The sequence below is a fragment of the Lagopus muta genome, chromosome 4 (genome assembly GCF_023343835.1).
Source record: "Lagopus muta isolate bLagMut1 chromosome 4, bLagMut1 primary, whole genome shotgun sequence".
Classification (NCBI taxonomy): domain Eukaryota; kingdom Metazoa; phylum Chordata; class Aves; order Galliformes; family Phasianidae; genus Lagopus; species Lagopus muta.
In genome coordinates, this window is record NC_064436.1 from 31502484 (window position 1) to 31790841 (window position 288358).

Genomic DNA, 288358 nt, shown 5'->3' on the forward strand with positions numbered 1-288358 from the left:
GCAATCAGATATCTATCACATGCCCAGCTTTTCTAACAGAGTCCATTTGGGACTCTGGCAAAGACTCAGGCAAAGAACTTGCTGAGTACCCCAGTCTTCTCCAGGTCCATTGTAGTTATTCCTCCCTTCCCATTTATTGGAGGGGAAGTTTCAGAGGAGTTGTGTTTTCCTTGGCTTTTCTCTTCTGGTGAATGTCCCTGTAAAATGCCTTCTTGTTATTTTTCATATCCCTTGCAAACTTTAGTTCCATCTGCCCCTTGGCTTTCCTGATCCCATCCAAGTGAGCAGTTTATATACCTAAACCTAGGTGATAAGTGTTGAATGTTTCACTAAATACTGCTGTGCAATTGTGGACTGAAGAGAAATTTTACTGCAGACACTTCTGTTTAAAAAAAAAAAAAACACACATAACCCATAAATTTCTAGCATTCCTTTGAACCATCCTTAGGGTGAAACAAGGACAAAGCTTCTTTTATCACTTCTCATTATTAATTCATTAAGATCTCTTAATGCCAGTGGGATGACATTTCAGTTTCTATGTATTGAGCATGAGTTATTGTAGCCTCAGGAGCTGTTTTCTGCCAGTCTTTGCAGCTATAGTAAATGTTTCCTGTAGGTCAGCTCTGTGATAATATCTTACACCCTTTAGCCCTCATTAATATATTTGGGAAGGAATGTTTTTCACTTCAACGTACTCTAAAGATTCCTTCTACTGTAACTCTGTATCTAGACAATGGAAAAGGAAGGTGCCTCAAAACAGAGTGAAAGCTGAAGATAAAAAGTTCTTTTAACACATAACCATATTCAATAAGAATTATAAGAGAAGAATTATAAGAAAGAGAAGATAGAAATAAGACATACTGTTTTGCACTGCAGAATTATTTCCCAGAAATAATTTTCCTGAAAAATAATTCCAGGAATTAGATGAATTGACTTGTCTAAACTTGACATCTGGCTCCTCTGCGTGGGTACCACAATGAGCATTCCCTTTGCTACCAGCTTGAAAATTTGGCTAAGTATATCCTTTCGTCTACCTCTATCACTATACTATCTGAGACCTTCAGAGCTATGAGGACTTTTTTCATTGCAAGCTCATTCTGAGTTTGGGAAGGCATATGAGCTGATTTTTTTCCCAAATGTGGTACCGAAGCATGACAATGAAGTAACAAGCAGGATTAAATGTGAAGTCAGCTACAGTGCATTTCTGCCTTCTGAAAACTTCTCTGCTGCCTTCAACACAAGACCAGTATTTTTCTCTGCGCCCAGTCTTGGGATCCCACATATCAATGTAACAATTACTTTTACTAGGCTCCAACTTTACTGTATAAGCCATTTTCATCCCTTTGATTTTCCAGAGAACAAGAAAGGCTTTTGGACAAGGAATCTGTACTGTTTGCAGATTAGGAAAAACACTCCATCTGAATAGCAATCACTCATGTTAAAGGCAGGAGTAATGCCCTCTGTAGTAGTGTAACATTGCACTAAATAATGGAACCTGAATACTGAGAACACTGAAGCTCCGCGGAGGACTATGAAATATTTTCTGTGCCGAGCTTAGATTCCAATAACATTAAGAAATGGGCACTCTGGTAGGATGGATTCACTTGTAGTTTGAGGTCTTTTTTATTATTATTTTTTAATATATATATCAGAGCTGAAGGGTATTTGTACCCATGAGGAATTTTAGGTCAGTTTTCCCTTGTTTGGTTCTGTAGTTCACAGCAATATCCGCTCCTGAATGTAGTGCTAAACAACTGTTACTTTAGGTCTATGTCAGCCACATGCCAAGAAACTACAGATAGCCTTTGTGTGAAGTTGTCTATAGCAACTCCAAAACAAGCATCTTGCTCCAGAAAACATGTAAAAACACATAATTGATTGAATGGCTTTTTAGATAGCAAGTGAACTGTGTATGATCCATGAAAAAATAGCATTAAGTGGTTCAGTACAAGCAGAGGTAACATTTTCTGTGATAAATCAGATTTAGTTCTGCAGTGGTAGAGGGTCCCCATTCCTCTACTCCTATGGCTGATGGGGGCTGAGTGCTGAGCCAAGTTCTCCTTTCTTTTTCTTTTTCTTTTTTTTTCCTTTTTTTTTTCCTTTATTTTGTTTTATTTTATTTTATTTTTTTGTGGCAGAAAGAGCAACATGTGCCCATTTCTTTCTGCCTATGTGTGCCAGGTCTCCCTTAGACTTGTCATGCTCCCAAAGCCTAAAACTACTCAAAAACTCTGCATTTCCCAGTATTTCTGTGCTCAAAGCTGTGATTCGAAGCTCCTCAGGGTCAACACTGAAATGTGGTACTGAATAAGGGCCTCGGCAGATGGAGAGCAGTGGAGTCCTTTTGGTGCAAGTGGAGCTTTGCTGATAAACAAGGGCTATGGACCCAACCATCAATTTGTGCAGAGTACCTTAAGTCCTACGGGGATCAGCTTTACAGCATGGTTTGTTTGTGAAACAAAATGAAATAACACAAAATGGGATGATTTCTCCATTGGTCTAAAGTGCTCTCCCTGAGAGTTCACATCTGCACTGCTTTATTCCTGGAGCTGGGCACACCTTCTGCACTGGGGCTGTTTCTCTTGCAGCTTTCTCACTCTTTTCTCCCAGCTACTCAGGGGCTGCGGACTCCTCGCCAGCAAGTGGCCAGATCCCTTTGGCAGGGAAATGCTTGTTGTCCTCTTGAGAGAGCCCTTCTCCCACAGGGCAGAAGTAAAAAGGAAAACCTTCTGTGTGGAAGGGCAGACTGGGGAATGCTGAGCTCCAGACAGCCTCTTCAGCCCGCAGAGCTTCTCCTTTCCCCTCTCCCTGCAGGATAAGCAGGCCATCCTCACAGCAGTGGCTGCTATGATGGGTGTTGTGCATTATGCACAACACCAAGGGAGCACCTGGAAACAGCCAGGTGAACTAGGAGGTCCGAGATAGCTTCTAGGTGACAGAGGTGAGGCACTGTGTGGGGTCTGGCTGTGACATCTGCACAGTGGAACTCTGTTCAGGGGAGAGAGACCCTCTGTTACCTCCTGGGGACCTTGGAGAGACTTTAGATGCTCATCCCCAAAGACAAACTTTGTGCCCTTGCTGCTGCAGTGCACCACAAGGTAAAGGGAGCTTGTGTCTGTGCCACTGGCCCAAGGCAGGGCAAGGTAATGCCAGGCAGGGCACTGATTTGTCAATCCTTGTTTTATATGCTGAATTACTGGTGTCTGAAGGGACAGAATGTGCAGAGGAGAGCCAATCTTCTGGGTGGCCATTGTCTGCAGTGCCCAGCTGTTGCAGAGAAGCTGGTAGGAGGTATCCTCATGACACAGCAAACAGACAGCTTTTCTGGGTTGCAGGAGCAAGAGGAGCTTCACCTTTTGGCTTGCCCTGGCTGCCTCTGCCAAAGGGATGACCATGTTCTTCAGCAGAGAAGTAAGGGAGATGTGAGTCAGCATCTTCCTCCATCTTCAGGACCCTAGCCTCACAGCTTCCAGTGTAAGAGCCCCAAGAATTTATCTGCAAACCCACAGAAAGGTGCAGGACCGTGGCAGAGCTGTTTGGCTGCTGTAAACACTTGGGCATGTGCATGCCTGTAACTCTTCTTGCTTGTTCCTGTGCTCCATGCATTAGTGTGCAATGTGCCCTAATCTCTGCTGAAAATCACACAACAATTCATTTGGCATGACACTGTGATGCATGCAAAATAGTGAGATGCATCTTTTGCAAGTAGAATGAGGGCACTGATTGGACGAGGCTGCTGTCCTGGCTGCTTTCCCATATGCAGGAAGAGACCTGAGGCATCTCCTGGGTTGGAGCTGCCCCTAGCTGCTGCGGCTGCACAACTACCTGTCACCTGCATCCCCAGTGAAGAGAGAAATGGGATGGAAACAGCCACAGTCACTGCCAGGCTATTGAGAGGTGACTGAAGCCTGTGCAGTCAGCACTGCATGGGGGCAAAGGGGGCTCGAGGTTGAAAAACCTTCTTAATATTCAGGAGCATTGCAGGGACTGCTTTGACGTGAATGCAAATGCCAGTAATGCTTCCTCCTCCTCCAGAGCTGACATTTACCGAGCAAAGCTCTCTTCTTTGACCTCTCTCTGTAAACATTGACATTGCATTCACATGGATAATAGATTTCTGTCTGTTTTACCACAGCTGAATGTTTCCACTGGGAATGTTATTGCTTCTTATGTCTGGAAATGCACCTGCACCAGCTGTGAGGCTAAGCATAAAGCCCATGCCAGTCCAAATCCCCAAGTCTCTTAACAGACCTCAGCTGCCTCATTGCCATGAAGCCCCCATTCATCTCAAGATGGCAGGGGAGATGGCAGGAAAGAAATATTGTCCCAACACTTCTTCTTCCTTGGGAAAAAATGTAATTAAAAAAAAAAAACAACACCAAATTTTCCTTATTTCCTCTTAAATAACTTCCTCCCTCTGAAGGATGCAGTCCCAAGGCAAGTATCCAGTCTGAAAAAAAACCACTTGTCCAGCACCTGGGTACACAACCCATGCTTTCCTCCAAACAGGCCTGTGGTGGTGCTTGAGTGAGCTTGTGCCTCAGGGGAGGAACAACCTGGGTTTTTGGTCTTCCGGTGGCAAATCTGACTGTTTATATCTATTTCTCTGTAGAATGAGATCTTCCATCATCCAGGGGTGAGCCCCAGCTTTTGCATTAGCTGTTGCTTTTCCTTAAGCAGGTCCCTACTGCCCTGCTCCCAGCATACACTGCCAGTGTAGCCTTTCCTGCTCAGAGCAGGCCCCTGCCCTCCTACCAAATCCAATGGCCTCCTTTAGAAGTGAAAGGGATTTGTGAAGACTCACAAATAGAAGCTCACAAGTAGGTAACACCTCAAACTAAACAAACCAAAACTAATTAAAAAATTCTCCATTTTATTTAGTATGAACTTTTGGTAGAATTTGGCAGGGCTTCAGAGAGCCCTGATGGTAACTGGCTTTCAAGCACTGAGAAGTCTGCCTGAAAATGCACAGTCGCTTTTGCAGGATCTAGTTTTGCACAAACACCTAATTTTTTCCCAGTTGCCTCAAGCCCTTTACTCTCATATTCAGTCCTGTTTTCCTCTATTCTCTCAGTCTCAGTAAGATGCCAGAGGAAGCACAGCTGTTACCCCGCCAGCATTTCTGCATGTGCTAGTGCTTGCTTGTCCCTTGCCCTGTGATGCCGGTGTGGGAGACTGCTCCATTTTTTCAATATATCAATATTCCCTGATGGCCAGATCATATCCTCCAAGAGGAATAATCAATGACAACAAACATCCAATTTTAAGACACCTGTCGTGCATTTGGGCAGCAGACATAAGGCAAACTGGAATTTCCTTCATTTGGAAAAGTGAACAACAGCATTTGGGCCAAATCTGAAGTTTGTCACTTATTATTTTGCATATGAATAGGAATTCAGGCTTTCATCCCTGGTGAGACCATCATTATATGCATTACCAGACAGCTGGTCTTTAGAAAAAGAGGCAAGTAGAAACAAAATAGATGTTTATTCTGTACTTAGGCAAATTCACAGAAGGGGAATCATCTCCTATTCTCATTGCTGCAAACACTTAGCTCTCTATAGGCTCTTTGCACAGCAAATGCATTCACTCATCAAGGCATATTGAGTATCTGCTTATTACTGCAAGTTCAGATCCCTTTCTGCTTTTCTCAGATGTGTTCCAAGCCTTACGAGGCCTGCCAGTTCAAATGGAGAAGGGATTAATTTCCCTTCTCCCCTGCCCCCTTTTAAAGAAAGGCAAAAATTCATCCATTTTTCATCATGTTTCTTCCTGATGGCCATGCAGGCAGTTAATTGAAATGTGTTTGGATGTGACTGTCCAACAGCCCTCTGACCCACACCGTGACGAAAGGCAATAAGGAAATGAGCAAGCAGTAGTGCCAGCTTTCCTGAAATCCTCTGCAGAAAGGCCCTCGTGCACAACCCTCCTGTCATGCTCACTCCCTGACATGTATATGTGTAAGTATACATACACACACACATATATATATATACAAACACACACATATATATAAACTCAAAAGTCTATACGGATAAGAGTCCTCAGCGTGGCAGGCCTGGAAAGATTATGTTGCTTTCTGTTACTCAGGGAAGACCAAAATCGTGTTTCTGAAGTTTCAGCTTTGATTCAGTGCAGGATCTCAGTTCTGTTGTGTGCTTTTACAGCCATTCCCGACGCTGCCAGTTGTTCCTCCCCGCTGCGGGGGGAAGTTTCTGTGCTGTACTGTAAACAGCACAGGAAATTTAAAAAGGGAACAAATTCAGCCCCATAAAAATAATGTTTCAATATATAATATTTACTGCCTTGTCTTTTAAATATCAGATCGGTTACAGTTGATTCATAGGGCCATTGCATTGACGAACAAAGCCAGATGCCCTGAGGTTTCCTGAAATGAGTTTTCTTTGCAAAGAATTTATTTCACTCGTCATGCCACAGTGAGCAAACGAAACCACGCAGTATCCCCAAGATTGATTTCTCTCTGCACTGACTCCCACAGGCCAGTGTCCCCCATAGCAGGGGAGATTCGTTTCCCACGTGCTGCTGGGGGGTTAGCTGGGAAACCCTCCAGCCTGGGGCATGCTGTGACCTTTTGCTGGGTGCTGTGTGGGACACCTTGCTGCTTGGGCTCACAGCACCCATGGCACTGATGTAGAGTCCCAGGGAGCCCTGCGAAGGATGCCAAATATCAGAGAGCATCCTCAGGCATTCCTAGGCATTCTTCCAGCCTGGCCATGTGCAGGAGTTGGTGTGCTTCTTTCCAGTCTGCCCAAGGCTTTGAGCTATCCACAAAATAATCACATTGCTTTAGGGTTTTGCCAAGGGTCAGTTTCAAACAGGGCTAAAATCAAACCTACCAGTCTGCATAAGCTGAGGGTAACCACAAAACTGTTTGTGATGCAATTCTGGATTTGTTGGCTCGTACAGAGCAGCCACTTGATCAGTGGGATGTTTGTACAGCGTAAAAATAACCTCCTGGAACTGCTCTGCTCATAGCACAGCTACTGTATGCATCCTTTCCATACTTCTTGTGGAAAAACTGACTCCTTCCCCCCCTTGAATAGGCAAATAATGTCAGCACAAAATGAGCTTACACTGGGATAACAATCCTCTGCCATCTCCAGGGAGCAGATGCCCATACAATGCTGCTGCTGATGGACACATTTCAATTCGACTCTGGCTTGGCTCACACTTGCATTCAACAAACTGGAGAGCCAGCTGTGACACCACGCAGGGGGGGCACCGGGTGGCAGCACCGCTCCCCTCTCTCAGCCAAAGCAGCCAGGGCACCTGGCGTTTTGTCTGCAAAAAAAATTGGACTTCTGCCCTTCTTGCTTTCTTTTTTTTTTGTCTTTTTTTTTTTTTTTTTTTTTTTTTTTTTTTTCTCTCAAGAGGAGCCAGAGTCCTGCGTCCTGGTTTGAAAGGGAGCCAAATCACTTTGCAACACCTCCCACTACAGCACCATCACTGTGAGAAAGGGATCACGACCTCACACTTCCAAAACCCAGCTGTTCTCAGGTCTCCCAAATTTACAGGGATGGAGAGGTCACCAGGCCGATTATCTGCATTTTTCAGTCTTATTTTAACATGCAAATCCATTGCAAGCCATATCTCTCTCCTTTTTTTTCTTTTCTCTTTTTTAGCAGTTTAGGGGTGTATGCAGTTCCAGTCAGCAGCTTGCAACACCCTGTGATGCTGGCACAGCCCCTGGGGGTGTACCTGATGGTCTTGGCAGCTCATCCTAGAGATGGTAATGTTGCTAGAGAAGTCAGGATGCTGCTTGTGGTGCCAGCACCCACAGGCAAAATGTAGGTGCCTCAAAGGGGGAACCACTCAGCTGGTGAAGACATAGGCACTTAGGGTGGGAAAATGACCGACCTTCCTGAGAAGCTCGATAAACGCAAGCAGACATAAAGCATGGGTAAAGATAGAACTCTGGAAATGGGTCAGTGGGTAGGAGCGGTGTCAGGGGGTCTTGCTATCTCCTGCCCCCAGTAAGTTCACCTGCTGTTGTTCAACATGTCTGCGTGGTCTTCACAAGATTTCACAAGAGTTTAGTTCAGAGGAATGCTACCTCTGTAGGCTCCCTCTTCCATCTTCTCCTTACCTCCTTACTGTGGTGATCTCCTTTTATTCTTCTACTGAGTGTTTGGGACATTAACTCCTCTGCTTCTCAGTCTCTTACACGTAGAACTGATATTTTTGGATGTACCTTTTGGGTTTGGAGCTGAAGAACTGCTGTAAGAAATGCCAAGTCAAAAGGTGAGGGAGAGTGGCCATGCCCTTGCCAGCTGTGGGGTCCAACCCTGGGTGTGCGTGAAATGTCGGCCCCAGCTCACATCCAGCCTGGCTTGTTGGTTATTTCCATGGAGATCAGCAGAGCACAAACGATGAACCAGCAGGAGGAAGAGCTCTTTTGCATCCTGGTACCTGCCGTGTCTAAATTCTGGCTATTAATGCACGCTCTTGCTGTAATTTATTTCTCCATTACATTTCTGACCCGGGCCCCAGCTTTGCAGCTATGACTGTCAGCCTTTTGCCCCTATAATTATGCTAATAACAGCACCTGAATGCTAATTTGCCGTCCCTACGTTTTGCCTCTGACAAAGAAACCATCTGATTTCAGTGCATATTAGGGAGGCATGAACGTTGCCTGAGGGCTTTGCTCCTTAATGAACACTACTGCCGTTGTGGCTGCTTTCTCATCATGGCGTTGGTGAGCTCTGAAATTGTTGGAGAAGTTCTTTCCATTAGCCCTAAAGCCAAAGACTGCAAATGGTACCGATTTTATTTGGGTCTGTCTTGTGACATTCTTCAGAATAACCTTTTTTTTCCTTCTTTCTGTCTTCCCCACTATTTCTGCTGGCTCTCTCAGGTTTCCTTACACTCCCTCCCTTTGGTACCAGGATCATTTTTCACTGCCGATGAATGGGAGAGGTTGTTCCCTTTCTTCTTCTTCTTCTTTTTTTTTTTTTTTTAAGGAAGGATCATTTTTACCTTGCATGCCCTTTCATTCAGCAGCTCCATACACTGTATTTCTCAAGGAGTAAATGATTAAACTTTGGAGCTCAGAGTTTCATGTTTAAATGTCAAGCTTGGAACACATCATCTCAGAAGAAAAATCAATAGGATTTCAATTTTCTTGTAATAAATGTGGCCTTTATTGGTAGCAAAACAAGAAAATGTCTGGTATCCCATCTCATAGTTTTGTTCCCCCTCCTTTTTCCAACAGATATATCAGAGAAGTGATTTTCAGTCACAAATCTCAGTCTCCGCCTGCCATTATTTTGGGCAGGAAAACAGCCAAGCTCTTATTAGAAAGTTATTTCCCACCTGCTCTCTGCCTGATTATCACATTAACGGTGTGTGGGCTCCTTCAGCAGGCACAAAGCAGGCTTTTGCCTTCTGTATCCTCTCCTGAAAATCTCTGTAACAGCCCCATTGTCAGCTGACATAAATCTCTGACTTTGCATACAACCGCCCTGGTTTACCCCAAAAACTTTCCCCTTTCCTCTTTTCTATGTTCTTTTTATATTAAACAACAATCACCAAGAGAAATAAGTCATCTTCAGGGACACAAATGCACAAATGAGGAACTTATGAGCAACTTCTGAGGAAGCAGAAGGAATTCTGTGGTCAAACTCCCTGCCAGCTCTGCTAATAGATTACAAAAGGGGCAGATCAGTGTAGCAAAGCATCTTTGTCACTTTATGTCAGCAATCATGAAAGTTTTAACTGGACAAGGGAAAGATTTTCTGAAAGGAGGAAGAGGAAAAAACAAAAATCAGTGGGCAAAGAAGAGAAATGCTGTTCAGAGAGAATCTGAGCCCTACTTCTGACAAAAAACCTTCTTGTAGTCCAACCTTGGCTGGTAGGGGAGTCAGGTTTTCAAGAGTGGAAACTTTCAAGGGCTACCTCTGTTTAGATTTCATTATTTGTTAAGTATTGCACTTCTGTATTTAAGAAACAGCAAAATTGGTGCTAGGCTCCTGGCAAGTTGGAAGGGGTGAAACTCATAAGGTGAGGCTTGCACTGAGCAGGCGGTGCTGGTCATTCTTTCACATGCTGTCTGTTCAAACTGCAGAGAAACATCCTTGAGCCTGCAGCCACCAAAATCCAGTGGGTCGTGAGGGATATGACCAAAATACTCCAACAGGAAGTCCTGTCACAGAGGTAATGGATGTCTTTGGGGAGCATTGTGCCACTAATTTCCCCATGGCTTCCCTCAGAGCCACTACGGCATGAAATACATATACAATGATGGCTTAAATGGGAGAAAAAAAGCACCAAAAAAGATTCTGTGTTTGTACTAAAAAAGCTCCTTTCCATACCAAGCCATCTCAATTCACAACATAAGACCTCTAGGTGTCCTCCTACATGAGGCTGAACCCAAAGAGGAGCCGTGGCTGCCTCCTGGGATCTTGCAGCATGAGCAAGCACTGTTGAGCCTTTGCACTGTCTGAATACAGCAGCTCTCTTAGGTTTTAAACAGCATTTTACTGCTGTGTTACAATTCAGGTTTGCTTACATGGGTGCAAAATGAGTGACCAGCAGCTTTCACCAAGAGAGTGCAAAGACTTTTTCTAGCTGTGTGCTCTGGCTCTTGCTTCCTGCCCAATGTTGGTGTCAGATTGCTCTCCCATTTTCATATAGATGAGATCTGACCTCTGGTAGGGGATGTGTTATTAGAAATGCACGCTTGGAAACACACGTGCACCAAATTAACAGAATGCCACAGATGCCAACATAGTGTGAAGCACCATGAAGAGTGGCATGCACCACAGAAATGCTATTGAAATGGCTTAGGGTTTATTGAGCTATTGCTGCTCTACCCTATTTGCAGGAAGGCACTGTGCTTTCTCCACCAAAAAATAACCTCCTCTGCTTACAGAAAAACAATGTAAATTCCTTTCTTCTTTGCCACTGCCATGAGAAATTGCCTATCTTCTCTTTGCAATGGCCATTCATGCACCTGATAGCCCCTACCTCTCACTCCCTATTTTTGTAGGCCCCTACCCTTTTGTAACCTTCCTCTGCAGAGGCTGTTTTCATGCAGCGGGTGGACGGGGCCAGCTTCCTTGCACTGGTGGAGATCCTTTTCTGCCTCCTCAGTTAGATTTACCATTCAAAACTCAGCATTGCAACTCATGTTGCCCAGTGTGGGGCCAGCTGACACCTCTGTGACAGTCACCCTACATCCCTGCATAACCCTTCTATCCTAATTTCCCCTCATTTGTGTGCCATTTCATTTCTGTGAGTCCTTGATGCTATTTTGTTTTCTGCATGGCCCGTCAGTGGCATGATAAACCGGTTGTGCAATAGTTTGTCCTAGCATCTCCCCAGATACTGTGCTGCACCTGAGGAATTGTAGATGAGCCAGCCTCTTCCCTCCTACCCATCCATTTTTACAAGCAGGTACTACGTGTGCCCTTCTCCAGTCCTCAGGGTCCAGCTCCATCCTCATGTCGGTGAAGATGGATCACCCTGAGTTCAGGCTGTGCTGTTTGGCTGCTTCTTAATGTACTCAGGGGTGACTTTCATCAGGCCCTGTTGACTTGAATAAATCTCCCTCATTCCTTCATCACTTTTTCCCCTATTCCAGCCTGCTCTCTATTCCCCTTTTTTTTTTTTTGTTTAAGTATCTGGTCACAGTTTATGCATTGCATGCTATTTATGCATTTCAGCCCATGAAAAATACATGAAGAGTCCCTCACTCACTCTCCCCATGGCCTCATAAATCTTGCATTGCTTTCTGCACAATGGCTTGGCTTCACAGGGTAATGGGGAGCAGCCTTCCTGCTGCTCCTGCCCTGGGGCTGGGGCACCCTCTGGGCATGCCAGTGCTATAGGCTCAGATCTTGCTGGGCCTGCAGGGAGGGAATTAAGAACCCTCTGGCCCCATTTTTAGGCTATTGGATAGAAAATATGAGAAAGTAAGTCTTGTCATTGAAAATTGAGCATTCCAGGACTCTATAGCTCTACAACAACCTCAATGGAAGCTGTAGTGAGGTAGGAGTCAGCTTCTTCTTCCAAAACAAGAGATAATAGCCTCAAGTTGAGCCATGGGAGGTTCAGGTTGGGTACTAAGAAAAATTTGTTCTCTGAAAGAGTAGTCAGGTACTGGAATGGGCTGCCCAGGAAGATGGTAAAATCACCGTCCCTGGAAGTGTTCAAGAAACATGGAGATGTGGCACTGACAGACGTGGTTAGTGGGCATGGTGGAGGTGGTTAACAGACTGGATGATCTTAGAGATCTTTTCCAACCTTAGTGATTCTATGACTTTGCAGACACCAAGGCTTGGTAGCAGTAGCGAGTTCTGTCCTTTCACCATTTGTTTAGGAGATTCTTCTTCTACTTGCTCATGTTGGCAGAGAAATGGGAACAAGAGGAAGTTGTTCTCATGGATGCATCTTCATGAGGGCACCATCCCCATTTCTACAGCAGCTGAAAACAGGTACCTATCAACAAAGCCATGTTAAACACACTTTTTCCTCAAGATCTTTGCCTGCCTTATTTTCTTTTTAAATTTAAATTGCTAGACGAGAGTTTTATTTTCCCCAAGAGTGTCCAGACTCGGCTGCTGGAAGCCTCCCCATCGCTTGCAAAGCTATTTTTCTTTCAGCCTCTTTAAAAAAGTTCCCCCATTCCTGTGCTTTTCTCTTAGCAGCCCGTCTTAGCCTGGGTGGGCTGGACTACTTAAGAAAATACTGCATTAGGACTGTCATGTCGATACTGGCATTTTATCTGAGTTGCTGACAGCATCAGTTTGTTAACACAACTGACCTCGTGCTCCTTCTGGTATACAAAGTGTTGCTCCTCTGCCGTCCCAGCCTACTGTGCCATTCTTTGCCACGAACACCAGGCTACAAAAGCATCACCCACATCACCCACTGTCTGCTGCGATTTCCCATGAGGCCAGGAGAATCAGCACACAGCTCTTGTCCTACAGCAGCAGTTACCTTGCAGAAGCCTGAAGCCAACAGTTCTCCAGGCCCTCCTCGAGCTCGCCACTGCCTCCGTTACATCTTTTCCAAGCCATTCTTCACTGCTGCAAGAGGGGGTAGAACCCGACGCTTCGTGGCAGGCTCAAAATGGTGTGTGTGATCCACAACTGGATGGAGCCATTATTCAAAGATTTTTTTATTTTTATGAAAAAATATATAAAATTTCATATCTTACACTACTAAAAACATGTACACAAACAAAATGCACAGAGAGCATCCCGGGAGGGGAAAAAGGAGGGGATAAATACAGCAACACTACGGTCTCCTATGCGTTGAAACAGTTGAAAGAGCTGAGACAAATGCTGCAGCACCAATAGCACTGAATATATAAACTCCTGACCTACACGGCCTAAGAAATTGCAACAAACAATAAAGGATCAGAAACTAAGTGCTACTCTTAGACTGCTATTGATGTATCACACATGCCTTAATGACTAATTTCAAGACTACAGCAGTCCAAGGAGTCACAATTTCTTGACAACTGGGAATTCTACATTTTTATATTCAATACTGAATAGACAACTTTTTTTTTTTTTTTTTTTTAAGCTTTTTGTTCTTTTTGCTGTTAATATGTAGAAGAAATTTAAAACAAAACAAAACAAAACTTAAAAAAAATTACTTTTAAAAAATCATCTTCCTTTTTAAGGTTAGGTAATTTAGCCAAATGATAAATAAACAATGAATGGAGACAAGCCATGCTTGGGGAGACTTCCTTCTCCCAAGATGAAAAACTGTTTTGAAAAGAGCCTCTTCACCTCGCAAGCCCTTTGAAATACTTCCTCGCAATTAGCAGCAAAACGTACTGGAAAAAAGTATTCAGTGTATCAATAGCAGCACTGGCGAGTTGAAAAAGCAAACTGCTTTGACTTACAGTAGGCAGGAAATCCACCTACAGCTCCAATTTTACTGATTAATGAAAACCACTGCCTCTTCGTGGTTTCCAGGTCCAGCACACAACTGGCAAGGTCAGCTAACTACCGTCCTTATCTCCCCCTGTGCTTACAAAGAGCATAACCAAAAAAATATTACTGTGATCTCCTACTGCACACCAAAATATGCATTCATCCATTCACAATGTCTGATTTCAGGCTATACATTTTCATTTGCCACTCCTTTTGAAGGCAAGTTTTTTTACTTGTGCTTCGTGGTGCCCCGGCTCAGCAGGTGAAAACAGCAGCAGCCTGGCCAAGCTCGCAGGTAGAAAGTTTCAAAGAGGTGCTGCCAGATCCCCCCCAAGTCCTTCAAAAACACCGTGGTAAAAAGGGAGCTTTACTTTATAACCCTAAATCTGCGTAAGAGGCCCAAATAAATGGTCCAGTTGCCCCACAGACTCAGTACTTGTAGTTCTCTTTTCACTGGTAGCTCCGTCATCAGAACTCTGGAATTTGAGTGTGAAAGTAGAAGCTGTAACTTCTGGCCTGTATTTGTTAAAATGTCTTTATTTCCAGTTCAGAGCCTATAGTAAAGAGATCTGTAGCATGAACAGCTCTTGAAATAAATATAAAAGATCATTTATTTATTTATTCAGGGAACTGAGAGTAGGTACCCTATTTACATATGCAGTCTGGTTTAAGGACAGTTCATTTTCCACAGGCCCTTCTGAAAAGTATTCTGAAGACTGCTTCAATATCTGGCAATTACTATAGTGCATCAGGAACACCATTCTCATCTCCATGAGGTGCACCCCAGCAGCACTGTGTATGCCTTTAAAACCCACAAACGGTGATGGGATTTTCTTGTAGAAATATGGAAAAAAGAACAAACCAAATCCTTACACAGAGCCAGCAGTTAATGAATGACCAAACAAAATGAGCAGAAAGGCTAAGTACTGAAATTTGCTACTAAAATCTCTCTCGATGCAGCTGATGGATGCATGTGGAAACCGAACAATACTTCCCAAAGAGAAGAGTTGTTGTTTCTGTCTTCCTATGGGTTATTTTACAAAGTGCTATAGGCAGAGAGGCACAAATAATCCCAAGACAGCTCTGCTGACAGGCCTAATAATGTTGTTTATTATGTGACAAATCTCTGCTATGTGCTGAAATTGCTATGTCTTGATTCCCTCTCCCCCACCTTTTGTGGCCTGGTGGCTGACAAAATGAAGCAACAGGATGAGAAATCACACAAGCAAGGTTGGTCAGACCTTCCCCTACTGCCTGGCTGTGTCTCATTGTGCAACTCAGCTCCGTCCTATTTCTTGTGCTGTCAGGCGAGCTCGACGTTCCCATGAGCAGCAAGTGCCAAGGCAGCAGGGTGAGAGTGGCAAGCATGTGCTCCTGCCCTCCCACATACCTATTTCTGCTCTTTTCGGCCTTGCCTGTGCCTCAGAAAAAGAGCAGTTCTCAGAGGAGAACTGGACATCACTAAGCATGCAGGCTGTTCCAAGATGGACAAATTTTGCATCATGAAGCCCTGCTGAAAGAAAGCGAGCCCTGCTGCTGAGAAAAAAAAAAAACGCACAGCAAACCCTCTCTTCCTACACCTTCTCCCACCCCTTTTCTTTAGAAACTGTTATTTGGATTAAATCTCATCAAAGGGCTTTGAGGAAATTGAAGAAAGACTTTTAAAACCAGCTGGAGTCGTGTTCAAAACATGGTTCTGTAGGGGAGAAGAAAATGGCTGCCTTTTGGCATTAGATGAGGTGCTCAGGCTCTACTCTGCAGTGCCAGGGGACAAGGGGAAACACAGTAAGTCAATACGTCGATGTTATTATCAAGGAAGATACTATCCAACACCTCTAAGGAAGCAATATATCTACAGTAAACACTTGCCATCTGCCGAGCAATTCTTTAATCCTTATCTTCACCAAAGCTTCACAAAACAACCTATGAATACCAAATTAACTGCCCTGATTACTCCCATCTACAGCTAAAGGAGGACAGCCCCAACTTCTTTCGTGGTGAGATTTTGAGGACTCAGCATCTCACTGCTGCCTTTAGGTCCCCCTGAAAACATCATCTTCAAACTGCAGTGTACACATTAGCCCAGATTTACAACCAAATACTGACATAAGCAGTGTCAGATTCAGACAGATCATCTTCATCATGGGACGCCAACATCATGACCATATTGGGCTGCTCTCTTTTATACTCCTCTCTCTGCTCTGCCCCACAGTGGCCAGGTCTGTACCCATTTTTGTAAGATGAATGAGTGTTTTGCAGCTGACCTGTCCAACTTTCCCAAGGGACGTGGAGGGTGTCTGAGCTGAAAATACCCACAAAACAATATGGAACGGTGCAGTTCCCAAAATAATTTCCTCCCTCACTTTCCTGGCCACAGTTTTGGAAAATGCTGTGAAATCTCCATGCTGGATGGTAGTGGAGATGCATCCACACTGCACCTCCAGGACTTGACTCGTACAAGCAGAAGAGGAACAGCAAAATCCCTTTCTTTAGCTAACAACACGTGGTGATTTGTCTCCTGGCCTTGAAGGGTGCTTGTTCGAAGCAAGGAAAGCAAGGGAGCAGGTCAAAGGCTACCCTGAGACAGTGCTGGGTTTAAACACTGGTGCAGATGGATTCCATGCACATCTTCTCTTTCCAGGAAGGGGCGCACCAGGAGCAAATTATGAAACACACGAAGAAAACAGATGCTGCAATGCTGCTGAGGGATGATGAGAGCTGTATGTTTTAAGTCCCATTTTACTTTACCTCTTCGGGACATCCCCAGCCCACGACGGAGAATGGTGTTCTTTATTTAAGCAGACTCCTTCCACCTCATATATATAATCAAAACACATGAAAGCTTTATATGTTGCTCAAACCAAACAGCAGCAAAAATACAAAGCATAGTGGTTAACACAAAAAGAACACAAAATGAAGCAAAAGAGGGAAAAAGAACAAAACACTGAGAAAGCCCCAATCTTGTACCTGATGTGTAGCAAACTGTACACTATATACATCATAACGTATTATTCTCACAGAAGAGCAAACTAAAAGAACTTTGTAACACAGAGAAAAAATATACACCCTGTATTGTATTTGCCATTGAGCAAGCAACATGTTTATACACTAGTCTCTATAACTTAACGCTGTGTAACAGCATTTTTTAAATTTACAAGACAAAATATCTATCCAGAAATAATCTAATCATATTGCTCTTCAATACACTTCTGTAGACAAGTACGACTTGAAGTAAACTTCAGTAAACCGCAGCTTGTGTGACCCACAAATGGCTGCAAAACTTCTCTAGTCAAGTAAGTCCTTAGAAGTATTAACATGTGCTGCTGCTGTAATTCAGTATATAAAGGTGCTATATATATATATATATATCTCCCATGTATAGACAACATGTGGTGGGAAGGCTTGCTGTTGTCATCGCTGAAGCGCAAGAAATTGGTTAACCTCATGTACAGTAGATCCATTTCCATGTTCCATGCATGTTACATTTACTTCATGAAAATGAGGACACAAATAGGAAGAAAATGAAAACTTCAGTCAAACACTGCTTTATAAATGCTGTGGCAGAAGCCAGCGTCCTTCAGTTACAGAAATTTCTGTATTTCTGAATTTCCCTTTTTTCTTCTTTAGTCAAAATAAATCTCAGAGCTAGTATAGAAAGTGCAGGACCGACCACTCGAGGAAGTGACTTAAAAACCGAGTTACAATGGCACCATCCCATTCACCAACTGGACCTTCATCTCTTGAAGGCTGTTCATTATCTTCTTCTGGTGACCAACAAGTGTCACTCCCAGCCGCCTCAAATCCCTGTGGGAGAAAGCAGATGTTGGTTCCAGGGATTGTTCAGGCACATGCCGCCACACACACTACGCACCGCATGCGTCGATGCTGCTGCCAGCGCCTACCTCTTACCATCCGTGGCTCCCAAAGCCCTTTAAATAAGGAGGCACATTTAATTTTCCCAATTTTTTTAAATGGCTGACGTCTCAGAGAGGTGACATGGCTTGACCAAGATCATCTTGGTGACTAAGGGGAAAAGCTTGAAAGCAAAGTATTAGCATTGGCTTCAGCAAGGGACTCCACTACATGTATGAAGTCCTACTCCAAGAGAAAACCTGCGTAAGAAAATAAATGTGTGTTGCAGTTTCCTCTTCTCCTGGGAGAGACTGGTATTTGATCTTGGATACGAGCAGCGAGGAGTAAGATCAATCCACACTTCCTTCCTCTTCAGATGAGGCAAAGCCAAAGATACACAAACCACAATCCTATTGCCTGCTCCTAGAGAGAGCTGAATGGCAAAAGCCTTAAGCACAGCTACCACCATTACAGCCTTCTAAAGTCAACATGAATTCGTAACACAGCTCCCCTCTGAGCCTTTGCAAATCTTGCTGAAGACACAGGCTTGACTATTTTGTGTGTGAGAATTCTAAAAGATAAAGGCATTTGTGTTGAGTCTGTCTAGCAGGGTGCCATTACAAGAAAGGTGTAACATACGACTAGGAAGAACAGTTGTCTTCTCAGAAATTTAGCTCTCAAAAAGGTAGGTATCTAGATTAAGCTAATCGCCAAGTTTCTGTGAGAACTGTGAGAGAAGCACCTCCATGAGATGATTTATCCCATTCAAAGTGTGGGATGAGTTGCTCCCTGATTAGATTTCATGACACAGCTAAAAGCCAGGTGGGGTGCCTCTCACACAGTGGGTTATGGCAGTGCAATTATACTGATTTCATTAAAGAGCGAAAATTGATAACAAAGAAATTGAAGGAATGACATTTGGAAGAAGGATCAAGACAGGTGCCTATATGTTTCCAACACGAGTCATAGATTGTTAGGGAAGCAATTTGACTTAGACGAGACACGATGCTTCATCTGAAGACTTCCACCACAGAATTATGAGCTCCTTGTTTTTTACCTTCCAGCTGGACTGCATATACTATGTTTTCAAAGAAGGGCTCTACTGTTTTGCCAATAAAGGTGTGAATACCAGTGCTGCTAACACTAGTTTGTGGACAGTATGCAGAAACATACAAGCCATTTAGAAGAAGGCTCTCCATTGAAAGCTAGCGGGATGTCACCAGATCACCAGACACTCAGAATTGCAGCTCCCTGGTCCCTCCTGCTGTTCCCAGGAGCCCAGCCGCCACCTGAGACACACTGGAAAACCTGGCCCACAGTGCACAGACAACTGCAGGTGAACGCGTGCAATGAACACCAGAATGCCATTACATAATGCATGTGAGCTAGCCATCAAGGTGTCTTTCAACAGACTTATATTCTGGACAGAAACTCCTGTGTAAATACAACCATCCACATCCAAAAATTACATAGATGAACACTTCAGAAAAACATCATTTCTAATAAAAAACAATCCCGAGTGAAGGTTGATGTGTTAACACAAAAACCAGTTGAAGCCAAAAGCTAGATCTGTTCTCCATAGGATTGTCACACTTCTCAGCCTTTTGATTTGGAAAATCCCAGATTTTCTGCTCGAGGCTAAACACTACATTCCATCATCATACCCTTTTTCAGTGAAGCATCTTTCTGATGCATACTGGAAATCACAACACAATGGGTGCGGAGTAACAGAGGTCCATGAGACACATCAGCACACTCCTTACCTGGAAGAAAAGGCTGCAGCATCTGCAAAGGTGTCTACCTTCTCAGGGGGACATGCTTTCATTTCTACCTCCACTGAATTGTGAAACTAGTTCAGCAAGCGATCTTAATAATGAAGGAAAATGTAGTAATACTATTGTTCCATGCAATTTATTTTATGTACACAGCACAGTTGGAAGTTCACACCAAAGATAAAAAAAAACAGTATAGGACCAGAATTTTAGAAGAGCCAACATCCATCTTCCCCCCTGCTGAATGCTGCTCTGCTGGTGCTCTTTGAAAGTTCAGCTATTTTTTTCAGGTATCTAAAAGTGCAAACTGAGCTCTTTTGAAAATCCAGCAACACATATTTCACATATGTACTGTTTCTGGTAATATCTCTCTGCTCTTGCATGTTACGCAGAAAAGCTAGCCTGAAACTATCAGCAAGGCATGTGTGTATTTGCATTTCATACACAGCTCAGTCAGTCTAGTGAGAAAAGGTCCATGCTCTCTGGCGCAGCAGCAGGCTTCCTCATCAAAAGGATCCAAGCACCATTTTCAGGTTTTCAGGGTACTCACTACAGAGTCTTTTTTCCTCATAGCATCCTGCATAACCCAATATCCTTGAGCAGTGCCTCATTGATTTAAGAGAGGCACAGACAGAGAGAAGAAAAACGAGTTTCTGGTTTCAATCCATTAGTTGCTCACCAGGAGATCTAATCTATTTTTTTGACTATTGAATACTCCTGAATGCGGAGCCACTGGCCAAAAGTGTGGGGACTCCTCAGAGAGGGGAAAAAGTGCTGTATGGTCATTTAGCTCTACAAAGACTGACCAAAAGCCTAATCCAGACAACAGCTCCTGAGCCAAATGCTCACCAAATATAAAATTGTCAGCTTTATTCAAAAGCTAACTTGCACTTTGCAAAGCCAGCAACAAAACTTTTGAGGGGGAAAAAAAAAAAAAGCAGCAAAAAAGCCTCAAGAATGCAGGAGCTTTAATTCCATTTTTCAAGTGTGACTTGCACCCTGTTGCAGCCTCCCATACATCCAGCATCAAAGCACTGGACTAAAAGCAGTGGAAGACAGAAGCCAATTTTAAACAAAATTGGGAGAACATAACAGCCAGTTTGGAGACAAAATAGATTTCTTTGCTGAAGGTCCGCAACACAACTGTCCTAAAAATTCAGTCCAAAGCTCATTGTTCCATTTTACCACAGTTAATTGGTAATTTCACTGGGCTCAGCTTCCCAGAGATGTATGGAAGCATATCTTCACAGGCTCTGCAAATGTCTGGGGGGTGACAGGAAAAGTGCAATTCCCTGCAAGAAAAGGCACATCTGAGACCTTGCAAATGGCACTTGCAGTCAGCATCCAGGCTACACCTTGCCATGCAAGTGACTCTACCCCAGTTGCTGGGTTTGCATGCACTGATGTGGCAGCTGCATGGGCATTTCTTGAGGCTGTGAAGATAGGAGTACCCATGTGTCATATTAAGCAGGTCTCCCTGCTTCCAAATACTTGACTTGCAGCAACAAGACAACTTTCAGTCCTGCTTCAGGAATAAGTTCGCCCTTCTCATTTCTTTCCTTCATGTAATGTGGAAAATAGAAACACACAGGAATTCAAATCACATGCTGACACAGTACTACGAGGGCAACTTAACCAGAAAGCCAAGGAAATAAAGGGGAAAACAGGTATCGGCCCATTCCAAACAGCCTGTAAGCAGCTGCACACTTGCTTTTACCATGGCCTTATATGAAAGCCTGGCTTCAGTGTGCCAGTGACAATACAGTACTCCCTTAAATGCAATATCCTCCATTTGAAATAGTTGAATTCATGGTCTCCACGTTGTAAGAAATATATTTAAAACACTTTATTTACAAATAGAACTACTTATACACCATGGACCAATTTGTCAAACACAGTGTAGACTAGGACTGGATTGCCACATAAAATACAACACTCCTCACCACTCCATTACTCATGCAACCAGAAGGGCCAGGTTCCTGAAATACCTCCATGGCTGGAAGCCATCAGCCTGCCAGAGATTATTTTGCATTTCATCTCCCACCCCAGCCATATTGTAGCACTTTCCTTCACACAGCGCAGCACTACACTGGCCCATGCAGACTGACACTACTCACAGAGTTAGCTGTCAGTTTGAAAGAAGGGAAAGAATAACCTCAAAGACCTTTAGAAGACACTAGGGGAAGAGGAATCCACTTGCAAGGGACCTTTGCACGAGATTAGGATCTTTTTTCTTTTAAGAGTTCATCTGCTCTTATTCGTTACTCCCATCCTATTTAATTATGACATGAGAATGGGTTTGTTCACAAGTGTATGCAGTATCACTATCCAGAACTGAGATTTTAGGTTAAGAATAAGTATCTAGAGCAGGTGAACTCTTAAATGTTCTTCATCCAGTATAACTTTTAATAAATAATTTATTTTATTTTATAAGAAAAAAATACAATGCAAAGCAACACATCACATATTATTACAAATATTCAGAGTTCTTCATCTAATAACAAACAACAGGGTGTCCTGAGATTCGGTGAGCACAGATCTTTCAAAAGGTGTAAGTATGCAGTCCACATTTTGTTAGTAATTGGTCCAGTCAAATATCAGACTGAAACTCATGTCATGGATCTATCTATTCTTGAGTATTGTCCTGGTAAAGTTAATCTTGCAGTGGATTGAAAGAGCTCCAGACACACTCAAAGTCACTAGGTGGTCCACAAGTTTAAAGAGCAGGTCTGATCCACTGGAAAGGTTTCCTTCAAGTCTGATATCCAGTTGGAAAGAGGGGGTGGAGGGTGAGGCTCCACTTTTCACAAGGTGATTCATCCCTTTGCAAGAATTAGAGCTAAATGTAGAAATCACTCTTTGTTTGAAAACATACATTTTCAGGTCTTTGCTTAAGCAAGCAGAGCTCAGGACTTGGGGCGATATTATTCACAGTTTATAGCTTGTAAAAGTTTTATCTTCAATAATTTGTCACAAGCACTACTCTTTTCTGGAGTAAAAGCATTAAGCATGACTTTGAACGAAGCAAGGTGGTAACTGCATGCTAGGTGAGATTTTCAAAGAGTGCTGAACATCTACCATCTCAACCAGGTCCCCTAAAGAGGACACAAGCTGATCACCTGCAGACACCAGTTCTGTCAGAATGCTATGGCCATCCCCTCTCTTACAGTACTAGTAGCTTTACCCAGGAGATTTTAAGAATTCTTTACATTCATTGTATTTTTTCAGTGTTTTCTGGTGGTGATTAATCAGTTCTCCCTTCTTCACCTAATTTCCATGTATTTCCTAAGCAGTTTCAATTTGGGGAATATCATTTTGGATGGTATTTGAAGGCAACCTCTTAAATTGTAAAGAATCTTTTACTCATGTCATTTGGGGAAAGAAAGCTAGTTGTAAATGTTCATATGTTCTTTTCACCTGATCCCCCCAAGTCCCAGCTCTGGAATATATTGAACAGTTGCCTCTATTAAAAAAAAAAAAAAAACACCAAAAAAACAAAACAACAAACAAACAAGGAACATTTAGACTGAATTCTCATTTGCAGAGTACAAAATGTTTTGTTGTTTCCTCTTACAGGGAGAAAAATTAAAACCTCCAGAAACAACAAAACCCCAAATATATTAACCTTTAATGAACTTTGCTTGTTCCAATGTTTATTTCTTCCCCATAGCATCTCTGGAGAACACATGAAGCCTTCATTTGAGCCCCCACAGAAACCAACATTTCTCTCCCTTACTTTGTTGATTTCAAAGGCAATCTGCCAGTTTACATCAGAGCACACGGTTCAGCTCTTAAGTATGGGATAGCATTCCTCTGATGTCCCTGAAGTCTAAGGTGGTTTTTTCCTTTTTTAATGGCTATGAGTCAGGCCTTCTGTCTTTTTTTTTTTTTTTTTTACTATGTCTGAGAGTAATCACAGAGGTGTTGATTTGGATGGCTTGTTAGCCTTTGATGTACCTTCCACAGTTTTCCCCTAAATAGACTCAATTGGGGTCAAGATATCTTCACTAAGCCATAATTGCAATGCAAAGGTGCATGAGATGTTCAAGAACCAAGCCTGGCTTATGCAGCTGGGGGTGGGGTATTACAAGCATGGATAACTAGCTATAGCTGGAGCCAACTTTGAAAAGTTGATATAATTACCTTGAAATCAGCAGAACTTATCTGTATTTGCCAGGTAGGAATCTGATGGAGTTATGTGGTGCAGTGATGATTTTTTATATAAAGTGTGGTGCAGCTGCACATGAAAGGAGCTTCACAGGCCATTTTAGGAGGCAAAATAGTAGTTTATGCACATTCTTCACAGTATGATCAGATAAGCTGGTGATGGCCACACCAACAGTCTGAGGGTTTGTTTTCAACCATGAGGATGAACAAATCCAGGTTAAACAGTGAGGACCCAATGATGGTTTTCTTGTACTACCTAGCATTAAACTAGCCGGAATACAGCCAACAGAGCTACCTGTGGGATACACCTTCATGGACAGTTTCGTTTCCCGCAAGACTGCTTCATGCAGCACCTCACCTAATACATGAGGTTGGAACTTTCCAGTGTCTTGCCTTTTTTATTTTCAAGAGAAGTGAGTCAGTGAAATGCAAGATGGATTAATAAGATGTCTACTTTCATCTTCAAAAAAAATCCCCCAAGGCTCCCCAGACATCAGCTCTTCTGTATGACTCTACTGCTGTAAAAGCTGGAAGAAAGCTGAAGCTCAGAACATGTCATCTTCATTGGGGACCAGTAAAGGACCAGAGCAGAATGACGTTTGTGCTACAGAGAACATCCTGGGACCCTGTGGAAGGGGTTTAGATACGGTTTGCAGCTGGTGAGGTTCCAGCATCTCTGACAGCTATAATGATACTTACAACAACTTGCCTTTTTTGGCTAGAACTATACAGAAAATGAATTACTGGACTCACTGTCAATCTGAAAAAACATTTCAGACTGCCTGAAAGGTATTTTGAAAAGACTTAAGGGGGGTTACTTCTGAAATTTTTGAAATACCAAACAGTAAATATAGAGGAATGTTTGCATTTTAAAGTCAAATTAAACAGATCATTTCACAATCTGAACTACTACATCCAAGAAAAAGGTAGAAATCTGGCACAGCTGTAATAGTCCCTTCCATTACTTATAAATCACAGATGTGCAACCCAGGAAATACTTAATTATGTCATATCACAATGCACTGCACTTTGAGCGATTTGGGGGGGAATGCAGTCATTCCTCCAAAAGGTGAGGTTAGCAATAGTTTTGTTAGTGTGCTAAGAAGAGGGATGCTAAGACCATATAAAGCTACATAGGTGGCAAAAATACCCACTGATTTGGAATTGTGCTCAACATTTTCTCTGATCAAACCAAAGCCTTTCACTTTTGATCTAAGCATTTCTTTCAAAACACTTGAAATTACATAAAGTTTTAAAAAGGAACAAACGGGAAGTTTTTGTAACACTTAGTTTTGTTCTTTGGTATGACTAATACAGCCAAACAGCAAAAAGCCTATGATGTATTTCAGACATTCTGCAGATTCTACTGGGACTTCCTTTGCTTCTATGATTAAGGTGCCACATAAGAGGGGAATGCTCCCCTTTTGCTTTTCTCTTACGTTACTGCCTCTTCCTATCCTCATCACCCATCCTCTGGCTAGATCTTCCTGTCTGCCTTGGCAATGGACCTCAGTCAAAGTGTGTAGAGTCCAAATGCAGTACCAAATGCATGTAATAGTTTCAGGAATCCGAAAAAGGAACTAAAAAGAAATCTAAGGACGCTGGTTCCTTAGTCACTAGAAAAGACTTACTTTCTCACTTGGGGGTTCAAGCAAGTACCTGAAATTAGGCAGGAGTAAGGGACAAATACAGGTCAAGTGGATGAAGTAAATAAAATCAGGGAGAGGAGAGATATTTTTGCACTCCATCCATACGCGACTTGTCCAATTAAACTGAAACTGAACTGTATAGGGGTGGTACCAACCTGCAACATGTGCAAAGGAACTCTCACCCTGAAGGGTGAGCTCCACAGTAAGCCCTGTAGCAGACAGGAAAAATGATGTGGTTCTCTAGGGTACTGGGATTTTTCCTGTTTTATTCCTAATCCTCTGCACTGATTCTGCCAGTGCACTGGTGATCTGCATGTGGTCAGAAGACTCACTACCTCTTCCAAAGAAGCACCAAGGATGGAGCATAATCTTTGCCATTCTGCCCCAATGTCTGTAACAACCTAAGCTCAAGTTAGTCCAGTCGCAAAGGCAGGCTTTAGGGCAAGTTTGATTAAGTGTCAGGAAGAAACTACAGACAATTACACATGACCAGCAATTAATGGTGGAGCACAGCAAACCAGCAGCCTCGAGGCATTTATCAAATTGTTTCAGTGCTGTCGCCCTGACCACAGATATATCCAGGTGCAAAAACCAACAGCACACGCAGGAGGAAGAGTCCTGGCCAGGGACCTGTCCCTTGGAGCCACTGGTTTGTCGATGGTATTCAGTTGGCATCGGCTGCACCTACTCCTATTTCTACTGCAGTAATGTTGAAAACTGTTTCCATGCTTTTCTAGGCTTGACTGTGCACTTAGCTACATCTGGATCAACTCTTCAAGCAGCTAATGCAGTGTAAAGCCAGTATACTTCAGAGGGGCCTCTATCTCCTATACATTTACTAGTAAGCTTTTTTTTTTATTTATTGATAACCCTGAGTAATAAACTGCTGCTATGATGAGAGGACAGCTTGTCAATTATTCAAACTCAAGCATTAATTTCTGTGAGCAAAGATGCCAAAGTACTGGCTTGCCAGCGTAGTGACAGTAAGTTTTAGACTCGTCTGCACTTGTTATCATCAATACAGATACTAAAAGAGAAACGGATGACTGCAAACAAAGGGAAACGGTTTCCTTTCTTCAGTCTCCTCTCTACATATTTTTGAAGTTTGTTTTCCTCCCCAACTGCAATTACAAGAGGTGAAAATGATCTGGAAACTACTCACTCCAGGGTCACCTGAGCCACGGAATCCATTGAGCTGTATCCATTCTCCATGAAAATCTCGGTGTATCGGCCCATTTTGATGGCTTCCAGCCACTCACCCACTGACCTGTAGGCACCACTCCCCACTGGACTGTGTTCCACCAACAAATTTGATACTCTAAAGACAAAAGGAAAGACAGAGAAGTAAAAAGAATCAGTATCAAGATGTACCCAACATGACACAATTGCTCTTCTGTGGCATTTTGAGTAATTTCTGAATCCCTATTCCTCCTGTGGAGCTGTAATTTTTCTGACTCATTGGAACTTGTTGACTTTACCCTGGAAGTGCAGTGCAACTTAAACGAGGAGGAGAGAACCACACACTTTTTGAGCTCTGTGTGGGATTTCCCAAATTTTCAGTTTTATTTCAGTTTTCAGTAAGAGTAGCGTAAAAGCTTTCAAAACTACCAACCATCTTAGCAGAATGAGAAGATCATGAAGAATTAGTTAGGCAAGACTTCACAACGCATGGGCCACAAAGTCTCACCTGTAACCTCACCTGCTTTTGAGCTGCTGCCATTGCTGGTGCACACTGCAAGTGGGAAGTATCTGCTTCGACAGAGGAGCAGATTAGTGTCCATCCCTGTTACCCCTCACACACAAGCAGGCTCCTTTTCCACAGCGCTCTCCCTGTCACTCTTACTTCAAGGTCTTCAGTTTCACTCTTCCTGCTCTGTTCTTCTCCTCTTTCTTTAAAGCTTATAATTAACTTAAAACAACCCAGAGACTGGAAACCGAAACCCAAATTACATTTCCCAGCAGCAGCCATCAGCGGCAGGCTGTTGTTAACACTTCAAGGGCTGCTCCCACAGTCAGGCCAGGATTTTGTATGCAGGCAGCATCCAAGAAGCCCTGCAGAGAGCAGCAATGCTCCAACCATGCGTCAGCCTCCTGGCGAGGCTCACGTTTAGTCCTGAAACCAGAGTGAGAATCCTGGCTCCTGCAGCCTCGCTCGGACCTCTGTGCAGCAACTGCTATCTGCTGGGTTCTGTCATGCAAAGAAGAAGCAATTCAGGCAAATAACAACCCTTTGCCACTCTAGAACCTGGCACAAGTAACCTGTGTTGTGAGCAGGCCCACCACGTCACTGATGATGCGCAGAGCACAAACAGACTTGTTCAAGGTCAGCCAGGAAAGCAACCAGATTTCTCCCATTTTGTAAACCAAGGCGCATAGTTAACATAAGCCTTGCATAAAGATTATTACCCACAGGTAAAAACATTTGCTGGGTCAGCCTCTGACTGTGAGAATTATGCTTGAAAGATTTTCAACTCAAAGGAGAGCTAAGATTTTATATTGTTATAGCACTTCAGGAATCTTCATATATTTTATGATCACATTAGTATTATTTGTTTATTTAATAGCAATGCTGAAGGGTCCAATAAAATGTGAATACTTGCAGTACCAAGAGCATAATGGCTTCCCATAACATTTTATACACATGAGGAATTCAAAACTCCTAAGTAATCATAATGAGAAGTGGATTTTCAACACTAATGTCAGGAGGCACCTACTGATATGCATGCACTGTAATGTAGAGAGTGACTTCCTCCCTTATTTGCATTAATGAGAATTTCCATAAAGAATACATTACATATATTTAAAAAATCCTTTACAGCTGCTGCACTTCGAAATTATGATTCATTTGGAATTACTATGGTCTGGGCATGGAAATCTATGATTATAGAAACACAGCCCCAAAGCCTGGCTGTTCACATACTCCATGCACACAGAATATGCCCACAGCACCTTTAAAAAGAAGTTTGGAATTGCAAGGGCCTGTCAGTGGAATAAAATATCAGCAAAGTGTTTAACAGCCCAAGGAGATGGTTTACTGCCTATTTTAATCTTTTCTAGCCTAACAGGTTGATATAACAGTACATATCACCATGTAACTGGCCTTGAAAATGACTGTTCTGAACTGAAAATTAAAGAGAAACATCACATTTTGTGCTATCATAAACATGTTCCTGCAGGTTTGCTGGGGCTAACATTACAACTAATTGCTAATAAGAGTCTTTCTTCAATTTCTTATTCATGTGGCTAATGATGCATGTGAAATAGCCTGAACAATCAGATCTATTTTGTATTTAAAAATGAAACTATGTAAAGTTTTCATGTTTCTTCTCTTCCAGTGTGAGATGGAGATGTCATGCACTGGGACATGTTGTTCCTTTTACTTCATTTTTTTGTCCTCTGAGAATAAGTTTTTCTGATGGGCCTCTTCCAGCATTAATAAGGGAGCTCCACGGCCACCAATCAGGTAAGCAGCAAGGATTTATATACATTACTCGTACACGAACATGCGAGAGACTGAGTGATTAGCAACACAGATGGCTCAGAAGTAATACTTGTGTGCTTACACTGAAATTACAAAAGCCTCTCAAAGACTCCAGTATGGTGGAGAGACTGCTACCAAAGCTCACTAAAAAAAAATTCATCTCTCCTCCTGAAGTGGAGTTTTATTTCTTGACACATACTTCCCTTATTTGTAGCTGTGTAGCTGCTGAAATTCACACTGAATTGCACACTGGCTGCCTCATTCACTTAACGTGGCTTTAGCAAACTGCTTGTGTACAACTCTTTGGGAACCACAGAGATTTCCTCACAATTACAAAAACTGTTGGAACTGGAGGTGGCAGCTAACACACCTGGGAATGCCTCTGGGAAGATGCACTTAGACATCCATGAGCTTTGCACATCCAGTGTTTTCCCAAGAGACTTTCTCATTCGTATTACAAAGATAAAGTCAACAGGCAGATAATTTGAGCAGTGTTTACTATCTACTTCACAGACTCAGTCTTGCTCTCGCTCACCTTGGGGTAGAGCGCAGGTAGCTTTATCATAGACCTATAAATACTGCTGAAACTGCAGTTTCTAAAAGGCAGGCCACGGTAATTTTCTTTGCTGCAGTGGCTCTACATTTATAGAGTTACTGAATTGCTGACTGGCCTGCCAATTTAAACAGAGAAAGTTGGTTTTGGGAAAACTCTCTTGGACATAATGAAACGGAGGAACATCCACCTGCAGATGCATGTAGGCTAAAGAGAAATTCAACACCAGGAATCGGCATTCAGATAAGAATCTTTCTTTGAGAAATGGCTCTGGCCTGATTTTGTACCTGCTCGATGCATTAACCAACGTCTTCAAGCTGCTTGGGTTACGGATGAGCTTGTCCAACATGCTGACAATTTCATCAAACTTGGGCCTGCTGTTGCGGTCCTTCTGCCAGCAGTCAAGCATCAGCTGGTAGAGAGCAGCAGGGCAGTCCATGGGACTTGGCAGGCGATAGCCTTCCTCCACGGCTTTAATCACCTATGGGAAGTAAAACACAAGGCTGATGGGTTGCTTTTCTTCTCTCCCTCTTACCTTTTTCCCCGAATATAAATTGGTTTAAATAGAGAACTCTGGGTCCAGCAATACGCTCACATACAACCAATCCCCCACCCTCTGCATATACGAGACAAATCAAGTAAACTCCATTATCTTTCACTGCTGCTATGGCATAGGTTGAATAATTGATTTTTAGTCACTGCAAAATGAGTCTAGAAATCCAATGTAACCAGAAGGTCAGATCTCAGGTTGCACTTGTTCAAAGCTCAGCTGAGGTCTGTAGGTCACACCAGAAAACTAGAGACTGTTCTTGTCTGCCAGCAGCAGCTTATGGGGCTTTCTGGCATTGTCTTGCAGTACAGTGATTTTGTTTATTCAGATGTTGGCTTCTTTTTAAATGAAAAGGCATGTGCTCAACCACAGATTTGTATTACAGTAATAAAAGTCTGACTGTATTTCAAAAGAGACTTTGAATGCTAATTGATGGATGGATTCAAGGCAGAGGCAGAGGCAGAACAACCATCTCATATATCATTCAATACTGTCTGGGTTTAGTCGTTTCTTACTGTGTCCACGTTTCTGCCAGGAATTTAAAATGTCAGCCTAAGAGTATGTAAATTAAAAACAGGGGAAGTTTGTTGCACTGATTCCAAATACAAACCATCTATGGTTCTATATCCAAAACAAGTGATAAACACATGTGCTGCCTGCGCTCTGGAAAGGCAGAAATGAACAAATGAGGGCAGAATTGAATAAAGCAACTTGTTTTCCCTCATTTTGGACAGACTTACAGCAGGGCTCCTAGCCCAGTAGTTCCCATTTTGAACCCTTAGCAGCATTCAGGAGAACACAACTCTCATTTCAGGCCACAAGGGTCTGCGACCGTGTCAGCAGAGTCCGAGAGGCCCATCTTCACATCCTCTACTCCCAAGACTTACTGCCCAACAGAAGCTGGAAGCAGCTATTGCTGATGGTGAATACTGAGTGGAAAACCACAACGTTTCACTGCTTGACTCCAAGGACTGCCTCAAATACCATTCATTCTAGGCACTCTCACAATTTGAAAACATCTTGTGATTAAAAAAAATGCTCTATGGTTAGCATTGCACTCCTGGAGGCTCCAAAATTTAGGACCGCATGCATCATTTTCAAATCATCCTTCACCACCGAGTTTTTTGCCAAGTGGAATAGTCCCAGGCATGAACAGGGATGGCTGAGCAGCGTTAGCAGAAACCTGGAACCCTCTAAGGACATATGGAGTAGAGAAGAAATGTTTTGAGGCTTTGTATTCTTCTCAAAGGATACTGAGCAGCCTGAATATCTGGTCCACAACACCTGCAATCCTTCTGTGCTCTGACAGAGGCTTATCTAAGGTTTCATCTGCGGGTGGAGCAGTTGCACCGCTTTCCACCCAACCTTTGTCTATAAAGTAATCTTGTCTACTGCTGGACTGCTGTACTGGCTTTTGCTCACAGCATCAAACACCAGGCCCACTATGCTGCACTATCTGCTTTGTCTATTCTTCACATCATGCATTTCAGCTGGTCCCTGGCCCTGGATTTACAACTGCCTTATAAAAAGTCTGTGTGGCACAGCTATGAGAAGATTATTTGCTGTATTTATAACAATAATGGATTTTCCTCCAGCTGTAGCAGAAAGAAAATAGTACCAGGACAGGTAGCAGACCATCTGGCACCAGCTCAGAATATCTGAACTACATCTGCAATGGGGTTATGCATGCTTTATATTCCGGGCAGTAACATCACAATCAATAGCATTAACTCAATTTACAGGATGTCATTCATTCTGGTGATACAATGTAAATGGTATCAAAATACTGCAAGGGCTGGGAGCTGATCTCTGCTCTTGCATCTGAAGGTGCCTTCAGGGTCTGGCTGTAACAGGAGTAAAAGAACGATGCAATAAAGACTAAGTCACTTGCAGCAACTGCAATACTTAGGAAAAAAAAAAAAAGGCAGATTTGCCATTTTGTTCATGGGTAAGTACTGCTTTTTAAGACTTGAAGAGCTAAAACTTGCATACGTGAGGAGACATGTTTGTCTCATTACTTTTTCTGGAGAAGCATTTATGTATTTAAGGATGGGATGACGACACTAGGGATTTTTGGAAGGTGAAAACCTGAGATAGTCTATCCTAGTAAACCAAGTAGCATTCATAGTCCCCTGTTTTCACAAAACTGCTACTATGAAGACTAAAAAGCAACCACTACGATCATTTAACTTACCATCCTAAAACAGGTCAGAAAATTCCTCTCAATTCCTGTACTGAGCCTTCTCTTGTGGTTCAAAACTTATTTTTAGAAAGCTGTGCAGTCATCAGCATGACTTTAAAACGTGGTTTGTAGCACTGAAGTTAAAAACACTGCCTGCTTTGTGGCACTGCACCCCCTCTACCACAGGGGAAACCAGCCTGGCTGAAACATGGTGAGAACCGTTTTGCTCACTGCTGACTGTGCCTGCACATAACATGCTTTAATTATAAACCACACAAAAAACTCTTGTGCAACGGAGTCTGAAATTCACGTGAGCAGAGCTCACCAGACCTCCACCAATGCTACATCTAACACTGATGATTCTTCTGCCAACACAAGCAGGGGAGGAAAAAAGAAAGACAGTGGGCCTTTAGGGGATGAAAGGAGGAGGAATAAATACAAGGAGAAATATTTTTCTGCCACAGCACTGAGTTAAATTTTCTAGACTGCCACCATTGAGGCATTTACTGTCTGCACATGCTACAGGGAGAAAAAGAACCCAAGCAAAACCTGATCAGGAACTGATGCTCATGAACATCTCACCAGTGTTCTGCTTTCTACTGTCAAAGAAAGCGCTTCCCCAGCCAACTCTCCTCAGATGTGAAATTCACCTTATGCCCAGAGGACGGACAAGGTGGTATTTATTTTAATTCAACAGTTCTGCAAATTGTTGGTGCTGACAGTGTTACTAATCTGACAAGGGATTCCCCTGGCCACAGAGCGTTATCTCACTGGCACCAGCCCGAATCTCAGCCTGACATTTACTGAACATCTGTACTACACTGGTGCATCAGCATTAGATAGTTAGAGTGTTTAGTGTGTCTGAAAAAGCTCGGCTCTAAATTGCTGCATTTTCCATCCAGGGTACAAAAGAAAGCCTTTGTATTTGATACAAAGGGATAAATCCCTGAGTAGATACATGCCGCTTTACCAAACTCCCTACAAACATGACAACCTCAGTGGTGTAGAAGCAGTGGGGCATTCATGCCAAACAACACTTGTCCCCCTGGCAAGCAGGGCAGTGTTAGCATCTCAAAGGCACCACTTGTTTTCTTGCCTGGGCTGGAGATGAGCAGTCAAGACGAGACAGCATGGCAGGCAGTCACATTCACCAATGGCAGAGGCACGCAGACAAAACAGAGGAGACACAGACAGCTCAGCCAGAGCCTCTGCTGCCAGCAAAACAGCAGAATGTCAAAGGGACAGAGACACTGCTCAAAATGAATTAAAATACATATATGTAGGAAAAAAAGGATGAAACATGAAGTGTTGTGTTTGTGACTGAGGAAGTTCATGGCAGAGCAAGGCTGTTTGTCCATTCAGCCAGTGGCAGCACTTCCCCAGGTGTGGAGATGGAGAATCAAAGCAGCAGTGATGAGAAAGGGCTCTTTGCCATATGCAGAATGGCTGCATTTTCCTCCACCACAGAGCTGCTTTGGGGCCTGGTGTGCTGCTGCATGGTGCCCCCTGCTCATGCACAAGATGGCATCCTGAGAGACTTCCAGATCTCATACTTCTCAGAGATGTGAATAGGAAGAAGCAGCCCAGGAAAATCTGGCAAATTCAGGCTTAATTTTTTTTTTTTTTTAGCTTTAGACAGATGCAAGTGGTGAACTCAGGGTACAAAGAAGTCTTGCAGTAAGAACACGAGATCCTTACGCAGTGTGGGACAAGAACTAGAGTAAGGAGGGTGGCAGTGTCCCTAGGCATGTTTGGGGGTGCGTCTGAGAGTGACCCTGAAGTCAAAGCCTTGAGGAGGTGCTGGGGCCCAGGAGCAAGATGACACACCTTAAGCGCAAGCAAATGAGCACAAGAAAACGAGAGCTTGCATTAACACAGACTTACAGACTTTCACAATTAGAGAAAGCAAAGGATGAGAGAGAAAGAAAAAAAAGAAAAAAGGTGCAGAACCATGTTCTCGAGATCGGCAATGCAAGGGTGACTGAGATGCAGCTCTCCGCGCTGCCATTTTGGACTGCTATCACTTGATCAAATCACACAGCTTTTGTACAGCAAAACAAGCCCTTACCATGATTCTCCTGAGTTTCTGCTTTACATGGCAGCAGGGGTTTGAACACACAATTGAAATGCTGCCAGTTATCAGCATCTATCCCCTGGCAGACCTTTGTCATTAAGCAGAGCAGGGACAGTCTCCAGCTCTAACAGCATTAGTGAAGCTCCAGCAGGCTTCCACGGGAACCAGGCTTGCCTCTGTGCAGACACATTTTCCCTCTGCACACAGCCTGCTCTGGGCTGCTGCAAAAACAGAGCATCCCATCAAATGGGAGGACTGCTTAGGTCTGGCACGGGGAGAAAGACATTTTTACAGTGGCTGTCCTCCCCTGTCCCCATCCTCCCTCTCTGATTGCAGAATGAAGACTAAACCCTCAAGTCCCTCCACGTGGCAGCTCCCACACGTGCTTACATCTTGGTTTGTCATTTCCCAGTAAGGTCTCTCGCCATAGGACATCACTTCCCACATCACAATGCCATAGCTCCACACATCGCTGGCTGATGTGAATTTGCGGAAGGCAATTGCTTCAGGTGCCGTCCATCGGATGGGGATCTTCCCTCCCTGCAATGAGAAGGGATAAAAAAAAAAATACAGATTGCAGAAGAGGGCAGATAGCATGCAAAAGAGGACAAAACAGCACTCCTTAGAGCACTGAGGGATGTTATTTTCTCTCTGGAAAGAGACATCGAATTTTAAAGTAAATCTGTTTGACAGCATGGGGCCCCTTTCCACATTATCTCAGCCCATAAGCATTTGTAGGCTGCCTACTAATTGGCTGTCCTGAAGGTTTGTTGTTTGAATGCTGTTTGAATGCTGGGACATGTATAGGATCAACATCTCAATTATGTTGCACTGGTTGGTAGGGGAATACAGTTCCTCCATTTCTAAGAGCGAGCGGGGGAGGAACAGACAGCTCTGAAGCCGGGGAAGACTTTGATCTAATGAGAGCTTCATGCAAATTGCTGCGGAAGTAATGCCTTTTTTTTCCCCTCAATGCAGTCCCAATCCTGCAGAGAGATCTGCACAGTGGGCACAGAAATCTGTGCGCGCAAAGACCTGCCTGCCTGGCCTTGGCTGCGGGACTGAAAACGATGTCACCTCCCACAGATCACTGTGGTTTATCTTTTATTGCATTTATTTTACAAATACTATTACTCTAGCACAGGGAGAGCTGTCAAATGCTCTTTGGTATTTCCTTTTCCTCTTTTTGATTTTAGGAATCAAACTTCAGACCAGCTCTGAGAGAAGGAAGGGGGGAAGGGGAGTTTGGATTAAGAAATACTTTTCTCATTGGGTTTAAAGACTTGTCTCCCTTGATATATATCAAAATATATCTTACTGTGAAGTCCTTTCCTCTGTGCTGAGCTGCATGTTGGAAAATCTCCTCGAATGTCCCCTAATGCTGTTTGTTATTAGAAAAAGGTAGAATTTGGAACACATTTAAAAAGCAAATTAGAAAAGTTCCTTCTTCCAATAATTATTTATTCACAGGCTTATCAGTGCATGCCTTAAGTGAAGGGCCAGATTCTCTGCAGTGCCAATTAGCACACAGCAGCAAGTTGCAGTCACAGCAGGGCTGGATGAGAGCCCTTCAGCCCACAGGGAAGCCCTGGTCCAGCAGTGCTCTGAGCCCCATCATGGGACTGTGACTGCCAAGAGCTGAAAAGCCTCTCCCAAATAGCAAAATCTTTCCAGGACCGGGGAATGTGACCCAGGGAGCTCCCATCACAATACCCATGGAAAAATGTGTTAATAATAAGTAGTGTTGGAGCGTGCCAACCTGACACGCTGTTGGAAGCTTTCTCCAGGACCTGTGATGCTGGGAATGGGTGCTGCCCACCTGCCTGACACAGGTGATCTGATGCCCAGAATGGATGATTCCTGCCACAGGCTGGAGCAGTCCTTTCTCAAGTTTGGGAAAATTAGTGTTGATGAGGAAGGTGGTAAACACATCACATTAGCAAAAGACATTATGTGCTTGCCAGTTTTAAGAGTTGAACTGCCCAGGAGACCACTATGGGCGCCACTCTTGGTCCTTCTGACCTTAGGTATTCACCAAAGATGGCAAAATACAGCTGGGAGTACAGCAGCTTTAGAAAGTTTGTTATTTGACTCTGGTGCCCAACACAAAACCTCTAAGTTATGAGACTGCCATTAAGTTCTGCTTTATTTGGCCATTCTTGCTTCTAAGGTATAGACTGATCCAATATTGATTAGCTGACAACATTTGGTCAAACACTCATACATAGTTTTGGGCCTGTGGACTTGTAGAAACCTCTTTGCCAAACGGCCTGACTACCAAAATGTGTCAGGAAGCACATTTTTCTTGGACTCAGTCTGTTCAGTATTCCCATATGTGGTGCTCAGGGACATGATCTAGCAGTGGGTTCTTAGAGTAAGGGTAGTATGATTAGGTTGTGGTTGGACTTGATCTTGAGGGTCTTTTCCATCCTGAGCAATTCTATGATTACAGAATCACAGAATCGTAGGGGTTGGAAGGGACCTCCAGAGATCATCGAATCCAACCCCCCTGCCAAAGCAGGTTCCCTACAGCAGGTCGCACAGGTAGGCATCCAGGCAGGTCTTGAATATCTCCAGAGAAGGAGACTCCACCACCTCCCTGGGCAGCCTGTTCCAGTGCTCCGTCACCTCACTGTAAAGAAGTTCTTGCGCACATTTGTGCGGAACTTCCTATGCTGCAGTTTCCAGCCGTTTCCCCTTGTCCTGTCTCCACACACTGCTGAAAAGAGTCCGGCCTTGCCACTCTGCCCCCAACACCTTAGATATTTATAGACCTGGATCAGGTCCCCTCTCAGTCTTCTTTTCTCAAGGCTGAACAGACCCAGTTCACTCAGCCTTTCTTCATAGTGGAGATGCTCCAGGCCCTTCACCATCTTTGTGGTCCTCCGCTGGACTCTTTCCAAGAGATCCCTGTCTTTTTTGTACTGGGGAGCCCAGAACTGGATGCAGTACTCCAGATGAGGCCTCACCAGGGCAGAGTAGAGGGGGAGGATCACCTCCCTCGACCTGCTGGCCACGCTTTTTTTAATGCACCCCAGTAAGCCATTGGCCCTCTCGGCCACAAGGGCACACTGCTGGCTCATGGCCAACCTGTCGTCCACCAGGACACCCAGGTCCCTCTCTGCAGAGCTCCCCTCCAGCAGGTCATCCCCCAACCTGTACTGGTGCATGGAATTATTCCTCCCCAGATGCAAGACTCTACACTTGCTTTTGTTAAACCTCATCCGGTTTTTTTCTGCCCAGCTCTCCAGCCTGTCCAGGTCTCGCTGAATGGCAACACAGCCTTCAGGTGTGTCAGCCAATCCTCCCAACTTCGTATCATCAGCAAACTTGCTGAGGGTGGTCACCATCCCCTCATCCAGGTCATTGATGAAGATGTTGAACAAGACCGGGTCCAGCACCGACCCCTGAGGAACACCGCTAGTTACAGGCCTCCAACCGGACAACGATGGCACCGCCAACGACAACCCTCTGTACTCTGCCAGTCAGCCAGTTCTCAACCCACCTCACTGTCCACTCATCTCTCCCACACTTCCTCAGCTTTGTTATACAGATGTTGTGGAAGACAGTGTCAAATGCCTTGCTGAAATCAAGGTAGACTACATCCACTGCTCAATTCTGTGCTGATTCTATGATATAACTCACCCTGGTAGTGTACGCTGCTTCAGGATCGTCTTCTAGGACTCTGGAGAGGCCAAAGTCAGACACCTTGCAGACTAAGTTGCTGTTGATGAGGATATTCCTGGCAGCAAGGTCTCTGTGTACGTAACCCATGTCAGACAGGTACTTCATCCCTGATGCGATGCCTCGCAGCATCCCGACCAGCTGAATGACCGTGAACTGCCCATCGTTCTTCTGCAAAGGGAAGGAGACATTTGATCAGATGAAAGTCTCTGCACCCTCAGCATTGCACGTGCACAAATAAAAATGCAAAGGCGAGTCTCTAGGGAAGAAAAACAGGGAAATTAATAATTCATTACTCTCATGCTCTGACCATGAAGCTTTTCAAAGTTTCATTGTTTGGATAAGCATCTCTAGAGACAAAGCTAAGGAAATGTAGTTCTTTTAACTGGAGATCAAGCAGCAAGCTATTTCCAATGGTGACTGATGAAAAGATTGCTTCAGGGAGAGAACATGTATAAAAACACCAGGACAGACTATCTCTGAATCAGCCGACTGAGAGGCGCCAAGTTGCTTATAAATCCTACCTGCAAAAGTCCACGTGTCAATATTTGGGGCAGGAGCTCTCCCCATGCTACTACGCTGCATTTCTAACTGTTTCCTCCGTCTTCTCAAGGAGGTCTCATGAAAAGCTTTGACATTGCCTGGTTTTTGCCACGATGCAGTATGGATGTGTCAAGAAGTTTGGCAGGATGAATGAGTCCACACAGCACTCTGCTCTTTAGAACAAACACAACATTCTACAGTTTACTGTTATCTGCTTGTATCAGTGCATGAACCATGTCTTCATGAGACTGCATAAATACAGACCAAGCAGATAACTGAGCTAATTCTGCCTCCAGACTGCAGTAATGGCTGGACCAGCACCCAGCAAACATTTTTGTTGATATTAACTTTCTGCAAAGAACACAAACTTAATCCTAGCCCCCCTGGAGCAAGTCTCTAAGCATTACCTTTAAAAATGTATCCAGAGAACCATTTTCCATGTATTCTGTTACTATCATTACAGGTTTGCCTGGAAAAAAAAACCAAACAAGTGTGCAAGATTGTTAGTAGCAATTTATTAAAAACAACAACAACAACAACAACAACAAAAATAAAGTCATTTCATAATGTTTCTGAATGTGAATATGTAGTCACGCAATAGTAAATCTAAACTGAGCAGCCACTGGATCCACAGGATGATCACACTTCTTGCCCACATGTACACAGAGACAGGGGGATCAAGGAAGGGAAGAAAAGGTGACCCCGAATCATGGATGGGGAGCAAATCCTAGAGTGTTTAGATGGCTTTTGTGAAAGAGGTTACAAGCTGAACTCTCATAGTCATGACAGCTGCCCCAGCAGAGCCAATACTATAGCCTCCACACTCTGAAGTAACTACACGAGCCCAACGGGAGCAACCAGAATGATCTGAAGTCTCTATCTGAGTGTGATAATCATCAAGGCTAGGAAAGGATGGGATTACATCCTGTGTATTTCAAGAAATCCCATGTGACCGTCCCCGTAAGTACATCTGAAATATGAAAAGGAATATTAATGCTGCAGGACAAAAGCAAATAAGCACAGAGCGAGTGGCAGTGGAAATTAGGAGGTTTCAGTGTACAAGAAGAACAAAGCTGTCAATCAGCCCCCCAGAACGGGATCAGATGCCCTTTCTCCAGCTCCACGCTGACCTCTGTGCATCCCACTCCTGGTGGATGTGCTGGGACACCCACTGCTCCCTGGTGCCGGCACGGAGCTCCTACTCCCTCCTTTGGCTACAGCCCAGAGCGGAGGGCACAGCCTGCCGCGGGGCAGATGTTGGGTTAATACCAGTGTCGAGTCTGCATGCAGGGAAGCACCAGCAGCCTGACTGCAATTACAATTTCAGGAAGCTCTTTGCTGTGCCGATTCTTTTTCACCTTCCCTAAATAATAACAAGATCTCTTCCCAAGATGTGCACTGTATTGATTCAGTGAAGTAGTTAGGAAAAAAAAAAGGATCAAAACAAAAGTTCTTAACAAAAGACCTGGCCTCCTATTGTTGACAGGAATAATAATGTTTTTCAAAATCCATTTGATTAATTTTCATGCCCGAGTCATTTTAATGGTAATTATATATATAGTTTTTGCTCAGTTTTTATATCTAATTTCTCGCTAGCTTGCCACAGTAGCATAGCAATAATTAATGTGGTGTGCTCCAGCCCTTGTAAATTCAATGAAATCTTATAAGAACATGTAAATTATTTTTTATTTAAATCAATTTGCATTAGCTAGCATGAAGCACAGACAAAAGAGGAGCTGTCAGTTATTTGTAAAGTGCATTATAAGTGTCTTTTGTTGAAACGATCAACGAGAGCTGCCACATGTCATAACATGCACACGGAGGTAAATGCTCTTAAAATCAGTTCATATTCTACCATTAAGACTGATCTTAATCTTCCCACTTTCCCACTATGTTAACCATTTGCCTAATTTACTGTTTAATTATCTACATAATAAAGATAATTGTGAACTTGTCAATCAGAACTCTTGCCGTTGTGCAGATCCTACCTATGTAGCAAAAGGGACTTGCACTGCTTCCATTTTTTCAGCTCTTATCGCAGCTATTGTCTGAGCTCAGAGCTTGCCAGAAGTATTATTTTTGAAATGAGAGCTGCACCCTGGGGCCAGGAATAATAATATCATGTGTCCCAAACACTGCAAGCTTTGTCTTCAAGGATGGCAGACTTGAGTCCGTGCAGAGCTCGATGCACAGAATGGACCCTGTGATTGTGGAGGAAAATCCCACATACACACTCTCTTTTTACACTAAAAAAGCATTCTGGGATTGCATGAACACAGCATGGTGATGCATGTAGATAGCAGAGCCAGACAGGGAAGTGCTGGCACTGGTGCCAGAACAGTTGCAGCCAGCCACATGGACGTGAACTTTCAAATGCACATCTGCTTCTTACAAAAAAGTTTGCCCCTGCTCTCAACAGTGCAGATTCCCATTATGTTAGTTTTCAAAAGATAATGGGGTTCTTTTATTTGTTTTGTTTTCAGTGGGGAAAAACAGAGAAGCAGTGAAGTGAAGCTGCTGCTGTTTGACTGTATGTGCGTTGGCAAGGTGTTTCTCTGCATCACTGATGAGTGATTTAAGGTAAAACCTGGATTCTTTAAGCCACCTGTCATACAATCTCCACAGAGAGCATGCTGCCATTTCTGATGTGCCCAGTCTAATGAGTTGCTGCAAAGCGACTGCAGGATGGGGCCCTTATCTCTGACACATAAAGGCAGCACTGCAGCGAGACTGGCATCTCATCACCCCACCGCCCCCAGGGACCTCCTGCAGGATCCCACCTTGGGTTTCCATCTGAGAAAATAAAAGAAGATCTCTGCACTTATGTTTCATTATCTGACAGCCGCAGGTTGACACTAATTGTGAAATAAATTAGTCCCGTATCCAGGAGCATGGAAATAAGGACACAAACAGAGTAACTTTTAACCAAAGTAAATTAAAAGTAAACACTGGCCCTTTTAATGTGCTGGTTTGATTCTCTGTCAGCAGGGCTCCCTCCCGCTGGTGGTTCGGGGCCATAAAATGCGTGCAGATGTCATTCCTACCCATGTACACATTGTCAGAGCAATGAAATGGAATGCTAATGAAAGAGGGACTGCTGCCTCTGTAAAGCAGAAATAGCTAAGGGCTTGTCTGCATGGGCACAATGAAGACCATTAATCCAAGTTATCTAAAGGTGGGCATTTGAAGTAATTAGTTAAATGGCATTGAGGCTATGCATGAATATTCTCATTCAAAATTAAGAACGGACTAATTCAGTTTCACTTAATTTACTTCTGAAGTAAATCAGGATGCATCAAAGATGTTTCACACTAAAGTTCCGAATCTACGATAGGGCAGCGACTCAGTTGCTAAATGGGAATAGAAGTTAAAAAGTACTCAGAGATAGCATCATAGTCTGGGATTTATAAAATTGTTTTGGTACATTCAAAGTCCATTTGCTCCAAGTCCAATTTAGAAGTTGCTCTGCTCCAGCGAGGAGAAAAAGGGTTCCTGACCCCTCCCTGAAAAGCTGCCACAGTTCATATGGAAAACTTCAGTCTGCTTTGGAAGAGGACTGGAGAAGAGGTGGGCTGAGTAACTGCTGAGTCTCCCCTCCTCAGGCTCAATGAAAACTGAATTAAATAAGCAAACATAATGTGTAAAGGAGAACAGCTCCAGCAGCACTAATGGAGGAAGAGCTACCTGAGATATAAGCTGGGGGCTAAGGACCTCAGGAGGGAGACAGCACTCCCAAACACCCATCCTGGTTTTGGGATTACATGTTTGCAAAGGAAACACCTACAGGCACAGACATTAGAGGGCACTGGCCAGAAGAACTCAGGGCACAGAGTCGGCAGAGCCATCTCCTCAGTTTCTAGGGCTCAGACCCCTGCAGGCAGCCAACAACTGGATCTACCCTGCCTCGGATACCTCAACCTCGGGAAACCTGGGAAAGTGAAGCACTCCTTCCTTCTCTGCACTGTGTTTGCATCATCTTTGAGAAAAGCATCTGAAATCCAGAGCCACCAGTCATTCAACACTGTTGCATTGCCTCCAACACAACACAACAGCCCAGGTCATATGGTTGCACTTACTGCCTTTCTCAGCTCCCCTTTGCCATTTATTCCCAGCTCAGTTCCCAGAACAAATCCAGAACTCTTAAGCTGTAAAGCCCTCAGCACTACCACAGCCTTTGAATCCGATGGCTCCTTTAAGCAAAACCTGCTTGCTGGGGAGAGCCACATCCTCTCTCTAAGTGAGAATCCCACCCACCTGGCCCTGACAGCAGAAAGACTCACACCCATGTCAGCAGCAGCTTTTATGGCTGTGAGAACATCACTCACTTCCTGCCCAACAGCCCTCATCCCTACAGGGCTAGAAATGGGCACTTTCTGTCCAGGAAAGACTGATGTGGTGAGGCTCAGCCATTTGCCCTTTCATATTCTCCTAAACATCGAAAGCTTCAGACCTTAACATGCACCCCTTGTCCCATACACAGGCCTCTCCATTTATTTGGTTCTTTCCACTTAAAGCACTCAGCTGAGTGTACAGGGTCAGACTATCATATGCTGCTTTGATGGGCTCACAAGTGGACATGCCCCTCAGATCAGGACACACAGCAAGGTCATACTCCTGGGGTAGAACTGTTGCACAGGCTGTGACACATTGTTGCCAAATTCATCCCCTACTTTTTCTCCCCCGCCTTTATAAAATTTATTTGTAAGAGAAACCTATTTTTATTTTTTTTCTTAAAAGTTTTGAGAAATACGATTTCAAAGAAAAAAGCAAGACAAGGCTCTTGACTGCAAACTAGAATCAATTCAGAGGATGATATGATGATATTAACAGGACAGACAGCCAGTGTCTGCATCTTCTTCACTGTAACTCTGAGAAAGAGCTGAATCTGGAGAAGATGCCTTTAGTGAATGATGGTGCTAACAGCAGCCATGTGCCCCAGATACCAGCATTTCAGTGGTAGTGGCTAAGTTCCAACATTACCAGTCATAAAGGCAAAAGGGGTTTCCGCCATTCACACTTGCGAGGCTAGCATCTCTCAGGCTAGCTAAAAACTTCCCCAAACACTTGAAATATAATTTTAATTGAAGGAGTTGTTACCCACAAAAAAACCTTTGATGCAAATAACTTAGCCACACTTATTTCTATCTGGCAAATATCGGGCTGAAATAAAGCACACTGTGAAATGCTAGAGAGAACCCATAGGTCTGTTTGTGGGAAGACATGCATGCACACTCTCACTCCTCCAGATCCTCTAAAGCTTCCAGTCAGAAGAGCAATGACACCTCTGCACTCTTTTTGCACTCTCACCTCAGCTAACTTCCATTCTTGCTCACATCCCCTGTGAGCAATCATGAGGTCCCATCATGACCCTCTGCCAGCACTTTGCTTCAGAGGCTTCTCAAAATAAGACGGCTGGAAATCATTTGGTTTGGCTACCCAGTCTTTTGATAGCAAAATTCTCTACCTTTCCCTGTCAGAAAAATCGCTCTCTACGTCTCAGCATTTCTTTTCTCTCATTGGAGCTCATATGGTCTCAAAAGTAAAGAAAAAAAGGCAGGAATGGGAAGTGAATCTGCTGTAAGCACTGAGGGGAAGGCTTGGTATCCTGGCATTCAAAACGGTCCCACGTGGCTTCATTTAATGCAGAGGATGCAACCCAATTATTTGGAAGGCAGAAGTCATGCAGCACGCTCCGCTGGCCCTCAGGCATCCTAACCTTACTCCTGTATCCACCATCTACTCCACCTGCACATAGCCAGGCATACAATCTCCCATTTCATTAACTTCAGACCTTTGAAAGGGGATTTTCTCAGCCCATGTGTATTACACCTTAGGAGTTAATATTTTTCATCATTTCCGTTCCCAGACCTACCAAATGTGAAATTTCAGGCAAGGGGAGTTTGCTGCTTTTAGAGAAACAATGAAGTGCGCACTGACAACCTGAGTTACCCAGTGCTTCGTCCCCTACCTCTCCCATCAGCCAGTGTTCAAAGACAGCAGTCTGCAGCAGTCTGCACCTACTTTTTGTGACAACGCCTTCCAGGTGGATGATGTTGGGGTGGTCAAACTGCCCCATGATGCTCGCTTCTCCCAGAAAATCTCGCCTTTGCTTCTCTGTGTAGCCCACCTTCAGGGTTTTGATAGCCACTGGAAATTCACGTTTTCCCTGCAGTTTCAGCCGTCCACTGCAGACTTCTCCAAATTCACCTTCAGAAAAAAATCAGAAAGTATCACAGTATGCCTAAAGAATACAGAGCACGTATCTGTTTGTAGGATACTGCCTATCTTCTACAGAAAGCTAATCAAAAATACCCAGGGCTGTCCCACATTTGTGAATATGGAAAGTAGAACATCACAGTGATAAACATCACAAACAGCCAGTGCAGCACACGCCATAAACACAAGAAAACTAGGAAGCTGCAAATCTCAGTCTTTTAGAAAGATAAGCAGAGCTGAACGAAACACTCCTGGTGACGGGTTTGATCCCACTCTAAAGGTGAGCTGTTCCAGTATGTAATTTTCCTAAATTTAAAGAGCTATGCCCCATATTCCATGGGGCTTTTTCTCATTTCATGATATTTTTGCCTACTAGATGAAAGACTCCTGTCATATCCTGTGTCAATGCTCTGTGTACATAGCTGTAAAACACAAACCAGTTGCTTCTTAACCTTCCTTTGCTAAGTTGAATAGATGGAATGCTGTTACCCTCTTACAGCAACGCATACTTTTATGGACTATGCACTCTTTCCAATTTTACAACTACCTTTTTTTAGAGGTAGCCTAAATGGTTATTTTAGGTGAACAGTAAATTATCTTTAAAAACACAGGATAAGAGGATGCCAGATATTCCTGCTGTTGGATGTGAATCCAAACACACAGCTTAACTTGAGCATAAGTGGAAACTTAGTCTTTCAACCATGGAAATTAAATGCCTTGGACCTTGGTTTGTGCTTGTTTTTGCCTTTCCCCCTTTTTAAAAAATCTCAGATGAACTTTCAATCTTAATTTTTGCTTCAAGACTGACTTTAATCAACAAGGAGAAAAAGATGAAAGTAGTGCAAAAGAATCTGAACATTAAGTGATTAATTTCTCTTAGCATTCATAGAAGTAACTCAGCTTGGTCCAAACTTGTCTGTTTTCTGCCATTTTTAACTCAGTCACTGAAATTAAAAATTGCAGACAGTGGCAGGTTTGTCCCTGGCTTCTACTGAAACAAGGGTACGCTCCACATACCTTGCAGAGTGCCTAACGGCACAAATATTTCACAGCCCTTTTCTGGTTTCTAATGTTATAAATGCCAGCCCTACACACTGCTAGGGATCACAAAACTCATTTCCATACCAGCTCCAATAACTCTTTCAATGGTTATGCACGAAGCTTCTATTTCCTTGGCAAACTCGTGGACGGCTTGATTAGGGTCCTCGTAGGTGTGGGGATCAATGTAGGTTCTTACACCAGGCAGTTTAACTGCAAACACAAATTAGTGTTAAGAGCACATGACACAGCAGATGAGGATAATAGTCATTTCTATCTCTTGCACTGTCTGCTTTGCCAAAAAACACGGCAGCAGGGAAATCTATTTCTACTGCAAAAATGAACAGATAATGCTTTTTGAATGCTCTCTGAGGATGCCCCGTGCTTTGAAACACTGTGCAAGTGAGCACTTCCAGAAAATGACATTTAGTTTATATGTGACACATGTGAATCTTCATCATATTTAGGAAAACCCATGACAGTGGCCAGCTGGGAAGACAAGCAGCTTGAAGTTCCTTTTGGTGCTGAGCAATGGGCTGGCGCAGGGCCTGGTGCAAACCTGCGCTATCAGGAGACCTAGCTTCGTGCTGAGCAACTGTTAGAGAATGCCTGGGTGACCTTGGGCAGGCAGCTCTGCCTCTGCACACTGCAGTCCCTCATTTGTAATTCTCCCCACTGCAAAGGTTTATAAAGGCTTTGAGGTGTTTGACAGCACTGGAACGAGCCCTGGAAGCTGGTTATAGCCCAAACAAGCAGCCCTCCTGCAGGAAGAAGAGCACAAAATGAAGAATGCTGAGCAACAACTTGCAAAGCAAGTCAGATGGATGGCAGTTGATGGAGAGCTGCAATAAGTTATGCCCTACCACTCATATATTAACTAATCAATCAGCCACATTATTTCAGATGGAGTTACTGAAATTTAAATGAACAGAATATTTGCAGTACAAAGCCTGTGGGTTGTACCAGTGTAAATGTAATCAATACCAGGCTTTCTCTACAGGACTCAAGAGGAAAAAAAGTATTTTCATTATCTTTATTATAAGTTTGTTTTGACAATCATTAAGGCTACTCACATGAAGAAATGCTCATCAGTCTAATAAGACAGCTACATTACACAGTGGCTCTTAATTGATTTGCTTCCTGCTGCCTTCATTACATAGCACTAATGGAAATCTGACTTTTGCTCGAGATACGTTTGCCTTTTCCACCCCAAAAGGCACTTTACTGTTACACATCCACAGATCCCACAACATTTTATTAAGGAAGGCTTTTCAGATGCTGGCTTTGAAGGTACCAAAGGACTAACTGTAATTGCAATATGTACTTTTCAGCATCACCACGGAGGCTCATTTATTCACACCACCTTACAGTCGTTAATATGGCATTTCTGGAAGCTTCCTAAGAGTAAGAAGTGAACATTAATTCCTCATGTCTTGCAGAGGCATCCAAAGCAAAAAGCAGCCGTGGGTCCAGTCCTCACAGCCAGCTGTGGGCTGGCTGGAGCGGAGCAAAGGTTTATAACAGGTATTCTGTACAGACGCACCCAGAGCACACACTGAGAGCTGTGACATGCCAGCCAGGCAAAATTAAAAGCATCTTGAGTCGCACTGTGTATCCCAGCACCATGAAACAAAACAAAATGGCTGGCGAGGCTGATCCACTGCAAACATTCTGTTTGCATCTGTTTGCTCCATCCTGGAAAAAGAATATGTAGGCATGAATAGCTGGGCGCAAATAAGAGTTGTTCCAACTCTCACGTCTGCACTCTGTTCTCTGTGAGGCTTGGAGCAGGGGCAGATGGGGACTTACTGAACAACAGAATTATCTGGATTCTTTTGTAAATTAACAGCAAAATGATTTCTGGAAAAAAAAAACACCCTCAGTTGTATTTCTCATTACCAGGCAGAGCAAAAAACACATATATCCATGTTGGAGCTTTACTCACTGTGGCCATTATGAAAATGCATCTTTTCTTCTTCTGGGTCTTGTTTAGCCTTGCTGTAGCCGCACCGCCTGGAAAAAAAAAACAAGAAGAACAACAACAAAAAAGAATGCTTTTGTCTCTGGAATAGCAGAATCCCCCTCATTACCTCAGTTGGGCAAAGCACAAAAACCCAGAGCAGTGACAAATCCAACCTCTCAAGTGGCTGTTCTGCTGCTGTCCCAGTTTTAGCTCATCAAACTACTTGCAATTTCCCTAATGGGATTCAGGGCCCAAGGCCCACTGATTTTCAATTGGACTTGTGCTTCTAAATCCCAAAGATGCCTCTGAAAACTCCATTCTGCCATACATCTAATTTAGCTATTATTATGAAAAAAAAAAAGCAAGAGCAGGAAGGACAATGGAAGGGGAATGGGATGAAACATTAGAATTGCAGAAATGGGATCTCCTAGTCAACAGAGCTCAAACCCCAGCTTTTGCAGGTACGATCCTGTATGTACTGCACTGTCCCTTTACACACTGCATTTGCACAGAACTAAAAGTTTTTGGTACTGTAAAAATAGCCTTGTGCCAACATAACATGCAAAATGATAGGGCTAAAACAATGACTATCTGTTGGCTCACTGCCTTCCAGGGTCTTCTATATACTCCTGGCTCTGACTGGGTTTCCTACACACCTCCTACCTTATTCAAGGGAGCTACCATTCATGCAACCCTTTCTGACCAGCAGCAAGACAGATGGAAGGCACGCAGTCACTGCCTGACCTATCTTACATCTGCGTTAGCACCAGGCAGTGCAAGGATGCTGCTGGATCCCACTATAGAGCTGTGAACACAGCCATATAGGAGTCACATTTCCCCAGAAAACCTTCCTGTGGCTGCCCTGCCCTGACTCAACCCTCAGCCTTTGCACTGGTTCTCTAGGGGATGCCATCACACCTGCAGTAAGTGGCTACATTTCTGAAACCTGTTTCACATCGATACCACTTTGGAAGCTACAGGGTAACCGCATAGGCAAGGACAACCACTGCATACACACACGTGTGCACTTTAAAGTAAAGGATGAGGTGTGTAGGATGCACATATATCTGTCATTGTTCTCAAGGACCCAATATAATAACTGGATACAGGTACTGAATCATCCTGAAAGCAAACCACATGGACATGAGACATAGGGACATTGCTTGTAAGAGTGAAAAACCTACAAGCAACGCTCGCAAGCCAGCCAGCACACAGCTGGACAGCTGATGTTACACCTCCAACAGAAAACCTCGATTTGCCACTTGAAACTGAGAAACTTGGGAGACTTCTCTTTCATCACCCAGGATTTTGGGACAGGGCATGCACACACTCCAGCATAACTCACAGCAAGAAAGAGTGTATGATTAGCAGAAACAAAACTGCAATTAGGAGGAGGCGATAATAGGCATCTGCATGAAACATGCCCTCAGCGTGAAGTCCTATTACCGTGAACTGCTGTCTGCCTGGTTGCAAGGGGCCGAGCAGCCTTTCGGCTATAGGATTTTGGCACCAGATCTGTGAAACGATTAAAAACAAAAGCCCGGCAAGGGGATGCAGGCAGGGCTGCTGGGCTGGGTCTGGCAGCACTGGGCCCCAGAGGGCTGAGGAGGGCAAAGAAATATGAGCTATATAGTTACTGCCAGGAGGACAGCAGGGATGTGGGCTTACCTCTACGAAAGGGAAGATGTGACAAGGCGAGACAGGAAAACAGTAGAGGCAAGTAAAGGGCAATGGATTGCTACAGGGTGCAAAAATAAGGGGGGGGGGGAGTGACTAGCAATGCAGGGGCACAAGCACAAAGATGACAAGGCCTCTACACAGGGAGTAATGAGTAAGCAGGCTACCCATGCACGGTGCGATTGCAGCAGCAGTGACAGAACCACAGCCAAGCAGAGACCATTGTGCTCCGAATGCAAAACCAATGATAGAGGCAAAGAACAGCCCAGAGACACAGCTTGTGGGTTATTCCCACTTTGCTCTTGGCATTGCTCTTCTGGCTCTAGCAGCAGCAGTGCCATTTCCCATGCCGAGACCCTCACAGTAAGGGCCATTATAAAGGGTATTTTGGTTCTTATGATCTCTGGGTGAAAATGGATTCTCCTCCTTCATCATGCTGTCTTCCCCTGAAAGCCAAGCAACTAAAGAGAGAAGTCTCAGTATCAGTTCCCACTTCTGGCAATCCCAACGTTTCAGCTCTGCAGGTTGCCAGAACTATCAGAATCAGCTTTCTGCAGAACTAGCTTTCTGCACTGGGGTGTGCACGTAAAGGAGAGTGTGGTTTTATATTCAAAAACTCCAAATTCCTCAATTCATCCTTGTTCTATGCACCTAAAGCACATACACCAACATTGGCTTACATGAAATGCAAAAATTTGTTTTGTTCATCTTTTCAAACAAAGGTCCTATTTCTTCCGCAGGCTTAGAGTGCTTCATATAAAACATACTTTTCTACTACTACTCTTTTTACTAAATGTATCTCACTCATCAAGAAGGAGGAGAGAGAGACAGGGAATGTGTGACCACTGATATACAGGGTTCTAAGCACACCATAATAATGCAAAGCACTGTTCTACCACACAGGGGTACACTTAAGGGACCCATGCAAACAAGTTGGCTTTGGCTCTACCCTCCACAGAACAATCCAGAGAAGCAGGCTATGCACATCCTGTCTGAGGCTAAACCTCCTTTCTTCCATTCTGGACCTTCAGAAAGAAGTTTTCTGACTTTCTTCCCTATCTAAATCCCACAAAAACCTGAAATTTCACATTGAAAGTCCCAGTTCAGTAAGTGAATCTAACTAGTAAATGAAATTACATAAATATTCTGGTTTTGCAATATGTCTCTTTGATAGAAAAAGCTCCCATTTGTTTGGGAAAATAATCCGTTTCTGCATGTGTATTTGCTCTTAATTCTTATTGGAAAAACTGCAAGTCTGAAGTCTCTTGATGAAGATTCGTTCTCCAATTTACTGTCATTATACAAAACAGATTTCCTTCATCTTTTCTGTATCACATACAGTGAAAGCAGAAATATTCTGACACTGCCTCCCACTGTGCTGGAGACACTCAGCCAAAGAGTTAATGGAATTGAGCAGCACACCTGGATCTCAGCTCATTTACTCCTGTTGTGGATTTGTCCCAGTTTCTGTCTCTAGAAAACAGATGTCCTCTTTGCACAGCTCTGTGTTGTTCAATAAAAGTATCAGAGGAAAAAAGTGAGACTTCAAATATTCTTCATGCATCATGTCTTATTTAAAAACTACTTGCAGATTGGCAGGCAGCTCATAAAACATTTATGGAGCAGATTATTAGAGTGAAGTTGTAAAATGATCCCTATATAGGTTTATAAAATATAAAACGGAGAGGTAGAAAGATGAAGAATCCAGCTGGGGAAACCAATGCCCTCTGCCTCGCATGATGCCAACTAATGGAGAAGAATCCTTCCAGTGTCAAGAGAGGAGGCAGGAGGCTCTCCCTGGACAGATTGGGATGCTTGCATCTGACCCAGTACTTCAGAATACCTTTGCTGGGTGGTGTGTGGCTCCACAGCCGCCTGGAGCACCCCCAAAAGCCACAAAATGCCAAAGGGAAGGAGTTTCCATGTGTCTGTCTCAGGCCACTACTCTGGTTAAAACTCAATGCAAGACAAATCCAGGAGACTGTCTCTAAAAGCATCTGGATCTCAGACATTCAAGCCCTGGGTGATGATATGGCAGTCTTTGTGTACCTTTTTTTTTACTTTTACAGTAAAATGCCAAAGCATTTCAGCACATGCCCAAAGCATTACTGAAACATGGGGATAATATTTAGTAGTCTTCGATGTGGAAAGGGGCCTCACTTTGTTAGGTTCAGCCAATACCATAAAGCAGTTTGGGTCCTGAAGCAACATGCAAACTGCTGTCCCATTCCTGCAGAGGTTTATACACGTATTCTGTCTCTTACAGACGAGACAAATGAACCCACTGCACTTATCTGAAACAGAAACGAACCCCCACTTGCTTTTCAGGGGTCAGACCTTCACTCAGAAACATTTCTTTTACTGTAAGTCTACTTTAAAGAGTGCACCCAACCCACCTTAAGCTGTCATTCTACAAGAGTTTTGCAAGGACCACAGAGTTGCTGTTTATGAGGGGTTAGTGCTCAGTTCAGGCAATTTTTTCTAAGATGTTAAAGCAGTAAGGCTGCATACGTGTTTCAGGGCAGGACAATGTTCCATCCAGAGGAACAAACAAACAGGGCTCTGTCCATCTGGCCAAGGTCCCATCTCCACTGCTTGTGTGGAAACAATAGCTAGTAGGGCAGATAGTTTTACAATGGATAAATGATGGTGATATTGAGAGCTAAAGGCAAAAATCCTTCCTACAGTGATGTTGGTCCACACCCATAATTCACCTTTGTTGCTTGCAAACCTGAAATGTATTTAGTACCACAAAAACATGGAGTGTTGAAGGGACTACTGTAAAATGAACATTTTTTCATACTGAGAGTTGTTTTTCTATCCACTTTCCTCCTGCTTTTTTTGATGAGGTATCTGTAATGAGTTACTTCCATTACACTGGACCAAGTTTTTACCACAAGTAATTTGCAGCAAGACATGTAGCTGGGAATAGCTCCACTCCTCCTCTACCTACTCTCAAAGACCTATAATTTAGAGAACAGGATTCAAAGAGCAGTAAAAGACTGTGAGACAGCAAGCTATCACCTTCAGTTCAGGTCAAAGACACTCCAGATGACTGGCCCAAGAGGAACCAGGGCAGGTTCCCTTCCTGAGGGCTGCTTCTCAATTGCTCTCCCCCCTCCACTGTGCAGTCCTGCAGCTGACCTCCAACTAACTTGGATGCCTTACAAAGGAAGTTTTGAAATTCCAGTAGTGGTATTTTTTGCCTTTAGTCTTTCCCTGCCTTTGCACTGATTGACTCTTTGCCTTCCTTAATCACCACAGGAACAATTAAAAATAAACAAGATACTGTTTCGTTCTCTTTCAGGAAGTGATCTCCATAAATCTCTTTAGAAATGTTGTCATGCCTTCCTATGGCACAGTTGATGACATGAAGTCACTTCTCCCATTTCCCCTCCCAAAACAGCAGCTTGTTGCACATCATTCTCTCTGCAGCTTTGGAGGAAACTTGTGGAGGGCATTTTCCAAGTCAGCCAACTGCTCCTTGCACATCTCTCTCTTCAAAACTGTTCATTTCATTCCTGTTCTGCTCATGCTCTGTTCCTTGGAGACATTTCCAATACTTCCATTGCTGCCCCTCTCTTCTTATAGTCCTAGCTGAGGAAATCTGAAGCACAAATCCCAAAAAGGGACTGCTTTTGTGTTGGTGGTACAGGCATGACAGAAAACAGAAATACCAGGAGGCGTACGGCAGAAATGCACACCAGAAGAGTTTTGCAGTCAAACACTTCAAGCTGAGCAGTTGAGCTTGCTGATGCTGCTCTTAAGCACTCAGAAGTTATGAAAACTAATTTAAAGATACCCCAAAATATTGCACTAAAGGACACAGAAATAGTTCAAGTTGGTGACAGCTGTGCTCCACCACCAGAGACCATAAGACCGCTGACATCACGCAAAGCCTCAGCATCCCCCAGGAAACACAGCAGAGCAGCTTCACACGTCTCACCCAGCTATGCTGCAAAACCTTCAGAGCTTAACAAGTGAGTAGGGCATCTTGGCACTTCGATGATCTCAAGGAGGGATTCAACAGGGGAGATTTTGCAAGACTCCTAGCAGGCTGAGGTTACAGCTGATTCAGAGATGTAAAACATTTTTCCTTCCAGGGAACAACTCAACCCACGTCCAGTCAAACCAAGAGAAATTAAACTCACACTTCCTTTGATGAGTTGGAAAAGAGGGGAGAGTATAAAGGAGCAGAAACTGGTGAGGCAGCCTGGCAAGAGGTGGTGGCAGAACATGACAGCATGCAGCACACACACCCAGCTCTCAGTGCCCGCAGAGATATGGCCAAAGCTTCCAGGACATATCGCTGCAAATAGCACCATGTCATCAGACCAATGACATACAGCTCGTTCCACTGACATGCACATCACATGCCGTTAAATGCCATAACCTGTACATACCCACCTGCCCTCCACCCCTTACAGGGGACAAATACCCCTCTTTTGGTGACAGAAAGCAGAATTTGATGAATTGCCCAGCACGCATGATGTTAAGCTCTGTTATGACACATAACATCTCCAGTGTGTTGTCTGGATCAATCATGGTGTAACGTATCAGATTTCTCTTCTGGGAACCCTGCTCTTGCTGGGGGAACACTCTGCCTTGGGTCATGCTATTTCCAGTTGTTGAGATAGACAAGCTGGATGCAGAGGGCAGATGAGAAAGTGATTTCCAGGGCAATACAAGAAAGGAAGGGAGAGGCAGACTGTGCACAGAAACATGGAGGTGGGACACAAAATAGGAGCCAGCGCAGGAAGGAACACTGACCATATTAGGCTCGGATAGGCAACAGCACGCAGAGAAGAAGCCCACCCACAGCCATGATCGCAGCAACTGAAAAGCAAACAAAAAGGCCCAGGATAAGGAATAATCCCACTGCCCTGGCAATGCCCAAACACATTAGTAACATTATTATACGCCCTTCTTCCCTTCTGTTTTAATTATTATTTGGCTCTTAACACTCTGGGCTGCAAGGATTTCATGGCACAGGCTACTGGTGATAAAAACGCCTTGGAAAAATCAGGTAGATCCCAGTCCTGCAAAACAATTAACCGTGCGCTTCCCATACCTAAGAACCACCATTAAGGTTAATGGCGTCACCCATGTGCTTAAACTTAAACATTGGAGTAGGCAAAGTGACTATTTCCACAAGCATGTGTGCAGTACTCATACTATCACCTTTAAAACACAAAGCAGTGGATGACTGCAAGCCCTGCTTTTATAGACCGTTATGCATGTACTCACTCAGTCCTTGTGTTTTGCACATGCATCGTGAATCTGCAGGAGCAGAGCCTTATGAGCTGTGTGAGAGCATTCAGCCCATGTCAAGTCAAAGCGTGGTGAGCTGAAAGGCACCATGTGCTCACAGCTCACTTTCAGAGGCTGCCAAGCCATTACGTTTATCAGAGTATGTATTTGCCTGGCATCAGCCTGTACCTCAGCAATTACCCTTCAGCCTTGTCAGAGAACGTGCCATGGACAATTTTCTGTCAGCAAGACTATTAAAGTGATATAGCCAAAAAAAGATCATAGGGCAGAAGAAACAACAGGAAGATCTTCAACAGCATACACAAGCACAGGCTCAGCAGTGCAGACCCCAGCTAAAGTCAGACGATGATCTCTCATTATTTCTCCTGAAATCATTCTGTGTTCTTGGAAAAATAAAAATTGTGCCATTCTGAGTTTTAAAGTACACCCTACGATGCCTAAACACATTAAAATAACCTATTTAGACAAAATTAACATTCTGCAACTGCACCATCTTAAATTACGATGCAAAATAACTTCAGGCATGCAATGATTTACAGAATTATATACTGGATTATGTGCTTACTTAAATTAGAACTGGTGAAGAATGGCTCTCTAAGCTCCTTTCACATCAACACAACAACTCGCCAGCATTTTATAAGCAGTAATGTCTTTTTTTTTTTTTTTTTAATTTTTCACAATAATTGACAATATTTGGTATTTTCATAATGCCCCAGATTGTGGAGTCATTAATATGGAAGAAGCTCAGCTTTCACTAAATCTCTTGATCCAATTTAACCCTGGATGTCCACGACTCAAAAGCCCCAGAAAGGCCAAAAGGAAGCAGTGCTTAATTTGTTTTGTGTCAACTCTGCTTTTTAATGGGTTCAACCTCACAAGATCCGAGTGCAGACAGGTCTCTAAAAAATCACTATAGCTATGATAACTATAACCACTCCCCAGTTAGCTTACATTTTAGCAAGGAGGGCTTTTCCCCCCTCAGGCATTTTCTAACAGTTGATGTCACCAGTTGTTCCCACACTGCTCAGCATGAAAGTTAAGGTTTTTGAAACAACAGTTCAATTAACCAAAAAGCAATGACTTCCATACAGTTAAAAGAGCTCAACAGTTTCTGAAACAAAGAAAACTACTCAAGCACCTCATCAGAAACTGAGCTGCTCTGAAATAAAACCTGCTCCCAGCACTGAACCCAGAGTACTTCAAATCCCGTGCTCCTTCGAGGTAGAAAAAAAGCTCAAGTGCAAGGGAGGTATGCCTTGATACAGCCTCACTCCTGCACTCCAGTCACACAGTGCTGTGCTGTGTCGCTTTGGGTCAAAATACTCAAAAGTACAACATGAGGAAAAATCTAAAGCTATTAGAAACAAACCAAATTGGTTCAGTGAACAACAAAAATCACTTCCCAGTCCCAGGAGCACCTGCAGAGGTAAGTCAATGGAGTACTTAAGCCTGAGAGTGCAAAGTATTCATTATTGCTCACGTTACAAAGACATCTTGATGAGGCAAAGATAAAGATATGAAAATTCTGAGGGCAACAGAACTGCACATTACACAGCAGCAAACCCCTCATGCACCATGCCCCGATGGTCACCCCAGGAGAAGCAGAGTTTCCTGGTCTCCTTGCACCATGTGGGGATTTTTTTAGTTTAGAACCTGAAGATTTGAAAGTGAATGTTTTCCAGACAAGATCAAATACTGTGACGAGGTAAGAGATCACCATGCAGTGAAACACGTCTGGACTTCTTCAAGGTTTTAACATCTTTAACCAGCAAGCAGACCTTCACTGGGAATTGATCGGACTTGAGGACCTCAAAAATACCTGTGCACAAGCACTGTCTCCTCCAGCCTTACTGAACCAACCAGCAAACCAATGGCTGCAGATGGTCAGAGACCAGGCTGGGAAACCTGGGCCTGCAGCATGCCCTCTTAGATCACCGCTGGCAGAGCTGGACCTGCCAGCATGGCCCAGCTTCTTGGCTCGACTCAATTACCATTTTCAGCGATCTTGGACAGGCAAAGCTAACAGTTCTCCAGCTCCAGCAAAGATGACCCCTCTCATGCTCATGTGGTTTTCAAGCACGAGTGTCCAGAGAGTAAACTTTTAATAAACTGGTGCTAGGAGCACTGAACACCCCTGGCACTGTTTCAAACCCTGAACTATATGCTTTGTTAAGGAAATATATAAGATAGGCCTCACGACTGAAGGAGCGCCTTCAATGAACGTAATTAATTTACCACAGGTCTGCAGATGACCCAGACAGCATTTGGAATTAAACTAAATTTGTAGTGGCAGGATACATCTCAGCGAGACTGCCATACTGAGCTAAGGCTTATAAAAGTTATAAGTTGAAGACTTGGAGTCATGATAAATGAAAGCCTCATCCACTGCTTTTAATAAGTTGCTCTAATGGGATGTTCTTTAGAGGTTTGTGATTAGAAACCGCAATATCTGAGGATTTCTGGGAAGATTTTTCTAATCCTTCCTGCAGCCTTGAGCAATGCCCATGATTGCTTCCTGCATCTCCAGGTCAGAATGTCAGCTCTGCACCAAGCACCTCCAGACTCAACGTGCTTGCTTCAGTCACCAGAGAAACACCATTACTCACTGCCAACTGCAGGGAATATATTTATACTTAGCCCAGACCTATGTGATGTTAAGTAGTCACCTCCTCTTCCTATTGAGCTATGTGTAGTTCACATGTTAAGGCATGTCTCTTAGTGACAGACAATAACTGAGAATGCAGAAGTCCAAGCAGGCAATATATACACAATCACTATGGGAAAAGAGAGCAACACTTCCAAGGAAAGGAAGCACACTTGGAAACTTTCCTTGCAGTACACTCTGAAGCTGCAGAAAGTGCAGATAACCTTTTCTGCAGATAAGAGCCCAAGTGCTGCAACATGGTGTGCCTCCAAGAGAGATCACACTTCCTACATCTAGTGTCCAATGGAGAATGGAATATTCACATATTCAGAGGAGCAGTGGGACAACAGCCTGATTTTCTTCTTCATCCTCTACCCACTCCACAGCCAAGAGAGACACTGTAAAACTCTACTTCAAAACAAGCACATACGGGGCTTTCATCAGCGCTTGGCAGCAACTTGGAGCTGCTACTACAGAAATCAAACTGCATTTTTAGCTTGAAAGGCATCCTAGTTTTCTTGTCCAAGTGGAAAAAGGACTTCCACAATACCATCAAATGCATCATCTGGATGAGGAGCTTTGGCTGTACTCTCCCACATTTCCCTAATCAGACAGAGCTTATGCCAATCAGTTTTCTGTTTGTGGTGGTTCTTCTGTCCACTCACTCAGCTGTTACTGGAATAATTCACACATTCTTGGAGCTTAATTTCTGATCAAGCCAAGGTCATCTGAAAGCAGATTAGCCTGGGTCCCTAAGTTCTTCTCTAAACTGCAGCAACTTAGACTAGCTTACTGTGTGTTTGTACAGAAGTACTAAGCCCACAGTTGTTCAGAAGGAAAAAGAAATTGGAGCAGGCAAAGGGCAAAACTGATCTAGGTAGCCTACAGGCAAAACATTAGATGTAAGGACTATGGGCAGCAGATTTCCACACCAGCTCTGGGCTGGTGGACCTGTGGAGAAAGGAAAGTACCGGAATACCTCTTTTTTGGAGAGGGAAACTGAGCAACAGTGCTGCAAACACTCCTCTCCTGCAAAAGGTAGGAATAAAGAGCAAAGAGGCTCCTAATGTGATGGAGATAGTAAAAACACTGACCCAAAAGCAGGTGGCACTATACCCTGCCTCCTCTTGGTAGATGGAAATCTTGAATTGGCAAAAGCAATAGTTTCTCCAGCAAAATCCTTCCTGTTGGCAGATGGATTACAGGGGATATTTGGCAACAGACACTATCAATAAAATGGCTACAGATCATGGGAGACAATGTCCTGTAGGAAGAAGGAAGAATAGGTAGGAAAGTAGAGATAAAAATCCTCTTTAAAGTCACAACTAACAAAAACTGTGACTCATGCTGGAAAAATTCTCTCTATGAAAAATGTTACGTATGACCTGTCTCCTGTTTCCTATGGAAATATTGAAGAAGTGAACTATTTTAAGCCCTGACACATCTTGGAAAAAGATGTGGCGGGTCAGGAGGGGGCTGTGGAAAAATTCATTTTGACCTTCCACATCACAGAAGGCTGCACATGCTGGCTTGGGACCTGGGATACACACCACAGTCCTCTCAACCTCTCTACTCTATGAAAGTCACTTTTTAACAAGATGCACATATTTGTGTCCAGAAACTAGCCCTCTGCCACCACAGGGGCTGATATTTAAAAGTCTAAATCAGCTAAGGTCAAGGATGGATACTCCAGTGCAGAAGCTTTTAATTGCCAACACCCAGGTGGGAAGATTTGTCTTTGCTTTGTCTTTCCAAAGCTAGTTTCTTGCCAGAAGAAGTTTCTTGCCTTTCTATGTATGCACAGCACAGAGAGAGGTGCAATTTTTTGCTGCTTCAAATTTATTTTTCTTAAGTTCTATAAAAACCTCTGTCCAGTTCTTTGAAGGATCACTTTAGACTGAAAAGTCAACCATAATGGGTAGCTGGCTATAAACGCAGATACACAGTTCACTTCTTAGTTATTTTGAGCAGCTTTCACAAACATGCTTAGCACTGACCTAATAGCATTCCCATTTTACTCTGTAAAAGCCCATTCCTTTGTTTAATGCTGCAAAGCTCTATTGCCTGGAGGATTGCAGGGAGCTGCAGTTTCTGAAGACTGACCCCAATATCCCTTCAGTTTTGTAAACAGCGCCGGAGGGACAATGCAGGGAAAACTGCTCTGGAGCTCTGGAGCAGTGGGTCTCCCTCCCAGGCTGATGGAAACCTGCTTTGGCTGGGCTGTACCCTCACCTCCTGTCTGGGTTTGTAGGATTTGAGGGCCGACACCACAACAACAGATGCAGCACCTCATTCCCTTTGTGTTGTGTAGCACATATCCTGGCTACTGGCATTGTCTGACAACTGAAGCAAAACTCTAACAATTTTAAATTAGTATATACTTCAATTATGTACAACAATGCAAGTGCTAACTGATTCAAGCATTGCTAAGAAAGCAAAATTTAGCTCTCCTGTATCTGTAAAATGTATTCTGCTGTTGAGAATAACACAGTCCTTAGAAAACAAAGATAATAACTCTATGTTCTTTAATTTAATGCTTGTTTCTGGTTTAATAATAGATTTTCAATCCACTTTTCTTTTCTTGCCCAGACAAGTACAGTCTGATTTAGTGAATCTCTTTGATTTGTAACCCTGATTGTTATATAATTAATATGCCCTTGATGCACAGAGCAGGAGACTTCAACGGTTCCCAGCTATTTTGCTTAGCGGTATTTATGACCTTGGTCAGAGGACACATTATTTACAGGAAGCGTTTTCTTGAGCATCTGCAAGTACATCAGCTCGGAAATGCAGTTTAATTGTTTAGGGCAAAGCGCATTCAGTTTCAAATTCCCAGGAACCTCCAGCTTCAGAAACAAAGCTCATTTCCACAGATGGACGCTGGCTTGTGGAAATGCCACTGTGACTAACGTTCAGTTGACCTTTGGTTTAGGGCCAGCAGCCAACGGGAAATGCCAAGCTGTTATTTACATTTGTTCAAAAGAAGCGAGAAGCTGCAGAGATAGTTGAAAGCAAAAAGGGAAAAGGTGTGGAAACTTCTGCCTCCAGGGCCCCAACAGAAAGTAAAAAGCCTGTAGAGCTAGCAAACTCCTGAGGCCTACTGCTAGGAAATTACTTTCTGAACTGCAAGCATGAGGAGGCCTGCTCTCAAGTCCCTGCACTCTTCTGCCAGTTCCACCAAGTACTCTCAGTGCCCTGCCTCCTGAGATGCTCGCTTTTGTCCAGCACGTGGGAGGGCTAGCGCAAAGAGATATACCATAGAGCATCTCATAGAGCAATATCCTAATTCTGAGGTGCCTAGGAACTCCCACGGTGCCTGAGAACAGCATGGAGCCAGAGATGAGGTGCTCATTCGCAGCACTGCCAGGCTATGTCCTCACTGCGGCAGTCTGAGAGGTTTCTCTTGTAGCTTTGCTGTTGGACACTACCTGCCCTCCTACATTATGCAGAGAGGAGAAAGTGCTTGGACTCTGCACAGCTTGCTCGGCATGGAAAGCAGCGTGATTTGATCTGGAGCAAATCCTGGAGTTCAAAATGTCTGTTTTTCTAAAAGTAATTATAAGAAAGAAATAGAAAAGAAAATGTAACTCCCTAGTACTAAGCGCTGGAACACATAACCTCTCTAAAGATAAAGGAAAGTCTTCCAGAAACGGAAACAGGTTACAGCTTCAGAAAGGGATTATCCTATGACTTGGAATGCATTTATCATCTCTGCAATGTCACAGCATGAGAGTGACTCCAGGAATTGTCTTGAAACTGTATCCAAGGCAGAGCTGCATGACTGACACATTTCATTGGCATTTCTGCTTCTTTCAAACAGGAAAAAATTTTTTGTTTTGCTTTCAAATCGGCTGTCAGCTTTCTCGGTTTCTGGCTTTATTTTTCTGCTTTGAAGAGTTACTCTGCACAGTAGACAGGCTTTAAAATACACAGGAACTCAGAGTGGCCAAGAACTCCCGCAGTGTTGAAACTAATTTTCTAATGACAGACCAAACTTTGGTGCTAGAGGCTCCTCTACCACCTCCAGCAGAGAGACTGGGTTCTTCCCAGTCTAGCAGAAGGATTAAAAATCTGAAAATGGATGTAGGTCCTCTTTTGTTCCCCGGAGACAGCGCAACCCATGGAGATGTAGTACCTGTAGGTCTGCAACAGCAGTCTCAGGCCAAGGCCCATGTCAAACTGGGATAGCAGCTGCTTCAAATGAAAGTTTATCTTCCTTAACCATTTCTTCACAGTTCATTCCCAGGCAGGCCTATCACAAGTCTGCTTTGCTTGGTTCTCCATCCAGATAGCAGAGAGAATGAATGTAAACCAGCAAACTCCTCCAATCCCTTCTACACTCAGGGTGGTACCATGGAGAAGCTCCCAGGAGCCTACATCTGCCTGGAGTTTCATGCAGATTGGTGAGAGTATGGGACAGGAAGATTAAGGCAGCAGTAGAGGAGAGGATAAAACTCCAGCAGTCAAGGACTTTACAAATATGCTGAGGGATAAAGAGCCAAGAGGAAGCACACATCGTGGAAAGCCCATCAGGGCAAAGGACAGAAGGCCATAGCTAACAAAATTGCTGATAAATGGCTCAGCTGTGCAACTGCTTGCTCAGATCTGAGCAGGGTAGGAATAAAAAAGGCCAAGTGCAAGTGCATGTCCTCAACAAAGGGATCCTTACCATGTCCAACGCCTGTGGGAAGAGCAGCAGCCACTAGCTGCCACAGGATACAGCTACAAAAGGACGTGTGTCCCTCCACCTGAGATTCATGCCTAAAGCCTCCTTTTGCAGATGCAAAAGCTACATCCGCAGCTTTTCTGCAGTCACACAAATGTTGCTCCCTGTCTGTGTTGATAAAAACAAGCACTGAGGCTGACGGAGGTCAAGTCCACATCCCTCTGTCTGACTGGAAAAGGATCTGACCCAAACCCTCCGGCCTTTAAAGAGGGATTTGAACACCAGCTCACAGAGTTTAGAGTCAGACAGCTTTTTTTTTGCCTACAGCTTTTCTGGAGCCACTAGTATAACCATTTATACTCTGCCCCACGCTGCTGCTTGCTTCTCATGCAAACCAGAGCATTTACTTTGCTATTTTTAAGCCCAACAAGTCTCTCAAAGCAGGTGACAGGAGCCTGAATAGCTGAGTTGCAAGTGTTTGTCAGTTTCTGACCTTTACTGGAGAGGAGTCTGCCATCCACTTACCTGTCAGGACAGGAAATAACTGTGCCTTTCTACAGATGCTGTATGACTGGGGACAAAGCCGTTCAGCCTGGTTGGATTTCACTGTGGTGTGTTCACTGACAAACATTTGCAATTCCTCTTTGAAACAAGACTCTCAGCTGATATGTTCAGCATCAGCGCAGTTCCTCTGCCAGTATCTTTTAACTATTACTAGCACAATGTCTTGCGACATATAGTCACCTTGCTAGACCCAAGCTCGAGAAAGAAGACTGTGAGGGACTTTCTAAGCCAAAGTGTTTATTTTGCTTTGAAAACAAATTCAGTATCACCAATAGATGCTATGCTGGCTTGGCACCTCAGACTGCTATGCATGAATGACGCTGCACTGTTTGACTGCTGCCATTAAAATAAATGCACTATGTTTTGACAGGTACTGCACTGACTGCGAAGAATACATATGTAGTATATGAAAAATTGCCTTGTGTGTTGGCTGCTACATAAGTTTAGTGACGTAGTACAAACTGATCCTGACATAAGCTAGATTTTCCCCCAATACCACAATTCCTTGTTCACCAACAAGTTCTATCAACTCCCATTACAGTTGTCAAAGATTGTATAGTCCAGCCTTTTATCACTTGCCTATGTTTAAGCACATGAGAAGTCTATGGGATTGTTTGATAGCTTAAAGCTGAGCAATTCCCTCTACGTGAGGATCTCTCTGCATAATTTATTAGTGCATGGGGAAAATCCTACACATCCTACACATGAAAAATGAAATCCAGACCTGACCAAACTTAGGGCACTTAGCCATTTGGATGGAATTCTTCTCTTTTTCTTCACAAGTGTTTTCCTGAAGTCACACTTCCTCTGCGAGAAAAGCCCACTGCAAGGTCTGAGTGTAAACATATGGGCTTTAGAATATTTAACCTATTACAAAAAGTTCTGTTTATTTTTAAAGCAGAAATAGGAAAACACTCCAGTGAGAATCAAATAAAATCTAATAATCAGGGCCAGTCTACGCAGAGATGAAAATCATTGGAAGTGAACTACATCTGTGAGCACACATTGGCGATTCCTGTCTGTCCAAACAGATCAATCAGCCCACCCTCATGCTGCTTTACAGCACTACTGCTTGACAGCTCTGTTCACATGCTGCTCTCGCCTCAATTGTGCTAATCAGCTGGCCAGATAAAAGTTATTACAAAAGTTGGAGAAGTGTAAATACACAGCTTCTTCTCTTACCTTCCACTGAGAAGGAAACCGATAACAACAGCCAGCAGAATAACTCCCACTGTTACAGACACAACAATTATAGGAATCTGGCTCTGGTCACTGGATGCAGCTACTGCTGAGATGAAAAACAGAAAATGGAGATTAAGGTTAAAATTATAGTCAGCACTTGCATGGGTCTTTCTTGTGAGGCTGTCAATGAGGTTTCAGTCTTACCAGTTCATTTTTTCTTTTATGGTTTGTGCTTTCCCCCTTTGCTGTCTGTTTCTACTTTGGAAGGGAAATGGGTGGAAAAGAACCAAAACACATAAAAAACCAAGCCAAAACCCAAACTAAATTGCATTTCATCACTGAACTCAGAAATTAAGTGCTAAAACAACTCAGCTTTTGAGAGAGCAAGCTGGAGTTCATCCTTCCCAGGTCAGCTGCATTGGAAATCGCACAGATAAAAAACAAAATAGGCAGAGAAAACATTCATGGAATAATATTGCTGCAGTTTCTAAATAGGTGATGTGAACAAGATCTGAGACAATTAGCATTATCTGTGCTTCAAGAAGCTATAAACAATTAAACACAAATTCCCTCTACCATCTATATAATACAGCCAGAAGATGGTTACTGTAAAATAGGAATCTGCTAAGACACACACACTGCTTGGTCGTTTTATCTGCTAAGGAAAGTGTAACTGTGCCAGCCCGTGCCTTGTAAAAATCCCTCCTGACAAAATGCAGTAGATGAGTCCCAAGATAAAGACACAAGCAGAAAGGTCAGGAAATCTGTGTTCAAGAACCAGGTTTTGCCATATGTTAACTATGTTAAGCAGGTGAGTAGATTCTTGAAGCCTGGTAAATGGAAATGCTAACAACACCCATACTGTGCTTATCTGCTTAATACCGCAGGGGAAGGGCCCCACCTCTCCCTAGAGATTTGCACACTGTGATTCCCAAGCAGAAACCTAAGACTTCTCACTTTCCTCTCTCCACCACCAGCTACTCAGCTGTACATCCCTGCTCTGGGGTACAGATCTGGCCTCCTCCCCCATAAACACATTTGGCTGTTGTACAGGACAAACCTCGCTATAGCTGCTGATGGGGTTAGGATGTGCCTGCCCTGGCCTTAGTCCCAGATGCAACTCCAGCCACTCCAGGGAGAAGCAGAAATTGATTTCTGAGCTGCAGAAGACCTTTAACCAAATGACAGAAATAAAGGGGGTCCTTAGCACAGGATTAATTTTATGGAGGCTATAAAATAACTGAATAGAGCCCCATATTAATTGTTAAAAAAAAAGAAAGAAGAAAAGGTGAGGCACTGAGCATGCAACGGGTTTCAAGTAGCTCTTTATACGGGAGCTCTCCAGTGCTTGACTGCAAGTGATGTGGGCTCAGGAACAGCAAATGATTTCAGAATGACTGGCCCAATACATTAAAATTTAATGTTAACTGCTCCAAACCTGTGCTATCATCCAGAGATTTTATTAGCCTCACGAATTTATAGAAGCTCCTTAAGATGATGCTTTATTGCTTTCTTGGCAAAATAATTAAAAAGAAAAACATTTAAAGGAGAACATTAAGCTATTACTCTGGAGGTTTTTTGCACAGCTCGAGGGATGGCAAAGTAAGATGGACCCTGCTGTGATTTAGGGTAGAAGGGGAGCATGAATTTGTAAACCGATCTGGAACCTTGCAGCCATGTGAAGGAGGGGATTTGCATTAGCCTGCCTCTGTGACAAGATCCTGCTCCCTCCTGAGTGATCAGCTGGACTAATTCACCAATACAGCATAAAAATAGCTTTGGGCAGTGTTAGTCTGTGGCCAGATCAGGGATGAGCTCTCTGGCATTCAGAAAGGGGGAAGCATCAAGTGGGCACACCCAGCTACACTTCCACCTAAACATGAACTGCCATTGAAAACTGCAGATCTGGCTCCAATGCAGCGCTTCGCAGAACTGCACATTCAGGCAAGAGTATGTAAAACAAAGCCAAAGTTTGGAAAAAGAGATGAGTCCTGATGAAGTTTCAGGTTTTCTCATCCCCTCCACTTGTCAATGCTTAGATCACTGTTAGCCATTGCTGTGATAGTTCCTCCAAACGTATACAAACAAATTTACAGAAACACTGTGAACTGGAAACAAAATATGTTGCTTGGTCCAAACAATTTTGGAAGGTGAGTAGATGCTTCATTCCCCCAGCAGTAACTGGAAGGCTTGTGTTTGTGCCTGAATCAAAATTAATTGGTTGGGCTCTCCAAAATGTTCAGTTCTGAACTCCGACATCGCACTAGGACTTCAGACTGCACTTGCTTTCAAAGCATCTGTTTCCCTGGGATGCTGGAACACAGGAAAGCAGTGGGGAGTCTGCTCACTTTTCTGGCACTAAGGCTGACTTTGTATAGTGTTTTGGGGGAGGAAAGAAACACTCTTTTTGAGAGGTCTAAAATGTCAAATGGAGCTTCATTTGTGCAAGGTACTGAAGCTTACTTTATATTTCACAAGAAGCTTTGATGAATTATCACTATTCTAGGACTAGAATTGCAGGAGACTACGGCACTGGATCAAATGTGCATGCATTTAATAAAGTATTTCACTAATATTCTGGAATATTATTAGTTGAATTATTCTAACCTAGGAACTTTCCAACTGCTAGCAAAATTTTTCTAGTATAAACATGGAGTAATCTTCAGTCTAACACAATTCTGTTGCTACTTATAGGATTAATGCTTAACACAATAAGAAATACATTAAATGGACCATTTTTATAGCATTATTACTTGCATCATGGTGCTATTTGCACTATATTAGTTCAAGCATTGGCTCCACAGCTGTATCTGTACAAATATTGTGATTCCTTTAAACATCTATGATGACTTCAAAGGTGGCATACGTTGAAATGACAACTTGCTACCTTTTTCTCAAAGAGCTGATGATGAATTTTGTATGAACTAGAATACCAGCAATTGAAGTATTGATGAATTTCAATTTCTGTGGAAAACACAGAATCAATTGGCTCTTTTCCACAGGAATAAACTGAGCATTTTCACAGTATATTTTCCTTTTCTGCACAATTAGTATACAAGATTATTAGATGATGGTTGTACAAACTGGAAAAGACATAAAAACTACATATTTTGGAAGTGCATCTTTGACACCTCAGCAAAAATCTGGCAGTCAGGACAAAAGGAGTTCAGCCATGCCTGAACCCATGCGAAAGAACAGCTGGACAACTGAACACAACCCTCAGCAGCTGGGTCCTCGTGCTCTCAGTCCCAAATCTGCTCCAGAACACAGATCCGAGTGATCAGATACATTGAAAGAAAAAACAAATAAATTCAAGCTCCACAAATTTTTAACAGGCCAAGAGAATTCCTATGCCAGCAGTGCACATTTTCATTACTTCTGATCACAAGTCAAATTCCTTGCCTCAAGGCTGTGGCACTGACAACCATCAGAAGCCATCTTTCAACTTGACAGTAACTTGCATCAAAAGATGTGAATGCTGGCTAAATTTTTCCCCTCACAGAGATGCCCTATTTCAGGAGAAGAATCCTTTTCCCCAGATGTAATCAACAGATACTTAATAGAGAGCTCAGTGTCCTGTGCAGATGGCCACAAAGGGTGTGGAGAAGGTTTCAGCCCTCTCCTCCTGCCACTCTGGCCTTGTCCTCCCTCACACAAGTACTGCATGTTCCCCTCTGTCTATGAGGAAGGAGTGCAAGAGTGGAGCAGAGAGTATCTCCACCTTCTCTTACTCACTGGCAAGCCAATAGCAACCATTCAACACTAACATCTCTCCCAAATACAGGGCTTTTCTAAGCCAGTTCTAAGCTTTTCTAAGGCATTTCTGGAGCCTAACAATCTCCTGGTGCCTCAACTCCTGCCCCAATGTGTGAAACAAGGAGGCAAGGGCAGATGTGTTAACCCGCCTAGTGTACAGTCATGGTGTGTCTGATGCATAATAACTCAAGGAATGAGACCAGAAAGGAAAAGAGCACAAGACCAGCAGAACTCTCTATGAAGGTTATCAACTGACTCCTTGCTGGTAGCCATTTCAGGGTAATGAACTGACAGCAATTAAAAGGACTTACACACTGGGCTGGTTTCAAACTCAAATCTTCGACTGAAGCCACCGTAGCCAGCAGCTGTCCGGGCACGGATCTGGAAGACGTATGCTGAGCCTGGTTTCAAGCCATCTGCCGTAATCGTGGTCTCTTTGGATTTGATGATGGTGTAGCTTGTTTCCTGATCCTTTTCCCAACCCCAACAAAAAACACGAGTTCAAACACACAAATACTGGCTCCAATGGAACAGACTCTTAACAACTCCCACAACAGCGTTACAGAGAATTAATGAAATACACACTTTTAAGGATCTCTTCCCCTTGAAATAACCCTCTGAAAGCCCTTCCTACAGTACAAAAGGAGAGATCTGTTTTTCCCTTGCCCTGCCGCTTTTATAGCCAATGACTCCAGGAAGTGTGCAAGGTACTTTCCACCCATAAATAACAACACATAGGACCAGAACTGGCACTGTAGTGGGGGCAGCTTTCTGTCACACTGGATGTGCACGTCTTAAAAGGCAGTGCAGCTGGCATAGAGATGCCTGGGGCAAATGAGAGGTTCAGACTACAAACAAAAATCAGTCCCAAGGCACTGGAAAGCAGAAAACAGTTCCTTTACCTTAAAGAGGGATTTTGATTTATAGCAAAAACTAGCGCTCAGTAATGTAATTAAGCCTAAAAGAGAATCATATTTTATACATTGTACAACTTTATGCTGGCATTTCTAGAGCCACGAATTAGATCTTGGCCAGGAACAGCCAACTAAAACTACAGGAAGATAACTAATTTTGCAGTGTTCTTCTGAAGAAATGAACTTGAAGAAAATTCGCTTGAAATAAATCTTAATTTAAATCAGTTTCTAATGTGAAAGAGTTTCAGTTCTTTGATTAAAATTTCACTCAAATGCTTAGTAATTACTCTTAGAATTATTTACCGTAACACATAATCTTGACAAGAGCTCATAAATTAAGGACTACAAACTAGGAAACTGCTTTTTATTCACCATACCCTCTCAAATCTAAATTATTATGAAGTAAACAGCAGTCTGGGGCAATTTTCCACCAAGATTTCTGCACCTCTATTAGGATCTGAACTCACTGTTCTTTTTCTTTCCCACTTAATGGGCAACTTTCCACAGAGAATAACACATCTGTCTGAGGCCCTGGGAATCTCCAAATGTAGGATCACCTATTTTCTCACTGAAGCCTATAGCTAAGCAGGACTGTATTGGAGGTATTTGTATCTACTTGCCCTTCTTTTCTTGTTAAAGAATGAATTCTCTTAAAGGAATGTGATTTGATGAATCTCAGTTTTCTGAAACATTTAATATCGATCATTCTTATCCACTGGAAATGAACACTGTGAATTCACTGTTATAAAGGGCTCAAACCCAAGGGAATATAAATGACAGTGACAACAAACAAGAAGGATTAAGGATGACATCCCAAATATAACTGAATGAATAGTTAAAAAGCACTAAGTGAATATTAGTTCACATATTTGCTTGCATGTCAGCCCAATTAGATTTTCAATACACTGCTGGCTCTGCAAACATTTAAACACTTGAGCTTTCCTACAGAAGACACTAAGCTTAGCTACCAGCCTGAAACAAATAAATCAAGACAGCACAGACTCAGACTGACTGTAGCAACCTTCCCATGAATGACTTGCACTTTAAGAACTATTTACTGAAGCTACTTGTGAATAAATTTTTGATCACAAATACAAGATTCTAAAACCCTATCATTTGTTTGGAAAGAAACTAAATAGAACAAACATACTTTTCCAGCCTTATTTGCTCATCATTAAAGTTTAGAGTCTAATCTTCCCAGGCCACTCCAAGGTAAGGAGACAGTACACCACAACATTCATTCAAAGTCAATAAAAAATCTGAAATTCACTAGTTCCGGTAAAACCATATCCTGATTCTTTGTACTTTGTTGGAATCCCACCATTCTGCTATAGCAGCACTTCCAGCACCCCAATAAATGACATCCAATTGATTTTTTCAAAATATCACATAGAATAATTCAGCTGGAAGGAACCATCAAAGATTAGGGAGTCCAACTTTTTGACCACTTCAGAGCTAACCAGAAGTTCAAGCATGTTATTGAATGCATTATCCAAATGCCTCTTGAACACTGACAGGCACGGAGCGCATCGTCCGCTTCACCAGGAAGTCTCTTCAGTGTTTGATCACCTTCATGGTAAAGAAATTTTTCCTAATGCCCAGTCTGAACATCTCCTGGTGCAGTTCTGTGCCATTCCCACACATCCTAATGAACAGGTCAGGCACACAGACCTTGCACGCTTCCTCTAACTTTTGCTCTGGGATCTGGTTTCACTCCTCCTCCTCAGTTGCATAATGCAGATCACCTCTCCTTAGAGCTCCCCAAGGGACTTACAACAGGTCCTCAGAAAACAATGGGCTGGTTAGCACCTTCTTGCCCAAAATTTGGACTGCTGGCAAATCCAGCTGGTTTTCCACCACTGGAGGTTTCTGGGCAGAAAGCTGGGGGCTCAACCCTATTTAAGCCACTCATACCCTGTCCAAGCTCTCTCAATTAAAAAAGAAAAAAACAAACATTTTATCCTGATGAAGAAAATTTTTTAATCTCTTTCCCAGGTTTGCTTGGGCTGCGGAACTGAATCTCTCCCAGAAAGAAAGAAAGAAAGAAGAGGATGAGGAGGAAGGTGGTCCAGTGCTGTTGAATGCTGAGTGACCTTACCTATGCAATAAAACTAATTAAAGATCTTCTACAAGATAGAAATTTGACCCAAAAAAATGGGAACTGTGACTCAGTTTCATTATTTTCTTCCATTTTTAAGAGAGAAAGCCTGGTTACATTTCCAGCTAAAGCTACAAATTGCTTTTCAGATGAACCCCTCAAATCTGATTTTTGGAAATCTTAGTTGAGCTGCATAGTTCACAAAACATTACTTACAAAAAATGCATTTAATAGAATCATAGAATCCTTAAAGTTGCAAGGGACTTTTGAAGGCCATCTAGTTCAGCTCCCCTGCAATGAGCAGGGACACCACAGCTAGAGCAGGCTGTCTAGGGCAGCCTCACCTTGAAAGTCTGCAGGGACAGGGCATCAGCCACATCACCAGGCACCCTGTCTCAGTGCCTCACCACCCTCACTGTAGAAGATTTTTTACCTTCTATCTAACCTAAATCTACCTCCTTTCAGTTTGAAAACATTTCCCCTTATTCTATCACCAGTGACCCTGCTGAAGAGTCTGTCCCCTTCTTTCCTGTAGCTCCCCTTTAGATACTGAAAGACCTCTATCAGGTCATCTCGGAGCCTTCATTTATTGGCATTTTGTTTTAAACTTCACTAATTTTTCAATAAGAAAAGATGTCACCATTTGAAACAGGGGCAGAGATGGTCAACCTTTGTAGGAAAAGTGTTTCTCATTACACAGAGATTTAGAGTTGGGAAAAAAGAAAAAAAAAAAAAGGCAAGCTTTTAAAAGCCATGATGCCCTTCTTCACATGAGAACAGACACTGCCTCATTTTAACCCTCCCTTCCTTCCTTATACCCTGGATACAAAACCAAGTGAGGAATTGAAATACCAAGTGCAAGGGATAGCCTGGTATTTCTGAGAGGATATAGAAGCTTGATCCCCAAACCCTCCTATTTTTAACAACTGAACAGGTTCTACCTTAATGCGATAAGGCTGAGGAGGAATCTGACACAGATTTAATGTATTTGTTCAAGAGAAGCGGCACACTAATGGAAAACAACACCCTCATTTCAAATCTTCCTAATCATTTACTGCAAAATCAATGTGACATTGATTTATGCATAAAACTGCTCCATTCCTTTCCATGACTCAGATAATTACAACCAGAAGAAGAGGACAGGAAAGAGAAGGTACTTGGGATGCTCGGCAATCAGTCCGTCACACCTTTTCAAAATATTTGATTTCGTATTCCAGGATGATGCCGTTGGGTCGATCTGGCTCCTGCCAGGAAAGGGAGATGCTATTTTTAGTTATCTTCCCTTTTTTCACACTACTGACTGGAGAAGGTGCTGCAAGACAGGAGAAAAAACAGAACAGACAAAACCATGGTTAGTAAGATGGTCTGCCCCTTCTGAACTCAAACTCATCAGCATGTCATCCTTAGCTACTGCAAATCAGTGGGGCCTGTTTTCACTTTGGTGGCATTTGGCCATTTTTAACAGCTGGGAATCATGCTGCCTGCTGCCTCAATTAGAGCAATAATGATTTACCCCAGGTTAGGGCTAAGTCCGCATGAAGAGCTCATAATGAATGCTGAGCAACCAACTTGTGCCACTGCTGGCATTTCTGGAAAACGTTGGATTCCACTACGTGTTGATTTAGATAAACCAACATGACAAAATGCAAGGAGAAATGAGATTTGCTCTGAGCAAATCAAATCAGCATGATCCCAAAAAAAGCAGTGGACTCGCACAGATTTTCAGCAGCTGAGGATCTGACCAGGATTGCCCACTTGAGCAAAATAAAAACAGGAACCGATATTAGTGGCTTATACGTCCACCTTGTCTTTTCAAGCATTTGTAAATTCATCAACCCCACATCTTGTCTATTCAAGCACTTTTCCAATGTGTCATGAGCTTATATTACCACAACAGAATTACATATTGATTACATGTTGCCATCCTTCAGCTGCTCTGCAGGTATGCATTTCAGCACACACAGAACACTTTCAGTTATGCAGGCTCCTTAACTTTGCCTTGTGCGCTCACTGAAGCCAAGGCACCTTCCAGCACCTGTTTCTGGAAGCGCTGAACAGGACAGCAGGCCTTTCTGATCTTTAGAATTCAATTGCTCTCCAATAACAAATATTACCGAGGTGTTGCAGCTTGCGTAGTGATGCTAATTCCTTGCAAATGGCAACCATAAGTATTTAAATAGTGATCACCGAGCTGCAATCCCTGCTCACAGTTCAGAAGTTCACAGTGTGCTTGGGGAAGCCGAAGAATGCAAACAGCTATACAGTTCTGCTTATTATTGTAAGATGCAGCCCTGGAAGGTTATCTGTCCTTTGCAGCACACATGTGCATGGGAAACAAACTTGCTTCTTTGTTTTCAGTCTGATACTGCAGAGACTTTTCATGTTGTGCCATTTGGGATTTATTATTATTATTTTTTTTAAATCATCCCTGCCAGCCACGTAGGTGAAGTTTGTTGTGGGAAATGTAACCACAAAACCCCAATTACTTCATGCCAGAGATGAGGAAAATAAAGTCAAGTGAAAAAAAAAAAAAAAAAGGTTGGGAAAAATTCAGGGAGGAAGAAAGAGCAGCTTCCCCAGAGGAAGATCAGCCCATCTCTGGCCAAGAGTCTTTGAATCACCCTTTGGACAGGCCAGATCTCAGCAAGGATTGCACAGGGACTGCAGGGACCACAGGGACCAATGGCAAAATCCCTTGGGGAAATACTGGGAACTGAGTGCAGAGATAAGCAGCAAAGAACACATTTAATCTCCTAGAAGTTATTTGGAAATTACTTCTCCTGAAGACTGGACTGACTGATTTTCATAATAATAATAATAAAATAAAATAAAAAAAAAGCCCCAAACCAATTAAGTAAAATAAAGACAACAAATGAATTAAGTTTGCCAAGTCTGATCTTCAGCCAAAAAGAGTAGGGGAACAGCTCCAGGCAATTATCCCTGGAAACCCTGACGGTTAGCAGTGAGCTTTCTTGTTTTAAGCAAGTTCCTGCATCTCAGCCTCTTTTCAATCCCAGTTTTTCTCACTCCTGTTTACTAATCTCTCACTCACTTGGCTCTCAGAGGATCCTGAGAGGTGTTGGTCATTTCCATATTGTTTTCTGCTGGAGAGCTGGCATCAGCTGCACAGACACGCTAGTTCCTTAGCTGTGCACACACCACTGTGCTGACAACTGCTCCACTGAGCAAGTAAAAACCACCTTGATTTGAATGATGATCGTGTTATTTAGATAAGCACCACATGGTGCTTTCATCCACGAAAGTCACCTTACCCTCTAGCTAACGTCCTCCACAATTTCTTGTACTATGTGAAAGCTAAAATCAACCTAGACTTAATCCACTAATCTGATATAGGACCTTCCAAAAATTAGTCCAGGTGTCTAAATGAATGCTGTGCAAAAACAGCTGAGTTGTGCATCTGTATACTGTCAGATATGTTAGCCCTGAGAAGACACAGCAAGCAATGAGCTTATTAAACAGGATGATTTCCTTCATGCAAAGGAAGCAACATGGTTTTCACACACATCAAAAGTGGGTGGGGGATACCAAGTAACAGGCAATTCTACATTCGACTTCAACAGAGAGCTTGAGTCACTTGGATGCTGTGGGTGATGGAGGCACAAGAGGACTTGGGAAAACGGGCTTGCATTCCTCTGAGTCTGTTCTCCAATGCCCTGAATATCTACAACACCTACCCACAGGCTTCCATAGCTGGTGGTAGACTCCATACTCCCCTAAAACACAGCTTCCACTTTAAAATGCAGTCTGCTTTGCCATAGGCCTTTGCTTTGCTAGTTAGCAGCTCCATGGACTTAAATCTCTCGCTACATAAGTCTCAAATGTTCAGCTGTGGCTATGCAGAATATTCTACCAGGAAAAGAAGGGAAGATATTGAAATGAGTAACCGAATTCTCAAAGTGAATTAGAAAAGGAGTAACTGTATCCTTTTTGAATCTCCTTCAAAAAAAGCGTTAAAGTGTAACTGTGAGATAAAGGCCAATTAAGTAAATTCAATAAATCCCAGTGGTGCAGGGATGATATGGCAACTACTCTGCATCCTCAACACAGAGTGAACCTAGGAAGGAAGGTATAAGTATTTTAGAGTTTTCTTTGTCAAACAAAAAGAAATGCAATCTGGGTGAGCAGACAAAGCCTGCAATCATTCCATCTTAAAAGCCTGCAACTGGATACTGTGCTATATGATCTCAGGAAAATAAAGGGATTACTCGAAACTTGCTTTTTAAAGGTCACTGCTTCTGCAAGGGCAGCTTCCTTTTAATAGAAAGAAGGCAAGCCACGGAGTAGTTCCATTTGAGTATAACATGTAAAAAAAAAACCACGCTGACGTAAGAGTCAGGATATATAAAGCTGTAATCTCTTACGTCTTTATGCAGACAGACAGAAGCCTTGTTCAAAACTCTGCCTTGACACTACAAAGAGTGGATGTACATAGCAATTCTTTACATGTTGCATTACAAATAATCTGCACATTTCCACTAATTTCAAAGCAAAACACTCAAAATCAAAGAGGGATATTGCATCATTTATGCTTATGTTCACCATTCCTGAGAACAGCCATGTGTGTGATGAAAGCAAACAGAAGATGTAACTAGGTGTGAAATTGGGAATGTACGTTTTGCTTTCCAGAGACCAGGATTAATCAGGAAGCAAATAAAATCACAGAATTGATTTGACATTTTTTTAAAATTCCTTTTCTAACATTTCTTAAGGAGAATAATAAATGCAAGGCTCTGCAGAAGATGCACCAGTAGTCACATCGGAATAACTACAGGAGATGATTTCAAGAGGAATAGACCCTTTAGGACATTCTTCCTCCACAACCTTTGATAATGACATTAGCACTGAATTAGCTATCTATGCACCAAACTCAGTATTTACAAAATAGTGCTCTGTGTCCTACTAACATCTAATATACAACAATGCTTATGGGAATAAAATGTTAATTATATTTTGAGGGAAACTAATGTTATCAGGTGAATGACCACTGCAGCAAGATAAAACAAATAATCCAGTTTCTACATCTCATGGTCTATCTAATGCTCTCTCCAGCCCAATTATTTTGTCTTGGTATTTTTCACTCTGGCAGAAACAACAGCTAATGGCTCCCCATCTCACCCTTACCTCCACAGAGAGCACGCTTTTCCATTAACTCGTGGGTAAAACCCAGCAAAACCCACTAGCTCACAGCACCCTCACTATGCTATGGATTTTTCACGTCTGTTTTACATGCATTTGCAGTTTCCTTTAACCTGATTATACTTCCTTACATGCAAACATTTGGGATCTAACACTTCAGACTTCTCAATAAGCCCTGGTGTTTCTACCTCTGATGCCACATTTCTTCTGCAGTCTGCAAGAAGATTTAAAAGTCAAATTTGTACTTGTGATTAAATCAATACCTTCATCTGTCATCACAGAAACAAATATTTATGCTACCATTAATGAACGTGTAAGGCTGGTTCCAATTGAAGAAAATGAAAGCTGTATGCAGCAGAAAAGCAACCACAAGACAAGTAATTCAGGTTCCCCTTCAAAAGCCTGGTTTACTGTAATTTTTCACTCAGTTTATAATTAGTGACATTATTTAATTTTTTCTCAGGCCTTTGGTGACTTTGGAGATTGGAGCAACATCTGCGTTATTCAATGAACTACACTGCAGGCATGTGAAATTGCAGAAGGCTTCAAGATATGTACACTTGTAAAAACACAAATACTCTTCTGGAAAGAAGTGGGAAAAGGAGGACTTCACTGTACCGCCTCTTTGCATTTCTGTATAGAAACAATCTGCTTTTGGAAAAGCTGAAAACTCAACAGCTCCCCAGGGGAACTTTTACTGTGGATATTAGACTTGGGTCAGAACTTGGCATTTAAGTCATAACTTCCCTTTTATGTTGAAACTTTTAATATCCAACCTGAACCGCAATTTTCCATGCGAGGAAAAACAGTAACAACACTCACTTGGCTACTTAGACAAACAGGACAGATCCCAGTTTGCAGTTGTTTTTAAGTACTTTTGCAAACAGAGTGAAGAAAATGAAAGGTCTTTGTATCATTGAATGTCAGTTCAATCCTACCAGAGATTTTACATGGGATTTCACAGGCCCTACATGCAAGAGCTGCTTTTTTGCCATAGGTTCAATCCAAACACCTTGCAAAATGCACAGTCAGTCCTGAAACACAATTCAAATATGGAAATCTTCCTCCTGAACGATTTTTCAAGGTATCGCTTGACTAAATTGGGAATTCATGCAACATCTTTTCACACTTCAAATATCAAAACAAGAACACAACCTTCAGATTCCCTTCACAACCTTCAAATTTCCTTGGCAACAAACATATAGTGTTTACTCACATTTTCTGCCTCCCAAGAACATCACCTGCGGTAAATGCCAGCTTTCTGAACAATTCAGTCTCTGTTACTCAAATCCATTCTGAACAACAAAACCTGAGATGCCTTGATGTGTGCCATAAAATCACAGAGGTCACGCTGTGTCACGTGGAGAAGTGAACCCTATTCAAGGCCTGGGTGGCCATGGGAAAAGGCAGGGCCCCGTTTTTGTAATGTGATTCCACAGTAACCTGCAACCAGATTTACCTTACACAAAAAGGGGCAATTTTTTGGGTGGAAATCACCCAAGCTCTCAAAAAATTAAATGCATCTCCTTGGGGTTGACAGTAAGACATGATTCAAAGCCTGAGCTGGTCATGGAGCAGAGGTGCTGGCAGACCTCTATGCCTCCCAGTTAGATGCAATGTTGGCTTTGTGCAATGTGATAGCCAAATTGCTGCTCAGTTCTCTTTTTGGAGATCATGTTGTCTCTTTGACAAAGCTTTTCTCAGATGATTTCTCTCTATGCTTCTAGTCCTTGTACCTAAGATATTACAAAAGTACCTATGTTACAGGCAAAGAGAACAGGATGGATACCATAGTTTTGTAGGCACTACTAACCTGATGCCTTTAATTATCAGCAGCCCCACTACAGAGAAGTGTCCATAGTTAGAAGATACAGAACAGAAAAAAATTCTCCAGTTCATGATCACATTAGAGAGATAACAGAAGTAATCTGCCTGCAATTTGCATTAGCACAGGGATAAAGATTAATCTCTTGCTTCTGATCTGTGTAACACCTACTAGATACAGCCAGTCGAGACTGAGACTGCAATGAGCCAGTGTTATCTAAGCTTTTTAGATTTCTTTGTGCCCAAATATCCTATTTCTTGTTTTAATTCCCTGCACCAGAACAACCTGTGCATGCATATGCAAGTTCTTAACAGAGCAAGCAAAATAGACTAGAATAAAACAGAAATATATATATATATATATATTATAGAATCATAGAATAATCTAGTTTGGTAAAGGCTTTCAAGATCATCAAGCCCAACCATCAGTTGATCAGCAACCTGATCTAGTGGGTGGCAGCTCTACCCACAGCAGGGGTTTGGAACTAGACAGTCTTTAAGGTCTCTTCCATCCCAAGCCATTCTGTAATTCTATGATCCACTTACCTACCCATAAAGAACTAGTTGTTTCTTGCTATAAATCTGTGTAAGAATACTCAAGCCATAACATTTAGTCAGGCAAGTAAACTGCATTAAAAGAACAGACAGCAAGAAAGCAGCAGTACACCATGTACAAAACCACTACTCAAATACTCACTGTGTTCACTTGGGTAATAAAAATATATCCATAAAATATGTATTGCTATTAAAATTAATTACTGATTATTGGTGCTTAGATTGCAAAGACAGTAAAACACACAGCTTTAAAACATTTGCATGCAGCTTTCTCCTATTAATCAAAATATGGCACTAAACATAAAAAAGCAGCGCTCAACAGGTACCCTTTAAAGGACAGTGGCTGCAGTCAATGCAAGCTTTGCTGTTCACATCACTGTAACAGGCTGTTCAGCTTTCCTTATCATCAGAGGGAGCAGAGCAGATTCAGGGCAGAGCTCACAGCTCAGCTACTTTTTCCATGCTAACATTTTACTACATGGATTGGCATGAAAGGAGCACTCAGGGACCTGTTCCAGGCTCACGGCTCAGTGGTAATGGGCACGGCACCCATGCAGAACAAAACAGCTTTCCCGCTCTAGCATCCTTCGTTAAGTTTACACTCAGAGACAACACACACATCCAAGGGCTCCTGTGATTTCAGAACTGAAGACAAAACAGTGCCTCAAGGGCCTATCTTCAACAGAGCAGGCTCACCCCTACCAAGCCCTTTGAGCAATACGGAGGGCAGTCTGGCTTCTCCCTTACAGAGCCCAAAGATGCTCCTTACCCAGGGCACACACCAACCCTCTTTGCTGCCTGCATGCATTTTTCCAAAATCATCACCTTTGCATAGAAAAAAAGAAGCAAATAATTTCTAAAGCATTTATCTTAAAGAAACTAAACCATGGCACAGCTATGACACACTGTGATTGTGACAGGATTACTAGCACTGCCTAAGACACCACAGGATCTGGACTCTAAATTACAGATCTCTTGGGGTCAGACTTATGTACACACCAGTCAGAATTTTTAATGGAATCTATCATATATCACTGCCACCTCCAAACACTAAATTACCTTGGGTAAGACTGTTAAGAAAGCACAAGAGTTCAAAAAATGAATTGGATTCTTGCCCTTTGCCATCTGTTTACTGAGCAGAATACACATGCTTTCAGTCCCTTACTATCACAGATGCAAGACATACTCTTACACAAAAAGTGAAAACTGTAAAACAAGACACTGATTTACAAACTTTGTTTAAGTTAAAAATGTACAAGCTTTCTTGCTGCATTAGCAGTACATCTCCAGACAGCACAAGCTAAGGAGCACCACAGAAATGCACATTGTTGGAGTATTCAGGAGTTAGAACTTTGCTGGCACTTTACTCATAATGGGAAATTCTCCATTCTGTTGTTATTTTCAGTTCCTTTGTCACTTCCAAGATGACATATCATAGACAGTTTTAGAACACTGAATACACTGACCTCAAGGGAGGGAAAGTATTAACTCAGGCTTGTTCGCTCAGCAAGTACTTAGGAATGAGAATCTTAAGGACTGAGTGGCTATGCAATGAAGGCTACAAAGAGGATGATGTTCTACAACTGTCCAAGTTGGTTTGTTGGGCTTCTTTTTTTCCCCTGAAGCCTGAATGGTTGTAAACATCCACATTTTGCAGGGGCTCCAAAGCCAAAGTCAGGCCAGAATTCACCATTTGGAGAACTTATTTCCAACTGCTAGGCTCAGGACTGATGCTGGTCTAAGTACAAATGAATATATGACAAGTCCTGCAAAGACAGTTCCAAATAGATTGTAACTTGCTTCTTTTCCTGTGCCAAGCCTACAGCGATGATCATTTCTGGCTCATGACAGGAACTGGCTTGGGTACCCCGTAAGGCCAGTAGAGCTCCTTGTGCCTGGTATGATGATGTGGAGTGACAGCCCACAGAAAGGTTGAACTGAAACCATGCTGGAACACTAATGTTGGATTGGAGTATCCCATGGGGAACCACTACCCATAGGGCAGAGATCCACAGGGAATTGCAACACCTCTATTTTTACCTTTTTTTTTTCTTTTTTTCTTTTTTTCCCTAGAGCCTCTGGAAATCAAGATGTTAAGACCTTCTCAAAGCTGAGAAACAGTTTATGGTTAAGACCAACATCAGATTCCCTATTCTGTCACAGAATAGCTGTAATTTCCCTATATTCCATTAGTGGTTTACTTGTGAAGCCTAAGAATAAATACTATTGATTCACAACACTTATTATAAATTCACTCCCAGCAAGGTGATAAGGATTTTAGCTCTGATCCATCAAAGTGTTTTGGGAAAACACTTAACTTTAAGCGCATGAGTACTAACACTGCTGTCAGCACTTCGCTGGATCATAGCCACAGGGCTCAGCATTTTGCAGCAGAATCCTCATTACTGAATGCATTTATCAGGTTAGCTTCCAGCACACGGAACAGCCCCTCTCCCATCATTAGTAACCTAATGTCTTATTTGCATTTAAGGAAAAGCTTCCTTTTAAAAATCATGGGTCATTAAAAACAAAACAAAACCATAGCTACTGAATAAAATGCACAAAATGTACATGTTCCTGCTTGCTACCATCACTCACCTTCTTAATTCCCAGATTGGCTCCTTTTTCATACAAGTCTTGCTGCATCCTTCTCCCTGCTGCTATGAAACTCTAAACCCGGTAAATTCACCAAAGGCAAGGACCATTTTTAAACTCCGTGGGAAATTTCCTTCTCTGCCAAGCCTGCCACTCTGTATGATACACCAATCAGTCTTGCTGATGAATTCTAATATTAAAGCCAAATTACTGAGCACTCCAGCGGAATCGGGGGCAGCCAAATAAATTCCTTGTGTTTCCACTTGAAGAACAGCTACTGATGAGGTGCAGCAGGTCAGAGGCAAGAATAGAGTAAGTCCTTAACTCCCGTGGTAACATAGCTTTGGATTTCCTGCAGTACTCTTTCTCTGCTATCACCATCCTTCTTCTATTGTCTTGTATATAAATGCAAAAAAAGCATAAGCTCCACATCTTCAATAGGACCTTCAGCTGGCCACCGCTTTTCATAACCATGAACCTGACATTTTCCATAAACAAGTTCCATAAAGAATAGAAGGCTTGAAATTAATAGGTTATATAAGAACAAAAAACTAGAATAATTAAATAAAAGCACCAACGTGACTGAAGAGCTGAAGTTAGAAGGTTTATATACCTCTGATGTACAAATTCACAACCATCCCACCCTTGTCTAGCAGGTCTCTGTGTCCAGCCTTGGCTTCGGACTGATGGTGGCTTTCTGGGTCAGGACAAGAGCTGCCCAGTCTATCACCCTTTTTAAAGGAAATGGCAGACAGAGAACAAAATCCAACAGATCTCATTCTTCCTGCCAACCTTGACACGCTGCCCATGTCTGGCACTTCAGCATGACCAGGGTTACCTGTTTGCCCTAAAATCTCATGTTCCTAGCACTGAAATAAAGCTAACTAGCAAATTCTGTGTGTATCATAATGCACTACAGGTGCTGAGGAAATAATCCTTGGTACTACCAATGGAAATTTTGGTGCCTCCAACTTCCCAAGAGCTAAATTCTGCAGTGTCTGCAAGAAAATGAAAGGAATGAAACCCACCCCAGGTCTTTCTACTTAGAAGCAGTGTGCTGCATGGTGTGTTCAGTCTTCAACCCCACCACATAAGCAGCCATAGCTATGGCATGAATCCCAGTGAGAGTTCTGCAAGAGCTACCTAGCTAGGTTCTTGCTACTCAAGTGCAGGCATTTCCTCACATGCATTTGTGTAAAATGCTCAAATGCAATTAATGTGAAGGGCCTGATTGAAACAGCTGCTTGAGAACAGTGGGCACAAAATGGTGGATTTTGCAATGCTCCTTTTGAATGAAGGAACAATACCTCCAGTTTGAACCTATGGCTTCCCAAGAGGAAAGAACTGATTTATCAGACTCTTAGGGAGAAACGGAAAGTGCTCAATGAATTTGGCAGCTCCCTCCTGTGCCACTTTCCGAATGCTCCATGTCAGGAAAAGCATGCTTCAATTTGAGGGAATCCAAGGGGGTACTGGAGGACAAGCACAAGAAGAAAAAGCATGAGCTATGATTAGAGATAAAGAAGCAAAGCTGCTGAGTCCAAAAGAAAAAGGATTGAAAGAGAACATTAGTCTCAAGTAAGTAAAAAGCGGCTCTCTCTAGAGCAAGACAGCACAGAATTTAATTTAAGAAAAGTTTCAAAGTACAAAAATAATGAAGAACCAGAAAAAAAAATAAATACCACTCCATGAACCTGTGGCATCATCCTTTGGAGGTTTTAAAGTAGATTAGATGCACGTATCCTGAGATCCTTCCAGACAAATGGCTAGGCATCATAAGGTGAGTGACAAAAATAGCATGGATGTTGAAAGGCAAAAATTTGGGAAGCATGCATTTCATGCAATTTATCAGCCTGCACTTTTGTGCCAGGACACATAAGGGAAAACTCTGAATTGCTGCAAGTGGCTAGACATGCAAAAGGATGGCACAATGATAAAGCATCAGACCAGAGGAGATAATACCCTGCTTTTTGGCACTGCCAGAGACTTGTAGAATGACCATATGTAAGTCATTTCATCTTTTGCTGCTGTTACCTGTGCAATGAAGATAATGATAATTCCTTTATCTATTTTGACTTGAGGGGCAGGAACTAACTATTCAGATGCTGCCAGCACTGTCTTTGCTTTGTCCTGCAGGCTCTGCTCTAAGGCAAACAAAGAAAAGAAGGAATACCTGCAAGCATTACTCCTGGCAGCCAGCTTCTTCTATTTAAATCACAAGCAACTTGGCGACACCATGCTGAGCTCAAACGTGGAACAAAAGCCCTACATGAGTGACAAAAAGTAAAATTACAGAGCAGTTTGTGCTAAAGGCTTAATTTTCTTAATTTAATAACTCTCCAACTTCTGTCTCCAAGCAGAAGCATTAGTTGTGTGCTTAAAGATGAGCTCTGTGTACATTGCTTTGCTGAGGTGAAACCGCAGAGATCACAATCAGGCAACACAAAGCTCAGGATGAACATCAGTGTTGTGAATGGGATAGGTGCAGCTGTGTATGAAAGCAGGGCTCTTGACTGTCCCACTCTGCAGAGACATCAGCTTCCTGCATGTTACAAACACAAGCTTTCTTCTGACAAAACACGGCAGGCTTTTTCAGTCCAGTGGTTTCTGAAGGCATTGAAAAGGATTTAAAGACAAACTCAAGAATGTTCCAGAAACAGCTCTAAATCAAAACGCTGTTGATGTAAAAATCCAGTTGCTGACTGCACAGGGAATCTCTGCTTGGATTTTTCCCACTTTTGCTGACAGATTATGTCCTAAATACCTGTACTCAGCCACGTCACCAGAGACTGCAGTTCAGAGCAATGCTCCAGGAACAGGAAAACAGTCCAAGCACCTGACTATAGGATTCTCATGATGAAGTTAAACAGTCCCAACAGATTTCAAATGCTTTAAATTGTAGCTGTGCATGCTATAAATAAATGGACATATCTTTAACTTTCCTCCAGTGTCAGCAAAACTGTGGTCCACAAACAGGTTTCCACCTGCAACACACTTAATGCGATCTATATTAGTTGGCTTGAACTGGTGTCCTCCTGCTGCATTTTTTTCTGCTTTGCTGGATGTAGCAGATCAAATATTAAGCAAGATATCTGCACATGGAATAGCACAGCAAGAATTTTATGCCTGCTTTGGTTTGTATTTCAGATAGTGCTGCTCTCAAAAGCATTAGGGAAAAAATATGCCATAAATTCACATTCTAGATCTGTTCACCTCCCAGCTATGAAATGCCAAGTACTGGCTTACTACTTGCAGATATGGCTAGATTGAAGCTTGCAGGAACCATGCAACCTCATGCTCCAATGTAATCATTTGTGAAGCTGCACTCCCAAACATATCTTGAGGCTCCGATGACCTCTTCTAATCCAGAACTGCCACAAACTCATTATGAGAAGATGAAGGAGAGTCAAGTCTCCCTGCATCCTGATTCACAGAATATCCCAAGTTGGAAGGGACCCACAAGATTCACTTGTCAACAGTTCATCTTCATGGGACCAGAGCTCAAGATACTCGGACTGAAGAGCCAGAAACTGAACCCTACTGGTTTGATTGCTATTCTATTCCACAGGACACTGCCTATCAGGATGACTTTCTCTCCTTAAATACGCCCTTTATAAATGCGAGGTAACAGTTAATGGCATTAAAAATGTGAATGACGAATGCTATGAATCCAGCAGGATGATTAAATAACGAAGTGTAGATACTGGGATACATTCAATTCTTTGCCTTCTGATATGATAATTGATTAACACTAAGCTAAGGCAGAAACAAAACAGAGATTACCTTCTCTCACAATTCAGCTTCTATTCTCCTTATTTACTCCACCTTTTATACAGGGAAAACAATCATTAACTAGTCCTATCTGTTCTTAATTCAGCAGTATTGAAAACTGGATCCTAACAATGCAGGTAATTGATCCCATTTTTACAGGATGGCCTTCCAAGCAGTAGCAAGGGTAAAGCATTCAAGTTACTGAAGTCTCTTTAGTATGCAAGAATAAAAAAGACTTGGGTTTAAATCAGGATTCAATTACAGTGAAATATTCAAATGTTGCTAAACTTCCCCTTAAAACTGAGAAGTATCCTTACCTTAAGAGAACTAAAGAGAGTTAAGCAGGCTTATCAAAGAGTAATATTTAAAACAGTTCAGTTAAAACAGTATAGATAAACTGATCTGGACCAGAACTTGTTTTATGTTCATTCATAATGAATTAGCAAGCATATAGGCAGCAGGTAAAGGAAGATAATCAATTTTAAACCAACATCTCTAAATATGAAGGCCAGAAGAAATAATTTAGCCCTTCCACAAAACATCACTGAGTTTTCATCTTCCTTTCAATCAATAACAATTCATCCCTGGGGTATATTATCAGACATCACCACACTGTAAGTATTGCCCATCTTGCTGTATGTTGTTAATTACAAAAAAAAAAGAAAAAGATTTACCCAATAGCAGAGTCTCCTTAGGCTCCATGGACTACCCTCTCATGGGCTTTCTTCTACTAGTGACTAATTTATTAAAGAAAACTAGAAATGTATTTTTTTTCAGTGTTATCATTCATTTAAAATGCTACGTTGCCAGAAAAAAAAAATCCCATCCAGTCATACAGCTGCTGAACAACTGTTTGCAAGGCCGTGTATTACCTCATATGGTACGCAATCATTTTATTTATTGTACACCAACCAAAATTACTCAAGCCGTTAATGGCTGTCAAACTGCTTGTGTACTGCTCTGATAAGAGCTTCATATTGCTTACCTCTTTCTCCTGCTAAATGAAAGGCACTCTGACTGCATAGGCACATCTTACCTTGTATCTCAAGAAAGATATTGCTATCGCCTTTTCATGGTTTCCAATGGCCACTTAAGGATTGCATCTGCTGTATAAATATGGACTGGAAGTTCCTACCTGCATCATTTGGGTGCTGCTTTCATTTAGAAGCTTCTGGAAATAGCTACTGTCTTATTTTGTTTATTTGGAGTATAGCCTTTAAAGCCTGGATGTGACATTTAAAAGGGCCATTAAATGCCCATATCCTCTCTTGATCATAAATCTTGTCTAACACAGCAGTATATTATTATCTCAGTGATCTAATTCTTAAGATCATCTCCTTACTGGCAAGAGCCAGGATGGTCACTATGATAAGCTCTTGGAACCCAAAAATATCTCACTCACTGACCCAATAATAAAGCTGATCCTCTCCACTTCATCTTTTCTTCAGTAAGATCATATACTATGTCTACATACTAAACGACTTGGTAAAAAGATTCTCAGAAAATTGTGGCAAAGGTCAGCAAGACATTACGTTATTAAAAGAATGAATATCAAAATTACTATACTTCCATGCACTGAAGATCTTGCGTTCTCAGCATCCTGGAAGAAGGAAAACCAAAAAAAGACTTTTAGAGTTGAAATTCCAAGGATGACCTCAAACAGAAATGCAAGCTGTGGCTGCACACACGTTCAGAAGAATAAATAAAAAGGCTCAAGTCTACCCAAGTCATCAGGTCAAACCTTACTTTCCTTTACATAAAAGGTTACTCTCAACAAGGTCTTCAGAAAAAGCTTCTGTGCAACTAAGACTTGAATTTGATCCACCAAGGAATGGGGAAACATAGCATAAAATAGTCCACTGGACAGTGAACTAGCCAAAGTAATGAATGAAACGTGTCCCAGAAAACTGCCTGAACCTATGGTCAGCTGCAAATTAACACAGAAAAGTACAGTCATTCTATTTTGGAAGTGATCACTTGTATGATCTTGAACTGTTCAGCAGCCTTTGTCAGGAAGAACTCAGCTAACTCTGCATTCGTATACTGAGCACTAAAAAGTAGACAAGAAACACAGAGGGAAAAAGAAGAGGACACAGCGGAACTATTAAGTTCATGGCATAACCCTGACTCCAGTGGAATGCACTGCCACCAGACTCCGCTGGCTTTTGGTCTCTTCCTAGCCCTGCGGTGAGATTTTGGCAAATCCTTCGCTTTCTCTCTCTCCACCTGTAAAACTTGTGGGAAGGGCATTCACATTCTTCGCCAAGTATGGTGACGTTCACAGCGCATTCAGCCTCCCCTTTGGTAGTAGCTTTAGGCCCACGACCGAAAAAATCTCACCTCCAAGACTCTCATTGTCCATTCCTTCCCAAACACATTTAATTAAAAAGCCCACAGCGCTGCCTAACCACTAATGACAATCTCCTTTGAAAAGCCTCCCTTTCTGGCAAGTTGTTTCTGTCTTATTCCTAGTCATGATTTCCAGCCTTATTTCCATAACAAGCTGCTTCTAACTACACATTGGTGGCCTGACAAGAAAACATGCTTACATCCTAACAACAATTTTTCTCACTGAATGAAGCACAGCCCTGTGCCTTGAATTATTTCCTAAGCATTTCTCTTCCAGGTTGTTCCCCAGAGCCCAAGCATCTCTACTCTGATGCTGGCACTCAGAAATACCTGCAGACAGAGCTCACACTGAAATGAACTGATTCCCTCCTGTCCCTCACTTTTTTGTTGTTGTTGTTGTGCATGTGTGTACAAAACACACAGTGGTGAATACTGCTGCCAGTAATGGGGAAGGCATTCCTGAAAGGCATAAATATCAGAGGTCTGCAACATGATTGTACCAGGATTATGGGAAGCATCTGTTGCCTTTCTGAGCTCTCTCCTATCACTTAACTGTACAACTGCTTGGATGACAAGAGTGTCTCTCTGGCAGGCTCTTAAGTGTTCTAAACTAGATTAATCTCTGAGCAGAATGCAGCAAAGCTATAGATGTTTCCTAATGGTTTGAAGTGCCAGCTCCCATGATGAATATACACCTCCTACATGCAATTATGCCTGTTTCTTAATAGCATTAAGATGGCTCCAAGATACTAATTACCAAATAAGAACTTTGCAATTATACTCCATCATACCTTACTCCTGACATAGTTTCTTTTAAATAAACAAGGATTATGGTTTGACAGCACCAAAGAAAAGGGAGTTTCTCCTTTGATCTGCTTAACTTTGAGTGTGATCGTGGAATTACAGAAGAACAAAAATTCCCATTCACTGGGAAGTAGTGACAGGGATTCATTGCAGCCATTTCGCTACTCTTAAGAACAGTTGTTAGTCCTCTTATTAATCAGTGGGAGGACTGATGCTATCTGAAGTGAAAGCAATCTCACTAGCTGATTCCTACTGCTAGAGTTTCAGTGTTTGGCATAAATTGTTTGCAGTCTTACTTTTACTTAACAAGATTCAAGGTATTCCCCATATCTAACATGACATCATCAGATAAAATAAACCTCCTACCTACATTAGCTGTTGGCATGTTACTGGCAAACACCTCACACCAATAAATAAAAAGTACATAAAAGCTCACTTTCTAGGCACAAGAGAGGGCTATCACAAGACAGATATGCCAAAGCCATCGAAACTCAGAGGTATTACCTGTCCAGAAAACTAAACAGCAAAATCCCTAGCTACCTACAATAGGAAGAGAATTAAGCCAGTGTTGAACAATTTTAGAGATACTCTTTCAGTGCTCCCTCCTGACATTAAAATACATAATCAGACATTACAGTCACCTGAGTAAGAAGCCAACTGGGTGAGATTATAACCTGAGTTATCCCAAAGTGTGGGAATTTGCAGCATTAAGCACAATGTGAAAGGATGCACTAATGATAGCAATATTTTCACACTGTTCATGCAAGCACAGAGACAAATGTTGCGATCTGTCTCTGTCTGCCTTTCTGGAGTGCTGTTTTATGACACAGTTAATGATTTGGCAAAAAGTAATAGCCTTGTAGTGCAGCAATTGCAAATGATCTTTCCCTCGCTTCTTTGAAGATGAATAACAGAAGCCTGCGTTTGACCCCTTTATGAGCATTTTGCTTGTGGTGGGAGGAGGAAGGGAGGAGGAATAAACAACTAAAAATAGAAGTGTGTGAGTGATGCTATGATGTACAGCTACCTTGTTTACCATTATCCTTAGCCAGAGATTTATCACCTTGTTCTTAAGCTGTACATCTTCTCTTTCCTATTTTTTTTCTTCCCTTCTAATTGGAACTCAGTCTGTGAAATGTAATTAAAGCTCTCATAAATACTGCCAGCAAGCACACCTTTTTCTTCCAAGTAACTACCAACATCTTCTTGAAGACCTCATCAACCCCTCACAGAATATAGACTAATATATCTTTGCACACGCCGTGCAGGATTGGAAGCCAATCTTCCCACCTTCCACATAATTAAAGTCACCCACATTATGCTTTTCCTTTGCCACTCCCTCCCCTTCTCCAACACATGTATCACCCTGTCATCGGCTCCTTCCTTTCATCTGATTTATTCAGTTTCTAATCACTGAGCAAAATCCAGCGCTTTACAAAAAGCTGATGCGGTCCCAGGCAGAGCTTGGCACGAGGCTTCCTTTTTCTTACCTCCTCACATCTTATATTAAAAGAAGGTGCTTTTAACTCTCCTCTAAGGGGGATTATTTCCTGCAATCTAGAGAGTTTATTCATGCCTGCAGTGAAAAAATACCCTCTTCTATTCAGGGTAAATGACTGAGACATTAACAATGAAATTCAATGGTACTTCAAAGACTCCTTTGGGCCCTAAAGGTTGTGAAGGGCTGCCTAGGGACTAAATGAAGCCCAGTTAACCGAACAGGTGGCTTCATTTGGTCTGAAAAATAGTCGGTTCTTCTCTTGGAAAGGAAAATACTCCCAACTGGGCTGCATTGCTGCCATAAAAACATCTGACTTGAGGCACCTCCGAGGTTTTCAAGCACCCATTCGGCAAACTGAAAAGGCAGCTGCTGTGTGTAGCCTGAGCACTGCAACAGGAGGCATAGCCCCAAATCTCTCCCTTGTCAGAGAAGGAGAAAGATGACAACTGTGCAACTGACCTTACAGAGCCGATGTTTTAGGAGTGACACTGTGCATCCCATCCTTATGAGCACAGCTCTACTCACATGAGGCAAAGCAGCTGTAGCAGCAAACATGAGCAGATGTGACAGCCCCACAGTTCAGATACTTGGATACTCTCCTGTTAAATCATTGGCTGAGCCCTTAGAGCACATGCCTGACCTCAAACGGAGGGCCGGGGAGAATAACTGCGTGAGCTCCCCCGGCTGCAGCATCCCAGTGCAGGACATCCCGACAGCCCTGCGTGAGATGCAGGAGGCAGCCTCATCTCCAGCCCCCCGCAGAGATTGTCCCACGAGCCGGGTTCAAAAGTTAAAAGAGGCAGAGAAAACAGGAGGAGCCGCTGAAACCTCCTCTAAGCTTTCAAGAGGATAAACAAAGTGTCGGTGTCTTTAGCACTTCATTACTGCTACCACTTGATTTTGTTAAGTGCTTTTTTTGGACCCTCGTCAATGAATAGTTGCCAAGATACTTTAAATACTATTACTGCTAAAGGCCAAATAAAACCGAACCTATTTACTGAAGAGGCAGCAATTGCTCTCCCCCTGGATAGAAAGTCAAATGGATCAGGATTTTAGTTACAATGAATTGCAACGGTACAGGAATTTGCAAGCACTTGCAATGAACAGAGATATTATTAATGGCTCTGTTTTTAGCAGACAAAGCACAGTTCACCATCCAAACATATTCCAGTCAATACCCTGCACTCAGCCAGGAAGGGCAGCTGGACTTGGATCAAAGATCGTCTTTCCTGGTCTACAGTCTACAAGAAGGAAAAACGGAACTGTCACTATTGCAGAAAATACTTGGGAGCAAATGCATGCCACACCACACTCTTCCCTCCATGCTCTTCAGCACTATTAGCTCACTAAACACTCCATATGAAAAACTGGTACTTTGTGTACCCTTTTGCAAAAGCAGACCAAGTTCCAATCATGTTTGAAGCCTTCTGTGCATGGTGCTGCAGGGAGAAGAAACTTGGCTGAGATAAAGCTGTGGCAGTGGCCAGCTGGGAATCGGTCCCCTTCAAGTCACTCCCAGGGAATCAGCTTCTTGCTGCAACTACAATCGCACGAGGTTTTCATTTTAAATGCTGCAGCAATCTTGAAACCACATCATCTTGAAAACAATTCAGAAAACAAACAAACAAACACCACTGAGCCCATTTTCAGTTGAGCTGCTCCTCAGCTCAACTCCATTCAAGCGTGACTGGCATCTCTTATCTGTTCTTGAAGTCGGTTTGGCAAACTGGCTGGGAAGCATCTACAGTGCAGCTCAGGGCTCTAGCAGGCTTCCAGCCCATGTGTGCCCTCTGTTCACACCACGCCTTGTGCCTCTGTTTCTCCATCAGCAAAAATGGTTGCTGACAAGCCTCCCTGATGCACAAGTGGCAGGCAATGAAAACCACAAGAGCAATGTACTGACAAGAGACATCCCTTCCCACACATAATGAGCTCATGGCACATACAGACATCCCCTAAAAATGTATCTGAATCTGCCGCTACAAACTCTGTCACTGGGCCAGACCTGCTGTGTTAAACCTCCCCTGGCCTTTGCTAGAAATGGCATGTGCTGTGTGGATCAGGTCTGGATATAAGAAAGCTGAGCCAAATGGAATTTATTTATTGCACTCATTTGCATAATGACCATGTATTTTCCTTCCGTATTTTGCCCCAAATAAAGAAGTAGAAACTGCACAAGCAGAATTTAAAATACCAGCCATCAGTTGATCACTACTATCAGAGGCTACAGAAACAGTGGGGAGGCCAGTATAGATGCGCAATCATCATTTGAGCACAAGAAATACTTATCAACTACTTGACCACTTCTCAGAGCTTTTTTTTGTTTTGCAGAGGTGCTCTGAAGAGGTTGCACACATAGCACCTTGGGCCGTACAAAGCTATCTGACTGGCAGAAGTTCTGAAGCCTCAGCCAACACACAGCAGAGGGTTTAGTGCATCACTTCCACAGACAGCACAGAGCATTTTGTCCTTCACGCACATCCAGCTTTGCTAGTTGTTGTGTGCAATTTTGGAAAAGGTGAAGATGGGTCTGTGCCCTCATGTGCATCCTGCCCAGTCATCCTCCAGCTCCTCTAAACCTCCTTTCAGTGACTGAGTCATACCTGGTACCAAGAGATATACAATAAATTAAATAACCTGGTAATTTCTGAAGCAATGGCCTTCCAGCTTACTGAACTGGGTGAGAGCACCTCTCTGTGGAAACTGCCCTTGCATGGCCAGGTATTTAGAGGCTCACACAGTAAGTCTCTGGCAAGGTCAGTGAGTGATTTCATGCTTAGTGCTACTCCTTGCTGGAATGAGGCAGAACCGTGGAGCTGCGTGTTTTAACGATTCAAGGCAGGAACCCACTGCAAGGAGGGCAGAACCCTGGAGGTGACAGGACAATGGTCACAGAGGCCTGTACTCAGTAACAAGCTGCACTAATGCAGAGCTGTATGAAAGTCAACTCAGGGAATACTGCAATTAATAATCTACTTGGCTGAGCAATGGTTTCTCTCCTCAGTTTGAGGCAGACCACAGAAAAGTTGGGAAGAAGCTTTGAAGACACTGAGCTGCACAAAGGGTCCTATAAACCTTTCCAAAGTAAAGGAGAGAAGGGAAATGCACTGTTATTGCTCTTATCTGATTCAACCTTGTTTCCTTTCATCTCATTTAGGCCACAAAGCAAAGTAGCACACCTTACCTCAGCCACAAATGCCAGTTTAGAAGGAGACATAATTCCAACGATTTTTTTTTTAAGGGTACAGTCACAAGGACTTAGGTAGCTGCATGTCAAACAAACCTAGCAGAAACAAACCAACAAAGAAAGCACAAAAAAACCCAAGTTTTATACAGCAGGATGCGGAATCACAGTGGGCAAATTCTATGCATGCCCTCTGGAAGGCAGCGAGCAGGTGCAGGCATTTTCCACCTAATTCTTCCAGGTTGTTTTTGAGGCATCTTTGGCTCTCTCTGCCAAACACCCTGCAGGGCTCAGCACTATGCAGAAATTAAAACACAGCCTGCTTGGTGCGTAGTCCTTGTGGCTCACACTGGAACTGCTTGGCTTTGGAAGTGCAGGCAGAGCAGGCAGCATAAGTGCACAGAGCCACTGGCTGCCCTCCAGGATGGCTGACACAGAGCCCCAGCACTGCTTCTGCCCTATGACATACTTGTCCACCCTGTGGCTGCCATCCCTGGGATGCCTCCAAACTCAATGGATTTGCAGGTTTGCTCTTGGAAATATGGCCACGTATGAACTCAGCTCCAGAGCAGAGTGCCCTTTCCAACCACTTGACCTGCCCTCAGACCGCAAATACACAGGGTAGATTTTGCCAGATGCTTAACATTTTGTGTTTTTCTTCCCATCCACTGTCATGAGGCAGCTCTCTCCTAAAGGTTTGTTCAAGCTGAATCACTTACTCTATGGGGCCAGCGTGCTCTGTGCATCTCACAGAGAAGCACATCGGCCTGGCTTGCTGCATTGCAACACAAAAATCCCTCACCTGGCGCCTGCTCACTGCAGGCCTGGGCCAGTACCACTGCAGCTTTGGGTGTCACGCAGCAGTTTGGACAGGGCCTTTTGATCAGACCCCATATTTATAAAATTATCAATCCTGAAAAAGAAGGCAAGTAAATAAATAATGCTGCTTTCCTTCTGGTGATTTCTATTGTACTGATCTAACCAGAAATCCCATTAGTTCCTTGCTTTGATCAGGACTATTCCTCCAGGATGAGGAGATGCAGAAAGCATTCCACCATGCCAGCAAATGAGTACATCTGAAGCTTACTTTAATTAAAGCCTTCAAACCCTGAGCTTTTTGCAGTATTTGCATGTATCTGAACTTTGGCCCAGCTGCTCTCAGGGAAATACAGTTTATTGTTCAGATGCTTGTCACCTTGGCACTGCTCTCAGCTCTCCTGATAGAGCACTGCAGCCTCAAAGGAGGAGAGGAGAGAGTGCGGGTTGGGATAAAGCACAACCAGCCTAGGCTCTGCTATTACATTAACCCTTTACAAGAAATTTCAGTGCCAGAAGTAGCACTTCAGAGGTCTTCCCAGCAATAAGCAAGGAGCAGTAGCTTTTGAAGTGTACTGTAATAACAACCACAAAAGAAGATCTGGAAAAATCTTTCTGCACTTGCTGAATCACACTTCTCCAATAACAAGCAATCAGGGAGAGAAAAGCATTTCAACCTATGCAATGCTGTAAAATCCTGAGCAGGAGGCTGTAATTCATTCATGTTGTGAGCTGGAGCTCAGGCTGGATACAGAGAGATCTTTCCTAAGATGCATAAGCCAGCCTGCTCCAGGAGTGCAGATGCCAGATGAATCAGCAAGAAGAAGAAGCAACCAAGAGGAAAAATCCAGTCACGTGAACAAATAAATAGATAAATTACAACCCGCATATTAAAGTGACCCACCTTGATAAGACATGCTGCAGGACTGGAAGCCCTCTTAGGATGCAGGACCTGCTAGCACACTGCTGTGCACTTTCTAACAGCCTCACATTCATTGACATTCTTATCAGCACTACAGTTTCACAGGAAAGAAGAAATGCACTGTGCAGTTGCTGTACCCTGAATGGCATTCCTGTATCACAGCTCACTCAGTGCATAATGACTGAAACTCATATGCTTCCAACTACCCTGACTTCTGAACTGTTATATTTAACTTTTGAGGAAGATTACTATAAAGAGCTTACGTGGTACATTAAAGAAGCTGCAGCCAGAGAGCAAATGGACATCTATTAAATGCCTACTAGTCCCCTGCTATTTGTTTAGCAGCTCTGAAAATATTTTTACAGTCTTTTTTTTTGGCTATTTTTGAGTCTTGGTATCACAAGAGCACTTTCACAAATGTCGTCTATGCAGGCTGCTAAAATTGTGAAATTACTTTTAATGCTAAATCAGAGAATTAAAGTATCACACAAAGGAATTATCAGCTTGCAGATGGAGACTAAAGAGCTGAATAGGATTTTATTAGCAGTAAAATTCAGAAGCTGCATTCAAAAAAAAATCTATACATTGATGTCATCTGGGCAGCAAAATCATTTTGGATGCTTTACTTTTGCTCTCTGCCAAGTACTGTGCTCATCGCAACACAAAGAACTCCTTGGCCCCAAAGACTGCGTTTTAAGGTGATTAGAATTAGATTAATATAAGATTACTTGGCAATTCTTTAGAAGAGTGCCAGCAAATGGGAAATAAAATTTTAAAACAGCTTTATCACTCATGCAATATAACATCAAGGGTGCTCTGCAAAAACATGAGCTTCGTACATCTCTGACCTTGTGAAGCTTTCATGCCCAGCTTTTAGTGTGGGAAAAGAATATCTAATTTCAGCACAGGCTGCTCTGCCCTCTTTCAAAAATCCCAGTATTTGCACCTGATACACTGCTAACAAACCAGACTGGGGACACCCAGTCTCTGCTATGGCAGCCCAGGTCTAAGGCTACACTGCTGATGGCTCTGGAGTGTTAGGTGGGAAATAGTGTCAGCTCTGCTGGCTGCAGAACATCCAGTTGGGTATATGGCTCTGGGCAACTTGGTCTAGTGGTTGGCAACCCTGCACATAGTAGGGGGGTTGAAACTAGATGAACACTGTGGTCCTTTTCAACCCAGGCCATTCTATGAGTCTATGATTTTGGGCAGCTCTCCTTCTCTTATACTCAGCTGTGTGGCGCTACTTGCGTGCATCCCCCTGATGAAATTTCCTCATGTGTAACCAGGCATTTGTTTTTTGCAGTTCATGTGACTGTCTCACAAGTGGCTTTGAAGGAAACCCTACCCCCTTTCCTATGAAGATATGCAGTGAGATGAATGAAAAATTTACCACACAACGTGCAGTAAGTGACACTGTCTGAAAGTTCATCACCAGAGTCAAATCTGAGGATTGAGAACTTCAGTGCATTTCTGCTCTTCATTAAGGGATAAAGTGGACAACTATTACTTATTATTTTTATTTTCAGCTATATGTACTTCAATGTCAAAATTGAAATGTCTGTCTGCAGATGCAGGAAAATGTTTTTATTTCCTCTTTTCATGTCCTAATATATCAAGAGGGTTGATACACCTTTAGAATAAAAATGACCTTGAAATTACTCAGAATTAGGGGTTCTTTTTTTTTTGTTTTTGTTTTTTTTTCTTCTAATTTCAATTAATTCCTTCAATGTTCAAGTATGTACTTCTGATATTCTAAGTAAAATAAAAATGCTTATGCCAAACTATGAGAAAGTGGCAATTACCACCTGGGGAGTTACACATAAAACTATAAAATATTCAATTGATCCATAATTCATTTGGTAGCAGACACCCAGCCATCTGGGCTGGGGTGAACTTGCAGCTCTGGAATAAGATTTTGCATTCAGAATAAATGGAGCTACTAAAAAACAAAACCAAAAAAACACAAAAACCAACCCAGGAGCCTTTTGTGCATCACTGGTTTTCAGGTTTTACTTTGCTCTAACTACCTACAATTGTTATAACTACAAGCAATCACACTTCAAAAATAAATTCAATGAAGGACAGCCTGATTGTGGCAGAACGGCCACTGACTGTCTCTGCTGGTGTTAGTGCACATATCTAGTTACACTATTTAGGTTTCTACCCACATAAAATATTTGATGGATAGCATACAGGATAGGATTCCACAAATGAAATTACTCTTCTTGATTCAACACTTGCTGTAAGCTTGATACACAGCAAAACAGCAAAGCTTTCCAGTGGGCTTGAGATTCAGCTGGACATAAAAAGTCAGACAGCATAAAAGTTAAAGGTGGACTTCTCAAGAACATCCAGACTTTGATGCCCTAGTGGGCATTTTTTCCCCACTGTAATCAGGGGGAAAAACCCCAGCAATTTCAAGAGATGCAGCAAGGCCTGGAATGAGAACCAGCCAAAATTTCTCTGTGGACTTAACTGCTGTATGAAAAGATGGAAGATCCTTCTTCCCAGAGAACAAAGCCCGAACACCCATTTTCCAACGCAGAAGCCCTCACAACAAGGCAGAAGGTGGTCTTCAAGGCAGTACCAGTATACTTCTACTTACTAAAATATCCCTGTCTCAGTCCACAGTGGTTTGTAAGACAACGCTTTGCTTTCAGGAGTATGTAACTTAAGTTAAATGGTGAGTTCTTGTTACCTGTGTTAATACACTGGAAGCTAGTGCAGCACCTCTAAATGACAGCGCTTTCCAAATAGATGTGTAATTGCAAGTCTTAAACCCTCTATTTATGCTGCTAATAGCTCCTCTCTGACCAACATGAATTTAAAGCATAGCTTAAACTATCAGACATACCAAATTCATATTGAATTGCCTGCAGCTGCTAAGATTTTCTTAGAGTTCATAAAATGATTAGACAAATTCATGGAAGAGAAATCCATTAGGGGTTATAAAGTACAAAGAGGTTCTCCCAGGAGGCTTGGGAGCACACTATGGAAACAACAGTGTGCCTTGTGCTCACACCTTTTCTACGGTGTCCACTGTCCAGAAGATGATGCAGCTCAATGGATTGAGTGCTGTTACAACTGACATTTACAGCCAAGTTCTGCTCAGCAGCCTGGCTGTGGAAAAGGACTTTCACAGAAATAAGCATGCATTTAAGCTTTTGCAGGCCCTAGGCTTGCAGTTCTGGTTACAAAGCAGTGTTGCAAAATGAGTCTTGCTTCCTGCGTGAGACAGTCACATGCAATATGCTGCACTTACTGGAAAATCCTCTTGGAAATGTTTTGTTTTTCCTAAAGAAGATAAGCAAGCTGCTACGCTCTGCAGGACAGACCAAACAAGCTGGTGAGACTTGTGATCTGACAGAATGAGACCCTGAACCTTACAGGTTTTGAACTGAACCTTTCTCAAAGGCAATCTCAGAGAACACAGCTTCCCAGTGCACTGAGTACTGACATTTTCTTGCCTCATTTTCTGGTATGTTCTTCCCAGTCTGTGTGGAGTTGCAGTTTTTCTGTTTCAAGAGCACGCAGTTGTTGACCTAAGATTGTAACAAGTTACACTGTAGTTTTCCTTTTCCAAACTGCTCCTGGCTGCTTTTCATAGGCTGGTGCACCCTAAGTTCTAAGGAAAATCCCTTCTCTTTTGCTCCTTGCAACTGTTGTGTCACAGTCTGCATAGTCAGAGTGAGGGTCATGGCTCTCAGCGCACCTCTCTGCTCCTGACAGCTTTTTAGCTGCTCCAAGCATTTAGCATTTTCTTTTGGTCAAGGAAGAATCTGGCCCTGCTTCCCAGGCAGCAGCATGGGTTGCCAGGTCCTGTACTCCAACATCTTTGCTTAAAGATCACTGCTGCACCACAGGACACAACTTGTATCTCTGTTTTGGCCTCAGGCATGCAGGCTTCTTGAAGCATTAGACACACTAACTCCTCCAGTGCTAGCAAGCACATCCAGACCTTTCTTCCCCCTTTTCCCCAAAAGGCGTGAAAACACCATACAGGTCACAGAGTTGGACTGAATGCTGATTTCCAGCTTTTCAAGTAGAAAACAGGCAAGGGGCTCATCTGAAAACACATACAGAGAAGAAGGTCTTCAAATGTAAAGAGAGTCCATGGCATGTGAGTAATCAGCAAAAGAACTGCCCCACTCCTAGACCCCCAAATCTCTAGCCCATGTCCAGCTGGAAATGAAAGGCAAAGAAAACTGCTCAGCTGTTTAGGCTGGCTACAACTGAATTACTTTTGCAGGTTTTAAGCCCAGAAGGGTTTTTAATGCTATGCTTTCCCACTGTGTGTGTGGATGATGATACAATGGGCAAACAGGCAACCATGAATCACAACCACTTGCTCCCTACAGTCCCATTACAAGATACACATCCCTGAGCGAGAATTCATGGTAGATGCCTTCTGTGCATGGGGCAGATAAGATGAAAGACCTCAGGGGAGATGCACATCTTTGTCTAGAATGACAGCATTACTTAATCACCCAGCTTGGTGGAATCTCTAAGAAAAAACATCACACATTGTCATGTGAAAAGCCAACTTCAGTATTAGCAGCACCGGCAGACTGCTCTCTGGAAATAGTGTTTCTCTGGAAATGGCAGTTTCAAAAAGATAAAAATTTGAGTAAAACCACCAACATGAAAAGGATGGCTAACTTAATCCTATTGTTGCCAGTTATGAATTATTCACTGGGCTCCAGCCCATGTGCATGAGGCACATTTTCTAATGCTTTCAGACCACATTACAGATGGCTCCCTGCCATCTGTGCTGAGAACTCCCGTGTGTGCTTATTTTACAGCTGTCCCAATGGGGGCAACCATGCTTTGACCAGTCTACACAAGGTTTCTTGACCCTTGAATCCAAGAACTGCACTCTGCTTGCACTATCAGAAATAGATGGTCTAACTGCATGGTGGACAGTGGACAGGGATAGAGTACTTAGACCTGAGGAGGGACCTGCACCAGATGTTTAAGAGGTGTGGGAAGATAACAGGTAGTAAGGTCCTCTTTTTGCCTCCTGCAGCTCTGAGGTGTCACAGTGGAGGTCAGTGCACTTTCCACCTTTCCTGGCTGGCTGCACTGTCCAGATCCATGACAGTATCTAGTGAAAAACACCTGCAAAATCACAGAGAAAGAACAGAGGCTTGGGATCACTGAGGAAGAGCAGGTTGTGACAGGGGAATTAGTACTCAGTCTGCAGACACTGTGTCCAACATAGATTGGTCCCATCCCAGGTACCATCACATCCCTGGGGAAGCGTGCTGGGGTCACCAGCTGAGATTAGCTGATGTGCCTCATTTGTGCATAAAAATTATTTCTCTCTTGCTGTACTTCCAAACTTCATTTCAAAAGTTCGGAGGAAAATTACATCAGACCGAGAATGCCAGACTGATTGCCAATGCCAGTTCTTTTTATCGTTATTTCAAACTGGGGAGAGAAAAAAGGGGAACAAATTAGTTTGGAGAGGAACACATTTTCCTCAGGAAGCAATCCCTTCAAGAACCCAAATCAGACATAGTTTCTACTGCCAAAAGCTCCCATACATAGAAGACATGGCACAGCCAACATCCTGCTGCTTGCACATTCTCTGCAGTCCTGAAATTAGCATGTTTTTTCTTGGTGGGGACAGACAAAGCCAAAACAGCAAAATTAATCCTGGCATTTCCCTCCAGTACTGGGTTAGTGAGGCCAGTGGGCCTCAAACAGCTAGACCTAACCCATGGCATGAATTTTTTTCATTTTCCACAGCACATAGCTGTTGTTCTCCTATTGCTGCAGTTGGCCTTGTAATGCTACCAGGCCTTTAGTGACTCTACTTAATTATACCAGCCTTCATAGAAATGTAATCACACAGGCAGAAAATCTGCGTGAGAGAAAGGATGGGTCCCCAGGGCAGCATTTCTTGGTGCTGGTTTCCTGGGGAGATTAGGCTGCTGAGACCCTGCTAAAGCCCCATGTGCTTTGCTTGCTTTGATTTCAGAGAACAGCTGAAGGTGAGGCTCTTTCAGAGATATTTAGCATCTCTAGCTATGGCCAACCATAGACCACTCTGCCTGCATACCTCCGTTACTAACCCCGAAGGACATTTTTCAGAGGAACCTAAATAAAACAGATAGCCACTTTCCATGCTTGCATATAATTTGTCCAGTCCTTGTCTACAGTCGCTTTGTTTCTGGCATGGAGAAAGTGATTATCATCCCAGGGAGTGTCCAGAGAGCAGAGGATGAGGAACATTACTGAGAAACACATTTGATGCACAAATTGTACAGCTCAAGCAAACAGGCCCGGCTCTCTTTATTCAATGAACTGGGTGGGACCAGCTCCAGCACAATCCCTCTGGATGATGAGTGGACTCTGCAAGCACCTCCTATGGATTCAAACACAAGAGCATACAGATACTACTTGAATGCTACACAGAGCATTAAACACTTGTGGCTCGATCCATTAGTACTACCCTTGCCTGTGTCTCCGCAGGCTGCATTGCAGCTCTGCCAGGGTAACACAGAGACTGAACCAGAACCTAAACTTACCCACTGTCTTTAACAGGAACTGTATTTTCATGTGAAACCAACAGGTCTACAGTTTCGTACAATGGATCTCCCTGTACAAAGCTGTGGGCAACAACTGTGCAAGGGAGATGTTCTTGGCTTGAGTCACAAGAAGCTAGCTATGCAGATAAATCCAGCTGCAACTACCAGGAATTTGGCACATAACTCACAGAACAGAGCCATTTCCTCACAGACAGAAGTGATCAGCGACATATCATCTTCTCTCATTTCTCTCTACGTTTACAGAGGGTTATGTGGATTTAATTCTACATATCAGGGAAAAAGTAATGCCAGCAATGAAATGCTAATACAAGCCCACTAACAGGAAAATACATTTTTTTCCAGCAGTAGTTACTGGCAGCAACCTTCCCAGTAGGAGGACAACAGTAAACAGCATTAGGACTAAGACACCCACTGATCTGCACTAAACAGGTGCCTCCAACAGGTGTCATACTGCCATCCACTGATGCTCCTCTGGAAGATTCCTTGCTACATCCATTAGCAGTGAGCAGTAACCCCAGCATGCCTTTATTTGCTCTCCTTGAACAATTTGTCCAACACCTTGACAATTCCGTCTAATTATCTGGGTAGGTATCTGATGAAGTCCAATACAATTACATTCTCACTGCTGGCAGCCAAGCCCACACATGTACACCTGGGCAGCAGGAATGAAATGCAGTCCTGCTCCAGCTAACTCGTTTCTGCTTCACAGTGAGGATCTGACAATCTCCATCTAGCTGTTACTCTGCATATCGCACCACATTTCCTGCTAAATCTTTGTAAGGAGAAGGCAAACACTGGCTCCTCTGATCAGTCTGCAAGGTCTCAAATTCCACTAATTCACGTTTCTGGATGGGGTCCACAGCAGACAAGTACCACTGGGGGCCTTAAACTAAGCAGCAGGAAGCAAGCTAGGTAAGCAGTAGGAAAAAACTTAAAACACACAGCATACAAGGGACTAGAAAAGAATGGAAATGTATGTGTGTGTGTGTGGGTTCTCTGGATCTTAAAGAAGTTGTGTGATGTGCCCGGGGTGTTGATGTGCACAGAAAGAGTAATCATGCTTTTCTCTCCCATCACACCTCCAAATGACAAGTGACAATGTCAACTCCACACCTGCCTGTGTTCAAAGCACAGAACTCTGAAGCACCAAAGCAGCTTGCCCCAAACACAACAGTTGTTTTTTTCTCTCTAGGCTTCCAAAGGGTTGGCAGGCAAATCTGAGCTCCAGACAAAGGAACAAACCAATATACGAGATCTGTCTGCACAGTACAAAGCCAGTGACACAGTATGCAATGACATCTCAGTCCTACCTTGTTGGAGATGCACTGACACTGCACTGTATGTCATAACACAGGAGAGGAACTGATTTTCCTGAAGTCGCTCAAGACTATTTTCTTAGGGTAACTGTAAAGTTTGGATGTTTTAGACCACTGACATGTGGAATCAAAATGAACTCTCAGGGATTGCCCCTTCCCAACAGGAGAGGCAATTATATTCCCTCTGTTTTAGTGAGCAGATACACAGAACTGCAAAGAAGTGGTGGGAACTCCAAGTAGCTTATTTAACATAACAGAAAAAAGAAAAAGCCACAGATTCTAAGTGTGTCCTGCTGGAAGGAAATACGTTGAAGATTGCAGTAATTATAGCCTGCAAGACACAACCACCCCACCACCCAACATATTCAAAAGATTGACAGTCCAGCCCTACACGTGGGGGATTTCCACCCATTTCAAAGGGAGGCCTTCAATGGGTCTGACTGCTCAGGCTCCCACCCCAGACATTTTCCCAGGTTGAAGATCCACTTACCTGCCTGGTTTGTGGTTACATTTACAGACACAAACTGCCGGGCTCCAGGGTTCTGGTCGGACACTCCATTCACTGCCTCAATTTCAAAGGTATAGTTTGTATGAGCAAGCAGATCCACCATCATGACAGAGGTGTTTTTCAGGCCGGTTTGCTGGGGGAGGTACCTGACATGACTGCCACATGCCTCGCACAGACCTGAGTGTGAGTTGCACTTCTTGCATGCAATATAATAAGACACATCTTTCCTTCCACCAGTATCAGCAGGGGGAATCCATTCCAGAAAGACACTAGTCTCGTTAACATTTGAGATGGCACTCCGAGGAGCAGAGGGGGGTCCTGGTTTGCAAAGTGAGAAAAACACATGGTAAAAACAGTATTATCAGTCATCCTGCTCTCTACTACTCTTTGGTTGAAAAGAGATGCTGTGTTGCTCATGTGTCAAAAAGCACACAGACAATTTGCAGCAGCAGCTAAAGAAGACAGAAGATGGGGATTCAAGCCTTCCCACCTTACCTTAAGAGGTTTGTGTTGGGACACAGACATCTCTAAGTGAGGGCAAGACACAGATTTGGCTCAAAAGTAATAAGGGCAGCACATTTCATACTGGGATGTTGTAACTGGTATTCTCTTTGTTCTGCTTGCTAAGGGAGCTGCAAATCTTTGCTCTGTCCCAGCCAACATTGGCTTACCTGGGAGGCAAGACTCCCCCTTCTTGCCCCACTGCCCCTGTATTGCTAGCCTTGGATCCTTAAAAAAGATACATACCAGTGTATTCCCACTACTCTGCCAATTCAGACACTGAATTCTACTCATCCACCCACCTCTGCCAATTAGCTCTCTGGCAACAGTAAAACCTAAGTTTGGGCATCCAAATCATACCTAAGCAAGACAGTCTATGTACCCCAAAGCAGATGGTAATCCACACAGGCCACTGGAAACACAGCCGTATCTGGCTACTCAACAGCAGCCTTCGTGGACCCTGCCAAGCTCTCAGCACTAGCATGATTGGTTAGTCACACTGTGCTTGCTTATTTTGCCAAGCCTCCACACTCGGTATGTCAGTATGGCACTGGCAATGCTATCTAAGGAGGAACAGCTGCTGTGGAACTATCAGAGCTCCTACAGATGTGGTCTGTTTTCCTTCATCCTGCTGGAAGACGCTGTGGTTGGGCAAAGAAGGCTGCGTTACATGCTCAGGTCACAATTACAAAAGCAACTTCCAGTTCAGCAAGTGGCTGTGCTGCCCATCTGAAGACACCCACAAGACCACTTTTACATGCTGAAGGTGCTGGCACGCACCTTTCCAAATGTCAGAGGCAACTGACAGTGTGCATTATCACCAGCTACTCCTGCAACCCCTGGCACTGCTCTGTAGATATCTCCCAGTGAGACGAACAGGACAGCCCAGGCAGGTCTCTCAGCACAGAGCCACAGCCAACTTGAAATGCTCACACTTCACTCAATGGCTTTGAGTTTCAAAAATCTAACCATCTAGTGAGGAGAAGCGATACAGTACCCAGAAGATATTGAGAAAATTTTCATTCTAATAGACTTGTCTTGGAGATGAAGGGCAAGCTGACAATACGCCCTGAAGATGATGTGAAAGGACAGCAAGAATCTCATGCAAGAGACTCACATGGGGAAACTGATCAAAGAAAGATGGGATGGATTTTAGTGGCAGCATTACCAGAAGCTATAGAGCAAAGACTGAGATTTTTCCAAGAAGGCAAACAGACTTCCACACAGTTTGAATGAAGTTGTCAAAACCCACGAGCAGCTCCTTGAAAAGAGCCTGACAGCGGGCTTTACCAGCTAGAAACCCATACAAATTTAACAGCCTGTCTTAGCTTGTCATCTTCTAGTTTTGTTGTGATGATTGAACTCAATTTGTTATTTAAAATGGGCAATGTTGCAAAACTGAATCTACCTTTGGTTTTTCACTATTTTCCTTCCCTTCTCCCCTTTTTAAGTCTATAAATTGGTAATGCTTATGAAACACTGCAATGATCTCAACTCAAGCTATTCTGATTCAACAAGAAACTCAACGCCAGAGGGAAATAAATATTCCCGATATTTTTTTTTCTTCAGAGAAAAACAGTCAAAGACAAAAGCTAGGTTAGTTTAGGTAATGGCAGCTTTGTCAGAGGTACAGCAGCCATGTCAGCAACTCCCAAAGAAGCCAGGATGTTCCTCTGTAAGAGGACCACAACAATAACAGCTTCACATTGGTATACATGGGGAATAAGCACCCCCTCCCTGGGCAGAAGGCAGCTGAGGGAGGTGATGCATAGTGGTAGCAGAGCAGGCTGTGCCCAGGCTGAGGATTCCTACAGGCCACCTCTCACCAGCAGCACCACGGGGTGACAGTGCTGGTTAGCTAATGACACCACAGGACAGCAGCAGCCAGAACTATTTTCCGGCCTCTCATCCTCATACTGATATAATGGGGGCTGGAAATCCATCTCAAGAGCTGTGTGGGGTTGTATCTACTGCACTCAAGGATTTTTTTACTGGTTAAATTGTCTGATTTCTCTTTCCTCTGGATGAATGCACTTTCACCGCTATCAGCATTCTAAGAAAAAAATAAAAGAACTCAGGCACAAAAAAAAAACCTACAAAAAACATTTACTGGACAACGTGCCTTTAACAGGGGATAAATTATCACTTTTGTAAAGGCAGCAGAGGTTTGTACTCTCTTTGCACAGAAGAATCAGCTGCTCTTCTTGAAGGCTTAAAAACATGCTTTGAAGCTAGTGGGAATGGGTAACCTATAAAATTAGCATTCTCAGAGGGGTCTGAGAAAGGTCTTTAGCTGTCTGCACACACCTAACAGGACCTGCTTGAAGAATCCTGAAACTGCACATGAGCAAAGCTTTGAAAAATCTCAGCTGGGAGAACAAACCAGTGTTTCAGCTTCAGAAAAGGTAGGGCCCCAGATCTGCCAAGAAGCTCTGTTTTAATTTACAGCTTCCCTTCATCAAGATGAACACATTCATTTTCTGCCTTTTTTTTTTTTTTTTTTAATTTGTTACTTTGTGCCCTAAGCTGAGATTCACCATTTCTGCAGAATGATTCACTGACCAGAGGGAAGTCATTTCTAAAGATAAAGGTATCAATGTTTTCCTTCATGGACAGCTAACCTGTTGTTTGCTGATATGCGTATTTTTAAAAAATAAATTGAGAAAGAAAATTCCCCTAAGACACAAATACATATTTTATACATATATATGTGTGTGTGTACACAGAGTTAACCGTTTCCTTTGAGAACAGAATGTTACACCAGAAGCTACAAAAATGTCAGTGCATCCCATAAATCACACTCTTTCTTCTATGTTTTTTGTGCCATTCACCTTCACTCATACTTTCTCTGTATACTTTGAACCACAACAGGATTAATCATCAAAGATGGGAGAGGGGAAAATGAGTGCAAAATAGTATGTTTTCATTCAAAATTGACATTTCGCAAGAACTGAAGTTAGGACTAGCTATCAAGAAATCAAGCTCAAAAACTTCCTGGGAGATGCATGTAACAATACCAAGAATTCTCAAATGCCTGTCAGAACCGAATATTTTTTTGTTTGATGGTAATAGCTCTTTTGGACTGTATCACAGCACTATAAATTTAAAAACTGCCAAGCATTACTTATAAAACATGCTTAAGGAACTGAGAAAATTAAATAAAAATGTATTTGTGTTGTGTCCCCTGCCTCATGCTTGTCTGAACAGTTGATAGTGGTTTAGCAGTTTTCTTTAGCAATGGTGGTGGTGGTGGGGAGACTCATGGCAGCTTGAGAGCAAAAGGCACTATCTCTAAATTAGGAAAATGTGATTTTATAGCTATACCAACTGGCATGGGGACCTTAGAGGTGTAGAACTGAAAACAAACATTGATGCATTCTCTAAAATTAACTAGATTTCAAGTTTGAGGAAATTCTATGAATATTATTAACTTCTGCTGTAATAAATAATAGAAACATTCACAAAACTTAACAGTGTTTTCATATCCGTCATGACCCAAGTCTGTCTTGCTTGTGTTTCAGTTCATGACAAGATGTTCCCCTGCAAATCTTACAGGATTGGGTTCAAAATGTTAGGGTTGTCACATACTCTTTACTATCCCTGCCAAAATTTACTTTGCCTGCAACTGAGTGGGGTAATGCACAGGCTCTCCTTACCACCTCTAACACAGACACAGCTGGATTAGCACAAAATCCCAAGAAAGGATGCATAGGAGAAGGGAGGATGACTTAGCACACTGAAGCGCACAAAGAGGGCTCAGATGATGCACTCAGCTTTTGGGAATAGTATGTATAAATCTCACCAGAGATGCTTCAACACCCTATACTACTGTACGAGTTTGCCCTGTATGTGGCATAGCAGCATCCTCCGAAACAGCAGGCTAGAGAAGTAAGCAGTGCCTGAGTTGGCATTAAAACTCTCATTTACGTCAGAAGCACTCGGTACCCTGCCAAACCACATCCAAATACAGCTTCACAAACCACTGGTGTGTGCACTGCCTGGACTTTAAACAAGCTTATAGTAAGCTTTCAAAACAACCCCCAAACAGCAACAAACAAACAAAAAAATCCCAAACTGACTAATCATCATCAACAACAGCAAAAAACAAACCACCACCAAAATAAAACCCAAGTAAGAAAAGTATATAAAAGGAATACCAATCCACTATTCATGGCATCATAAATTACAGTCTTTACCTACAGGATTCAGACTGTGCCAGAAACCCCATGCTCAGGTCATGGGCTTGCATAAACCTCTTCTTCAGAGCTGGTTGCTTCTTCTGTGTGCTAACTCACCAGCAGGACTGTCTGGCATTACTGTGCCTTGGCTTTGGTTTAGTCTGCTCAAAAGAAGCTGATTTTGTGTGCCTTTTCAGAGTTCTCTTCCCATTTCCCAATACCACCAATACTGGTCCTTTCCCTCATTTATCGAAGTTTTAAAAAACATGTCCCACGGCAAAATAGACATCAGGGAGTACTGTTGTCATAGCTTCCCATGCCGTAGCCCATCCTAGCCACCACTTTGATGCCATAGTATTGTCACTGTCACAGTGCCTGAGGCTGTCTTATTCTTCCCTGTAGCAGAACTTCAACAGCCATGTGCTTCACATTCCTTAATATAAAAGGTAAATACTGAGATCAAGAGCCTTGTTTCTCCTGTGTTTCCTGTGCCAAGCGACTATTCCAGGTGGGAAGAGAACTGCTGAGAGCAGGCAGTCCTCCTATGTGAAGAGACTCTCCAACTGGAACAGCCTTTTTCCTTCTCTTTTTTGAAGTGCCAACTTGAGAAGCTAGAAAAGACAGCTTTATTCACCAGGATGAAGGCACAGTAAGTGCCACATCCAACCTCAGTTTTCATGCCTGTGCCTGCAATCCTTTGCTCTCTGCTCTTTTTCACTCTGCTTACAAATCTCTCCTCCTCATCCCTGCACGGAGGACAGCCAGGAGAAGAGCCCCGTGACATGATGCACATTAATATGCCACTGACACAACCTTAAAGGGATCTAGCATCTATTCAACTGTGAACTTCCCATTCCTGGAAAGGATTATGCAAAGGAAACAGGATGGAAGTCATCTCTACATCACTCCCAGGTGGCGCTGAGCAAGTACGTGGACTGAACTTACACACCTGCTTTTTCTCCATTGCTGACGTCCCCTGGAAGTTCTGCTTGCTCCTACCCCAGTAGGAGGTAGCTCCTCTTCAGTCCCTTTTAATCACTTTTGCCTGCAAAATTACATTTGGACCCTGACAGATCTGGCCCCACAAAAACCCATGGCCTGTGCTTCACACAGGGATACTAGCTGGAGGTATGGAAACTGAGGCCCTACGTACTTGAAATATAAAACAAACAGAACAACCAGCCTTCATGCTACAGATGAAAGAATAACAGGACAAGGGTAAAACTAGTGATTCTGATTTCACCAATTCAACTCTTAAAACCCCAACTTGCTTGTTATACCACCCTCCCCATACCAAGTGATAAGCTCTACATTTTTTATACCAGTTTGGAGATGCATTTTCTCCTTGCAAGTTTTGAGACTACCCTGAAGAATAACAATCTCTAGGTGGTTTGGAAAGGCAAGGTTCTCTCCCTCACTATCTACTGAAAATGAGTTGAGAGATGATGCTAAGCAGGACCACATATACTCTACTTATATCTAGAGCAGACAATCACTATCCATAGTTTCCTCCACATATGTGCCTGACCCAGGTACCCATGCACACACTTGAGTGCAACGCTGCTGGCTGAGAACATCTCTGGATGCTTGAAGAGCAAACTACAAGAGATGGAGGATCTATTTGTTACTTAAATGCTCCTCAAGCTTAACAGCATCTTTCCAAAGATGCTTTACAAAGGGCTGAGTCTCCTCATGTAATTGGGGGTATGGTGGACAAAGCTAGTGACATTAAGACTGTGTCAGACTAGCTCAGACTGAAGCCCAGAGCCTGTAAAAGCACATTAGGATCATGTCTAGTCACAGTACAGGAACAGCTCAAAAGGATTAAAAACAACCCTATAAGCACATGCTTACTTGTACAGGCCATTGTAGGTGGGTCTGATTCCCTCCTAAAATAGTGCTCTTCACACAGGCAAGATGTGGATGCTTCATCAAGCGTGTAGCTGTGAGGGGGACATTTGCTGCAGGATGGACTGTGGGGTGAAGCTTTGAAGAACCCAGGTCTGCATACTGTAAAAAGAAGAACCACAGACTAAGCTCTCCCATCATAAAATTAGTGTCTTCACATTTCCTTTTAAAAACATGTCTTCAGCTACAAAGAAAACAGACAAACACTCGCAAGCTATTTGGTTTGTATATTTCAAAACAAGTCTACTCCACCAGTGTACAATGAACACTTAAATATCTGCATGAAAAGAAAATGAGAATCTGTTGACTATATTTCCCCCCTAGCATCTGCCTTTGCTGAGTATTTATTTTCTGTGTTGAATGCATGAGGTAACATCTTTTCTCTCTGCTTTAGGAAACATTATTGAGTTTGGGATTTTTTTTCATTCAGTTTTAGAAAAGCACGTAAAATACATCTTGTGGTTTTTGTTTAAGATGTTCTATACCCAGAAATCAATGTCTCAGCACATAATAACAATACAGTGGTGGAGGGGATCTTGAGATCGAAAGCTTTAAGACATTGTGATAAGGCTACTTCCCTAGGGCTTCTTACTCTGAAAACCTATGATGAATTTTAAAGTACTCTATATAAGACAGATTGCTCTGGGTATAGCCTGAATCAAGCATGCTTGCCATGCAGGGTGCTCCTTCTGGCTCCAATATATATGCACGATAAAGCACAAAGTCTCCATATAAGAAATTTTTGTGTTCTCACAAATGTAATATATTGGCTAAGGATAGCTTGGGTTTTTTTATTCTCTTTCTTTTATCAGAATTTGAACTCAGTACAGTAATACTTTGTTTCCAAGCTCATGGAACAAGTGCTGTTTCACCTAAACAATGATCTTTGCATTCATTCACCTCTGTGTGCATGCAGCACAAGCAGTGACAATCCTAGGTTTCTGTGTTTCCACCTTGTCTTTAGAAACAAGCCAAGTGGACCTGTAATCACATAGTTGGTATACAGAATTACAAGGCCACAGTTACCACAAAGAAAAACAAAGCACAGATAAAACCTGGGGAAAACCTGATTTGTTGGTCACCTCAAAAAGCAAAGATATATAAACATGTTGCCTGACTCCAAAAAGCTGCCACATTTTTCCCTTCAAAGATGCTCTTATGTCCAGTTTGGTATCAGTGATGGACAGGCCTTGCCATTAAGATTTACAGGAGTTACCTGGAAATCCCAGAACCTTTCCATCTGCATTCAAACATCCCCAGTTGAATAGCAAATGAGCTGACAGCAGAAGAATTTATACTATCCCACCATCAATGTCCCAGACAAAAACAGCACAAAGGCCATGTGCTAAAATTCAACCGGAAGATGTGATGACTGAGTTCAACTTTCCTGCAGATAAAGTGTAAATTTTTATTACTAATCCCTTTTCCTCTGAAGGACCAAGTAGGACAACTGGCTCTAAAGTTGACTCTGCTCCCTGTAGTGAGAAACTCTCTTGACATCTTCCCCTTTCATCACAAACTTTTTCACCAAAGGTGAGACACTTGCACATCAACTCCTATCAAGAACACACGGTGTTTTATTTGGTATGGCAGCTATTCTGGTATCAGCTCTCTACAATACAGGGAGAAAATCCCTTGGAATCACCACCAAGTCTTTGCTGATGGAGATCAGCAAAAGGGATAGCAATCCAGGAGCAAACCATACACCTCCCCAAGTTCCACCTTGAGTTTTGCCTGGACCATGCAAGCAATTTCCAAAATTGCTCAGCATTCAATTATTTTTTCATATTTAGGCTGTGAATTCTGGAGCACACAGTCCTTATCTTGTAGCCATGCATGGGGCACAGTGAACACACCTACAGCCAAACTTATTCTAGATAATTGCTAACACACTTACCGCAAGCTGCCCTGATGTCTTACGGCACATTCCTCAGTTTCTAACACAGTTTCTTTACTTTATTTACTTCACAGCTATCTTCAGGTGCTACCCTATCTGTACAGCAGGAATAGTTACAAATGCTCTGGAGAGTCTTCAGGTAGAAGAGATCATGACATGACTCCTGCCTTTGATGTATTTCAAAGACAGATCAAAACTCACTTGTATATGCAGACAAAAGAGATGGGAGAATGAAAACACAAACACATGTGAAGTATAAAGAGTGCAACCCACGTCTAGTGTGTACTCGAAGTAATTAGCCTTCAGAAAAGGACTCGAATTTATCTCATTATGACCCATCAAGACAGACAGAAAATCATTAAATCATTATGGCACGAGAGTTTACTGTGCTTCTATTGTGTGCAAAGCAGCAAATGCAACATAAATCAGTTTTCCTCAACATATTTTCAACGAGGTGCAGTTTGTTAATGGCGGTATGATACATAGCTCAGCTTGAAGGGAATGTTTTGTTTTCATGAGTAAGTGCACTGCCAACAGATTCACAACACCAATAACCTTTTTTTTCTTTAATGAGGGATGTGAAATGAAACTAAACTAGATCAGTTTTTGTGTAATCTGAAGCTCCCCTGGGTCAGACAGGTCGCTCCTCTGCCCAAATAGTATAAGAAGGCATATTCAAGGGCATTACATTATACTGAAAGTTGCAACATCAATCCTCACAACAAACACCCAGCACAGTGGGCTGTCAAATCTAAGTGGAAGACCTTCATATCAGTTCAAAAGAAAGAATTCAGGAAAAGGAGATGAGCTATGCTGTTAAAGAAAAGAAAAATAGCTATTAAAGAAAGAAAGAAAAAAAAAAAGCAGAAGGACAATAAATAAAATACACGTCAGAACTGCCACAGCAAATCAGATGAAAGGTGTGCAGAGTCAAAAGCCCAGCAGCAGATGCTTTGGGGAGGATAGAGGGGCATTTGCTCAGCTACCCCAGCCCAGTTTCCCAGCCATAGGTGAACAGGAGCTTGGGAGAGCAACTAGTACCTATTGCACGATTTTTCTCTGCACTCTTACCTGGTTTGATTTGGACATGAGAGCTGTCTCCGGTACATCTTACCCTCCACCTGCAGAGCAGGTATAATGGTAGCATCATGAGCACAGTCCTGGACAAGCTCAACAGCCAAAAAGCAAGGGCTAGTATATTACTTTTCTGCCTTTGCTGGCAAAGAGTTGGGTATTTGTGTTAGCTGAAGGGGAGTTGGACTAGGTAGTCTTCAGAGGTTCCATGATTTTGTCATCTGGATTTGCAGCAAAACAGAGCCATAAGCAGCCTGTGCCTTGTAAGCATATACCTTGGGTTTTGGTCTGTTGTCTTACTGTTCCTCTTCTGAAATCCAACCTTAAAATCTTCTCATGAAGTATACATGACTTTATTTAAAATTACATGGTCTGGAGTCTGGAGTTTAATGTCTAATTAAATCTTATTTTGGTCTTATATTTTTATCTCGGTATTTCTAATTCAATGGTTCTTCAAAAGATATGTAGAATTAGCACAGTACAGCCGTTCATTTAATGGTATTATCTGTCTTTTAAAGAGGGTGGGAAAAGGAGGAGAAATAAGGTGAGCCTAAGATTCCTCATAATCTGCTGCAAGCCAGCTGAATAGAAATGGTTTTAAGCTGTCAATGACACCTACTTCTTTCCTTCTAATATTAAAACTGATAACTCCTTAACTGATTAACAGCCACTGATGTGTGAAAACAGTCTTTAAACAAAATTAGCTGCTGAAAAAAAAGAGAATATTTTTAGATGCACAAAATATGCCATAAGCAACCTGCTGGTGTTAGGGGGGATGTGTTTCTGTTAGCAGCACATCCATTACCCGCAAATTAGTTTCACTTTTTCATTTTCAGTAGCAACCACAAAAAGTCACAGGCACAGAGCTTTAGCAGCCATGCAGTCTCTTGATGCCAGTGCTTTGGGCCAGGCTGGCACAAGATCACTGTGATGAGTGATGGCAGCCAGAGCTTCTTGGGACAACACCAGCACGAGCTGATCCCTCCAGTTGGCAGTCAGATTAGAACCTGGCTTCATCTTATAGATGGGATCCCCCCAAGAGCCACGCTACTAGACATTAGGTCTTATAATGTATGTAAACAAAGGAGGAATCACTGGGACTCGTACAATATAAACTGGCCTCTTCAAATGCCATGCTGAACTTTCATGTGCTCTATCAGTACAAGAGACAGAGAGCACCAGAACAAACCAAAAAAATCAAACAGCTGGGACTATTTGACAGAGGTTATTTTCTGCAAGCCTCACCATCAAACGATTTGCAGCCGCAGCTCATTCCTGAACTTCAGTTGAATGCTGCATCCATGGCACAGACCTCCCTTCCTCTCTGGCTATGATGTACACTGGCCCAGGCAGCACCCAGCAAGCTGCTCAGGCACATGTGCTGGGAACAAGGACCTCCTCTCAGCCTACCCACCCGATCAAGAACCAAACCCATGTACACGGCCACAGCAGTAAAAGCATCCATCATCTGCAACACAGGAAGCCCTCAGCTATCATGACATCAAATTAATATTGGACTGAGTCTAGGCCTTGTCCCTGTGGAGAGAAGAGCCAGGAAGCATGACCTTATAAAGCCTCAAAAGCCCAGGGGAGATGAGAAAGGTCCAACCCTTCGAACTCTTGTAATTCTGGGAGGATAAGCCTGGAGTACTTAAATGCTTAGTATCAGCAAAGTAACCTTTTGTATACGCCAGAAAACAAAGCTCAAATAGGAGTGATACCATCTTCCTTGCAGAGAACTAAATTAGTCTCCACAGTAATCAGAAACTATAAATATCACTCCCAAGGTAGTGTTGCTAATCCATAAAGCTAAAGAATGAAATCTAACAAAAATTAACAGGGATAAGAACATCTAGTCTAGTCAGAACACAGGTTATCCAACTGAAACCTGTTTCCCTCCCAGAGTATATCTTGCCCAGGAGCAAACCACAAACTCTTTTTGTTTCTCCTTCCCATGCTTTAGACTGATTAGCCTTTTCAAACTGCAAACTTCTTCAGGCAGGGACTGTCAAATTACCACAGCTTTTAGGAGCAACCACAGCATAAACACACAAAAAATTCTGCCCCATGGATATACCTGAGCTCTGTAATCCACACCAAGCTGGCTCTCAGATGAAACCCAAGTAGGATGTGTTATGTGTATTCAGCAGAAAGGAGAGCGGCTCTGTAACTCATCAACTCTGCCCTCATTAGCACATCACTCCAGCACAGGGAATATGCCTTGCGAGTTGAAGGATTTGAGTAAAAACAAGCTACAAATAAACCAACCCCTGTTCTGGTCTCTGGAGCTGCCGCGCCTTGAAGCGCTTGCACCAAGAAGAGAGAGCTGCTGCCTCTTAGATGTGTCCAAAACCTAAAGAAAAAGGGTTTAGCGAGGTACAATCTTTACAATATGGAATCAATTAAACTGCTGAGAGGCTCCAACCCTCAGCTTGTGCTCCTAACATGCACTTTTACTTACAAGACAAAACAAAACAAAAACACAGCAGACTGTCTTCATGTCTCCCAAGGAATATAAACAGATGATCTCTGCGCTCTCTTGAAAGCAACCAGGAATTATGCTGGGGAAAAAAAAACACCAAAAAACAACAGCCCACAATTGAGTTTCTTCCTGCAGAATTTCCAAGTAGGCTCCCAAGAGCTAATCCTGCCCATCCTAACAGCTCTCCTTGAGCTGCAGGCAGACACTGAAATTGCTGCCAAAGCTATAAAGCTATAGAAAATGTGTAAAATGCCCTGATTATATCTCCTTTAGGGTCAGTCGTTCTATCTGCAATAGCGCTCTGTTGCTTCCTGCAGCACGCCTTGGGGATTTGAAGGAAATTAAATAAATATCCACTAATAAAACACTGTAATTCAAAGCTGCCAGTTTGCTCAAATCCTGCAGATTTGCCAGCATCCTTCAGCAACTCCATCACCCAATGCTGCAGCAATGAGACTTGCTAAAAGTCTTTTAAAAGCGGTTTCTGGAGCTGGATGAATAAACAGGTATTCTGAGGGCTTCACATCTTGAAGACAGACTCAAGACCTTACCTTGAAGGAAAAATGATTCACACATCCCAAGCAGGAAAAAGTCTTGAACTTTTTTTGTTCTAAGAAAATCACCACATATCCAGGCAATCTGTTCCAGAACAGCAAAGGACAGGCATGGGTTGCCCATAGAGGTGGTGGAAGCCCCATCCCTGGAGACGCTCAAGGTCAGGCTGGACTGGGCTCTGAGCACCTGATGTAGCTGTAGGTGTCCCCATTCCTTGCAGGAGAATTAGACCAGATGACCTTTAAAGGTCCATTCCAACTCAAAGGAATCTATCATTCTGTGAATACATTGCATCTTTTTGCTACTGTTCTGACCAAGTTTATGCTAAATCAGGCTCCATTACTGCCACTATGCATTGAAATGAACTCCAGCTCTCAATACCAAAACAACCTCGAAAACTAGAATATAAATAAATTAGTATTTTCACTTCTTCCCCTAGCAAACACCACTTTTTCCCCCACGTGACTCACTAAATTGTCACACAGAAATTTATGACATGAGCATAGTTGCTGGAAAACTAAGAATTAACTGCCACTAATGACATTAATGTGCTTCTTCTAAATGGTATAAAACTTCATCACATGGCAGCACTCTGAAAAATTCATCAAATTCCCAAGCCAGCTACATTTGCAAGCCATAAAGATAACTTGAGCACAATATATTTGAAAATGCTTGTGATTACGTTAAGGCCTTAATGGACTATATTTCTGTACATTTTGACTTTGCTCCAGCAGATTTTGGAATGATTGGTAAGACAAAACCTGAGTCAAGCCTAAACTCTCAGCAGTGTGATAAAGGAGCAGGGAAGGAGATTTATCCTCACGTACATACAAAAACAATGCTATCATTTGGGTTTGATTTCACAGAAGGAAAGCAAGCTATGGAAAATAAATGCTCTGAGGGGAAACAGTATTTTTCAGAAGCACTCAGCATTGTATGAGCTTGTTCCTCCTGGCTTTGCTGGCAGCTGGGTTAATATCAAGCAATTTGCAAACTTCTCACCTCTGCAATCCAGACTCAACTTTTACTTAGGTTAGACAGTGATAGGACAACAAGGAATGGTTTTAAAATAAAAGAGGAAAGATTTTGATTGGATGTCAGGGGGAAGTTTTTCACTGAGAGAGCAGTGAGGCACTGGCACAGGCTGCCCAGAGATTGAATCCTGCTACAGACTGTAGATGTCTATGAAAGTGTTCAAGTCCAGGTTGGATGGGGCCCCAGGCAGCCTGATCCGGTGCTTCATCTAGTGGTTGGCAACCCTGCCCATGGCAGGGAAGTTGGAAGTCAGTGATTCTTTAGGTTCCTTTCAACCCAAGCCATTCTATGATTCAATGCTTTTTTTTGCAATCTGACACTCACTGCAAACACAGGTTTTGCCCAAAAAACCCCATGAAATTATGTTCATCTTTCCTTATACTACAGGGACATGTGCTCCCAAGTCTTCTTAGCAGAGGAACGCTACATGCTCTATTACTTTTTTTTTTTTTCACCAAAAAACATTTACGTTCAAAATAAACTAGGAGAAAATTGTATATTCCAATTGAAAGCACTGTTTCCTGGAAGAAACAGAATTTCTATAACCAAGAAATACACACTCTTGCAAGCCATCCATACACACAAGGACTTTGTCACTTTCACAGGAATCACAAGCTAATTTGATGCAAGGAACCTTTTTACACCACTTCTGTCCTCTATTTACATTTTTGATGGGGCTGGAAGGGTGACAGCAGGTCCAGATGACAACACAAACATTTAAAAACGTGGCCTCTCCAACATATGCAACTTTACCTTGTTTCCCCAGGTGGCTTCACCTCCTTGGCCTGCTGGCTGGTACTGCCAACTGGTCACCCCAGATGCTCTCATATCAGTGTCTCAGCTGGATCACAGCTTTGCAGACACTGTGCTCCTTCCCTGAGCTGTGCTGGTGCCCTCTGGGCAGCACAGGGTGTGTCTGCAGCTCTCACACCTCTGGTGACAAAGTGCGATCCAGGACATCCTCAGAAAGCCCCATCTATCTATCTCATAACAAGGAAAGGCAGTCTGCATCCTATTGCTACAGGCTGTCTGCCTTGAATAGCTATAAAATATCTATCTCCAGGAATCTATACATCTATAAAATCTGTGTGTCTTTTCTTTGTTATCTGAGGTGTGAGACTAAGATGCACTTAAATTCTGCTTAAATTACTGTCTCTCTTTCTTAATGATGACAAACTGAAATCATTTTGCTAACTTAAACAGAAGAAGCGATGATTTACAATGCTGCACCACGGGGAAAAAACACAGTTTAAGATACAGAGGAAGGCAGACAGATTTGTTTCTTTGTGCTTGTAAACATAACTTGAGATGCCTAGCTCTTGAGTAATCTGAGAGGAACAAGTCTGTTTTGAGGGCTCTGCACACAAACAGACACAGCCTAGTGCATCCTTTGTTATGTGAATGGTAACTTAGACATGCAAGCTGCATTGTGTGCTAAGCAAGGGGAGGATTGATGGACAGGCCGCAGGACTCCCCTGAGTTCAACAGCAGTGCTGACTGAATAGCAATAACAACCATCATCTCTAATGGCAACAGTGGGACAGGATCAAACTTGAAAATGATCCAGCCCAAATCTCCCTGTGTACGTCTGTATACACGTATTACAGACAGCAGTGCAAAGACCAATCAGTAAAATCTCCCAGAAAATAGGGTTCTTCAAAGCCACACGTTGCTGGCATAACACTGCAAAAAGGATTTTAGTGTTCTGATTCAGTCGGCCATACAAAGTTGGAGCCTGGCCAATGAAAGAAAGATTCTCTAATTATGCTGTGGTTTGGACAATTGCAACCAATTGTGGTTAAGAAATATGACATTTGGGAGGATTTATTTTGATGATTTATGTCATCTGTGTTTACTCTACCAACATTTAAAGGATTTAGCTTCACATGTTCAGCTTACTAGTTGAAAGCAGTAGGAAGAACTAAAATCCTTGAAGTATTTCCTTCTGGCTGACTATCTTGCACAATTTCACTTGCATGGACAAGAATTTTAGGTGGTATAAAAGTCACCTTTTCTTCCACTGACTTCATTTAACACTTCAGTCTAAACCGGGCAGCGCATCCAATCTACGGAGATGCCGATATCTCAATAAAGGCTCTTTTCAGAGCCTGTCACAAAAGTTTAAGGGCTTGTTTGCTTCTAGCTTTATGATCATCTGTCTCAGGAGGTAAATTTGGTAGGATTGGCTGTAGACAATTTATTTTAAAATTGTTTCTCTAAAATTTATGTCTGGGCATATGTCACTCCAGACACATCTATTCAAATTCCATCAGAGGGCGATGTAGATGGATCTTTTACAGTCCTTATGACAAAACGCAGGAAGGGTTTATCCAGAGTTGCCTGAAGTAAGTGTGTTAAATGGGTTCATGCACATAAAAGTGACTCTTGGGAAGTGTATTTATACAAACCTAAACCAAAGCGATGCTAAGCAGAGCTGTTAGAGGAACAGGAGGCTGAAAGTCACACAGGAAATGCAGATGTGTCTCCTGAGGGATGTTTCCTCTCAGTTGTCTTTCTTACCTCACAAGCTGGTGGATTTTTGGATTAGAGCATGCAAAAGAGAGTTAAAGAGATGGAGGTGTCACCAAGCTAAATTCTGATGCTTTGGTTAGGCTGCGACAAATTGAAAGAGATGTGCAAGGAGGATAGAAGTATTAACCTCTCTTGAGATCAACGTTCTTTAGCATTTATAAATGACATAGACAGTGGGAACAAGTGCACTCTCAGCATGTTTGCTGACGACACCAAGCTGAGTAGTACAGCTGATATAAAAAGAAGGGATGCCCTCTAAGAAGACATGGACAAGGTTGAAAAGTGGGCCCACAAGAATCTAATGAGATTCAACAAAGTAAAGTGCAATACGTTGCACTTGGTTTGGAGCAGTCCCAGGTATGTGTATACAAACTGGGAAAAGGACTCACTGAGAGCAACCAAATGGAGAAGGACTTGGGGGTTCTGGTAGGCAAAAAAGCTGGATATGAGCTAGCAGTGCATGCCTGCAGCCTGACAGGCCAACTGTATCCTGAGCTGCATCAACAGAGGGGTGGCAGTAGGGTGAGGGAGGTGACTGTCCCCCTCTACTCTGCCCTCGTGAGACTCCATCTGGAGTACTGCATCCAGGCCTGCAACCACCAGTACAGAAAAGGCATGGAGCTCCTGGAGTGGGTTTCAAATAAGGGCATGAAGATGATCAGAAGGCTGAAGCACTTTTCCTACAAAGAAAGGCCAAGGCTGCTGGGCATGTTTACCCTGAAGAAGGGAAAGCTCCAGGTAGACCTCACTGAGGCCTCTCGGTAGATATAGAAAGCTAAAAAACAAGAGGCAGTCTAACTAGTTACACAGGTAGATGTAGTGATAGGACAAGAGGGAACGGCTTTAAACTAAAAGAGGAGAGATTTAGATGAGATGCGTGGAGGAAATATTTCACTCAGAGGGTGGTGATGTTCTGGCACAGGCTGCTCAGAGAACCCCATCCCTAGAGATATTCATGTTCAGGTTGGACCCTGGACAGCCCAATTCAGTGGATGGCAACTAGCCCATCACAGGAGGCTGAAGCTGGATGGTCTTCATGGTCCCTTCCAACCCAAGCCGTGCTGTGATTATATGATTAACGTTCAGAGAAATTTAACTAGGAAAGCTGAACAAAGCACTTCAATCTACATAGGCAACAAAGTCAGTATTGAGACATTAACTTTACTGCATGAAAATACAGCACTTTGTGACTTCAGTTTAATTGACTGGACACCAAAATACTGAAACTATTTGTTAAGTTGACTAAACCATTCTTCTGGGTCAGATGAAAAAACTATTCACAGTTCATCTGCCTAGCCAAATACCTCTGCTGAAAAGCTCCGCCTTAGAAACAAGCACTGCGAAGTGCAATCTGAGGTATAGCCAGCTCTGGCCACATCAATATTTGGAGCAATTCTTTGAGCTGTCGTCCTGCAGTAATAAGAGAATTTCCAACTTCAATAAGAGCTCTCCCATTCTGGAGGAGAACTTGCTGCATATGAACACAACAGCTCAGACTCAAGTTCAATCAATACAACTCGACACTTTAAACCTCTTGGTTTTGCAGCCAATTGTAATACTCTTTGGATGGGCTGCCTCATGGCTTTTGGATGCTGGAGCTGGATCATTCTTGACATGAACAAGCTAGAGCTGCTGTGAACCTTGCCAAAGGTTCACAGAGAGAGGAAAAGACCCAAACTCCTGAGACAATAACATGCAGTTATATCCGAAGTATTTTCTTTTCCAGACTATAAACAGTACTATTCTGAGAAAAAGCATCCACATAAAAGCATTCTGCTCTTGGGAGAGGGATGGCCCTGTTGACAGTCCCACAATCTTGGTTCTTTCCCCCCAGATAGCTGTTGGATATACATGGCTGCAACAAAAATTAAGTATGAAGCAGAAGTATATCAAAGCAAATGCTACCTTCCTGCATGCTACGTGCACCTTTACTCAAATCTCTCCTCAATAAACCCATTTCTCCCTAACAGATTACAACATAACATGAACACTAGCTTGAAATAAAATATGCAGCTGTGATACTGGTCATTCTCACAGTCTGAATTTGAGCTTCCAAGGCTTGATTTATGGAGATTTTATTCTCAAATTATTGTAAGGAAATACTGTTTCTTAATTGGTTCTGTAGCTACAACCAGAGAAATAAGCACTACCTGCGTGAGTCTGTTTACTCTGGAAATCAGCACTGTATTTGAAATTCCTGTGCTGTCCCTTCAGTCTTGCATTCTATCAACTGAAACAGCCTTCCTAACACTAGTTAAGAAAAAAAAAAAGCAAGGAATCTGCATTGCAGAAGACATCTACAGTTGATTTGTTCAAGGAAAGAGTGGAAGACAACAAGAGGGGAGGAAAGCAAGCAGACAGTGTTCACACACATTTTGCCCTGGATTCAGCATGCTGGAGGCCAGCTGGGAGTCTTGGCAAACCTATACCTTGCAAGAGAAGACTGCAACTTGTCTCATACAAGATCACTCCTAATAGTTTTCCATCCCACAGGTCATCTTCCACATCTTTTTGCTAAGACTTGTCAAATACTGAGATACCCATCAGTCAGTGGGTGAGAGTGGCATAGGAAGACACTCTCTCTTCTTCTCTCGGAAGACCCGAGACATAGAGACTGCATGAGAATCTGAAGAATCAATCTTGTGCGAAAGAGAGAATATGCTTCTTGGCTTTTTGAGAAGAAAGCTGGAAAACCAACACCAACAGTGGGAGGCAAACAAAGAGCCCAGTATGTATCCTTTAATTGAAATGGCACACTTTGCACCGGAAAACTAAATGGGCATTTCTTGACCTAAGTAAGGACAGGTAATATTCTATTTCCCTGTCTTCTCTTGAACTCTACCCTACAATGATTACATACAGATGTACTTCTGGATATGGTGATTATTTCTGCTGTTGGTAGGATTTTTGTTATTTTTTTTTCCCTAAAAGCACTAAAGAGGAGGTAGGTACTTCTGTGGCTCTGACAATTTGCTGAAATAGTATTCACTTTTCTTTTTTTTAATAGAAGCTGTGCGAGTGGCAGAAACCCAGGGTTCATTATTCTGCAAAGAAATTCTCCTGTCAACCAGGCAAATTTAAAAATAAATAGTTGCAATTAAATGTGCTGCTACATTATTTATGTAGATGCATTTAATTTGCAAAAAGCTGCTATAAAATATTCCCCTTCAACACAAGGGAAATATATTGCTCTCTTATTGTATACTTTCTTCTCCCTGCTCAAATGTATGTTGCTCCCTACCTATTTTTTTTCCTCTGTGTTACTTAACACATCGTTTTCCAACCAGTGTTTTTGCTACTTCAGCCTTGAAAGAATGAGAGATGCAATTCAAATCCAACTGTTTCTTTCCATATTGATTATAAGCAATTAGGCTGCTGAATGATTACTAGATAGATAATTCCACTATCTCCCTCGCAATAGAGGACCTCCCCTCTGCATTTTGCTCTTATAGCTGCTGGATAAATAATATGCGCCGAGACTGCCCAAGGCTTCAGAGTGCATATTAATTCAGCCAGGAACTACAGACACTCTGAAGAATTGCTAATTTAACAACAGACTGTGAAATTATTTTTTCTTTATTAATTGCTGTGCTATTTGAAAGCGACTTCACTGACCTGATTGTCTTTCTGCGGTGAAGAACAGGGGGCATTCCATCCTGTCATCAAATAATTGAAAGCTTTCTCCACAGCAGTCCTTGTATTTTTATCCAGATATAAATATGTGAAACAAGCACTAATAAAAATAGGTTAACTTGCTGCAGGTGTTCCTCTGTCAATTTATCCAGGTGATATTAGCAAAATCTGACAGGGAAGCATAGTGATATATCTCACATGTGCCTTGACATTTTGATTCTGTTTGTTAGAGTTGTGCACGGATCTGGCTTTTAGTCCAAGACCTCTATAGCTGTCAGTCTGTGCAAACAGTATTTGACAGGACGTCCATTTAGCAGGATGGGAGGGCAAAGGGAAAAAAATATGATTGCTGGAAAGACCAGGTATCTCTGGGTAAAACTGCACTGCAGTGCAGAAATGGATGCTCTTCACATACTGAACAACTTGAAAAAAAGAGCAGCTTGATATGCAGGATCTGAAGCAGTTTGCATCCTTTAATCAATAGCTCCTTCAAGAAAGGTGGCCAAGGATAATATAAAGTGGAGGGGAGAGAAGACAAAAGGTCAGCAATGGAGAAGACATCAAGAGCACTGTATGTTCATTCACAGGAAGATTTTTAGGCTGGTCTTACTTCTTTTCTTTTTAAAGAGTTGGAGGGGAAAAAAAAAAATAAAGAAAAGAAAAGAAAAGAAAGCTCTCCTTTGCTCTCATGAAATTGGATTTGAAATGAAATCCAAATAGGAATTTTGCTTTCCAGGGCAGCCCTTCTCCAGCCTGCAGAAAGGATTCAGAAGGCAATGAAACTATCCTCTCAAGAAATAATGTAGGAATTTGCTCTACTTACAGTCCCAAATTTAGAAACCTTCAGCTTGTCTCTCCTCTGCAAAAAGCTTGCTTTGTATCAGAAGCACTTGGGCTATAATAAAATACAGTAAGAATGAGCAAAAATGAAACAATATAAAATGAATAAAACATTTAAGACAGTAATAAGAGTTTAGTGATTTATGATAACCAGATGGTGAATAAAGGTAACAAACGAATTCCAATAGCCGAATAATTCCTGCATCTCTGCAAGAGTGTGATAAAGATAGATTTAAGAACAAGAGTAAATAAATAACTCACTTTAAAATCTAGAATGAAGCAAGGTGTTGAACAACAGGGTTTTAACCTGACCTCACTTTTCAGTATACAAAGTCACTACAGGGCCTCCATGCAGGATTAGTAACTCAGTATCGCCTCCAGGTGACATGGCCAGGAAAAACAAAGGCTTAAGTTCACCTTCTCTGGGCCACATGATGCTTAATCATTCCTCCCTGTTGCTTGCTCATGCCTTCCTATTGCTCACACAGCCGTATCACTCTGAATCTTCTTCTTGCCATCTGCTTTCAAAGATCCTGCAGACCAGTATGAAGTTTTTGCAGGCCAAACCACACAAGAGATCACAATTCTTCCGGACATGCTGCAACCCTGCAGCTCACATGGGACCACTGAGATGTCATTCAGCACACTGAAGGACATGGGTCAGCCCTCCCATGGCTGCACAGAGAAACAGTAGTACAGTCACAAACCAAGAAACCCTACAGCTTCGAGTGGGAGCTCTGCCAAAGCTAAGAACTCAGATTGAGCTCTCCCACGTCATGACACTTCTTCCATAACCAAATAAGCTATACTGTCTTGAGTGACCTTCCTCCCACTCATCCACCATTGCACACACTGCACCCCACAGCTCTGGTGTACAGCATATTGAGGACTACCTGAGAGAAGACCTGTGGCTCCAGAAACATTTTCTGCAAGCCCAAGAGTAAGACCAGACATTAGCAAAGTCACCAAACCAAGTTCTAGCAACCTGGTAGGTTTGCAAAGGTTTGCTGGCCTGAAAAAGGGAAGATTGGGAAAACTGGGATAAAGTGTGCAGAAAAGATTGATGATGGGACATCCTGGATCAGTTGCACACCTGTATCATATTTCTAGACTCCAGGTCTGACATAAAGCAATGAAAGGGAACCTCAGCCTAACAGAGGCAGTTATGCCCTCTTTCCTTTACCACTGCACCACAGAAAGTATACATTGCCTAAGCCTTCAAGCGCTTAGAATTACTGCCCCAAACCCAGTATTCTCTTCTGATGCAGGTAAATTGCTGACCCCTCTATCACTGTTATTCATGATGCAAAAAACCTTGGGTTTTCTCTGCAGCTTAATAAAACCTGTGGGGAATCAGCGTAAGGCTTTCATTCATTATAGCTAGCCTTTAATGTTGAAGTCGGAATTTCCTGAAGGGAAACTGAGTAGTTTAGAATAATTAGTGATTTACATATGGAGTTGTCAACAAAGATGCACAGTATTAAGTTACCAAGATGAAGGGCTCTACGTTCTTGGTCGCTACTTTTGATTTGATTTTTTTCAAAACTGACACATCTGTATTTTAATTCTGCTCACATTCTGCTATCACTGGTAAAGTGGCCTGAAGCGGACAGCAAGAAGAGAGCACTAAATCGAACGCTTAAATCACTTCTTCCTCAGTTCCCTGGCAGATTTAAAGAGCAGCCTGGCACTAACGCATTCAAATAATATACTGTTGGACCTGACACAGCAGAGAAACACTGCTTCAAATCACACAATAGTCCAGGTGACTGCACAATTACAATTAACCTCCTGCCCACTGTGCCTAATGACAAATGATCATGTGAATGATAGGCTCAGAAAGGGACCCAGGTATCAAGAAAATGATTTCTGATTCTTACATATTTAAAAAGCCATTTTCAGTTAGGAAAAAGCCAAGGGACACTAATTTTAGTTTTGCATCCAAAAGAAATTAATAACCCTTGCTAATACACACGCAGACATAAGCATACGCTGTCAGCTTTCTAGCAGCAAGAGGCATGCATCTAAGTCTCCTACTGCCACAGAGCTGTAATCGGAAAAGTACTAATATTCTGCTCTGCCATAAATCTCCGCATAGACCAGAGAACATGAATTTTGCTGTGTTGGATTAAAAAGAGGTAATATTACCTCAAAATAGCATGCTGTATTTTTTGGCAACTTTATTGGGCCCATGGGTTCCCCATTACAAAGTCACTGGCTAGGAAGGTATCCCATATCATTTCATAGCTTTTTTGTGCTTTTCCACTTTATGCCCCTCATCACCTACTTAGCTTGTAAGCTCTCTTTACCAGGGAATATCCCTCTCTCTGTTCCCACCACACCTTTAAGAGTAAGCAGAATAAATTTTCAGCTTGCTTCCTTTAACAAACAGGGAAGAGGAATCACTTTCAAGTCCCAGGAAGAGCCAAGAGCACGTTTTCTTTTCCATGCCTAGCTCTAATGTGCACAAGACAAAAAGTACTGACCCTCCTCACCTCATTATTTTCATCCTCAGCTCTGCTCACTTGCTCAGTGCCCAGTAGACCTGGTGGCAGCTTGCAGCAGGACAGGAGAAAGATACTGACCCCAAAGCAAAGTGAAGGGAGTAATCCACCATGCTCCTTCAAGTACCACAGTTTGCAAATTACCCTCAGAACAGCCTAGAGTAAACTAGAGTACTGAAGATTAAAAAACCCACTGTTGGGCAGTAGCATTTGTTGTGCAGTAGCATCCATAGATCAGCATGACATCACTGGAGAAGAGCCTCAAAAAACATGCTAAAGCAAGAAAGCCATATGAGTGCTCATCTTCTATAAACATCACCACCAGATTATTCAAAGCATCACAAATGAGTATCTGGGTACATGACTGATGTGTATATAATTAGATTTATATATATAGTACACAATCGTGCAAATTCTATTTCTGGAAATCAGGCATTTTCTAATGCACATGTGTCTCCTGAGAACAACAGAGGCAATATTATGAACACATCTTCCCAGCTGTCACCACTTGTGTCTGAAAGCAGCAAGTAACTTGCATGTTGCCAAAATCTCTTTGAAAGCAAAGCTACTGCTCTGGAACTAACGCAGGCAGCAACCAGACATGTGGGCCATATCCTGGACAAAGGGAAATAGATGGCAAGCAGTGCTGCATTTTGATAAGGGTTTGGCTCACAATCTCTAAAAAGCTAAGCCCATATGTCACTCTTCATAACCTTTAGATTACAAATTTTACAATAACCTATTTACAAATTGTACAATGACTTGTTTTCCAGTGTCAGGTTAGGCTGCTCTCAAGCCATTCTCCACCCTGAAGAGAAGGATTTGGCAATGTTGGTTGATGAAAGACTCAACACGAGCTGGAAGTGTGTGCCTGCAGCTCAGAAGGCCAATTGTGTCCTGGGTTGTATCAAGAGGAGTGTGACCAACAGACTGAGGGAGGTGATTCTGCCCCTCTACTCTGCTCTTGTGAGACCCCAACTGCAATACTGTGTCCAGTTTGGAGCCCCCAACACAAGAAGGACATCGAGCTATTGGAGCAGGTACAAAGGAGGGTCACAAAGAATGATCAGAGGACTTCTGATCATCAGAGCAGGCTGGAGCACCTCCCTTACAGAGATACACTGAGAGAGTTGAGGCACTTCAGCCTGGAGAAGAGAAGGCTTGAGGGGAACCTTATACCTGCCTTCCAGTACCTGAAGGGGGCCTACAGGAAAGCTGGGGAGGGACTTTTTATAAGGGTATGCAGCAACAGGATGAGGGGAAATGGCTTTAAAACTGGAAGAAGGTAGATTTAGACAAGAAATTAGGAAGAAATTCTTTCCCATGAGGTGGTGAGACACTGGAACAGGTTACCCAGCAAGGTTGTGGACAACCCTTCTCTGGAGGCATTCAAGGCCAGGCTGGATGGGGCTTTGAACAGCGTGGTCTAGCGGGAGGTGTCCCTGCTCATAGCAGATGGGTTAGAATTAAATGACCTTAAAGGTCCCTTCCAACTCAAGTAATTCCATGATTCTATTTTACAGTAGATGATCACAGACATAACAACAATTAGTAGTTAAGCCTGACAATGCAGAATGCGATATGAAAGAGTCTCTTTCTATATACGACACCTTTTACAGCCTACCTTCACACAGACGCAGTCTACTTACATAAAAGAAATAAAAACAAGTATACTGTATTCAGGCAATTTAGTGTGATGGCTGATTAGGGAAACATTGCTTCATGAATTCTAAGCCATGACATTTCCACTAATCTTTCCATTTCAACAGCAGGAAAAGGAATGGCTTTCATATCTCCATGCTTATCATTTTCAAGCTGAGTATATTATCTGCTAGTCTCTGGATTTACCCGATAGCTCTTAAAAGCCAAAATATACCGCCACGGTCTATGAAACTTATGTGTGGCTTACTCTGAGAGCTGTATGTCATTCTGAAGATGAACAAATGTAGAAACTAGCTCTCATCTTTTTTAAAGTATGTCAAATAAATAAATAACCAGATTGCTATCTGTTATTTCCCTTCAATGAGATTGCTGCTTAAAAGGTTATAAACGATGACGTTTTTGCTTTTGCAGAAGGCTATGCATTAAACTTCTCATATCTCCTTGTAGGGATCAAATATAATCTGTTTGTTGTCAGATTTCTTGAACCTGTTCATCTGCAAAGCCTCCAAAATGTAATAGCTACTACTTCCCTACATGGTGGTTTGGCCCCAAGGGACCTTACCTTGCAAGCATCTTGCCTTCTAATCCCCAACCCTGCAGACATTTTAACACCAAAAATGAATAGTCATGAGATTCTCTGCTGCTTCTAAGTTATTTAATTTTGCATTAACTTTGAGTTTCTTGTGGTTCAGTTCCCCAGTTGGTGTGACTTTGTGTGGAAAGATTTGTTGTCAACTACAGCCACACCTGGGTCTGCTCCCTAACTTCTGTGCATTAAGTATGACAGCTTGCACACCCCTAGGACACAACCTGTTGAGGTCTTACAGTGAAGTGTGAAACACCCTGTCAGAGTGGTGGTTATGAACCAAAATCCCAGGTATCATCAGAAAAATAGAATGTTAGCCCATAAGGCTTTCCCCGTAGCTCTGAACAAAAAACAGCATGCCTAGCCTCATCACTTGTTTTCAGTCCTCCTTTCCCACAGAAAACTCCATTTCAAACAAGACTTGAATTTATGTAAAACAGTTTATCTTCTTCATATTGGCATCGTTATAACGCCTCCATATCAATAGGAAAAATAAAGGCTTCCTAAATCATCAGAGGAGAGAAATGAAATAAGATAATGGTTTAGGTTAGAAGGACCTAAAAGATCACCTAGCTACAGACCTGCTGCCATGGGCAGGGACATCTGCCACTGAATCAAGCTGCCAGGGTCCCATCCAGGCTGGCCTTGAACACCTCCAGGGATGGGACATCCACAGCTTCTCTGGGCAGCATGAACCAGTGCCTCACCATGTTCACAATGAAGAACTTCTTATTTGTATCTCATCTAAATTTACCTTCTTTTACTTTAAAGCCATTACTCCTTGTCCTGTCACTATGCTACTTAATAAAGAGTCTCTCTCCAGTTTTCCTGTAGGCCCCTTTAGGTATTAGAAGACCAAAACGAGTTTTCCCTGGAGTGTCCAGGCTGAACAACTCCAACTCTCACAGTCTGTCTTCATAGAAGAGGTGCTCCAGCCCTCTGATCATCACTGTGGCTTCCTCTGGTTCTGTACCAACACACCCCTGGACCTGCTGGCAGCACTTCTTCCTATGCAGTCCAGGATATGGTTGCCTTTCTGAGCAGCAAACACACCTTGCTGGCTTATGATGAGTTCAAGATCAACCAGTACCCCCAAGTGCTTCTTTTCATGGCTGTTCTCAACCCATTCTTTGCCTGGTCAGCATCTGTGCTTATAGCTGTCATAAGCCAGATACAGGACCTTTATGCTTGGACATGCTGTTTGGCATGCCTTTTGTACAGGCCCTCAAGCCTATGCAGGCTCCTTGGATGATATCCCTTCCCTTCAGAATGCTGACCGCTCCACTCAGCTTGGTGTTGTCCAGAGACATGCTGAGAGTGCGCTCAAGCCTGCTGTAAATGCAGCCAACAAAGATGTTAAATAGTACCGATACCAATCCCTGACGAACACCATCCATCTGCTTTTATTGCCTCTTCGCAGTGTCCATACTTCTGTTTGCTAAAGGTGTCACCTCTGACTGACCCATTACCCGAGCAGTAAACTAACAACGTTATTTTGAAAGCCCACTCCTGTAACACTGATGTATTTCAGAGAAGAGCAAAATGAAGTCAGACATGGCTTGCCAGAAAAAGACACCTTGTTTACAGGTAAAGGGTTGGAAAAAAAGGAAAACCTGAGTACATTTGCGCAGTATTTTATATTGCACGTTTGGCTCAAGAGCGTTTCTGAACAGAATCTCTCGATTATCTCATTTTACCGTGCTTCAGCGTACAATACTGAATGTACAAAACAGTCTTGGGGGGAGAAGAAGCAACCCAAAGGTGTACCCTGGGAATGCACCTTCCATGTTCAACAACTCCAGGGTTTTCCAAAGTGCTAGGCCAGAGCCAAAGCAGGAGCCCTGCAAGAAGTATGTGGCTACTGCTGCAGCTTCTTTACTCTATAGACCTATTCTCAATGCATCATCTCACTTGCTAATGCTGACAGAGCCTCTACTGTCATTAACTGAACTAAAACTATTCTGCTACTGCTTTTTGTTCTGTCATAACACACACATACAGCAGCCTATACATGATAATATATTCAGATTCAACCTGTCTCTGGAATTTGCTTTCCCAATAGCTGTCATGCTTGAACACTTGTCAGTTGTCTCAGATAACTGTATATTACTCTGACGTTCACAGCATACCCTAGAAATTCCCTACACAAACTACAGGGAATTCTGCCAATTCTGAGCTAAATTAACTGCTTATCAAAGGCAAAACTGACAAGGTTTCTGTGTTTTTTGGGGGGGTTTTTGCTTTGTTTGGTTTTTGCACGAATCCATGACTTACTGCGTCCCAGCCCTGTAATGCTACTTAGCTGCTTCATGATCCATGCACGAAGACCTTTAGATATATCATTTCAACTTAATAACAACACAATTACAAGCACTTAATGGGTATAAGGGAACAGCCCTAGCTTTATTTCCGGAAGAAGCAAGAAGTTGCATGCTGTGCTAGCAAGGCGTAAACAATCAGCCTACACTCCGTCCCTCATTTATCTGTTTATGCAGAAATTTCCCTGCACACCAGCAAAGCAGGAGAGTTAGCCCCCACTCAAGCTTCTCAAGGCAAAGCCCATGGGGCTTCTTTTCAAGTTCAGCTGTGGTTCCTCCCTTGCCCAGAACTGGATCAATGCCACCACAGCAGAGGTGCTTGAAAGTACTGAGCTTCTTTTCCTGGTGGAGTGAAACCAGCCCTCTGGTTCACATGCTAGGAGCTATCTTCCAAGAGCTACAAATTCTTCTCCATAAGCCACAGCTCACACATGCTGCTGTTAAAGCCCTGACTAAAGCTAGCACATGTGCCTTCTAGCATCTTTCCCCTTCACGTGCATCTCAGATTTTGTCTCTGAAATTGTGGGTTGCTCTTAATAACAGTCACAAAATCAAGACAGGTAGCAGCATGTAGCATCCAAAGCCACAGAGTGTTCTCAGTATTTAAATACCAAAACAGTTTGGCTTCTGTACCTTCAGTATCCTCCACACAGAGGTAAGGAAACCAAATCCTTTAGGTCTGAAGGATGCAACACAGCTACCAGAGGGTCAGCAACACCAACCCTACCCATGTGACAGCTCAATCAGAGAAGCTAACATCCCACTACATACAATCGAAGAACAGCTCTCACAAAGCATTTGCTCATCAACTAATTCCCATTAATTTTAGAAGGGGAAAAAAAAAGTATAGTGTTTTGAAGCATACAATAAAGGGTTGGCATATTTTGGTGCCTGAGCAGAGCAGAATTGATGCTGCCCACACAACCTGGAGTTTGGATATAATATATTTATAGAAGTACATTAAGACCAATTTAGAAAAGGTTGATTAGATAAAGTAATGCTCATTCAGGCAAGCCTAAACAATTTTCTTATTTCATTGAATCAGCAATAATGCACTCTTACAAATGTAATAAATGTATATCCAATCACCTCCTCCTTCAGTGACTTCTCCTCTTGTTCCTTTCAGCTGGCAGCATTTGGTTTGTTTTCAGAAAGGAAAAAAGCAGTAACTCGTTTATAAAACTTCTTCCCGGTAATTTTATTTTGTCTCTGTAGCATAAGGCAATCTAGGAGAAGCAAACATTGTTTACTTGTTAATACTGAGCCAGAACTCTTAGTGAGAGCCGATGAGACCACGGAGGAAAACTATTGTTTTCTTTGTTATTCTGTTGGATGATGTACGGTAATATGTCAGACATTGGTAGAACCTATTGGGGAAAATACAAATAGTTGCTCTCTTTTCATCCATATGCATAGGAAATTGTGCTGGTCTACACTCACCAGAAGAATTTGTACTGTCACTTCAGCCACCTATTCCCACATTATAACAGCACCACAATTTGTAGTTCAGAAACAAAGTGTTTTTAAAACCTTGACTGCTGGATTGCGTTATGTTAGCAACTTGATTCTTGGCAAGGTGCATCTTGAAGCACGTAGGGAGAGCTGAACAGGCACAAGCACTCCCAGCCGCCAGCAGTGCCTGGGCCTCTGCATTTCAGCTCCTGGATGAGATCCACAGGCTCTTAGAGTGAGGATCCAAGCAAGGCTCCCAGGCCATACACCTACAAAAACCCGTTTTCATGGGTGATGTTTGCAGTGATGTTTGTTACTGGGACATAGGGTGTTTACATTTGTGTTTCATCAGGGTGTGATTAGTTTTGATCTGAGAGTGCCTACAGCTGAGCCCCATACTGTGCACTATTTGGATCACAGACTTCCTCCTGACCTCCTCCCTCTGTTTTCACTGCCTCCATTACTTAGCTTTGCATGCAACTAGTATTTCTGAAGAGAAGAGTAACCTGAAGGGAGAATCGTTTCTGCCATCTCCTTTCTGTGCAAGCACTTGCTGCTGATGTATGAATGCAGGTAAATGCTGCTGTGAGGATTTCACAAGAGAGATGTAGGGAAAATTGCTGCTGCTGGCCATGGGACTGATTGCGGCATCTGTGCCTAAGCTAAATTCCCAGACATACACTCCATCTAAAACCTTCACCAACCACTACTGCAGAGAATTGATAATTACAAGCATATCCCCTTGCAAAGAGACATTTTTCATCCCATGCTACAAATTCTAATTTAATAAGGATACCGCTTAAGCAGGCTTTTATTTTTTCCGTAAGTGAGTCCAGCATATTTCTCTAGTTGACTTTGGATTCTGCAAAAAGATGCTTCTGAGTCGCTACCAGACCATGCTCTCTTTTGGCCTCTCTCTCATAAATGAAAAGCACCAATTTAACAAAGGCTTAGCATATTTAGCACTCTCTACAGATGCTCATTTACAACAACTTTTGGGTGAAAACTTTGGAAGTAGAATTAGACTTCCAGAAATCCTGCATATCTGATCATGAAACACATAAATGCATTTTGAAGCCGAACCTTGATTGATTTGACAAGGTAAAATAAAATCACTTGCAGCAATATTGGTTGCTTTGAAAAAGCTCTATAATTGCACAAGAAATTAGATTATTATTTTTATAAAGTATCAGTTCCCAGGCTCTCCTAGTGGCTTAAACCCCCACAGAAAAATAGGAGTGACCATTAACTACAGTAGGAGTGAGCTTTCAATGGCATGCATTTCACTTACAAGTCTACATACAGGTTTAGATTCCTTCTCTTGGAAATCTCACTCTAAAAATTTGAAACCAACAAGGACTTAAGCTAGGAAACCAAAATTAGCTGGATTTGTGCAACTCCATGCCAATACATGCAGTTGAATGGGTATTTCTAAGAAGTCAGCATGAAAGATGAAAGAGGATTTGCTGTTTTAGGATTTGCACTATAAATTTGTTAGACCAGTGATTAACTGTATTCAAAACTGCATCAAAAACAAGAAACATTCACATTCTTAGCATTACAGACACCACCTTAAGCAGGGAAAGTGTTTGCTTAGTACATACAGAGCTTGGTACAGACACAGCCCAGTGACCTCACTTGCCACACCTTGGCATTCAGGAACCAAAGGAAGTGTGTTTTCTTGGCCTCGACCAACAGCAAAAGCAGAGAAGCAAACAGACTACCAATAAGAAATCCAAACAGCAAAAATTCAGCTGAACCTGCAGCTCCAACCCCAATGATGAGGGGCCTTTCCAAATGGTATTATTTCCTATACATAGTTGAAGTGTTGATCTGGACTTTTCCTACTGAGCTTTGCTCAACCACATGCTCTTAGCACCCCTGCAGACATGGTCTTTCCCAGATGGTTTTTTTTTTTTTTTTTAATTTTTATTTATTTATTTTTTATTTCCCTAAGCATCACTCTGGTCGCATGGCTCAGCATCATCTCTGTTGATGTAACAGGGCAAAAGTCAGTTTTGGTGCCACCTCACATGCAAGGTAAAGAAGGACAGCACAAAATTCATTTGAGAGAATGAAGGCTGAGATGGAAAGGGTACACACAAAACGGCGTTTGCATGGAAAAAGCCAGAGAAAAAGACTTAAAGGGAGAAGAAATGAAACTTGCTGGTGTGGATTAATACAACAGTGCTGCTCTCTGTGGGGTTGTACTGACCTTGCCAAAGAAATTAACTTTTTTTCCTTGCTTGCTACCTGTTTTAGTTTTTTCCCTGCTTAAATCCTGCTAAAGATTTTATGATACAATAATAAGCCCACAATACCTTGCAGCACTCACTCGCACATGCGTGCACAGATTAAGTGTAATATAATACACTTCCCATTACCGTGTGAAGGCACAGGTGCACCTGCTCCACATCGCTCCAGGCAGACAATTGCCCTGTCCTAACCCCTTCTGCAGCCAACACGGCAAGCAATTTATCACCATCATCTAACTTCATTCACTTTCCTGGCCGACTGACAGCCATCAAAAGTCCCTCATATTGTCCTGTTTCTAGGTGGCAAAGCAATCACATCACCTAACAAGGTCTTAAAGAGGAGAGAAACTTCCTAAATCCCATTAAGTGAAGGCCCTGCCTCCCTTAAGGGAGAGATTTGCGTGTGTTTGCGCAAGAAATGTCAAATGTGTTTCTGACCCTTTTTAATAACTGCCAACCTTGCTTCCAGGTGAGTTAAGTAGCAAAGTCCTCCTGTAGATTCACAGATTTGTTCAGCGGATTTTTAAGACCACCAACAGCTGAATTTGCTAGATGTTTTCAATGCAAATCCACTTCAAGCTGTGCAGTGAACTACCTCTGGTAACTCTGGCACACGGCTGTGCGTTTCTCTACAGCACAGGAAGTCCACTTCTACACTGTACATCGTCCAAGCTTAGCACTGGAAGCAAAAACTCTTCAAAAATTCCCTTTTTGCTCATTTCTGGCAAGTGGAATAGAAAGGGACAGTCAGGTGAACAGGAATCTGAGGGGCGAGTCAGAACAACCCTGGGCAAGACAGCAGACACTGCTGATGACAGCTGACCACAAACCAGTTTGTGTTCACAGCATGGCTTAACCCTGGAGAGAATCTCTATAGCTCAGCTCCACTCTGAAAATCATTCTGCACGCCTCTCTGTATCACATATACACTGAACTGAGAATGCTGGGCCTACCAGCCATTACAGCACAATACTCTAAAACAAATCTCTGCCTTCAAGATAAGCACATTTACCATTCAACAGCTAACAAACAAGCCCAAGTCTCAAGGCAAGCTGGAGCTTACGAATGTCCTATGTGTCTCTGAGCCTCAGGACTAAAACTCCATTTACTGTCATAACCCCAAGGCTCTTTCGATGCTGTTCATATCTGGGAAGAGGTTAATGACTGCCCCAATGAATGTGAATAAGGAATGAAAGCAGCTATCACTATCTGCTGCAGACTAGAAAAAGTGCTTCCTTTTGTAACACCAGAAATGTGCATCATGTATATTCAGGATCTATGGGAGAGCTGCTGAAACATTTCCATGTGGAGATCATGGAAGATATTTGATTGGTTTATTTTACTTCTTGAGTTTCGGAGCATAGGAGTCAGGCACAGAAATCACAGTTTTAACTTTGATGTTCAATTCACCTTCGGGACTCCTCCATTTAGTATGAGTACGCCTATAAGCACGTGAGTGTACATGCAAGAACATGTGCACATGTGAAAATATATTTACTGTCATTCCTTTCCAGTCAAGGTCTTTGTCACAGTTTTGGGTGTCTGGTCACACCAGTACGAAAAGAGGGCTTTCTCTCTACCACTGGTTTGGCAAGACAGCAAACATACAACTACTCGTAAGGAAATACATTTAAAAAAAAGAAAAGAAAAAGAAAGGACCCACTTAACACAGAAGGGATCTCCCAGTAGGAAAAAGATGGGTATAAAAGGTCTGTATGTCTGTAAAATGGTGAGGCTTTTATTAAAAAATTACTACAATCTGCGAGTTTCAGTTGGAAAGAAGAGTGCTGGGAACTGGGGGGAACTCGGACACATTCCTGCTACTCATCATTTGGATTCTGTCAGAGCAAAGTACTGAGGCACACCTATAATTATGGTTGCTCAAAACTTTGCATTGGAAACTTTTGTAAATGATTTTTCCTCTAAGAATTGCTGGATAATTAATGCATTTAAATAATTCCCATTGGTTCTCTGTAACCAAAATGCTTTCACTCCGCAAAGAGATCATCTTAGCCAAAGTTACAGGAAGAATGTAAAAGCTTTTTTTATATTCACAAGCATTCATGCTAAACACTTGGTTCCCACTGTCATAATGATGTCCATAGCAGTGAGCTTTCTTGATGACTCACTTACTTCATACACCCTCAAAATGTTTAGCTACATTCTTTTCTCGCAGTACCATGGCTGCTTATTTCAGTTAATTTATAGCAGCCTCTAGAGTCAAAAACCCCCACAGGAACAGATCAGAAGGGCAAGCGGGGTAAAGATTGAAACAAAGCCAAACCAAAAGCACAGCTTACACTGGATAAATTAGCCTTTTTTTTCTCTTTAAATCACAAACAACACAGCATCCTCCAGTTGACTGCACAATCAGACATCCAATTGCAGCAACAAAGGTGATCTAAATTATGCTCGGTAGATTTTGTTTTAGTCAGGGGGAGTTTTCTGCCAGATGGGCTTACAGGCACAGCCAAGAGATCAGAACACACGCAGTACAGGAATCCACCACATCATGACCTCAGGTCTGAAGCCCCCATGAACACAGTACTGACCTGCCTCTGCAGACAGAGCACTGGTGTGCAGTACCTGCTTTGTCACCCCAATACACATACTTAACCTTCACCTCCTTGCGTAGTTATGAAAGATTACTCAAATGCCATCTCTTAAATGTGTATCAGACAGTTTCATATACACGCTCCTAAACACACATCCATCTGCAACCTAAAAAGGTGTCTTTTTATACAATGGTTTATTTTTATTTTGTTTTTTTTTAAAAAAAAAAAACAAACAGTCCCTTGCCTAGACACTGCATCCGTTGGAGAAGAGACAATGCAGCTAACCTGCACAAAGACTGCTCAGGGACTGTTCCCAACATAAGATTAACTGCTTCCAGAACAAAATCTCCAGGAAGGAATAACTAGGAAGCAGGCTTTGAGCTGAAAGTGATGTGCACTAAAGGACACTTGAAAGGACCCACCATACAATTTTTTTAATTTTTCTCCTTAAAATACCCTTTGTTTTAGAATACTCAAATTTCAGCTTTTGCCAATTGGGGCTCTTTTTCTCTCTCTCTTTTTTTTTTTCCCTTAAATCACACTATTTCAAGTACAGATCATTTCTACAGAGGAGTCAGTTTTTATCATCAGTGGACTTCTTAATTAATGTTCACCCTGTCTTTTTCTGTTGATATATTGAATTTGAGTGCATATGGCTTCATAGATACACCAGATGCTGCTTCCCTAGGTGGTTTAGGAGCTAATGCTTCATCATTTGAAGAGGTTTTTTGTTTTTTGGGGCTTTTTTTTTTTTTTTTTTTTGTTTTTTTTTTTTTAAAGAGGCTCATTATTTAGTGGATTAGCCACCTGTTCAGAAGCAGAGACAACCTGGAGGAACTGACTTGCCTGGCTGTAAACCAAAGTCCAGAGACTCTGGAGGAGCTGTGCTTAATGCAAAATGGAAACCAGGCAGCAGGTAGCAATGGAGTACAATTTGTGCTTTACTGCATTTTGGGCAATCTGCTAAAACTGCGTGTAGGTCCAGGCAGCACAAAGGCTCTCCTTGTTATCGACAGCCTCCAATTCTCTGTCCACCAGCATCATGCAAAGAAATATAGAATTCAAGATAGAGAGATCACCCCTAAGTGCCCCTGGCAGACTTACGAATTCCTCTTTCGTCTTGTGCCTGTGTCTGCACCCTTTCCTACAGGAATTGTCTCTATTAATGGTGGCATGGAGACCCAGTGGTATAGCACTGTCAGCCAGGCTGCTGCAGGGCAAAGATATAGTAGTGCTGGGCACTTGGTAGCGTAAGCTCCCTGTTGCTAAAGGGATGAATTACAAGTTTGCAATGGGAAACTTGAAACAGAAGAGAAACCACATGGGTCTCTATCCAACCAGGAAGAACAAACAGCCTTGTCATCCCCACCTCAATCACACCTTTTTTTGTGTGTGTGTGTCAAGTAATATAAAACAGCTGTGCTCTAAGTGGCTCAATTCAATGAAACGTACTCAGGGCATGCAAGGTGCAGTTACACCTTGGAGAGCAAACCTGGCACGTTATTCAAGGGTTACTGGTCTTCCCAGAGGGAGAAGGGGTGCACAGATTCACCACTTCAATACACAGCTGCCAGAGAACTCAACAGAAGGTAAAAGCAGGAAGCAGTCAGTCTGGGCTCCTTCCTTTTTTCAAAGCATCTACTAGAAAAACAGCAGCAAAATCATGTCTCACAAAAATAAGCTTATTTTTTCCATTCTTTGTGAGCATAGGCAGGGACTGAACTCAAAGCACTGTGCTTTCTTCTGAGGCTTCCCAGCCCGCTCTCTTCCTGATCCCAAGGTCTGCTCCTAGTTCCACCCTTCCCTAGGGTTCGGAAAGCAGACTGTGATACAAAAACACAGTTTAACGCACATTAGCCTCTAACAGCTGCCTCTGCAACCCACAGAGATACCAGTGGTCAGCTAGTAGTGGCATCTCTGACTCACAGCCATGTGACAGACTGAGTCACTGAGTGTGGTGACAGCCTGGTGACAGTCAGCCTCACCTCTTCCCCATCACCCAAAAAAGTTAGATATCAAGGGAGCGATCCTTGCTGTCTGTTACTGAGAAACCCCAAAATATCTGCCACGTGTCACTGAGAACTTATGAGGTCACATCAGCTCATTTACAAAGCAGAAAGAGTCCCAGATGCCTCTGGCTTTAAGAAACACAGATGATGCAGTGAAATAAGTGATAAAAGGGTTAAAGTATGTAAAATGCATTTTAAAAACAATTATGTAGGTAAATAGTTATTATACACTCTGGGCATCAGAAAAACACTTGGAGTACGTGCCAGTGGATGTGGTTTTAAGTACTCATACAAGCCTATCATGTTTTTGAAGCCAAACCCACTGAAACGACAGCCTTTCTCCTATCCTTAGACTGAGCCAGACCTAGACAAATTCCTCATTTAAGAAGATAAATGTGGACATCTGACAAATCCATGTCCGCAATTGCTACAGATTATAACTACAATGCAGCCTGATTGCAAATAGATTAATTCTTCTTGTGGCGGTAAAGATATTTAAAAAAAAAAACAAAAAAAAAAACCAACAACCCAACCAGGGCCTGATGCCATGCCACTCTAGAGCTGGTGGCAGCAGGATGCTACTGCTCTCACATTCAGAAGCTGCTCAGGCAGCTCCCCAAACACAGGTAGCTTTCTGCAGTCACTCCTGGCCTTCCCACAGAATCACAGAATCACCCGGGCTGGAAGGGACCCCAAGGATCATGTAGTTCCAACCCCCCTGCCTAGCAGGGCCACCAAACATACACATTCAGATCAGGTTGCCCAGGACCCCGTCCAACCTGGCCTTAAACACGTCCAAGGACGGGGCATCCACAACCTCCCTGGGCAGCCCGTTCCAGGGCCTAACCACTCTCCTAGTAAAGAACTTCCCCCTAACATCCAACCTAAATCTTCCCTCCTTCAACTTGGATCCATTTCTCCTAGTCCTGCTATTGTCAGCCCTTTTGAAGAGTTTACTCCCCTCCTGGGTGATTCCCAGATCCTCTGCATGCCTGGAGAAGCCCGTAGGAACGGGCCACACACAAAAAAGAAAATCCTGGGGGACTGCTTTATTTTCTTGTTTCATGCAGGTAGCACAACATCACCTAAGAACAGAGGTGTAAGCACTGCATGCAGAATCCCTCTGTAAAAGTCTTCAGCTTTTTGACATGCAGGCAGAGGCAACACCTGGTTCATAATTTCCAAAATGGAAAGGCTGATTGACAGAGAAGCTAAGTCATCATTTTGCTTGGCTTTCTTTCATTTCATCCGCAATCCTCCATATGGAAGAAGATAAGAGTCAGTTTCTTTTCTGCTGTGGGAGGATAAACCTGACCTCTACCTCATTTGGAGCAGGTGGCACAGTAAGATGTAAATGAATGAGTTAACAGACAGTGTTTATAGTTGATAAGAACCAGCACAAGAATAGCAAAGTCCACTTTGCTCTGTCTTATGGTGGATTCTAAGCTTCCCCATCCAGAAAGCAAAACAGAAAGAGCAACTCATGATCTTTAGTCTAAGTGAGCCAGCTCTGAGTCCTTGCTGCCAAGCTAAGCAGCAATTGCAGAAGGCTGTGCTGGAGTATCCACTTGCTTCCCAGCCACCTAAGCAAGGGTTTTGCTTACCTAAGTGCTCCTCACCTACATCAGGCAGTCCGCAGCACAAGTCAGTGCAGCGCGCGGACATCTGCTTGCATCATCTTTCAAACAAAAGAGCTTGTTCCTCCCCGGAGCTCCAGGAGGCAGTGTTAAATACAAGCTGCTTTAGACTTCTTGTGGCTCAGAAGGCATGACACTGACATCAGCATGAGGTGAGAGAAGAAATCTCTGCAGAAATAGCTCTTTGCAGTCCAACCAACAACAGATACATTTTGCCCCTCTAGTGCTATCACACAAGAACGTTCATTTTTGAAAGATGAGAATTAAAACTTGTCAGGGAGAAAAGATACACAAAGTCTGCAAGGTTTTCAATGGTAGAAACACAGCACAAAAAATTTCTTGACAACAAAATCTCCACGTAAAAATCACACTGCCCTTCAGGAGTTCCCTATCTGTGCTTCACATAGGCCAGGACAGACTTTTGAACAGCAGATTGTAAATATGGTTATAAATATGCTGACAAATCGATAAGGCTTTATTCCCTCCCCGAGTCCAAGAGCAGCAGGGGTAATTTCCCCAGGTTCAGTGTAATGCCAGCTGATCAAACGCCACGACCTTAACTAAAAGCCACCTACAGCTTGATCCCAGCAGCCTCATTTAGGCATACAAATGACCTCAGCTGCGAGGACACTGACACTGGATCAGCCATGAGGACGCTTATTCCAAGGTTCTGTGTGCTCACAGAAAGAGCTAGTACAGACATCAGTTCCGGCTATCTACCTAAATTTCCTACCTAAATAAATTTCAACTTTTCACTCGGTGTCTTCTGCAGTAGCCACCCTTTGATATACAAACTCACCAAGGAGCTCATTTGACAGATGATTCTCCCAAGTAGTTTGCTATTTCACAAATCACCCTGCAGATAAGTTCAGAAACATGAATACGTGCTTGCTTTGAATCTGCTCCCTGAGCACCTTCCCAATATGCATTGTCTAGCAGCCCATGTACTCAAACATCCGCATTGTGCCTGATGGTTTGCACTAGGGAGGCACTTTTAGTGTGCTCATGGCTGCAGAGAGCACACGTAGGTCTGAGAGGCAAGAAACAGGACAGGGCTCCAAAAAATACATCAACTTTTAAATATAGCTACTTATTTCTTTCCTTCTCTCAGGCTTGTATGGCACAGGCTGACACTGATAACATCATCCTATCAAGCCACCAACGGCTATTCTATGCAATGCTGTTGCTTTTCTTTTTATTTTATTTTCAGAGAAAAAAAATCACACGTGTCTGTAATGAAGCTGTTGAGCCTTATGTTTGAACAGCAAAAGCAGGAGCCGACCTCATCGGTGCTTAAGAGTTACAGGGGCCGAGAACATTTTTACACTGAACAATTCCAGCTCTTTGAACCAATTGCCACAGATTCCAGGAGCTTGCCCACACTACAATTTTCACACTTAGCAACTGTAAAATTGTTAAAGCGATATCTTTCCGCACGGTTGCTCTGTTATTAGTGCTTAGTTTGGCATGCCACCTTAGTTACGGGCTTTAAATGCCACTTTCAGCACTTCCCAGGGTAACCTTGGCCATGAAATCGGAAAATCAGATCATTTTCTGGTCTGTTTTCTTCTTTTTCTCTGGATGAGATTAGATTTTGCTACGCTTGACTGACAAACCTCATTTGGGATTCCGGTGGAGGCCAAAGCCCTGACCTCCTTAAGGAGTGGGAGGCAAAGATGTCTCAAGATATGATGAGGAAGAAAGAACTAATTTCAACACACCACATAACAGGCAATTAGTAATTAATTTGTACTGAGAGAAAAACACATTCAACAAAACATTCAGCAAGTCTCCCTGGAAAGTAAGAGCCTTTTATTTCTCTAAAACATTCTAAAACATAAGTTTTTCCTTTTCCTCTTTTGTTATCTATTCCTGTGATATTTATCGCAGGAAAACGGAACGATGGGAGTTTTTGTTTGTTCTGTTTAAAAACATTTTAGCTGTGTCCAATGATGAAGCAGCCAAACACGGTTTTCAAGAATAATTTTTATCCATGTTCAAGTGATTATTTGACCTTTCGTTGCTGTAATCTTTCAACAGCTCATTATGTTCCAAGCATGTTATCCATGCTGGATGCAGTGTTACTTGAAAAGGACGCCAAACTGCTTACCAGCCGTAATGAACGACAGACAAATGTCAAAAAAAAATTAATTTTTTATGTTTAGTTATGCCCTTGTTGAAAGTTAACACCACATTAAATAATATCGTGGAACATTATTTAAGATGACAGGGCAAAACCTCAGCTGCCCCATTAAGTAATACAGTTTAAATTGCAAGATGTCAAGGCTCGGCCCGTGGAGCCATATCAAGTGGCGATACAGGACCACCCGCTGACACCCTGGGACTCGCAGCTGATTAACCAGGAATACAAAACAGATCAAAGCAGCTGAAATGTCCAGCACTAAGGTTTGCATTTCAGTAATTATATTTTTCCTCACTTTAAACATCAAGAATGAAAAAAGAGAAATCAATCAATACGAAGAGCTTGAGAATATTACAGATTAGGAAGACTACAATACAAGGCACCCTAGAGAGTTTATAATCTGCCTAACATTATACTTGAAGCTGTATCTCTGGCTAGAAAAGGCAGCAGTACAGCAAATATAGCCCAAGGCTTATTCCCCTTTGGAAAGCTTTATGCAATGGCTCTTCACAGGACTGTAAGTTTCAACACAGACACAAACTGAGGAGCTACATTCAAAATGTACACCCCTTGACTTATTTCGCTACTATTAACCCAAAAAGGCTTGCTCCCTGCCAGCTCTCTGAACAGAAAGCAGTCTGCAGAGCAGTGAAAAAGGAATGGTCAGAGATCAGTTAATGGAAAAGAGGCTTTTCCCCAGCAAAAATGATCCTCAGAACCCTACATCTGCTTAAAGCTGTCCTGCAATGTGATGGTAGGAGCCTGTTTTGCGCTTTCACGACCTTGCTGATACAGGCAGGCTGCTAACTTTTCCATTGTTGCCAATTATCCCCAGGCATTTATGAGGCAGGGTAAATGAAGCACACAGACAAGTGACAGTAATCGATTTTTCAGCGTGCATTTTTATATTTAGACAGGGAGTGCCAAGCTAATGAAATGAACTAGGGAAGTACAAAAGTGGATTACAGCATGTCAAGTAACATGGAGAGACAGTCTGTGACGAACAGCCGTCTGAATGTCAGTCAGCCTTCTGTTCTGTGCAGGTTGCCTGGCCAGGACAGGGTCATGCACTGCTGGCAATGGGACTGCACTCAGCAGCAGTCCCCACGAGCCCCTGAGCAGGAAAACTCTCAGATACATAACAGACAGACAAACACAGGGAGGCTGCTTCAGCCATGGTCTGGCCAATGTCAAAGGCCAGAAACCACAGCAGCCACAGTGCCTTTTACTTCACATCATCAACATTCAACTCCTAAATTGCAACATGCTGGGTATTCACCTGTAAAACCCATGGTTTTGCCTTTCTTTGTCCTGCATTCGTGGACATAAAAGCAGCCATGCCCTGCTCAGAGGCACCAAAACCTTCCCTAGTGTTGGCATTCAAACTGGGATGCAGTAGCTTATACAGCTATATCACAAATTGGCAGCTGTTTGGACCATGCAAGAGCTGAGTCTCACACACAAGCCGCACAAAGCCCAACCCATCTGGGATGGTATTTATGGGTGAGGGATGAGACAAACCTCTGTGAACCTTGTCTGGAGATAACCCTGCTCCCTGTGAGCTGCAGCAGGACAGGAGGCCAAGAGGCCACATTCCTCAAGCATGTTTCTTAAAAAGCAAAAGGCTCATTCATCTGTTATCCCACTTAAGAAATAGGATAAATGACTTTCATTGTGAAGATAAATGTTGGTCAAGTTCCTCATTTTCAGCTGTGTTGCTGCTTTGAGAAAAACCACATGATACAGACTACTCAGGCATAATAGTCCCTCTAAATCCAGTGCTCTTCCCACATCTTTTCCTTCCCATCCTTGCCCCCCTACAAAAAACCCTCCCCCTTCCGCTATCACTGTGATTGAATATTAATGTCTGAAATTTCCTTTTTCATGTTACAAGTTCTTTATCTGTTGCTAGTCTTGTATTTGATCCTCATCTTTTCTGCTTATCCTATGTTTTCTGTTATGAATAAAATAAAAATTAAAAAGAGTAAGGTAATAAAATAAAATGAGATCATATAATGAATATCTTGGACATTACAGATAGAAGGAAATTAGAAAAAGGCCTATAGAGCTGCATTTTTTATTCAACAGGATATTAACACACGTCTTCAAATCCCAAATCAGAGCATCACCTTATCACTTGCAATGACACAGGGATTGGCAGGAAAAAGGAAAGATGCAGCTGGTCCTGTAAATAAGCCACTCAGATCCTCCAGTGATGGAGTACAAAAGGTGAGTAATAGCACCAGCTGAGTAATAGATACAAAGATGGAAAGCAGAAGAGGCTCTGGTACTGACACAACTACCGCTGTCCCATGGCAGTGTGAAACAAAAACTGCAACAACCCACAAACTGGAGCAATCTTACTCCAAAGGATCCTGAAAACCAATCAGGAAAGTTTTCAAATGTAACTCTCTGACCTGGAAATTAAAGAAATGTCCCGCTAGTTTGGTAGGATACCATATATCCTACCATATGGAGGTTCATCTCCCTCACAGGGCAGCACACGACGCACTTGAAGCAGGCTATGCACTTGCAACACAGACAACTCCCATCTATTCCTACCACATCCTCACAAGGATGACAAATCTCAAAGGACTGAATCAAACTAAGCATCGCTATGTACCAAATGAATTTGAGCTCATCTTTCCCTGTTAGTACGAGAAACTTCTCCAACTGAAAGGAAAATTGAGTTAGTTATATTCTTCTTTGCACATAGCACACCACCCTGGCAAGCAGAGACAGGGAAGGCTGTGTCCTTCAACTCTTCTTCTACAGCAAGGCCACTGTTTCTCCTGAGATCTGCAGTGTCGTTTGCTTCATCTCTAGAACCTCAAGTCAGCAATTCATCACAACCGGTGCTGCCCTCTGTTTTTGGGTTGTTTTTCTTTGTTTTGTTTTGTTTTTTGTTATTTTGTTTTCTACAGCAGTGTTGCAGATCATATTCAACTCTTCCTGCTCCCATGAGAAATTCCACAGCTCTGCCACGGCTGGCAGTTGTGCTTTCAAAACCCACCTTCACAGCCATTACTCTTACAGAAAACAGGGATGGTAGTGTTATTAGTCATACAGCTTTTCAGCAGAAACATAAAGGAATCCAATAGATAATAAGGGCTATTTTCTAATATTAAAGATTACACATTTGTAAAAATTTTGGAATCTATAAGGCTTAGAAAGGCCTAAATTATTGCAATCCATCATCCAGGGAGTGGGGGGGTCTCAGGGGAAAGAGGTGAGTCTCTTCTCAGGAGCAACTTAATAAGAACATTTTGCAAATTAATAACAACAAACGTATTCACTGCGGACACAGCATCTTTATCTTCAAAGAGACTCTAAAAAATGAACCAAGTTACATTTAACCTTTTTATCTATTGAAGAATTTAAACTTAACATTAATAAAATTAGAAAGAAAATTATGTGCCGCCTGCACAGCACTGTATTTTCTTAGAATAATAAACAACTGTTTTACAAGCTACATAATTCATATATATGATAAACCCAGCAGAGAAAACTTACCATGATTAATAAGTTTAACATTTTTACTTAGGTCACGCAGTTACTTTCCAAAGACATCAATAAAATGTTTTAGAGTTAAATAACAAATCAGTCAGCAACAAGATAAATCACTGTAATGGGCAACTACTTTCCAATTACACTTCATTTTTACACAAGTCACTTTGGGGAAACAGCATTAATTGCCATTTGGAGTTGATAGGGCATTACCACTCAACAGCGAGCAAAGCATCTCAGGTTCAGAACTGAGAATGTCCTGTGTGATGCCAGCATGATATTTAAGTGGAAAATAAAGCTGAAATTAAGATAGCATGGAGCCTCAAACCCCCCTAGACAGGTGACCTAAATAAATGAGAAACAGGGAGAGTTTTGAAAAAGGTAAAAACTGCCTTGGAGAAAACAAAACAAAACCGTTCTTCCATCCTAATGCTACTGAGCTGCAAATATCCAAAAGGTATTAGTTACCTGGAATCTGTCTTATTGATGCAGCCTTTTCACAAGGACGGGCAAAAAAAATCAAAGGAAACACACTCAACACCTCCTGTAGAGTTGCCGGAGGGTAAAAAAGCCGAACAAATTTCTCCCCCCCAAAAATCTCTCTCATGTCAAAATTACAAAGGAAAAAAGCTCAGATTGGTAAAGCAGACTTGCTTTAAAAGATACTGAAACTATCCACAGTTCTGACCTTTCCCACACACCCATAATTTGGGTGACTTGCCATTTAGCTCAAATGCAGCAACAGCACAGGAAAAAGAAGATCTAAGGAACAAACCTAACACTACCAATCCAGCTTAAAGAAGTAAGAAACCCCAGGATATTAAGGTGAAATACAATTAGAGAAGGCAAATTCTCTCAACTGTACCCCAAAGCAGCATCGGGTATGTAACATACATTTCTCCAAGCAGGAATAACTCTAGGGGCACTGGATTTTTTCTGTCTGAGTTGGAGGCACCAACTTGGGTGTGACACTGCTGCACAGAGTCGGTGGGGAAGGCATCTGGGATTTCAGCTCCAGAAGACCACCTGAACTGCTTTTCAGATGCTGGCCTCCAGGGAGCCCAATGGAATGTGGGTGCCTTTCAGAAAATGTTTCTAAGGTGCTCTACTCTTCAGTGATGGCTGGACTTGTCAGCCATCTCAGACCTGAGCACCTCTCAAAGGGATAACTGCTTTTTACTACAAAAAGCCTTAGATTCCCAGCTCAAGTCCTATTAGAATTACCCACTGTAAAGTAATACTTTTGTGACTGTATCCATCTTTAACTTTTACATTATTGAACCAGTGTTAATTTCTGGACTGCATTATTCTGAAACCAGTAGCAATATTCAGAACCGAGACCAGACAGGCAGTGAATTAATGCACAGAATCGTGGCTTTCTGTAATGCAGTAAGCTATCAACTCACCAATTCAGCATTGTTGGGAAGCATTTGAAAGTCCTATTGTAAAAACTCCAAGGGAAGCACTTAACTTGTCAGCTCAATCCCTGCTGCAACACAAGCAACAAGCACAGTGGATTCTTCTGTTTGGGTAGCGCCGAGGGCACACTCCACAAACGAGCTGACTGCTCTTTAGCAGCACATCGCTCATTTCCAAAGAAGCGTCTGTGATGTCTCATCCCAACAGCTGCCCCCAGGTCTCTCCGCAGCCTTTCCACAATGCGGTGTTTTCACAGCGATTTCACAGGCTGTTCATTTTCAATAAATATTAGCCATCCGGCTGCCGATGCCGCACCCTGGTGCTTGCGTGCTGCTGCATGGCAAACACATGCATGACAGCAAAAGCAGATCTGCCTGGACCTAAGAGTTTCAGCAAATTTCAGCCTTGGTTGATGAACCCATAGAGCTGACCCACTGCTAATAACAAATATCTCATTTTCCTACTGCTTACCACTTCTTAGCATTAAAACCTTAGTGAATATAAATGGCTAAGATAAGGCAGAAGTGCTCTTGGACTCTCAGATGATAGCTAGCACTACTGAGGGCAAACAGATGGGTACACAAAAATCGAGTGCCAAGCACACAAGTTAGGTGTGATCAAGTAGCACCAATTACACCCCATATAAGGTTAGAAAATCTGTGCCATTCGATGTACGTTGCCCCAAAAGACAGTATAACCAGGCTGATCTGAAAAAAAAGTGGAAAACAGCCAGAAGGAGAGACTTGCACAAAGTCAGAAGCAGTGCTTTAAATATCCTAGGCTCCACTCTTTATTTATGGAGGGATGGAGATGCTCACAGCATGCTGCAGTGCCTTCCCCAGATTTCGATAAATTCCCTGAACTTCCTATTTAGCTTTCAGAAATCAGGCTGTACTTCTTCCTAAAAACGCACTTGCAGTAACACATCAAGTCTCAAACATCTGAACTCTCAGAGGGAGAATGAAATCCTGCTTCCAAAACTGCCTTTTTAAAAAGGCTCACTTAAAACTACTATTCTTAACTCTTACTTGGACACCTACAGAAGCCACCTAATTAGAAAAAGCCCTCAGTGCTCTGGCAACTTCTACCTACTCTGATTCAAAGCCTGACTGCCAGCATAATTGCCCAAGCATATAGTTAGGTGACTCAGAGGACCTATTTTTTCATAGTTTGTTCTCATTTTGCATATAAGTTTCTCCTGAATACTTGAACTATTTCTCCAGTTCCTTGTCATGATGGTGAGAAAACAGAATTTTTACTTTCTGGAAGCTTTACTTTCTGGAAGCAGTACTACTTTGTTTTTCTTTGAACACTGGCTGTATTTCAGCACACAGAAACACAGTGCAAGGGAGCATGGGAGAAGAAGGGAAAAGCTCTTCTTTCTGTATTAGCCAAATCTTGCTCTAATCACTTAGCAGGGAACAAGGTAGGTTAAGTTCCCTTTTCTGAAGGGGGAAAAGCACCCTCGCTTTTACTCAACATGGCAGGTGAGACAAGGCTCTGCAATTACCCCAGCATCACTGGGGTCAAGATGTTTCATTGGCTGGTGTTCAAAGGGATGAGAAATACATGCCAAAAAAAGCTCTCCATAAGCATTAAAGGCTACTGACAGTTTCTAAAACCTGGCTTCTGATGGGGAAACACGTTCCCCTTCCTGCTCTTTTGGGTGCAGGGAGAGGGAATGATTCCCACTGTTGAATCTCCACAGGTAATTTTCTAGACAGCAGATAATCTATGAAAAAACACTTTATGGGATAATTGGTAGAAAAGATAGATTTGCAAGAGCTTGTAACTACATATTTTAGAAGTCAATACAAGTACCTGAAAGAAGGCCTAATTTTTACAAAGTCCCCACGTTGAGGAGAAGATTAAGACTACGAGGGTGGGAAAGTAGAAAACAATGGCCGTAGTTCCCTGCTGTTTGCAAGATCGATTTAATGCAATTACCAGCTCCTCCTTTTGAGCAAAATCATGACAGACAGTACAGCGCTGCTCCAAATTAATTCACAGCAGTGAAGGAACAGGAAGGAAAGCCCATGGCACAGAAGCAGTCAGAAGCATCTGCTGGTTGACCATGCCCAGTCCTTCAAGTTCTGCAGCCCCCACATGGCCCATGCCATGAGCAGGGCTTCCCCACCGCCATCTGCAAGGCGATCGCAGACTGACTGATGCCAAGAACCAGCATGCTAGGCCTCAGGCTGCTTCTGCACATCAGCAAACCCTGCATGCTTCTCATTTCACCTCCTTCGTTCCACTGGGATACTTAAACAAAACCTGCTGGATTTCTATTAGAAACATAACCTAACTGCATGGCACCTCACTAGGATGCATTGCAACAAGTCTTAAAATGATCGGCCTGATATGGATAGCCTCCAAAGGAGGCCCAACATCCACCTTAGAGAATGACGTCAAGAATTTAGTCATCTGAAACACACATGCTATGCAGTACACAGAGTCCAGAGAAAAAGGTTACTGAAGTCATAAACATTTCCAACAAGCATTCTTGCTTTAATCAGGACAAGTGTTTCTTTGTCACAGGGAGCTCTCTTCTAAAGTGTTCTTTACATGGACATTTTCCATCCATAATCTACTCTGGAGTAACTTTGTCTACCTCAAAAGCTTTTGGACTTGTGTGAAGTGTTGCAGCAGCAAATGAGGATTCACCAGTACTTAAGAATGTTCAAATCCTATTCGTCCCATCTTCATCTGTACCAATTTAATACTAAATCCATTGGGCATCAGCATCTTCTGGACTTCAAGCAAGCTGTAGGCCTATTTAAACATAAGATCATAGTTCTTGACAGACAGAGTAGATACAACTGCCTTACACTTGTGATCAGGATAAATGAAAGACAGACTACCTTAGATGCAATTTTTTGAGCAAAATTTGTAAACAACGTTCATGAAAGGAAACACTGTGGTGAAGGACAGATTTCAAGCTAATGTGGTACCTGCAGTCCATCAGCAGTAGAAGTGGCATTGCTAATGGTGTGGGAAGAGACAGTGCTGCAGACACCCTGCACAATCTGCAATTTGAAGCTTATGCTAAATGAGCTATGGTTTGCCGTTTCCTTTGACAAGGGGGGAGCAGAGACTGTCTTAATCCCAATAAAATGTTTCAGTACAATAACTTAAAGCTGAACTTTTTGTTTAAAAAGAGAGGAAAAGTGCTTAAACTTTTAGAAAACATTATAGCTAAAAGGTGGCAGAGCTGCAAAGAGCAAGTTTGGCTACCTCAAGGCTTCCTGCTACTGTTGCTAAGAAAGGCCGTACAATATCATTATCATGTGCACATGTCCACTGTTTCCCCAAATTAATGAGATGCTCACAGCACTCTCACTTTTAGGAAATGGAAAAACACTTAAAACAAGGCTAAATCAGCTAAGGTGTAAATGATGTATGCCACATTATAATTTAAATAGGTACATTGACTGTTCACAGATTAACATCAACAGTATCTTCAAAATACATAAAATATAACTTAGTATATATAATAATACAACCAGAAGGTAGTCTTAATTTTTTTTTAAGAGGCTTCTATCCTGGACCAAATTTGCATCTCCTGTAGACACAGCAACTGGGTAGCTAATAAATACAAATCATAATAGCTAAAATCTTCCTTCTAGGCAAGTCAACACACCACCTCCTCCTCAACAATGCATTAAGCTTGTACTCATATGGAAGGAGGCATGAGCCCCTGTTCAGAACACTTCTGTTTCTCTCCCCCTTGTGTTTAAAGCTGAACACTTGCTTCTGCACTTTGGCCATCTGCTACTGCCAGCAAGCTGGACAAGAGAAAAAAGCATCACTCATCTCTCTACATCCTACATGCAACTTTCCTCCACCATCCTTGCAATCCCACATTTAACACTAAAACATCCTCTTCAGTTTATCTTTCATGGCTAGTTGCCTGGACCCAGTGAAAAAAATGCTGCTTTCATGAGGCAGCACTAGCTGACAAAATAATTGACTCCTAGGAGCTGCACAGCTACAACTACCCACTAATGTATTACTAGGTATGATGTCACCTGTGAGGCGCAATATAATGACTATTTATCATGCATGCAACACTTCATTTGGAAACACACTGTATAATATTTCATCTTAAACATGCTAGACAAGATAAGAACTTGCCAAGTGTATTGATCTTAAATAATTTACTAGAGCACAGATAATATCTTAATTTGCTGGGAAAGAAAAGTGACAGAATGGCAACTCTGAGGACTAACATTCTTTTCGATGGAGAGTTTGTATAGCTCAGGTAATAGCAGCACATATTCCCAAATTCACCCCTATTATTTCAAGTTCTCTTAGAGACTATTACTGATACGGATAGAAAGGTTGATCCTCATATGTGTACAGTTGTTTGCCTCTGATGAAAAAGACATTAGCTGGAAGCACTGAAATGTTAAAGCCAAGTAGGTTTTCTTATGCTAATCTAGTCTTACCTATGAGTAAATTCAGGCCAGAAAAAAACATCCCAGTTATTCTTGGAGCACACCTCCCCATTGGAGAGTTGTGCTACTGGTTGTCAGCTACAATATGTTTATGTTTTGTTGCCACTCTTGCCAGGTCTCTTATTTTCATTATATTTAGTATTTTTAATTAAATAACCCATTAGAGTCACAACCTCCATTCTTTTTCCAGTTACGTTTGCAGTTTTTACAAAAATCTGTGAGGCAAATCAAAGAATTCATCATGTAAGTAGTATTTAGAATTAATGACTGTTAAGCAAACCACACAGTTTCTGCATGTGTACATTTGTAATACTGTGATACAGACAACTGCAAGAAGCAAAAACACTGCCAATACCCATTTCCTCTCCTCTCCCTCTTTTCCCACACTCAAATAACTATATATATTTTTTTATTATTATTTTTTTATAGTCACCATATGGTAATTACATCTGGTCACTCTTGGCTTGAGACAAACTGGGACCTATTAATTGGAAATGAATATCCAATCCCCTAAAACCATCCAGTTTCATAAGCACCATTCTGTGAAGCAAACAAAAAGGTTAGATGAGAGAAAACCACACAAGTTCCTAAATCCCAGAGTTTTTTGTTTTTTTTTTTCCCCTTTTCCAATAAACTAAGCAATATCATAGTCTGAAGCTTACTCTACTCCAAAACGTGCCTGTACTAAAATATGGCCTATGCCAGTGAGCTTGTATGATAGCAGAACACTCAGAGTTACATTTCTCCAAAGCTTGGATGTTGCTAGAACACGTCCCCCTTCAGGCTGCTCAATCCATACACCAGTCTTCACCCAGCCACCCACGACTACCATCAACCTTCAGCAGGGAGAGCAGGGAGAACTCACTGAACATTCACCAACTGCTTTAAACAAATCGTTTCCAAATAATTAACTATTTTTGTTATACTCAGCACATTAACCACTTGTAGGAGTGCCAACATCTTCCCCTCCCACTAACATCCATTCCATCAGAAATGATAGAGTCCAAAGATGGGTTAACAGGAAAGCTGTGAGCTATAAGCAACTCTGGCACATAACATCTTCAGCATAAATTCTTTATGCCCCTAGTTAACAGGGTAGAAGCTTTCCTGAAACAAATCAGCTTGCGCTCAGTTCATTACTTCCCATGAAAACGAAGGCAAAAGAAAATCACTCCTTTCAAAAAAAGGCCAGAAAATTCCAATTCTCAGCAGCTTCTGAAGAAGATAAACTAAGATATTTGTAAACAATTATGTGTCACACCTAGCTGATTCTCACAGTTTGCATCACTCATGGCTCAATCTTGATTCTCCTATGTTTACATCTTATCTCACCTCCAGCAAGATCCCTCAGTTGTGTATTATGCAAAACAGTATCATGACCGTTTTCAGTGTACTAGGCACATCTGGTTATTTTTGCTCCACTCTTATTTCTGCACAGACATGCAACCATTATGGATAGCATAATCTCCCAGGTGAGCTTTCCAAGCCCTGTTAGCAAATCAAATAATCTTCTCTACGCTTTCCACAACCTTAACAAGAAATTAAGAAAACAGTTTCTACTTCAAGGCTCTTACCAATTCTGTTACAGTACAAAGTGAAAATATTTGCGTGTTTCTTCCATGGTGAGCGTCTCTTGCCAGTGCTGTGAAAGAACCGATTAAAAAGAAAAGAATGCACACAGCAAGCCTGTTTTACAATGCTCTACAAAGGCTGGCCTCGCTGACGGTGTATCAGCAGGCAGCAAAACACCCTGGAGGGAATAAGTTTCTCTTAGCACCTCACAAGCAACGCAGTCATCTCACCTGAAGCTAAGGCACCAAAAATAGTTTCCTCCAAAATTACAAGGACTTTTCCAAAGATACAGATACCCCACTCCAGATAAGGAGGTTAAATGACATAGACAACCTCCATGGAAAAGCACTTACAGGCTCTGAGCGCAAATGGCCCCAAATAATAAATAAGTGGTTTAGAAACCATTTCTCTTAGTAACCAGTTTGAAACCAGTCTTGGGAAAGCACGAGCAGGTCTGCAGGATGAGGGAGTGAGCTCTCCCACACTGGGGAGCAATGGGGGAGAGAGAGGAGGGCAGGAAGCACTGCAACAAGCAGGGTGGTTTTCAGGGAAAGCAACACCCAGCACAAGGTACCAGAGGGTGAGTGGGAGGGGATGACAGTAGATGTGTACTCGATAATTATAGCTGCATTTCAAGCAGCTCCAGCTAAATGTCTTGGCATATGCTATAGCAGAGAGAGGAGCCAAACACTCTGAGGAAGTGAGATTTCGCTCTGCCTTGGATATCACTGCGGACAACAGCAAAAGGCTGACAGAGAAGTCAAAGGAAGCAGTGAACACCAGAGTGGAGCTGAACAGCCTCCACTCCCTCCATCACAGTCACTAGCAGCAGAAATCCTCTGTGCTGCAGTCCCCAGCTCCATCTGCCCATGTACCTCAGCATCCCCAACTCCAACAAAACTACAGCACACTGCAGCTGCTCTCCCCCTGCCCTTCTTCCTTCCTGTAGCAGCTTCAACCACAGAGGCTATGAGCAGAAGATATGCCAGTAGATAGAAGCCAAGTGCCATGAGGCAGTGAGACATTTGCCACAGATAATTTATCAGAGCTGTGTAGTGGCAGTGCCGGCAGAACACCCTGTGCTACCTTTGTAGTCTCTATCTTTTGATTATTGAAAGGATCAATTAGCACATAAATTGAGCTGTGAATACTAAGAGGGATTTGGAAACGGTAATAATTAAAGAGCAGGACGGATACCGGGCTCAGGAGGTGCCCCTTGCCTTCCCCAGCTTGCTTGCTAAGTAGCTCACATGTAGATGGAGAAAAGCAGCGCTCATTAACCATATGTCAGTACCCAGGAGCCCCTGTGCCCTGCCAGCCCTGGGCTAGCAAACACACAGCCTCCCTGCCTCCCCCCCACCCCCCAGTGAGGAGCAGAGTATGTTCTCAACCTTCTCTTAGCCTCACACAACATTCAGTCCCCAAAAAAATCCTCTTTTCCCCTCCCCATAAATGAGGAGATACCTGCTGACCCCCCTTTCCAAATAAGCAGTGGGACACCAAGCCCTAAAAGGAAAAAGGCTGACTCAGCCAGGGAAGGAAAAGAGCCAAAGCTCAGCACCCAACTCTCCTTGCACTGTGCCAGCCACTGCCTAATGAGGAATATCTGATGGCAAATGATGTTCTCAGACCTTAAGCTGCTCCCCAAGGAAAGCAGAGGCATCTTTATTTACAGACTGACAAAATCCCCAGGGAAAACAGTGCTGACTCTTACGTGGAGCATGGGAAACATATATCCTTTTAATCACTGCAGCTCCAATTCATCTTTAAGGCTGGTACAGTTTTCGTTCTTTGTTGCTCTGAAGTGACTGCAGTGATTCAGCTCCCCTGTGAATACTACCACCTCTCAACTGCAATATTTACTAATAGGATAGCTAAATACCCTTAGTGCTATGCAGGCAGTTCCATTTTAACCTACAGAGCAAGATTCTCTCAGCTATTCCTCGCCTCATACAAGGAAACAGTGCAGAAGGAAATTAATCTGGACTCACTTTATGCTGGCATAAATGATGACAAGGTCCTCAGAAGTAAGAGGTTTTCTTGAATGAACATAATCTTAATGAGAAGGCCATAAAGATTTGCATAGGAAGGAATACCAATCCTGTGCCTGTTTTTTTAGGCTCTAAACGAAAACTCAATCCAAATAATATACTCCATTCCTCATGTGAAATGCACCAATTTGATGATTTGTTTTGTTAAAAGTGGGGAAAATAAAATGCCAAAGGAAAATAAAGAGCTTATTTAGGAATAAAGAATTGCAAGTGTAATCATGAAAACAGTAGCATATTTCTACTCCATTTAGCACTGCATGAGACCTTCACGTGCCAGGCTGAGGCAGCTACATGGCTTGACAGAGCTCCAGCTCCCACTGTGATGCAACCAGCAACACCAACGCAGTGGTACCGATGTGTCTCAGTTTACAACACCTAAAGCAGAATGGAGGCCAGAGCAAGCAACTCACCTGTCAAGCTAAGGATGCACTACAATATAAGCCTGTGAACTCTTTCAAACAGGCTTGACTCCAGTATGGTATGTGGAACATAACTCCTGACCAGAACCTTTCTGCAATACTTCACAAAAAAAAATATAGGACAATTAATACTATATATAGACTCCATCACTTCAGCTTCCTGGTCACCTCTGATGTTAACAACTTTTAACAATAAAAGTTATAGACCATCAAGTTCATGCAGGCAGTAAACAGCTTTGAAATTAGTGTGAGCCAAGTTCCCTTGGAAAGAGGCACATGCTTGAGAGAGAATTACAGAGGAGTAGAGCAGATTTATATCAGCTGTTTTAGCATTAAATCTCTTCAGAGTATTTAAAAACATTAAATTGAGACCTTATTAAAAAAGTAGACATTTTTATTTCACCAGATTAATGACACTTACGTTGCTAAATTCAATCTGTAGTTTCAAACAACAACAACATGGCTCTAAGTGTAATTAAAGAACTAGTCATCATTTTGAGGAAAATATCTGGAGGCACACCAACGAGCTTGATAAATTCAAGGAATTCACCAGCGCATGGGAATTCTGGCACATACATTTTATTATTCCCCTGCCTTTCCGCGTACAATGAAATATCCTGGTAACACTACGTTATAAAATGGTTCAGCTGAAGGTACTGAAAGCTCACAGCAGGCTTTCCTCTAAACACTATTTAATCATCATTTATTGGTAACTTTGCACTTGCGGTATATTTTGGCTCACTAATCTTTCGACTGCAAAAGCTGCAAGTCTGAGGGATTTCATCTCAACAGCAGATAGCCAGCTTTGTGTGAAGCCACTTGGAAACAAAGACATTGTTTTCATTTCCATGTGAGAAGAAAAGTTCTACTTGCATTGCCAGGGGATGTAAAACAGAAGTATATTGCTTTGTAAGGCACTGATCTGCTTTCACTCTCTTTAAAGAGATAATTAAATACGTGGAAACACCATTCTCAGTGAAACGCTATTTTAAAGCAAATGTTGCAGCATATCTAGAGTCTGGTGCTTCAGCAGAAGGGAAGAGGCTGCAAATCATTCTTATAAGTCAGCATAGAGTGAAATACTTAATCCATCCTCTTCTTAAACTTGAAGATACAGATAGTTTGGTAATACCACGTCCTTTTAGAGGAACTTATATGAAATGTTAAACAACTTCTATTTTTCCATAGCTTAAAATATTAGAAATGAAATACTCATAAAATAAATGCAAGTTCTTCTCCTGTCTCTAGCTTTCCCAACCTCATTGACAATATTTTGGACTGAGCTACAGTGGAAATCAAGGCCCAGGTAAATAGCAAAACAGACAAACAAACAAAACCAACAAAACAACAACAACAAAAACAACCACAAAACCCTCCACTATACACTGCCAGGGTACTCACTTGAAGATCAGCTAAAATTTATTGCATGCATCAGTACGGATTTGGGGATGACCTGTTGGAGATGAGCTCTGCAGAGAAAGACCTGGGTGTTCTGATGGACAGGTTGGCCATGAGCCAGCTGTGTGCCCTTGTGGCCAAGAAGGCCCCTGGTATCCTGGGATGCATTAAAAAGCGTGCGGCCAGCAGGTCGAGAAAGGTGATTCTCCCCCTCTATTCTGTCCCAGTGAGGCCAAATTCAGACTACTGTTTCCAATTCTGGGCTCCCCAGTTCGAAAAACACAGGGATCTCCTGGAAGGAGTACAGCATTGAGTCACAAAAATTATTATGGGCCTGAGGAAGACTGGGAGGGGAATCTGATTAATGTTTATAAATATGTAAAGGGAGGTGGGAGACAAGGCCAGGCTCTTCTCTGTCGTGCATAGCAATAGGGCAAGGAATAATGGCCTAAAACTTCAACACAGGAAGTTCCATACAAGCATGTGTAAGAACTTAATGGTAAGAGTGACAGAGCACTGGAACAGGTTGCCCAGAGAGGTTGTTGAATCTCCTTCTGTGGAGATATTCAAGACCCATCTGGATGCCTGTTTGCATGACCTACTGTAGTGTACCTGCTTTAGCAGGCACTTGATCTCTTGAGGTCCCTTCCAGGCCGTTCAAAATTCAGAGATTCTGTAAAATACAGTAGATACATATCTATGCACACTAACAGGAACAGTAACAGCCACTGTACTTCCATAGACATGCAGCCTAGCAAGCTTGCATCCAAGGCTGAGAAGTCTGTTTCCACTGGATGGTATGTGATCTTGGCAACTCCTTTCTTCACTGCTTCCTTATCACTAAAATGAGGGTAAGGAGATTGAATATTTTACACAAGTCATGATATGAAAAAAATCCTGAGAATTCCAGTCCAAAGTATGCCAAAGTAGCTGAGGCTGAGTGCTCAGCTTTTTGTTATCACTGCAGAACCTTCATGGCTTTGGAAAGGCCACATCAGGCACCTGCTAGTGTTTCTAACTTTTCGTTGTTGCTGTGTTAAAGCCCAGAAAATTGCATATTTAATATACCTAAACAAGCTATTTAAATAAAAGCTGATTCTTCTTCTCCTCTAAGAAATCAAGATCTGGAATAAGTAGAAAAATGGTGATTTTCTATAACTATCTAGGTGATTTTGATCTCCTAGCACTGATAAAAAAGTCAAAGCAAAGTCTAAAATTTAGCACTAAAAAAAAAAAAAAAAAAAACCAGTTTAAGGGATCAATCGCCAGGAAACCACAGGTCAGCCCCACGCAGAGCTAGCACCATATCCTTCTTAAGTAAGTGTACATAAAACTTTCATAGAATAGAAGTATCAAGAAAGCCAAACACAGAGTCCCCAAGCATTTCGTTCCCTTTGCTGTGCTCAATCTTGTCTCTATGCTGAGCAGCCTCTCCTTAAGACAGACCTGCCAGTCAGTCAAGAGCACACACCCTCAGCATGCTTTCCTTTGCCCCAGCCATGGTGAATACTTCCCACTGCTTGAGCACTGCCATCAAATACAGGCAATGCTTCTACTTGTAGGCCATGTCTGACAGTTTCCCAAGTTGCTGGTTATATCCGCATGGTTTGTTCCCCCCCCCCCCCCCCCCCCCCGTATTTCATTGCTCTTTCTCCATTCCTGATGCCAGCCAGGCTCATGCAGAGTGCTGAGTGCAGGAGTAGAGCATCAGGGCCCACTCTCCACTCAGCCAGGTACCACAAGCACCTCCTTGTGCTGTTTCAGCTTCAGGCACACAAAGGCACAGAGAAACTCTTCCCAGAAAAGGAACAAGGAAGCCTCACCAGACCCGATAGTGGCTTTTCTCCTTTAGACTCCACAGATCCACAGGCTGACTACTTCAAAATCAAAACATGATGGCAGAAATACAACTTCCCTTTAAAATAACAATGGTGGTTGTTATATTCTGGCATAGACAAAAACACACGACTTTTTCCAAGTAGTGCTTCATATGTCACATAAAACTAAGAAAAGGAAGAGGAGAGGGAGTGAAGCTATTCTATTATTTATTAGCCACACAGTCTAGTTTCGCCCCCAAGAGCTATTTCAGAGATGTATGGACACAGCATCTGCAGAAGATTCTCTCATTAATGCTTTCAACCATGCTGATCTACAACACTAAATTTACATGCCACTGATTGCTATGAGTTTTTTTTATTTTGTCCCCAAGAATACTTAAGAAAAATTAATTTTTTTTTTCCCCTTTATGTCATAATACCATGCAACAAAGTAGCATAAAGCACTGTGCATTTACTGAAGCTCATAAGTTATTGATGAAACTCTTAAGGACTAAGCTGACAAAGCCATTCTACTTTTGGTGATTTACATAATTATGATTTAGGCATAATTTACTTATTATTCTGCTGCCTATAATCAACTTTTAAGCAAACACTCCGTTCTCATCCTTATATTTTAACCTGAAGCAATTCAAATTAATTCACAAATGCAGTTTTGTGCAATCCTGGAGGCAGTGATCAGCTAAAAGGCATCTCAGTAATTGTTTTAAGTGCTGCATAATAATCGGGGAAAGACTATTACTGATCATCACCTCTTCATTGCTGTGATTGTTTCTACCATGGCAGCACCTAAATCAAAGCCCAGAGATATTGGCTCACTGTTTCATATAGAAGTGCAATATGGCAGTTTATCCACCCATAGACTGTTGCTGAGAATCAGTTCCCCAACTGCACCAGAAAACCCTCAAATATGTCAGGCTACTCACTTCTGTAATGCATATTCTGCACCCAACTGCAAAAATCACACCCCTGAAATTCCTCTTCCTTAGCCAAGAGGAGGCAAGCAGGAAAGCAGCCACTGAAGCCGACTGCTCCATTCCTTTTCCAGGAAAACTCAGGAAGAGAAAATAAAGCACATGCAAAACAAGAAGGGTAGAAAGGAAATGAGTCAGATTTGCTGGAAAATATTTACTTGCATTTCTAATACAAAGGAATCTTGAGCATTCATCACCAGCGCGTCATCAAGGCTGGCATAATGAGGTGGATTCGTTGCCATGTGCTACTTAAGGTCAAAATCTGCCATTTGTATCCTCCAGTGACATCAGTGCAAGTTCCTCCTGGGGGCCCAGATAGCACTGCAACGCTTTGCAAGGCACGCTGGCCTGTACAAGGAGGCTGCACTGTATTACATAGGAAAGCAAGAGCATGCCTGCTTACATCCTTCTCAAAAGCAAGAGATGGGAAGAACTGAGAGACATCTTGAAACGAGAGTGGTATAAGCTGGGAAAGCCTACTGACTATGCAGTCACAAGGGCTTGTGCACCCCCCACAAGTCACCCAGCCTTCTGTACCTCCACTTCTCTCAGTCTGCTTCTTGAAAATGTAAACTCCTTGCTTCCAGAGGCAGCTTCACTATGCAGCACGAACTGATCTTAACTGGAGTCCCACATCATCTATGGCAACAGTAACACCAGCTAGCCAGCATCCTAATACCCATCTACACACTTAATGCAAGTATATACAGCTGACTGGGAAGGCTGCAGTTGCAAAACTCATTCCGAAGGCAGCATGAGAAACATCAGAAACAATTAGAAAGCAGCAGTGAAAGGCCTCCTAAAGATACTTAAAGAATAACAGTATTCTTTGAGTAAACACTACAGCAGAGAGGGACCGCTATAGCTCACCACATTTTCCAGGTGCTGACCCAGGAAGTGTAGGCACCTGGCAGCTGCACCACCACAGTCTCAGGCTGTAGGAGTGATTCAGCTTTCACACTACAAGTGAAGGCAGCAGGATTGCACAGGTGAAAGCATCTTACCTTTAGGGAAAGGAAGAATCACACTGACTCCTCCTACTGTATGCCTTGTCTCAGATGGACTTGTTACTGGCTGTGGATGCAGTAATGGTGACTTTTTTTTGGTCCCTGAACCGAGAAGGGCAGGCAGACAAATCCACTAAGCAACAAGCAGGCTGTGCAGGGGAAAGCCACAGCTTTCCTACAAGCAAATTGGCCAGCATTTCCTCTGCTGGTAGCTGCAGCTGGCAGAACCCCTGTCACAGGCTGGTAGCCAAAGACACCTCATACTCAGTCCCTGTGCTTGGAGGATCCTCCTTCCTGCACTTTTCCCAGGTATAACCTTTGGGAGGGAAGGGAGACACAGCAGAAGTCTGTGCTAGGGCTACTACAGGCAGCCATGTGCAGGAGCAACATAATTTCAGCAGTTCAAGCCTACAGTGAGATATGGTTGATCATTAGCAGCAAAAACACTACTGATTTAAACCAACACAGAGCTACTGACATCACTATCTCCAGTTCAGGCCAGACTGATAATAGGCATTAACAAAATCATCTTCTGTTTCCTATTGTCCTGGAGGTTGCCCAAACCAGCTAAGCAAGCCCAGAGTAAACATAAAAAATTATAGTCTTTTTTGACATCTGAAATGTTTTCCATCAGCATTGGAGTGCCCACATAATTTATATATCACAAAAATCATTTGGCAGTATTAAATACGAAAATAATATATCATGGATTTGTTATTGGAAGGGAAACAATTTGCTGCACGCTACAGCCCAACAGAAGAAAAGCCTGATTGCTGTGATGAATAATGCATATTGCCTATAGTACTAATTAACCTTGTACTCCAGTAAGATATTACGGAACAATAAGGCTAATTTGAATGTGGCCCGACACTTTTCCCAGTGGCATCTGGAAATCAGCCTTTGGAACATGTAAAATATGAATTTGTTGAACCAAAAGCCTTTGCTCAATAAATAAACAGAGATTGTTTTTGTTTCTGTGTATACTTGTAGCTCATGTTGCTTGCATGAGTGTGCATCATACGAAATACAAAGGACTCACCATACCTGCAGCAGTGCTATGGCACGGCCTTGGCTTTTCCCGATCAGAGTGGAAAAAAGCTTCCAGCAGCTCACTGAAAATGAACACTAGCGTCAAGCTGAGACATTTTTACTTCTGACCTCAAAGCAAATGTCTCCATCTGAAAACACCAAGTCTAGTTTTGTCTGACCTTGTGTTCTCTGTGATGCTCCTCTGTTAGCCCAGAGCTATGTGAAACACTAAGGACACGGTGGCTGTAAGAACCAGCATGCTCCCTACCGTGCACAATGCAGCCAAGGGCTTGCCCACCCAAGCCAAGTTTTCAGCGAAGACATGCATGGAAGGCATCACACATGGAAATCCTGGTAAACACCTTGCCTAACAGCACACATTCAACCTCAAGTTTTCAGCCAGAGGATCAGATTTTCAGGTGGCACTGGCCCACTGCTACATGCGCCAAGATCAGATCTAGATCCATCTTTTTTTCTTGGCAAGAGACCAGCAAAACAGACTTTTCAGCTTTCTCCAAGCACTTCTCAAATCACCAGGAGGTTACCAAAGCAAACAGCACCCTACAACGTTGTTCAAGGACAAGGGCCAGGCAGGGGCCACTGGCCCCCTTCCAACAGTGCATTTAATACACTGCATTTCAGAGTCAGTGCATGACTGGCTGCCCTCATCACCAGGATGACACAGCTCTTGTCAGTGCCATTAGCCATCCTCAGAGTTCAGTCGATAACTGTAACATACAATCATTTTGCCTGTCCCAAAGCACCAGATTTCCATCTGGCAGCCATCCCATTTATCAGAAAGTGAACCTCCTGACCCAGAACACACCAGTAAAAAAGCACCAGGAGATGCCTGACCTGAGTGCTGAGGACTTACCATCAATGCATCCAGGAGGCAGGAGCCCAAAGGTGGCAGTATTGAGGATGCCATGTGCAGAGCAGAAGTCAGGTAAGCTCACAGCATTGCAACAGCAGCTTAGGGAAGGCTTTCTACCATGCACCAAGTCCTGCAAACAGGCCTGAAAGCTTGATGTGTTATCTTAAGGCACAATAGAGTGAGGAATGACTCAAAACTTCTTACCTAGAGTGCACTGGAGAGAAACTTACAGATGAACTTACGCCTGTGTCCCTCTGTGTGAGATAAGAAGACAATCAGGAAGAGACAGCATCTCTCTAATACTCAGGAGGTTCAGAAGAGTTCAGGATCCCATCATTATTTGATCTCGGCTATGTCTATTACTACAAGCTTAATTGCTATTTCTTAGGCTGTGCTCTTCTAGCAGTCAATGCAGAACTCAAGATCTAAGCCAGGAAACCATTTTCATAGTTAAGAATGTACTGTAAGGGATTATCATCTCCTTCCCAACAAAATCAATGGTAAAATTCCCAGTCACCACAGAAAGTAAACCACCACATGGCAATTCACTTCTGGCAGGCAAACTGCACCCACATGAATCCATCCAGTGGTACTACTCTGAAGAGCCCTGTGCTATTTCTGAGGCTCCACAAGCATGGGCATCAACTGGACAGTTTTTCTTTCTTCCTCATGTTCTAGCTAGAATCTCAATCTGGACCAAAATTCATTTTCACATGAACAATCGATTAAATCTCTCAAGCATAAGCTTGTCTCTGCATCTGTGTGTGTGGGCCCATGCTGCTCTGACCCAAGAAGCATATACAGGCATTACTGTCGGCTAAATTCCCTATTGCCTGCTATGTTAGAGGAAGCAACTGCTGTCACAACACAAAAGCAAGTCCTAAATGCTGTGACACTTCATTTGTCTGGGCAGCAACACGCCTGGAAAGATGACTGCCTTGCTTTAGTGGAAGTATGCAAGACAATCAAGGCCAGCTAAGCAAACCAGTTTTGACATATTAAATCATGCTTGAACTGTGAGAGCAAAGCAAAATAATGTAAAAGCTCTTCTAAAAAATGTCTTTAAAAATAAATGGATAATGCTGCCTGGCTTCATCCATAGAAAGAGGAGAAAGCCTTTTAACTGAGCATCCCCAGTAATTAACACAAACAATGGTCTTGGATTTGTAGTAGCACAGCCCCGTCCCAAGATGCCAGCACTGCTGGCATTTCTTGAATGACACAGCAATGAATGAAGCCCATGGTGCAGGCTGTGCTGCTGCCTGGGCAGCAGACTGTCTGCAAAGCAGCTTGGAGCTGGGAAGCTGCAACCCACAGGCTGCTTCTACCGAATACCAAATTAGCACATTCCCCATGCTCATAGGGAGCTGCTTCTCCTCTTGCTCTGCAGTAATTAAAAAAGCTTCCTTCTCAGACAGCTTTCCAAGGCAGAGCTGTGACCTCCATCACTGCTGGAATGGGATGACAGACTGTCCAACCACGTGCAAGACATCTAACGCATGATTTGGGGAATTAGTGCTGCAGCAAGATGACCCTTATGAACCACACAGGAGGCAGCCATTTCACTTGGCAGGCAGCAACTGTGACTTTGCAGTTCAATATAGATGATGCTGGCTCCTCAGGTGGGCTCACTTTGTCCAAGCGATACCAGTCACACATGTGGAGGGACAGATGAAACTGCTGATGCAAGGGATGCTTTAGACATGGGGGGGTCTGGTGCTCAGTTGCCACGCAACTTTGGCAGCAAAATGGACTTTCAGGCTGACATGGATTCCCTGGCACAGCTTCCATCCTAAGAAGAAGCTTGCGTTACTGCGAGATCCTCCTCCAGAATATGTACCTCCAGGCCAAACATTTTTTGAAGGGAAGTATTTAATTTTGAGGTATGAAAGCAAACAGTTTGGTTTGTGTTCAGAACTGCTGACCATCCACCGACTTCAGCAAATGCTAACGAGTGCCTGATGCTTTTGAAAATAAAGTTTCTAAGGCTTCAAAATAATGACATTAATAACTTAATTTTAAGCAGAAGCTTTCAATGGAAAAACAAACAAACAACCCTTACACAGCATCACGTATTTAAACAAAAAAAAACCTCCAAGGCTTGGAAAATATTTTGCAAAGGACAACTTCGGTTCCATTACTAGCTTTAGAGTTTCTGTGCTGCTGTCCAGCACTTCGCAACAAATTCACCTGAAGATGAATGATCCTACAAGGGTTACATTTCTCCAGGATCACAAAATGAGCACACGGGATCGAGTACAGCACAGACAGTCACTCAATGAGTGCCTCAGCCTCAGCCCCAAAGCAGACATTTGTTAAATGGGGAAATGGTGACTGCAAGCTCCTTTGTAAAGTAGATCTTGAGAAAAGCCTTTTGTATAAGCTGGAAATATTGCCACAGTCTGTATCAATTATTTCTTTCCTTGTAAAGAAAGCCAAGTGCCCGTGAATCTCCTCGCAAGCCACTAAAAGCCCACCATGAAAACTGAGGACACAGCACTGAGCCTACTAGGACAGGGGCCAGTTCCCAAGGCAGTGCTGCCTCCTGTGCTCCCATGGCTAGTGGGGTTTGGCTGCTGAACCCAGCACAGGAGCAGAGCATGAGTCCATCTCCACCATGCGGGCTACATAAGGATATCAAGCCACAAGGTGAGGCAGCAGAGCAGCAGGTGCATATCCTCTCCCAATCTCTTTCAGAAATGTAACCTGAAGCAGAACAGGGCAGTGACAGCCTTGTTTCCTCCCCAGCCAGCGGATGTGAAATCTAAGCTCTAAAAGCTGCAGCCCACAAGGAAAACATCTTTCTTGGCCTGAACCTGATTTCCAGGGACCAAAGTGAGAAAAAAGTTGTGTCACCTGAAAGCCCAATTCTTCAAACTACAACAGTTTAAGGATCTACATTTATGAAGGCAGGATAAGTATATGAAAGCAAGAAGGGACATCCACAGACCCAGCATCTTCTCTTTTGCCTTTTCTTTCTTTAATCTGTTTTGGGTATACAGTTGGGGTTTATAAAACACCTAGCCTTGCTCTTTGAGTTCATTCCAGCATTAAAAACTGTGTTACCATCCTGAGGGAAATAAAAAAATGGAGGCACATCAGTGCTGAGCTCAATGTAAGATTAACCATGTGTTGTCTGTGGACACTAGACTAAATCCTATGATAAAAGGGAGCAAGCTTCCAAAATAATACACAACCATCCCTATTTAGATGAAAACCAGTCACCTCTTTGTGTAGACATCTGCGTTGCAGTATCTTTGCTCTCCCTGCATTCTACTAAACACCTTACACAAGAGACATTTATGAAGCTTCAAAAAAAAAAAAAAAAAGGTAAATTGCAACTACAGTCAAACAAGACAAAATTGCACTCTTTTCTAAAACCTAGATTTCAACCTCAGTGTTAGCTCAAAGCAAGTTAAAATGGTCAAGAAATGCACTGAGAAAAGCTTATAATTGAAATGTCAACACATCATTAACTACTGCTAAGTGATTGAAAACGAATAGGACAAAAGTGAAAACCTGCTCTATGAAGAAAACCTGCTATAGTACATCTTCATTTTAATACTCAATATAAATTTTGTGAAATGAGGGTTCTGACAGACTGGCACTGGTGGATCTATGGCAATTCAAGAGCTTGCAGCCACCCTTCTGCTAAGGGTTACAGGCAGCTTTCTATCAATGAAATCCTCTGCATTGCAAACCACTACTTTTATACTTACTGCTTAGTATTTCCCCAGAGTCTCTGCTTCTGATCACTACAATTAATATACAAGCTAATTCCAAATAATTCTGGAGTTGAAAGTGCCAACCAAATGAACCATACAGCACACCACATCTTTCCTCCTGCAACACCTCTCCCATTCCATACTTTTAAGAAATTCCTTAAGGTACCAACGGATATTCTGCATTCAAGAATGCTAAAAAGTGATGATAATTTACCAGAAAACTAACAAACAGTATTCGGCTAAATGCCAGTTAGTTATCTTGAATCAGAGGCAAAAGTATACCCCAAAATTTCCTTTAGCTAAGAAGCAAGAAAGACCTTCAAAAGTGAAGTTTTTAAGACCTAATTCCAAATTCAATTTTTCTTATACTGTTCAATGTATAGTTTACATGGGGAGAGAAGTGCTCCTTATTGTCCTGTTACTGCACAGCAGTCACAATGGAAGGAATAGGAAGGTTAAGCTAACCAAAGTAACAACCTAAAAGCACTGCCGTGGAATGAAGAAAGATCTTCAGAGTCACAAGGGGTTCTAAGTATACAAGGCAGTGCAGAAAGTGAAAACTCATTATCAAAGTACAATATATAGCCTCAAACTACAAACCATGACTCCTATAATGAAGGCAAAGAAACATGTAAAATAAAACAAGTAATATTACACAAACTGTCCTATTGCAAAAGTTTTGATCTCTGGCAAACATCCCCTTGCTCTCCAATACATCAGCTGTAGAACAAAACCACCTAAATATATATATGCACACACCTCTGCAGAATAAAACCATTCACCCTCCAGTGAGAGCTACCTTTTACTGCAATGTAGCATTCAAGTGATTTTCTTTAAATTTGAAAAGATATTACAGACGGTGTAGCCAAAAATTCAGTTATTCTGATGCTGGTTGGTTTTGAGCCTAATTAAAATTAACTAGGCGCTTCAGCTCATAATTATATAAACACCTACAACGCTATACTCCCAGCCAATTTTGTTTTAATCAGAAAAACGCACAAGAAGGATGAATGATGGGCAAAGAACTCCCTGGAGGGGCAACAGCATTTCCAAATTCAGTATTTTCCATATACTGAACATTTCCATCAATGTTTTTCTTGCCATGTAATCACCTCCCAGTAGGACAATTAAGAAGAGATTTTTTTATTCCCGGACTTGGCTTGCATTCTACTCTACCACAAGGGTGAAAGTGTGCTTGCCTTGCTCACTGAGTCCCAGTGGGAAGGGCACTGAGAAGACAAGCAGGATTTAGTAACATGCTGCCTTTCTGGTATCCATAACAAGGAGTCTGGAGTGAGAATTCAGCCAGCCCTAGGTAGAGAAGAAAACTAGGGGGGGAGAAAAGGGGCAGAAGAAAAGTTACCCCTGTTCCGCATTTACATCATATGTGAAACCAGAAAGCCTGGCTGCTTCAGAGCCAAACCCCAACTCCAAAACAAAGTTACCTGTGCAGCAACACATTTCCATCTCCTAGAAATAAGGGGATGGAGAAGTCAACTGCAGCAACTGTGCCTCCCGGGAAAAAAAAACACACACTGAACATTAACTGTTTGTTTTTTCTCCAAAATAGGAAGATGAGTAACTCCGTTTCACTCCTGACCAGTTACCAACAAAATGACTCGCACATCAATTTGGCAGGGAAACTTCTGATCTGCATGAGCTAGCAACCCTTGTCAACTGATTTTAATTACATCCACAGTAAAACATTTCTGCCAGTAGCATTCATTTCTGCAGTCTTTGTTTCCTGTAGGAAATTCTTATTTGTCTTGGCAAGAGCTGTAGCTGAACTTCAACACAATTAATGAACAATCACCAAATTAAATATTGGTTGTAAAAGCATAGTGATATTCAGCAAAGTTGATTAAAGAAAGAATAATCAAACAACAAATATCAACACTCAAGAAAGAAGAATTTGAATCTTCTAGAGCTGTTTTACAAAAATAATCCAAATATTTCCTCTGGTAGCAGATCCTTTCTAGAGAAAGCAAGCTATACACCATGATCCATCCCTATCCACTCCTCAGTTTCAAAGCTCTTCCCTCAGAAAGCAGTTAAGAAAAGCTTAGGTGAAGTTTTTCTTTATTATTTTGTCCCTATCTACAACATCTGTAATACTGCCCACATTTTGCAGCTGGCTAGAACTGGCTGCATGCCTTTGATGACTCCTTAAGCAACATTATCCACTGATCCTTGGAAAGGAGACCCTGCTGATCACCTGAACTCAGTACTTGCCTTTTCAGCTTGGCTCTCTTTCAATGCAGTTGTTTATGGCTTTTTGGTGTTTTTGTTTGTTTTTAACTCAAATATTTTATTCATTTGTGATTCAGCTCTGAAAGGCAGCTGAAAAAATATCAGGCTCTGCTAACTAATTACATCTGCAGTTACAGCTCTGTGGCTCCATATCATCACCAGGACCTCGCTGCTGCGCCAAATGCTGCGTATTTAGGTCTCACCTGATCAATGGGTCAGCATCCCTTTCTTTCCAGGACAATGGGCTACAGAGTCTTTAAAGGGATAAAAATAAGCACTTCTTGGTTTTCGGTAAGAACACATTGGGCTGTATTCAGGATGAAAACACAAATCCCAAATGGTAAGCAACTAACCCTGAATTTACAACCACACTTGCCCCAGACAAAGCAAAAAGAGGGAAACAAAGGCGGGAGCAATACATTTCTTTGTCCAAAACCCTAAATGGGTGAAGATCTCACAGACTTCAGTGGCACCACATTGGTTTCACAGCATTTTAGGATCTGGCCTTTGGGAACCTACTGCCCGCTAATGAGGAGACCACCACCAGGCATTTTCAAGCTAGCAAAAATGCTCAGGAGCATTGATAAAGGATCCATTCAGGTGAACCAAGGTAAAGCCAATCACCGCAGTTCCTTCAGTTGCACCAAATCACTGCTCTGTAAGACTGCATAGAAATTCAGAACAATTGCTTTCAGTTTTTATTGTTAACTAGTACCACAATTTATTCTTGTGAATAACGAACCTTAGAACCGGGTTCTTTATAAACATGTCCCAAAACAGTCACAATTTACCTCTAGTTGTCTCATAGTTGTTGATAGTTGCCAGAGGAGGTGTAAAACACAAGTAGTTTGGGTTCTTTACAGTAAATACTGCCTAGTTGCCATTATTAATTGAGAGAGCGAGCACATTATATAAGGAGATTAGGCCATGTCATATTTACAACCTCAGTGTCCCCAGTGAGAGAAATTGCTCAGCTGTTACTGTCAGTGCCTTCTTCAAACAGGAACCCTGCTGACAAGATGATGAATTCAGAACATCGTTGCCAATTAATGATTTGTAGGCAGAAGGGATTTCAATAGTTCCCATATGTCTGTGAGGTGACTGGGATTTACATCGTCTCTTATTAGACTGTAGTCTGCTTTGTCCAGACATGACACTAGAGCTTGGAAAATGTCATCTTTGCATGAGAAATTTTAGTAAACAAAGCCAGGCTCTTCAGGGTTGAAAACATTTCCTGAAGTATAGTCAGCAATAACCTCCTTAATGGTAAAAGAAAGCAAACGGGGAGACCACTTGCGATTGATTTACAAACCAAAGGTAAGAAGTTACTTAGGTATTTGTCAGATGTACAAAACACACTTCCCAGACTATCATTATGCCAGCCAGGAGCATAGTGTGCATGTCTTAAATGTGAGCCAGCCTGTGAAAGAATCACCAGTATCAAAGCAAAACTTACATAGCATCTTCCTCAGTGTGACTTACCCTACTAACAAGCTGCAAATTTCCTTTACTCTCCTATAAAAAAGCTCATCCTTGTGAGTATAGCAACACCCCAACCAGAAAGCATTTTACTCACAAACAACATCAGCATGTACTCTGAATGTACTGAATGTAGACATTCTGGACAGCCTAAGGCTGATGTCTTCTATCATCTGAACACCTTAGTGTGCCAACCAGCAGGAGACATTTGGCATCATGACCTGTGTTAGACAAAGGACATCCACATGGGGCCCTCAAGTGACTTTGCCAGTCACTGGTAGCTTCATCTGACAGCCATAACTTTTGAAATATGATGGAGAGCAGCTTGGCAACCACATCAGCCAGATTCCTTAGGACTCTAGGATGCAAGTTACCTTGTCCCAGAGGTGTGTACACATTCAGTCTCATAAGGTGGTCTTATACTGGTTCTACCATTGCAGTGGGGGAAGTTTGCTTTCCTAGTTCCCACCATGAGGTTCAGGGACATGAGAAATAAGAAAATCCTGGCTGCCAGTGAAAACTAAGGCAAAGCATTCATTGAGTACCTCAAACTTCTCCATACCTATTGCAGCCAGTTTTCCTTTCTCATTTATCAGAGGAATTATGCTCTTTTTTGTCTGTCTCTTCTGACCAATGTACCTATAGAAACCCTTCTTGTTGTTTTTAACATCCCTCGTCAAGTTCAGTTCCATCTGTGCCTTAGCTTTCCTAATCTCACGTCTGCATATTCAGACAGCATCCCTATATTCTTCCCAGGTGACGTGTCCTCATTTCCACTGCCTGTATATGCCCTTCTCCCTCAGTTTGACCTGCAGGTCCTTGCCAAACCATGTCAGTTTCCTGCCTCCTCATCCTGCTTTCTTATTCTGAAGGATGGGGAGCCCTTACGCTTTCAGAAAGGCATACTTAAGGAGTAGCTAGCTTTGTTCCACTTCTTTGTCTCTAAGGACAGCTTCCCAGGAGATCTTGTCCAGCCATTCCTTAAGCAGCCTGAACTTCACTATGCTGAAGTTCAGGGTCCCAACTCTACTCTTTGCCAGTCCTACATTCCTCAAGAGCACAAACTTAACTAGGGCATGGTCACTGCAGCCCAGACTGCCTCCAGTCTTAATGCCTTTAACAATCTCCTCTGCACTGGAGAAAACCAGGTCCAACAGCACTTCACCTCTGGTCAGTCTGCCCAACACCTGAACCAGGAAGTCATTGTCAATGGACTCCAGAAGTCTCCTGGATCACTTGCAGCTTGTCATGTTGTTTTCCCAACAGGTATCTGGGTGATTGAGATCACCCATAAGGATGAGGGATCCCAACATCTCATCGATCTGGTGGTGGAATTTAGGCTTTCCTACAAATAAGAACCATAGACTAACAGTCCAGTGTAATTAAAGTAAGAGACCTTTGCTGAGGATGCAGACTGTCAGAGAAGTATAAGAGCAGTTTATGTGGGTATGTCTTACCATAGCAAGGCCTTTTTTTTTTTTTTATTGGCTTTTAAGTCCTTTAAGATCACCTTAAAATGTCTCATGCTGATTACACACAGTGAGAGGCCAGGATTTGAGTAGCAATTAATGAATGTACTCTCTCTTACTCCACAAAAATTCTTACAGGTGATTCAAGTCAGTGTCTAAACATTGGACCCAATCAGCGCATGTTACTTCAGGATGCACTAGTTTCTGCCACAATGAGGCAAATTCTTGCCGAAATATCTGGCACATCTCCTTCATCTGCAACAGTGTATGTTTCCTCAGCTCTGGTCAGTGTTCATCTCTGGTCCCCTGTGCAGTGTCAAACAGCAAGTCAGACATCTTCACACACACGGGAGAAATACTTCTATTGGCACGTGAAAGCAAAACAACTCATTTTGCAATTTTGACTGCAGAACAGAGAGACTCTCCTAGTAAAAAAAAAAAAAGTTTACCAATAAGTTAACTCTTGAGAAGACCTGAAGTACAATAGAGTTGTACTACAGGACTACAGGATCATGGCCACAGGTCACTTCAGGCAGGCACAGATCCATCCTATGCACCAACAGTAAATGCCAAAGATAGCTTTCTGAACCAAAGTGAAGAGGAAACACAACACTGTCTTCAGCTGGAAGAGAATCCTTCTGCCTTCTCCACAGGTTCCTTCTAAGTGGCCACAAGCAGAAGGTAAGAAGATGGGAAACGCAACTGATGATGAAGTAGTAAGTTTTGCAAAAGCAAGTCTGTGCCAAACTTTTCTCTTTCTCGCCAAAATAGGTTTTCTTTTAAACAGTTACACATCTACAACAGAAGGACAAATTTTACAAATATTCAATACAAAACACCATACTTTCTGTACCACCTCATCGTACGTTACACTTTTCAAAAAGTATTTAAGTTTTAAACTTCAGACACCCTAGATCACTTCCTCAAAGCCCCTGATTCAGCAGATCTGTACTGAACAGAAACTCAGAAGCCTCAGCCATATATGCTCAAGTTTGCACATAAGCAAACTTGAGCATATATGGAAGCATTCTTGCCTGTGGGGCTTCACATTTAATTCTAAGCAGCTTCATATTAAACTATTTACTAGAGAAGAAAATACCAAACCTTCCATGCTCCACCACCTCTGCCCCCACCTCAAAGAGCAATAGGAAAAAAACCATCCTTTAAATACAAACACAAAACATCTCAAAATGGGAAACAAATTTCAGAGCACTGGAGAGACACGTACATAGATATGAGGTCCCACTATATCCACCCAAGGCCTCTTCACCTGCCACAGCCATTCAAAGTAGCTCAGTGGAAGAGGGAACCCAACCTGCCACAGTCACCTCAACCAGACATGATGAAAGGAAATGGAAGAGAAAAAAGCCAAGACGGAACATCATCCTGGCCAATTCAGCACAATGACCCCCTGCTAACCCTTACCTTGGCAGGTGTTGTTCTTCTCCTCGTACCCTGCCTTGCACAAGCACTTCCCGATGGGCACCAGCCATTCTCCCTCAGCACTGCAGTGCATCTTTGGTGCCTCATCAGTCACTGAGTGGTTGACACAGACGCCTGACACTTCTAGCAGCTGTGAGGAATCAGCTCCTGTGATGGTATCTGGAAAGCGTGCCAGGTTGCGGATCACTGATGGGCATTTCTTATAGTACACACGCACAGAGACCAGGGCGATGCAGGCACCCACATCCTGGAAAGCAAGGTAAAATCCTTTTTTCGTTAGAGGCCCAACATCTCTCACTTCTGTGTTCAACTTCATAACTCTGTCGCCGAGGTCTAACTCTGTGAAGCTCTCATCAGCAGCAATGGTATCTATTTTGATGTACTGATTCTCTCTGATGTTCCTCCCATCTTCATCATCTGACTCAAAGTAGTACATATTAAAAGTCTCTTTGCAAGTCCCAAGTCCTCCTGGAAGGCTGTTACAGTCCCTCAGGGTGAATTTGAGTTCAATGAAGATGCGGGACGCCCCTTCATTAGAGATCCAGCTGGTCAGAAGCCAGTTGTTCTGATTCTGTTCCATTACCTTGCATACTTGGTATGTGTGTATCGGAGCGTAGTTTTCATCCACCTCACCGATTTCTTCCCACTGTGTAAAGAGAATAAGTATTACTTTTTTAAAAGTTACAACTTCCCCAAATCTTAGTTTTCCCATGGAAGATCACCTTGGGAGTCAGAGGTTTATAGCAGGATGCTTAATGGAGAAAACTTAATGGAGAAAAAAAATGTTTTATCTGGCAGTGTTTTCCATACTGGACGCTTGATACACACTCGATAATAAATGTATTAGATAAAACACCCGTTAGAAATATAAAAAGATGCTAATTAAAACCTTCTGGTTCAGACTTTTCAGAAGTGAGAAAACATACCACCAAGTCTTTCCACTAGCACTCCAAATGACAAAACAAAAGCAGATGGGGCCACAGGTTGGCCTTTTCCTATCACACACACAGGTGAAAAGCCATTTACAGTCCATCTGTCCCTGCTTCCCCAGGTTCCTTTCTATCATGTCCTCAAATCACTGCCCTGCACAATGAAGACAAGCACATTTCTCCAGCTGATCTCTCCCACTCAACCGTTTGCCATAAAAATCAGCAGTAGTGTACGAAGTAAATGTGACTCTGCTTCCCAAGAGTGCCAGTCACTGAAGCCTCCGTTCATGAAAAGAGCAGATTAGTTTCAACAGAAAAGGTGACAGGAACGTGAAAAGCTTGAGCTGTTCTGAACATACTAGGCAGGTTTTCAAGATATCTTCTCTCAGATGTTTATGGCAGTTGTAACAACTACTTTGTTGTTTTGATTTTGGTCACACACTAGACTGAATCACTTTGAAAGAATGCTTTTGCCTGGTCCAGCACTGCAACAATGCCTACAGTAGGAACATGCAACATTAACATTTCCCTTCTGCTTTTTGACAAGTGCAGTATCACTTTAAGAAATTAGATTAACCCACGTGCAGTAGAGAAGTCAGGAGAACTAGCGATATCAGTTCTGCTCCTCTCACCAACTTCTGGACTGCTCATCTACAGGGGCTTAATTCCCTAAGCCTCTGCTCAGTGCCACTGCCTGCTTCTAATTACAGCTGTGGACACAGAAAGTAATTTAAAGGTGCTTCGATATAAGGTAATAGCTATATTCCAAGCTGAACACCTTCCAAGGCCAAAGGCCAAGATTTTATTGGGAATAGTGTCTGAGATGAAGTTGAGGGCCTTCTCAACCCAGATACCATTACTGCAGAGCTGACAGGGAACACCCTCAGAGTCAACATAATGATGACATTTTTTTCAGGAAATGCTTTTATTAAATTTTATATGAATACGACAGCAACAAGTAGCATGAAAGCTTCATGCAATGCTACAGTCCCAAATAAGTTATAAATACCAGCAGAAATACGTAATTTTTTCTCCCACATGTACCCTTCCTCCCTGACCTGAGAGATAGGAGCATGGACTTGAGCAGTTTTACCCAAAGATTTACCTGCTGTGATGTGCAGAGCTCACAGGTACCACCCATCTCCTACACGAGGAACCTCACCTGGAGAAATTTTCCTCATCTTTATTTCAAAATCCTCCACGCATCTCTGTGCTTAAACAGGCTGTGACCTATTCTGTTGTCAATTCATCCCTCTGGCAGGACCACAGACGAAGCTAGGGAGATGCCTATGGCTAAAGCAAGGCAGACCTGAGCAGGATTCATGCTTAACTTTGGGGAGAAGCAATTTCTTTTGACATGAAACCATAGAAATGCAAGGTCATCTTTTTATCGAGCTGGAGATTCCCTTTGAGGAGGAGGTGTTTCACTTTTCCACTTCTCCCACCTGAGGTGTAGGTCCCTGCTGCAATGACCTCAGTAACTTTTGCTCTTTGCAACTGAAGGTTTGAACCATCCTATGCCAAGCAGGTATGGGAAGTACTCAGTGAAAAAAGTTTGCAATGGAAACTTCTGAGGTCAAACTGTTTTAGTAAGTGGAGATGTATAAGGAAATCCACAGAATACAGTGCAACTCTCTATGACATTTAGAGGGTATCTAATGGACATTTCTTCCAGAGAACTGATGTTTGCAGAGACTGTGATGTTGCAATCATTTCATTAATGATTTAGCTTGAAAGCATACCAAAAATCCTCAGAAAAACACTTCTTTAATTCAGATCAATTTTCAAAGGCAACCATTATGCTCTTCACTCACAAAACTAAGCACATGTCTAAGAGTTAAGCTCAGCTCCAAGCGCTGTTAGTGGAAGTAGAAGAAAGCTCCTTTGTTCAACAATGAAATCCAGTGATTCTAATGGTTGCTTTCATTCCCTAAGAGCAATTAACAATGAGGAGGAAGAACCAAGTATTGAGTTGAGGTCACATCTCAGTTGCAACAAGAGCCATATCACTTAACATCTCAGGCTTCAGGCTATGCTGCCCCTCCAGAACAGAACCCCAAATCCAAGCAATCCTGCCATCAGATCTCAAGCAGCCAAAGAGCAAGAGGAAAGGGAAATACTAATGAGTTAAGGCTGCTCACCTCCACATAATCCTCAAGGGAGAACCAAGGAGATTGTATCAGAGCCATCACTATTGTATAAAATCTCTGCTCTGCCATCTAATCCCATCTCACTCTTTCCTATCTGCATGTGAGAGTGCACCATTTCTTTCTCTTCCAATTAGCACAGCTGGGTCTGCCTCACCCAGGAGACTGCAGGCAGCCTGCCACAGCTCTGCTTTGCCATCTCTCCTTGAGGAGAGACAGGGAAGAGAGCCTTGGCACCTTCCGCCTGGTTGCAGCTTCCTAATTATTGCAGACCTCAAACAACTCCTTCAAATAATAAAGGAATACAAACTAGCTACAAACCGTGCAGGATGAAATGTTGCACCGTAACGGTTAATGAAAAAGAAAACACAACACATTAAAATGACAGCATCTAGCTGAAAATATTTGTGCAAAAAAATATTAAGTACAACTGAGCAAAACGTGTAACATTTTAATTCCTCTCTGCAGCACATATTTTTGAAATATAAATCAACCCCATCTGCAGGATTAAAACAAAAATGCAACATTAATTTGGTGCTAAATGTTTTCTCTAAGTCTTTAATAGCTGTAAGAAGGAAAACACAAATGCATTTCAATGGCCTGATGTTAAATCATTTATAGAAGACCTATTTCTGAATCAGAAATTTCCAGTACACCACTGCAGGCAAGTTAACAGGCGCTCGAGATGCACTCGGCTTCATCAATAGGAAGCAAGTAATTCATGCACACCGTGGAAAGGCCAAAGATATCACACATTCAAATAATACACATATAAGAGCTAAAAAGCATTCAGTGGGGCTGCCTTGGGTTAAATGGACAATTCTGAAACATTCACCATCTGTCCGCTGGTCAGGCATGTTTCTAATCACTGGGATTCCAGGACTGCAATGTGCTACTGCAGCACAGCAAAAGCTGCTGCCCCAAAAACAAATACTGACATAGGAAATGAAGATTTCAAAGCTTTTATTTGGCCTTTAGTGGGTTTTTCTGATTTGTTTTTTTTTTTTTGGGAAATTTTTATTACTTGTCTCCATCTGAAGCAGCCACCAAAGTTGGCACACACATTTCAAGCCCACACATTTCAGGGCTGCTAAAAGCAATTAGGCATTTAACTAAATCCTAGGAGTCAAAAGAGGGAAGGGATGCTTAAGAGCATTAAAGAAAGGGGCTCCCAGGACTGCCCAGAAACCCCAGCAGCACTTCCTTCATTCAGCACGAGGACTATGCAAACTACTTCTGCTGCTACTATCTACTTCACAGATTTCTGGGTACAAGAAGCCTTACTCCCCTCCCCCCCATTAGTCCTCTCTCATTCTTACATATGGAACTGTGCAACTTATGCAGGATAACTCTGCAAGCTGCTGAATCAAAGATGTAAAATTCAAAGAGGTTTTAAACATTTTCACCCTTTTTCCTCTAGAGAAAAATGATTAAGTTTCCTATTGTACGTCATCCTCCCCAATACCTCCTTTTTCCAACATAAGCAAATCCATGTCTCTTGTCTCTCAGCATTACATCTCTATAGCAGCTCTAGTCTCTTTCACCTGCATTTGGCCACCAGTTCCATACTGTTACGTAACTTCGCTTTTCCTACCCTTTTATGTGACTGCCCCTTCCTACATTGGCAAAGAACTTGAGCTCTGCGTACTTCAAGCGCAGAGAAGAGCAGGGCATTATCCAGGGAAACCCGCTGCCCTTCCAGAAGGGCAGGCCAGCACAGTGCTCAGCTCTGTACCATTCCCTCTGCCTTCCACCCCAGCAATATCTGGGCAGGCTCTTCAATTACCTTTTATGCAGCTGGTGTTCAGACCCAGCTACCAATTGACAGTCCCCAGCCAAGCTCCCGCATGCATGCTTTTCTTCTCCCAACCAGCTCCTTCCATCAATTTGTTCCTCTCCCCCATCCCAGAGCCCCACCATTTGGGCTTTTTTTTTTTTTTTTCTTTTTTCTTTTTAAGCTGCCTACTAGCTTTCCCCCACTGTCATTTTCCAGCGTTAAAGCAAGTAAGTGCACCTGAGCAGCTCTCCTCTGCATGGCTTCATTGACTTCAGCAAGGTTGTGTAAGGCTAAATCTCTAGTGAAAGTCAGGCAGAGTTCTGCACATCATTTTCTGCAAGGTTGGAAGTTTAGCAGCATTGTGCTAGCTATAAAGTGACCGTGATGACCGTGACTGTGTCACCATCTTGTCTGCTACAAAACACCACTTAGATACACTGGCCCAAATTTTAACCACTTCAAAGCCTAGCACCAATATTGCCAGTTTTATCTTATGTCCTATGATCCATTGCCACTGTGCAGATTTTCAGCTTTTTGGAGCCATAGGATTTAAGGACAGGCTGGTTTTCACTGAAGGCATTTCAGTTTTCAAAGAAAGGAAAGCAAAGATGCAGCAAGCAGCTGAAGACTTAGAGAACAAGCGTGCCACTGCACACCACCTCCATATACACAGCTAAATGGCTTTCTCCAACTCCCCTGCACCACTGCTGGATCACTGGGTCCCACCTTAAGTAGTGGTCAGATGAAAATTTCAGTGTGTTTATGCCAGTGTGAGGACTCAGGCTTAAAGTCCAAGTGCTGCTTTGGGGCACTGCTCTCAATTAGGTTGTCTACTCACCCTGCTGTGCCCTCCCCTACCAGCCAGACAGTGGAAGGACACCAACCACAGCCAAGTAACTTTCCAGGCAATTATAAATCCCAAACAACAGAGATCAGAAGACCAAAACCACTCATAAACATAGAGCAAATGGAGAAATGAGGGGGGAAAAAAAAACAACAGTAAAACAAGTGATTTTGACAACCTCACCAGGCAGGTATTTGGCATCTTCTTGGCCTGAGTTTAAATGAAGAAAAGTAGATGGCAGACAAAAAGAATACTGTAGAGTTGCAGAGTAGTTGTTGAGACTACTGTAGAGTAAACAAAATTATTTCTTTCACCTCAAATATACTTTTTAAAATTTCATCTTCCAAAACAAAAGAGACATTATTTGTACAGACAGACTTCTGTTTTACATCAACATCCCCTCCTACAACGAAAGATGAAGAGACTGCTACACAGCCTCTGCTGCTTGGAGCTCATTTCAGCGGCAGGAGCCAGTATCAAAGGGAGACTTCAGTGAGATCAGTGAAAATGGTATTTGGCCTAATGTTTATTAAAACTTTTAAATATCAAGAGCTATCCTAACCAGCAGGGATCCTGGCATTTCCATAGTATGATATTCCCTCAAACTTCATTTAGATGGCATTTTTAAACTAAAGCATTTATACATATACACGGACATATATTTCTACTGACAACAGCTACTTGTCAAGAAAAATGTTGACAGAGAACAGAGGATAGAAAGAAAATCTGATTGATCTCCCTACTTGAGTAAAAGTCTGTCCTAATAAATTGATTTAAAAAGCAAAGTTCCCAAAGAAGGAACTGAGTATTTTCTAGTGGTTTGGAACATTTTCCTCAGTTTGTCAATTTAGAAAATGCATAAATAACAATACCAAAACTTTTAAGCTACATTTTTCACCCTTACCTACAGGATTGCAGTTTTCTCTCTCTCAGCACCACTCTTCTTTGGCCCCTAAGCTGAACGGTCTGGGTAACTTCTGTATATCTGTATTATCCAAAGTATATGCAAGTTTCCCCACTTACTACAGTCAAGTCAGTTTTCTAGACAGAAGCTAGGGAATCACTTTTCATAAACAGAAGAAATGTTCCCCTTCTTCCCAAAGTAATACAAAGAAGAGTTTCCACGCAGGCTGTTCAGAGAAATAAGGAAATGCAAGAAATAGGAAAGACTCACGCTGAAACTGTGAAACTAAGTGCTCCTGACAGAAAGTGCTTAACACGAAGACCGAGCTCAAGTGACCTAAGTTGTGTGGAGAACTTCATATCATAAAACAGCTTGGGTTGGAAGGGAACTCAAAGCTCATCCAGTTGCCACCCACCAGGTTAAGCTGTCCAGGGCCTCATCCAACCTGGCCTTGAACACTTTTGGGGATGGGGCATCCACAGCCTCAATGGGCAGCCCCGTGCCAGGGTCTCACCATCCTTTATGGTTTAAATCTTTGATCTTGCTACCTGAATGACTCTGCCATGTTTCCTTGCATCTGTAACACACACAGTTTGCTGCCACACCTTTTTTTTTTTTTAATTTTTATTTTTTTAATTTTATTTCCACCATGTGTACTGGAGGAGTCTCCTCACTGTAATACAGTGCAAAGGTTTTGGAAACTCTTCAGTTGCTCCACACTGGTTACAAAATGAATAACAATGCAGATATTTGTAAAGTTGAGATAATATCTCAAAACATACATGGTAATTTGCTAAAGCAAATCCCATCCAGAAAGTCTGTAAGGAAGGAGAGCAATTAAAATGTTAAAAATTTTTCTGCAGGACACGTTTGTGATTAAATACATTATCTATTTCAAGACCCGCACAACTGAAATTGTTTAATGTAACACCAGGACAAAGTCACCTAGTCTTCAGTGCTGCACTGTAACGTGTAACAGAAAAATGAAAATGGGACAGAAGTTTTGCTCAGACTTTGATCATTTGCATGATCAATGAAAGATGTCAGGACAGAAATCCAAATGGAAGGAGAACCCAGCTGGAGGTTACAGCAGCTGAAATAAAAGGAAGCATCAGCCCCACTCCAGCATGCCTAATCAGCAGCTGCTCTGACCTGTTCCCAGAACAAAGCACTGTGCTCCTCACCAACTCCCCCTTCCTTTTTGATTTTTTTTTTTTTTTTAATTAAGGTTTTAAATTCTTCATGCATCTGAATCAGATGCACATTTCGCACTGCTGTCCAGCATCTGACGCTAAGACAATGGAGATGAGCATGAAAGCGGCAGTGGAGAAACACAATACCATTAAATCATTTTTCACTGCTTAATGTAACAGTCATTGCAGAACAATTTAACGAGAGCTGCAGCAAAGAGCAGCGGCAGCACAGTTGAACACCGGAAGACTGACAGAGGCAGATTTTCAGAAGGGCTCAGCACAGTTATGACATACATTTTAGATTTATCACCAAATGCTTGGATTTTCAAAGCTTTCGGGATGGTATTGTCAGATGAGAAGCGCTAAGAGGCTTGTGGAACAACTTTCAAAAGGATTAGATGAGAAAGGAAGCCTTTCCTCTTACTATTTTGCCCTAACATTTAGAAAAACAAAAACTGACCAGGGGCTTCTCATTGCCTACAACTGGCATAGCAAGACATTTGGCCTGTTTTTAATGCATGCAACACAGTAGGGGAAGAGAAGGAACAAATACTTTCTGCAAAAATACTACTAAGTCATTCATCTTTATAGCTACCTATAATTTCCTAGGAGTGAGATTTTAAATTTTTAAAAAATATTTTCAAATAAAAGAAAAACTGAAGTACATTAAATGCAAGTAAAACATTTTTCTGAAGAGTTTCAAAGTGATACAATTACGCAAGCAGGAAAAGCCCAACCTCTCAGGCATACACCAAATTTGAGTACATTACAGACAGCCCTCACACCGTATCACGCGCTCCAGCAAATGCACTATTTTAGCTCTGTTCCCTGGTCTCTCATCCACCCAAAGCTTTTCATCGAGATAATGTTACATTCATGGCTCAGGTCCTGACAACTGCACCCATAAATCAATGTCAAATTTTGCATTAATCATCTTTCTGTCATCAGTGGCTATTCAGCACAAATTTACATCTCATTTATGTTGGCCAAACAGCCACATTAGAGCTTTAAAGCTTATTCAGGCTTAAATGATTATATTCCCCTAATAAACACTGAAGCCCTCTCAGTCCGGTCACCGTGAGCAGCATTAATGACGTGCCATGGTGGCAGGGCCATCTGAAGTCATCCTCGACACCAAGCAGATTTTGTGTTGCCAACACACCCAGACAGAAGAAATGGGAAGGCTGGTCCGTCTGTGCAGATCCTCTTATGGGAATTGCCCTGCACAGCAGGCAAATACGCTATGCAATTTATTGTAACTCCTCCTAACATCTCCATTTGCCTGCTCTTTAATACATGAGGCTACTCACAGGAAAACTGAAAGCCAGATTTTCCAAAGAGCTGTTTCTTAGAAAGGCAGCTCAGCTCTATTTCCTAAGTGCTGAGCACTGTACAACTGTCACCAAAAACAAAGAAAGCTGCTGGAAGCTGAACTCTGTAGAAAATCCGCTTTTCCCATTTGTCAGACAGCTAAACTTTGTTCACCACACCATCAAATTGGGTCTTAACACATTTTTCTTTGATCAGCTGCAAATTAGGCATCGCGTTTTCAGTATCTGAATACAATTTTTCCAGGTTTTTGTGCTGTTCTCACGTATATGCAAAGACTATCAACAGATTACAGTAAGCAGGTAAAACATGACCAGTTCAGGGTGGATTCTGCACATTCCTCCCTACAATCCCTATAGTGAGGCAATCTATACTGATTGAACAAAGAATAGTTATTTAATTAAAAGACCCTCAGCGGTTCTATGTTATTAAACCAGCATAAAATTCCTCAGATTGATTGTATATTCACTTTTAGTTATGGTCTGAATCAGTATGCTAAGATCTAAAAATAAATGAACAGAATGCGTTTGTTATGACTGTTAAGTACTTACCCATTATAGGTAATAAATTATACATGTCGTTGCTTGTCATGCTTATTTTACAACATAATGTAACTTTTAGTTACTTTTTTTCCATGGGATTTAATTTCCACTGCAACAGACTTGTTACTTCTTAAATACAGAACTGGAATTACTGGGATGTTAACGTACAAGCCTGAGACGTAATCTGGCCTTCGATGTGTCCTTTAATATGGAACTGAAGAAACAGATTCATAGCATTCATAGCATCACTAAGGTTGAAAAAGGCTTCAAACGTCATCCAGTCCAACTCCCAACCTATCCCCACCATGCCCACTGACCATGCCCCTCAGTGCCACATCTGCACACTTCTTGAACACCTCCACCACTTCACTGGGCAGCCTTTGCCACCACATCACCACTGTTGCTGAGAAGAAATGATGTAGTGGTGGTTTCTGTGTTTGTTTTTAGGGGGCAAGGGGTTGTTAAATGATGGATGTTCTATGCCCAAACCATCTCACAGGAGATACATTTCCATAGAGGTTCTATATTTCATCAGTCATTTTTCCTGACCCACAACCTGACACCACTCTGTCTGCTCTTCCCAGGTCTCTGACATCCTCTGAAACTGAAAACAATTGAGTATCACCATGCCGTGGCCAGGAACACAAATACAATAACTTGCTAAATAGTAGCTGAGAAGTCTGCAGTTCAAACATAAGTGCTGTTTCAGCAAACAGCTGTAATATTGCAAAATCAGGGAAAGCAGTTTTGCAAGAAGTTAAAAACTTCTGAATAAGGTAAGGGAGAGCTTAGTCATTTTATGTGCCAAGAATAGACAACCACATGGAGAACTTGCCACAGGAGCTGAATCCTTACTTGAAACCTTCAAAGGGGGATCTGATAAGCCGTATTTCAGTGCTTCTTCTCTTGGACTCACCAAGAGCCACTCAAAACTGCAAGCAAGGGCTCCCTTGGATACATGCAAGAGACATCTGGACAGCAAGCACATTGCTGAATGCAAGCAACTCTCAGATTTGTGATCTGTGCAGATGTAACACAGCTGAACCACAGCAACAGCATTTTACTGCCGGGCAAGATAATCCTCATCTGTAGCCTGAAGATTATTTAAAACAGTTTGTTTCACCAGAAACTCAGGAGTGCCCTGGAGGAAAGGCACTACTCAGCACGCAAACAAGATTATTATTTATTCCTATTATACAGCTTGCTGTCACTACTGAACGAACAGATTGACCACTTCACATAAACATAAAATTACAAACCCAGTTTCATTATTATTTAGCAGTTAAACCATGAAATCAATCCCCTTACAATCTTTGTCTCTTCAGCTTCAGACTTGTTCCTCTGACTAGAACTGGATGTGTTACACAACACATTGAAATTTGAAAGGGAAGAGATGAATGAATGCGCTCTAAAAGTAAAAAAGTTCAATTCTAATGGGAGGAACTAATTAGCATAGGAAACAGCACTTCTCCAGGTTACGTGGTTAACTGACACTATTCTTACTGAAACATGCAGCCACAGAAAGTTATAACACTAAAGAAATGGCACTCAGATGTTGAGAAGTTGCCCCCATCCTGTACAATGTCTAAAGCTTTTTATAACAAGCACCCTTGCCCATAAGTTGTGGTGCACAAAGAAATTTCAAGCACTAAACTGTGAAAGAAACTTTATGCTAAAAGAATACTCAATCTAAGGGAAAAATAAAAAATAAAAAAAAAACCTACTGTTCCATCTTTACAGCTTCTCCCTGTCTTCTCCCGTACTGCCTTCTTATCACACACACTTTAAAGCTATCACCTGTCCCTCTACATGAAGTGCCACGTACATGTTCACACCCAAGCGTAGGCATGGGCTGCAAAAAGTTGTTTTGTTCAGGAACATGGCACCCCAAGAAACTGCACAGGGTTTGGTTTTGAGGGCAAAGCCTTTCTGTGCATTAAGGCTGGGCTGAATCTTACCTTTCCTAGAAATTTAGGAGGCCGCAGGATTACATTTTTACCAGTAACAGGAACCTTTCACCCTACCAGAAACAGTGCAAGCAAGACACTCACACAGGCATCAATGCACAATCCCCCTTACACCCCTCTTCCAAAATAACAAGAGTCCAGCTGATAGTAAAAGCTTCAGCACAGCACCGGCCCACAGCTCCTGGTCGTAGACACATGTGGTACCGTACTCCAGCTCCTCTGTCACAGCATCCATTTGAACAACTACTGAAATGCTGCTTTCTTTCTACTTGGCACCCAGCTCAGGGGTGATTTTCCTCAGCACTTGATTCATTTGCCTTACAGAGCAAACAAGGAGATAATGCAATGCTTTACGAAGGCCACTATTGGAAAGCTGCCCTCACTTCAAATGGCAAGACTTCAAAAAGGATGTCAATAGATTGTAAAGGGCCCAGAAAAGAAAGTCCACAACTGCTCTAGAGATCAAAAACCTGCTTTTATAGTTGAAGAAATCTGTAAAACAAACTAGCAAAGAATATCTGCTTGTGGCCCCTAATTGCCTGAAATGGGCAAGGGGAAGAGAAGAAAAATAACAAGTAGGCATTCATAAAATTAACAGAAGGCACTGAGAACTGAAATTTTACTAACTCAGGGATAGAAATATTCGTTTTGCAACAAGAACAACTTGCTGTTGGCACAAGATACAAAGGAACAGGGCATACTCCCCACAAGAAGCCTTTAATCAAAGCAGAAATCGATCTCCAAAAGATACGATGTAGGTCAAAGCAAAAGTTGCAGACCTGTTGCAAGGACCCTGTACAAGTTTCCACACATTGCTTGCCACAGATCAACCTACGTAACTGTAGTAGCCCCAGTGGCCTTAAATCCAATGGAAGCCACCATTATCTTCAGCTCACTCATGCATACATCTCTTACTCCTAAATGAAAACTAGCTAATACTATGATAGTGTTTAATTGATTGTTTTACTTCACAAGCAAGGAAACTGTAAGTCAGTAAGAAACAGCATGACTAGAATGTCAATAGTTTGCAATTAACATATTTGAACAGCAGGGAGTTGCCTAACTTTCTTTCCTATTTTCATTTTGATTACTTATGTATTTACATTGTAAGATAGGAGAAGAGTAGTGCAATTCTCCTATTTAAATCTGCGTGCAGAGCACAGAACGGAAATTTGCCAAGCAATAGTTTTTTTGGTCACAGTGTTGTCTGCGGAAAAAGATTTGTTTTCATTATTTTCTGTTCACTGCTTTATTTTTGAGCAGGCAAAACAAAGATTATAAAGTGGGAAGCAGACCATGTGTTTTGTTTGCTTGCTTTTTTTTTTTCTTTTGCTTTTTTTTTTTTCTTTTTTCTTTTTTCAAGAAACCTTCTAGACTCCACCTACCTAGGACCCCCCTCAAGAAGAAAACCCGGGAGAGGAGAGGAGATGGCACAAACACCCAGCTTGGGCCTTCAGTTGTTCTCTCTGTGCTTGCTCAACAGGGACACTAAGTGTACTACTGCACCACAGAATTCATGAGGGAAAAGCCTCTCACCCAAAAAGCTCAGCTCAGAGATTCTTGTCTCTGCTTAAGACTATGTAATGCCTACAGAGATGCACAGGGACTCACATCCTGTGTGTCAGAGAGCCCCGTCCTTGCAGAGCTGTGAGGAAAGATGTCCCAGGCTAGCAGATGAACAGCTGGGCCCACAAGGTGGAGAGCTCAGAAGGAGCAGACATGAGGGAAGCCCAGAGGGCTTGCGTAGGCAACAGAACAACTGCAAACACTAAGCAAGGGCTGCTCAGGATTCCCTGCCTTCTCTCCAACCCCTTCACAGCAGATGCCTTTTACAAACATTATACAAGCAGCATCATAACCAAATCCCCTCGAGGCTAAAGACATTTGCCAGTTCAATACACTTGCACAGTTCTGAGAAACAGGCTCTGCCAGACTGAATTACTGCGACTCCAAGGGACAGGGTAGCTCCCGCCTATCCATACAGCCTGGCTGCACAAAGACCACCCCTCTACATTAAGTATACCAGCCTCTGAATAAGTAACATTTTAAAATTGAATATACAGGCCTTGGGAAGCTTGAAGCTGAGCTGTATGGCCTGTGTAATGCACACTGATATTCAATTATCATTAAAATTAATAAGTAGGGAAACAACCAAATCCCCTGGTGGGCTTTGATTATCTCAATCTGGGCATTTATCAGAATCACTCCAACACTCAGAGTCGTTGTGCTTTGCTCAACTGGCACAAGCTACTCCTATCATCCCATTTACACTTTCTCTGCACAGGAAACAGGATGTGTAACACGCTGGGAGAAAAAATAGAAGGCATCACACCAGAAAGGAGATTAATATCTGAAACTGCATGAGAAGGCTTGATCTGGTCTGAAATCTGTTTCCGAGTGACCTATTTGTTCCACTTGTGTTCAGCAGCTCAAATCAGTCATGCTGTAATTCCGCAGCAAAATGACTATAGCCACTGACCTGCTCCCAGCCACCCACCTGAGCACCTATCGCCAGATATCAATGGCTGCAAGTCATTTATTTTCTCATCATCTGATGAAACATCTATTGTGATAGACACAAAATCCAGCAATTCTTTTCTAAAACTTTCATCATTTCAGGTTGTTTTTTCCACTAGAACTGAAATCACCATGTTAAAAAAAAAAAACCCTTCACAATTAGCAGGATACGAAAGAGAACAAGATAGGCTGCTGCTAAAGTTAAGTACAGAGGAACATTCGGTTATTCAATCTGGCATCAAAACAACACAAACAGTAAACCAGAAGGAGACTGTAATGAAGTGACTATCTCACAGGATTATACTTGTGGTTATGATTTTAATTGCATAGTCTAGAAGGATTTGCAATAAACTAAATAATCTTATGTTATTGTAATGATTTTTAATCACAACACTCGCTATGATTTACAGGCTTACTATACATTTGCATTGCAATCAACTGGAAGTCAGTGCATGCCCCACAACACCTAACAGCACTTAAAATTATGTCTTGCATAGAGTTCCAACAGCTGTCCGATCATAAACAGCTGGGAGGTTTGAAACCAAGGCAAAGCACACTGAAACATGCATCTTTCTACTTCTGGAGGAAAATAAAGCTAACAAAACAAAACTGGACACCGCAAGGTTTCTGAGCAGAAACAAAAACCAAGGGCCGTATTTTTGCTGTCCATTCTGTTGATTGAACAAGAAGCAAGCAATGCCAAATGGATGTCATACACAGCCATATTATTTTGATGGCTCTCTAAAATTCCAGTGGTTAACTTTGGGAACACCTCCAAGGCTCCAGCAAGAAGCCAGGACAATCACAGTGTACCAGGACTTTGCAGACTGAACGTGCAAGGGTAACTCACAAAGCTAACAAAAAAAAGCAACAAAGCCCCAGTACCAAAGAGGTGCTACGTCTTCTGAAGGTAGAAGGCAGTGAGACCAACTTCTCCTTTCCAGTAACAGGCAGTTTCCTTACTCCACATGGGTACATTTGGGATGCTGGGACTTCACCATTTTAGCAGGATCATTCCCTAAGAAGAGTTCATCCTTGTCATGTATTGGAGAAATCCAAACACCTAAAATTAACCAACTCAATAAGATCACTTTCAATAAACAGATATTTAAGTTACAACAAAGTCCTGTTATTGCCTGCTCTTCCATTATGAGGTGCTCACTCATGTATTTTTCATTAGCTCACAGCCAAAGGCAAGGCAGGAGAGCAGCCAAGCCTGCAGCTATTCCTCACCACTGGAACAGGACTGCAAACAGATAAACAGTGTACACCAGTGTCTCAAACCATATTAAGAAATACCGCATTACCTTCTACCAACTGGATCTTCTGCACAGTGTTATGGGGCTGTCAATACTACAGGTAAATAGTATTACCGGAAGATCTGGGAAGATGAGGGACAGGTCACTGACCCCCAAAAATTTTTGCTGAAGTAAAATGAGAACTTGTGCAGCACAAGGGTTCAGTCCTTCTCCTGCTTCAAAGCCAAGAGTTCTACCTTTGATGCTGTGAAAGAGCATCCCAAGGAGGGTAATTATCCTCAGGAAGTGCACAACTTCACAAGCTTCTGGTTCATCTTACTTCAGCACAGTAACAAATCTACAGGACACTATTTGATGTGTTTCGACACAGAGGTAGTTCATTTACCCCAAAAGTCAATAAGATGCACTCTCCTGAAGAGAAACTAGCTTTAAAAATGGATAGTTTCTCTTACAAATTAAACATCTCTTCTCATAATACAAAAAACAATTTGATTTTCTCTACAAGTCATTTTATTAAATCAGAACTCAATATAATCAAAGCAGTGACCTGGCATTTGCTGGAATAATGAACACAGAAGATAAATAAGCAAGAAAGTGCAAGTCAAACACTCATCAGAGAGTTTTGGCAAGAACCAGGTATGTATTATCACTTCACTTCTTGAAAAGCATCAGAAGGTGAATCCAGAGCTGCACTGAGCCATTTTCAGCTTAGTCAGAAAAAAAGCATGAGTAGTCTCTGCTTCTCACCAATGCTGCCCCAGAGGTATTCCTGCTCAGTGGGCCCTCCGCTGGGGCACTGAAACAATGGGAAGCACCTGCCATGACTCTTGCACAGGGCCAGCTTCTGACCAACCCCAGGGCCTGATCCTGCCTGCAGCTATCTGGGAACTTGCTCATAGATTGTTCCTTACAATTCCTGCACAGCATCCAGAGGTAGATCTGAACAAGCAACAGTGGAGCCCGATATTATGCAAGTATCACTCCCAAGTCTAAATCTTCACTACATCACTGATGCGATTTCAGTGATAAAATAAAAATCAGTAACATTAGTTTCCCCTTATGCATGGGAAAAATAACTGTTCTCTCTCCTAAACATTCACAGTGCCTCATAGGATAACAAGGCCTCTTTTTTCTCCAAACCCCCTGTCAAGGCAGGTGACGCAGCAGTGAAATGAACTCCAGAATCCGATCATGTTCTGCAATTCTTTTATACTTACTGTTCAGTCTGCGGGATGCAAGCAATCGATCATGTCAGTGAGGCAATGCACAACATCACAGGGGTAGAATAGAGATGACTGATAGCTGGGTGTCACCCACATTCCCTTTAACAGCATTTCATCGTTTGTGTTGAGAAGAGTCTAAAAGGTGGTTAGAAATCTACCACTTTGCTTTGGAAAAGAGCTAGGACACAATCCCTGGAAGTATGTACTTACATCCATGCGTACCCTGGTACTTAATCTCACATCTGTTTTGCCACAGTACGGTCAACATTAAAACTGACAGATCTCATGAATACTGACCGCTTTAGTGAATCACACTAAATAATAGACCATAGCATGCTTCTTTCCCCGCTATCAAAACATCTAAGATAAATTAGACCGTAGGAAACCAAAATATTTCGAGGTAAAAAGATTCTAACTAAAATACAAGCATTTTCTTTGGCTGCCTAGAAACCCAGTCCCCACCCTCCTATTTTGTATGTGTGTGTACATGCTTCAGTAACTGAAAAGACACCCTGTTTCTGCCACGTGGACTAGCAAAAGCAGGGCTCAGGACAGCTACCATTTTCCACTTCTGAGAGTTCTGATCATTTCCATTAAATAGCTTGAAAATAAATTGAGGTCTCCTTGAACATCCTTAGACAATAGATGCTGAACTATTTCTCATATAGCCACATAACAGGAGTTTGCACTGATCAGAAGTCAGTCAAAAAGCTTTCCTTATTATCTAGTAAGGTAGCTAATAGATCTTCAAAATGACCTCCTAACTTTTTACTGTCAAATTTTGCTGTCCAATACATAAAGCAACCACAAACAAAATAGCAGCTTCTGTTTTTATACACTTTTTTCAGGCATTCTACATTTTAAAATATTCACCTTCTAGATTAAAACTTACCATGTTTGTTTTTTTCCCTTTGAAGTTAGCACTCATTTTCTTTCATTCTTTCTAATCTGGCTTTCCTGAATGAGTACCATGAAAAGACAACCAATTGTCCTCATTATAAAAAGAGCAAAAACAAACACAAGACTGCAGCCTTGAATTTATTTACCCCCAAAAGCTATTAATCCGAATAAAAATATATGCCGTCAAAGGGGGGCAAGACCAAGGCCAACGCATTTTCAGTCATATAAACAGATTATGTGATTATACTGTAAGTACTCCAGTGATTTATATATAAATATATTAGGATATGAAGTAGTAAGTAGCATAAGTAACGTAGTACAAATCCATCAACATAAACTATAAAATCCTAATGCGTATTTTATAAACCCAGGGCTGCAGCACACATGTACTATAACGATAATTATTTTATTCTGCAAAATTTCAGACTCTTCATGACAGCACTATGTTTATACATTTTAATTGTACGGTTCCTAACTGTTGGATACCAATATTTCTGGAACCAGCACAAAAGTAGCAGAGAAAACAATGGTTTTAGAAGATAAAGCTCTTCAAAGCTCTTTTATCCCCAAACGTAATTCTTAGACACTGGAGGAAAAAAAAAGACTTTTTAGCATGAAAGGAGATTATTGTTTGCCCAACGAGCCTGTGTGGAGGAACCTAATGCTGACAACTGTATTTACAAAAAGATATACTGAAGGATCAACCTTCGATTCTTCTGTGGTGGATTTTCAAGACAAAGAGTGTAGTGCATAATTCTAGTAATACAGCTCTAACAGAGATAAAGATTTGTTTTATTCTTAATCTGCTAGCATTAATTTATTTTTACAGTATTTCAGGGTATGCCAGGCATTTTTGATCTCTTTTAATAAGGCCTATGTCTTGCCAGATGCTGCTATCTAGTAAAGGCTTGATTCATGCCAACAGCATATAAACTGAACAGCAGGTAGATAAGAGTCTAAAACAAAAAATTAAGAGCATGCACAAGTGGAGATTTAACTTCAGATAGGAAAGGAGACAAGGGAAAGGACATGCATAGAACAGCAAAGAGGTTCAATGAAAGCTATTCTACAGCATGAGGTGCTCTGATCTAGAAGAAGTTACATACCATTGGCAACATGTTGCAGACATTAGAAAAGCTCGTCTTAAATACAGGGTGTTGGATGAGTAAAGGCGCTTTATAAGCAGGGCAAGGAGGAAAAAACATCAGAAAGACAGATCTCACTCCGGACACATGCTTTCAATCCACTGCCATTTGTACGTAGAGCTGGAAGAGGTCAAAACAGATCATCTGTCTGTTCCTCCAGAAGGGATGAATACTGCTCATCCACAGCAACAGACAGCAGCCTGATCTGCTATCAGAGACCTCCCGGGAAGGAAATGCCTTATCTGCCTCAAAGCTGGAGCAGGACAAAGCACTTTCCATCAAATTTCAACTGAATCAGCTTAGCTGAAATAAATCCTGCTTTTCTTGTCCTTCCCATTGCAAACCTGAGCAATGGCATATTCCCTTCTCTGCATCCCTCAAGACTGTTACGAGCCAGTCCAACACTCACTGCTCCACCCACCTCTGTCAGCCTCTCCAAACAATGTGAACGTCTTATTTCTCCTACCAAATCTTTTAGATTTTGATTGGCATGTTCAAGCTCTGTGAAACAAATACAGCTCTAGAAGCACTGGCAGTGCTACTTACACAACAGACAAACCTACAGATTCCATCAGCAGTCAGCTGGCTGAACTCAGCTCTCAGAGTCCCTTTTCCCCTTTAACAACTTCGGGAGCTTTCAGTGTTTGAAACATGACCTCAAACGTAATTTAGTTTGATTACCACAAAGGTTCTGCATTATTCTGTCTTTTCTGACTCAAAGCTCAAGTTCTTTTGTTACAATTATGCTATAAAATGCAAACATGCATCTATCACACTGATATACTAAAAGAGGAAGAAAACATTACTATGGGATATGAGATGACTATATAAAAACATAAGAAACAAGGGGGACTTTCAAAGAGGACAGAAGCTAAGATAGATAGATAGATAGATAGATAGATAGATAGATTATATATATATATATATATATATATATATATAATATATATAAATATAAAAATATTTCATATTACCGTAAGGAATCTTAGGGGAAAACAATGCCCTCACATGTATTTTATCTCTCAACATCATCCCAGAAATTCGTTACGTAAAAATTGTCTATCTTGTATATAATGAAAAATGACCAGTACAGCTTTGGTTTGGATTACTTGAGCTTGCTTCAAATAATTTGCAGATGTAGACTATGTTTCTTTCTAACATCTATGTGAGCAGATGTATTTCCAAATAAACAGCCAAACACCAGGTTTTTCAGGAATCATTCATATATTTTTTCACCTGCTCAGGTATTACTTCAATCTCCAGCACGCTCCCTGCTGCAGTAAGAAATGTGTTGTAGTACGTATCCCTCTGCTTCCTCTTCTGTACTGGTCACAGCCGAGCAGCATTTGCAAGAGAAAACACAAGCTGCCAAAAAGTACTGCCCTGAAAATGCCAGTTGTAATCATAGCTACATGACACAGCTCAATGGTGCCAAGAATCCTCCTCCTCCTCTCATTCCCCCATCCCTCCCCTTTATTTTATTTCTAACCCCAAGGGCAAACGCTGCTTCCAATCTAGGATTCCCATATAAAATCTCTATCTGAACTGAGATCGACAGAGAAAAACATGAATGTATTCACAAAGCACGCTGAGTAATCTAAACTGCTGCTATTTTTAACTTCAAAGACGCACCCTAGGGTACCTGTCCTCAAAAGAATCAGCCGGAAATGCTGCTCACCACCCCCTCCAAAATAAATATAATAATAAAATAAAGCCTACTGAAATCCTACATAAGTGACAAGCAACTCGCAGAATCAGCGTGGCTGAATTTACTCCCCCTGCTTTCAGTATTTGGCCTTACTGTCCACCAAAAACAGGGCAACTGCTTTTCCTCTTGGAGTAAGTCAGCTATCGCTCTCATTTTCTGCAATGAATAAAGAATTACGAGCGATCCCAGCATCCTCTAACATCTCCACAGGATAAGATTCCTGCATGTTTATTTTCCTGTCTGAGCCTAAAAAAGCCCAGAACATGGAGCTGTGCAATGAGCCACAGCACATAGCCAATACTCCAAGGAGCAGAGAGCCTTCCTGTTCTGAGCTACAGGAAGTTCAAGGAAATCAATGGGAGGTGGAAGGCGCATAAGTAAAGCAGGTGTGCTCCAATTTGGCAAGAAAAAAAAATAACTTTTAAAAATAAATCCTGAAGGGAAAGATGATCTGAAGCAAATCAGCACTATCATAGCCACTGAAACATATCAGACATAACTGGTGAATAAATCAAGAATAAATCTAAAAAGCACTGATTTTAATTAGTAACTTTTGCAATTACATGCTTACTGTTAAAAGTGGTTGTGTTTTTACATAGTCAGACCAAGGCCGAACAGCACAGATTTACCTGGAGCTCTTTGTAGCCTCTACCCCAGATATGGCTTCGTGGGGAGCCAAAATGCATCCTGCAGAGCCTTCTGCTAAGTCAAAGGAGGAAAGGCAGCAATAGTCTACAGACACTGTCTGATCTGAGCCAGCTGTTTCTCACAGTACTTCCTGTTGATCCTTCTTCTGGGAGTCTCCATTTAACAAAAAAAGTATACTTAGCACAGTCAAATACAGGCAGTTTCTGAAGGTCAGACTAGGCCAGCATCACAGCCCCCTGTAATGCACACAAATCCCTGATATGCCCAGTTTTGGTAATTCTCCAAGTTAGTCTGGAGGTAAAAGAGGCTGTGGATGCTTGCTACAGAAGCATGTATTTTAATAAAGAGGGAGCCAAACATTTGTGATATTTCTGATATCACCTCTAGTAATTCCAACAACATTCTTCTGATTAAAGAAAACTTACACTGCAGAACAAAGTGGAAATCAACCCTCTGACCTATGATACACGATACATTCTCAACTCATGAGCTACAAAAAGAATAGCATTTCCATGCTGATCATGCACCACTGGCAGTGAGAAGGCCCCCTTTCTGAGCTCCATCACCACGCAAACCCCATGAGGCTTTGCTCATGCTTCAACAAACAGAACAGGCTTAAGAGCCACATGTGACTGCTGCAAGTTGCCAAACACCATGCTGCCAGGGAAGCCCTCCTGGGGTACCAAGAAGGCCATGCTACCAGGATTCATTAATTTAGGGCAGAGCAGCAGAATAAAGCATCTCCTCCTGTACAACATCTGGTTCCTTACAACATGTACATTTGGCCACATCACATTTCATTTTTGCTGGTTTCTCAATGCTTCACATACATAAATATACAAATTGTAATGCAATGGAAAGCACAGCAACAACAGCAGAGTAACAGGGTCCTAGGCTGCAGGAAGTGAGAGGGTTGCTCAAATTCAACAGCCAAGGAGTACAGAAATAAAGAAAATAAGGTGCTTACCTTCAGAAGGCATCAGATACACAGGGATCTCCAACAAGATAGCCTTGCTTCCATTGCCAAACCTTAAATGAGGTCTGGGAAGGGGTGGATTCTAGCACCACCCCTTCTGGTCACTCAGGTACATTGCATGCACCTGAGCTCCAGGTTCCCACCTTCCCATCAGGTGCCCAATCACTGTTTCAAGCCATGACTTAGCATTTCCACTACACAAATACACTCATGTGTGTGTATATAGTTTTTTCTTGCCTTCCATAATCACAGGCAAAATGAAACGCATGAAACCCAAAATGAAAGCATGAAAGAATTTCAGACACTGCCAAAACCCATACCAAATAAGCACCTAGCTAGGAAAGCTCTGCAGAGACAGCCCTGAAGCACTTCTCTCCCCTAAAGCCTGTTATTCCGAAGATTACCCGGTGCATGTTATTTTGCAGCAGTATTTTGCTGCTTTTTGCAGTCCCTGATCACACAGGGACTAAAGCAGATGAGGTGCTCTATTTGGAATTACAGCTATGAAACAGAAGTAGTTCTAAGCCTAATTTGTCTCCAGATTGGCCAATCAGTTTCCTTCCCCCATTGCTCCCTTCATCTTCCAAGGTAGAGTGCATTTTTCCATTGTGTTCAGCAAAAAATGAGGCGAGCAGCAGGCTAAATGAGTACAGCTTGATCTTTCTGGAGTGTGGAAAGACTTACAGCTTCAGTACACAAAATCCACCATAGTATGCATCTGAAACAAATCTAGAATATGACACTTACCATAAAGGATGTGCCAGAAGCATGTTCTTTTCATATGACTGAACCTCTTACATCACCATAATCTTTTGTTGTCTTTTTCTTTTTTTTTTTCCCTCCAAGAATAAACACAGAAGTTCTCAAAACTTCTCCCCTTCAACCCTTGTGATGCACTTACAACTTCTCCCGGGCACTCCTACAAAGCTACGAAGTCTAAATTGCTTACTTTCTTTGCATGAGGAATTCTGCTGTCAGTAATCTTCTACTTCTAGCAGATGTGGTTCTAAGAAAAACACTAATTTCCTTAAGATTCATAATGAAGATCAAGTGGAGAATTATCAAAACAAAATTGAAAGTTGCTTCAAAAGGCAACATATCCATAGTTGGAACTGCATCATCACTGCAATTGTTACCAAACAGTTTAAGTTACTAGACTTAAATATACACAACACATAGAGTTACATACTATCAGATTTCTGCTCCTTCCCTTGTTTGGAAGCTTTGCAGATATTTCAAATATTTTTGATGTTCTGAGAAAAATTAGGATAAGAATACCTCAAACAAACTTGCCTGCATTATTTCCAAACTACCTACCTCTTTGCAAATTCAAATAGTGAAGTAAGACTTAAAATATTTACACACGGTAGACCTTACATATATTTATTTCTAAATCGAGCCTATGTGAGTATGACTGCAGAACAGCTGACTGAGAGCAGATAAAGGGGTTAAAGAATTAGGTCTGGAAAGCTTTTTTTTTTTCCCCACTATTTATAAAACATTGCAAATATATTAGGCCAAAGGAGACAACTGGGCTAAGCTCATGGATTTTTATGGTCCCATGAAAACAAAGAAGATTAACAAGAGATTTCTGGAAATTCAAAAACCGACTGTCTGATTCATTTATTATCTGAGTTAGTTAAATCAAGAAAAAAAGCCTCCCAGTTGAGTCAGTAACCATTAACTTGGCATTCATGAGTGCACTACGGGTGCTGGTCAAAACCTCGGCTTTTAAATATAAAAAAAATTCTCTAAATAATAAAAAAGCAACTGAGTCTTATACATCGAATATTTAGCTTTTCATTTACTCATCTACATATACAGATCTGGATATACCCTGAATGCTTCAGGCTTACTTATTTCTCTGCTGACATTTCTGGAAGGACATGAGATTATGCAGCCACTGCTCATAGCCTAGGAAGAATACTGACAGATGTGCAAAAGGGAAAAAGTGGACATTAAGGAGTAAACAACAGAATCTTTGTAGTTTGACATAGCACCAACATAAGACTGTGCCTGCACATCTGGAACTAGTTATTCTGATGCCCACATATGCAAGGAGAACAAGTTCAATTCTCATCTTTAAAATCAAGAGAAAAAAATATATTGCAATCGACTTGGACAACAACATGATGTTGAACTGGCTTCAGGATGAACTAAGCTCCCCTCGTGCTTTTACATTTCTGCCATAACCAGGGTCTGCAAGCACCCAACTTGCCTTAGTGAGGCTGCCACTACTACCACCTTTTATCTGCACAAAATACGGGAAGCCAGACTGTAATTCAGTCTATAGTATTTATGCACAGGGTTGGCTATACTGTACAAACATTGCCACCGTGTTTTATGGGAGTCGAACTGGAGTGCAAGACAATTCTGCAGCCCATTTCACCTGGTACCTAAAACCCTGGTATACCACATTCCTGAGAACACAGCTACACAGCATTTCTATCTGAGGATACACCAGACATTGCTTCTGTATGACAGCAATTGACAGGAATACTCAACAGCGTGCAAGACTATCAAAGTTCTCTATTACAGTACAGCATCAAGGGTGCTCCAGCCAGAACAATTCCTGTGAATTTTGGTCATACAAGTCTGTCAGGCCAAGTGAACACATTGATGAGTATTAAAGTACCTGGACTCTGTAAGTATCTCTGGTATCAAATTAGGAAGCCAGGTTCCTTCAGCCCTCAGAACAGTTAATGGAAGGAACGTAGACCCTGCAAGATGCTTAAAACTCACCTCCTGTTCCAGAGTTATCAGCTGCCAAAATTTTATCTGGAGCCTGTGCAGCCCTCTTCATTTAAAGCTAACAGTAATGTTCCAAACCCTGTGTTTCAAAAGAAAATTTGTGGAAAACTGTTGTACATTTACCCCACATGCTCAAGTAAAGAACCAGAATTCATGGCTTAAATTTATATAATCTCATGGGTCTGTTGGTGAGGAGACAAGCGAGGGGATAAACTCACTTTTTTCTTTCTTTTTTTTTTTTTTTAATTAAAATATCTGTGGCTGGATCTACTGCATAAATAAATCAATCCCCCAGTTACACAGTTCCATTTTTCCAGTCCCAGCACGTTGTTTTATATATTTTTCCTTCCATTGCAGACAAATGACTCCAGGGAGTTTTTAAACCCAGTAGTCTATTTTCCGAATGGAAACAATTAGTGTAATTTGTGAGTGAAAAAGCAAACAATAACAGAGACTTACCCCATTTTTTGGGTAGGCTATCCATCCTAGATCCCCCATTACTGTGCGCGAGTCCAGTAAATTCACTGAAAGAAAGAAAAAAACTGGTAAGGTGAATGTCTTATAAATTTCAGTAAATATTTCATGATTTGGGTGGCTATGGTAAATAGGCTGTTTATAATTAACAAAGGAAGCTGGGTTTTTGTAAGACAAAGTAACAATGCAGTAACTCCTCTAACAATGAGATCATACCCTTTGAGATCTGCAACTGGAAGTTGCACACGTTCTAAATTTCTGCAAGATCCAGACTCTTGCATGAAGTTCTTTAAGACTGGTCTTTTTGGGAGGCAGGTAACTACATAAACTCTGTATAAGACATACAGAAGATACACACGTATTCCTTCTATGGTGGTAGTCTTCAGCATAATCAAGCCTTTTAGACAAACACAAAACAAGAAACAACATGCAGAGTACCCTAGTTATCACGGATTCAAGTTTTGAAGTACTTTATATGTAAGTATGGCAGTATTACAGTTAATAGGAATCTATTTTTTTTTTCTCCCTTGCATGTTGTTCCAAGACTCGACAACTTCACTTAACACACCCAAGGGATTGTCTTCTCCCCCTTCACCCAAAAATACAGTGGTTCTGTTAAGTCAGAAGCAATAGACAAACAATTAACATTAAAGTGCAATAAAAATTATCCTCAATCTTATAATATTTCCCCTCAAATTTCCTGAAATATTGAGTACGGAAGCATGAAATAATTAAAAAAAAATATATCCACACAGAGTTAAATCAGCTGAGGAAAAATACAGTAGCTTCTGGTGCTGAGCTTTCCAGTGTCATCTCCTGTTCTCAGGACTTCCAGTCTCCCAAATTAAGAACTTCCCTCTGAATCAATAGCTGTTACAGAGAAACTCAGTCTAAAAGGAGTCTACTTTGCAAAGCACAAAAATCCTTCAAACTGTAATTCTTGCTTTCCACAGTATATTTGCATAGCACAGCCTCATTTTTGCACCCATGTTCAGCCTAATAAGGAACCAATTTCCTCAAGTCTTCAATTCATGGTCTCCAATGTATGCATTGCTTAGAAATCCCACAGCAAGTCAAACTTCAAGACTTTCAAACTGAACATGAGCTATCCCAAGAGCAAGTTGGAAACAAGAGAAGGAGGATACATGCTCAGTCCTTTGGAAACAAGCCCATTTAGTTAAGTACATAAAAATTGGTAGAGAAAAAGAAATAGCATATACATACAAGCAGAAAAAATGGGAATATCAATTCTCAAATCTGGTATTCATCTAAGGTACATTTTCCATCTCTGCACAGACAAATACCAGTGTAAACCCAAGGCATACAGACCTCTACATCAGCACTGGTCACCCTACTGCAATGCACCATCAACAAAATCAGAACATTGCCAACCGATTACCTCAGACATCATAAATACAGTATTTAGAGAGTACCTGCTCACTGTGACAAGAAATAGACTCATCAAGTTCCTGTAATTGGCTTTCCACTTCAGAGTGTCTATTTTTCCCTAAAGAGTTAATGACCTAAACGTATAGAAGCACAAGAACTTAATAGCAAACCATGTTATGTACACAGAGGCACAAATAACAAAACTAGATATACATTATACTAAAATAGAAGTGATATTGTGATAAATTTTTCTCGTAATCATTGTAATACACTGAAAGCTGATGACTGCAGCTCATTGTACACAAAGACAGCCAAAACACAACAGGTAAGGAAATTTGTCCTCAGCCCTGGCGCCAGACGCTTAAAGAAGATACGTGGATATCTGCAGTGTATGCAATCATTAATCCAGCACGCTATCACAGAACACAGAGATTTTCTGCCTCATCTGGGTATTGTTTCTAGAACAGAAACCATGCTTGGGTGCTCAGAATGCTATGACATTCACCAGAAACAAAATTGAGCGATTTTACTGAAATACGTTCATCATAAGGAAGCAAAATTAGTTGGCTTTCCACGCCACAGCTTAAGTAAAATAAATGTATTGTTTTCATCCACCCTTACAGATGCCACCCAGTAACGGCCAGCTTTTGCCCTCCTGACATGTCTGCAGGTTATCTTCTATCCCTGCTTCGGCTGAAGTCAAAGATTCAGCACCCAAGTGCTCCTAATCCTACTGCATTTTCTCACTGAGATCACAAAGGTGATCTTAAAATATTCCTCAAAATAGGACACGTAACAAACATGTCCTATATTATAGCTGCAAACCATTTCAAAAAGGAGGAGAAACCTGCCAACAAAATGGCAGGTTACCCAAATTCCTCCTATTACAATCACTGTAATTAAACTGTGCATAAGAGTATATTCCTGTCATAAGATGCAATGGATGCAATACAAGTATTGATCTACACTGTACAACTTAATTAAAACTTATCCCAAAGATGCTACTAATGAATGTAATTAGATGGCATGTTTGATGCCACAAAGTTCTTCATGACATGCTAATTAAGCAAAAAGCAAGGAAAGTGCTTTTATTCAGACATCAGATCATAAAAAGAACACGATAAAAATAAATATTGTATTATCCAACAATGACAATTTTTAAATTGCTGTTATTAACTCCAATTTCAAAATAATTTTCTGCATATGAAAAGATAATATAATCCATTCAACTCTAACTCAAGTCAGTGGGAATTTTTCTATCGGTGAATCAGCCAACAGAGCTGAATACTAAATCTCCAGTTAGAAAAAAGACATTTCCTCTCTTTTTTCAATAGGATTCTAAACAGAGCAAAATAAATAGGAAGGGATGAGATGCACCTTTTGACAGGCACAGTGCAGTAACCTGAAATTCATGCCAAGAGAACAAAAGCCACCAGTGACGTTAAGTTGTAGGCTGCTCTGGATGGAGACTTGAAAAGCTCCCTGCATGAGGGGGCTTCTCAGTCACAGCATGCCCCACGGGCTTCTGCACAGAACTGCCTTCACAGTATATCTTCTAAAATACTGCACTGTATCGATTTGCTGAGGAATGTATTCAGCTAGTAGTCGCGCTAAATTGCCTGCAAAGACGGAAATGTTTTGCTTTGAGAATCCCAGAAATTCCTACATAAACAGAAATTACACCATTCCAACTAGACACAAGGCTTCTGCATTTTCCCCGTCAGCCCCCACCCAGCCGTTTCCAGGAAACGCATCATGTACTTGCACCACTGCCAGCATCCAAACGCACCCTGGTCCTGCCCCAGAGCTGGCTGGGGCCCTGCGGCCACATCCCAGGGAGGATCCCGCAAAGTGTTGACTGCAGGAGCACCCGCTCAAGGTGACGGTGTCAGCCTCCCCTCCTTCCCAACCCCGGCAGCAATGTTATTTTTGCTGAAATGGCTTTTGTTAAGAAACTGCAGATCGCTGAAACGGCTTTTAAGCAGATTGGCCAGGCTAGGAGAAAAACAGTGGGCAAATGGCAGGTAAAGTACATAGCTACGGTGTGTAAATTCTCTGCTAAAACAGTTTTTCCTCCGAAGAGTTGATGCCATCCTAATGAGATGCTTTCACCACTCATCATGCGAAGCTTTTCTGCACCTGAATAAAAATAGCCAAAAGTTCCTCTGGTTTGACCCACAACAGGATTAAAAAAAAAAAAAAAAAAAAAAAAAAAAAAAAAAAAGACTACAGATCTCCTCAGGAGCAGCAGAAGCAGTTCCTCCTCATCAAACCTGTGACAACCAGCAGCAGGTATTTGGCCACTACTGTCTAATTACCAAACGTTCTGATGACAGGAGGTGGTAATTCAGGAAAATCTGCAACGACGTGCTTAAGGCTCACATCCTTCAGGAGGGTCAACGCCAGCTCCTGTACAGCCTGGGAGTCCTGGGCATAGCACAGACCCATGCTCAGCAGCACTTGGGATGCAGGGGAGCTCATCTCCCTGAAGAAGGCTCTCCAGAAATTGCTAGCAACTCTGCTTACCCCAGCACCTTAAAAACTTCCAAAGGACCAGAACTCATTTATTCCCACTTCCTTTCCCTTCAGCATCAGCTAGATGTGTCTCAACAAGCAAGAAACCTCAGAGCCAATAAGTACACACTTAGCACCTGTATCTTTGCCAGAGAACTTGGAAGAGCCACATACATTGATTCAAAAATGTGTTTTGCTCATCTCCACCAGCCGTGCATCCATCCCACAAGCCCTAATTATTTCTAATGCTCAGTCAAGGGGAACACAAAACCACACAGATCTATATCATCATTAACTTCCATGCCTTCAGGGTAGGATAAATGATGATTAAGTCTAAAGTCACACCACAGCCTTTTTTCCTATTTTTTTAATACAGAATAATGGCTGAGGGAATTTGCATACACTCTTGTTCTCAGATAGACTGCTTACTACGGGTGAGCAATCAAGTTGGAACAAAACCAGAAGTGAACTAAACCTCTGCCCTGAACTCTAGGTGGTGAATTACTGCTGTCCTTTCACTCATGAATCTCTAATGGGAGACTGGATCCGACTTTTCATTCAGATGTCCTCATCACGCTCATCCAATAGGCATTTAGCAGTTTCACCATGACGCTGGGACCGTGGCTAGAAGGAAGCATAGAAATGCCAAAGCTGATAGCATTCAATGCTGACCTAAGCCAATGCACCTGCCCACACAGCAGAGCATCCCATCTGATGCAGCCACCTAGTACACAGTGCTGTGAGGCAGCATCAGATGGCACAGCTGAAAGCAGGGCAGTGCTATCACAATAGCACAAGGTCTGAGGCTGAAGCCACCAACTCATGACTTTAGTCACACCACCTAAGTGAGATGGTTTTTCTAGCTCTAGTCTGGTGCAAGATCAGCTGAAGCAGTTTCAATTGCTCTGTTTCAGTTTCAAAAGGGGAAAGAAGGCAACCTGAAAAACAAAAATCCCCCACCCGCAGGATAAAACATTGAGTGCTTCTCAACTTGCCAGCCACATCTCCTCCTGCCATTTTACTATCCAAGGATCTACCAGAAGAACATTCATGGCTCACACGAGACTATGAAAGACTTGACTCTTCTGGGCTGCAAGTCTTTGAGCCTACTGCCTGTTATTCCTTAGGCACCTCAAACTCATACCACTTGAAGGCAAAAGACTTACCACGTGGCGCAGCCTAATGAATTTATTAATGAGAAATCACTCTGGAACAGGCAAAACAGTTAAGATATCATGAAGTGACAGTTCATACTATGAAGCTGTAAAGCCATATCAATCTGCTTTTATTATTTCACTGAAACACAACAAGCAGGAGAGAAAAAAATATCCCTTTTGACCAAATCAATATCCCATCACAACATGAGCAAGAGTAAAGAAGCCTCCATGAATATTTCAAAACACCATAATTTTATAAGTAGGACATTTTAAAAGAAGAGCATTTGAAAGAAAGTGTTTTGGTTTTAAAAAAACTGAAACAAAACATTTAATACATTTGTTACAAATTCCACAAGAATCTGAGCACTGTTTTCAGTAACCCAAGTTTGAACTCCCCTATGAGAAAAGGTGCAGATCTAGTAAGTGCTCCTACATCCTCAAGGCTCTTCCTGAAGCTCCTGGCTTCCTCTGCACTGTACTCCATGGGACGTAGCCATCCACAGAAAGGTCAGAGCTAAATCAAGGTAACCCCAGCTCTGACCCAACACTCTGAGCTTGTGGGAGCAACTCCATTTAAAACAGTCGTGAGAAACTTCTCATGGGAATATTCACACGCTATAAATTAAACATGAGGTGAAATGCTCTGTTGGATGGGGGTCAAGGTGCGTGACAAGACCTCATCAGGAGGTCTCCTGAATAGCATCTCAAGCTCTCCACCAAACCTTGCACCTCCGCTCTCCTCCTCCTTCCCCCAGCCCAAGGCAGGGGTAGAGCTGCCAAACCCATCACCATTAGCAGAGCTTACGGTGATGTATGCAGCGTATCCTTATACTGCATACCTCCCCGTTCTTCCTCCTGCAAGCCTGGAGTTCACAGCACCACCAGGATACACTGACTGCAAAGGACTCTTCATCATCATGAGTCAAAGTTTTTCTGCTTCATAAATCTTTGCTTGTTTTATTGCAGTATTGTTGCCATTCATTTTCCAACTGCTTTCCCAGTTCTGCCAAATATTTCCTCAAAAAGTATAAATCCAAGGCGCTCCAATGACTGACAGTCAAAAATAATCCAAGATAGCAAAAACAAATGAAAAAAATAAACTCCTGTAAGAAATCAAAGTCACCAGGGAGCAGATGTTTTGTATTAATTAGCTACACCGAATTTGGACAAAAACAAGCAGGAAAGAACCTCAGAAATACTTCCAGCAGTGGAAACCAGCTACAGCAGAGTGCAAGCTGTAACAGTACCTATTATTTATAGCCCACTGGAGGAAGAAAAAAATACACTACTTAATGAACTTATATAAACTAATATTAACTGCAGATTTATATTTTATTACGTTGGCTTTGTTCTGCTCTTAGCTTTCTAATGATTCCCTTTTATAGCAAGGGCCAAAACGCTAGAATCTATATCACAGATTCACAGGTTTTGAAGGCAGGTGGGCAATCGCAGTCATAACAACGGCCAGAAAACGTTACAGACATGATGCAAAAAATACCATATAATTGCTGTTTGCACATACTGTTTACAAGGGGTGTGATACTGCCCTTTGTCAAAGTTATTTACAGGCACTGGCCACAGCTTCGGGGTTGGGACAATAAGCTCACTTGTTTTACTAAACAAATAGGAAACCACAGGTTTTTCCCCTTACAAGGATTTGCACTCAAGGCAAGAGGCAATCATTTGCACATTTATTAAGTTGACATCAAAGTACCTGGAAACTTAGTTCCCAGTATGGTTTACTTTTTTTTTTTTTTTTTTTTTTAAATGGCAAAGTTTTACTCCCCCCAAAACCACTATTTGATTTAAAAATATACATATTTAGGAAGAAGGAAGAGAAAAAGTCAGTGTATAATCAATGGATATCAAGATGTTACAATCATGATATAATCAAGAGAGTTAGGTGAAGTGGACAATGATAACAAAAGAGCATAAATGGAAGGCTTACCCTTATGCTAGGCTCACCACAAAACACCAGCAGAGCAGATCTCCAGAAGAGATCCTTCCCCACTGGTAGCCAGCTATTAAATAGGTCTAGGAGGGGTGCAGCCTGGCTCTACCCCTTCCTGCAGCACAGGTGAATTGCCTTCACCTGTGCTCCTCTGGCTGGCTCATGGCTCGCCTCAGGTGATCAGTCAGAGGTTCAGGCCGTGACCCAGTAGTTCCCATACAGTCAGTAAAATGTTCCATAGCCCCACTCATAAGACTGACTGGAAACAATACCATATCAACACAACAGCATCTCTCCAGATTGAGACTGGTTGTGGCAAACAGGACTGGAGGAAATTATTAACACCCTGCTATTGGCAACCAGAAAGAAGGTTCCACTGAGAAGGCAAAACAGCCAGCAAGCATCACAGAGGTCTAGGCAAAGCAAAAAAACACCAGCACTGCCTGCAGACCCAGAGCTTCCAACCACTACCAAGGTCTCTGCAAGTGGCTGAAGGACAGAGCCAATTTCTTCGAGATGCTACTTAAATCAAGCTCCTCATTAAGCACACACAAAGTGAAGCCCTAAATCCCAACAGATTCCCAATGCAATCAAACCACCTGCTGGCCATGTTGAAATGAAATCTCACATTTTTGCCCTAATGCAAAACATTGCCAACTACAAACAACTCCATCTCTGTTCTGAAAACAGGTCCTCAAAGACATTGGCATCAAATTCTTGTGCACATAACTAGATGCAACAAGAGGAAAGAAACTCACCAGACACATCCAGAGCTGTCAAGGCTGTCAGCTTTCACTACCAGTGGACTTGCAAGACCTCACTGTCCAGCACCAATAAAGCCTTCCTGTTGACAATAATGACTACTCTGCTGCCACAGAGTTCACTCAAGTAGAAAAAAAGAAACTGACATAATGCTTAGATAGCATTTGGGAGCAAAAAAGTGTTTAAGATGATCTACTGGCTTTTCAGGGGGTTGACAGCTTATCCCTTCTATTTCAGAAGGAAGAAAGTGGAAGTTACTAGCAGGAAGAGCAGATTGCCAACACGTTTTAGGAAGACATTGTGTATGAACATTAGATGGATAATGGAATGACCAAATTTTGGAGAAACTAACATAAAGGCTACTTCAATCAATTTCACTGTTTTAACAAGGAAACAGAAACTGATACAAATCCACCCAGAAACATCATGAAATGCACATTATTGATTCTGAATAATTAATCTATTCCCACAAGTTTCTCTGTCCCCTCAGAGAATTACAAAGTCCAAACTAGTTGCTCCAAATCCTTCCTTACAGCAAATGATTCAAATCAGAGAACCAAGGAGCAGATACACTTTCAAAACACTTCAAGTACTGCCCTCTACGCTGTAATGAAGCAGCTGACACAGAAGCCTGAGTTCCAAGGTCCTACTCTCTCTTTGACATGCTCTCTGGGTGACTCAGAGTAAATCCCAAGGGATTTACATACCTGAATTCCAAATAGCACATCTGAAAATACCTGCTTGCAGGTAGCTTTTAATGTCCAGAAGGAAAATCATTTCCTCTCCACATGCACCCTACTTGGGAGCTTGCCAGGGGAAAGAAAAGGAAAAGAAACTGCCCCGTCCCCCAGGCTGCCAGACCTTCTCACAGAAGTAGTCCCCAACTTGCCATGACAGTACATGCTACATCACCCTCTTCAAGAGATTTTGCCAACTAATCCAGCCAACTAATGGCCACCTGAGAAGCTCAAACTGGCCAAAGACTCCTTATATATCTCCTGCACAGTTCAAATACCAAGAGGGAGAGAAAAAAAGGTAGCATTTCCCACCACTGTCACATCCCAAGCAAGACTGCCACAGTATGTGCTGAATGCTGTGATACTTCTGGCCCAATGCATCATACTGCTATTTGTAAGGAGAGGAAGGCTGTGCCCACATGCACAGCTTAGTGCAGCCTGCCCACGTCTCCTGAACCCAGAAGCCACATGTTCAAGGCTGTGAGTGGCAGTGCTCCTGTCCCTTCCCCATCAGCCTCCCCACAGAAGATAGTGATAATTGCTTTCTACCTCCAGGAGGATAAGCGCCTTAAACCTTTGGAGAGACTCAGATACTGCACTGACCAAAGCCAGAGCAAATACCAGAACTGAGACTGCAAGTGATAATAATAGGTCAAAAAGACGACTAAAAGGGTAATAAATCCCTACAGAGACCTAAAGCTACTGAGAGCCAGTGCTCAAGTCTGTCAATACAGCCAGCCACGAGAGCTGCTGGGGCACCAAACACTCAAAATCTGTCATCTTCATATCCAGCCAGAGAGCAAGGTGAGGGAACAAGCACCATATGAATAGAGGACTATTCATCTCTTCGTTCCATTTGTCCCAAAAAATACACAGACATGTCAAATACAAAATGTATTTTCAAAGAAAAAAGACTTCTGATTTAAAATACATAGCAACTTTACAGAACAGATCAAAGAAAATGACTTTAGTAAGGACTAGGCTATTTAAAAAATGGTTCATTCCAATGCAACCATTAACACTGTATTTCTATGCATCTTTCTAACCTTGTCTGAGTAAGGAAAAATATCTATTGCAAGACCACACTGGTTGAAATCAGGCCCCATAGCTCACTAACCCTTAAGGCAGTGAGAAAGATACACCCGTGGCAGGACATACTGGACTGCGAAAAACTTACTTTCAACTCCAGGTCAGAAATACTGGGGGTCTACCAGCCCAATTCTAAGTGAGACCTGAAACACAGCAGCACCCAGCACCATCGCTCAGCTGCTCTTCCTCAGGTTGAGAACTGCATGGTGGGAACAAGGACTTCTGCAGGAATGACACAGAAATCCTCAGAACAATATAGCATAAACACAGAGAGATTGGAGAACAAGGCATCATGTAATGTAACTGTCTTGCCTTCCGATTTCTGAAACAACTCATGAAATCCTGATCCCACTTTCCTTCCCATTGTTTGCTACAAAATGTTTATTTCTGTATTTACTACAAAGAATAAACACACATTTATTGGTGAGATTTGATTTCCTCATTTCACAGCAACAGAAGAGCAGATAAGGAGATGGAAGAGGAACGTTGTGGAAGGGCCAAAACATGAGGTAACCATGGGAGTGGGAAGGGAGGAGGTAGAAACTGCCAGATGAGCCCACTGACTGTTCCTGCTTCCCCATGGTACCTGTCAGTTTATCCACCTGTAAATTGATCTGCAAATAGCTGCTTTATGCTCCAAATTATGGTGTCAACATTTATGATGCGGTAAGCTGACGACCTGTCAGTGGTTCTGTTTAAGATAGTTTCCCAGTTTTCCACTATTTATTACGATTTTTAAAATATACCTCAAAAGCAAACAAGTATTGTACTGTAGTCAATTTTACTTATTGCTTATTTCCTTTTTTTTTTTATTAAATAAAACATGTGTCATTAGGCAGCAATGCTTTTAGTCATATACTTGAAAGTGCTACGTTTCAAATGCCATTTTACTGTCAAAAGGATAGCAGTTTCCATTATAAAATCATGACTGAGTCATTCTAAACCTCTTGAAAAGCCATACATCACATCAGACTGATCCCAAAAAGACCATTAGACATGAGTTGTCCCTCCTCATTCCAGTAATTCCACCGCAGTAAATTTTAAAGTTAATGGGATCGCTCCTATAACTAAAATAAATGTACAGCATGGAGGCTACGCAGCGCTGTTACAGAAAGCATATAAGGAACTGCTCCAGTACACAAACAGAATAAATTCCTCTCAGAACTCTGCAAAACAGAGAGCCACGTGCCCTGGATTGCCCATTCTGCACACACAACTTGTGCTCGTGTTACCTGTACCTACAGAACTGCAAAAAATGCAACAGCCGTGTGAACGTGCAAGAGATGAAGCTGAGTTATTAAGAGCAATACAAGCAAAACAAAAAGCTCTCATATCTATTTTTACCCAAAGCATTCAATTAATAGAAATACAAGGATTCAAAAAGTGAAGGGATTTTCACACCTGCTTCTACGAAACGCATGACAAACTCATTGAAAAAGGACTGCATTCGATAGTTAATTATAAACACTGTGATGTTATACCTAAATATTCATTTATCCAGTGCTCCATGACAGAAATTATACGTCAATATGGAACAAAACACACTCAAGTCAATGCATTTAGAACAGGTAGGCTCATTCCAGGCTCTGTCATGAATAATCTGCAAATTACCACCTTCCGCTATTTTTCCCTCTACCAGACCTGCCCCTTTAATTGCACTCACTTATTCATTCATTCAAATTAAAAATGATACATCAAGAGAAACTGTGCTTCAAAAATCCCCACAAGAATTCAGGAGAAGGATCAAATGCAAGAGTTTAGAACTAAAAGGCTGTTCTTTAGCTTAAATCCCTAAAACTAGTGCAACACATACCACAAAGTCATAGACACTCTGCCTTTCTCACCTTCTCTCTAAGTAATGACATTGACCTGAGACTGCATTTCTTCTCATCCGCATTAGGGTAACACACTGTGATAGCACTTCCTCCTCAGCACTGACTTACTCAGAAAAGCCCTTGAAGTGAAATACACCTTGTATTTAAGGACAATTATGTTTGTAAGTTGATGAGTTACTTTGTTACAAGCACTTAGAAGATCCCAGGTACTCCATTCTTTTGGGACTTTGCCCACGTGGCACTTTTTTGAGGTTATCTGGGTGAAGACCTGCAAACCAATGCAAACTCGCAGGCTATGTGTAACAAACCACGCTGAAGTTTGGGGTGACGGGGGTGCACAAAGGACAATTCCTTTGTTCATTCTATATTTCACATAAATAATTCACAAAAGCCACTTCCCAAGCCCTAGCATCAGCAACAGAACCATTTAAAACACGCATTTCTAAACTAAAGGAGGTGCAGGGGAACCCATCCATACATTGCAGGGCCGCCTCTGGTGCCTGGGACGGGTCACAAGTTGCTGCCAGTGGGAAAAAAAAAAAAAAAAAAGAAAAAAAAAAAGAGACTCAGTCCACATAGCAAATCTATTCAGGTTCACACACTCTGCTGCTTTGAAACTGCAAGGCTACCATAAATATATAATCCAAGTAATTACAGTATCAACAACGCAACCCCCCCCTCCCAGGCTGAAGCAATGTGTTTCTGATTGCTATCACAATAGCAAACGTATTTCATTTCTGTGGAAAGCGCTACGTTCATTCAAGCACAATGGTAACTTGAGAGCAGCAGCTCCCTACACATTTCATAGGCAAAGCATCTGAAAGCAGTCAGCTACTCATGAAATACCGGTGTTCCCAAATTATATGTAATATTTTCACAGAACTCTTTGGAATATTTGCACTGTGACAGGTTTTTGAATTTGTAAAAGCAGTCAAAGGGAGGAGGGAAACCTCTAATTCTAATGAATGAACTCTGTTAACAGCTAAACAATACCCGGGATGTGAAATAGCATTGAGCCCAGCACGTCTGGCTTTTAATAACACAGTTTGAGAAAAAGGCAACCAAAATCAAAGTTGGTTTTGTTTCCCTTTCAGAGGAAAACAGGGCAGAAATTTAATTCAGTTTCCCCAGTATTTACCCTATAACCTGTAACTGGAAATACCTAGTGGACATTTATGATACTTACACACACTCACAAAAAAAGTCAGGAGCTGATGAAACTCAGCTGCACTTTCCAAAAGCTATTTTCAGCCTATGGATCCCAAACAATTCATTCTTTTCTCCCTCCAAATCTTAGCATAGATTATTAAAGTGCTTTCCCCATAGTCTCTGCTGTAGGATAAGACAGGAACTCAGGCACAAGGAGTTGCCAATTGCACATATCTTGTCTTACAATGCCACTGTGTATTACAGTAAGCTTTTGAGAAACAAAAATCGTCATGGAGTTTCTGAAAATAGCAATTACGTAGCTGCACAAAGGATGGCAAATGCTCATACATGTTACATACCGATACTGCTAGATGTTTTTTAACCGTGCTGAGCGGAACGAGGGATAACAGCAAGACCCACAAAAACCAACGCACACAACTTCAGAAAACATTCTCGGCTCTGAGACAGCCACCTCCACCCCAGCAAAGGCAAAGCTTCCCGCCAGCTGGGCAGGACAACCAATCCCAGGGAGGGTCTCTCTGCAGAACCTGTAAGCAGCCAAACCCAACTTTTCAAACCCAAATCGACGTCAAGTGCGAGCACATCCCGACAGGCAGGTGAGCCTTTCCCAGGAGCGGGGCTGCTCGGCAGCAGTCGACCGACAGCGGCCAGAGCAGCGCGGGGCTGAAGGATGGGGCCCACTGCTGTCCCATTCGGAGAGATCCAAAGCCATTTCCAGAACGCCCGAAGCAACGCGTATTCTGGATGCTAAACACAGAACCGCTAAGGCTGGAAAAAATCTCTAAGATCATCCAGCTCAACCACCGACCCCTCCCACCCATCCCACTGACGGACCACGTCCATCAGTGCCACATCTCTACAGCTCTTGAACACCTCCGGAGACAGTGACTGCACCACCTCCCTGGGCAGTCTGTGCCAGTGCCTCATCCCTCGGAGATTTTCCCTAATATTTAACGTGAAACACCCTCGCACTTAGAACAGCAGCGTTTCCCCTTGCCTCTGTACTTCTCGTTCGAGCGGCGATCGGCATTATTTGCACTCTGCCACAACAAATTACAGCTCGCCAGTCACCTCGGGCAGCGTCTCTGACATCCTGGCGATTGCTCTCCCCGCCACCCCCCGCATCCCTCCTCTCTCCGAAGGACTTTCGCAAATGACCGCGAATCGCAGTTACTGCGCATCACAAAAGCAGCCGGCAACCCCCTCCGGGATGCTCAAGTTCCCCATTCCCTGCTTTTCCACCACGGCGTACCTACGGATGTCAAAAAATAAAAGAGCGGAAAATTTAAAATAAAAATAATTTTAAAAAAAGATGCACCCCCGCTGGACAGGAGAGCTGAACGGGTATTTACGGCTGCCGGCTTCCCAGCGATTTCTGACACCCCAAAGCAGCTCAGCTCGGCGACGCGGCGCAGCGGGCTGAGCGGTGCTGCGTTCCGAGGCACGGAGTCAGCGCGCTGCGGGGAGCGGGAGCCCCGCGGGCACCCGAGCTGCGTGAGCACCTCGCGCGCAGCCCGCGCACCTGTGCAACTCCCCGGCTGCACGCGCACCTGTGCAAGCCGCCCGCACCCGGCAGAACGCGTTCGCTCGCTCTCCCCGCTCCCTCCCGTGAAGCGCTACAAAATCGAACAAAAACCAGCCCGACGCAGGGCTCTGCCCCGGCCGCCCCGTCTCCGCTCACCCTCGCTGCCCGGGCTGGCCAGCAGGCTCCGGAGCGCGGCGCACAGCAGCAGGCACGTCCAGCCGGGAGCCGGCCCCCCGGCACGGCCGCCACCGCCCCGCAGCCCCATCCCGCCGCCCCTCAGCGCATGGGTCGGGTCGGGACGGGGCGGGCAGGCAGCGCGCCGCGGCTCCGCTCCGCTCCCGTCCAGCCGCCGGCGCGACTGGGGAGCCGGGAGGCGGGGACGGGGGAGGCGGCCCTGTGCCGCCGCCGAGGAGACGCCCCTGACGGGGCGGACCCGCCGCTGCCGCCCCGTGCGGGAGCGGAGCTCTCCGCGCCGGGGGGCGCCTCGGCAGCTGGCCCCAAAATGGCGGTCCCATGAGGTGGCTGTAGGTCCCTGAGGGGCAGCCCGCACTTGCCCTCAGCCTCGCGCCGTGCGCGCGCTCCCAGCCGCGGTTTCACTCTCCCCTCATCTGACGGAGTTGCGATTTCACAGCAGACCTCAGAGAAAGGGTGGTTGCCATCCACTAAAACAAAAATACCACTAGAACAGCATAAGCTGGTGTACAACTAGGTACATTTCTGGCAGGTGGAGTACTGTTTTTTAGGTATATGCCTCCTTTCTGCTGGCAAGGCACAGTTTTGAAGCCTCTGGTGAAAGTTCTGACTTTTGGTCAAGACAGGGCCCTAATTGGGACTTCTTCCTGGAAAATAAATAAATAAATAAATAAATAAAAACCCATCAAAATATACAACCCCTAAATATACCGAAACTTACTTTTTGGAGGTTTCTTCTTCACCTGCAGCCCAGAGTCCTGGAGGAGTCTGCTTCCAGAGACTAAGTAACAAAACCGTGCTGTGTAGATGCACCAGCAGCAGAGATAAAGGGTGACCTTGTGGTGCCTCCTGCATGCAACTGCTCTGGGGGGGACGCCTTTCAGCCTGCTCAGCACCAGGTGAGGCTGACAGCCACATTGCAGGATTGTCTAAATCATAACTCTGTAAAAGGCCGTTCTGACCTTTTGCCATTGCCAAGGTTTTGGCCTGTTTGTTCATGTTAGAAAAAGTACTGAAGACTAAGTACTGCAAATGCATTAAGAGCAAGGCTGTCTCTCCACAGGGCAAGTTTCAGGTTCCGGGCTTCAAGCAAATTGCAAGCTACATCACAAAGTCCTGGTATTAAGAGGAGATCCAGATGGCCAGTTTTCTATTCATTCAGTCTTTAACCAGGAACTTCTGATTACACAGAGCTCTTTACAGTGGCATCACTCATTGTTTACTCATACAGCAGCTAGACAATGTATTTCTCTGCACCCTTGTACCACATATGAGCCATTGGGGCCACCAAAACATATACGTACTCCTGAACGGTATCATTTTCAGAAGCACTTGCTCCTGATGCAAGAGGATGCCATACCTCACAAGCAATCCAACATTTTTACTGCCACCAGGAGGACAAGGAAGGGGCTTTGCTTTACAGCATGAAGTACATAACTTAAGTCGCCAGTAAATGAAAGGCACAGCACGCATCTATTTATGGCAGTGGGTCAGATCTTCACTACTCAAATCAACTACTCATCTGTAGCTCAAAAGGAGCTAAGGTTTGCCACCAGAACCATTCCCATCATATAGCTACTTGAACAGATAAATTGTCATGACTGAGAACATCAGTCACAATGCAGCCCTGCACCAGATTTATAGTGGGAATAGCCCCATGTGGTATACTCATGCCAATGCTTTTCCACTAAGCACCATAGGTTTTGTCCTCCAGAAATCAAGGCAAAGCACAAAAAACGATCTCAGAAACAGCACCTTGCTGGTATATTGAGAGGGATAGCATGACAAAGAACAAATAAAATGCCAAGCTCTGTGGGAGCCTCTGCAGCTGAAGGGCAAGACAGGTCTCTTATCATAATCTCATGTCACCAACTCATTTGCTCCCCTTTTTCAGCTGCTATTTGACAAACTAATGGCAGGCTTGTAATTTAGGGGCATTTCAAATGATATGTTAGCAACATCTTAATTTTCTGGGAAACACTGAGATGAGCTTCATGTGATTCATAACCTATTTAACATCAGCCATCATGCTCTAGGTTGTATCACAGCTGCTCTCTCCCCCTCCCCTCCAAATTTCCAAGAAATGTGGTTTGTTCTCTATTCTTCCCATGGCAAGGAACAGAGTCCCAACCTCATTTCCCAAGTTGTCATTAAGTACCGTCTAAAAAGTTAATAAATTCAGCATTATAAAATGATTGTCTCATCCCCTTCTGCAACTGCATGTACTTATGGATTCTGTTTACTGCGGCTCAGTCTTCTATAGCTCCTGGTTTTGCCACACATCTTTTTTGTTACCTGCAGCAGACAATCCTCTCCTGCCTTTTGCATCTTCCATGCATGCAGTTGGCCCTTCAAGAGAAGACAAAAATTAGCGCAGTGCTGCAGCATTCCTGGTAGCCTTCTCTCAACAAAGAAGGCATCCCACACTGAACACATGTCCCATCCACCTTGCTCAGCCACAGCAGCCAAACAGAGAGACACTGAAATGCTGCACATCTCTTGTTCAGAAGCATCTCCCTCAGCAGTGCCTAATCAGTAGGAAGTTGTCCAGTGTTCACCAGCCCTCATGCATCAGAGAAGGTGAGTAATCAAAAAGAAGGTGGATATTCTTCTGGGATCCCTTCCTATCTGCCACCAAAGAGTACGTTATGGATTTGAATAGAATTCTTATTACAAAAATCTAGGGGGGTCTCAAACTATTCAGCCATCTCAGGCTCATGCCATTTGTCCCCCCAGACTATATTCTGTAATCTGTTTAAGTTATTCTTTTTGCATCCTGCTATTTCCTTTCTGCCCCTGACATTTTAGCTTTTTCACTTCTGCAAACGGTGTATCCTCTTAATCATTGCCTAGCTAAGGTCTTGTGTTTCATCCTTTAAATTTTTCCTCATGAGTCATTTCTAGTGTTAGTAATACTGTTATACTCCAAACCCCCTCCAGTTTTCCCAACATCTCATAACGGTTTGCCCAGAAATGTAATCATACTAAAGCCGTAATAAGCAACTAGCTCTAAAATGCTTTTGCTTATGGTATCAGAAAATGACAGCTTTGCCCCACATACCTTGCCACTTTCTATCTAGTTTGCTGTCAGCTATTAGACATAATACCAACTATTTTTTAAACCAGACATCTTTTGAGTTAGTGCATTTCTGATTATTTCCCACAGATATGCAAAAGCTCAGTTTTACAAGTTCAGTTTCATTTCTCTCCTGCATATGTAATTTCTCATGCATCATTTGTGTTCTGACTATCTTCTGATTCTGCATTGCCATTTCATTGGTGTACTGTTTATCCTATCATCAACGGAACACACTGAAACAATGGAAGAGTTTATCCTTCAGATTATTTCAGGAACCCAAAGCTGCCAATTAATACATTCCCTGTATCCTTATCTTTGCTAAAACGTAGGGGGATCATATTTAGTGCATCCCCATATTCAATAGGACCACTGTCTGAGAAAAGGTCCAATTTCATACTATAAATGTAAACAGTCCCACTGAAGCCATGTCTTCATTACATTAAAGGAATAGAAGCCCCACTGTAATACAATAAATTGTTTAATTAGGCATATAAGCATTTCCACTTTCCTTTGAAAGGTCTTTTTTCCCCTCAAAATGAGCTAGAGGAGATTACACCTTTAAGGAATGCCCTTAAACTGCCCCAAAACTTAGTAATTAGTGTTCAATCCCCCCATCACCTCAGCCCCTTGAAATAGGTCTGCCTTATATTAAAAAAAAAACAACAACAACCAGACACATGTATGTTAAAAGCAAGAGGAATCTGGGAGCAGTAGGCAGCTTTGCACTGCAGATAGATGCATTCTGATCTGCAACACGACTGCAAGTACAGTTTTAACACAAAATGGCTGTGTTCAAGAAACTCCACAGCAGCCTGTGTAGAAATGCAGAAAGCAGTAGCTAGCACCAGCAGACAATGGGAAGATCAGTACCGGGAATCAGCCAGGACAGGAATAGTGGACTAGTGCAGGTGGGCCACCCCTTGGCCAAATGAGGTATGTCAGTGATTGTGCCCCTCAGGCACCGCTGAAATCTTTGTGTTTCAGCACAGGGAAAGGTGTTAACCAACAAACCAGTATTTGCATGAAGAAAAATGAACGAGTGGTAAATAAAGCAGTGCCCATGAAAGTTCAACACCCCGACATTTGTATGGTCCCAACACCAAATTTCTTTCTTCCCACCCCCTTCAAAAAAAAAAACAAAAAAAAAAAACAACAAAAAAAAAAACAACCCAGGAGCTACTGGAAATCAAGCACCTAAAATCTGTTCATTTCATTTACAGCCTGAAATTAGATCGAAAGCTGTGAAAATCCATGGGAAAAGTATGTGAATATTGGTTTCAGGCAGAAAAGGCTTAGAGAAAGCCTGACATTTCAGCCTGCCATTTTATTTTGGAGTGCTTCATCACCAGCCTTTGGTCCTGGTAAAACACCCTCAACCTGGCAGTACTCATTTGCAAATGCTGTGTCACTGCTCTCTTCTATCACTGCACTATAATGACCCCCCATGAAGCCAGATCCTGGGTGTTAAAATCATACTGTCCATCTGTGAGCAAAGGCCCAGAGGGCTCAGCGTGTATCATCACATGTGCTAATCTCAATTAGACTGATCAGCAAAATGATCCAAGTGCACTCCTTTGCACCAAGCATAGCAGCAGATACAGCTGTTAGTGCTTGCAGCCCACTCTGTACTTACCAAGTATTTAGGTGTTTCTTTGCATCACACCAGGAGAGCATTAAAAAGAACAAATGAAATAGCTTCGAAGAGATTTATGAAGATACTCTAATGTAGAGAGTGGAGCACAGGAGAAAGTGCAAAGGCTAATTTGATTACATTGTTAGACCTGTATAAATTTAATAACAGACTCACTTCCACATTTCTCATCATAAGCTATTCGCATTCACTAACAGCAATAGCTCAGTACCTCACACTCTTGAATCCATCTTCCCAACCTACCCCTGTTAGGGAGAGCAGTGTTACCACTCCTGTACAGATAGATAGAAGCAGAAGAGATGTTAAAGATGCAGATAAAGATTACTGAATTGATTACTGCTCTTCTAGATCAAGGACAACATCCTTACAATATTAATGATCTTCTTCTTGCATCAATAAGAATCAGCAGATCTGAAGAGGAACTGGCTTATCTCCTTGAGACACTTGGTCAGGAGCTTTAGTAGTCACTGCACAAACTTGGGCAAGCGACTTGGATACATCTGCAGGCACCAGAGTGCTTTGTGAAAACCTAGCACTTGAATAACTTACTCAAGGTCATACAGAAGGTGTGTGATAGACCTGAACTGAGCTCAAAAGCCATTAAAGCATCCATTTGCTCTTCATTCTCACTTTCCCTTTTCCAGCATGTCATTTTGGATCAGGATCTATGCTAGCAGGTATAGACATTACTATAGTTCAAGGGTTCACATTCAGCACTTCACTCATTAAATGCACATTTGTTCAAGGTACAAACACAATAATGGATATAATGATGAAAATCACTGTATTAATGTATCATTTAATAGTGAAGTACATTAATCTCCTGCATACAGCGCTATCCAGAACTGTTTCTTCCTGCACTGTATTTCATAAGGTCAATGCCACCTTCTTTAATCTCTAAGGGTAATCTGGATGGCTACTCTGAATTTCTTTGATCATGGGCAGACCAGTTTTGTTAGCTCAAGCTACTGCCCTGTATTCCACACTAAGGCCAACTGCATCTATCCTTTGATCACTTGAGGAAAGCAAATCCATTCCATCATGCGTCACTCCTCAGCAGAACTGTTTGATACTCACTTCTCCATTTCAACTACCCCTAATGATTTCTCAAATAAATCACATCATTGTCAGTCACTTCATATCTCAAATATTTGCAAATGCTCAGCAATTTCTGCTGCCAACACATTCATTTAAGTTCTTATGAGACGGCATCTGGATCACAGCTATAGTCTTTGAGTCCCTTCCATCAGCTAATTGCAACTGTTTTTAAAATGCGGGAACATATTTATTTCCTCTCATTTCTATGCAGTGTTCAAGTTGGGCCATTAAGTAAGCCTTGTGTTCCAAAAACACAGAAATATTTTGCTTGCAAAACTATAGTGTTGCCTCATGGAGAAAGTCCTTCAGCAAGTGTGAATATATTTAATTTACATGTGCATTTTTTAATAGTTTTAGATAACAGAGGAACAAGGTGGGATTAGGACCAGTTTTCTGTGATAAACTTTCTGAAGGAATTTTGGCAGAAATAATTTAACTTTAAGAATGAAAAAGAGAAAATCTGAAAGCTGTAAACAAAATATATTATTAAACAGCTTATCTGTGCTAGATTTAGGGCAAAAAAAAAGCCCTAAGAAGCAGCCTTTTATACACAGCTTCCCAGTCTGTCCGGTAGCAATAAAGAGACAAGCCTTTCAGCCAGCATTCTGTTTACAGCTAGAAAAATCTTCGTTAATGAAGATGCTAAACAGAATCAATCTCATAATGACCCTCCAGAAACACCTCAGCAAGACTTTGTGCTGCTGATCCCCACACTGGGGGACTGACCATTCAGCCAGCTTTTAATCCACCTCACTGTCAACTCATAAAGCCCATACTTCTAACAGCTTCTTAAGAGGGTCTAATGGGAATGAGTAACAAAAGTCTCACTGAAAATCTGAGTAGACAACATCCACTGCTCTCTTCTTACCTACGCAGCCAGTCATTTCATCGTAAGTTTATCAAGTTGATCAAGCAAAATTTCCCCTTGGTGAGTCCATGCTGACTACTCCTGATGACCTTCATGTGCCTGGAAGCATTCCCAGGATTAATTAATTGCTCACTTTTCTGGGGATCAAGATGAAGCTAATGAGCCTGTAGTTTCCTAGATTCTTATATTGTAGATGTGATGGACAGAGTAACATACACTCCTCTCCAGTTCTTGGGCACTGCTGATCACCATCATCATTAGAAGACAGAGCAGCCTCAGCAATCACGTATGCATCCTATCATGGCCCATGGACTTAAATGCAAATTCAATTTTCTTAGCTACTTCCTGACCCGATCCTCTTGTACCAAGGGCACTTCCTCTTAGCCTCTAGGGTCTGGGATTCCTGAAGCCCATTCTTACTAATAAAGAGTCACCCAAGGAGGTATTCAGTACCTCAGCCTTGCCCCGTCCTCTGCCACCAAATGCCCTGACTCATTCAGCTGCAGGTCCACATTTTCCCCTGGTCTTCCTCTTTGGAGCCATTTCCCTTATAAAATACTTTTCATCTTTGACATCCTTTGCAAAACCCAATTCCAGCCGGACTTTTCCGTCTTATCCTCAACCCTAAGTCAGTTTCTCTGCATTTCTTCTAGTTCTCTCTGAAGTATTGCCCAGTGTACTGGACAGTACTGCAGTATAAACACCATCTGCATCATGAGATGGCTATAAATAAGAATTGGCTTCTCATTACAAACTATTTCTCCTTTTATAGCTCCTTCTCCTCATTCTCTCAGTTTCATTCCCCTTTCTGTCTCTTCTGAGATCATCTGGGCTTTGGCACCTTTGCTTAATCCCCTCTCAATTCATGCTCTTGTAGACTCTACCTTCCCACATGCAAGCTCCCAGACACTTCTGGCTCCTGTTTTCTGTCTTTAATTCTGCCCACAGCTAAATACAAGAGTTAGTGATTACAATTCCATTCAATCAGGAGGTGAAAGACATGGGGGCACATACAGAGAAAGTAGAAAAAGTGGCAATCAGATTACAGCTGTAGCCTAGAGCAGAATATTTCATAATATGAACTTGTAATTGGTCTCTGGTCCAGGGCACAAAATAGACATTTTACCCAGAGCACAGTAGTCACCCAAAGACATTAACTTCAGGAAATACTGAGCCTGTTATAAACATTTAAACTTTAATAAAAGCATTACATATGCACTGATTGCATAGTTCCTTTATACAGCGAAACTACATACAGCAGCAAATAATTAAATGAGCAGGCTGAACAGAAGTCATTATCAAACCCTTTACTCTTACTGAATGCTCATCCTTACTACAGCTTCTGGTCAATGCATTATTGCAGTTCAGAGCTTAGTCCCCAAACAAGAACCATCACAAGCCATATTCCATCTTAGCAGTGCATCATACAATAACAAGCGTAGCTAAATCAAACAGCCTTCACACTCTCTCACTTCATATTTCCCAGTACCCAAGCCCCTTAAATATCAGTTTTGTAGGGCTGCACTGTTTCTGCACATGCTTATAATCACTTCAACACAAACAAGCAAGTTCACTTGTCATATTTAAAGCAACAAATACAACACTTTCCACATAGTAATAAAAGATTAAAAAACATATTTACAAGGGAGGGAATAATCATATCAGGAGATACAAATCTACCTCTGTCTTGCTGACAGTCACCTAGGCAGCTCATCAGGAATTTGTGTGTTTGTTCTTCCTCACCCAAGTAAGATGCAATTATTCCAAGGCAAGCTCTGTTTCAAGGGAAGCATAGAATTCACAATCCCTTCTCTCTGAAGAAGTCTCCTAAGCAAAAAGGGATCAGAAATAAGATAAGCAGAGCTTATCAGAGATGTAGATCAGCATCCACAAGATACATAATATTATTACTTGGCCAGGAAAACTATCTGTACCAGGGATAAGCATTTCAGTAAGTACTGTAATCATCACCCAGAGTATGCTTGGTTGGTGGTAGATATTGTAAAGCCATTTCCTCCAGACCAAGCTCCTTATTTCATTTACAAGAAACTTGGTCCTATTAACACTCCTCACAGTTGCCACTCCTGGATCTGGACACCTACAGATCAGGTAGCTTCTCTGGGTCTGAGTTAGCCTCTCATCTAGAAGAAGAGAACATCTTCACATCCATGGAGAAGAGGCCGCTGCCAGTCTGCTCACACCTGTGGGAAAGTAGAATATGCTCGATTTTTATATCAGCAACTTTCTCAGTATTTTTTCCTCCCACTGGAGGCGGAGAAACATACTGAGTAGGAAAGAAATCCAAATTTTCACAGGAGAGCAGCAACAGCCATGAAATCTCACTTGGACATGGTGCAACACAGGAGTAAAGGCTCCTACCTCTTAGCCCATATTTATGAAGTAATGCAGTTCTCTCCAGTCTGCAATTGACTTTTTTTTTTAGCATGAATTCAAGACCTTGTATGAACTTCTAAAACCAAAAAATCTCAATACTTCCTAGTAAAACTACAAAGCAAATTTATCAGCGCTTTCTTTGCCATCTCTCTTCTTCGAGAAAATGTAATGGTGACATATACTGCATACACAAGGCACTCAAAGCAAATGTGAGATGATAGACATGAACCAAGGAGCATGGGGAAACTTTGATATATACTATATACTTATTAAAACACAATTAAGTTTTCTTGCAGAAATCTGTTATTTCACTGGTCTGACTTAAAAACTAGACTTTGTGGTATTGCCACTGATTAGCTCTCATCTTCTCCAATGAAATGAAAGGTTTAACTCCAAATGTGCACCTACTTCTTTATACAGTCTCCACTTGGGCTGGAAACTGATCTTTTCTGATGTCCATATCCATCTATTACATATGGGTTCCACAAGATCAACTTTAACTTTCCTGCTTGTCAGACAATCCTGTCTGTCAAATTTTGTTCACACAAAAAAAATCTTTCATTTACACAGAAGTCCAACATTTACACATTTCCAAATTTTTCATTAAGAAAAAGTCAGTTTGCTCAACCAGTGAGCAGGGATGGACACCACAGGGAGATCTGAAGGCCATTTGGAAATCTGTTCTCCAATAGACTCAAGCATTCAATTTCTAGAGATTTCTTGAGTCAGTCCCAGGAAAAGGTGCGAGCATCTTACTCTGCTCCCAATTTCCAATACACCTTCTTTCAGAGGAGAGCTTTATGACTTCTTCCCCAGCACATGCAAGTTCTAGGGTAAGAGCAATATACAGCAGAACAGATGCTGCAGCAGGAGTGTGTTTACATGAAGCTGCTGACAGCAGATGCAAGCTTGTAAAATTAGCCAATAAAAATACCAGCATCACTGTTTACAATTACTCTGAGCAAGATGGGCTGCCAGCAAACTGGAAATTACATCACACTAGTATGCCAGATTAGAGATGCAGCATTTGGCAAAGGATCATAACTTTCAGGCTATAAGTGGGAAACTCATTCAAGTAGAAAAGAGTCAACCAAGAACTACCCAACAACCTCAGTCCTTCTTGTTTTTAACTTCCAAAGTGATTCTGCTCAGAGCTAAAACATAGGGCTACTGAAACAATAAAGAACCAAAAGTACCCTAACTAAAAATGATTTATTATTAGCTACCTAATCCTTTTTTTATTCTACTGTCCAGACAAAGCTAGAAATTGAACAACTTGTTTTTATAGAGCAGGAAGCTGTTACTCAAAGTACTGCCATTACTTTTTCCCATCAGAAATAGGACTAAGCTTGATTTTAATGCAAGTTTCTGTTTACAGTTTACCTATAAAGATATAAGAATTTTCAAAAGACTCTTCCAGAAGGTCAAGAAAACACTGAAATTCTGCCTCATTAATTATAATTAGAAAGTCTGAACGACTCAGAGTATTATTCATAACAATATGTAAACTAAAGAAATGTTAATACCAACATGCAGTCTGAAAGAACTGAAAGTCCTTAAAAAAAATTGAAGTTGTATTTTTAAATGCAACTCCAATTATAGTCAGAGCAACAACCCTACATTGCAGCAACTAAGTAAAGTTTAGAAGCCTATTTGCCTGTCCTTCTTTTTATTTTCCTGTTAAGAACTATCAGCCTTCACTGAAAAAAGCTTAATTAACTGTTTTTATAACATTCTAAACTTAAAAAAAAAAACAAACAAGAAAAATAGAATAAAATGTTAAAGAAACTGATAAAACTCAAAGATCAGTTTAAGCACAAAAACATCAGCTGCTGTTATCAAAGTAAGAAAATACATTTATTTGTACTTCAGAGATGCTAATAAGTTATCAGTAGCACCTGTGATCTTTTCACAGGCACACACAATGGTTTATTAGTTAAAACAGTTTAGTTACTAAGAATGCTATAAACATAATTAAAATTAACTAGTTACACTTTACAATACAAAGCTACTTTTTAATTAACTACAAATATCTTTTTACAATACATCTACAAAAATCACAATATCATTTCCATAAGCATCACCGCTTCCCTCTACCACATTTTGAATAAGTCTACAGTTAATAAATTAAAAACAAGAAAAGGAGAAGAACCAACAAATACAAACTAAATAAACTACAAAAAAAACAAAACAAAACCCCACAACTAAACCCTGCTATAGTACAGTGAAACAGCCAGCAAACATAACCTAATCCAACCAACAACAGAGAAGAAAAAAATTTAGCAAAAAAGCAAAACACAACTGATACCCTTTCCCTACAAAGCACAGACCTCGGGGCTGCACCCGAGCAATAAATAGTTTGAGGCTTCCCCAGCTGTGTCCGATCAGCAGTTAGTCATTAGTGTTATAAAGGTGGCACGGAAGTGCTCCTGCCATTTTGTCTGTGAGTGTGGTAAGAGAGGGCTGTGCTCTTGGGGGGTTATGATGTGCACTGGGGAAATGGAGGTGCTTACTTTGGTAACTTAAGGGGCAATTTTAGTTTGCTTGTTTGGCTTTGTGAGTAAGGTTGCTGTTGTTCAGCTTCTTGTGAGGGACTTAAGGTATAGCGAGCTACAAGCCTTGAAAACTTCTGGGTTGTGACTGTTTTGTTATTGAAATGCAGGTTTTAAGGCATTTAGAGACTTCTATAAAGTATCTTCCCTTGCAAAGCCCTTCAGGTTCTTTTTTTGTAAGCAATGCTTTGTGTCTTTTTTTCTTAAGCAGTTGCTGCAAAGTGTAGGCTGGAGCTATTCAGGTGTGTTGGTGTACTCTGGCTTTCAGTTACATGTATGTTTAATGTTAACTATCAAAGAGTATCTAGGCCTTAGGAGGTAGAGGAGGCTTTTCTTCCATACGGTAACAAATAAGCTCTTCTCTTTTCTCAGAGAAATAATCTACTAATTTTTTCTTCCATATTTCATATGAGTAGTAATTTTATTCCTGTAAGATGCTGAATTAGAAGAAGTCTGCTGGTCTCAGCTCCTGGAACATAAAAAGTGAGCTATTAAGAGATGAGCTTTTGCTGTTACTCCCTTTTGTAACTATTTCAGAAGAGGGGCCAAAATAAATTGAAGTTTTAAGCTTTTCTTAGGAAGTATAAAGCCTGATTGTTTCAGCTGGGTTAGTTAAGCTTTGCCTGCTGGGTACAGGTGAAAATTCTGTGTGATTCAGTGCACCATGTACAGCTGTGCATGCATTGATCTGGTTTTGCTTCTCTGCTGAAGTACATACTGATCTTAATGTTGTAGCTAATTTTGCTAATGTATGTGAAGAAATTTTGGATGTATGAAACTAGGCATATGCAAGGAACTATAGAAAAATGACTTGGTCCTATAATAGAAAATTGATGGTTTCTCTAATGCTGTGATAACTGTGTGTGTGATGTGTATTCTTTTCCATCTTCCCCACCCAACCCCCTCCCACTCTCTCTGGGATCTAAGGATTTCAGTTGTGCTCTACCTGTCAACTGGTGCTTGAATGCATTACTAAAGGAGTCCCTCTGAGATGTGGGTGCTTGTACTTAATAGGCTAAATGGGCTATTTAAATCCTTGATGGTATGTTAACTGTTCCTCTCTTGGTTAAGATTCTTGTGTATTAAACGTGGACTGTCAATGAGACTCCATATATAGTCTTTACTAAATAAGAATGCAGATAGCTTCTCTTACAATTGCATAGTACTAAATGGCTTTACTCTTGCTACTAGTATGCTTTTTGAAGTCTGTTAATAGTGTTTGACTCTCACTTTGCTTTGTTCTGTTAACCTGCATATCTTAGGTTCACAGTCTGGAATGTGTATGGTGATATTTGTCTTTGTGATGCCTCTAGAAATTGATACACTAGTCTTTCTATGCAGCATAAGGAATGTTCTTACTGGGCTCCCTAAGGGCTTTTACCATGTTAACAATAACTGTAAGGGGCCCTTCTTTGTGAGTTGTATATTCCTAGGGGAGGGACAATTGGTATATGCATGGGAAGAATGGACAGCCCAGCCTGAAGAGCCCAGGCAGCCATCCCTGCCTTCCAATTTTTGAGTGTTTGTGATACCTCAGCAGGAAAAAGTTGCCTCTGGCAAAACCCAGGGTTTGCAAAGTTGGTTGTCTCCCTCTCCATTGCTATAATAGGATATATGGTAGTACTGCAGTAGTGGTGGACTTGCCTCCCCAACTGTCTGTTAATGTTCAATGGAGAGGATGGGCACAGGAAATACCCCTAAGGCCCTTTTGAAAAGTTAATTCCTTTACTGTTGAGTTTAGAGCGTAAGTTGTCCCAATAGAATGTTGGGGAATGCTTGCAAAAAGCTGTAATATGGATGTACACCTGATGGTAATATGTAAGATCTACATAGGTGATTTTTGGTGCCTTTAACTTGTGTAACTGCAGTATGTATGGAAATCTTCACTAGAAGTGCTTGTTTGCTTTGGAGGGTTTAACTTGATGTAATTCCTGACCTCATTTTGACAATTCCACTTCTTGCTGGTGATATTTCCATGGCTTTTATTTCTGAAGGACTATTTCCTATGCTAATTTATAGAAGTTACTGCAGTGGAGAAAGTAATTGGTGGGTTAGTTTTCTTCTAACATACAACTGCCATGGCCAGTTGATTTTGATGGCTTCTCAATTTTGTACATTTTTCTTATATGTACTTGTGCTGCATCTGATAGTAAATGTTACCTATCAACAGACAAATTAAGAATTAGCTTCTGGTAGCAAACTGTAAAGATTGGACTTGTATTTTTTTAAAATAAGAAATACAGATAATGGAGTTGGATCATGATATGCCAGGTATTGTCAAGACCATGGGAAATGGCTCATGGCTTATGAGCATAAAGTCTGAGGCTTGTTGCAGATCACCACCAACTCTTTCCTGCTGTTTAGAACTGGGTATATTAAAGCCATTAGAAAAGAATATGATTCCTGTCTCTTTGGATGACTAGTAAAAAAAAAAAAAAAAGGTAATGCTTGTCAATTAATCTATGCAATATGTAGATGGGGATAAGGGTTGTAGTTGTGTTGGTGTGTGTGTGTGGATACATATGACAGAGGTATTGGCACTTTCTGGAAGTGGGGTTATGTGGATGGTACTCGGCTCTTTACTTTGCAGATGAGACACAAGTTTGCTTTGTAGATGAAATAAAGTTGCCTTCATTGTATTTGTGCTATATTGGGTCTTTCTCAAATAATTAGTTGCAAGTATTTCCTCCTGTTAAGCTTCTGATTTCCTCTTGTTTTCATAGCACTTTGCAGTCTGGCCTCAGGGCAAAATATTCATTAAGCTGCATTTCAGATAGTATGAATGCTCATGGGTTTTCCTCAAGCTATTCTCCATCTTGAGGAAAACTGCAGAGCTAGTGGTAACAGCACAACATGCTTCTTGGTGAAGTAAGAAGCTGTTGGCCTTGGTTTAAGAGGTTTGCCTGAGGGAGATGTTGCTTTGGTTATTCACTGAACTAACATTCTTAATCCAATTGTTCAGTGGTTGATCAAAACATCCATGCAATTCTCCACAATGAAAATGGACTGAAACTGCTTGGAGTGAAACATTTGACTTAACCAGAAATTAAGATGCTGTCTCCAAACAAATGTAAAATTCCTTGTTTTCAGTCTGTAGGGTATTCTTGATATTTTTTGAGTTGATATATTTCAAGCCTCACCTGCAATAACAAATGTGGACCATAAATATACTGTTGTCAGTAGATCAAGACTCATCCTGTGTGCAGGAACTGAGTTAATAATTGTAACAAATGGCTTCAGATTACTTAGCAGGCTGCTTCAAGGGTGTGATCTTTCCTTCCAATCTTCCATACTGAAATTTTTGCACTTCTAGTCTGTTGCAGAAGAGACTAGAACTTTAATATTTCATTCTCGTTTCTCTGAGCTATTTGAACAAGAGGTAACTTCTGTCTAGTGATTATTGCATAAATAAGATAGCTTATACATGTCCTAAAAGCAACATGCGGCTAAATACTCAATGCGAACTTGACAGCATTTGAATGAGGCACCATCAGTACCATTCAAGGGTTGCTGGCCTCCCACAGTGTGCAGAAAAATAAGTTGCAGCTCAGAGCTGAAGTTTAGATAATCTCATTAATATTGGGCTGCAAAATAGCATGAGAAATATGACTTGGCAAGGCAAAGGCAAACAATTAAACGTATCTGGGGTTCTTGACCCCAAAAAGTAGAAGCTGACTGAAGATTGATAGAGAATATGAAATTGTTTCATATATTTCACTTCATTATGCTGTTTGGTATTCCTAACTTGTCTATGCATCTAATGGAGAACAGTTCTAGATTTTCCAAATGCTTGCTGTGCATAGTTAAGGCTGGAAAAGGAGTCAAATGCAGGGCCTTCTTGAATTATACTTGTCTTCTGAAACCTTCAGCAAGAGTTTAGCTGCCAGTTTCTTTTCTGATATATCTTGTTTGCTGCTTGAAGCAATGAAGGGTTTGCCTCTTTTTGCAAAGTTCTTTAATACAGGGGAAATTAATAACTTTTTAGCTATTATGAAGCATCGTGTGCTTAAAATAGACAACTTACTGCCTGTGCATTATTAATGTAGTAAATTCTAATGGTTGTGTCAAGTGTATTGGCGTTTGAATCAAGGGCTTGAAATTTATTTAGTGAATTGACTGGATGGATGATAACTGGTGATACATGCTGAGTTGACCTGTGTGGTGATAGGGAAGGAGTGTAAATTGAAAGTGTTCCTGTTTTGGAGATGCTGAGCTCTTGGTCCTGCTGTGAGGGTACAGTAGCACTTGGACTACCTATGGCTTAGAGTATGCTCTGTGACTCTACTGTATTTGATTTTGATGTCTGTGCTGTGAATTAAGGAATGTGTTGAATGTTTGACAGTGGCCCTCTTGGTTGTATGGATGAGGAGCTAGAGATAGTGTGCTCTTAAATATTCAATCATGTGCCCTTTTGCAGAGCAGCAGTAGCCTGCAGTAAGAAGATACTGCATACAATGAAGAGTAGGTAGGGACTCCAAAGCAAAATATAAACGAATGTCCTGTCTTGCTGTGCAGTTCATACAGGCTTTGGTCATAGAAGGTGATTTAAGGTGCAGGGGTGTAGCCCTTGGTGGAGCACTACAGAAGGCAGTTAAACCTTGTAAGTGTATGTTAAAAGCTGTTTTGTGGGTTGTCAAGGATAAATGGCTTGCACAGCGTAGGCAAGCTGCCAATAGCCTGGTGGCTGCCACAGTCTGGTGTGTGAGTGCAACTGCAGGACATAATTGTTAATAAAATGAAATACTTCCTATGCTCTTCTTTTAAAGATAGATGCTAATCCCTTGAAGTTTACTGACCAATCAGGAGTTAGATGTTGTACATAGGTAGAACAAAATGCATTTAAAGCGAATTCCTTGTTAACTGTGATCATACAACCCAGCAGCACTGCTGTACCCTGGTTTTAATCCAAGACAGCAGGCTTCTAAAATGTATGAGAAAGCTTGTGTTGTATTAGTACCAATCCTGTGCCTTGTCTTAAACATATTGGAGATACTGATAACATGATAGAACAGATTGTGACCCTCTCAATTCAAATGGAATTCTTGCAGAGTCAGGTTCTAGCCAGGGGCTTGCAATAGCGTTCTTAGCAATCACGTATATTATTTATCCATGGTCATGCTGTGTAGAGGAAAACTGTGCCCAATATGTGATTTCCTTCAAATGTATGACTGTATCATCGTCAGCTGGTAATGTGGGTTTTTAACTGTAGGTGGAGAGAAATCTTGCCTACTTGTCTCCCTGATAGTTTCCTTTGCTAAAAATGGATCTTGACACATCTGCTTCATTGGAAAAACTACAAAACTGACAGTTGAAGAAATACAGGTGGATGTGAAAGTTACGTGCCTCAGGCAAATGATAGCTTAATTTGCTCTTTCATGAGTGAATAGGTCTGTCTTGCAGGAATGTATATTTATCTACTATCTTTGGTAGTAGATTGAGGCAAGATAATTCATCTTCATTCATTAGATCAATGTGAGAATGTATTCAGAATAGGCTGGCATGTCATCTGTTGTACTCAGGGTGGTTTGACTCATAGTGGAATAATGTTGATCATAGTACAGCTGGGCTCTGATGTTAATGCATGCAACTTATCTCAGTGAATTTAGCAATTTGTCACATAAGTGGTAAAATAGAGACCTGTGTCAAAGGCACACCACAAATTTTGCATCCTTGTGAAGCTTATGCTTCTACTTCAGCTGTGGAGACTGACATCAGAACAATTGTGAGCAACAACACAGCACCTGTGGCTGAGGTTTTCCAGAAGCTTTCACCTGCTAGGCAGGTATGTGGAAGCCTGGGCTTTGTCAGAAGACAGAGTACAAAAATGTTTTGTCCTCTACAGAGGGATTTTAGGGAAGCCTACACCTTTGGGCTGAAGTGTGCAGCTCCTAAGGAGGGTAAATAATCCTATAAGTACTTAAATCTGTTTTTCTATGATAAGCTACACTTCAAAGACTGCTGAAAGTTGGAAACAAGGGTCACAAGGTGATGTCTGGATGATCTTTTCCTTTGCAGTATAATGACTTTTCTTCCTAAGGATTTGGCTTAAAAAGTTGCATCTTCAGGCAGGAGATGGGCCTATTTGAGGCTTAGGGACAGGAAAATGGCATTTTTTCACAGGGGAAGATGCATCTTCTACAAGATTCACAGCAATGTTGAAACTGCCTGAAATGTCTTGCAGAACCAGACTCAAATGTTCCATATGTTCCTGCGTGTTCCATTTTACTGGGCTTTCTAGATAATCTTATTGGCTGAAATCACATGGAGTAATTCCTGGACACTGAGGTTTTATCACTTGTTTTTTTCTATAGAATGGTAGAAAATAACAATAACTCATCCTCTGATGTGGGTTGATATCTTTGAGTAACTGTAACTTAGAAGTTAATCACTATGTCCTATTCTTGATTTCACAGAATATCCTGAGTTGGAAAGGAACCCATGCGGGTCACTGAGATCACCCAAAATTCAATCCCTATGTCTGAGAGTATTGTTCAAGTGCTGCTTGAACTCTCAAGCTTGGGGCTGTGACCACTGATGAGGCGAGCGTATTTCAGTGCCCAGTCACCCTTTGGTGAAGAACTTCATCCTGAAACTGAACCTGACCTTCCACTGTCACAGCTCCATGCTGTTTCTTGGGTCATATTGCAGTCATTGGAGAGAAGACATCAGTGTTCTTTGAGCAACATCAGAAGCTGAAAGTAGTAGGGAAGGAAGCCAAATGCCTGAGGAAATGTGCTTTGCTTTTCCTGGAACACTGCAGTTAAGGCTGCCTGGCAACTTTAATTTGGCCAATTTTGTGTATGAAGCATCAACAGGTATCTAAATACTAGCAATTTCTGCCACAAGCCCCTACTTTTGTTATGATACAGAATGAACTTTCTCTGTGGCTTTGTTGAGGGAGGACAGCTGCAAGGACCTTTGCTTCAGTGGCCTGAATACAGATTACTTGACATATGTCTGCTGGAGACATGAGGATCTGACTCTCAGAAGTGATGAATTTTCAAAGCTGAGGCTGAAGTCAATGGGAGCTCTCTTAATTAGACTATATCATAATATGCATACACAGTGCTTGCTTTTGTGATTCTGTACATCTTGCTCGTTTTCTGAAAGCACACCAGATGGCCTCAATTGCATTATTTTGATGTGTGGCTTTTGGTCAACCTGAACATCCTTGTGGCTGCACCAGCTGCTCATCCAGCTCCTGCTTGGAAATATGTTGTCCGTGTTATGGCTTCACCTTGGGAGAGATGGAGCTTTGGCTTGGCTGAAGGCTTGCAGAGGAGCTTACTTACAGCAGGGAAAGGGTGACCTGATATCTTGTTTCAGACCCAGACCCTGAAAGGATATATTTTTCTTGTGGTCCACTGTTTGACTCCTCGTGTGGTCATATCAGGTGACATGGCCAAGCTCTTGTGTGTCCTTGCCAGCCCTTTTGCTTGCTGTTGGTGTTGTCCTTGCTGACAGGCAGCTACTCTAACATCATGTGCTGCTGCATGGAGGCTCCTTAGTTCAGGTCCAGCTGATCTGCCAATTTTGCACTGTGACTTAAAACTATTTTCAGCCTGTAATTACTACAATGAAAATACCAAAGAAATTGATTCCTTATATTCCTCACATTATATTACTCTGGATTCCTGTCCAAGTGCCAAGGGGTTAAATATGATTCATGTAATCTACTTTCTCACTAATCATTTATTCAATTACCTATTAGAACTTGAGCAAAAAAGACCAAAAAAGGAAAGAGGAGGCCAACCCACAGTGTATGTTCAATAAAATGCTACAATCAACATTCAATCATTAATTATCTAATCAACATTCTCTAAGTATTTTAGCCATAATCTCATTACTGTAATTAATTGCAAGAATCATTTTGTAAACAGCACAATAAAAGTATATGCAACATAACAGCACCAAAATTAAATCTAAATCCCAGAATGAATAACAGGGAAATCTGGAAGATATTACTAAGAGGGTGTCATTAAATAAGATCATATTTCAATGTCAAAATCTGGTGGGCTACTTGTGCTATGGGAGTAAATCAATAGTGTTGCATTGGAAAGACTGGGCCAAATCCACTTTGGTGCAATTAATCACAACTCCATTAAAACTCTGAGGGGTGGAGGAGACTTCTTAGATAGTAAAAAATGAATCTTGTAGTTAGTGGGGCTGGCAAAGCTTCTCCAGTAAGCTAAGTTTTTACATCTAATAGTTAAGGCTGTCTAAGTGCCTAATGGTATAGGAGAGCTAGTCCTTTTGCTCTTAATGGTGAAGTTGTGCTTGATTTTTGCATGTTGTTGAACATCATTGTTTTTGCAGTCCTGCTCTTCTGGTAGTGATAGTTCTACTTTTGCTTTTTTCCGGCTGCTTCTAGAAAAAATAATCAAATGGTGCGGACAGGTCCCCACAGATACCTGCTGGACTTACAGCAAAGGTATTTTATGACTATCAGGATTCTATAACTAATATTCTAGCAGCACAATGGTACTGTCTTTGTTCTTACCAGCCATTTGACTGCGGCAAGTATTTTGTCATATTTTTCCCTCTTTTCATTTATTTTTTTCATTATTTTTTTTTTTAAGAATCAATGCCAGGATTCATTTAAAAGCTATAACACAATATATAAAAGAGCCCCAACAACCATAGGGTTCGTTGTGCCATTGATTCTTTTTGAGAAGAATTCCCTGCTGACTGCAGTAGGGAGTTGCTCAAAGATATTGATAGTGCGTGTCCCTCTATAGAGGACTTAAATTAAAAACACAATACCTTTTAGTCAGAAAGGTCTGTGTGGAGTGCATTAGCTTGAGGAAAAGAACAGGATTGTATAAAAATACATGCTGTAGGGGAACTGTTGAATCATGGCCTGAACCTCTGATTGATCACCTGAGGAGAGAACCGAGTCAGCCCTGGGAGCAGAGATGAAGGCAATTCAGCTGTGACTGGAAGGGGTGGAGCCTGGCTGCATCCCTCCTAGGCTCATTGAAGGGCTGACTGCCACTGAGGAAGGATCTCTCTGGAGATCGCTCTTCTTGGAGCTTCTTGTGAGCCTACAATACTGGTGAACACTTTTCATTTATCTCCGTTTATCTTTTCCAGTGTGATAATCTTACCAGCCTAACTTCTCTGTGTACTTACTGATCATACAATACTATACAACATCTGTATGCTTATTGATCTTACATACCCACTCACACAAGTGGGCAGACTCTAAACAACCCCTGCTAGAGAAAAATGAATGTTCAGATGGATGCTGTAACATAAATGCTTTCTACTATCCCTTCTGGAACTGGCAGAGCACTGGCTAAACAGAGCTCCTTGGGGGTGATGCCGAAAGAAGTACATCAGCTGGTAGCCAGTATGGGGAAGCTCTTATGCTTGGTGCTAAAAGCAGCATTTAGTCTACCTGAATTCACTGACAAAGGTCCAGATTTTTAAAGGAAGGCTTCCAAGCCTGATCTTGCCTTGTACTTGGTGTGGTACTATGCCAGTATGGGTCAGGATGTGCACTGGAAGGCTTGCTATGTCATTTAATGTGTTTGAATTCCTGAATCCAGAGCATCCTTTAATTTCTCTGTCAAAGGAAACTCTACAGAGGAAATGCAGAATGCCTTGTTAATTCAGTTTTTAATGATGAATACCCTGTGGCTTTCTCTTTGATAATCACAGTTTGCCTCCATGAGTAGGTCATACCTTTTTTAGCTCACTATGCCCCTTAATAAGACTGCAAATGCCTCCAGGTAAAACTGAATGTTAGCCAGTTCTGTAGATGAGAGGAAGGACCTAGAATACAAAAATGGAGTTTTGGTCAGTGCCTATTTTGCAAGTGTACAAAGTGTGGAAATGCAACTGAGCCAGAGAACTGCAATTTATTGTGACCAAGAGAAGACATTTTAAGTCACTGACTAGTTTTCTTTAAAAAGATCTAAATGTTCAAGTATTTTTGGCTTGGAAGGATGATTCTGATGTTTTATAGAGTCCGCCTCGTGTTTAAATTAATTTGTCTTCAACAATGCCCTACTACATTTAGCTAGTATATTTAAATACCAGGATTAAACTATTTTTCTTTCTAGTAAAAAATAAAGTGCTCTAGCTGTATGAATTAGTAACTTCAAAAGTAATAAGTATTAACTTATTTTAAGACACTAGCATAATATTTTTCTGGTTTTGGACCATTAGATGATTTTTACACGTATGCTGTATTTGTTATGCTGCAGAGATGGCATGGGGTGCCTACAGCTGTTGGACCATTACTCAATTTATACTACAACTCATTGTGCACAGGAGGAGTGCATCTATGTCTCAGGCTGCGTGAGGATGCCAGGACTCTTCACAGGACCTACGTAGTGCTCCACTTCTGAGTCCTTGGTAAGTAAGGCTGAGAGGGAGAAGACCTTGGCTGCTTCTGCTGGGGAAGCTTTGGTATGTGCAGAAGCTCTTCAGTCACTTTCAGAGTTTTGTTGGAGTGGGCACCTGTGCCCTGCTGTGCACACTAGAGCACTGAGTTTTGAAGGGGGGAGAATGCTCTTCCCGTGGCCATTTGCTGGCTTGGAGTATGCAGTCTGGAAAGCATCCCTTATTATATTAAACTGCTCGCTTCTCTGCAGTGTCTGGCATTTGGTGAATTTTAAGGTTTGGGTGCTTAGGAAGGTTTTGGAAAACATTAGCTGTCATAAAATGCAGTGTTTTGTATTGGAAATGGGTATTACCTTTCAGGTAGCAGTAATAGCTATTTTTTCCCTCAATGAATTAGATGGCACTTTGCATTGGCTTTAATCCTGACCCTCAAAGAATAGATTTTTACCATCTGCATAATAACTGAATTTGGGAAATAAGCTTTGGAGGGAATAGTAGATGCATCATCTGTCCACACGGGATTATTAAACTGAAACAGCTACGTGGTATTTTGTCAGTTGGCTCCTATCTTCACTTTGAAATCCGGACAGCTCAGTTTCTCCATTTACAGCTTTGAATATACTCAGGGAACTAATAAACTGAAATGACAGATGCAGAGGGATTACAGGATATCAAGCAATATTTTCCAAATGGGGTAACAACTGCTATGAAAAAACATTCTGTTGTAATAATGAAAGTTATCTTTTTACATCTTGTGCTTGCTGGACTTGAATCACCAAAGAGATGAGAATTTCTCCTGCAGATAAAACACTCAGTAAACCTGCTGTGGGGTGTTTGCCAGTAGTTTGCACTCTGGATAACAAATGTAAATAAGCCCTTCGCTATTGCATTGGGAAATAATGGCTATAACACCTTGCTGCTTAGTCAGACTTCAATCTTTTGCCTCTCTGGAACTTTACCCTTTTACTGTAGCTGTATGAAACTAATGAGGTTTTGGTCAGTCTTTGAGGCACTCTGAGGCTGTGATGGAGTTGCTGAGTTATCTGTCTGTACTCTTTCACAGGTCTCTCTGAGGCATGGGCTGCAATTAGAGAGCAATTGGGTGTGTAGAATAGTTGCTTCGGAAGCCCCCATGGGTTTTAGGACTCAGGAACTCCTGCTGCAAACAAACGAAGGCTGAGGCTTGGGCCATCTGAAAAGAGTTCTTATAAGTCAGAGGTGTGCAGAAGTCATTTAGCAATGGCCCTGTGGCAAGTGTGTACAGAGGGAGAGCATCTTAGCACTGAATTATTTGGGGGTGTAAGTACTTCAAATTTGTACTAAAAGCCTTCTAAGCATTTTAATCTTAGAGCAATGCTAATCTTAAGATCTCAAGACAAGAATACGATTTACTTTCATTTGCTATTTGAAAAGCATTGCTACTTGAAGAAAAACTTTCAGGTATAATTTTAAGTACTTAACAGCATTGTGTTAATGGTCATTATGAAGAAAGATGACCCCCAGATACTTTGTGTATTTTCCTCTGATTCTCAGTGACAAATTTTCTTAATACAGCTTAGTAATATTGCATAAAGGAATTCAGGGGCACTTGAGACAGAAAACAAATTGTATGGTTATATGTGATGTGTAATATAGCACAGAATTTTCTGAGCCTCACAGATGCTGTGACTCCTTCAAGATTTACTTGTCTGGCAGTTTTGAAGCTGTGTTTACCTCTGTGTAATGGCTGCAGATGTCTGCCAAAGAGGAAGGTGAATAGGCTTTAGGATCAGCTCGGACAATTTGCATGTGTCTCTGGTATGTACGGTGTGTTCTCCCACAGTTTTCAGGGTGATTGTGCTTATTTATCTTTCTCCAGGAAAAAAAAAAAATCCATCTTTTGGATGGAGAGAAACTGTGTTTGTGCAGCAGAAATAATAGGCAAGCAAAGCTGTGTCTTGGTGAAGCAAATGGTTTTTGCAATGTAGTTGATTTCCAAATACTTGGGCATTGTTTAGGAATCTGTGGGTATTTTCTCATCTCTGATTCAAATCGTTTCACCTTCTGTGAGTATTCTGCTTATGCAAATAACATGGAAAGAAACTCGGGGTGTTTCTCAGATATGAGTTTCACTTGTTGCAGTTGTGTGCCAGTCATAGTCTTGCCTGTATCTGAACTGACCAAGTGAGCATCAGAGGCAGAGGTGGGGCAGCTGGGACCTCTATCACTGTTCAGGTAGTGTATATTATGAAGTGCTTGAAGTGCCATTTTGTATAGAGATGTGCAAATACTGTTACCTTTGCCTTATATTAGGCTTTTTAACAAATGAGTGAACTGTAGTCTTGCTAGTCTGCCATAAGTGTCATTCACTCATTTAAAAGAGTCAAATTTAGAGACCTGTTTAGTTCCCAGAACAAAAAGAAATGGCTTGCCCTGCAGTAGGGGATATATAATATGCTCTTTAACTTTTCTCTGTTCTTCTTGAGGATGTTTTTCTGGAGAAAATACCCTCTTTCTGCCCTCTTAAGAGATTCATAAGCTAAAGCATTTTAGATTTTCTTTTGAGTTTCAATCTTATCTGGGGATAGCATTTTAGACTTGGTCACAGGTGTGATTTGTAGATGGTGAGTATTTTAGCTGAGATGAAGACATAACTGAATGTATCACTGCTATCCTTTGTTTCTGTCCCATCCTATTTACTTTTCTACACATATGCACATGCAGTGTTGGTGCAAGATCACAAGATGTGCTTTCTGAGCTTTGGTCAACACTGTGTTGAGGGTGAGATGGCTGCCTACTCAGCCGATGAATAATGGGATTCTTAGAATCTCTGACAAACATTGAACAGTTGGTGGTGGTGGGAGAAGTGGCTTTTTGTTTCCAAACAGCTGAAAAAATTTGAAGGCTAGTGTGCTGTGCCTTGGACATCGCTCTCCAAGTCTTAAAGCTGGGATCTGTTGTGGTTCTTGAGTCATAATCTTCCCAGAGACTGGTGACAAGAGGACTACAAGGGAATCTGTACAGGGATGTGTGCTGCTGAACTCTTCAATCTATCCTTTGGAAAAGGCGGTGGAATGTGCTGGCAGCAGATTTGACCCCAAGTTGGTGGGATGAATAATAAGCCCAAGCACAAGGCTGCCATGCAGTGGGCCCAATGCAGGTTGGAGTGGCTGCCAGGGACCTTATGTAATTCAGTAAGCGTGAATGCCAAGTCCTGTCCAGCAAAGGATGATTCAGTACAATGTGAGCATGGCTAGGTTTTTGTACAGCAACGTGTCAAGCTGTTCATAGTAATTATCTCAAATTCATAGGGCAATAATAAGAGCAGTGCATGACCTCTGAGGGGGCAGCCAGAAAGGGCCTCAGGGTTCTAGGTGTTATCCAGTCTTGTGCTCTGGCAGTGGGAAGAGGCTGCTGACATCCTGGGCTGTGTAAGAGCACAGGCAGCAGGTGGGAGGAGCTGACAGCCTCCTCTCCTCCCTGCCTGATGGGCTGTGGAACCTCCTGGGAGGAGGTTATTAGGGGCTTCCCTCTTTTGCTAAAACTACTTGATATTTTGTCGTGATGAATATGTGCTCCAGAGCCACTCAACCCTGGAGGAAATAATTTACTTCTGGGTCAGTTTGCTGACTTGTTTCTGTTGCAGTCCTTAAATTAATCCTTTCAGGGGTGCATATAACAAACTGGAGAACTGGTATTTTATTGCACTTGTGGCCAGTATTTGAATTTCTGTTTTCTAATTTGGGTATCTCTTCTCAAACACTGCCAGTGTAAAGTTAAAGCTGTCTCTGCCTTATGGCTTTAATCTGTACTTGCAATAAAGCTTTTAAGAGCACAGTGTCATTGAATCTGGTGGCCACTCAGACATCTCTATCCATCACTTTTCTTCAGAAGCATGGCACAATCTGTTATACAATGCATATAACAAATATAGACCAATTTCAGCTCTGCTACAGCAATATTTTTCCTAAACAAGATCCATAGCCTGTTAATGTTAAATATTAAATGCAAATATGAGAAAAATCTGCTTTTTATAGAGAAGATTATTGATTTCTTGGCTTTAAATATTAGGTAAGACTAATTGCTCACACATGAATTTGAAGTTTTTGTATTTCAGAGAAGCTTGCAATTCTTAACACCCTCTCCATTCCCTGCAAACATTTAGAACAGCTATTTTCTCTTTCAGATGACAATTTTCATTTCAAGCAGGCTACAAGAGGTCATTTAGCTAATTTATGTGGAGATGAGGGAGCGCTGGTTGCACAGGCTTGAGAAATCAGGGAGATATGTAGCAAATAAGACTGCAGAAATAGTTGATGAAGTGCCATTGCTGTCAGCATTTGCAACTGTAGATTAAGGTGTTCACATCCTAATTTAGCCTTCTGCTTGAGGCACACCATTAACCTCCTGACAGCTAGCAAAGTGCATGCACTGTGGATCACCTGATCATTTTTTCCCCAAAATGTTGACTGTTTAAGTGCTGCAGAAGTGTTAAGGCTTTCTGGCCATAGGCTCCAGTTCTAATTTTAAGCTAAACTGATTACATGGAGACACAGAGCTGATGCTATTGAAAGGGACTGTGTTGTCTGTGAAATACAGACAACATTCTCAACTATTGTCACACACATCAGCAGCCTGGCTTCTTCTCTCCAAGCTGCATTTCAGCAAATTCCAGAATAATAAAAATTCAGACCATGTTATCTTCTATGAGTAATTCTCCTGCTTATGCTGTGTTATTCCAGGAACTGTGCTCTGCCAATGCCAACACTTGGCACAGATCTTGCTCCAACTCTTGCCCTGTTTTTAAGCACATTTTAACTATCACACATGGGAGATTATGGTGTGTGGGGTATTTGTTTTTCTGTGACAGTTCTGTGTTGACTTTGATATTTGATAGAGCTCTTGTTATAAACCTCACTTGCATTCATCTTGATATGGGGTGAATAATAATGGAATGCTTTCCTAATGCTGTTCATCAGTATGGTTTACACAGGCTCCCTGATATGTTTTATTTAAATAGTTCATATCCAGCCAGTAAAATGTTTTCATAAAAGCTAGACTAAATCCTAGGATTTGACAGGCAGTCTGAAAGTGGGATCCTATCCATGGCTCAGTAAGGTGTGTTGGAGAAACAGTGGTTCTGTGATCTTCTCTACCCAGGCAACTAGGGCTGCACCTTTCTTTCTCCTCAGCTTGTTGCAAGTTGATCCCAGCATAGCTTTTATGTAAAATGATGAGATAAAATGTTTCCAGTGGGATCTGCCACTTAAGCAGGGTAGCTGAAACTATTTCTGGATTTTCTTGTTCCCCATTCGGAGATGCAGAGATTTGCAGAATACTTTGCTTGATCCTATCATTTTTTCTAGGTGGGAAGAAAATATCACCTTGTTCTTGGAGCTCTCTGATCTTGCTGGAGATTGCAGCACTCAACTACTGTGAAGAAGGTTTTATGCAGGGGTGCAAGTCAGAATAGGTCTGAAAAATGTAATATTTTTCTGCTCCTGTGGCAGCCTTTTATCCTGAACTATGCCACAACCAATGTTAGCAAATGCGTAGAAGTTTCCACCTCCAATAGGTTTGTTTTAATATGAAAGCTAGATATTTTCATGAGAAATGATGAGGTGTGCTCCAGGCTGTGTTTTTTTTCTAAAAAAAAAAACAAACTTGAAATGTATTTGATCTGGGTGCAGCTGCTGATGCTTGTTTGGTAGCTTGAGACCTGTGAGGGAGTTGTATCCCTCTGCCTTCCAAGACTGAGTCACCTTATATCCGGGTAAGTCACTCCCTTTTCACCCAAGCTGGGGAGATGATTTCCCATGTAATGTTCAGCATTGTCTTGGGGTATATGTGTTTCTCTGTAGTGGTTTGTTGGGCCGGATGAATCCAGGCAGGCTCATTGAAATTTTAAGCCCGGTTTTCACTGCCCCCAGCAAGTGCTCCTGTGGCTGAATTGCAGAGGCATCAAAGAAACATTAGGGGAGACCTGTCCCATGCTTACAGTGTGGCGTTTTCAGCACACTCCAGGGTGAGTGTTCTGTGGCTAGTACTGATGGTGGCAATAGTAATAAACTTGGGAAGGAGAAAACCAAAGAGAAATGTATGGTCATGATAGTCCTATCTGTGAGAATTATTGGCTCATTCAGTGCAGTGTGAATCAGTCATGGTTTTCAGTGCTGCAGGTTCCAGTGTTACAATTTTCTGCTGTTTCTTCCCTCTGCCCTGGAGAGGCAGGGGAGAGCCCATTACTTGCCTAACCAGCCCTGCACGTGAAACCTGAGAGCCAGTAGTTCCTCAAATGAGAGGGTCCAAACTGTCTGTGCTGCACAGTTTAGGAGTGACCATCAGCTGACAGGAGCAGAGGTGATTTGGAGGTAGACTGTGTGAGTGACAGCTGGCAGAGAAGCTTGTATTTTCAGTGCTGCAGTAATAAGAGCTTAGGAAATTGATATTTTTATTAAAGATGTGAATGTAAAAAGAAGCATAGCTCTGTGCAGCATGAAGTCACTGACTCCTAGATGCTCTGATGGGAGAGTGGTTGGCTTATACTGCAACAGTGCTAAACGACAGCCTTAGTGTAAATGCAAATTTTGTCTGAAAACTTCTAACATATTCAGTGAACTGTACTAATGTTTACTTACATTTATTTCAGGTTGTTGCCTTACAGGTCAAATACATGCTTTGTACTATATAAGTGGAGGAGATGAGTGCTCATTTATTGATGAATGTCATGTTTATGAAAAGTAGAAACTGTTTTCCAGTAGTTCAATTGATTCCAGTAGTTCCAGGAATAGATGCTTTTCTTTTCACAGTACCCTTAGCCTTTATGGGGGAAATGGTCCTAAAAGCAGGTAACTTCTGGACTAGCACTCTTTTGGTGGTTTTCAGTGAACACCTTTAGGGGACTTTTGGGTTGAGCTTTGTTGTGAGTGATGCTGTGAGCTGCCAATGTTGTTCCAGAGTAACACAAACCGATAGCAGGAGGTATTTAACAAAAGGAAGGCAGCATATTCAAATGCTGCAGGGAGTAGAAATCCTTTCCAGCCCTCAGTGAACAGGACCCTGTGAGTTCCAAAGGGGATAGATGCTTCTTGCTGCTGAATGCCTGTGCTAACTGTATGCACTGTTGGTAAACTCTATGTATTATCTATGAAGAACTGCACTATTCTCTCCCATTACTATTTTGTAGCAAGGTGATAAAAACCCTTGCTTAAATCCCCAACCAGCTAAGAATCTTGGTAGAAAGTAGTTATTACAGAGTCTGACTTTTCTTTTGAGGTATCTCAGCATTTAGTATGTGCTTGTATTGATTCTGAAGCTGTATTTTCTTCTGTGGACCAGTTGTCTTTTATTGTGTGGGCTTTGATTTTTTTTCTATAGGTTTTACCTTTGCAATTTTTTTTTTTTTTGCATATAATTATTTCCAGAACAAATTTCTAGGTGTTAGAGCCCATTTTATTTTGTATGGTGCTGGGAAAATGAGCTTCCCTTTCCAGTGATGTGGCATGTTGTGCATTTCACATAATGTATTTGATATAGGCACTAGGGTTTGGCTTCATCTGCTTCCTCTGCATTATTAATAGCAGAGTGTGTAGGTGATATAGAAGCAATCCTAATAGGAGAGATGTCTGGCAAGGAAGCAGATAGGGAAGGAACCATGAAAAACCTACAAATACAGTTCTCATGATAATGTGGTCATAGCTCAGATTCTGGCCTGGAATAGAAGATACCAGTATTTCCCAAAGGAGAAAAGTCCTATCTGAAATAACAGATCTCTATTCTTCTAATGTGCTGTGTTCCTATTAGAATTTCTTTATGGTTGAAGATTCTATTACACTTTGAGTTGCTCTGATCATGGATTTGTCTGCTCTTATGGAGCACCATTATAGGCATTTACTGAGGGGGTCATGATAGGAATTCCTCAGCTGTAGTGTCAGGTAACAGTTACTATAGTGATTTTTGAACTACAGTCCACAATGTTTCTTCTGATTGCTAAGGCAATTGGAAGGTTAAAAAATGAGTTCAGTACAATGTGAAGCCTTGTACAAAAATCTAGCAATGTTCAAGTTTCACGTATTAGTGATTATCTCATAAATTCATAGGGATAATGAGACAGGCATTTGTACCATTTAACTTACATCAGTATGTACTTACATGTCCTCTGTTCTGCTTCTGACACTACTGTGCAGTACTGCATCTTTCAGGCTTTCAAGGTATTGCATTAGGAGGCAGAGCAGAAACATGGCTTCCTCGTAGTAATTTTCTCCCACCTATGTGGCAGAAAGCACCACTTTCCATTTACTGCTGTATGCTTATATACTTCTACAGAACGCCTACTTAATGCATGTTTCAGTACCCCTGTAGGCCTGCAACTGAGTATTCCTTGTTTTTCTTAAATGTCTCTAACATTGTTTTGCAATTTATTAAGTAACACCCATGAGTCTCAGATAAGATGAGGCCCCACTGAGGCAAATACTGTGCTACTGCATAGTAGAAGTCTCTGCTTTGACAAATTTACAGTATAAATCCTGTTCTTTTGATCAACAATTCACACTGGTTCTACTGTGCTATTCTTTATTACTTCTGAAGCTGTAAAATTTCTCATTTATCCTCTATTTGATCCTGTAAATTGCAGAATGAAGTCCCTAGATTGACAAGATGGTTGAGATGGAGGAAGGATTAAAACAGTGGAGATGGAAAAAAGTCCATTTCTGAGTGATAACTAAACCATGGAAAAATGACTGATGATATGACAGGTCCGTAGTCATGTGATACAGTGAATGGAAGATAGGAGTAGGAGATTGCCTAAGCATCACCTTGGATGTGCAATTATTTCTGAAATTCTTCACCTGTAATATTTATTCCCTAATCACATAGAAGCCTTCCTGTGCAATGTACTCAGTGTGTGGTGCTGGTTTGCTGGGTCAGTTTGCAATGTAAGTTGTGCTTGAAATGTCTATAGGTTTCCCCCTACTGCTGCAGGGAGATCAGTGTCTCCATGGGCCTGTTTTAACTCAGAGACCTGCTATGCTTGCAGTTTTTTCTGAATCCATGTGTTTTGGACAAGTTATTGCTGTCTTTGGGTAAGGCACTTTATGTGGAAGGTTAAACAGATATTTAATAGCAAATGAAGCTGTATGAATGTAAGTGTAACTCAAGTTTTCCATGATATAAATATATGTAAAGTGCATTTAAGTGTATCCTGCGTGCTCTTTATCTTTTCCTTTTTGAGATCCAATGGGGTAAGTTTGAGCGGTGTTACCTGCAGAGATGGTACAATCATCACAGCTGTCAGTAAGGCCTACATTAATGTGTCTTGAAAGTGATTAATGGGTTTTGACAATATCAGTGCATTTCATATTTAATCAGATTATGCATTTGTTAGGAATGGTGCACTCCTAACATCTGCAGTCAGAACCAATGATCTGCATCCAGATCATCAGTTTGGCAGAAGCATGCAATGTAGTATATGGCAGGTCTTTCACAAGCTAAAGCTATGTGCTACTCGTGGTGTTTGTAATATCACAGGTGTTCACTTACAATCTACATGTGTGTTTCTATGCTTATTATCTCCTGTTTGAAAAACCCACAGTGGCAAAGCTTATGGCTTTAAGATAAACTAAACTAAGTGTTTTACTGAAGTAAAGGCTAGTATGAGCTAGTGTACATAAACCTATACATGCCTATTGTTTGCTCACTTCCTAGCTCTGTGAAGTGTGTTTTGTGTTGCTTCAGTCAGGTTGCCTGAAGGTGAGCCTGTGAGCTTGCCCCAACTTTCTCTAGGTCTCATGTTCATCACTGGTTTAGTTGTGCTGTACTACTGTGCTGTGGGAGGATGGGGACAAGTACTTCAGCAGCAGAGGTTTATCTGTATAATAGAAATTCAAAGGCTGTGACTTGAAGGTGATAATGAACATATTCAGATGTATCTTAAAGTAAGTGGGAGTCACTGCTTGGAAATATCAGAATCTAAATGGATGAACTTTGTCTGAAGGCTGTTTCAATACATCTTTTAGAATATTTCAGCTTTGAGGTCATTTCTGTGAGAAGAAATGGTCTGCATTAATGGTCTTTTGTTTTGCTAGCCCTTGAGACACTTGAGACACTTCTCAAGTGTAGTGAGAGAGCCTGAACATAGTCTCACAAATACACATAGGTTGAAAATTCAGTTGAGAATTTCTATCTCTGATATGTACAGCATGAAGGACCTCCTGAAAAGCTGCTGAGGATTTTATTCTTGGGTTCTACTGCTGTGCTACACAGTGGTTATGTATGAGAAAGTCTTCGCAGAGAGGGTGCAGACAAGGAAAGGCGGTAGAGCTGAAAATAGTTTGCACAGCACAGTGCACACAAAGATTTTGCTAGGCACCCAACAGGGAACACTCATTGGGGCAGCTCGTCCTGAAAGCAGGCTGGAGGGATATGGCAGAGGATAAGCTGTTCTATAGAGTGAATAAGTTACTGGTGGCATCCCACAGTGAGAAGCAATTGTGGCTCTGAGCAGCCCTATTCTCTCATCTTTCCTGATGTCTGAAGCACTTAAAAGCAGACAAAAAAAACCCCCACAAAACTGTGTGCCTTTATCCTAGTTGCGCAGTCTCCCTAGGATTTGTTGGGTTGCCACCATTGTTAGATGAAATCTAGCCTCTGCTACATTACTTAACCCCTCCCACCCCCATGGGATCTGGAAGCAGAGTTTAGAAGAGAGCTGCAGATTTCTTGGGGAAAGGATGATTTCTGATTTCTAATTTCTTCTTATTCATTTCTTGCTGTCAGTGGCTTTATGATATGCAGGGGCTTAAGCAATCTCACACTTCTTTTGGAAGATGATGTTCCTGCTTTGACAGACTGAGAAGAATTAATTTTCCATTTAAATACCAGCTGTCACCCCAGACTGGTTGCATGACCATCTACGTCTGTGGGGCAATTTTCTTTTCAGAAAAACAAGTCATCTTATTTGCTCTGTGAATCTTTAAAATGGAGGATTATTGTTTTTAAATAAACAATAAGTAGTTAAAAGACATTCCAGCCGACAAGAATAGAATAACAACCTATAATTCCCTTGTCGTGACTATTGTGAAAGGCAGTATGTTATTGAACAGGCTTCTCAAGGCAAATAGACTGAAAGAGATGACAGAAGTGTCAAAATGTGTCCAAATGTCCAAGAACAGATGCAGGGAGCTGCTTTGAGAAATTATATGCTGGTACAATGTAAAGATTACAGTGATTCATAATTTGCTCAGACAAATAGTTAGTCTTGATATCAAGGAAAGGGATAAATTCTCTTGTTCAATGTCATCTCCAAAGTGGTCTGAGAATATTTTGGATTTCAGTCATTTGTTGTACAACTTTTTTACAGTGTGGTTAGAGCCCTGTTGTGGGAAACCATGTCTTTATCCCGTGTGGGGGAAAATGATCCATCCTGATGTTACAACAGTCAAAAGTTGTGAAAAGAATAACAAAAGTGATATGTGACTAAAGAAAGAAAATAGGATGAGACTCCCTGATTCAGAAGAACCACCTCTCTTCAGGAAAGCTTGTGAATATGCTTCTGAGCAAAGAGCAATGGAAGTGCTAACAAATTCTTTATTAAGGAAAACCTCTCTGGTAATTTATTTGGGGTGGGTGAGATTGGGGCCTGTTTTCATGATGTTGTAATATAGTTTGGATATAATAAATAAGTTGAGGAGAATCTTTCAAAGAGCTTGACTGCATTTGGAGCAGAGTATATGACACTGTTCTAAACAGCCAGGTAAATGTTGGCTTAATGAACACTGTTGGCAGTAAACTCTTCCCCTTTGTTTTTTTTTGTTTTGTTTGTTTGTTTTCTGCTTGTCACCTGGGAAACCTGTCCTTGTGAGTTTGCCTGAATTTTAGCTGTTGACCACTGGAACTTAGTGTAGGAACAATGCCTGGAGGGCTTTCAATATGTCTCTTGCATATTATTGAAGAACTGAGGCTGGATTTGTTTTCTTTGGGCACTACATTTAAGTTCTGAAAAATTCAGAAGTAATCCCAACTTTTAAAGGCGGGAAAAATCATAACAGTTAAGACTTGATGAACTTAAGAACTTGAGAGCTGATATAAAAACTGGGACAGGCTTCATTAAAGTCATGCTTCATCCATTAACCTCTGGACTGAGCTTGCCATGGTTCATCACTAAAAGCAGAAGTCCTGTGCCTTCGACACAAAGACTTTTTTGCCTGTTCTGTAGCTACCCAGCCTCTCAGAGAATAAACCAACCTCAGATTTTGAAAAACACCCAGAGATGGGAATTTCCAAGTCAGTAGTCAGTCTGTCAAATTGGAGCTTTTGTGGTCAGATCTTTGAAATGCTGTATGCTTTTATGTATGTCTGCAGACCTCATCCATGCCTACCAGATCAATGCTTACACCCTAATTTTTAAACTAGGTGCTGAAGAAACATACCTACACATGCATACTTGATGCCCATTGTGGAATGAGTATTTGTCATGCACCAAGCTCTGGCAGTATGTGCATGTTTATTACAGCTGAGACTTTATGCTGTGAACTTCTATGTTGTATAGGTTTAAGCATCTCTCCTCTCCTTGTTAGCTTACCTCCCTCAGGATTCAGCCTTACATTGCAAACAGCTTGAAATACTGCAAAATAAAAGCAATATAAAGAGCAACACTTTGCCTGATATGTCAGGCTATGCTTCTTCCAGTCACCAAGCTTGAATTTGTAATTTCACTTGAAAATAGTCTGCTCTAAGACTTGGGCCATGTAGAGTCGTGGTGAAGGGATAAGCAGAATATGATATTCTCAGAAATAGCAGCAGAATTCCTCTGCCACTGGGGGGGCAACATCTGTCATGTCCCACTAAAACAAACTGGTTCTTACTCCTCCAGCATCTTGCAGTGCTATGGCTGCTTGTGTTTTCATTTCAATTACTCTGAAACTTTTCTTTTCTCCCTTTTTCAAGTTTGGACTGATTGTCCTGAGAGCCCTGTGTTATGTCAAAAGTTTAAAAAATAAAACAAAAATAAAGGGGCAATGAAAAAGAATATAAGCAACTTCTAAATAAAACAGCTTATTCTACTGTGGAGCAAGATGGAATCAAGCAGTACTGAGCTGGTTACCCGAATTATTAGTAGCTCTGCACAAGTGCTTATTCAAGAAAATCAGATTCTGTATGCATTTAATTTCAGTGGTATTTAGCTCTGGCTCTTCAGAAAATTGCAGCCAAAGTCTGAGACATGACAGTGTTCCCTAGCATATGAAGTTTTTTGCAGGTAATTTTGTATCCCTTGTGAGCTTGGATCTTGGGTAGAGAGGAGAATCAGATTTGTACTCTAAAATTTGTGCTTCCACTGTGTAGCCAAACGTGCTAAACTCAGCTTCCATTGTTTCTGGTGCATTTTCAAGCCTTCCAGTTTGTCATTTATTAGAGTAGGAACCGTGTTCAAAACTTATCCTGATATTTAGCAATTAATATTCCTAAGCTATCCTTTGGTCCTGTCAAGTCTGTCAATTACTGTTCTACTTATCTCTAAGGTTTAGCAAAGCACTTGTATTAAGAGGATACAATTCCCAAGTTTGCCGCACTCAGGTGTCTTTTGATTTAACTCATCTTCTCTGAGCACTACAAATATATGTATATGAACATTTTTAAAATGGCAGTTGCAAGGTGTACAAGGCTCCTGTGAAAGCCAGTGAGTGTACCAAAGTACACTATAAAAGCTGAAATTCATAACTATTTTCTTTTTGAAGGAAGTTTTTCATAAAATAAGAGATCATTCTTACTATGCTGCTCCAGTACTTGCACTGGAAAACTTTGAAAAAGAATACAGAATAGATTTGACCTTAGAAAGGAGCATGATAAATTAGACTTGCTTAAGAATTCAAATTAGATTTGCAAACTGCTTAGCTTGATTCTGAGCCAAGATCTTGTAAAGACAGGGAAGATGACAGTGGCAGGCTAGACACTTGACCATTAAATCCTACAGAAGGTCCTTTTCACTTTGTCCAGCTTTTTCCTCCTCTTTTATTTACTCATTAGCAAACACTGGTCAGTGATATCCTTCTACTCTGTAAATGTGGGAGGGGAATTTTAATTTTTTTGGCGTAACTTTCTCTTAATGATTTTGTCTTTCCTTACTGAAACTCTTCAACGTGTTGAATTGGGATTGCATAAAATATTTCATCTCTTCTAAGGGCTACAGAAAGTGAATGCTGCTTTTCTGGTGAAGTATTAAGAGAAGGTAAAGGAATCAGCTAAGTTTGAAGTACAATGCAGAAGGATTGAGGAGAAAGATTTTTTTTTTTTTTTTGCTATTCTAATTCATTGAGCATCTGGTGTGAGGCATCAGGGACAAGAACACTTCTCAAATAGTGGGCAGTGTTGTGGGCTGGATCACTTCTGCAACAATTCATCCTTCAGAGGCCAATCTGCTTTCCAGTCCTTCACAGATTACCAATAGAATGGTGAGCGAGGTCCTCATGGTCTGATCTCTTACCTGAGACGGGAGGAAAAAATGTGTAGTGACAAAAACAAATAGAAAACAAACTGTTGCTAAAACTGAATTTTGCTTATACAGATCCATGATTTTTTCTTTAACCAATTTGCTTTTTTCACTGCAACGCACTGAGCAAAGCAGAAGAGCTGGGATGGAGTGAGAGAGGAAATGAGAGTAAAAGATTCAGCAGCTGAAAAAAAAAAATTAATCTATTTGATTTGTTTCTGAGGCTGAAGCATGGTGGGAGGTGGAACCTTCTTCAGAGTCAGGAATATAGATTTTGGCCAAAATGACAAAACGGTTTGCCTTCATCCCATTGCCTCTAAATATTCAGGGTGACTCTGCATTCCTTCCATTTATTGAGGAAGAATGAATTAGAGGATAAGCAGCATCAGTTTAAGTCAGGAACATGTGGACTGTGCTGTTTTGATTGCCACAGTGGTACCCAAAAAGAAGGCAGAGTTTGCCCTTGGTCTCTCATTGAAGGAGTAGAAGACAATTCCTGCAGCTTTGCGTGGGTCTTGGTAACTGGGTTTAAGGCCAGGGCCACCTGCTTGCTTGCCTTCTGTCTATGCTGTTCAGTGTGTCCAGGATCCCCTGCCAAGCTGCTTGAAGCTCAGCTCTAGCTGGATCTGTCTGCCAGGGCTTTTACAGCTGGAAGCACAGAATCAGGAAGCTTACTGGATTTAAAGTGTGATGTATTTTCAGCAATTGTTCAACTCCTCCTGCTTCTCACTCAAAACTCTGGCTTTTTTGTGTCATGCTTAGGGGCAATTAAATGAAAAAGGATTTTCTGGGGAAATCCTTCACTTAACTTGAGCCTGTGAATACAGTAAGATCCCTGCTTTCCCAGGCACTTGGGTTCTTGAGTTGGGGTAGATGATCCTCTGCAAAACCCAGTGCATCTGCAGCATTTTTTTTGAATGGTGCAAGCATGTGCCTCCCATCTTGAGACAGCTGTAAACCAAAATGCAAAACATTCACAGCTGCAAGGCACGCAGAGTGGGTTGTCATGTCCTTTTATTGTACCCATCTTCCAAAAGCTACAGAGTGGCCAGTCCATGGTGCCTGCTCCATGCTCTGTTGTGGAACAGTGGAGAGTCTTGCTTGGGTTCTGCAAGCTCTGGTGTAGCCCTGGCACAGTTACTCGCATAGCAACTGTGGAGAGTGATCTTGTTCCTGTGCTCTGGATGAGTTTATTTCATGCCTTGCTCTGATGTGTAAGATGGAAAACTCTGGAAAGATGAGGCTCACAAAGGAAAGGATCTTGAAATCTCTTGGCTACCCCCATGGGGACTCTGAATTGCTTCAGTTATTTCTGTGGATATAACAGCATTTTCTCAGTGCTTCTTTTCCACGTCTTTCACCAACCATTTTTCTACTCACCTTGCCAGCTTCTCCCATTGTTGTCATCCTCAGCAGCATTGCTACTGGGGTACTCTACTTCTTCCAAGGACTGCTGATGAGCAACTGTACATGTACTCCATGGGCTGGGAAATGCTGTTTGTATAGCTAAGTACTTGCCTAAATTGCTCTGGACTAAAAACAGAATAAGCAGTTTGGCACCTGATTTTTGACACAATGTCTGTTTTGCACAAAGAGTGAATTTTAATTAAATCTGACTCAGTGTGTTTTCAGTATGAGAGTAGGTTAGTTACTACTGGCTGCTTTTGTGAAGGAGGGCAGAAAAAATAAGATGTCTACTCTTGAGTGCTCTGTGTGTGTAGCTGTAAATCAAGGATAGGCACAGATGCATAAAACAAAGCTAATGTTGAGTAAAAAAAAAAAAAAAATGAATCTGAGATATTTAATCTAAATAAGGCTCTTGGATTATCTGCTGAGAATCAATTTGACTGGGTCAGCCTCACACCCAGCAAAGTCTGTCTGCAGTGGTGACTGCAGACCACTGACCACTCTGTAAGATGGAAACATAGTGCAAAAGAAAGTTTTCTTCCATTTCTAAGTAGTAAAAGTTGGTTCAACTCTGAAAATAACTTTCATCTTTTTCCTTACTGCTGATAGTATTCTATATATTGAAACAAATGCTGCTGTTTCAAATGCTTCTGAGGCATCTTCTATTGGAATCTTGTGGTAGAATTCTGCAGATTAGCAGTGGGAAAATAGTTTTATCTACACTGCATCTGGCATTTTTCATTTTCACACAGGCCACCAGTCTTACTCAGATTGTGAACAATAACTCTTGGAGGAGTTCATACAGTTATTCTTGATGTAGCTGTTGTATGAATACCACACTTCTGTACAGTTAAAATATTCTTATAACAAAAAACATTTCTTTTTCTTAAGAATTGTATTTGGTTGAAGAATTGTGTATTTTCTTAAAATTTATATTTACAGTATCTCTGGAGTTTTGTTGGAGTTTAGTGTGAATACTTGAAAATGACACTATCTTTAAAAACTGTAATACAGATGAGAATGCTGGCAGCTGCATTCAGTTCAGACTCCAGTGCCTAAAGATTAACTATAATAGTGCAGTATTTCCTCTGCATGCTTGGTATTCATCTCTTCCGTAGAACCTACTTCTGAGATGTCTGAAACCCGTGATGATTCCAGAAGCTACACTGCAGGAACAAAATCAGATATATCCCATGTGTAGTGGTATTCAGGGACAAAGTGCCTAACTGTACTAGAGCACTTCCATTGAAACAACAGTGCTGTCAGAAGAGTACTGATTGCAGCCCTCCATGAAAAATTAAATCCACAGATAATGTGTCATTTTTAACTCACCAACTACACTGCTCATGAGTGGTACATGGGAATCAATTCCCTCGTTAATACAAATTGGTATACATCTTTTTGCAGAATGTTGAGGAATATCAGGTTATGTGAGTTCCTGTGCACAAGATCTTTTGATTGTGGAAGTGACTTGTATGAAATGCTTTTTCAGTTGCTAAGACACTTTGCTGAGAGGCTCTGTGTATGTGAAAGGAGTAGAATTGCTAGCACTTAGAGTTAGAATAATATTTTGCTGTTCAGTTGCAACGGTAGTATACTCTTACAAAGGAATCTGCATTTGTAACCTAAGGATGAGCCTTCAGATCAAGTGGAATCATGGAATACCCTGAGTTGAAAGGGATCCATGAGTCCAACTCATAATGCCATGTGGATCAGCCTAAGTGTTGAACTGTATCTCTAGAAGAACTCATTCTCTATCTTCCTTTTGTGTCATTCCCATTGCTGTTGAGCTGGAGTTCAAAAGCTACTATTGAAGACCTTGTCTTGAATAGCAATTCAGTCCTGATTAATATCTGTTTATAAAATAGTAGGATGGAATTAATGCAGTTGGTGTTCAAAATGATCAGTTTCTATCAGCTGGTTATCTAGCTGTCTTGAAATGAGACCATAACTTTGTCTCAATCTGGTAGTTATTATGTATTTAATAGCACAGGAATTTTTAAAATTGGCCCAGACCTGTTTCTCCTGAAGCAAGTGGTAAAATTCCAATTTCTTTAAATAGAAGAAGGATTACATTATTGCTGACTGCTTGTAAAGTCCCATCTGTTAACATTCAACTTGATTAGAAATTTTCCATACATCCTATTTTCAAGACTAGATGACTGTATATTCACTAATTAGAAGCACTGGTAAAATATTTACTATCTGAACTCTTTCAAACGCATGAAAAGATTAATGAATTCTACTTTGTTTATTTTTTTCCTTCAGATTTCCTTAAAGGAAATATCTACTTTGCTAACTGACAGCCATAAATATTTCAAAACTTGTTCCTTAACATCTTGAGTGGCTATAAAGAACCTCCCCTCACATCTCAATCTCTGAATACTTACAGGGAACTGTCATGTGTTCAGTATTAAGAGATCCTGTGCTTTTTTCAGTGAACCTGCAGTAGGTGAAAAAGAGCTCTTGAATCCAGGGCCGTAAGCCCTAATGTTGGCTGATGTGTCTTTCAAGTCCTAACTTTTGTCTGAATAAGGGAGCTTGGGCTCTTGGCTCCAGGATGAGGCTTGTGCTCTGGAGTTGGTCCCTTTGAACTGCTCACAGAGTGGCTTTACAGTCTCTGCACATCTCATCCTGTGCAGCCAAGCAGGTGCCTGCAGGGCTATTGACTAGGCCCTCAGTCTCTGAGCTTGCTGGGCTGTAGACAAAAAAAGGCAAGAAAAAAGGCAAGAAAAAAAAAAAAGCTCCTCTACAATTCTGGAATATCATTTGTTTCCCACTTTAATGCATATGGTATTCGCTGAGGTTGTTTGTAAATTACATTCTCCCTGAGTGGCAAAAGCACCGACAGCAGCCAGATGGTTAGCAGAAATGTATGATATAAAGACTGTGACAACTTGGTGCCATAGTTCTGAAGCTTACTGTCAACTGAAACAACTTTTTTTCAAGGTTCAACATTTAAGCTTAGTGGGAAAAAAAATGCAGTTGCTTTTGGATTAATAACATTATTACTGTATTTAGTTGTCTTCTCTCATACCTGTCCTGGATACTACTTCATCTAATAGCTGAGGTGAAAAAAATACATAGCAATATAAGCTACCACATTATATCAAAATATGGTAGTCTAAATCTCCTTTGTTCGGGGAGAGTCCTGGCTTGTGTCCATACAACATGTAAAAATAATAATTAAAAATCTAAGAAATCATATGTCCTAGGAAGTTTTTTTAACTGAATCTAGAAAGCACAATACTTTTTTATGTAGCTCAGAGAAGAAACCAGTGTCAGGGTAAATACCAGTGTTTTCCTAGGATGAGACAGGTTGACCACTGCCATAATAAAAAGCTGTTTTTTCTACAAGATCCCTAATCATGCTCTACTGAGAACTGTTCTTTGGGTGGAATTACCTTCTGCACATCTCAGAGGTGACCCATCGTGGTGTGAAGCAGGTGAATGTCTGGCCCAGGGTGTCAGAGGATGCATCCCAATTCACAGGCTCTGGATCTGACTCACAGCTTTAAATGTTTTCTTAACACTAAGTGGTAGACAGGACAGTAAAAGCATTGCCCAGAGAGCTGACTACCATGTTAAAGCAACAGGAGTTTTACTAAATATGTCACTCATCTGTTGCAGCATCTTAAACAAACAAAAAAACCAACCAAAAAGACGACAACCATACATATTAAAAAAATGTAGTTGAGTCCCATTGTGAGATGGTGCTTCAAAGAAATAATTTGAAGTGGGTTCATTGCAGAGACTTAAACTGATGTCTTTGAACTTCGTGAGGAAGCTGAGGAGAAATGAAGAATTACAAAAAATAACCAAGTTGTTTAAATAATTCAGTCACCTCAGACACCTGCTGTGAGTGCTATGAAGTCTTATAAGAGAAGCTTGAGTAATGAATGAACTCCTGTGGGAATCCTGGTATTTTGATAGAAGGGGCAAATTTCACAGGGCATGACAGGATTAAGTGGAGTCTAAGCTTAAGGGAATCATGTTTCAGTTCTCAGTATCTGTTGCAGGCTGTGTAATGGTTGTATCACTATCGTACTAAGTACTGCATACAAACCCTAACTGAAATCAGAGTTGCATCATGCTACACACAGGATGAATGGCCTGAAGTGAGGAGCCACTTCCTCTAAGAGCTCCCTGTGCAATTAAGCAACAAAAAGGGTAAGAAGTTTGGTATGCCCAAAGCTTCGTGGTTGTGGTGGTGAATCTTGAAGCAGCAGTCTACTGATGCTCAAATCAAGGCTGTTCTGCTAGGTCTTAGTAAAATGAAGATTTGGGCTCAGGTTTGTTCATGCAAATAGATGTACGTCCATGCTACTACAGTGAAATTGTAGTTACAGGAGAATTGTATTTGAGCAAGGAAATCAGAGCAGTAAATGACCACCTCATGTCTCATCCAGTGTTGAATTTTCACACAATCATTGGATAAGGTTTGCTTTGCTTTTCTGTAGTAAGCCTTTAGAGTAACAAAAAAAATAAAATACGATGCATTTGCTTTATTATTCTTTTATAGCAAGCAGCACCAAGTAAGATTTAATATTTTTAAGGTGACTTGGCTGTGGGTGGCTCTTTTCTTTGACGTGTCTACTATAGGCAAACTTGATTCACATCTGTGTATACCATTAATTGGACTGATGTGTATTTGTCTTATGCTACTTGTTACTGGGAAGCATCTTGGATACCTATCAGACTGCTGCAAAACAGCCTTAGAGAGAATTTTTTAGGAACCTTTGGTGCCAAACTCCCTTCAAGTGTTTCAGTTTGTGCTAAAGCTGCTCAGAAGCTTCTATGTTACTAAAATTCATCCAGGCAGTGGAAAAAATCTAGGGTTTGAATGCAGCTAGTAATGCTCAGACTGGAATCAGAATGTTGGTGTGCTGGGAATGCAGCAATCAAAAAAACCTCCAAATCATTGCAGATCTGACATATCCATCAATCTTCAAGCAGCAAAGTATTTAAGCCTTGCTGAACTCTTAAGTACATGCAGATGATTTTATGCTAATCCAGAAGAGGAATCTAATTATGCTTTCTGCTGCTATCATTTAGAGATTGTCTTTATGGAATCCCTTCCATTTGTCCAAATTCGATATCCAAATGTTGGATAGAAGGGAAAGCATTGCAAAAGGTTTGTTTTGCTGATACTGGATTAGAGTGAGGGGCATGTGATTAAAAAACATATTGTGATACATAAAGTACTTGCATCCCACAGTGCGTGTGCATATATTACTCAAATGAGTTTGGTGAATTCATAAAGCAGTGCAGTAGCTGCTAAACAGGGCATGAATCTGTTGTGTATGTTCATCTTGTATTTAAGTCATTCCACACTGGAATTTAGGAAAAGAATATGTATAACAGCAGTGGATACCTGCCAGAATTAACTATCTCAGTGTAAGGAACCAGCCCCCATTCTCACAGTGGATGTTTTTCACTACAGAATGAGGCAATATTAAAGGGTAACCTGCTTAAAGGTTGAAGGAGCATAATTTAGGGGTATGTCTTGCTGTAGAATTTGCCTGGTCAGTGGGCTCTTGTTGTTCTGGCTAGTATCTGTTGCAGGAAATGGAGGCAATGAGGTAACAAAATATACATCTCTGGATTCAATGAATGTCTTAATTGTTGTTCTTAACACCTTTAGCAAAGTCATTATATACGGTTTTGTTCCAAGAGAAACGAAGCAGTCATTTACATAAAAACAAACAAGAAAACCAGCCTTCCTTCTTGAAGAGGAACTTCTTGTAGTTCCTTCTGTCACTGCAGGATTGCCAAAATCAGATTTTTGTTTGTCAGCTTGGAAGATTCTCAGAGGAAAACTCTCTACGGGCCTCATTTCAAAGTGCCACTTAAGTTGGCTATGAGATGGAAGGAAAGAGATGAGCTATTAGTCAACTTGAGCACAGGATACTTATGGACCTAATATGCCTAAAATATTTGTTTTTATGTCATGGGATCTGATTGAGTGTAGCGATGGTCCCCAGTGCAGGCATTTTGGTATTAGAACATGTGACCCCTGATGTCACGTGATGTTGAAATAGTAGGTAGTGTCCTCTCTTACTGAGAAAGTAATCTCTAGGTAACAGAAGCATTTCCTCATAAAGACATGGAGTTTTGATTAGAACTTCTGTAGTTAATGAAACTTGACCTCTGCCTCAATATTTTGTTGCAATATTTAAGCTCCTGTTCAGTACTATTAAAATCTGAGCCCTCTTTCTATCTGTCTTCCACTCTCAGCTGCTACTTCATTACATCATTCCCCATTAGTAAAATAGGGAAAAGTACCTTCAAAATCCAGAACTTTGTTAAGCTACTCGTGCTCCATTCTTAACTTTCTTTAGTAACTTGGAGTGCACCAATTTAAGTTTCATGAGGCAGGGATTCCTTCTCCTTCCTCAAACTATGGTCATGGTGAAGTTCTGCCTCCTCTAACTTTTCAGTCCCTTTTCAGACTATTGCTGAATGTTGTTGCATGTGCTATTTTAGCAGTGATGTCAGGCACATCCTAGTGAACACTTTTCTCAAATACCAAGATGTAGAACTATGCAACAGTTTTATGGCAAATAATTTAAGGCATGGCATATGTGAAACACATTTCAATAATCCTTTGTAGACCCAAAATTGGATCCTTCTTTAAGTACTTGCTTTGCAACAGTATGTGGCCCATATGCATACTTGCTGTTTGGGTGCTGTTGTTTTGACTGGCTTTCTGCAAGGATAAGCCTTACCCTTTCCAAAAACTGCAATGTGCAGAGAGTGCTCTTTAGGTTCCTAATGTGTTAACCAAAGTGACAGGCCAGGAAAAGACAACTTTGTTCTGGTTGAGGTTTATATGTTGTGAAAAGCACTAAAACATGGATGCCTTGGAGAGCTTTCTTAGAAAGTGGATGTTTCAGAAAAGCAAGGGATGCTAAGGTGAGATCTATGAATGTATTCTGAGGGAATTTATCAGAAAAACAATTTTTTAAAAGGTGTCTTTTTTTAATCTTTTTTTTTATCTTTCCAGAATTTATTCTTGCATCCATCACCAAACTTTATTTTAGCTTTCAGGACTAATTTAGTTCTTTTTGAAGTTTGGCAAGACTTTACTTCTTTCCCTTAGTGGATTTGGCTGTTATCACTTTGGCTAGTGATTTATACAACAGAGATGCACCAATGTGACTTCCCATTACTATGCTGCATCCAGTGACAAAGTCTTTTGAGTATTTAGGGTCTGTATTAACACTGGGCAGTTTTCCCAGTGGCTGCCAAAGGATTTAGAAGTGCCAGGGACACAATTTTTCAATGGCACTTGTACTGCTAACTTCTTTGAGTGCTTTTTTAGAGTTCTGTAGCAGCACACTCCCATCATGGCTCAGGAGCAATCCACTGAAAGCAAGACAGCATCTAGCCTCTTGTCTTTGTACAAAGCAAACACAAACTTGAGAATTTTTGGACAATCCCAAATAAAGAAAAAGACTTGTGTCACGGTGGGCAAGGGGCCTGTTCCTTGAAACACTCTGGATTTTGAAAAGCCAGAAAAGTTGTTTGTTTGTTTTTTTTTTTCTGGCCTGTTATGTGAGCCACGGGGGGCAACACGGTTATGCTGCAGCACTGCTTGCGGAGTCTCTACTGCTCTCCACTATTGCTTGACAGTGTCTTTGGGAGTGAAGTTTGGGTTGTGCCTTAGAGAATGGGGTTCCTGGGAACAGTCCTTTTGGGGAGAAGAAACAGTCCAGCCCTGCAGCTTTTCTTTCATAAAAAAATTAAAATCTCTGAGTTATTTGAATATTAAGGTTAGAACTGACAAGGTTAGAAAAAACCACTACAATCGTGCAGTCAAACATCCCTGCCATGCCCACTAAGCCATGTCCCTTGGTGCCATATCCATGTATTTCTTGAAAATCTCCAGGGACTTCAATGTTAAGATGGAATTTATTAATGTTCATTTAGTTCTTTCTGGCCTTTAAAATAAAGTGGGTTGTGAATGCCTCTACCTGTCCTAGTAAAGGGACTGATGCAGTATGTTTATTCCATTAATCAATGGAATCTCCAACAGCTTGCTCCAACTATAGTTGCTCCAATTATTTATTTTGCTGCCATGAGGAAAAGGACAGATCTTTGAACAGAATGATCCCTCTGTTTGCAGCATGATGTGTTTTCAGTTTAGGTAGCCAATGGGGCAAAAAAAACTAGGCATGTATCATTTAGGCTCACAAAGGGCAGAATTTGACCTGTGAGGAGGTGGTATTCCATTCATGAATTTCTTCCCCCTTGGTGTTGTGCAAACACAGCCCAAGTATGCTTCTCCTCTGTGCTGAGAAAGCAGTCACTTGCGTTAGATGTTGATACCTGTTTCTTCTGATTGCATCCAAAGAATCTCTGCACTGAATTCCCAGACATGTAGCATGAGTCCACCTTCCCTTTATAGCCTGACTTCTCGCCTGTTCGTGGATTTTCTTCACAGTGTGGTCGTTTGCTTTTGTCCAGGTCATCGTTTGCTACTCCCAGAACTGCCCTAGTATTCTAACAATAAGTATTCTCTGCAGAATTCCTTGGAAAGAAATGCACTGCTTATTCTTCTTTGTATCATATGCTCTGAAATTCACACCCACCTGAAATACAGGGGAGAAATCTGCTATGAGTGAGAGCTTTGGCACTGAGTGCTGTGAAGTAATTACCAGCATGAGGCAAGGAAGCTTGCTCATGCTACCTCCATGCAAGCATATACCTGCAAAGCCAGAGTTGACACATAGAAACAATGGCTCCTTATCGATGCAGAGCAAATTACTCCAAATGGTATGCAACAATCTGTATGTCTGAAACCAGGCTTACTGAAAAAGATGAATAATGTAAGTGACTTTCAGCTATTTGAGTGTGCATTCCAGCTTGAGAACTCATTAGCAGATCATAGAGTGCAATTTGCATGTACTAACACAGCCAGGAGTTACCCAAGGAACCTAGAGAGAATGACACTGCAAAAGGAAACTTCTTGGTTCAATGATATCTTACTATGGATGGCTTGAAGCCAGAATATGTACAGCCACCTAATGTACTGCAGTAACCTGCTGTGGTTTTGAAAGGATAGGGAAGAGGACTAAACAAATCTACTTATTCATACATGTTTGAAATTCTTCAAGGTAATATGGAAATGCAGTGTACTGCCTGCAACTAGTAATGGCAGAATCAATGAAGAGCTGGTTGAAGCAATGGCATATCTTCTTTTTCAATGGGCATGGCTCTCCACTAAAACAGATTCAGTGCAGAGGTTTTCTTCTATACACCCACTCATCTAGCAGGTTACAAGCACCAGAACAACAACAGAAAAAAAAGCTGGGAAGAGATTTCCTTGCAGGCTAGCACCACTGGGACCCACAGCTATGCCGCCCCTTTGTCTACCTTGGCCTCAGAGATGCAGCTTGTAGTGAGTGTGCTGCAAAAAATCCTGTGGTACTACTGGTATTTTTTTTCCCTTTTTTTTTTTTTTTTTTTTTTCCCCAGGACACAAAGAGGAAAAACCTGCTTTTCCTGATACCTTCCCATTCTTTCATATGGCCAGAGGAGGTGTATCATTTTGTCTTCTCTGCTCAAGTAGCCCCGAAACCTAAATTTTACATAATAAGAAAACGTGAAATCATGGGACGGTGATCTCTTCTGCAGAAGATGGAGCTGTCCTTCCCTCTCTGTGTAAGCAGTGTATGAAATAGCTGAGATTGGATATTGGGTATCAAAGGGGCAGAGAAAGTTCACGTGCCTACCAGAACCATGCCTCTTGGCTCTAGAGAGTGGGACACTGCCTGAGGAGGAAGAATGGGGATTAGCTATAGGATTTAAATGCAATCATATGCTCTGACCCTTACTACTGAATTGTGCTTCCCCTCAAGCAGATGCTTCTCCTATAGTTACAACCAGCCTGGACTTTTTAGTCATGCTACAATTCACCACCACTGAGCTGATCAAATTATCACAGTGTCTGGTTTACAATATCACTGATTAAGTCACAGAGGAGGAAGCTAATTATAGAGGAACATGCTATTTGCACACAGAGATGCTGTATCAAGCTCTGCAGGAGGCAGATGGAAGTATTTTAAAAGAAGAAAGGGCATACGACAGCAAAACACAACTTTGGTGGGAATTCTACAGTCTCTTCTCCTCTGGAGGCATTTCTTGAGCATGGTGATCTGAGGAACTCTCAAAGCACGAGAGTAGAGCGTCAAGAGGTCTGATTAATTTTATTACTTGGATATATGATCATTACTGACTAGAATAGCTCAAAGTTGCCTTGAATGTCAACCTATCAGTGTATTCGGCCTTGAACAAGCATTACATAATTACACTGAATCACAAAATCAGAATTATGGGATTGTTTGGGGAGGGGTTATCTTAATACAGAATGATCTAATTTGTATCGATCTTTCTGTAACATGTTTAAGGATAAGTGTACTTAGGACCCAACCACATCATAAAAACAAGGTCTGGAGTCAAATGGGCACAACCACAGTGTGGGTACTTACTCAGAAAATTCATTGAAGCAAATAGAGCTATCTTCAGCGTGCTTGAATTGAAATGTTTTAAATGCAAAACAATTTAATTTTGCTTACATTTGACATTATTTGCTACAACAATCAAGGCTTCCATTGCCTTCCAACTTTACAATGGAAGCGCAAGTTCTGGAAGATGAACTTGACATTGCCTTAATTTGTCTCCTGTGTGATAGTTTACAAAGGGAATATAACAAAGAACTGCTGATGCAACAGCTTTTACATACATTTAGCATGAGTGTTAAGGACAGAGAAAGATACAGGGGCAATTAAGGCTCACCTGCCTTGTAAATCCTTTGGTATAAAGCTTTCTCACTTGTCACCATAAAAAAAAAAATTAAAAAAAAAAAATCTATAGGCAAGAAATTCATCGAAATGTTGCTTTGGCTGTACGGGAAGCCTGAAGTGGAAAATAAAGCTGCTTTGGCAGGATGGCTGGCAAGCAATGCTGTATGCAAGCTGAACTTTTTCCAGTGGTGATGTGAGCCAATCCTGGCCCTTGCTAAAGCTGGCAGATAGGAGTTGAGTCTGTGAACTACAAACATGATTTCTCTTATAGGAGCTTAACAGAATGGGAGATCTGGAGGGAATTTCCTATATGAACCTCCTACAATCAGATCTTTAAGCCCCCTTTAGGTCAGCATTAGTGCAGATAGCACAAGCAGAAAGAGGAACTGGATTACCTTGCTTTGGCTGGTTCTGAAAAGGCATTTAGCATACTATTTTCAGCTTGATAGAACCAGATAGCACAACAGGAGGAGGGAAAGGCCATTATTTCCTTTTCATGTGAATAACTATGGAGAAACCAGGTGGCAGAAGAAGCACTGACTTCCCGAGACTAGTGTTGAAATGGGGGTCATTTATTTTGTTTCTGTTTATGGAAAGCCTACATAGCAGACAGTTGGATTTTGAGATTTGCTCTCCATAGCGTGACAAGAAATTTTTTGGAAATGTGATGGAAGAGTAGGAGATGCTGTTTGAACAACCGTTATCTGGGGTATCAGTAATACCACCTCTTTCACATCATCACTAAAAAAGCCTGAACTATCAGCAGGCAGTTGCTGCTTGCAGTCCAACAACCTTCTTTGGGATGCTGAAGCTTAGGCAGGAGAGAGACAGGCTGTCAGTGCATGTTCACACGGAGGAAGGAACAAGCTGCTTGAAAAACATATCTGAGATGGGAGCTATTTTCCTTCAGCTGGCACAACCTTAGCTCCATATGGAGCCATGTGCAATGTGGAAATACTTGATGGGAGCATCACAGAACCAGGCTAGCCTCTGGCTCTTGATGAGAATGGAGGATTAGCAGTCTAAACTGGGAAAAGCCATCCTCTCACAAAAGAAAATGAAGTCTCCCAATTGGAAAGACAGGCAGAGGTGATCTGGTATATGGAAGCACAAAGTCTGCACACTAAACAATGTCCCCAAAAATACCCTATTGTACTGTCTTAAGAAAGTAGGTTGCTAAGTCCTGAGGTAAAAGCAACTATTATTGCTGTAAGTAGGATCAGTATATGTATCCTGCAGAAAAGGAAGAAGTGAAATATCAACTTTTTTTTAGCTTTATAAAAGCAGAATTCCTTTCTTGGTACCTCCTTTGGCTGGCCTCCTAAATTCCTATGAGTCTATAGCCAATACACTACAGTTTTCAGCTTGATTCCTCCATAAGTTGCAAGACAACTGTAGCTTGAAAGAAAATAAGTCATTTTAGATAATTGAGTGTCCTTGTATTTACCTTCTGAATCGGTCTAAGGAGGGTGCTGTGGACAAGCTGGCTTAAATGTTTATGAAGGTCTAAGTAAAAATCCTAATGAACAGTAATCTGTATCTAATTTCTCTAAAGTAGTCACTAGCCTGAAAAATACTGTGTGTATTACTTTCTATGAGATGCGTTTACCTCCTGCAATTTATTTAATTCTTTTTTAGGTTATCTTTGGCTGGTTTCGTTTTATACCTAATAGTATCTCTGTTTAATTGCAGATGCATTGCATTAATTTTTTTTTTTTTTAAGCAGTTTTAAATAGTTCAGGAATAAGATTCTTCTAGCTGCAGCTATAATAACACCTCTAATGTTTAACAAGCCACAAGAACTGGAAGAATAGAATAATTTACTTGGCGCATAAAAGAGCAGAAGTAGTTACATAAAATGAACATATCAGTCTGCTATTATTCCTATTCCACACAGTTCCCTGTAGCTTATTTCATTTTAGGCTCTTCTTTTTTTGGCAGAAAATTAATTCAATGATGATACTCTTTCTTCTGGGTCAGAGAGACCAGGTTAGCCAGAAAGAAATGACTTCTCAGAAATTGAAAGATATTATGCTTCCTGCCTTTCAACTCTGTTACTAGGACAATAAATGGATATATATTTCAACAAATACAAAATAAGCCCAATTGGAGAGCTGCTCCAGAGGAACTCTGAAATGAGACAAAAACAAATGAGTTTATAGAATTGGAAAAAAAAACCAAAAAAAACAACTGCATTACTTACATCACTTTTCTTGAAGGCATAAGAAGATATTAAAAAATCATTAGCCATGCTAGCTTAGTCACCTGAAAATCTTTGGGAATGACACTTCAATTCCACTTTCTTAATGACCATTTGAGTTTGTGGAAGTGGAAAGACAACAGAATTAATTCTTCTGGAGAAGCTTCTGTGCAAGGAAGATGACAGAGCATCCCCAACAACTTTGAGAGGAACTTTGCTTAAAACATACAATTCAAATCAGGTCCTATGTCAGTTCTGGTCACTGTGGCTAATACATAGCCCTATGCTGTCTGCAGAAGTAGTGCTGGCAGCTTGAAGTTGTAAACCAGTGCTCACCAAGTTCTACAGAAGTTTAATGAGACATCTAAAAAACTTCCCTGTTGTCCTCTAGTTTTATGTCTTTTAAGACTGTGTTTTGATCGTCCTGAATTGTCCAGTTTTTGTAGGAATAGCATAACATTTGGCTGACATTCTCATCTGGCAGTCACAGGGCTATCTTCCCAGTAGGGGTGACTTGCAACCCTTTCATGAAAAAGCAGGCTTTGGGGCCAGATGTTCCTCTACTTACAATATATATACTGCAGTATTGAGCCCAGTAACTCAGCTAATAGTGACTCGGTTCCACTGAAATGCTAAGGGCCCTTCTTCCTGCCCCCCCCCCCCCCTTTTTTTTTTTTTTTTTTTTTTGGTGTAAAACAGTTCTGCTGCTTGTCTTGGATGAAGTAGGGGAGATGGGAATTTGTTGTTTTATAATGTACGTTTTAACTCAACCCTTTGTCCTGTCTTGGTGTAGGGGAAATGACACATTCATGTGCAAAGTAATCATGTTCTGTGATTGTTGAAGCAAGAGCAATTGTTTTTCATTAAGCTCATTTTCTAGTGTGCTTTCCAGCTTTCTAAGTGAAAGATGAGTTTGTGGAATCCAAGCCTACGTTTAAGACTTATGTATATTTCAGTTTCCCCCAAGGATTTCGCAGAGACCCAAACGGCAGCCATCGGTACTGCAGGGATGTATTTCCTTAGAGGGAGTGACCAGATGAAAGGTAATCACCCTTCTGAGAGTTAGCACTGCTGGTGCTTTCAGACTTGGAAATCCTTATGACAAAAGAGATTGCTGAGTACAGCACCTGCAGGAAGTTTGGCTTTAAATAAATACATGGGTCACCATTAAAGTAATACCTTCTATTTATTTCCATGGAAACTACAGCAGATACAAAGAGAACAATAGTACTATTCGATAGAGAAAATTTTAAGTTACAAAACGCTATTTTTCAGCATAGCCACAGTCATTATAGTTGCTTTGCCTGGATGGGCTGTTAGAGATGCTCTTCATTTCGTGATGTAACAGCTGTGCATGGCTGTCTAAAATGTGTCTTGTCTCTTATGTTGCTGTTACCGCTGCTGAAATAGACCACCCACCACCTCACTGTGTTCATACTGACTGTTTGGACTCCATCAACATTCAGCAAGTGTTGATGAATGTCAGTGGGTGCCATTGCTTCTGCATGGAGGAATTCAACAACACAGCTTTGCTTCATACGCCCTTCCACATCAGACGCCATTCTGTCAGACTGCCACCTGCTGCCATCATTCACATGGCAACAAAACGGAACCGAATATTGGTAGGAAGGTTCAACCTCTACTGCCATCAGCATCCACCTCTGCCATAGTGGGCCAACATAATAGAACGATAGGCATTACTTTCAGAGCAGCCCTAGGAGCAAAAGATGTGAAGATGTGGTATTTACATCTTTGCAGCTCACCATTGACCCTACATTTTTGCTTTGGCTCCAGCTGTTTATTTGATCCTACAGTATCTCTGATAACATGGACAGCAGGAAATGATAGGGCTAGGAGAATAACCATTAATTCTGAATATAGTCTGTCTTATGCTTAGATCTTATTTGTACCGCTACTCTTAGATTTAAGCCCATAATAGGCCATGATTGCTGATAATTATCACAGCTGAGAAATCATTGCTGAATAATATAATGTTTTGAAGGGAGATAGAGGGGCAACAAATGAGGAGGTCTGGTGTTCTGCAAATTATGGCTGTTCTTGCATAGTTTTGCCTTACTGAGAAAATGGTCTCTACTTTCCTCTCAGCTTCTCCTTCCAGTCCTGCAGGGCAAAGTCAGGACCTTTGTGAAGGCAAGTTCCAAGTTTAGGTATCATATAAGCTTTTTCTACAACTGATTTAGTAGGGTGTAATTAACTCCTCTGATATGTAGAGGTTACTCTTGCAGAGTTACCTTCTACCATAGCAAAGCATACTATAGATAAACTCTTCATGGCTACAGCAGCCACACAAGAGCAAATTTGAGTGAAGTAGTGAACAGAAGCTCCCTCTGAGGAGCTTTCCCATCAGAAATCAAGGCACCCCCTAGCAGTGATGCCTTGATTTAAGCTCTGGGTCTGTTCTCAATTAGCATGGTGTGGCTAAGCCAGATGCAGTGAATTACTCTTTCATCAGCACCTGGGCCTTTCCTCGGAGAGGGTGTGTGTGCTGACAGCAGACCTGTGGCAAACACATCTGCAATACAGCAAGCAGGGGGAGGGCTGGCAGGCCTGAGGTGCAGCCGTTGGAGTGCATGTGTGAAGAACTGCACAGGTGTGATCATTGCATGCACTTGGCTGAGATGAGCTGTGGTCTTGGGTATCTCTGTGGTGACACAGGCAGAAGCTGCAGGGACTTGAAGTTAGAGCATTGTAGTCTTTGCAGATGTAAAGGGAAAAAAGCTCTTGGAGGCTTCATTTGGATAGGAGCTGTGTAGGGGCATCGGGAGGGCAGGCTGACTGGAGTTCCTGTGGCAAAATGAGGGCTCCTCTTTTTTTAAAGGTAAGCCATGTCAAAAGGCAGTATGTATTATTAAATAATGATCGTACTTAGTAGTTTAAAAGCTCCGGTGCTCCTCAGAGAACTGTAGCTCTGACAGGGTTAGGTTGCCCTGTGAATTCACCTACTTTTCCTGCTATCTCCAGCTTTCCTAAGATGTAAGAGTGAAATGCCTACAATTTATTATGGTGAAACTGGCCCCCAGAGCCTGATCCATACTCAGGTCTTATTTCAAGTGGCTGGAATGAGGCTTGTGTTTATTTTTGGTTACTTTCAGGCTGGCTGTTGGCACAGCACCAGGCTAGCAGTGCCAGAGGCAGCTGGGTGTCTCCTGCCGGGCAGTACAGACAGGTTCTCTCTGTATTACAGTTTGATGCAGTGGGGAGACTAACTAACTGGAACTGTGATAATGAAGTGGCTGGGGGGAAATCAGTGTGCAAAGCAGAACTTGAGTCTTAGGAAACGAATGTCGGCAAAGTCAGGCAATATTCATGAGATGGAGAACGGGCTGGCAGAGGATGTGAGGGAGAAATGTGTGAGGTTTTTGTGCATGTATTTGTCACATTTTGAATTTAATTCACAGGATGGGTTGCAGTCCAAAATGATCTTGAAGGCAAGGTTTTTATCCAAACTTGACTGTTGAAAAGCAAATGGAAGTGGGCTATTATGAGGGCAGTGGGGTGAAATGGTATCATAATTTCAAGTTTGAATGCATTTACTTGTAAGGAAACTTGACTGCATGTGAGTTTTTACTGTTGCACGGAGCTGGGGAAAAGCGATCCCAGCATAACATCAAATGAAATAAAAGTGAAATAAATCTAGACAGCAATGGAAAGCTCTTGAGAAATACAGAATTTCAGTGATGGGCAATAGCATGGCCTGTGAATTCTGAGTAAACCTGAATTTCAAGCAATTTTTTTTATTTTTTTATTTTTTTTTTTCAGTGACCTGCTGAGCTGAAAAGGAAAAGGAGGATACCAGACAACAAGGACTTCTCTCTGGAGAGCAGCTAAGTTCTAAATCAATCCAGTGGTGTTCTTGAAATATCAGTGAATGTTTCCAAGCATTATATTAAAATTTCATGATCAATAGTGCTGAAAGCTGCACTACGCACAGGCTGAAATACGTGCTGACAATTCACTAGTATTTGAATTTAATAAAATGTTGTTCACCAATGTTAGCTGCAATGCACTGTCTGGATTATCCTCTTGATTAGAAATTACCTGTCAAAACAGTCCCTTTTTGTTAGGTGAGTGTAGATCAAAGATAGTATTGCTTGCCCTCTTGTGCATTAACTGCCAGAAATAGGTGGCTGCTTATCCAAACTTAATCTAGCTGCTAAAGAACGTTGTCTTTTTCCTTTCTGTAACCATATTATGATCTGCATCAAAGGAATACCTGCAGGCCCAGCGGAGTTCAAGACTCTACAATTCCAGTCAGAGGCAGTTCCTGCCCTAAGGACTTAAAGTGTAAATAGACAAGGGCTATGGTATAGGGAATGGGGGCAGGTATTTCAAAAGAAAGTAGAGCATGATTGCAAAGGCTACTGTAGTTATCATTAGAAAGCCTGATGCCTTCTGTATTGAATTTATGCTATTTACGGCTTTAGCTATCCCATATGCTACTCAAAATGGGACTTAAGTTATCCAGGTGATTCTTTAAAGATACACACGAGGAACTGGATTTTTATTTTACATTGAATGCAAATGGTGTTTTCTTGTTGTTGGTTGGTTTTGTTTTGTTTTTAGCACCTCAGTTTGAATGTAGACAGAATGTTTACGTATTATGACACTGACTGTTGGGTTACCTAACTTTTAACTGCTAGATAGTTAAGGTTCAGTATGTGTTGCTGTGGCTGTTTATTTTCTTGCTCAGTATCTTTTTTCTTTATTTCTTCAGCAAGTCAGACACTTTCAAATCCTAAACACATCTAGGGGATTTTGAAAGCAATTTTTTCCCATGTCTTTCAACTACTTGGCTGTCTGTGTGGTGCTCTGGGGTAGTCTCACTAGCTTTTGTTGAAGCTCTTTCATTGGTGAATGATACAGTATTCAGTGGAGGGCAGGTGACCAAATCTGTCTCATGCTACCATCTAGACTGAATGGAGCTTGGCTTCTTAGCTGTGCTGCATGGTTTATTATATATACCTTTTCATATTTCAGGATTCTTCGGGGATGGTATCTTTCCTGGGGGATGAGTTGATGGTGAGGCACTAGAACAGGCTGCCTAGAGAAGCTCCATACCTGGAGATGTTCAAGGCCAGGTTGGCTGGGGCCAAGGGCAGCCTGATCCAGTGGGTGGCAGTCCTGCCCAAAGTAAGGAGGTTTGGAACTAGATGATCTTTAGAATCGTTTCCAATCCAAGCCATTCTAAGATCTGTTATGTTCCTTGCTCCAGGAATTGCTTCCAGGAATGTAAATATATTATTATTTTTTTTTTTTCAGTTGATAATTGGGTGCATATTATGGAACAACTTCAGGAACAATGAATGAGAGCCTTCTCTCATGTCCTCTTATCTTGGTGTGTCCTTTCTTAGATTATGGGAAAACTGGATTTACATCATTGTTTAATATTAAAACAACAAACAAAAAATTAGGGGGCAGTTGGGGCATACCAACACTTCTGTCTTGATAAATATAACATTCTTGTCTTCTCTGAGGCATTTCATATTTAATACTGTGTAAGAGGCTTTCAGTAATTCTGCAGCAGCTGGCAATTTCTGAATGATATTACCTTGAGGAGATGAGCATAGGCTTGTCTAATACTGAGAATTAAATGATGATATTTGAGCAATTAAATGTAATATTGCATGTTTTGTAGTAAGACAAATCTTTCTTGAACTCCAGGTGACTCTGACCGCTAGAACCTTTAATGCACGGTCTAGAATAGTTCACTAAAGCCCTTGCTTTGACTAGCTGTTCACAGCTTCAGTTAATTGATTTTTTTTTTCGCCAAATAGTGGCAGGGGCTGCTGACCAAACTCCGAACTACTTATTTATTTATTCCTTAATGTAGTTCATGCATTTTTAGATACTGTGGTCTTTCTTTATGTGGCGATTATCTGCCCAGTATTTGCTTATAGATGTGAAATTTAAGCAAACAAGCATACTGATGTTATAGCATTTATCAGGGGTATAGTATAGCAAAACAATAAATCATGTTGTGGGACTACATTGCCTCATAGTAATAGCCATGAAGCCTTCTGTGGGAAGACTATTCATTACAAATTAGCAAGCAAGCAAATGTGTATTCTCAAATAAGCAGTACCTTGCTCATTTACTTTGACAATTGTTTTTTAAATAATTCATGACAATGCTTCATTGTGATCAACTAGTAAATATACCTTAGCAGTATGTCTCACTGGAGCAAAAAAAGGAAATAGTAACATGCAACTTCCTTGCAGCAATATTGTGCTAAGTATTTGAGAAAGAAGCTTGGTCTAGTGGGAATAATCATGCTCGTACAGTATGCAGAATGTGGATGAGTAGCAATCAGTGCACCCCAGAGACTCTAATAAGCACTGAGAGAGAAAACTAGGGGCAGCAGGGTGTCCTGTTCCATACAAGGAAGTAATTCTGCCATTCCACCATCTCAGAAATTTGGCTTGTTTACATCTAACTGCCATTATTGCAAGCAATGTCAAGGCAACAGTTTGGATTAATTTTGAAAGTTCTGTTTATTTGATGCTGGGTGCAAAAGATACAAAAGATATGTATAGAAGCTTTAAAATTTTTTTTTCTATTTTTTTTTTTTCTAATACTGCTTTGAAAACTGCAAAGGAGATGCAGGGGTGGTGCAGTGCTAAAGTGGATGCTTAGAAGATGAGATGATGATTTTTTTCTACTGTAGATTTCTTTGAGATGGGGAAGGCTTCAAAGTTTTTTGTGTCCCATAGTTCACTCACTTTTATGGAGCAAAATGTGCTCTGCAGCTTCAGAGCTCCAGTTTGAATTCTTATGGTAAGAAAGACAGGTGGGAAATAAAGAAATGGCAGGTGGTTGCATCTACCTTCAGCCAAATGAGTTAAACTGGGTTTATTAGGCATTAGTGATTAGAGGCCTTTGCTTAAACAAAACATGGAGCATGTCTCTTACGATAATAGAAAACAATTTCATACAGGCACAGATGCAAATTTGCCAGCAAATTTGACACAAGAAATTTTAGCTCCCACTTTTGTTCAACTGGAATGCTCCACAACTTCCCTGTTGTCTTTGAGGACCTTCTTATCACCTCCATCTAGTTGACGGTTGGTCTGATGCATCCTTTTTTGGGGGCCAGCATTTGTTTGGATTTAATACACTGTCTCTTCCGAGGATATTTCCAGGATGGCAGGATAAAGAAGCCGTGTTTGGTATTCTGTCTTTTTAGGGAGATGCTCATTGTAACCACTCCTGCTCCCATACCCCTTTCCTTTACACTAGTAGTCTTATTTTGTACCTCTTTTGTTGGATAATTTATCCTTAATTGAAAACTTATTTTGAATTTGTGATGTCAGGAAGGATCTTGGCCATGAACCAACTTTCACTCTGCACTGCCTGTTAGCAGTTCACAACGTCCTTTGGGTATTGATTGTCCTGTGCCAATCCTTGTATGGCACACAGCGCAGGCAGAGCACAGATAATTCATCTGTGGTAAGCAGAACAAACTAATGTGCGGATGTTTTAGTCAGTATGGTGGCTGTTGCTACAGAGCCAACATCTGTTCAAGGTTACTGTACAATGGACATTAGAGATTTTTCCTCGTGGCATTATTTTTTTCTTCTCTTTTCTTCCCAGTATGCTTAAAAACAGGGAAATATCCATGGTAACTGCATGTTATGTTGTGGCAAATGTTGAATTTGTGTATGTGAAACAGTGACAGCTGCATGGTACCACTTCTAAGCATTTTCAGCATATGTACATTGGGCAGGATAAGAGGATTACATCATACATTACCAACTGTAAGGCATCAGAAATTCAGTATCCTGTGTTTGTACTTCTCTTCATGCTTTGCTTTAATCTATAGCAGTGAGGTACTGGGAAAATACTCCTTGCCAGCAAACTCTCCAAGCTTGTGAGTTTTTGGAGAGTGTAATTAATGTCCTTTGAGACACTTCCAAGTGAGAAGAAAGAAAGAAGTGTAAATTTACTCATACTTTCTATTATTTCTGGGCTCAAAGCTCCATGTCCTACTCAGAATCAAATGTCACTTTGAGAAGCCCCTAGAATTAATGACAAAGGTCAGGTTTCTGAACAGGACTGTGTCAAGTTCTCAAGCTGTGTTTTGGGTTTTGTTTTGAATTTGACTGTGAACAAATCTTTGGGCATATTAATGACTTTCTTGAGAACCTGGACAGTGGTGAAGAGACTGTGAATTGAGGAATAGCTGTACCCAGTGAGAGGAAATGTCCAACTTAAGAGTAGCCTATTCACTGGGTGGTGTACAGTACAAATGCAGAGTGTTGTGATAACCTTTATGAGATTTTGAAACTGCTAACTGTTGATTTCAGTGTTTAAAAATATAAGCAGCTAGAAAGCACGTGTATACTTTCATCTGCACTAATTTATTTGGCTGCCTGGTCCAAACCTGCAATGTAACCCAAACTGATCATGACCTGTGAAGAGAGAATTCTGTACAAATTTGTGTGTCCAATTTAAGTCTGAAGGGAGAAAACCTCACTTTTTCTAGGAGGCTGTAACTATGGGACAGGTTAAAAATACACTGTGATAATTGGATTTTCAACTTCAAATCTTGTTTGAGGAAAAAAAAAAAAGATATAAAATCATAGTTTTGTTGCTGAGGCTGTGTTACAGGGCTGTCTCTTATATGTCTTCTTGCTTGTTAAGTTCAGGTAACCAAAACTCACAAAAATATATTGCAAACTGAAGACAAATCTATGAAAATGAGTATGATTTCTTATTCTTTGGTCCTATTTTCTTTGGGATGTGCATACAGTATGTCAGTTAATACTTCCATTGAAGATATTTTTTTTCCCCTCTGGTGATTCAGTCGTAGCAGTTGCTGGAGTTCTGCTGTTCTCCATAAATGAAAGCAGAAAAGGAGTCAGTGTACAAGGAAGTGTGATAGGCACTGTTACGCTGGAGTAATACTGATTGATGTTGTACAGTGTTCGGAGCCAGATTCCTCCTTCTTCTCTGTTTTCAAGGGCGTTGTGCATATCCTCTTTAATATTCAGAGTTGCCTGTTTTCATTTCCTTTTATTTGACTATAGGTTCTGCAAATTTGGCTAGGACCCGAAATCCTCCAAGTTCAATAAAAACTACACACATTTCATTATCCATGTTCACACTTTTTCCCAGGCCAGCATTTAAAACCTATACAAGAAATGAATTTAATTACATTGTAAAATACAGAAATAATTTCCAGATGTAATATTGAGACTCTAGGGACAGTAACTTTTTGTTTCTTTAAATATAGCTTGCCTATTTAGGTCATGGTTTCAGATACAGTGTTCTTGGTCCTTGTAACAGATTTCAAGGAAGACTCAGTCTCTTTGCATAAGGTACTGCACTGCACAATGCGTTTGGTAGACGATGGCCCAAACCATGTGGGTTCAGAATTATTGCTTTTTCTGTTTCCAGTGAAGTTGGTGGATGTGTATCTTTCTGTGCATGTAGACTTGCTGATCTAAGCTATGGATTTATATTTTAAACTTCAAAGAACAATAACCTGTCCAAACATCTATGGGAATGAGAGCCTGCTGGTACTTCCATTAAAAGGAAATGTGGAGACAAGCACAATGGCAAGAATGCTGAAATGAAACAGGTATTAAAAGCAAAACGCTGGACTGTATTAACAGCAATGGAGAACTGCAGGGGCAGATCTGGTTGCTGCATTGACTGGATTTTCAGGATTTTTGCAGAAGTGTGTATCTATGAGAAGATTCCTCTTTCAGAAATCACAGCCATAGATAATTTGCTCAAGGCAAGTAGTGGCTTACAGCAATAGAGACTTCTGTCCCTACAATTGCTCAGTACCCAGTGTGTGACTTAAGTCTGTGTAGACACTTCTGCATGCAGAAAGCAAGCAGGCAAGTCTGATAATCAACTATTAACATCAATCCATCTGAATATGAGAATGATGCATGTGGTATTAAATGCTTTTTACAATAAGAATGCTCTATTGCCTATGAGCCACTGCTACTCAGGATTCTCAAACAGCTGCTATTTCAAAACAGCCACATAAGCTTGGGTTTGATTTATTTCTCTTTGATCTCTAGGAGGATTGGGGATGTGTTTGTTGATAATAACAGATGCAGTTAGGTACTTGAAACCCAGGTGTCCAAGCCCATGCTCTTGCAGTCTTTAGAGGGAGTCAGTAGAGTGTTTTTCAAGTTTGTGATAGCAGGCCTGAAATCAGAACTGCCTTCTCCAGCTAAGCTGCAGTGCTTGGCTCTGGCAGGGCTTTTAGACTTCTTCAGCTGTATTGTAAAACACTCTTTGAGTTGTGACTCAACTTGTTGGCAGCCATGTTATTTGTGTGTATTTATTGTTTAGACTTGATGAGTGAGATCCAGTTTATCTCCATGTTGTGCAGAGTTCTGTCCCCTCCCAGTTCCTTGTGTCCCCTCAGCCTCCCTTGCTTACAGGGCAGTATGAGAAGCTGAGAAACAGAAATAGATCTGTACAGCAACAACTGAGCATGGGTGTGTTATCAGTATTATTTTACTCCTAAAGCCAAAACATATTATCCAGATGCTATGAAAAAAATCACCCCTGCTCCAGCTGAGATCAGGACATGGTTTTACTCAGTGAAAATTAATGGCTCCTGCACATTCGGTCTCTTCCTTTCCAGAAACATTCTTCAGATTTTAATAGATATAACTGATGGGGCTCTAGAAGCTAGAAGTCTATATGACAGTGAAGACAATCAGGTAAAGGTTTACAGATTGTGTTGTCAGATCCTGCTGGTGGTTATCTATTTATAGAAAATCCAGATATGTTCTGTCCCATAGGACTGTTTTGATGGCTGTAACTATGATCTCTCTTGTTCACAACTTGTCTCTCCGGAAGAATACGTAGCAACCTGTGAAGAGCTGCAGGTGTAAAATGCCCAGGATGTGGTGGTGGATTTTTTCTTTTTTTCTTCCGGTGGTACCAGAACAGCATTCCAGGTATCTGCAACAGAACAAGTAGTGGAAGAGTCAAAGTATTGATAGGAAGGGAGAACTTATGGCTGCTAGTAGCTGTGTGTCATCTTGGGGGATAAAAGTACTCCTTTGAACAGTGATAAGTAGAAGACAGAATGCAAGCTTCTTAAATCTCTGATGGTTAAACAAATTATGTGTATGTGTGTAGATAGGTTATTTAGAATTATATGGTGAATTTAATTTAAATTGATCTTCAAAGGGATATCAACAAACTGTTTCATTTGTCAGGGGAAATCACCTTTTATTGTTTTTAAATGAGAATGGTAATTAGAAGGAAGTTTGGGTGAAAATTGATTCTTGGGCTAGCTTGTTACTTCACTATTCACTACAATACCAAAGGGAAATAGCCATGTCCCCATCTAATCTGAACCCATCAATAAGTGCTCAAAGATGCACATGGCTTGTTAATGAAGTCTATAATTAAAAGGAGGAAGGGAAACCCTCTGGACTAGGACCTGAATAAAGGGTCAGCTTTCTCTCTTGTTTCTTGTCCTTTCCCTTCATGTGCATGGTCTAGTCTTAACTCAGGATTGCTGCTCTCATTATAAGTATTGTTTGCACATGAAATAGAAAGGTAAAATGAGAACTATAATCTGATCAGCCTAAGAAGCATAAATTCAGAACGATAATCTGATCAGGCTGAGAAAACTAGTGCCAATTTCAAATCAAGAAGAGATACTATTCTCTAAAGTAATATGCAGATGCAGTGTGCTCAGATAACAAGGTTGATATTCCCTTAAGTTGATGTTCCTGACTATTAGTGTGGAAGGGTAAGGTCTAGATTTTAACCTAAAACCATTAGGGGAATCTGAATTTGCCAGATACTTAGCTCTTACATCACATGAGCAGCTGGACACTTTAAGGCAGGAGCACCTCATGTTCTTGCCATCTCCATGATCTTTACCTTACTTTTTCTGCATTTGCAGAGTGTTGACTTTTTCTGGCAATCTGTTTAAGAAAAACTGTAAACTAAGGAGTGCATGTAGTACTTGGGTTCTCAAGTTTTGAGGTTGTCCAAGGCCCTCTTCATTGGTAGGGCTTTGTGCAATAATGAACCACTGCCTTGGCTTTTTTATGATACCTGTGATACTCAGACATACCTTCCTTCTTGCCACAGCACCATATAACTATATATGTATTTACCTTCAAGAGAAAATGAACATGAGGTTTCAGTTCCAATTTGTTTGTTTTTTTGAGTATAGCTATACACGAGAGTAAAGAAGGAAATAAGTAGGAAAATTGTCCTGGACATTTTAACAAACAACTGTTGCAAAATAATTTTATCTTTCACACACAGTTCCTCAGTCCTGTCAGGGGTGACCCTGTCTGAATATGCAGAGTGGAGAAGAAGAGTGTTTGGGTTGGTGAGGATTTCTGCCAAATAGATTTTTGAAACATTATTGTTATTCTTAAGGTGTGCATACTCAGCACAACATATTCATTCTTGGTTGCCTCTTCATTCTTTTCGCCAATTACAGCAATTTATTAGTGCATGAATATGCAACAAAGTAACCCTCAACAGATTTTTTTTTTTCCTCTATCCTGATTATGAATGTAGTCTGCAGGTTGTTTTTTCACATGCCTTTCCAGCTGTTGGTGCATATTTCCAGAATTAGAATCTTTCATCTCTTTTTTGAATGGCTTTGATTAAAGCTATGGGCTTATCTAATGCTGGTTATTTCTCTTGGTTTCAGAACTAAAATAATAATAGAAACAATATTAAAAAATAAGAAAATCCCACAAACTTGTATTTTCTCACCACAGTTCTTGTGAATATCAGATGAAATGTGTGAGGAAAGCCACATGTGTGTCTGGGCCTAAAAGACATGTCTTAGAATAGATGCATGTATGTATGGCCAAGAATATGAATTGCATGGTGTGGGGGTTATTGTGGAGATATATGAAGGCAAATTGTGTTGGTGGGCTTTTTTTTTTTTTTTTTTTTTTTTTTTTTCCTTCAGTCTTCTATGCTAACAATTAAGAAAATAAAAGGTTTCAGGCTTCCACTAGCTATATCATTAGGATAGTTGTGCTATCAAGTTAGTGGTCTTGTTTGTTTGTTTGTTTGTTTTTTGTCTTGCATCACTGTTGCCACTCAGGTGAAATCTTAAAAGCATGTGTATATATTCATAGATCTTAACTGAGGTACAAGTTCAGAATCATTTATATTCTTATTTAGTTGCTCTCATATTAGTACTGGACAACTTTGGACATAGGACAGTTTTTGTTGCAAGTCTGTGGATTGTAGGTGTTGCATTTTCATAACATCACCTTGTCAGTGTGTACCTGATCCAAAGAGGACTGAGAATATTGTTTACAGCTGTTGGGCTAACTGATGAATGACTGGAACTTAAGTCTGTGAAGTGTTGCAATTTTGCACTTGTCTGTCCAGCATGGGTGCTCTGATTGCTGAGCTCCTTTGAGGAAGTAACGTGTGCTGTAGTGGGTTAGGTCCACTGCCAACAAGAGGCAAAAGACAATTTAATAATGATGCTGTCCACACAGACTGGCCAGCTGGACGTTTCCAAAGCAGGTGGCAGTGTTTTTATACTTGGGAGAGAAAATAAAATGTGAGAACTTTAAATTGGACACATCATCTCCTACTAAAAAGCAAATTAGAACCCTCTTGTTAAATGCAAGCTAGAAGAAGCAGCCTCCCATGTATTTGATCAGATTGTGTGGTTTTGATTGAAATGATTTCACTTTTTACTGAGGATTTACCTTTTTATAAATTATGTTTAGTTAACTTGAATGTGAAATGAGACATCTATCTCTGGTCCCTCGATAACACTGAAATTATACTAGTTAGAATTTTACAAATCTGACAAATCCCTGGTAATCGCTAGCTGAGTTGAAATCTAATTAATAGTAGTATAGCATTACAATCTTACCTCCTTTGTGAAATTTAATAGTCACTTGGTGACTTTCAGACACTAGCTGCCTTGTAGGCATACATGCTACTGCAAAGGAGCTAGGAATATGCAAATCCTAAACACTCAGCAGTATGCACTTTAATGTGGTGTTGAGCCCTTTCCTGAAAGCTTCTGTTCCACAAAGAGAAGATTAAAATAACATTTTCCTTGTTTTTGTTTTAAATGGAATATGGGTGATGTTGGGAAGTGCTCCTCTAGATTTTTTTGTCTTCAACTCCATGTGTGGTGTGTGTAAGCTGGAGAGAGCTGATTTATTCTTTTCTTTCATTTCTCCAGATCCATGAGAAATATTTCTTGTTCCATGTGTTCGTAGGACTATGCTTTGCTATATTGTCTTAAGTTCCTTTGGCAGAATAAGGAATTGTTTTTCTTCAGTGGAGTTTCTAATATTGCTCAGCGAAAGCTATATATTTTCTCTCTCAGTTTAGCTCTGTTCGTGATTTGGTACAGAAACACAGTGGAAATTAGGTCCAGTGAACAACTGAGATGAAATAGCTGTTCAATTAAAGGTCAGAATTTCAATTCCTTTCCCTCAGAATTTTAGCATACACCTGAAGTGGTGCACACTGATTATCAAGTTCTCTACCAAAGCAGCCAATCAACTTGAACTCATGTCTTTCAGGGAAGGAAATAAGAAGGTGGGCATTTGACTTAGTTTTCTGGTAACTTAAGCTCCTTAGCAAAGCTTCAGACCTTCTAGCCTGTTTTCAACACAGGCAATTGAATTTTGTATTTGTAGAGAACTTCCCCATCCAAACAAACTAACTGTGGTGCACTTGGATTTCAGTGCAACTACAGTGCTCAAATCCACAGGTGATTTCAGGAGCATATGGATTTGGGTATTTATAAAGGTTAACATAACAGCACAAGCAAAGTGCTTTACTGGCTCAGTATTATGTGATATCTGACTCTTTAACTGGTTGCTAGATGTTAAGAGGTTTGGTACAAGACCTGATTGTTATAGTCAGCTGCTTGGAAGGAGCTCATGACACTCCGTGGATCTGTTTCAGACTTAGGTACATCCTTTTGTTTTTGTTTTTTTTTTTTTTCATTTAGGTAGCATGGCAGATGAGATGGGAATGTGTCGTGGTCCAACATAACAGGATCAAAACCATCTGGAAGCCACATCCAGCAATTGTAGCTTTACATTCTTGTAATACAGTAAATATGACCAGAAAGAAAGTATCCTACTTTTTTGTATGGATCTGCTGACTGTAACTCAACTGATCAGTTGTTGTGCATTCAAATTCTAACCAGGGTTACTGTAGTGTGCTCTGTTCACAAGATCACCAAAGATGGAATGCAGTGTCTGAAAAACCACCTACTCTAGTTTGTCCCTTGTGTTCTAGCTTTTTTGGAGGTTAAAGGAGTTGACTGGTGACAAGAACCTTCTGTTTGGTTAATTAATGCAGGTATGAAGTTGTGTGCTAGAATGCCTGCAACTGAAGGAAACATTTCCATGATTTTCAGATAAGCAATCTGTACATTAAATGCAATACTGCACAGCAATACCTTGGCCAAAATCCTAGCATACTGACTTTCATTTTTGTTCTGATGAGTACAAGCCTGAAGTGAAGTGATAGGAAGGAAGAAGAGGAACTGTAGAAAGTGCAAATGCTTTGAAAATACCTACAAGACTTCTAAAAGATAGAAAACCAGTGAAATCTTGGGACAGCCTACAGGCAAACCTAACTTGTCTCTAACACATATCTAGTCTGGAATTTCATCGTACCTCTGATTGAGGAAAGAAAGACCAATTAACTTGGGAAAACATGGATTGCATTACATATGCGTTCACTGCCAAAGGGGGAGAATGTCGATTACTTAACACAAAAGTGCTGGAGCCATTAGTACAGCCTTTTAGAGTTGAAATAAACATGTGTATTATATGCCTGTAAATCCCAGTGGACAGCACAACTGGTGTCATATTCCACAGTGGATCCATTAGCAATATAATGTCATCTAACCACAGGCCATGCTAATGGTTTAAATTAGAATGTGTGGGTATTTTTCTAATTTATAAATGACACTGCTGTGCGATTAAAATAAACCTCTTCAGCACAGAACTGCCTCTCTTTTATGAAAGCCCTAGTGATGCATCACTTCAAGCAATATCAGTGAATGGGAAGGTGTGAAACTAAGATTTCTGACCATACAAGAACTAACGAAGAGTTCAGCCAAATAAAATGCATTTGTGTGGTGCTTAATAGCACTGAAAAAGGGACTGGAATGTCTTAAAAAGCAACTGAATTCCAATTTTGGGCAGGTGACAGAGGACATACAATAGTATGTCTGTGCAAACTTGTAATAGCTGAAAATAATTGGCTCCACCACACTACGGGCAACAATGCCCCACTGGCAATAGTGATGCTAACTGCTATGAGCAGAGAAAGGAGTAGTTGTCATGAGTCCAACACAGAGAAGAATGTCTGTAAAGTAAAATTTAAAAATCAAAACCATGACCTCAGCACAGAAAACAGAAGAAAGTGAACTTGGCAGCTGTTACCCTCTTTCATGATTACTTTAAATATTTCTGCCAAAAGTATGGAGGATGCTACTGGAGGATTAAACCTTTTCAGAAAACATGGTGCTCATGTCCTGTACAGCTTCCCACACAATTCATCCATCAAAGCACTTCACTAGAAATCTGTGTTACAGTGGAATGCAAGTGATTCATGTTCTCCTCTGGACCTTGATGCTTTATAGCTAACCAACAGTACTGTTAGCAGTGCTTCCCTTAAAGTTGTGTATCTACTTCTGTTTCTTTCTGAAAATGCTGACATGTTTCTCTTTTCTCATCTTTCATATCACCTATGAGCTTAAAAATTCATGTTCCAGTGAAAATAAAGAGCTCCTTATAAAATGTCTGATGGGGTGCAAGTTGAAGGAGAAGACTGGAAACAACCCCTTCTAGTGAATGAAGAAGCATGATAGAGACATTGCACTCGTAAGAACTTACCTGAAATGCTCTTATTTCAGTTCAATGGGGTGCTAACTCCAGCACAGTTTTCTCCTAAGATGTTGGAGTGCGTCAGTCAGTTCAGTTCTGATTCTTTACTGGTAATTCCTCTTTACTACAAAGGTGATTTGATCATAATTACAGAAGCTTCCTGTCCTACATACAGTGGTTCACTTGCCTTGAACTGGCTGGCCTACTGAAGGCTGTGAGCAAAGCTCACAAACTGCATAATGGAACACATCACAGCCCAAGCTTACATTCCTGTTTTATTGACACAACTTTTTCAATAAAAGCACTGGAGTGGTGCGGTACCTGTTTTTTAAATGAGTTTGCATGGGTCAGCTACTAGAGTGGAACAAACCCATGCTGTGCTCACTAAATCAAGAAGTATTAAGTAGCATATCCCAGAGAGAGGGAGGAAAACTGTAATCCAATTTGTTGTATGAAGATGACAGCAGAAGTTCAGATAGAAGGAAAGCAGGATGAAGCATTTTGGGAAAGTGATCCTCTTCAATCTGTATTGGAAAAGGGAGTGAGACAGCCTTCAGGGGAGTAAATGATTCTAGTATTTCTACAGTGAAATAACCTCTAGACATTGAGATAAATCTTAACTCCTTGCTGTACTATGTCTCTCTTTGGGAAAATACTTGCATTTAGTTTTACCGGAAATATTTTCTAACTCCACTGCCTGTTTTGCATGTTTTATCTATATATCTATGCGTGCTTGAGGAGTGCTGTTTAAGAGAATGTTTTAACTTCCTTGAGGTGTGTGGTTAAATCTCCCATGCATTATTTTTACATATGCCCTTTTCTGAAAGCCAAGTACATTCTAGGAATTTGCTCTGATGCCCTTAGCTGAAACACTGGCCTTGGATTGTAAAATGGAAGGTGATACTTGTGATACTTCTTTTATAACAATTTATTTCATTCTATTCTTATTATTTTTTTTACATTTAAAGCCAACTCTCAGATTGTTTTTTTTCTCTGACAGAGCTAAAGGGAGCTGAAATATTTGCTTAGTTCTCTTCATTGTGGGGGACAGGACACTATCTATGGGAACTGATAAGAAAGACATTTTAAGAACTGCCTGTAGTTGACACCTGGCACCGTGTGATTTCTCTTGGACAGGCTAAGAGGTTAAATTGCAGCTGTAAGTAGAGCTGTGGTACTCTAACTGTGACTCTTAGCTCCAGAGCTAACTCTGATTACTGCCAGCATCGGCTGACAGGACTTTGTAAGCCCCATGCTGAGCTCAGGCAAAGTGGCAAAGCTCTGCCCTGACTCTGCAGGTCTGCTTTGTGAAGTGTTGTTCTGCGGTGAGTCCATTTAGCGTTAGTTAAGTGCACAAAGTCATGAGAACTTGCCAATTCCCAGCTGTATATAGGCTAAAAAAAGGATACTGTTGTCACCAACCTCAGTTGGTGCACTAGTAGATGGTATCTCTAATGCCTTTCCTAAGACTGTAGCTGCTGTGTGGTGCAGAGCTGCAGAGAGACTGGCTTTTGCAGCTGAGATGCTGCAGCAGCCTTTCTGGCCTGCTCATTCACTAGGGAGCACAGCCCTTTTCTTCTAAAAAATAGTATATAAAATTGAACAGAAGATAACAAAAAATGAGTTGCTAGCATTTCTGACGCTCTAAAGAAAGCAGTGCTGGCTTGCATTCAGTTTTGGCACATTACACCCCACCCCGCTTGTGCTCAGGGTGGTGGTCTAGGACTGTGTTGTTTAGATTGAGATGTCCAAAGCCAGGGTAATTGTGATTAGATAGTATTTTAGTACGAATGTGAAGAGTGACCAGTTTTGAGCTGGGTGCGAAAAGGCTATACTCCTTTTGTGATTTCTGAGCAGCGTTATTTGAAAGCTGTAGTTGAGCTTGTTCTGTCTTACAGTGAATGTCCCTGATGTTTTCTTTCTTGACCTTTGAAAACTTCTTTTAAGGTAAGCGAAAGGCCCTTCTGTATGGCTTACACCAATTCTTTTGCTGTAGAGGTAGCTTATGCGAACGTGTGTTTGCATCTTTTGTAGGACAACATTTTGAATGAGCTGAGTACAGGTGTGGTTTCCTATTTGCTATCACTGTTTCAGGGTTTATCACGACTGTTAATGTTCTTATGCAGTTGGTGTTCCGAAATAGTACTGCCTTTCTGCTTAAGGACCTTGGGATCTGCTTGACAATTTCAAAATTACTTAAGGGAGCTGTATGGGAATTAGACCTCAAATTCCTGAAATACTTAAAATATTAAATAAGACTGCTGCATGTTCTGAGGTACACCTAATAAATAAAGGGTAGGCTCTGAGCTTTATGTCTGTCTGGCTTCCCATCTTTGAGTGAAAATTTTTCAAAACTTCACTGCACCTTTTCCTAAAGAGTCTTGATTGCTAAAGCCACTTACTCCTTACCTCAGTGTATAATCAGCGTTCGGTGTTGCATAGAGCCTTTAGCTGAGCCAGGAAATCAGTCTTATGGTTCATGTTTGTATGACTGAGGATGCTTAAGAAACGCGCGGTCATGTTTTTTCCTTAATTCAAGTGAAGTTAGGATTGAATTTGCATTTCCAAGTTAACAAATTTATCTTCAGCTGAGGTAAGGAGATAAAAGTTCAAAAACTGGGATCAAAGATGGGAATGCAAAATAAAAACTGGCAGCATGGCATAGTTAGCTCATCATATTTTTCAATATCAGACATTAATGTGTAATGTAACAGTGGTGAAAATAAAACACTCAAAGTGAACATTTGGTGTTGAAATGTAGTTGAGATAACTGAACAGTCTTTTTGTAGTTGTCATGTTTGTGAAGACTGTTAGAATATTCCCTCCTTAGACGGGAAGCTGATCCAAAGGAGATGTCTGGTATAGGCTGCAGTATAAGCAAACATCAAGAGGCTTTCAGTTTACAAACCCTTTCTGCAAACTCTGATTTTTCTCAAGCGGTCATGTTCAAAATGCATGCATAACTCTACCCAACATGTACAATGCCAAGTGAAAAGCTTTGGCATGGGATTGTTTTAGTTTGGGTATCCATAGCTAGCATTCTTGATACAAGAATACAGCTTAAATGAGGCAAAACAACAGATATATAACTTGAAACATTAAAATCAGTTGCTGAAGTAAATCTAGAAGGATTTTTTTTTCAGTCACTTTTCTTCCCCCCCCCCCTTGAGGGAGTCAGCTTTTATCACACGCCTTCCTTGGCATGTTTAAGAATGAGTGCTTGAGGAACTTGGCCCACACATGGCAGCAGCAAGGAGCAGCCACAGGAATCAAGGCTCTGAAACTGCAGCAAGGGCTTAGCATGAAGGAGGTTTGTGGAATGAAGTTGGTGTGTTTCACTGCGTTCACTTGTGTCAAAAGGGAAAACTATGCTTTTGAGAAATTTGGAAAGCTTCATAACAATTTTTATTTTCTGTTTTTTTTTTTTTTTTTATCATAGAATGGGCTGACTCATAGAAGCCTTTAGGGCCTTAACATTCTCATCTTCGATACCCCTGCTAAGCTTTTCAGGGTTGGATTGCCTCAGCTACAACTGAGTACAATACAAAGTGAGATCATCTTCATAATTTATCTTGATGACTTAGCTTCAGTAATGATATACAGGACTTTCTCTTCTATAGTAGATTCTTCCTTCCAGCATCTAACTTGGAGAACCTTCAATGCCCACACTGTAGCTTTCTCTCAAGTGCCAACTTAGCAGAGACCTCTGTTTTAAATGTCATGATAGATTGCTATGGTGACAGTTCTGTTGTGCAATGCTGCCAGCAGGGATGGGTTGGGACTTAAATGAAATGAATGAATATAAACTAAAATAATACATTGTCTTAGTTTCAGGCTTATGAGTAACGGAGTAATTTCCTTTTTAAACCTAATGTTACTGAAAATGGATCAAAAAATTTCCATCTTCCTTTTGTCGTTGTATATCTTGTTATGGGTGTCCTGTCTGTGTTTTCTGTTTTGAGCTAAGGTAAAACTCTGAATGCTTTCTTGATCCTGTCTCACGTTCTCCTGCTTGAAGACCTGAGGAAGGTCAGATGGATCCTGAGCCATGACTGAGGGAATTTGTGGTCCCTGTTCTGTTTTATGGTCCTTCACTCAGTGGCACTGTATTTCCGGACCTCATGTTCCTCCCCTATCTTATAAAGACAGCTTTACATTCAAGATAATTTGTTGTGCATTTGATTTGTTTAAAAATCCCTACCACTCAAATAAATCATCTCATGCCAGGATCAAGTTTGTCTGTGGAACAGACGCGTTGTCATTATTAATGAATCTTCCAATTTCAGTACTGTGTGAAGCCTACTTGCAAGGACTTAATGATGACCTGAAGGGAAATAATACTGTTAAGCGTTTCCCACTTAAAATTTTTCTGTGCTCTTCTGCTGAAGTCCTTAGCAACTTACATCAAGTTGCAAAAGTATCTACTTTCCTCTATTGTCATATGAGACTAAATCAAATTTTTTCAAGTCCTTACTGGCTGCAGAAAAATATCACCTGTATGACTGTATCTTTATCTCACTGAGTTTTTCATACCAGTTTCTTCTACATTTAAATCAACGTCAAGCTTATCAGCCTAGGAGTTGCCAGGATATTGCCTGGATTTTTATAGAGAGGTGCAAAGCATTTATGAATACATTACTAGTACCTATTGAATAAAGGCAGGCTATCAGCACTACTGATATACTCAAATGTATTAATACCTGTCTTCCTCCTTATGAACCTGTTAATCTAATCCATCCTATCCAGTATAAGGGTGCCACAAATAAGCAGAAAGAACAGAAAGTACACTCCACCAAAACAGAACACCAAAAACTATTTATAACAAAACTGTAAAAAGAGACAGTATGGTGAGTATAATCTTTAATGTGCACGTGCCTTGCTTGTTTTGTTTTAAAGAAAAATGGCAGTAGGTGAGGAAAAGGTTGTTGAAATAGTTCTGGTCATCTCTCTTTTACTGGTTGAGCAGTGGTGCCAGCTATGCTGTCACATACTTGGATATGACTGAAGCACTTGTTTTGATATCTTCCTTAATGCTTCTAGAAAAATGAATTCAGATAAATTTGAACTGGGGTCAGGTGGATGGGAGATTGTCAGAAAGAGCATAAATAAAAAAAAGCAATGTATTTATTATGTCTGATGAAGGGAGGAGAAAGAGAAGTTGCTGAGGGTAAGGTGTTCCTCAGCTTTCATTAATGACCCATGAGAGAAAGTAAACAAAGCATGATTGTTTCACAGACTCTGTTCTGTTCTGATGGACTGAGAATGCCATTTAGAGTACAGATACAACACAGAGAGGAATGAATGGGATTAGAAACAAGAAGAGAAAATGAAGCCTAAAAATCTAGTATGTGTCTAGGGGGAAAGATAGAGCATGAAAAGCGTGAGTTTGTAACGAATGAAGACTTAGTTAGAGGAAAACCTTAAGCAACAGAAATACTTAAGGTAATGTCTTTTCTGACCAAAACTGAAGAGGCAGCTGGAGTGTGATATGGCCAGTCATTCTAATATGCCTGTGCTTTTATACGCACGTGTAGATACATCCTTACGTGTGCTGTAGGTGGTGGGGCATTTGTGTGTTTCCAAGTTAGGTATACATGATCTTTGCGATCAAACTGCTTATTCCTAATTATCAGATCTGTTCTGAATGACCTGGAGGTGAAATCATTTCAGTTTCTACCTGCCAGCATAGGATATGGCTTTTTTGCTGTTAAGCATCTGGCCAACTTCTGTAATGTAAAAACCAGCTTCAGCTAACAGCTGGTTTGATGGCCCTTGTGGGTTTCCTAAAGCCCTTGTTAGCCGGGCTTTGAAGCAGAGAAATTTGGGAGATGTGGTGGGTGACTTGTTAGGCTTTGCACTTGCTGTGTTTTTTTCTGTGTGACTATTTGAGACAAAAGGATGGGCAGCTCACATGGCCTAACACTGAGTCTCTGACTGTGGGTAGCAGCTTCTGTTTGACATGCAAACAGAAGGTGATGGGGAGTTCCATGACTGTGGTATGCATGGCTCTTTATTTGTTTTTGATTTGGCACCTCTGGGTTTCCCCTGATGTTCCCCTAGTGTCTTTGTTGGAAGAGACTGTGAGCAAACTTTGGCTCCGTATTTATCTTTGATTGCATTCTCTGAACTTCCTATTGTTCCCTTTTGCACTCCTATCCCCTTTGCTGGACTGAAGTCTCTGTTCTGATTGTGTGTTCCTGGCATAGAAGCTTTTCTGTAACCACTGATTACCTTTCTTGGCTTTTTTAACAGCATATAAACACTTAGGAAATTATTGAAAGGAATACATGTTTGGTGGTTTTTTTCCCACTTAATTGCTAGCAAATATTTATTTACTGTTTCTTATCAGTTCAAATTCAGGCTTCTGAAAATTGCCTGGAGAAAGCATTAGAGCAGAAGTGGCCAATTTCCATATCCTGCAAGCAGAGTTCTCTAATGCTTCTTTGGCCACACCGGTACAAAAATATGGTTTGAATACAAAGAAATGAGGGCAAGGTAGGGGAGAATCGAGGAGATCATTGCAAGTGAGCATCTTGCTGTTTCCCATGGTTTCTTCTTTTGAAGGGTAGGTAGGTAATTGCTTTGCAACAAGCTCCTGCAGCAACCTTTGTCTGTTGAATTTATGGACGCTGTTAGGTCACTTCTCCTTACAGACTGGGATTGAAATTCCCAGTGCTCTGCTGCTGCAGAAATGACAATTTACATTTCTGCAATCTCTATACCAGACTACGTTTAAGGAATATCAGAGCCTTCGTCTCCAATCGTGTGTCTCTAGCACACTAAATATATACTTTGTATGCTCAGATACAAGCCTGTGTGACATACTAACGTATTGCTCCTACATTGCCTGTTCTTAAGATTATGAAAAACTGTAAAATGCTTCTAAGACAACTTATTTTTGTGCTCTGGTTTGCTGTCTACTGCAAATATATTTGGCAAACCTAATCAATGTTGACTGGTCTGCTGTGTGCTCTTATCTCTGTTTGACTATCTTGTCCATTATGATTTGTTGAGTATAATTTTGTTTTGTTATAGCTTAAATTTCAATGAAAATTCCTAACGTGTCTGCTCACTCTAAGTGAGATTTATTGAGGGTGATGGAAGAACACTTATAATTTGCAGCGTACTGAATGAAAATGCCCTCATAATAATTGCGTTTGTTTTATATCTGAGTTGGTAAAAGAACGCAAAGAGTTTGAATTCAGAAAGAAAAACTGCCAAAAGGAGAAAAGACTTAGATTATGAAGGGGTGGGAAAGATTTTCCTTTGCTTTGCCTTATTTCTCTCAGGACTGTTTTTTCCAAGCTGCACTGTATTTATGAGGCTTGTTGCCTTTTGTCAGTAAAGCTGATTCGGATATCAGTCAAACTCCTGAGAATTTGGCGTTGAATTGAGAACAGTTTTGCGTGCTCCTGCTTCCAATCATATGCAGCTGCTCATGCACAGTGGGTAGAAGAAGGGGCTTTAGAGAGAGGAATATGACTGCATCAATATCGTGATACCACTGGGCAGTGCCAACAAGGAAAAGATGTACTACGGTCCTCTCTTGTCCTGGCAAATTCCTGACTCTTTTGAAGAGGTGTAGCCTTAATAAATAAATAAATAAATAAATACTTAAAAGCTAAATAAAAAACACAGAACAGCCCCCCCACAGCAATATTCTTGCTGCCTTCCTTTCCTTTCTTTGATAGCAGTACTGATCTTCAGTCCTTAGCTCTCTCATCTTCCTGTAGGTGAGCTCAGGGTCAAGAGGCACATTCTCCCAAAGGGCGGTGTTAGCCAGTGAGTGCTGTGTTGGCTCTGCTTCAATCTCACTGACATGCTGGATAACTATAGGCAATTGTATTTAGCCCTATACTTGATTGTCTTGTCAACAACTTCTTGGGGTCATGACTGGTTTTTGCTGTATGTTTGCGAAACTGGTGTTGTTTGCACTTCTGTGTATAAAAACACGGTGCCTTTCTCTCTTTCAATTATGAGGAGGACGGCAGTGCCATCTGTATTACTGAGAAGCAGACTGCCTGGGACTTCTCTCCCTTCACTAGAGTTAACAGGGCCTTGCTACAAAGCTTTGTATCTAGTAATCTGGTTCAGAAGTCAGCAACCTGATGATACGCAAGGTAAAACCAACAGAGAGCATAC

General features: G+C 41.7%; 1 protein-coding gene and 2 long non-coding RNA genes across 15 annotated transcripts; 1 reads left to right on the forward strand and 2 right to left on the reverse strand.

Moving 5' to 3' along the window:
- Positions 1-13125: 13125 nt before the first annotated feature.
- EPHA5 (EPH receptor A5) lies at positions 13126-212634 on the reverse strand. 12 transcript variants are annotated; one of them, XM_048942706.1, is made up of 19 exons: positions 212445-212634; positions 198145-198209; positions 172909-173572; positions 108796-108951; positions 102440-102580; positions 102245-102316; positions 71591-71715; positions 67703-67862; positions 63636-63741; positions 54079-54144; positions 47614-47681; positions 45756-45881; positions 44436-44621; positions 38822-38883; positions 37833-38042; positions 34578-34727; positions 29669-29862; positions 26510-26665; positions 13126-17711 (listed from the first exon to the last, which is right to left on the reverse strand). In XM_048942706.1, exons 1-19 carry the CDS (start codon positions 212551-212553, stop codon positions 17606-17608), a joined length of 2922 nt encoding a protein of 973 aa, XP_048798663.1. In that variant the 5' UTR covers positions 212554-212634; the 3' UTR covers positions 13126-17605. The 12 variants fall into 12 exon arrangements, with proteins under 12 accessions (XP_048798663.1, XP_048798658.1, XP_048798656.1 ...); XM_048942701.1 differs by having other exon boundaries at positions 63636-63738; positions 102245-102580; XM_048942699.1 differs by having other exon boundaries at positions 102245-102580.
- A 7779-nt stretch (positions 212635-220413) lies between these two features.
- LOC125692356 (uncharacterized) lies at positions 220414-223879 on the reverse strand. Of its 2 annotated transcripts, none has more exons than XR_007376601.1 (3): positions 221979-223879; positions 221279-221377; positions 220414-221003 (listed from the first exon to the last, which is right to left on the reverse strand). It is a non-coding gene; the product is annotated as an uncharacterized LOC125692356 (long non-coding RNA). The 2 variants fall into 2 exon arrangements; XR_007376602.1 differs by lacking the exon at positions 221979-223879 and adding an exon at positions 221556-221931.
- A 5937-nt stretch (positions 223880-229816) lies between these two features.
- Positions 229817-232909, forward strand: LOC125692360 (uncharacterized). Its single transcript, XR_007376609.1, has 2 exons — positions 229817-229904; positions 230536-232909. It is a non-coding gene; the product is annotated as an uncharacterized LOC125692360 (long non-coding RNA).
- The last annotated feature ends 55449 nt before the right edge of the window (positions 232910-288358 follow it).

Coding starts and splice junctions, on each gene's coding strand:
- EPHA5 (XM_048942699.1), bottom strand. CDS start 212,553: ATGGGGCTGCGGGGCGGTGGCGGCCGTGCCGGGGGGCCGGCTCCCGGC. Junction 108,952..172,908: donor GAAGAACAACACCTGCCAAG/GTAAGGGTTAGC, acceptor TTCTTTTTACAG/TATGCAGACCTGGGTTCTTC. Junction 45,882..47,613: donor GCATTTTCATAATGGCCACA/GTGAGTAAAGCT, acceptor TTGTGTTTGCAG/TTAAACTGCCTGGTGTAAGA.